The sequence below is a fragment of the Acartia tonsa genome, chromosome 13 (genome assembly GCF_053477335.1).
Source record: "Acartia tonsa isolate MP-2025a chromosome 13, ASM5347733v1, whole genome shotgun sequence".
NCBI classification, from domain to species: domain Eukaryota; kingdom Metazoa; phylum Arthropoda; class Copepoda; order Calanoida; family Acartiidae; genus Acartia; species Acartia tonsa.
In genome coordinates this window covers 11,960,485-12,248,842 of record NC_137272.1, presented here as the reverse complement: position 1 = coordinate 12,248,842, position 288,358 = coordinate 11,960,485, and the positions used below count along the sequence as shown (strand labels likewise).

Sequence of the window (288,358 nt, the reverse complement as noted above, 5' to 3'; positions counted from 1 at the left end):
GTTAAAAACGAAAAAAATCAACATGTTTAAAATGGACATACGGACATTCTGGTAATGATTATAGAGTTGTACCGCTTTCTAACTCGTACCTAACTTCTACAGGAATCACTGTGCAAAGTTTGAAATCGATAGGACAATTCTAACATGACTAAATTAACGAAAAAAGATAATCGCTACGAACGGAGGATACAGTTTTCCAATACTTGAACATATACTTCCACTATTTATATATGTAATACAATACAACTCCTTTCGGAATAGAAGAGCAGTTTTATTGGTTTAGCCCCCCCCCCCCTCCCCCTTCTTAATTTAGAGACAATTAATGATTTCTAGGGTATTTAAGAAGGATATCAAGGACACGTGGAAATGTAAACTTTAGGATTTATGATCTGTCGCCAAAGTGTAATTAGGATGAGTGCATTATGGACAGTGGCGTGCGAAGCACTTTGTCTAGGGGGGGGCATTTTGAAGATTTTGTAAAATTTTGCCCCCCCCTTAATCAAAGTGCCCCGGGGGGGCACTTTGCTTTAGGGGGGGGCATTTTGATTATATATGCTAATTTTAAATAAGGGCGTTTTAAGGGGTGGGATTATTTGATTATGGGCCTTCTAGTCCTTATCCCTTCTTCCCCATCCCTTCCCCCATCCCTATTTCCCGTTTATATCACCTATCTCTCCCCCCCCCCCATCTCTTCTCCCCCATCCCTTCTCCCCACCCTGCAATGACTGAAGGGAAGGGAGCTAGAAAGCATCTTCAAAAAAAAAGTACAGAATATAATTTAACCTCCCCCCCCCCCACCACAAAACATTTTTTATGGGTGGAAGGGGATGTTATAAAATCTCAGCAGGAAGGATGAAAAACCCCATTAAAAAAATTTTTGGGGGGGGAGGAGATAAAAACACTCATTTTGGAAATAATTTGCCAAAAATTAACCTAATATGTAAAACTGATTTTAAATATTTCTTTATTGTATGACAACAAGGATGACAACATCTTTAAGTAGCAAAGCACAAAAAAATCATTAATAAGAATACAATCAAGTAGATTTAAAGAGCATCTGTTGAAATAAATATATATTTTAGGTAGAAAAAGTCACAAATCCTTTTTCCTGCATATTGTGTGATGACAGTCAAAGTAAATTACATACTGGATGCTCCAAACAGCGAGAAATTTTATTTTTTTTAATATTATAATCCACAAAAAAATTTATCGTACCATAAAAACCAAAGATATAAAGAACTATGTAAAAAATAAAAAAAATTACTTGTCCTTTCATCTACAGATATAAAAAATAAAACATCCATGAATTTTTAATAGTTAATTATACTCCATAATGATGGGAATGTTAACATTCAGATTAAGTTTTAGCCTTCTATCTTTAATTGCAGTTGAAAAAATCACATTTCCCCTTTAGCATTACATACTGACAGCCATAGTGAATTATAGAGAAGCTAAAAAGTTATATCAACATATCCTACCCTCTTTAAATGGCACTTTAAAACTTATATGTCTGCGGTGCGTGAAGCGCACCTAAAAATATTTACTCCCCCTTTGAACTAAAATCAATTAAAGACAACAAGAGTGGCGTATTTATCAAGTTAGGAATATAGAGTGTAGTTAGTTTTAAGGGTTTTTAATGAAAATTGCCATAAAAAACATGTCTTTTTGTAAGGGTATGTAAACAAAAAAATGATAAACTTTTAGACATTTAGACAGACATACAGTGTTGAGAAAAAGGCTTAGATAAATATCAACGCTGTTTCTTTTTTATATAAAATAACTTTTTGATTAAACATTTGTTGTTTACAAATGTTTAAAAAAAAACAAAATATACAATGCATGTGATAAAAAGCAGAAACCATTTGGAAGTGCGCGAAGCACAATTTTTTTCTTTAAATATGCAGGGAAGGAGGGGTTTTTGGGCTATTTATTACACTAATCCCAAATAATTCATATAAAATTTTCTTATTTGTTGGCTTAACAACTTTGGGGACTTTAATAGAATTTTGATTGGTTGGTTAATTAAGTCGAGTTTCCATACATTTCATCCACTAATTGTAATCTATATAAGGGGTAATTTTGTGTATCATCATTGGGGATGTACAAAATTTCTTTGGTAAAAAGTTTATATTATTCCAAATAAAATACTTCCTATTACCTGGTTTGTTATGTTCAGTGAAAAAAGATTATAACCTAATTTCTACACTAATTAAAAAATTTGGTAAGGTTAAATGAATAGTAACTGTCTGTTTGGCGCGAAGCGCCAAAAATTTTTTTTTGGAGTATTTCTTGATCTTTTTTTTGGAAACTGGGATAGTTTTGCTTTTTGTAGGGTAGGGGGCAAAAAGGGACATTTTTGTTAACCAGGGGGGGGCAAAATGGGGCATTTTTCAACATTTAGGGGGGGGCAGGGGGGGCGGTGGCTAGGGGGGGGCAGGGGGGGGCGTTTTGGTCGCTAGGGGGGGGCGATTGCCCCAAATGCCCCCTTCGGTTCGCACGCCACTGATTATGGATATCATAATTTGGGGGTATAAATTTTAATGGGAATTTAAATTGGGGGAATCCGTCACTTTGGCAAAATGAAGTTTGGGAATTTAAAAGAGGGAATTCGATTATGGGGAATCGATTTGTGGAAAAGTACCTAGAACCGTTTCCTATACTGGTGCAACCCAGTACCCAATTAATTCTAACCTAACCAAAACTAAAGTAATAAATTGACAAACCAAAAACATCCCCTCCCTTATCTTGATTTTTACTGAAAAAAATATTATGGAGAGAAGAGGGGTATTGTTGTCAACAAGAGAATTGAAAATAAAAAAGAATTTTATTTAGAAGTTTGAAAAATCGATTAAAATTAGATGAATAAAGGAAAATTTTATGTTTACAATTTAATTATTATAATCTACATAAGATGTATTTTTTTTATCTATTACAGTTGTTCCATCCCTCCCTTTATGATGCAAAAAAAATCTGAAATGGTAAAAGTTGTTGAAAAATTCGGAGCATCTTTGCAGCGGTTGTTTTTCAACTTTAAAATGCGGAAATTTTTGGGAGATACTCTTCGGTCCGAGCCTTAAATAGATCCTTATTTTTAGTTCCCTTTAGGTTCGATACTTAAGAATGATAGTATGAATTTTTATTAGGTATGGTTTTATGCCATTAAAAAAATGGTTTTGGCTGATGTATCATTTTTTTGCATTGAATAAGGGTGATCGTTGCTGACAAATAGCTTTATGACATTATGACAAGACATTCTTATAGACCTAATGGCTTTGATCAAAAATTGATATTATATATCAAAGCAAAGTACAACATCCTATTATTTATATGTTTGTATTTTCTGAAAACTTTTTAAATCTATTTTGAAATAGTTTATTATCTTAAAATTCCTAGCAAAAAGCATTAAAAATGTATGATTTTAAATATTGAGGCCTAAAGTGAGTAAAACGTTTGTAAAATGCGTTGTATATACGTATCCGCATCTGTTTCACATACTTCTATCATCCAGGGAGGGAAGGGACAATGGGCTCTTTATTACACTGGTCCCCAAAAGGGTCATAATAACGTTTTCCTATTCGCTGTTATAACAACTTTGTGGACTTTAACGAATTTAGATTTGTTTGTTTATGAAGTGTCCAAAGTTTGAGCCAATAATTTTAATCTACAGAAGGGGTCATTTAGTGTATTATAATTTAGGATGTATATCAATTTATCGGCCATTGTCTTATCCCTTTAGATTTTTGTAGTTATCTATCTTTGCTTTTTTCCAACTGCTGATATTTTAGGTGGACGTCACTTAGAGTAGGGGGAATACCTTGGCCCAAAACAGACACAACAATTTATAACTTAGGAAGCACTGGAAAGTGTCATGTGTGATGTCATAAAACTATATCTATTATCCATCTCTTTTTTAGGGTTTCCTTTTCCACCTCTCCTCTCATCCCTCCTTTTTAGACGTATTTTTGTGACGTCATACATAACACCCTTCAGCGCTTCACAAGTTAGGACTTGCACAAAAGGTCGTACAATAAAATTATTGGTTGTCTGGTTATTCATTAGCAAGATTTTGTTCAGATACAACAAAAAAAGACCTAGATGACATGTCTTCCGTCCTCTAGAGGTTATCCAGGTTAAAGTGTCTTTTAGCTAATATATACCAAGGAGGAGGTGGACATTGGACTGTTTATTGCGCTAGTCCCCAAAGATTTATGATAACGTTTTCTTATTCGTTGGCTCAACAAATTTGGGGACTTTTATTGCATTTTGATTGGCTGTTTCATGAAGTTGAGTACACGAACGTTTTAACCACTAGCTGTTATCTCAAGTTGGGGTAATTTTGTGTATCAACATTGGAGATGTACATCAATTCATCGGCTATTGTCTTATCCCTTTAGATCCCTTATACAACTCACATGTAATAATAATATTATGTGGAATCGAATGGACACCATAGAATGCATAGCAAACCTTTTTCCCGCTAATGCATTATACAAATACCATTCCAATATCCCCTTTTTCCAACCATGAATGTCACCCCTTTGACAGAAAGAAAGGGTGTTTCAAAAAAAAAGTTTGACCAACAAAGATTTAATTTGGAAGAAAATTTATTACTAAAAAAAAATTTCCCTAACTCTTATTAGAGTAAACTCTGTTTTGCTATTTTATGAATCTAACCTTTTTAACCGATGGATAGCCAGGGTTATTTAAAAAAAGTTTTTTTTAAATTTCAACTTTGATATCATTCTATTAGTTTAGAAGAAATGTTTCATCTCATGAAAAGCTACATTGCCTCCAACTTTGATACATAAGTCAAAAAAAGCATTACCTTTCAAATAATGCATTACTTTTTATTAAATTTACAGTTGATTGGCAGAAAAGTTGAAGACAAAACAATTAAATTGACATTTTTTTATTAACCCACAATGATCCATTAAAATACATGCTTTCTTTGAAGAAAAAAATTAAAATTTTATTGTTTTTCCAAAAAAACTACAGGAGGTCATAATGGTTTTAGCACTCCTAATTTTAACAAAACAGTTAGAAAAACATGTATTTTAAGGTTTTATTGTGAAAAGATAATTTTGGCTAACATACATAATAGAGCTAATAAACTCATAGAGAGTCAAACCATTTTTTATTAACCCCTGCATTTAAATATCAATTTTACTGAAAGTTATTCTTTATTAATAAATATAACACAAAATCTTTTCTTTATACATTAACCAAATCATTTTACATTTTTGTAGATTTATTTTCAAAATAATGTAATTATAAAAAAATTTTAAAAATATCTAATTGATGACATAGGTGACACAATACAATCTGTCCCGATTTTGTATTACTTTTGCGGAACATTTTTCCAGTTATGTCATATTTTTCTTTCCCGAAAAAGGGAAGGGGGGAAGAAAATCTCTTCAAAAGAGATGGGGAAAACCCCCTTTTCTCCCATCTCTTTTTTCTTCCCCCCTTCCCTTTTTTTTCCCCCTTCCCTTTTTCGGGAAAGAAAAATATGACGTAACTGGAAAAATGTTCCACAAAAGTAATACAAAATCAGGACAGATTGTATTTTGTCGACATAGGTATGCAAATTACTAAAAGTTTCATAAAAAAATTATCTCATTTGTTGACTCGAAAACTTTGGGTTCTTTAATTGAATTTTGGTTAATTGGTTCGAAACTATTAGTGTTCAAACTTTTCACCCAATAATTATCCTCCATTGTCTTTTCCCTTAAGATCCCTGACTCCATTTTTTGTTTTGGCTGACGCAGCCAAGTTAATCTTATTTGAAGAGAAGATATAATGTTGTTAAGACAACATTTGCAGATTCCATTTATGGTTCTAGATTATGATTACTATGCTTTTATTATTTTTTAGCGCAAAGTTTTTCTAAATTTGGGGTCAATCCATTTGGCAGTCTAAAATAAATAGCTCTGAGGGTTTTTTTTCATGTAGAAAATATTTTATGAAAGTTTGTGGCAATTCTTCTCTATTATGAACCTTATTAATGATAGTGAGTCTGTACTAAGCATACTGTACACAATTTTGAATAAGATTTTCATAACATTTTGTTCAGACTTGCAAATACTATTTTGTTTCTTTAATATTAAAACTGCAATCATACTATATTCATTTAGCTAATTTGTGGAAGCTGACATCCTTGTTATTATATTTTTACAACATTCGCTCACATTTACAATTTTATTACAGCTGTAAATACATACATCAAAACTCAAAGTTGGTTTGGCATCATATAATACAGTTGTAAATGCCTCATGAAAGGGCATTACAACTTTTTTCTGTAAAATAATAATAAAATATCAGAATGGATTATAGAATTTAAAATCATCAATAGAATATGTAAAAATAGTTATAATGTAAGACAAATAGTGCAATTAATTTTATATTCTTATTTAATATCTTATCCACCTTGATTCTAGAATATAAAATTTATTAACTTTGTTTTTGGTATCCTTACCAAACTTTTAAAATTACACTGAACTTTTCAAAGATAAGAGTGCATTAAATTGAGTATTAGTAATAAACATTAAAAAAAACCTTTTCAAATATTTTTTTAAAAACATTTTACTGGGTTAGGTTAGGTTAATGATGGACCAAAAAAAAGCAAAAAGATAAGAGCCCTATTGGGACAAGAACCATGCAGGGTTAAAGCTTTCATATCTGGGGCTTGTTGCAAGTTTTTCAAAGGGTGAAAATAAGGAATGTTAAAAAGAAGTAGGAGGATGATTTGTATGGTTCAAATCTAAGTTCAAGGGATTATACCAATCTATTAATTCTTTACATTTTCCTCATTTTGCACTTTTGTTGATTAAGTTAGTTTAGTTATACAATGTTCAACCCACACTTACAAACTTCAATTCAAATTTAAAAGACATTAAAATGAGGATTAGATTAAAAATATAGTATTTGCTTCACTCCAAGCCTTTGGGGATGAGCAAATTACCTATAACTACCCAAAGACAAATATAGAGCTTCATTGTAAAGTTCAACTTATTTGGACCAGCAATTTCTGAGATCTTAAGCATAAGATAGGAAAAAAACCTCAAGTCTTTATATTATGGGATTTCTTGGGTTAAATTAGTAATCAGAATCAATAAAGAGCTAAGTAGAATAATAATGAGTATATTTTGACAGAAAGAGTAGTTATTTCTTTGGGACATCTCCACAAAAAAAAATATCATCACAGCAATTTCTTCTCACCCTTAACATCATTAACACACAAGCGAACAAGGTTGCCATACGAAAATTTTCATTAGCGTGCAAAGGAATATTCTGAAGTAAATTTTATCTTAAACTTTCATATAAAGCAATACTTACATCATCATATAATGAAAGTTTTCTGCCTCTCTATAACAATTACCTTTATTGAATTAATTTACACAAACACACACACACAAATATTCAAAGTACGCCTCTATACAAGGATTATAATGGATAGAACAATGGACGAAAATTGTTGTACCCACAATTATAATAAACAAAATTAATCTTACAAAAAAACTATTTAGTTGAAAAGTTTTTATACCTTTACTTTATAAGATAAATGCATAAATCAACCTATACCCCTAAAGTTTTAAAACCAACATATGAGACAACAAATTTATTAGACTTTAGGGACCATGTACAATTTACATTGCAATGTTGTACAAATCTCCTCTCCCTGTATATTAAGTTTAGAATAAATTCCTATTTCATTGGTTCTATACCTGGGAGGGAGAAGACACCGCACTAAATTAAACTAGTACCCGAAGTTTTATAATCACATTAACTTGATTATTTGCTCATAAACTTTGGGTACTTTTACTGTATATCCTTTGGTTGGTTCCAAGATAATTGTATCCAAACTTTTAAATCATTAATCTTATCTATCATCATTGGGGATGTAAAGAAAATTATCTTTCATTGTCTTATCCCTTAATACCCCTGGATCTATACGGAAATATAAAAAACTGTGTAGGATTAATAATTAATTAAAAACTATCTCGTTTAAAAAGCGACGATTTTCTACATTTAGGTTATGTAAGAATTTTTTGTCAGTGTCTACGACTTAACGGACAGCTCTGATTGAAAAGAATCATCCTATCGATTTCAAAGATATGAATATTATAATAATCAACAATTCATTCAGACAAGGTGCTTCCTATGACAATCAGACACAAATAATGTAATAAGAAAAGAATCTATATTTGACCAAGCCTTGAAGGGAAAGAGCAAATATTTCTTTTAAAGTTTAAAGTCTTATATAAAGGGTGTTTAAATAAAAACCAATCGCTTCACTTTTTTCAATATAAACCTTACAGTTTTAGTCCAAAACTAATAAAAAATAGTACAATTCATGCCCAAGCAATGACAATAATAAAACAATATTGAATTTAAAATCTACTCACCCTTCCAGAGCACTAGAGCTCGAAACCTAGCCCTTGCAGAGAAATTTGCCCTACGCCGAAAGTGCATATTTTATAATAAAATTAAGACAAATTTGTCTCTTTAAAAAAAGAACAAACCGTCTTAAGTACTTGAAATCTTGTAGATAGACCCCATAATGTTTGGAGTTTTTGATGGGGCATGTAAAGACGTTTCTCTAGACACCTTAACAAGGTTTCTAACATAATCCTAGCCAATTTGGCATCAAAAAGAAAGACCTGACAAACATCAAGAACTAGATTTAAACAGAGCCGCCATGCCTCAATGTTGGCTGGGTCTGCCTTTTTTATCCCAAATCGGCTAGGATTGAGGTAGAATCCTGTTTAAGGTGTCTAAAGAAAGGTTTTTACATGCCCCATCAAAAACTTTAAACGTTATGGGGTCTATCTCCAAGATTTGAAGTACTTATAATGGTTCAAATTGTGAGCGATTGGTTTTTTTTTAAACACCCTTTAATTCACTAATGGCTACGCCCCTAGCGTCTAGAGGCTCTGTATTCAAAGATTTAAACCATCCCAAGACTTAAATTTTAAAATCAAAATAGCTTAAAACCATTCAGAGACATATGGGAAGCTTAATCAAAATGGATAGCTCAATCGATTCAGTATTGAAATTTTAAGCTTCACAGAGATGTAATCTTTATGTAATATGATTGAGCTTCTCTATTATGAATGTTGTTATCCTTGTTAAAAATATATTCTTGTAATAACCTAATCTCGTTTCTCAATATTAGTTCCTTATCCTACCTAAATCTTTTTAAATTAATTTTTACATGCAAAGCTCATCTATAATAAGAACTTTACATTTGTTTTTCATTTTAGACCGAGTTTGATTTTAAAGGAAGCCTGCAGAAAATTCAGCGCTTTAAGTGCTGAAATACTGGAGCAATGGATGTAAAATATACGTGGATGATATATCAGGAGAAAAATTGTCGTCAATTTCGGTTGCAATTTCCCCTTGCTTTTATTTACAAAATAAACTTTATTAGAAGAAACAAAAAAATATGAAATATTTTTTCATCAACATAAAACTCGCTAAGTCAATAAAGAAAATGAGATATTTATGTCCAATTTATATCAAGCGTAAGTGGGTTCAATTAAGTAAAAAATTATGAGCTTTTGCGTCTTTATTTATGTTGGAATTTTTAACCTTTAGTTTAAAAAACCGTGAAAAAAAATTGTGATCATATCCTAACAATTTGGCATGGTAAATATTATATGAGTGTCCAAACTTTTCAACACATGATTTAATAAGATAACCCCCAGTGATGATAAACAAAATTACCCCTTCAAAAGCTTAAATATTCTGGTAAGATTTGATATTTCTGGATATAAATCAAGATTCAATATAAATACCCAAAATCTTTTGGCTATCTTTAAAAACCAAATTTTTACAGTAATATAAAAACGTCCAAATATATATAGCCAATCTTTAAAATCTAGACGAATACGGATATAATATTATATTATAGGATGGTTTCAAACATTTTTTTCTTTATAATATAACATTACTGTAAAAGATATCATATACAGAAATTTTAATGTTATTTATTTAATAAATTTAGTTATATTAAACAAATTTTAGTATGTCCTTAGAAAATTGATTATTGAAATCAAGATACAAAGGGATATGACTATGGAAGATAAATAATCTTCCCAAAAATATTATTCATATGTTTTTGTTAAGGGATAAGACAATGAATATAAATTAATATACATTCCCAATGATCTTAAACAAAATTACCCTTTAGTTGAAAAAATTAGACACTAAGTAACTTTATAAGTTTCTGAGGCACCCCAATCAAGAGCCCCTAGAGGCCTTTACTTGCGTAGCCGCTAGTTCTTAAAAGGCGCTTTGCACCTTTTAATAGTCCGAAAAATTAAAATATAGAGAAGCTTATCAATGTACAAAACTTCAGCAATGAAAGATTTTTTTTTCAAATTAACAAACATTATCATATTTTCTAAGCAATTTGATCAGTATTTGTATTTGTTTGTGAGCCCCGTAATATCTCAAAAATGGCCATTATGACACTTTATATTTTTACTTGTCAGGTTTTATGCTAGTTTTGTCTCTGTTCTGCAACACAATAGAAAAGTGAATAAGAATAATTTCTTCGTGATGAAAGAAAAACTTCCTTTATAAATTCGCTCCATATACAGAGATACATCCAGGGAAACGGGGGATAGGACAATAGGTGATAAATTCCTTTTCTCTTTAAAACGCAGGGATCTAAAGTTATAAGACAATGACCGATAAACTGATGTACATCACCAATGATAGTAAACAATATTACCCCTTCTTGCAATAGTTGAGACGTTTAGTGGCTCAACATAATAAACCAATAAAAATTCAAAAAAGTACCCAAAGTTGTTAAGACATCTAAAAACACGAACCTATAAAAGTTTGGGGACATAATGTACCCTCTCTTTTGGGGAATAGGACAATAGTCGATAAATTTATCTTAAAATAATTCTTAGGTGTTTAAATCTGCCTTTATCGTCTTTTGATTATCGAGGGAAAAAGGACGTAGATTTAAAAAAACTCTTCCTAACTAAGAATCAGCTTACAAAAAAAAACAAGAAAATAATTCAATAAAGTTTTTTAAATCAGCATGTTTTAAATGAACATACGGACTTCTGGTCACGTTTATAGAGTTGCTACACTTTTTAAACTTTATCTTACTGTGAATTGAATCATTAATCAAAGTTTGAAATTAATAGGAAAATTTTAATTATAAGAACTATCCGTTATGTACGGACAGACGATAATTATATCAAAGCTCCACTTTCAAAAAAAAAGTTTTTAAATTCCTTTTAGGGTTAGGTCAAGTAAGGGATAGTACCCTGTAAGGATAGGGTCCCTTAGGGTTAGAGCTTCCCGCAAGGGCTATAAACATGATACAGGGGGGGGGGGGGGGGGGGTTAATGCAACCATCTCGTAATCAGTGAGCAAATTGCACTTAGAATTCGAATTTCCATCTGAAATTTTGCATGAGTAATCCTTGGTAGGTCTATTTTCCCTAAATCGAACAAAAAGTTGGAAAAGTAACGGCTGGCGGCTCAGCTGTTTTGTCATTTTTTTTTATATCTATATAGCAAATTAGTCACGAAACCTCTCTCAACATAATACTCTTTTCTACTCCAAAACGCTATCAAACGGTTCTACACGGTGGCTGTTGGTGCTAGAAGTTTTAAAAATGGTTATTGCTATCATTTAACATGAATTAAACCCAAAATATGTTTTAAAAAGTTGATTCCTACGTAATTGATGATGGATTTACCCTGAAAATAGGCTAAAAACGGCTAAACGGCTGAGCCGCTAGCCGTTACTTTTCCAACTTTTTGTTCGATTTAGGGAAAATAGACCTACCAAGGATTACTCATGCAAAAGTTCAGATCGAAATTCGAATTCTAAGTGTCATTTGCTCACTGATTACGAGATAGTTGCATTAAACCCCCCCCCCCCTTAATGGTTTTAAGTTTTGCCAGGGAGGAAAGGGCCATTGGAACATAAATTACACTGGTACCTAACGTTTGATAACCACGTTTTCTTATTCGTTTGCTCAATATAACTAATGTACCTTTATTGGTCAGTTCCAAACGATTACTGTCCAAACTTAAAAAACAAAATTTTTAATCTATTGATAAATTTGGGGATGTATATCGATTTATCATCCATTTTTTTATCCCTTAAGAGCCCTAATGATTTTAGAATTAAATTCAATTCATCCTAGAACATTAAGCTACTATTAAACGTGATCGTTCTTGTTTTATTTATTTCCGGCTGTAGAGTTCGGCGATTAAAAGCCTATTTCAATACTTTTATTATTGCCTATGCTTATATTAGACTAAAACAGTATAGAACAAGATTTAGCATATTTTTAGAGTAATTCTTTTCTAAATTTCGGTTGGATAAGTATGTACTGACATTAAGCGTTAATTATGGAATGTTAGAATCGACCTATCGATTTCAAATTTTGGATCATTCTTGTTACCATAAGGCATAATTCAAACAACAAATCAACTCTTTTGGTGCTAATAATGGTATGTGCGTCTATTGAAAACATTCTTTATTTATTTTCCTTTTTGAAATATTATTATATTTATTTGATATAATCATTATAATGATTTCATTTTTTATTGGTGATTCCTAAGGTAATTAGATACTATGTTAGAGAAGAACTTGTAAAGCACGACAAAGTTATGTATCCTGTATTTTAGCAATTCGGCGATTTTACTTTCACATCAAATCTTTATATTTCATCTATTTTAGGGGAAATAAAATTGAATCTAGTAGTTTTAGCTCAACAAAGTAAGTGTTTATTCACTTTCTCAAAATGTTTCAACCTAACAAAACAATAAAAAAAGATTATGAATTTCATAGTAAAGCGATGTCTGAAGCTTAAAATCTCGGTAACCGCTGAACCGACAAAGTTGCACTTCTGGTGGGACACTGGTCTTGCGGAGCTGTAAGCTATTTCCTTGCGGAAGGGAATCCCCTAGAGGCTAGTGGCGAAGCCTCTAGTAGCTTTTAAAGTTTTGCTTGTTCAATGAAAATAAGAAAGCAACAGGGATTTTGTTATTTTATTCTGTTGTAAAAATATGCAGTTCGGATGATTTGATAATGAAAGTGTCATGTGTGACGTCATAAAAACACGGCTATTATCAATCATTTTTTAGGGGTTTCCTTTACTACTTTTCATCTCATCCATGCTTTTTAGACATATTTTTATGACGTCACATATGACACTTTCCAGCGCTTCTACATGTGCGGGAGTTGATGCACACCCTCTATCAGAGAGAGAAGGGACAATGGTCTGTTCATTACAAAAGTCCCCAATGTTTTACAATAAAGTTTTCTTTTTTGTTAGCTTAACAACTTTGCGGACTTTTACTGAATACTGAATTTGTTTTACTAAGTTAAGTGTTTAAACGTTTCAACACTAACTTAAATCTACAGAGGGGGTAATTTTGTGTGTGATTATTGGGGATGTACATCAATTTATCAGCCATTGTCTTATCCCTTTAGAACCCTGGTGTAACTAAATAAATACTAACAAAATGCATTCTTTATGAGTTTAACCTTTCACAATAGAGTGTTCCTGCATTGTGGCGTAGCTAATCTACAACTATGGGAGGTCCAATTTAATGAAAATACCATATTCAATGATTTATTGACTATATTTACAATTTTTTTTTTTGCTTTCTTTAGCAATTGTCTAGTATCGCACGTCTGCTTCACTTTTAATTTTAGTTTTTAAAAAGGAAGAGCAATAAGATTAATTATTAGGCGGGATAGTTTTAGGTGCCATTTCTATTGGGAAGGTTGGTGTACCCTCCCCCCCCCCCCCCCTCCAAAAAAAAACAAACCTTTCCTGGACCTGAATTAACATTCAAACCTGTAATTGAGAACAATAAAGATCCAGAGGTTAGCGAGATTTTGTGCTACAGGCATCCTTTTATTTTTATATTAAAAATTAATCATCTAATTTTTTGTATTATTTATATCTTAGAAAATGTTATTTTCTTTATTTTGCATAAAAAAACTTGTTGTTTTATATGATAATGTTTTTAAGATAAAGTTTAGCTAATCCTAACGCATAAGCTTTTAAAGAAAGTTTTAACATTGAAAGTGATAGTTATATACTATAGCTTGGTATAAGTAATCAAAACTAAGAACAAGTTTGTTCATAAATAGTGTAGTAACACTTCAGAAAAATAAATAAAAACAAGAATGAGAAAATTTCTGAAAGCGAAGTGTTGTAAAAAAAATTGTTGCAAAATTGCGTAGCTGTTTGACAGTACACTTACATGTTTAGGACTTAATTATTAGAGATGCTTTGTTTATGATTATGTACCTTGTTGTCCTAGGAATCTTTATTCCAACTATCAAATGAATAGAATATCCGTCCGTCTGTCTGTCCCTTAAGATCTCGTTAACCACTGAACCGATTAGATTCTACTCTTCAGGGTATATACCTATTGGTCCTGTGGTGGTTTTTAGCTATTTTCTTGTATGAAAATTCTCCCCCCCCCCCCCAAAAAAAAAGTATTACTTAATTTTTTTTTTCTAATTATCTCCTGGGGCAAAGCCCCTAGAGCTAGAGGCGAAGCCGCTAGTATATCATAAAAATTGTTATGAAAATGAGTGTTCTTTAATGAACGTAAAAACTTTGTTATAACTAGAGTTGCTTTGCTTTCTACATCGCATTAAAAAAAATAAATAAACATTTAAGTGTTTTGCCCTGTCTCATTTCTACCTTAGAATTGTTATAGGAGATAAAATCAATCTTATTAGACGTTCACTCAAAGCCCAAAAATAATGGACTTAAAAGTGTATTAAACTGTATATAAGACATTTGCGAATATATTGATACCATTAATTTGCCTCTTAGATAGAAAAAAGTATGTGTTTTTGATATTTTTCTCTTGCTTCAAATCAAATTTCAAATTTGAGTCACCAAAAATGCTAAACTAATTTTTGCTCTAGAAGAATCAATTTTTGGAGTTAGAAAGTGCTTAATACCTCATTTTAATCGCCTGGCATTGCTTTATAATATACAAGGAATGACTTGGTTGTTTATAGAACAGCTGACTAAAAAATCGAGGTTTTGTGATAAACCCACTTTTGTTGTTGCTCCATAAATGATATTTTTTTCCCCAATTTTTTTGGCTGTAAAGAAGCTTTATATATTCATATAACATCCACCTAAATTTGACTTTTGGTATTTTATTTATAACATCACCAGAGGGAATTGAATTTTGGAAAAAAATATCAATTCATATTTTACACTGCTATGCATTGTTCTTGTTCTTGTTTCTAAAAAAATTTATATAATAAAAAAGAGAATTATTTAACGCTTCTATAGGTATGTTTATCATTTTTCTAGGCTAAATATAACTATAATTACATCATTTTAAAGTTAGACATCTTAACATATTAACACAATTATTGAATCGGTCTGTATTATTAAGCTGGCAACCCTTAAAACAGCTGCATTTCATTATCCTATTATATATAGTAATTATTATATGTATAAACACACTTAATTTTTTAACTTTTTATTGATGGAATACATATGTTTCTCTATAATAATAGATAATCAGTTCCAATTTAGATGTATAAAATAAGAGTTAAAAAAATATATATATATATGTCAATGCATTTTGAATCCTTTTAAAAGACTAAATAAGAAAGAAGTGTTAGAAAATTGTGCCCCCTGCGGGTTTTTTTACTGCTTATATCCTCTTGGGGTTAGGGGGGAATTAGCATCTTTCTATAAAAAGGGGGAGGTGTTTAAAGAGAATTTTTAAAGAGAAAAAAATAGGTCATATTTTATCATTTGCAGTTTTACAAATTAATATATAAAGCTTTTTTGTCTGTAGCTTAAGATTTCGGTAAAGTATAGGGCTATTTTACTAATTTCCTTACTCCTTTAATTACAGAGCTCCTAGATGCTTGGAGCGCAGCTGCTAGTAAACAAACAAAGTAAAACGATTCCTAAATAATTGATTTACAATTATAAAAAGCAAAAAATTTTTACAATTAGGATATCCACACCATGGTTAGCTCTTATTGTTAATTCAGGCGTGTTAGAATTAATCTTAAATGTTGGAAGATGATTTTTGTAGCAGTAAGGTACTTAGCAACTTTATAATCATTACTTTATGTAAAGGGATGTCCCGGTGGGGGGGGGGGGGGGGGGGGGGGGTTAGGGGGTTAAGGGTTATTAATTAATTTGGGGCAACCCCATAATTTTTAAATTTTTAATTTTTAATCTTCCCCTCTCCCCCCCCCAAAAAAAAAATATAAAAAGCTTTGACGTCCTTGCCTTTTTTATATAAAGAATACCCCACAAAATAGACATGGGGATGCCCAAATTTAGATTTTTCAATTCCCCCCCCCCTTCCACCCAAATCAAAAAGCTTGGACGTCCTTGATTATATAAGCTCATTTAAAACATACTGAAATCAATTTGTGTACAACAATTATCCTATTTAGTTTTTTAGTAGTGAAGCTACTCTATAATTCAAAATATTTGTCCGTCCATTGTCTGTCCATTCATCTGTATGTCTGTTCATTGGTATGTCTGTATGTCTGAGACAGAAAGGGGAAAACGAGATTTTCTCGGCTTCTATAAAAGATAGAAGGCTTAAATTTTCATGGATTGAATATTCTCTCTCTCTATCAATACTCCATATTTTCATCAAGTTTCATTAGGATTTGCCAAAAAACTGGGGTGGGCTATATCGATTCCTACATTTCAAGTTTTTATGATTTTCTCTACTCCTTTCAAGATAGATGATTGAAATTCAGGGATTGAATACTTTGATATTTTGCATAATTTTATCAAGTTTTATTGAGATTTACTTATTGGGGTTCTACCTCAAACATAGGAGTCCCAAATGTCGGAGTGGACAAATGCAGGAGTCCCAAACATCGGAGTGGACAAACGTAAGAATGGGACAAACATCAGAGTGGAAAACATCAAGGTGGACAAACATTGGAGTGGAAAACATTGGAGTGGGCATTGCTTAAATAAAACCTAGGAGTGTCTACTATTTTAATAATATTACAATTTTGAAATTTTTTATACCCCTGTCTACAAAATAATGACTTGCCTATATCCTAACCTAATCTAACTAAGAAAAGTAACGGGACGAAGGTAGGGGGGGCTGTGTTTGTATAAAAAAAATTCAAAATTGAAAAAAAAGTTTGGGACTCCTGTGTTTGTCCACTCCGACGTTTGTCCCAAAAATTCTGCGTTTGTTCCACTCTGACGTTTGGGACTCATGCATTTGTCCCTCCAATGTTTTTCCACTCCTACATTTAGCATGGAACCGATTATTGGTTGGGGTGCTAGTTTGATTCCTAGATTTGTAAGTTTTAAGCAGTGTTCTGGAGCCAAAGCCGGGAGCCGGGAGCAGCAACATTTTTGGTGGAGCCGGATCCAGAGCCGTATTTTTCGTTAAAAACGGCTCCGGCTCCGGACTAGCTAAAAATGATTTTTTAAAGTAATATTATAATTTGGCAACGGTCTATTTCCATATAATAAACTGAAAAACTATTGTTACTTAACAAATAGACACACATCCTTTTACTTTTATATAGCTTTTATCAAATAAAAGCAAAATATTTTATATTATTTATTTTATTTTATCAAATTCAATAATGAAAAAAAAATTTATATATTAATTTTAAGGTAGGAGCCGGAGCCGGAGCTGGAGCCGGAGCCGCATCAAAATTATACGGCTCCAGCACCCTGGTTTTAAGGATTTTCTTTACTCCTATTAAAAAAAAATTAAAAGGCTGGGTTTATACCCCCCATAATATATTAAGGGGGGTGATTACCCCCATCCCTAAAAAAATTACCCTTTTACAAGCACCTCCCCCTGGATACTCCTGCACTCCCCCTTGTAGTGACTAGGCCAACTTTATGGTCTCTGGTTTCAGGAAGCCCATTTAATTATGAAAAGTTCATATTATAAGAGCACTCTTATAGCATCCTCTCTATTAGCATTACATGTGTAATGCATTATAGATAGACAGATAGATATTGTGAGGGATCCTACACTTTATAAAACCTTGTTTTGCATGGTAAAGATTGTTCCAATAGTTCTTGATATTGATATTTTATTTAAAAATTACAATAACTTGAATATAATGATGTTTAAAAAATGCTGAAATTATAGTTATATTTAGACTAGAAAAATGATTAACATACCTATAGAAGCATTAAATAATCTTTTTAATTATAAGAATATTTTTTAGAAACAAGAACGAGAACAATGCATAGCAGTGTAAAATATAAATTGATATTTTTTTCAAAATTCCAAAACTATCCAGGGTCCTACAGGAAGCATCCATAAAACACAGAACTCAATAGGTACTGTAATTGTAGAAATCTTAAGCTGAAGACAAAAAAGATGCTGCTTTATATCTATAATACAAAGTAGAACGATGTCTGTCTGTCCGTCTGTCCGTCTGTCTGTCTGTCTGTCTGTCCCTTAAGATCTCGGTAACCACTGAACCGATCGGATTCTACTCTTCAGGGTATATACCTATTGGTCCTGTGCTGGTTTTAAGCTATTTTCTTGGGGGGTGGGACGCCCCCAACCCCCCCAAAAACAAAAAATCCCCCCCCATTTTTTTTTTTTTTTTTTTTTTGCTTAAGATTTCATTGGTCCTTTAACGAATTTCGCCCTAATTTTTTTATCACCCCTTGAGGCAAAGCCCCTAGAGGCTAGGGGCGAAGCCGCTAGTAATAGGATAATGAAATGCAGCTGTTTTAAGAGTTGCCAGCTTAATAATACAGACCGATTCAATAATTGTGTTAATATGTTATGATGTCTAACTTTAAAATGGTGTAATTATAGTTATATTAAGCCTAGAAAAATGATAAACATACGTATAGAAGCGTTAAATAATTCTCTTTTTAATAATATAAATTTTTTTTAGAAACAAGAACAAGAACAATGCATAGCAGTGTAAAATATAAATTGATATTTTTTTTCCAAAATTCAATTCCCTCTGGTGATGTTATAAATAAAATACCAAAAGTCAAATTTAGGTGGATGTTATATGAATATATAAAGCTTCTTTACAGCCAAAAAAATTGGGAAAAAAATATCATTTATGGAGCAACAACAAAAGTGGGTTTATCACAAAACCTCGATATTTTAGTCAGCTGTTCCATAAAAAACCAAGTCATTACCTGTATATTATAAAGCAATGCCAGGCAATTAAAATGAGGTATTAAGCACTTTCTAACTCCAAAAATTGATTCTTCTAGAGCAAAAATTAGTTTAGCATTTTTGGTGACTCAAATTTGAAATTTGATTTGAAGCAAGAGAAAAATATCAAAAACACATACTTTTTTCTATCTAAGAGGCAGATTAATGGTATCAATATATTCGCAAATGTCTTATATACAGTTTAATACACTTTTAAGTCCATTATTTTTGGGCTTTGAGTGAACGTCTAATAAGATTGATTTTATCTCATAGGTAGATAATTTCTCGCATTGTTTATAAACAGCTTTCCGCGCATATAAAATGTACAATCACAAAATTAAAACCAGTTTTTTAGTTATGACATGCCGAAGGCACGGGCTAAAAAACTGGTTTTAATCTTATGATTGTACATTTTTATATTCATAGAAAACTGGATATAATACGATGCTAGACATAGTTTTTTTGTATGGATGGGAACCGGTTCTAATCGACCGGATATTAATCGGCTTCGAATTAATACGAGAGTAATCAATTAATGCCATAAAGTCGACCATTTTTTCATATTATAACAACACAAAAGATTTTAAAAGTTATCTATCCGCTGTCCATGTTTTAAAAAAGCTATGACAATTGCATATCCGTAATAGGGGGACCTACACAGTATACCATGTTACAATATAAAATCTAGATTACATTGTTTGAAATGTAGTATTCAAATCAAAATTCTTAAAGATATTATTAAAAGTCATTTATTACAAAGCCCAAACACCAAATTTCATAGTCTTAATGCTTTTTCTTAGTGGGTGGGGGTCCGGTTAATGTTTCCCACAAAGAAAAATGTTGTGGGTCCCCTAATCTGCAATGGAAAAAATCAGTGCAATATTTAAAGCATTAAATATGGGTATATATTTAAAAGGGCATTTCTTGGATATTTTTTGTAGTTACACTACACTTAAAGTAATATGTTAGTTATAGGTTTTTTGTTTTAAAGCAAAAAACATACTAATTTTAACTAAAGGATGTAAATAAAAAAATAAAAAAATCTCACAATTTAAATCTTAAGTGAGTCTTTACATGCACAATCTAAAACTCTAAGCATTATATTGTCTTAGTAATATTTTATTAAAACACTAGTCACTACTCCCCTAGAGGCCTTTAAAATATCAGTGTAGCGAGATCCTCCAGTACAGTATAAATTTATTGTATATACAGATAACTACCTGTCACTGTTTACCAAAGACATTTTTCGTCTGCTAGCAAATTATTTTCTGCTGCTTGGCTGTGTCACTGCAATGGGAAAGAGATCTTTTGTTACAAACACACAGTAAACACTACAGACATCCTACCATTCTTAGCTTATTAAACTAATTAGTAAATACATATCCAATTTATAGAAAATGGATAGATATATATTTTATCTATATTTGCTTGCTAAATTTTGACATTTTGGCGTCTTTGTGGTATTCTACAAAATGTTCATGCAAAAAGGAGAACCTAGTAAAAGTATCTGACTGAAAATTAAAAAAAAAGAAAATTAGCCAATGAGAGGCCACTGTAAATTTAACCTTTGGTCAATAATGGCCTCTAATTGGCTGATTTTGTTTTACGTCATAATCAGTCAGACAATATTACTAGGTTCCAAAAAGGATTACAACGTCTATAAGTTGCGAACTACAAATTAAATGGTTCAGTAGATGTTATTTTATCTTAAAAATAAATATAGAAAAACCAAAAATCCTATATTCATATATAAAAGTAATGGGAATCTATCTCTCTGTACCGAAGGCTTGGGGAGGGGCCACCACCATCCCAAAAGAAATTGATTTTAGAAAAAATGCATCCCACCCCAAATTTTTTTTTTCATTTTTGATTTTAAAACTAAAATTGGAACTAGGGGAGGTTCGACTCATCTATCCCCTCCTTCATCAAACCAGGCCTCTGGGAGCATATACGCTAGTACAAATAGAGGTATTTAACTGACTGACCAATGGACAAAGTAAATTATATACCTGATGCTCATTATAATAAGGAAAATTATAACCATACTGTTTCTATCCAGGGATCTAAAGGGATAAGACAATGGCCGAGAAATTGATGATACATAAAATTGCCCATTCCTTAAAATTAGTGGTTAAAACGTTCGAGTGCTCAAATTAATTAACCAAACAATCAAAACTTACTATAGTCCCCAAAATTTTTAATCCAACGAATAGGAAAATATAAAACTTTGAGGACTAGTTACTAGCTTAAAGACAGACAGACAAATACAGATACATATACCTAGATAAACTTGTAAAGTGGCTATTTAATTTGATTAAAATGTATGCTGTTTCAAATAAACCTATATTGTTGATTTACTAATTCTATAATTCTATATTTGTTATGGTGTACATAAACTTCCGCAAATGTATTACATTACCAAATCATCAGAACCGCAATGGCAAACTATCAAGATAAAAAATTGGTGGAAAAGTTTAAACAAGTTTTAAGCATTAAGCTAATGAATCTGAGATCCTATGTCTTAAACTTTGGGTACCAACCAGTATAATTTACAGTGTAATGTCCCCTCCCTCCCTGCTAAACATACCAATAATTATCATGTTACTAGATAATGATACAAAAGTTCAGTAAGCTAGAGGGCACATCAAACTATAAATTAAACTGGTCCCCAAAGTTTTATACACATGTTCTCTTTTCCGTTGGCTTCAAAACTTTTGGTACTAAAATTTTGTTTCGATTGGGCAATTGTTGACTATTCCACAGGTAATTTTAACAAGAAGGGATACTGTGGTTTATTATAATTGGGGGTGTGCAATGTACATTTATTTATCTTATCTCTTAAGATTCCTGGTACAAACACACAAACACTAGTTTTTACATTTACTAAATATATATTAATTGTAAAAGTCGATAAAAGTACCCAAAGTTTTTAAGCCTACGAATAAGATAATTGGGTTCATATATTAACTTTGGGTACCACCTTCCTCCCTGCTTTTAACTGAATCGACTATAATTATAATTTAGCATAATCTTAAATAGTTAATAGTAACTGGTGCTATAAATTTGGCTAGTTAGTTCATTATGTTATAAGTTTTAACACGAACTTTTATATCCATAAAAAAGACAGAAATTAAATACTTATATAAAAGTAATAGGAACACTGTTTGTGCGTACTGAAGGATCTCGCTAACCACTGGACCGATATGGTTCTCCTTTACAGTGAAGCTTCTCATAGGTCTTGGGATGGTTTTTAACTATTTGGGGGGAGAGTACCTGAACCCTCGTGAAATCTCGCTAACCACTGGACCGATATGGTTCTCCTTTACAGTGAAACTTCGCATAGGTCTTGGAATGGTTTCTAACTATTTTGGGGAGAGCACCTCCACCCTTGTGAAATCGTCACTGGAAAAAAAATTACTTCCGCTTTTGGTAGATTTAAAATTACGGGGGAAGGGATCAAATAGTGAGTATAAAAGATAATATTTATTTCCCCCCCAATAATTTTAATATACTAAAAAGGACTTTTGTGTATCATAATTGAGGGTAAGATTGATTTATCTTCCATATTCCTATCCATGTTCACTTGAGATATCCCAGTTGTATAACCTTCAGCTAAAAATTAGCTCATTATTTTTTTAAAAACTGCTGTGTCGATTTTTCGTTTGTGTATGCCAATATTTTTCTTTAAACTTCATACATTTTGGGTACTAACCTTTCTATCTATTAATCTATCCATCCATCTATCCGTCGATCAATCTATTAATGTACATAGAATGCTTGGATATTGTGAGAGATTCTCGTATACCCTTATAAAATGTTTCTCCAAGCTGGCTAATATATGATAACCCCCATCCCCCCTGATTTACGTATTTACCAATATCTGAGGACTATAATAGCAACCTATTATATTGACGACAAAAATTTACCCGTCACAATATAAATGTATTAGCGGATGCGCCCCTAGAATCTAGCGGCTCTGTATTGGAAATTTTAGGGAAAGACAAAAATAGCCTAAAATAATCCTAGGACTTAATTCTAAAACTTAAATAGCCTAAAACCATCCCAGGACCTATGTGAAACTTCCCATAAATGGAGAGCTCAATCGGTTCAGTAGATATCGAAATCCTAAGCTACAGACAAAAAAATCTTGCTACTTTATATAATAGGATATTTAATATCCATTTATCTATCCAACTATCTACCTATAAATCTATTTATCTATCTTTCTAATTCATCTATCTATCTAAGTATATATCTATCTATATCCTATTCAAATTTAGCCCGTACTACATTTAACTTTGAGATAAGGATCAACAATATTTGAAATACCAATACTACTTTTTGTAGGGATGCAGGGAAAAGACAATGAATGATAAAATCAATCATCCTCAAATTCTTGTGTATATAGTTCTAACTAGGGTTAGTAAAATAAAAGATTAAAGGTTTAAATATAAATCCTATATTCTCATAAACAGGTGGACAAGACGTTACAATATATTCATGGATGGTTGTAGGCTATTTTTTTTTTTTTTAATAAATAGAATAAGAGATATTACATTTTTATAAACTTAAAAATCAACAAACAAAAAATTAAAAATACACGTTTTTGCTATAAAAGCAAAAACAACATTAAAAATATATTAATTAAATCTTAAATTTCAATATGTGCTTTTACGACCGCTTAGTGTTTCATATTTTCATAGTTTTATAACCACTTTGTCTAATTCGTTGGCTCAAATACTTTTATTAAATTGTATTTGGTTGGGAATGAACTAGTATTGTTCTAACTTTTTAATAAATAATACTAAATACTTTTTATCGCCATGGGGATATATATCAATTTATCGTACAAGAACCATGGCCAAATTCAAAGAGTAAAGTAAAAGTGAAACAAAAAGGAGATATATATACATATATATAATTTGCTGTTGTAATTATATGCTACTTTGGTGATTTAATTCAAGTGCGGAAGTGAAAGGCCACCCAATTTGAGAAGTATATAGGTCTCAAAACACAAACACCTAGGAATCTATACTCAAAAACTACAAAAAAAAACACAGGGATCTTAATGGATAAGACATTAGACGTGGAATTATTGATTGAAAAGTTTAGACACTGCTAGTTTGAACCAATCAATCATGATCTTAAAAAGTTTCCGAAGTTTTTAAGTCGCTGAATAATAGAAAATGTTATTATACTTTGGGTACCAGTATAATTTACAGTCCAAAGTCTCAAAGTTTTATGTAATTAATTAAAAAAATTTTTATGTTATCATAATAAAAATGTTTTCCTAATAAAACTGTAGTCTTTTGTTGATAAAATAACAGCCTAAAGTAAAGAAAATAACTTAAAATTATTATTCAGCATTTCGGTAATGTCACAATTGTCTTATTGATTTCAAACTTTGCATAGTGATTCCTGTAGTAGTTTGGTACGATTTAGCAAGCACAGCAACTCTATAAATGTAACCAGAATGTCCGTACATCCTTTTTAAACAAGTTGATTTTTAACTATTTAACAACAAATTTTTATGTGATATAATTAACTGATTTTTCGGATTTTTAGAACTCTGATTCCTGGGACAACAAAGTACAATATTATAAGCGAAGTATCTCTATATAAAGTCTTTAAAGTGTTAGCATGTCCCTAAAAGTTATCCCGTATTTTAAGCATTTTTAAAACAAATTTATTTACAATTTTGTTTCAACTTTTATACATTTATATTCTGAATATTCAGTTCTAACATTAAGTGTTAATGTTCCTTTGTCCTACCGTTTTTTATGGATGTTGTTATCCTTGTTTTCCTACCGTTGAGTAAAAAAAACCTTGGAAAACAAACAAACGTTGGTTGTGCCAATTCTTAACTAAACATTCCTCAATAGATTACATTTCAAAACAGAACAGGATCTAAATAGATAGGACAATGGCCGATAAATTGATGTAAATCCCCAATAATGGCAAACAAAATTAACCAATTTATATATTTCAATTAATTGTTGAAACATTTAGAGACTCAGATTAAAGAACAAACCAATCAAAATTCAATAAAGGTCCCCAAAGTTGTTAAGCCAACAAACAAGAAAACATTATTATAGTACTTTGGGGACTAGTTTAATAATATCCTCTTCCTCCCAGCAACACAAAAACAAGGGGATTGTCAATTTGATGTTAAAACAAGAAAAACTTTGCCGAGTTTACATTTGTAGATGCTTACAATTTTGTGTCTCATCTAAAGAGGAATCACCATGATCATAATTAGGTTAATATATAGATAAGTAAAGAACTGATCGTATTCTCCATCTTAAAGAAGCTTTACATAGGTCCCGGGAAGGCTTTGTACTATTTAATTAACGTCTTGGGAAGGTTTTAGGCTTTTTTATTTTCCTACCCCTATTATGCAGAGCTACCAGATGCTAGAAGCGCAGCCGTTATTTATAACCATAGAGAGAAAACAAAGTAAATAAAAATCTTTTTCTTTTAGTAATTACAAGCCACCAAACAAAGAATTTAAATTCCATAAGAAAAATTTATTGCACATTGTCCTTTCCCTGAATTTCAAATATATCCTTTTTATCCCTGATAGGAAAAAAGAGCACGTTTCTACATATGCTAAATTAAGAATTATAAATTTTTACTCAGTATCAATACAAAACCACAAAAAAAAGAAATGTAGTATAAAAATCTACCCCAAATTATGATAAATAAAATTCTTCAAAATGTTAATTAAGTTTTTTTCAACCTATAACATCAAAAATATAAGCATAAGTCAAAAAGTATATAATATTGGAGAGATATTTCATTTTTTACACGTTTTATCCGCGTAATCGTGGAAACACTACTGACAGAGCTATATTGGTAGTAGTAGTGTGCCTACTTTGGCCAGGATTTAGGCCATAAATCTCATGAAATCACAGATCAATTGTAGGCTAAATAAGTTAAATTTATACTGTTACAATTATGATTTTATGCCTTTGGAACTAAACTAGAGCCTTAAAGGTCAATGCCATGCTACTAGATTTACAAAGATAGATTTAAACCAGGGATGGAGGGGACATTGAGGCTTGAGCTGTTTGTTACGCTAGTCACCAAAGCAGGGATCAGAAGGAATTGGACAATGGTCGATTAATTAATGTACATTCCCTATTATGATACACAAAATTGCCCTTTCTGTATATTATGATTTGAGGTTGAAAAGTTTGAACACTTAACTTAATGAATCAAACAATCAAATTTACTAAAGTCCCCAACGGTGTTAAGCCAACGAATAAGAAAACGTTAATACAAAACCTTGGGGACTATGTATATTTCTCTCTCTCTCTCTCTCTCTCTCTCTCTCTCTCTCTCTCTCTCTCTCTCTCTCTCTCTCTCTCTCTCTCTCTCTCTCTCTCTCTCTCTCTCTCTCTCTCTCTCTCTCTCTCTCTCTCTCTCTCTCTCTCTCTCTCTCTGCATCCATTCACTTGACTATAACTACTCGATAAATAAATAGGGATTCTTTATCTTTTTTATTGTATAGTATCCACTCTAATTAATGATGAATCTAGTATAATGATAGTTTATATAGATGCTTAATATATGTATATTCTATACTAAATATATAAAAGGACCTAAGGGTTGGATCTCGTTCCAATACAGAAACCTTACCATACAATATGATATAATATTGCTTTCTAAAAGCCATTTAAAAAAAAGAAGGTGTTTCTGCAGGGAGGTATTGGAGGACTGTTATTTAAATAGTCCCCAAAGTTTTATAGTTACGTTTTCTAATTATTTGGCTTAACAACTTTGGGAACTTTGATGAATTTTAATTGGTTGGTTCATCAAGTTGAAAGTTCCAACGTATCAATCACTATAGGGGTAAATTTGTGTATCATCATTTGGAATGTAATCAACTTATAGGCCATTGTCTTATCTCTTTAGATTCCTAGATATTTGTACTCTAAACCAATCAAATTCTTAGGTCTTCTAACACAGTATACTAAATATATTATACTTAAATAAATTTAGACTAGATAAGGATACTTCTACTAGCGGCCAAAAGGGCCTAAACACGATTTTAAATGTTAATTTTAATAAATATACAACATTTGAAATTACATTAAAATTGTTGACATACTGTTTCATTGGTTTATGTCGACTAAATTATTATTAGATAGGGGTGTTCGCTGACATAATATGTCATTTTAACAGTACTTATTTCGACTATATGACATTAGTTAAAAGTGGTCATGGTTGAAATATTAATGATATTCTAATGAAATTTTGTTCACTTAAAATTGTTATGCGTCTTTCTCGTATTCATTCGAATCCGGTGGATAGGAACCGGTTCTCATCCATACGAAAAAACTCTGTCTAGCATCGTATTATATCCAGTTTTCTACGAATATAGAAATGTACAATCATAAGATTAAAACTAGTTTTTTTAGCCCCGTGGTGCGCTCATTCTATATCCGCGGAAAGCCGTTTATAATACGATACGAGAAATAACTATTCTTTCTCTCCAATGTTTAAAAGCAACCAAAAAAGCAAGAAATATGAAATCTTGTGAGGTCAATTTCATTGACGTGCAAACATACCCTAGTTTTATAGTAGCTGCGCTAATAAAACTTTGGCCAAATAAAGTAGCAGTTTTATGAATATATAAGCCATTAAATTTTTTAATTATGTAAAGAAAAAAAAGAGGTTTTGGGGGAATTTATCATAAATACGGTATCCTAATAACCTTAATGAATAATCATCTTACAGAATTTTTTTTAGGTAAATTAACTAACTTAAAGATAAACCGCCCTGCAAAAATACCACAACCCCCACCCGCAAATAAAATTACATATTATTTTTTTTTAAAGTGCCACCCCCCCTATGTTTAAAGTTCATCTAGAGACCTGTAGGGGCGTAGCCGCTAGTTTAATATAATAAAATAATTATAACAGATTATTTGATTTTTAAAAAAATACAGAAAATAATCTCACGTATTATTAACATTGCATTTTTAGAGGCGTTGCTATTCTACAAATGCTTAGATATCTGTCCGTCCGTCCGTTTGTCAACAAAGAAGAAGTTTAAGATCTCCGTAACCGCTAGACAAAAAGGTTATATTGGGGGATGGGACACCCCCAACCCCCCCAAAAATACCCCCCTCCAAAAAAAAATTTATTTTTAAACTAAAATTAAAAAGGGGCGTAGCCGCTAGTGCTAAATAATATAACATTATTGCAAATATATAATATTCTTAAAGTTTGAAAGCATTTCTAATTTTGATGTATGTTCGTTCGTTCATTTAGGCATGTTAAATAATTTGATGATAAACTTATCCTATTATCTTGATTTTTATTGGTTATGTCTTGGACGATTAGACACAATGTCATAAGGAAAGCAAGAAAACTAAATATTGTGAATATGTCCTTATTGAGCATTTGTGAAAATTTACAACATATTTTCTTCTATTCATTCGAATCCGGTGGATACGAACCGGTTCTCATCCATACGAAAAAAGTATGTCTAGCATCGTATTATATCCAGCTTTCTACGAATATAAAAATGTACAATCATAAGATTAAAACCAGTTTTTTTAGCCAGTGCCTCCGGCACCTCGGAGCTAAAAAATATAGTTTTAATCTTATAATTGTACATTCTATATCCGCGGAAAGCTGTTTATAATAAGGTGCGAGAAATAACTATTATATGACTTTTCTGGTTCTTCAATTACTGTCTATAATGTATTTTATTCGTTTGTTATGCTTAACTTTTACAGATGTAGTCACCCTTGTTTCGGAGTGAATTTTCAACCAGGAAGGAGGGAACATTAAACTGTAAATTACACTGGTACTCAAAGTTTTCTTTGTTTTTGGTTTAAAATCTTTGGGTACTTTATTCAATTTTGATTGTTTTTTTCCAAACTTTACAAATTAGTGTCAAACTTTTTTAAACGTGAATTTCAATATTTTTGGTATCATTGAAGACGTTTCAAAAAAAATTTTGGTATCATCAATTTATCGTCCATTGTCTTATCCCTTTAGATCCCTGATATTCAACTAATTATTAAAAATGAATATTATTCTCCGCAATAATTGATAATCATAAAAATTAATAAGATCCTGAAAGTATTTATATGTTATATAAAATTAAGCAAGGATGACAACATCCATTTATATAAAGTTAAAAAAGACACTGTTTCTTATTTGTTGGCTCAAAACTTTGGTTACTTTATTAAATTTTGATTGTTTGATTCACCAATGGGTACGTACATTAATTTTTCTTATCCTTTAATATTCCTGGTTATACCTTTAATTATTCCGCAGGACAAAAAATGACTTCAATTCTACATAGAACGCTATCGTTAGTTAATATGCAGAATAAGAAAGAAATCAATACTTTTAATTTCAATTATAATTATTGAAAGCAAAAACAATGGCATCAAATCAGGTAATATTTATCAATACTAGCGGCTATGCCCCTAGCACCTAGGGTCTCTTCATTCTAGGGGATATGGAAGAGCAAGAAATAGCCTAGACCCATACCTGGTATATTTATCAAAATAAAATAGTCTAAACCATCTTAGGACTTTTAAAGGAGTTTAGCGGTTAGCAAAGACAAAAGAGCTTACTACTTCATATAATAGGATACAATTTTCATTAAAACAAGGATGACAACATAAAAGCTTTGAAGCTATAAAATTAAACGTTATGATAAACGAACATAAACATTTATGGAGTGTCGGAACTTAATAAGCAGAAAATGAATGAAAAGGATTTGTTACGCCTCACTGTTACAGGATACATCATGCAAAGTTTGGAATCGATCGGACAACTATAACATGATATAATTATCGATAAGAGGTAATCATTACGCACGAAAATACCCTAAATATAGAAAACTTTGCTTTTAAAAAGAAAATATACAACAAAAATTTTAAAATAATTAAAGGTCAACAAATTACACGTAAACAAAACAACAATTAGTAGAAAAAAAAGAAAATGTATAATCACTGTGTAATTAAAAAGACGTTTTTTACCATTTATCACTTTTTTAACTCTTTAACATGCGGGGGGTGGGGGTACACAGGGGGCGAAAAGTACGCGTACAACGCCCCCATATGCAAGTTACGCAATAAATGCGTACGCCGCGTGGCCACTTATCGCTACGACGGCCACTGAATGACTTTAGGGCTGTGAGAGTAAGCTGTGTCGTGGTGGCTTACACTTTCTGCGGCTTACCAACAGACTTACCCTTTATCTTACCCTTGCGATGGTTGTAACCCTCCCCCACCCCAACCTCATGAACTTTTAAAGGGCAGTGAAAAAAGGGGCGGGTGTGTATCCAAAAAAGTATACAATTTTCTTTCCTGAAAGCCAAATCATTTTAAAATCTTTTTTGATAATAAATGTGTTGATGGGTAATATTTTATTATTTTTTTTGATTTCCTATATGTTTGGTAACGCTTTCATGAATGTTGTCATCCTGGTTAGGTTTTAAGTTTTGCTTTTTATCGAACTGTATATACGTTGTTCCTAATGGGCCAATTTAAAGTTTCTGATTGTTTTATCCATTAGATCCATGCAAAATTATACCTTAATGAGATTTGACCTTTTTGCTATTTTGTAGTACTTACAGTTAAATATAAACACCATGGGCGCTTCGTCTTGAAAGATAGATAGATAGATAGTTAGGATAGAAAGATAGTTAGATGTCCCACTGCAGCAGGCACTAGTAGGGGCCTTAAACTCCACCCATTTAAGAACAAGGATGATGTGCATGAGGCAGGGATAAGACAAATATGGATAAAATATCCCCCCCCCCCCAAAAAAAAAAAAAATGTTATGTGAAAATTATTATCTTTGACTTTATAATTTTAGGGGGATAAGTTAATTGTAGATTAATTTAAAGCCATATTCTCCATTATTCCCTGTATAGTATATAGGATGCTTCAAATAGTTTTTTGGAGGATTTTCTCCCTTCCCCCTTCCTTCCCAACCAACTACACCTTAATACTTGATTAACTTCTAACTAAATTTGATCTATATATTGTCAAAAAAAAATCTATTTTACTTTAGAAAAATATGGAAATTAAGTTTTTTTTATGGGTAAATAATTCTAATTAACGCGTCTTTCGCCAAGGTTCAAACCTATCTCTTTAGAAAAAATAACTTTATACCAAAACACATGTCGTATTAATTGATTTATTGATAAAACCAGAATATTTTCTATATTATCTGATAAATTTTGACTAGCTAGAGTTATTAGAGCACTATTATAGGACGCGAAAAAAAAGCGAAGCTTTCTATTATAAAGGTTGGTCAGTACGTCTGTCTGTCAGTCTGACAGTAACGGAAAGCTCTAGTAGTTAATGTATGCATATTAGAATTGTCCTATCGATTTTAAACTTTGCATAAAGAATCCTGTAACAGGTAGGTACGATTTAGGAAGTGTTCTAACTCTATAATTGTTACCAGAAAGACTTTTAAAAGCTGGTTTTTTTCAACTTTTTTGATAACAGTTTTATTTATGATTTAATTATCCTAGGTATAATATCACTAGAGTTGGCTCGATATAATTATCTCCCTATTGGCTAGTTTTCTATATGCATATCTATTTCTCAATAAATCTATTTTCCTCACCCGGCATTACTATCTAAAAGAAAGTAAATATTTAATAATCTAAATGATTTTAAAAGATTTTTAAAATTTTTTTTTTCTTTACATTACCATCACCAAAGGGTTAATGATGATGATTACAATTTTAGTTTAATATTTGAACACACAAAGTGTCGCCACAATCGAATTCTTTTAAAATAGAGTTTTCTTAAATTTATTATATTATAAATCTAAATTTTCTTTTTTATGATTAGAAATTAAATACATTGATATAAGGTAAATAGCAACATGAAATTAAAAAAAGAAATTTATTTTTAATAAAGTAAAATAATGGGTCTTATCGTTCTGGGCAATGAGAGTTTATTATGGATTATTGGAGCACTATGAGTTTTAAACAAATATTCCTTGGAAAACTTGAGCTTGTTTATAGACATTTATTTCCTATATAGATCTGACATGGATCTTGAAGCAATTAAGCAGGCCGTTTTGTACATGTTAAAAATTGGAAGATTTCATTAAATAAAATTTATCGCAAATATACTTAGTAAATAAGCGAAGCAACTCTATATTCAAGTCCTAAAAATATAGTTTCTTGTATTTAGACAATTTTCCAACACATTTATATACCATTTTGCTTTTACTTAAAGATTATTAAAATTTACTTCTGACACTCTACAAAGGTTAATATTCGTTAGTCCTACCGTCTGAATTGAGAGCTTCTATTTTATGGGTGTTGTCATCCTTGTTTTTATTTTGCCAACTTGACCTTCAAGTTTGATTTTCAAATTGTTAGGATCGGTCCGTCCGTCCGTCCGTATGTCAGGAACGGATAGTTAGACCTATCAATTTCAAACTTTGCATGGGGATTCCTTTAATAGTTAGGTACGATTTAGAAAGCGTAGCAACTCTATAATCATTACCAGAATATCCGTATGTTCATTTTAATCATGTTGATTTTTTTTTACTTTTTTAACAACAAATTTTTATGTGATCGAATTATCCGATTGATCTGATTTTTGGTATATTGACTCCTGAGACAACAAAGTTTAATATCATAAGCGAAGCAACTCAATAATCAAGTCCTAAAAATGTAAGTATGTACATAAACATTATCCTATATCAAGCAGTTACTTACAATTCTGCTTCGACTCTTATACACTTATATTCTGATTATTCAGTTCTGACATAATACAAGTGTTTATGTCTGTTTGTCCTACCATTTCAGCAGCTTTTGTGGATGTTATCATCCTTGTTAATACCTTTAAATATATACATACAACAGTATTATTCAGGGATCTTAGGGGATAGGACAATGAACAATAAATTGATGTACGTTACCCTATGATGATAAACAAAATTACACCTTCTGTAGTTAAAAATCATCTGTTGAAAAGTTTTAACATTACCAGTTTGCAACCAATGAATCACAACGGTTAAGATATCGGGTTTATAAAACTTTGGGAACCAGTGTAATTTACATCCTATTGTCCCACCCCTCTCTCTCTCCCTGACGGATTGTTTATAAATATGCATGTACCTATCCTTGATTTATGTAATATAAATAATTTTTATTGACTACATATTTAAAGCGAAGCTAATGGCGTTTAGGGCGTTTCAGTCTGTCCGTCTGTCCTTTTGTATGCACGCAGGGAGTGAGGGGACATTGGGCTGTTTATTACAAGCAAGCACTAATTAGCGAATATAAAGAAACACTGTTGGTAAGGCCGTATATTTAAGGTCATTAACTTCTTTTCTTTCATTAACACCAGGGAGAGAGGGGACATTGGACAGAAAATTATACTGATAACCAAAATTTTATACACGTTCTCTCATTCGTGAAGAGACATTTAATTAGATGCCTCCCTTTAATTTACTGTTTTCAGGGGGATATTAAGTAAGAAAAAGAACTATAAACTGATATACAGTCCCAATAATGATAAACAAAAATGTTAAGTTTGAATCAACCATTAAAGATTTATCAATAGTACCCTAAGTCTATGAGTCAAATTTTGGGTACTAGTAAGATTTACAGTTTAATGTCCCCTCCCTCCTTGATTCTTATTATAGAATTTATTTGTAGGCCCCTTAATGAAGTCATTTTAATTAGCCTTCCTCCCTTTTGTATTTTCCCTTTTCATATCTTTCTATCTATCTATTAATCTTTTTTTGCCTTTCTATCTATCTATTCATCCATATACCCATTAATAAATACCGAATCATTGAAGTCCTTAAATAATACAATTATAAATTTTATTATCCCCTTGATGTAGTCATTTTAATGAACTTGTTAATCTATTTTCTCTCTCTCTCTCTTTTTTCTCTCTATCTCTCTCTCTCTCTCTCACTCTCTCCCTTTCTCTGTCTCTCTGTCTCTTCTCTCTCTCTCCCTTTCTCTTTATTTCTCTTATTTATATCCTAACAGTGGCCATCTAGGTAGCGACAGATTTGTAGTAGCGAAGCTACTCTATATGTTAGTTTGTTTGTCTGTCATTCTGTTTGTCAGAAACGCTAGACTTGTTCGATTTTAATTACCAAATGCGCATATAGCTAAACTCTGGTCGGTAAATGTGACAATGTATTCTTTTATATCTTTTAATTCACAATAGCTAACCTAAATTAACTTTGTCTGTCTGTCGGTCTGTAATGCTATGTGGAAATTTGATTATTTTCCCTGGTATTTAAATGTTGGTTAAGATACCCCTTAATAGTAGTCCGTCAGCCTGTCGGTTAGGCTATTAAATACAAATTCTACATATTTAGTAAAGGTTTCGGGATTATTATCTATCATATCATAACCCTTTTTCCCTTTTCCTTCATCAATTTTTATGACCACTGTACACACCTGCTCTACAACTCACTTTGGCCATTTGCCCTCCCTCAGTGATACTATGGGGCTACGCTACTTATGGATATTAACATACTTGTTTTAACTATCTGTATTCCGTACTCTTTGCCAATAATTTCAACTATTTACTATTAAACGTAATTGTCCTTGTTAAAAACAAATAAATATAAACCCACTATGTCAGGTTCGTGACATGAATAATAACATTTAAGATCTCGCCGTATTAAAAAGCACAAATTCAATACTCAGTTCGAACTTGCAAGGTCATGCAATCAAATGTTTGGTTGTCTGTTGTATATTATTTAACCTAATATCCTATAGTGGACTTTAGACTATTACATCCCATTACAAGCGGATGATGCCCTCGGGTTCTCTAAAAGATTACTTAAAATCTAAGGAGAATCCCACTCCAATGAGGCAATAATATAGACCTTTAGTTTGAAAGCTTGGGCGTAGTCATTTGACTTACCATATCTTAGAGAAGGGTTAATAATATGAGGGAGGGGATGAGAGAGAGTGTGTGTGTGTGTGAGAGAGAGAAAGAGAGAGAGAGACAGAGAGAAAGAGAAAGAGAGAGAGACAGAAACAGAGAGAGAGACAGGGAGTGAGAGTGAAAGGGAGAGAGAGAGAGAGAGAGAGAGAGAGAGAGAGAGAGAGAGAGAGAGAGAGAGAGAGAAGAGAGAGAGAGATAGAGAGAGATAAACTAAAAGAGGAAGAAAGAAAAAAAATATCTGTTTGATAAGAGTACAAAAGAATTTTTTTAATTGGATTAAAAAACTCAAATTATATCAGAAATCTAAATCTAATAAAAAAGTTGTGGAAAAGAAATAAGAAAATCCTTCTATATAAGTAAAAGAATTTATGTCTGTCTAAAAATTAAGATCTGTAGATCCGATATGGTTCTTCTTTACAGTTAAGCTTCTGTTAGGTACAGGGAAGCTTATTTATTTCGGGGAAGGTTACATCCTCCCTCTAAGTCATACGATACTTTATCTTATTCGTTGGCTAAAAAGATGATCAAAGTCACTCCACAGACTATGACGTCATACGATAGAATAACCAAGCCTCTCATTGGCTATTCAATCGTATGACGTCATAATCTGTGGAGGCACTTTAATCATCTTTAAAAGCATTGGGTACTTTTATTGTTGGCTCTAAGCTAGTAGTACCCAAACTTTTACTTAATGGGTGGACAGCGGAAAGTGTCATGTGTGACGTCATACAAATACGTCTATTACTCTTTTTTAGGGGTTTCATTTCCCACTTCTCCTCTCACCTCTACTTTTTAGACGTATTTTTATGACGTCAGAAATGAAACTTTCTAAGGAAAGATTTAATTATGGCCTGTTGTTGTATCCCTTCAATTCTGAATTGTTGTTGGTTCAAAAACCTCAACAACGTTTCACCACTGCATACCAACAAAACGGAAAGAGACAATTTTTCTAAATACTCAAGCAATAGGGTGTATTTATGTGTTTTATTATCCAATGTTTCCTCCCTTTCTACTTAGAACATAGTGAAATGCTGTAATTATAATATATAAAAAAACGTTCTAATAAATTTTGAAAATACTATTTTCATCAGTTAACAGATCCATGTCAAAGTTATACAACCGCACAAAATTCATCTCTCTATCTCTGGATGTTGTAGGTGTGTGTGTGTGTGAATGTGTGTGTGTGTGTTGTTTGTGAGGCGGTTGTCTGAAGATCAGATGTGCGCCTACCCCCCGAACCTCCTATGTACCCCACCACAGCTATATTTACCCCTAAAAGGGTAAAATTATTTTGTAAAAAAGGCCTAAAAAATCTGTCAATCAGTCTGTGACTCTATGGGCCGGTTAATGCGATTTTCTCTGCTGATATTTGAAACAGACAGCTGATATTTTTTGTGAAAATTCCCCATATAATACACAAGAGATAGAGACATAGAGAGAGAAAAAGTGTGAGGAAGAGAAAGAGAGGGAGAGGGGAGGGGGTTGAGGGTATAACTAAAGCGACGCGTGAATTCTTTAGAAAGGTCAAAAGATATTGGTCTCTATCACATATAAATAGATATACTAAAATTAGAGGGATATTAACTTACTAGCAGTTATGGCCCTACAGACCTCTCGGGTGGTGAGTAGTTTTATGTGTAACCACTACCGTAACAAGACATCATGTTACTTTATTAAAATGGCTAGCGGCTTCGCCCCTAGCCTCTAGGGGCTTTGCCCCCAGAGGTAATTTTAAAAAAAATCTAAGCTACAACCACTAATTTGTAACTCATTTTTTTTTAAATCAAGGGGGATTTTTTATTTTCTTATGGGGGTGTCCCACCCCCTTAAGAAAATAGCCTAGAACCTTAACAGAACAAGTTGGTATATTCCCTGAAGAGTAGAATCCAATCGGTTCAGTGGTTACCGAGATCTTAAATGACGGACAGACGGACATCAAGCTACTTTGTATTATAGATTATAGTGACTTTGTATTATAGATTACAAGGCAAAGTAACAAAGGTTAAAACTTAATATACATACAAGGCCATGCATTCTTCAATTTCTTCTCAAATTACACCCCCCTGACAAAACCCTATGCATGCCATTGAAAGATATCATTACGGCTGATCCGATATGGTTCTCCTTTACAGTAAATGTTTATAAATATTTTAGGGGAGGGTAACACCAAAGAAAAATTTTGAAATTAAAATTGAAACTTCTCTCAGGTGCTTTCAGAGGCCTTTTAGGGGCGTAACAATTACTTAGAAATATTGATATATTATATCTAAACCTACTAACACCTTTATTATTTCTCAATTCTACCACCTAACATTACGACTACCGTAGCATATATGAGTTTATGTGTGTGTGTGTGTGTGTCTTTGTGTGTGTGTGTATGTGTGTGTTTGTGTGTAATAATGTTGTGATAAATGAATAAAATAATAAGCTCATTAAAATAAAAATTTAATAGTTATCACTATTTTAGAAGAATACATAGAAGAATTTATGGCTGTCTGTCTGTTCTTCTGTCGTCTGTAATGCTATCTTCTCACTTCTTTCTTATTATTTCTTTCTTTTTATTTTCTTTCCCCTTTTCTCTATTTTTTTTTATTTTCCTTCTTCCCCTATCTTTCTTTTTTTATCTCTTTTTTATTATCTCTTAAATTCCTAAATCTTCAATTTTATTAAAGTACTAGCGGCTTCGCCAAGAGGTTTAATCAAACCAATTTTTCGTATTTTAGATTTAAAAGAAAAATTTTTAAAAAAAAATTTGAGGGGGGGAATTTTTTTTTTCTTTTTTTGGGGGGGGTTAGTCGACCCTACTATTTTAATTTTAGTTTTAAAAAGAAAAAAAAATTTTTTGGGGAGGGGTATTTTTCATTTAATGGGGGGGTTGGGGGTGACCCACCCCCCAATAAAATATTTATAAACCTTCCCGGGACCTATGAGAAGCTACCCTGTAAAGGAGAACCCGATCAGTTCAGCGGTTAGCGAGATCCTTTGCTACAAACAGACAAACAAACAGACAGACATCGTTCTAATTTGTATTATAGATACCAGAACTGTTTCTGTCTGTTTGTTTGTCCATCTATATGGCTGTTTATGTGTTAATCTGCAGGGATCTAAAGGGATAAGACAATAGCCGATTAATTGATATACATCCCCAATAATAATACACAAATTACCCATCCTGTAGATTACAATTAGTGGTTGAAACGTTTGAACACTCAACTTAATTAATAAACCAATCAAAATTCCCCAAAGTTTTTAAGCCAACGAATAAGAAAACGTATTATTATGAAACTTTGAGGACTAGTGTATTGTCCCCTCTCTCTTTCTCTGGTTAATATGTATGTTTTTATCTATAACGTTTATGAATATTCATTAGCCGAGACAAAACAAAGCAGAACGTGTTAGAATTTCAGAAAATAGAGCTAGAAACACATACAAAAAACACAAGGACGACAACATCCATAAAATCAAAGCTCAAAAAATAAGAAGACATTTTCATATCTAAGCTTTTTGGTGCGTAGCGAAGGATCTCGCTAACCGATATGGTTCTCCTTTACAGCAAACCCCAACATCTTTTCTTTTTAAACCCAAAAAATGAAAGTGAAAGGTTCACTGTTTCCACTCCCCATTGCCGGGGGTGTCCCCAGAGGCCTCTAGGAGCGTAGCCGCTAGTATAATACAAAGTAGAACGATGTTTGTTCGTCCCTCCGTCTGTCTGTCCAAAGCTTTAGTTTTCGGTAACCGCTCAACCGATTAGGCTTAACTCTTTAGGAAATACAGATACTGGTCCTGCGTTTGATTTAGGTATTTTGCTGGGGGTAGGACACCCACAACCCCAAAAACTCTTTTTTGGGATAGTCAACTCCCACAAGAAAAAGCATATTCCGGCTATTTGTAAGACGAGTTTTTTCCACGTTTATATAAGTAGGAGGAAATTATTCGGCCGACTCCGGATATCCAACATTAGTAATCAGCCGGATATCCGGTATCCAGCCAAAAAAGTATCCGGCCCACCTAGAAAATGAAGAAGTGAGAATGGTTTACTGATACTTTTGTCATTAGTTTAGAACCTGCCTAAAATCAAAACTAATATTTTAACAAAATAGTTGATCTACATATCTGTTAAGATATTTTAAAAATATTACTGGACAATGACTGTATGACACATTCTAAAATTAAACTAAAGTGTGTTACCTTTTTATAAGTTTTATTATTATTTGGCCACATCTTGGTCAAAAATGCTTACAAATCAGACATTTTTTCTTTCTTTGAAACACATTAATTTCTACCCAATATTATGTTTCCGTATAATCAATGCATAAATTTCCTTTTAAGAATAGCCAATAGCTTGTAAAGGAACCATTTGAGTATCTTCGGTCGAAAAAAGGTCTGATTTGTGAGCATTTTTGACCAAGTTGTGTCCAAATAATAATAAAACATATAAAAAGGTAACACACTTTATTAGGATTGCGTAACATTTTATATAATAATCTTTTTTTGATAATTCTTTCAACTTAGAAAACCCTCTCTTTTGGAATAAAAAACTTTTTTGCTAAACAGCAATGCACCATTCTTAGCTGAACACGCTTTAAACTTCAGTAACATTATTAGATAGATGGATAGATAGAGAGATAGATAGATAGATAGATAGATAGATAGATAGATAGATAGATAGATAGATAGATAGATAGATAGATAGATAGATAGATAGATAGATAGATAGATAGATAGATAGATAGATAGATAGATAGATAGATAGATAGATAGATAGATAGATAGATAGATAGATAGATAGATAGATAGATAGATAGATAGATAGATAGATAGATAGATAGATAGATAGATAGATAGATAGATAGATAGATAGATAGATAGATAGATAGATAGATAGATAGATAGATAGATAGATAGATAGATAGATAGATAGATAGATAGATAGATAGATAGATAGATAGATAGATAGATAGATAGATAGATAGATAGATAGATAGATAGATAGATAGATAGATAGATAGATAGATAGATAGATAGATAGATAGATAGATAGATAGATAGATAGATAGATAGATAGATAGATAGATAGATAGATAGATAGATAGATAGATAGATAGATAGATAGATAGATAGATAGATAGATAGATAGATAGATAGATAGATAGATAGATAGATAGATAGATAGATAGATAGATAGATAGATAGATAGATAGATAGATAGATAGATAGATAGATAGATAGATAGATAGATAGATAGATAGATAGATAGATAGATAGATAGATAGATAGATAGATAGATAGATAGATAGATAGATAGATAGATAGATAGATAGATAGATAGATAGATAGATAGATAGATAGATAGATAGATAGATAGATAGATAGATAGATAGATAGATAGATAGATAGATAGATAGATAGATAGATAGATAGATAGATAGATAGATAGATAGATAGATAGATAGAAAGATAGATAGATTGATAGATAGATAGATAGATAGATAGATAGATAGATAGAGATGCATTGGTCATTGATTGCCTGTTCACGAATTCTTTCTATGAAAAAGATCCTTCAACTTTCATAGAAAAATAAATAGATAGAATTTAAATGATAGTACACGATATTTATACTTTACTTTTATCATTTTTACATAGAACACACGGCATACCACTGTTGGGGATGTGTGAGTCTGCTTTTATGTCAGAAGATGATTAAAGTCCCTCCACCGATTATGACGTCATACGATTGAATAGCCTATGAGAGGCCAGTATACACTGTAATTGACCAATGGTAAAATTTATGCTAGCCATTCATTGGTTATTCTAAAAAGTCTGTTTAAGGTTACTATAAAGATGGTTTACTGAGAAAATTCAAGCTAGCAATATAAAATTGTTTTTCTCTTTTTGTACCGGTAATGCCGTTTGTAACGGTAAATAACGGTGCTACGGCGGCAAAATTAAATGCAATATTATGAATTTTAATAATAAACTTAACAACTTTGCTTTTAAGTGTGGCTTGATATCTTCTATAGTTTCCGAGATAGGATGGAAGTCATTTAAAGCCTCCAACCCTTCCGGAATAGGGTTATGGATAGGTAGGAAGATTAAATTAGCATCTTTAGTTCTATACCTGTATCCTTGATATGGCTGTTTGTAACAATGTATGCATTTGTGTTTGCTGATTAGTTGCTGCAACTAAATTTCTTTGGTTTCAGCACTTTCATTTAACTATTAGAACTTGGCAAAATTTAGCATAACAGAAACAAGGAGGACTACATCCACAAAGGCAAAGCTCAACAAATCAGACAGAGGGATACACAAACAAGGATGACAACATCCATAAAAGCGAAGCTCTGAAACTGTAGGACAATCGAACATTAAAACTTGTATAGTATCATAACTGTTGTCGTAGGAATCAGTATTCAAAAATTCAGATCAATTGGATAATTTTATCACATAAAAATTTGTTGTTAAAAAAATAAAAATATTGTTTTAAAAGGACGTACGGACATTTTGGTAACAATTATAGAGTTGCTACGCTTTCTAGATTGTGCCAAACTACTGAAATCGATAGGACATTTCTAACCTGTTTAAACTAGCATAAAGAGTTAGATGTCTGTGACGGACGGACGGACCGATTCTACTTAGAGAAAAGCTTCTCTTTTAAAAATACTAGCGGCTTCGCCCCTAGCCTCTAGGGGCTTTGCCCCAAGAGGTTTGATCAACCTAATTTTTCGTGTTTTAGATTTAAAAAGAAAAAGTAAATTTTTTTTTTTTTTGGGGGGGGTATTTTTCATTTTTTGGGGGGGTTGGGGGTGTCCCACCCTCCAAGAAAATAGCTTAAAACCATCACAGGACCAGTAGATATATTCCCTGAAGAGTAGAGCCCAATCAGTTCGGTGGTTACTTAGATCTTAAGCTTCAGACGGACAGACAGACGGACAGACGGACAGACAGACAGACAGACATCTTCTACTTTGTATTATAGATGGGATATTTCTTTAGTTAAGAAACGGCATAATAGCTAGAAATAATAACAAAAATCTGTTGTTGAAACGTCATAGATGGTGTTTTCTTTCAATTTTGCCCCTCCATATTTTTTAATTAAATGAAATTAAGGAGTAGAGGATTCTTGTATTAATGTCTTAGCTCTTCAGGAAGTCCTTAGCCTGCGGGGTCTATACCTGTGGCAAACTAATCCACAGTATCCCTATTTCCTATCCTTATATAAAAGTAACAGGATGTCTGTTTGTTTGTACTGAAGGATCTCGCTAACCGCTGAACCGATTGGGTTCTCCTTAACAGGGTAGCTTCTTATAGGTCCCAAGAAGGTTGATAAATATTTTGGAGGAGGGTACCACCACACTCCCGAGAGAAATCACAAAAAATCGAAAGTTTTTTTTACTATTCTCGATTTTATGTAGAGAGTTAAACGCAACATAGACATATATAAAATGAAAAAGAAAAAAAACATTTAAAGTGCCACTAGAGGTCTCTAGGGGAGTAGCCACTAGTTGAAAATAAGGTTGTTTTCAAATACCTGCAGTGGTCTTAACCTGCACATTCTATACTTAGGCTGAACTAACCCTTATGGGCTATCAATAACTCAATATAACCTAACATAACTTAACATAAACAAACAAACAAAAACTATGAGGGAAGGTTGGGAGGTTTATGTGCTCAAACAGGAAAGAAATTACCTTTGGATTACCTCGTACGGGCGGGATTGCAGTCCAGAACTTTTCGACTTGATGTACTGTCCAGGTCCTTGTCCAGCAATCCAGGAAGACTAAGGGTGACTGTTACGCATCCTTCTATGTCCAAACACTCGAGGATATTAGGTGAAGTAACATCCAACAGACCACCAACTCTCTGTGATGCACTACCTTTGTCTGAGAAGTCCCAACTGTGCATGGTAACGAGTTGCGCCTGTTTATGGGCCAAGGCATTCACAATACTCTAACTATTTATGTCGCGCATCTGACATAGCAGCAGTAGGAAACATTTTGAACGTCTTTAGTTATGACGCGGTGTCGGCACGAGATTCGAGCCTATCACCTTTCCGACGACGAGCGGATGCGCTATGTGTTGAGTCACGGTCGCGGGTTACAAGGAAAGAAATATTGTGAAACCTTTCTGACAATGTTACAAAAGTGTTGCACCAAGCTAAAACAACACCACCATACAAAGTTTTAATTTCATAGGACAAACCTAACATGTCAAAATTTGTAATCAGAGCTGTCAAAACAGATGAATGGACAAGATTTGCCATGGGCAATTGTTTAAGTAGGGCAGCAACAACAATTTAATCCTGATAATAAAGTAACGGGATGTGTGTTTGTCAGTGTGTCTGTGTCTGTACCGAAGGATCTTGCTAACCTCTGAACCGATTGGGTTCTTCTTTACAGGGTAGCTTCTCATAGGTCCCGGGAGGGTTTATAACTATTTTGCAGGAGGGTACTACAAACCCCTCCCAAGAGAAGTCGCCCCTAGAAAAATTACCCCCCCCCCCACAAAAAAAACTAAATTAAATCTTAAATTTAAACTAAAATAAAAAATAGGGTTGGGGGGAGGGGGATGTTCGTCACCTTAAAAAAGATTTTTTTACCTTAAAAAATCTAAAATCTAAATTTAAAAAAAAAAGGTTTTGGAATTCAACTCTTCCCTCCTCAAGTGCCCCTAGAGGCCTCAAATGGTGTAGCCGCTAGTGGTAAATATAACAAGGATGACAGCATTCATAAGTAGCGAAGGACAAACAGACAAAATGAATTATAGTAGAGACTATGATCACGTTCAGTTGATAAATGTTGTATAATTCTTAGAAATCACGAAACCTTTCAGATATTAATAAAAATAGTTATTTCTTGCATCGTATTATAAACGGCTTTCAGCGGATATAGAATGTACAATTATAAGATTAAAACTAGTTTTTTTAGCCACGAGATGCCGAGGTGCCAGACATAGTTTTTTCGTATGGATGAGAACCGGTTTCTACCCACCCGATTCGAATGAATACGAGAAATATCTTTTAAATGTCTTTTATGCATAACCGACTGACTGACAGACAAAGTAAATTATACACTTTGATATTCATTGATACAGAGAATCTTCACAAAAAATATTGTCTTCAATAGCAGCTGAAATAATCGTATTTTCCCCACAGCGCTATGGACGGACGGACTGACGGACAAACAAAGGGAATTATAGTGTGGCTTTGCTAATAAAAATGTTGATTATCTAATTAGTAATTCTTTGCCGCTATTATACATATTCAATGATTTAATATGGAGGATCTTAAAATAAAAATTCTAATAATTTTATTCTATGTAATCATTATTTTATAATTGAAGCATTTCTATATTTAGGGTTTATATGTCCGAACGTCCGTAACGGTAAGCTCTTAGAATTAAGGATTGTCCTATTAATTTCAAACTTTACATGACAATTCCTGTAACAGGTAGGTATGATTTAAAAAATAGCAACTCCATAATAGAAAATCCGTAGTAGGTCTTTTGAAACAGGTCGATTTTCTAACTTTTTATAAGATATAATTAGCCCATTCATTTTTTTAAATAATGATTCCTATTCCTATGACAACAAGGTACAATGCTACATGCAAAATCGGTTCAGCGGTTAGTGAAATCGTAAGCATCAGACAGACAAAAAAAAAACATTGATCTACTATGTTTGATAGGTGTGCAGTTTCTGAAGACCATAATCCAAGCTTAGAAACCATGAAATAAATCTGAACTAGTAAAAAAGTATATAAGAAAAGTTTATTTACAAAAAAACAACATAAAACATTTAGAATATACATATATTTATATCTTTAAAAATAAAATTTATTTTATAATTCAATATAAGGTCAGGTACTGGTTATATTATGACTTTTAGAGGGGACTTTCCTGTAAACTGAAAATGATCAAAAAATTATCATTAAAGGAAGCCTGCAAGAAATACATCGATCTAACTGCTGAAAGACTGCCACAAGTAGACCCAATACCCCAAATTTGAAGCGTTCAGCTTTATTAGCAAAAAAGTTGTCGGCATTTTAAAATGACATTTTATGTACAATGAAAATGTTGAAAGATTTTCATTGCTCATATTAAAAATTTTAAAATTAAATTATACTTAATAAGAATGAAGTTTATTAAATCTTAGAAACAAAATAAAATATCTTTATTATATAATTTATATATTTAATTTGCAGAATATAATATTTTAAAGAATGGATAAGAACCAATTCTAATCCAGCAGAAAATTGGATTCCATGCCTTACAGGAAAATGTTGACCTACCAATTACCATTACCATTACCTCGTAAGTGATCATCTAGAGATTCCGGAGCATCATCCGCGTGTAATGGGATGCGATACTCTAACACCCAAGGAATTTAGGAATTTAGGTTAAGTAACATCCATCAGACAACCAACCACTTGATTGCACAACCTTTATCCTAACTGTGCATAGTAATAAGTTGCGCCTGTTTATGGGCCAAGGCATTCCCCCTACTCTTACTACTTTATGTCGCGCACCTGAAATAGCAGCAGTTGTAACCATTTTCAACGTCTTTAGTTATGACGCGATGTCGGCTCGAGATTCAAACCTATCACCCTTCCGGCAACGAGTGGATGCACTACATGTTGAGCCACCGGGTAAATGTTGACCAAAGTCATATACATGTTTTAAACATAGGGAAAAATACAAATAAGCTCTTGCCCCTCTATTCTTTTACGTTAATAGTAAAAACATCAAAAAATATATGTTATTATAGGAACTTTCATAAGGTTCATTTATATCAACAAATCAATAAAATGTGAACATTTAATTGATATAAACTTTGTCTTGAGGACCTAACTTAAAGTCTCATAGGGTTGAAATTTGCTGTTGCTGTTTTGAACATCGAAACAGAAAAACCTAAAAATAAAATCAAATAATCACAAATATCAAAAAAAGAAGCTATCTACAATCAATGTCAGTCCGTTTGTCCGTAGTGGATGGCCCTGGTCGTTAATTTAGGCATATGAGAATCAATTTCATATTGTGTTTGATGTTATCTGAAAAATTAATGTGAAATTTAGAACTCATTATTCATTACCATAAAGTCAGTACGTTCATTTTCAACATGTCTTTTTGATCAAATTACCCTTTTTTACTAGCGAAGCTACTCTAAAAATCACTTTGTCTGTCCGCCTATAATTAGTCAGTCAGTCTTGTACAACTATGGGGGAAATGTGATATTCTCGGCTTCTTTTTAAGATGGACGGCTGATTTTTTAAAATTCTCTATATAATTTACTCTGTCCAACGGATCTTGGACAAAGTAGCCACGGACAATGTATTCTCGGACAATGTAGCCTCCGGACAAAGTAGCCTTTAGGACAAAGTAGCCACAGGAAATTGTTAATAAAGGTCATAGCCGCAGCGCTTGGCCCCCTGGCCTGCCCAGCCCCGGGTGGTCGGCCCACTAGCTTATAACCTAACCTAAACATTGTAAAAACAATATTTGAAATTTTTAAAATCTACCAACCAATTTTTGTAAAATCCACGAAATTCTAAACCACCTTAAGTAAATGTCCCGAGGCTACTTTGTCAGGAGGCTAATATGTCCTAGGCCACTTTGTCAAAGATCCTGTCCAACGGTATGTCAGTCCTGCTACAAAACATAATTATAAAAAAAATATGTGTGAAAGTTTTCGTGATTTTTTTCTGCAATATATTTTCTTGATTAACATATGCTTTTTAAATCTCCTGAGGTGGATCTTTAAATCATTTTAGTGGTGAGCCAGATCGGGATGAGTCAACTTTGCACCAATGAGAGCACAGCATTTTATGAAATGCCGCCCTGTGATTTGCTGAAATTTGGCTCACCCCGATCTGGCTCACCACCAAGATGATTTAAAGATCCAGCTCTGGTCCAAATTCCCATCCATAATTTTTTTGTGTTTTGATTCTTAGTGATGTTGTCATCATTGTTATAATATTTTAGAAAACTAAGAGGCATTTCAAGACTCGTAAGCTCCTCTAAAAATAACTTTTTTCTATAAATAGAAGGAAATAGTCTATGCAAAATCAAGGTTTGAATCAAACTTGAACGTAAAGAAAAATTATGTCTTACCCCATTGAAGATCTTCTTAATTTCTTTCATGAAATTCTCGTTGAAAAATGCGTACAGTATCGGGTTTATCACTAAAAATATATTTTTTTAGTAGCGAAGCTACTCTATAATTTACTTTCACTGTCCGTCCACTCGTCCATCTGTACCTAACGACACGGGTTATATGTAATTTTTTCGGCTGCTATTTTGGATAGTTTGCTGATTTTTTGTGAAAAAATCCCTCTCCATAGAGTATCTATTATACAGCATATTATGTCGGTCGGTTCGTCGGTAATACAACGAAAGACAATTAAAAAAACTCCAATAATTTTATAATTTAAGGAGGAAAAAAATTATTTTACTGATACTATCCCCCCTAAGGTAAAAGAGTTAATCTTAAAGTGTAATATCCCCCTTTCTAGAATTCCTATATGGATGGATAAATTTGTATTGGAAAATAACACTATTTGTTTAAATGAATGTTTTTGAGAAGTACAGTTCATGCTAAAATTTAGATAAAATCTAACTAAACTCGGTCATTTCACTCGAAGTGACTATCGAGCACTGAATCTCCCTCCCTCCCTATTTTTAAAAATAATTGAAAATAAGAGAAGGGTACATGCCCTTCTTTAGTGGCTATACCTACGGTGCCATAACCTCGTGGGCCCTCCCAGTGCCAAATATGACCTTACCTAACCTAAAGAAATGATAAAAAACTCCCCTCCACCTATTTTCAATTCATTCCAAAATTGGTGGGCGGGTTTTCTTTTTTATACAGCCTAGGTTCTTTAAGGGATAACTGCTAGCAGCCGTTTTAAATTTTTCTTTAGTTTTCAGTTCATAAAAAGATTACCCCTAAACTGTACCAGATCCAAATGTTTAATAACAAAGATAAATACTTGTTGAAATATTTTCCAAAATGCATCACAGAAAATGTTTTTACTTTTGTTAACAAATGGAATACGGCAAGGAAAAAAATCCCTTATTTAAAAAAATAAATAGAGTGGGATAATAGCATATATAAAGCACTTGAGGCCCAGCAGGGTTAGGGCTCCGCGCAAGGGTTAAAGAAACAACTACCCCTCTCCCCTTATTTTTATTTATTTCAAAAGTAGATACGGAAAGTGTCATGTGTGACGTCATAAAAATACGTCTAAAAAGGAGGGATGAGAGGCGAAGTGGAAAGGAAACCCATTAAAAAAAAACATATTTTTATGACGTCACACATTACGTTTGCCGTATCTCCATTTCAAAAATAATGGGGCGAGTGGTTTGCTGTGCTCGCCAATAAAATAGCTACGTACCTGTACACGACATAGCACAAAGATGGGTAATGGCATAGATGAACATGTATAGTTGAGACCCAATTACATCCTCTGGATACGGTAGGTCATGTTTGAAATCCACAACCTAGAGTGGAATAAATTACAATTAGTGGTTAAAACATTTGGACACTCAACTTAATTAATCAACTGATCAAAATTCAATAAAAGTCCTCAAAGTTGTTAAGCCAACGAATAAGAAAACGTTATTGTAAAACCTTGGGGACAAGTGTAATAAATAGCCCACTGCCCCCCCCCCCTCCCCGAGTATAAATGGATCAGGTGTAAATGAACCGCAGAACGTACATGCTTTGCCAGCCAGGGAGGGAGGGGACATTGGACTGTTTATTACACTAGTCCTCAAATTTTGTATTAACGTTTATTTATCCGTTGGCTAAAGAACTTCTATTGATTTTTGATTGGTTGATTCATGAAGTTGAGTGTTTAAACATTTCAACCACAAATTGAAATCAACAGATGGGGTAATTTTGCGTATCATTATTGGGGATACACGTCAATTTATCATCCATTGTCCTATCCATTTAGATCCCTGTTTGCCAGCACATTGTCATTAGCAACAAAAGGCCAAATAATCTGCAATAGCTAAGATCCAACGATTAAAACGAAAAGCTTGTCTAATGAGAGCGCATGTGAAATAAGTCTTTTTCGTGCATTAATGTAGGTTGCGAAATAATTGGCCATTGGCTATTCAATATCATTTAAAGGCTTTCTGTTGTCGGATAAAAATTTTGGCGCACATAATAATAAATGGAATATACTTACTAAAGTTTCTTGGAAGTCAGACCAAAGGTTGAAAATTGTTAAAGGCATCCAGCAAACAAAATAAACAACTCCTGTTGTTTTACATTTTTTGTCAAATGGTTAAACTGCTCTTTAAAATACTAATGACTTGGCCCCCAGCTTATAGAGGCTTTACCATAACAAACTATTGAAGTTGGGGATATCCCCCGAACATCTATTGTTTTTTAAAGAATTTTGTGGGTTAGGGACATTTTTTGGGCCATACCTTCTCAAGAGAGGGCGGGGGGGGGGGTGATGAATACCAAATTCCAAATAATCTTATAATTCACAGAAGCAGAGATGTCCAGAGGACAGATTAATTAAATAATAATTATGTACAGTGTCAAAGGACTAAACAAAGGAGGAAGCGGGACGATAAATAGGTTAACCAATTTGAAACCAGATTACCTCCCTCAAACCTTAGAAACTTCTCAATTTCCCCCCCTCAAATAAAGCTTGGACGTCCTTGCACAGGAGCATTACTATACTTTTTTATCAAAATTAAAAGAATACTGATTTGACAAAAACCTATACAGATGAGTAGTTTTCTACTTCTTGCTAGTCTTTTTATATCCTAAAATAAATTAGTTTTATAAGGGACGCCACTCTATAACTTCAAATCTACGTTTGTTTGTCTGTATGTCAGAAATGTTTTGAGCTGATATTTTTCAACTGGTCTTCCACTTAAAGACTCTAAAAGATAGACCGCTATGCATTTCAAATAATAATAAAATTTCTAGGTTACAACGCGTCATACTAGAGATGTTACTTCTGCTGCTATGTTAGAGCAGTTTCATTGATAATAGGAAAGGGGTTAATGTCTTGGCCCATAATGAGGCGTAACTTAAGTTAAGACTTTTAAACAAAGTTGGAACAATCAAAGGATTCTGATCCAATGTTTATTCCAGGTAATATAACAATAACCCCCCCCCCCTCTACTGCCTCTATTCTATCTTCTCCCCTCCTACTGGAGGACGATCTGACCAATAAATGGGGAGCATAATCACATCCTAAATTGACGACAAAATAACCCCTGTCATAATATCTACGTATTCTATATCCATCACCTTTCATTGACAAAATCCTAATACTATTATCTAACAATTTCTAAATTTTAGAATTTGTACACAGAAACTTTAACAAAAAAAATAGGCTTCGGCAAATATTTAATTAACGTATCCGCGTTCAATATTACCTCAGCGCCAACAATATTTTCTTGGTTATTATTTTTTCTAGAAAGTCTTCTTCGTTGTTTAAGCTGTTCCTCTTTTTCTTTCAACGCTCTAAAAATAATCATTTTCTCAGCTGGATCTTAAGGGATAAGACAATGGACAATAAATTGATGTGCAAAGCATCCCCATTGATGATAAACAATATTAGTTGAAACATTTGGACACTCAACTTAATGAACTAACCATTCTAACTTTAATAAAAGTACCTAAAGTGAAACGTGAATATAAAACTTTGTTTAGCTTTGCTTTAATGGATATTGTTATCCTTGTTTTTTTTATAAAAATATATTATTTTAAAATTACTAACTTGTATATGTTGGAGTTTGCTATTGAAATGGTAATTCCTAAAATTAATGAAAATTAGGGTATAGTCCCTGTCTTGGCAACGCCTCTCAATGGGCGTTTCATCGTATTTTCACAGTAGCTTTTGTTAGGTTAGGTTAAGTTAAGTTTGGTTAGGTGATTGCCCAACAGGGTTAGGCAATTGGCCCTGCATGGTAAATCCCCCCCCCCCCCTTCAGGAGCTTGGAATAAGGGAAAGGCTACTGTGAATATACAACGAAACGCCCCTTAAGAGGCGTTGCCATGAAATGGACTATAATCGAAAATTAGACTTGTGTGTATGTATGTGTGTGTGTGAATTTGCTTGTGTGTGTGGAAGTTTTTTTTGTGTACCAGTCTTGACAGAAGGGTTTTTGTGTGTTTGTACGGACCAATATACTTTTGATAGACATAAGAGAAAAAAATAAATAAAAATAAGCTTAAACCACCATAGGACTAGTAGTAGAGGTTAAACAACCTTGTCGGTCAAGTGGTTACCGAGGTCTTAAGCTTTAGGCAAACAGACAGACGAATAGACATCGAACTACTATGTATTAAAAATAGTGGCTTCGCCTTATGATGGGAGAAATAAAGGAAATTTAAAAGTTACCCGATATTTTGGGAGTTTTTCTGGCCAAAGGGGTGTATCACCCCGAAGACTAGCTTAAAACGACCATAGGACCAGTGTCTATATTCTTTGAGAAGCATAACCTTGTTGGTTCAGCGGTTACCGAGATCTTAGGCTTTAGACTGACAGATATTGTACTACTTTGTAATATAAATGTATGTAGAACATACGTGGATATTATGACAGGGGAAAATTATCATCAATTTAGCTTACTAACATGGAACTCATTTAATGGTCAATTTTTTAATCCAGTAGGAGGGGAGGGGACAAGGTAAAGAGGGTTGGAGGGGGGAATCGTTTTTTTAGCTTTCTGCGTTTTTCACTTTATTAGAGAAGAGGAAAATTTGGTGTAAGATCCAAGTAATAACATATCCATTGTAATATATATATTAATACTAGCGGCTGCACTTCTAGCATCTAGGGGTTCTATATTCAAAGAGGCAGAAAGAGGAATAAACATAGCCAAAATACATCCCAATACTTAAATCTGAAAATGAAAATGGCCTAAAACCATCACTCAGTCCGTTCATTAAGTATTGAGATCTTAAGCTTCAGACAAAAAATACTTACAACTGTGTATATTAAAGGATATACCTGGTACTAGATAATGAAATATCAGACACATGACTGAATACAGAAATCTAAAATAAAAATAACATAATTTCGTCAATTTTAATAACAACATTAAGAACGTTTAGTTGTCAATGGCCATACGAGTCTCAACACAAAGTTTTTTGTAATTTATCTTAGATAATAGATGAGAAAAATGCATGATTTTTTCCATTCCCTCTTTAATTTTAAGAGGTGTGTTTTTTTTTAGTAGCGAAGCTACTCTATAATTCACTTTGTATGTCCGTCTGTCAGTCAGTCAGTCGGCTCCTATTAGAGATTGACAGCTGAAATTTTTAGTGAAGATTACTATGACATATGCGCATCTAATTTATAAATTGTTTTGTCCGTCTGTATATCAATTGGGGTACTAGATTGATTCCTAGATTTTTACTTTTTTGTAATTTTCTCAATTCCTGTTTAAGATGAACGGCTGGAATTTTCAGGGATTAAATAAGTTTAAACTCTACATATTTCCATCAAGTATTATTACGATACCCTTATTGGTTGGGGTGCTGGATCGATTCCTAGTTGTCAAAGTTTTTGTGATTTGAATCCTGTTCAAGATAAACGGGTGGAATTTTTATTGATTAAAGTAGTCTTATTTTGACCAAGTTTTCTAAAGACTTACTATTGGTTGGGATGCTAAAACAAATTTTGATTTTAACGTTTTTCTTATTAGCTTAATGCTTCAAAAAAATCATACATTTTTAAAAGGTTGCGTGATTTTTATTATTAAAGTTTTTTTATGACATACTCATATAGATCATTTTCCCAGATGTTTATTCATAATATTTGAGCTTTGCTACTTATGGATGTTGTCATCCTTGTTTACTCAACAACCCATTGACTGTTTAGGTTGGTGTAAACGCTCTGTCAAGGAGGATGTAGACGAATGCAGTGGGTATGTCCTATATGGGGAAATATAGTAATCACATCATTTTTACCTTAGGTTAGATACAGATACAGATACTTATCTATCTATCTAGTTATCTTTATATTGAATTATCTATCTAATTTATTATCTATCTATCTAATCATCTACTAAATCTAATTATCTATATATTGAATTAGCTATCTATCTATATATTTATCTGTCTAATTATATATTTATCTCAATACCTATCTATCTATCTATCTAATCATCTATCTTCCACATTTTCTATCTATCTATCTAATCATCTACTAAATCTAATTATTTATATATTGAATTATCTATCTATCTAATAAACTATCTTCCTCATTTTTTATCTATCTATCTACCTGTAAATATTTTCGACCCCCTCTGGACACCCATAAAGTCTCTCTGTAGTGGACATATTCAATTTGATAGCATAGTCCATCTTCATCTAAAACATAAATTTTGATAAGGTTGACAACATCCATAAAAGCGATAAATAAAAATAAATAAGAGATAAGACAAAGTAAGATAAATTTATTTCCATCCCAAATTATGATAATAAAATGTATCCCTGTTGTAGATTAAATTATCTTTTAAGAAATTAGAGGTACCCAAAGTTTTGATTCTTACTAACAATTTGAAGAGAATAAAAAATCAGGCACATGGTGGGAAAAAGCACCAAATAATGAAGATTTACCTTATTACAAAATGCTTCAGCTTCCTCCATCTAAAAAAGGTAAGATTTAGTTTATGGCAAAGCTTCACCTCATTACCGTGTCTGTTTTTCTGTCTTTTCGTAATGCAAATTATTTAGCCTTTATCTCTTTTGCTAATTAGTTATTTCTCAGAATAAAATTTTGATTAAAGAAGAAACAAAGATAACAATATCTATAAATAGCGGGGGGAAAATCATTGTTGGACAAACGGACAAAGGGGGTTATAGAAAAGATGTTCATTTGTAATAAAAAAGTGTTTCTGTCTTATGAAGAATTTACTGACGGACTAAATAATTCATAGACTGGACCGTGGACGCACTTTGGAACATTCACTAAAAATTTCAGATGTCTATCTTATGTAGCAGCCAAGAATATCACTTTAACCAAAAAAATCAGATATCCATCTTAAATGGCAGCTGAGAAAATTACATTTTCCTCATATCATTACGGAGGGACGGCCCGACAAAGTGAATTGTAGGGTATTATAGCTACTTAAATCTTAGTACATTTTCAGTAGCGAAGCTACTCTATAATTTGAAATGTCCGTCTGTCCGTATGTCCGTATGTCCGTCTTAGTTAGGGGGAAACGTGATTTTCTCGGCTCCTATAAAAGATAAAATGCTGAAATTTTTTGACAACATTCCCATGATTAAAGAGCACAATTAACTAAAAAACATCAATGGCAGTAGGACCGCTTTTTAGCAGGTTTTAGGCTATTTTTGTATTTTTCACATTTTTCTCCATATCTTTGGTGTTTATGGTCCGATTTCCAAAAATTTTTCAGTTATAGTATCAAAATAAAATTTCCTGTCGTTTCAAGAAAACAACTATGACGGTCAGACTGCCTTTAAGCAGGTTTTAGGCTATTTTGTATTTTTCACATTTTTCTCCATAACTTTGGCATTTACGGCCCGATTTCCAAAGTTTTTCAGTTATATAAATCAAAATTAAATTTCTTGTCGTTTCAAGAAAACATCAATGGCGGAAAGACTGCATTTTTGCAGGTTTTTGGCTATTTTTATATTTTTCACATTTTTCCTCATATCTTTGGTGTTTATGGTCCGTTTTTTTTTTATTTTTTGTAGTTAAAAAATATCAAAATTAAATTTCCCGTTATTTTGAGCATCCAATATGTAATTTACTTTGACCGTTAGTCTGTTAGTCAAATTAAAAACAAATGTTGAAAAGGTTTCGTGATTTTTCCTAATATACATGCTTTTGACAACTAATATCTAAATTCTTATTTAATTGTTTGTGCTTCGCTACTTATGGATGTTGTCATCCTTGTTTTTATAAATATTAAATATAATTATATATTTGAAAGAAATATGAAACCAAATCCATTTTGCAAATATTGTATTTCATTTCACTGGAACAAAAATATGAAAATATTTATCAAAATTGTAGGATCTAGTTCAGTTCATGGTTACATACGGCTGGAATCAAACTACAAAATATTTAACATAACAGTGAAAAGAAGCGTAAAATAGGTATTTTTGCGCATTTGTGTGCGCTGCGAGATGACTCAAAATGCCTAGTTAGGCACAGATACCCCCCCCCCTCCATTTATTTTAATTAATAGATTTCCGTTTGTTTGTTTAAAACTTCAGGTAAAGCTATACAGAATATATTGGGTACTGGGTAGCCCCGGGCCCGCAGTGCTAGTTATGCCTTTTGAGGAAACCAAAAAAAATAATTTTAATGAGTAAGCTATCACAATTAATTAGTTATGACGTCACCTTTGATAGTCAGGGATCTCAAGGGATAAGACATTGGACAATAAAATGGAAAAAAAATTCCCCTTGTTTTTACAGCCACCTACATGCCTAAGGTGGGTGTTGAGGGGTTTATAACTTAAGGAGGTATGGGGAGTGATTTATTTCACGAGATCGAATACCCTCTTCACCCCTACCCCCTTAACCCCCTGATACACACCCCTAATATAGCCTAGGCGAGAGAGGAGGTCAAAAAAAAGATAAAATAATGTTCATTGGCCTTTCCCTGAAAGTTTACCTGGTTTGTACAATTATAGCTGGCACAATCCCAGTCCCATGCATCAACCTCCTTGCACACGTAGCTAGAGTTGAACTAAAACAAGGATGTCAACATTCATAAGTAGCAAAATACAAAAAAAATCATGGTTGGTAATGTGGACATGAAGATTTAAAGAGTATTTGTTAAAATCAAGAATCACAAAACCTTTCTCAAGTATTTCTATAATTTTTAATATTTATATTTTGTATTACTGCATTACAGCATTAATGATAGACCAACGGACAATATAAATTACACACTGGATGCTCATTGATACTGGGAATCAAAAAATAGCGGAATATCTTGAATAACAAAAGAGAAAATTAAATTTACCCTATAGCTTAACAGACTGCCTAACTGACTGAATGACTAAAAGATGGATGGACAGGCAAAGGGAATTTTAGAGGAGCTTTGCTACTGAAAAGTACAAAATATGTAATTAAAAGAAAGAACAACAAACTATAATAATAATTATTTAAGATATGCTGCAATTTTTGTTTTAAGGCATAGCTTTTACAAATTTGGTGAATTTTGTATGCAACCTCACATCACCCTAACCAAACAAAAAATAATGGGGGTAAAACCTTAAGTGTATACGAATTAAGTGAACATTTAATACACCATAATTGGGGTTTTAAATCCCCTTCCCTACATACTAAAAAGTATAAAGAGGTTTTGATTATATATTTACCTCTCCCCTTATTGCTAATCTACCCCTCCACATAAGAGCTTGTACGTCCTTGATCTTTTAACATAAATAAATGAAGGTAAATAATAATCTCTCCTTTGTAAATGAATACCAAAAAACACTTATGTCATAGATACCTATAAATTTTAACTTTGAACTTTAGAAAACTGTTTTCTTACACCTCGATCTACTACAATAATAATTAGATAGCGCGGCATTCGGTGCTCACCCTCCCCCCTCCCCCCTAAAAAATCATAAAAATCAGCTAAAATAATAAAAATTGCATCATATCTTTCCCCTAATACAAGGGAAAGTAAACAAAATGAAGATTCGAAAACATGTCACTGAACTTGCTTCAGAATATGCAAATTTTATCTGTGCAAAAATAGATTTCAACAACATGTTTTCACGCGTATTTCTTATTACTCATATTTATTGGCGAGGCTGCTGTCTTTCAGGTCCAACAACCAGGAATAACTATAAAGGTAAGCAATTTCTCCTTTCCTAACACTTGCACTAATCCTTGGTAAGGTAACAATTCGATTCGTTTGAAAGGTAGACATGAATTAAGAGTATAATTATAAACACTGCCTTGTCCCTTTCTATGCTTTTTAAATCGAAGCTTTTCTATAATTAAGTAAAATATAACCAAAGTTATTATTATAAATCTATTGTATGATTTTATAGACAGTTGAATGCTGAAATAAAAATTATATTTTGTTGACTGAGTTGAAAAAATGGATACACAATGCGTGGATATTGTAAGAGATTCTCGCATACCATGATCAAATGTTTCTCCAGAATGTAATGATACCCATCATCCCCCCTTATGATTTTACCCTATCCACTCCACTGACTATGAAGGAACGTATTGACCAATCTGAGGACTATATTAGGAACCTAAATTGACAACAAATTCCCCTTTCACAGTATCCAGGTATTCTGTATATATTGTTGGGAAATAGGATAATTAATGAGAGGGAGGCTTACCTGATAGTCAGATGATTGTTGATAGTTCCCCAACAGACTACCATACAACTCTATAATACAAGAAAATATTAAACACCAGCGACAAAGCCCCTAGAGACCCCTTTGGACAATTGATGTGAGCAGGGAAATTTGTACAACCTCCTTTTGCAATTGTACCTTCAACAAGGATGACAACATCCATAAAAGCGAAGCACAGAAACGGTAGGACAAACGGACATAAATACTTGTATAGTCAAACTGAATAATCAGAATATAAATGTATAAGACACACAGCAAAATTGTAAGTAAATTTGTTGAAAAACAGCTTGATTCAGGAAAATGTTTATGAACATACTTACATTATAGGACTTGATTATAGAGTTGCTTCGCTTATTACATTATACTTTGTTGTCCCAGGAATCAATATACCAAAATTCAGATCAATCAGATGATTAGATCACATAAAAATTTGTTGTTAAAAAAGTAAAAAAATCAACATGTTTAAAATGGACGTACTGACATTTTGGTGATGATTATAGAGTTGCTACGCTTTCTAAATCGTACCTAACTATTAAAGGAATCACCATGCAAAATTTGAAATTGATAGGACAATTCTAACATGCCTAAATTAACGAAAAAATCTATCCATTACGGACGTACGGACGGACCGACCCTAATTAAAGAAAAGCTTCGCTTTTAAAAAGAAAAACCCTTCCAGTGCAAAGGGAGGGGACAATGGATCAAATATTTAATAATCAGGAGTCTCAGACTTTGGATACTGACTTAAAGGGAATGTGCAAGAATTCGGCAGGTTCTGACTGACTTTGGGTACTAGCGCATCAATGCCGCTTACTCACTGAGTTAGTTTTGAATATAGCAGACAAGTATCAATAAACTTAATTTCTAGCAGACGGCGGGTTTTAACAATTATTTTTCTCTAAAAAATATAATTTCATAGATATGAACTTTATTGTGATATTTGTGTAATAAACAATCTAAAAAACCTTAAATTCAATTCTTGTTTATAGTATTTTAAATTTTAGGAAATTGGGTGGATGAGTTCCAGGGAGATTTTTCTAGTAATTAATTACAGAATGGTTACGTCAGTCTGATGTACTGGCAATCTAATTTTCAAATGAATGCTTTTTTTCTTAGAACTTTTTTCTTATTTTATAGTTTTTCTAGATTTGATTAACCCTTACAGATCAGGCCCCAATTCCCACCTTAATAGATTGGGGGGGGGGGGGGGGGGGGAGGCTCCAAAAGCACCCCCTCTATCTCGGCTCCTGGTACAGATAAAGACGTAAATTTTTTTCTGGTGATTCATGTGTATTTTTAGAGAAAATTACTTTTTCTAGTCATAGCGGTCAGACCGCTTCTTAGCCGCTTTTTAGCGGCCAGCCGCTAAATTTTAAAACAGCTGTAGAGCGGCCAATTTTGCAGCTAGGATGACCAAATTTTAGGACGAACTTTTATTTTTCATAACAAAAAAATTACTTTTTCTGATCATCGCCGAAAAACGGCAAATAATGGAAACCGCCATTTTCGGCGGTTACGGCGGCAAAACGGCGTTTGGCGGCACAAATTAATATTTTTATCTGTTTATTATTGCTCAAGGATTTTCCAAAAAAAATTTTAGGTATCTGGCTGTAATAGAAGCCACGATATTCATGATATATGTCTGTAATAAAAGCCGGACAAAAATCGGTCATAAAGTCGGTCAGGGAGCGGTCAAACGGTCATAACATCACTTTTCTCAGAAGGTCATTGATATCTAATTATTCACCAAAAAAAATAGGTTTCTACCTTATACACAAAAGTCATAATGTAGAAATTAAGATTTATTTAGAATTTTATAAAAAATTTTTGGCTACCCAACCGACTTTGACCGGACACCACGACCGACACAGACCAGATATCCTAATAAAATCAACTCTTGCCGACATATAATTACTTAACTTAAAAAGTCATGAAGTTACAGCTCTCCATCTTACCTACAAAATAAATGAGATTGAAAAAACTAGAGGGGGGGGCTCTTGGAGCCCCCCCCCCTAATCTGTAAGGGACATACCCTTTACAATTTTCTTCAAATTTTCTGGATAAATCTGGATTGCATGGCCTTTCAGCAAAAACTCTTAAATTTAATTAATTGCCCATTGTCCCCTCCCTTACTCCCTGCATTGGTATGAGAATGAAATTGACCATAAAAAGGATCATCTCAGTACAACAGATATTTCAGTCAACATTTGTATGATTAAAGGGGTGGTTGTCTGAAGGATGTCTTTTATTTACAAGTGCCAGCGCCACTTACCTTGAAGTTCCCCAAAAGAAAATAATTGAACCGTTCTCTCGGCTTCAGACAAGTTATCACCTTTCTAAAAACAAACGGACAATAAAAAAGGGCTCGGCAGCCGCGCGTCATCAGCCTGTAAGCCTCAGGGAAATCAACCTTTTAGAATTTAAGAATCAACTGCAAGTCAACCGGATGATAAATTACTTTCAGCCATTTATCTTTTGTAGCAGCCGAGAAAATGAAGCTTACCTTAAACAGGATGATGGGTAGAATCATGATGAATGCCACGGACCATATAATAGGTAGCAGAATTATAACCTAAAGAAGAAAAAAAAATTTGGAGTAAATATTTATTATATTATATATTATATTATATTTATTATATTTATTATAAATATTATGGCTTTTTAATATCCGCAATATTTGAACCGGTTCTCAGCCATACTAAAAATCGTATTATTGTATTTCAGACAATTTTCCACGAATATTAAAATGAAAATTTATAAGGTAAAGGCTAACCAAACTGGTTTTAATCTTATGATTTTTCATTTTAATATCCGCGGAGAGCTGTCTATAATACGATTCTGTAAATAACTGTTTTTAGCATTTGTGTCCCAAGTGTCTTTGGGCTCTTCAATTAAATGAGACGAGAGGGGGTAGAAAATAGCCCAACACCATCCGAAGATAATACTAAAAACAATAACAAAAAGTCCGAACAAACAGGATATGCAAAAAAAAATTATGTTTTAATGTTTCAGAAAATTGTAAAATTCATGATTCCTATAATTAAATGTTTCTATGTAGTTTTAAACCAACTAATTAAAATTCAGTAAAATCACTCAAAGTTTAAGAGCCAACAAATAGGATAATGTGGTTATAAAACTTTATTTGGGAATCCCCCCCCCCCTCGTTCCTCTGCAAAATTGCCATTAACCTATCATTGGTCAATACTAAACTGAATTCTTTTGATATACAGGGTGCGGCACATAAATCCGGACAAATTCAAATTTTTAAACAAATGAACATAAAATCGTCAATTTTAAAGATTTTATTGAATTTTAAAAACTAAGAGGCAGAAGAGGTATATGACTATTAGATTATTCAAAAAAATGGCGGCCAACCTCAATCACCGCCTCTACCCGCCTCCTCAACCGCCGGTAGGTCCAGGTCAAAATGTACCTGTCCAAGCTGGCGTAGTTCTCCTTGATAGTGGCAATGAGGGAGGTCTTTGTGGTATGGGCATGTCTATTGGTGCATGCTTCAAAGTAGCCCCAGGCCCAAAAATCCATTGAATTAAGATCGGGCTGCTGGGAGGCCACATTTCCTTAGGAACGTGAGTAACCGCAGGATCCAAATTCGCCCAACTTTCAAGCTACCCTTAGACACGGAGGCTCCTATTTGGACCACAGTTGAGCTGGAACGACGTTCATTGCCTTTTTAGAAATGAAAAGACGTTTCAGCTAGGGTTGTCATCGCAACCCATAGTCTAAAATGAGTTTTAAAGTTCAATATGGGTCCCTGAAGGTAAGAACCGAGAAATTTTCACGAATTTTCATGGTTTTTGACGTTTTTTACATCTCAAGATCTGCCCCGTTTCACTTTGCTGGAGTACTACGGCCAAGCCATTTCAGATAGAGAGCTCTAGTCTTTTCTAGTGTCTTACTTATGTATTTAACAGTATCCCCAGCAAGTTGCATAACTCTACCTCACCTACAGATGGGCTGAGGTCAGATTTAGTGGGCCCTAATCGAGAATCAAGATTAAACCACGGGCGCATTTGGAATCTGCCTTGTTGTACATATGCGCGGCCAGCTCGTTGTACACGTCCCTCTTCGTCCAAAGATTTTTTTGTGCTAAAAGGTCATTACCTAAGCTTTTTATAGTGGGGTTAAACGTCCTGATTGGTCAAGTGGTTTTGACACTATGGCCGTTTAAAAAACGTCCGGATTTATGTGCCGCACCCTGTATTTACATCAATAGCAAAACCAAACCAGTGCAGTGTAGCAGTTAGCGAGATCTTAAGAGACGGATGGACAATCAGACATATTGTTCTACTTACGTTTCTGAAGGTGAACAGATGATTGTGAGGTTTACATACCAGATAATACCTGAACAAAAAAACAAGTTTTACATTGCTAGGACAACTATAACATTCTTAAATTAACTATAAGAGCTAACCGTTACGTACGGATGTAAAGACTCAATTTATAGAAAAGCTTTGCTCTTAATAAAACAATAAAATGCAAAGCTTTCTTACATTTAGGTTGATTCGTACATCTGTTTAAAGCAGATAGCTATCATAGTTAAATTTTGACATGTTAGAATTGTCTTTTCAATGTAACAGAAAAAGAAGTAACTCTATGATTAATACCAATAAGTCCGTATGTCATTTTTAAACATGTTGATTATTGAGAGTTTTTTGATTATATTTAGCGAACGTTGTCAGGGTATCCCGCATAATTTTCATTGTTTTACAATTGTATACCAGATATATTTTGGGGTTCTCATTGATAATTGGACAACCCTAGAGTTACAGATAAACCAGACAGGAACCAAGGGCGTCCAAGGAGGGGGGGGGGATATGATTACTCCTCCCCCCCCCCCAAAAAAAAATTGTAATTTAAAAAACTTTACCCCTATTTTTTATCTGTGTTATTTACACCCTCATCTAAGAAAATTTTCTGGCGTTCGCCCTATGGTTTAATTTTAACAAGAGAGGTAAATGCACTCACATGATAAAAGTTTAGACCTCCTTGTAGATAACTAAAACACAGCAAATGAATAATTAAATAATACCTTTCAAATGCTATTGAAGTGATGGAGATAGTGCTGACAAAAACAGGTATTGATGTCACAGCAGTCTTGAGGCGACATTTACCTGTAGCATCCCACCCTTCAGTACTTCTGTATCTACAATAAAAACAAGTATTGACGTCACTGCTGTCTTTAGACGATATTTAAAAGTAGCATCTTGTCCTTCAGTTCTACTACAATTAAACATGGGTCTAGGTATGGTTTTGGGCTATTTCATTTGTAAATTGAAAGTTTTGGGACGGTTTGTGACTATTTGAACCCCTACCTCCATTTTTGAATATTAGAGCCCTAGATGTAATTATTTCTTATTCCTATTTTTTAAAGTACCAATTTTTGCACCGAATAATCTTGCTAAAACCTTACAGTAAAGATTCTTAACTGTAAATTTTATAACTTTTTTGAGGTTAGACATCTCCACTAGCAGTAGAGAAATCACCCCTGGAAAAGTCTAGGCTTTAGCAAGATCCTTCGCTTTACACAAATATACACAAACTATTTTGTAAAGGTTTGAAAATTTAGCTCAAGATTTAGATAATTTTCGGTACTTTGACTGAAGCATAACATTTAAGTTTAACAATATTTTTCTTCTCATTTCTATGACAAAAAACATAAAAATTTTAGATTTAATGGCATAAAATATCCTAAATATTAAAACTATTTAGAGAGTATCAGCCAGTCCAACACAAACTTATAACATATTATCTCCTTATTTATTTCAGAACATAAAAAATAGTTTACTAAATAAAAACAGTAAAAAAAAGTATTTTATTTGTCTAAAGTTAAATTTGGTGTCAAACTTGTTGTATCCAATCTTTTGGTACACCGACAAACGTCCTACTGCGACAAACGTCCTAATCCGACAAACCTCCCAAACAACAAACCTCCTAAACGACAAACGGCCTAATGCGACATCTCTTAAGTAAAACCTCCAATTTTTTTAAAAGATTAAATCTTCATAATTTGATTTTAAAATATTCTAAAATAAGAGGAAATATATATTTTTTTAATTAAAAAAAATTTAAGGTCTATTTTTGTAATGCACGTTTGTATTGGGTTCGAAACCATTCCGTTTTATAGCTAACACAGACTTTGGGAAAACTGTCGGACATATTTTTAAAATTTAGCCATTTTGAATTATATATTGTTAAATATTTGACAATTAGAGGATTTTGTCCTTAAATTTGGAAGATTTTTTATTTCATAATTTTTTTAAAAAATTTAGGACGTTTTACTAAAGAGATGTCGCATTAGGACGTTTGTCCCTTTAGGAGGTTTGTCGCAGTAGGAGGTTTGTCGGTGTACCAATCTTTTCAATAATTTTGACCTGCAGAAGTGATAATCGTAATTTTTATCTTTATCATCCAATGGGGATGTATATTGTACAGCAATTTATCGTCAATTGCCTTATCCCTTAAGATCCCTATTATAGCCTCGATCGGACATCTCGAGTTAAAATCAGTATTTTCTACATGAAAACTGCATAAATATCTGGTGAAATTTTTATCTAATTGACAAGAGGTTTCAATTTTCCAAGTTCTCTAGGGATAGGACAATGATCGATAAATGTACATACCCCTCAAATTTGATAAACTAATTTTGTGGAGAGTTATAGAGTGTGTGTCCAGGTGAATTGATGGACTTACAGACAGACAGACGGATAGACAGACAGACGGACATAATTCCAATTTGTGTTAGTACACCAATAGGGTGTTTCAATTAGAGTGCCTTGTTAAGCACAGAACCCCAATCTACTGTTAAAATTAATGGGGTTTTTCGTTTGTTTCATGATTACTTAACGTAGGGTTAGGATAACTTATATTTGGTTTTCCCGGAGGTACACCCCCACAGGGCTCAAGCATGAATGGAAAAATAGACCCCCCGAGTTGGAAAGCACGTAAAATACTTACATGTATTGTAGATCCGCCATGGTTAAGGGAACTGTGAAGCACGCCTGCCAGAGGTCAGCAATAGCCAGGTTCAAAATCAGAATATTTCTAAAAATAAAAACTAAATATTCTTGGTATTAGCTTGCATGTTTTAAGCATCGGTAACCTTCCCCCTTATTTTTTAAATAGATTGAAAATTAGGGGGGTTGGTATTTTTTTGCTGTGCCCAACTATTGCCTGGCCTATACCTAACCCTGCGGAGCTACCAAGTACCTAATATAACCTTACCTAACCTGACCTGAATTAATGAAAAAATTCCCTCCCACTCCCTTTATTTTCAATTTTTTAAAATTTTTTCAGCGCCCACGAGGTTACTTTGCCCTCTCCCCCCCCCCTTCTCCCCCTCTTAAAAAATATAAGTATATGAAAATTTTGGATGTAGTCATTTCACTCAAAGAGCCTAATCATGCAAACCCCCTGCCCCCTCCTTCTTTTATTATATGTCAATTAATTTCAAAAATGATAGGAGAGGATTGCAGTGCTCGATAGGCACTTTTAGAGAAAGCACCCATTGCTTTACCTTTCAGTTCTGAGTTTCTTTCTCAAAAGTATGAGAAATCCAATAAAGAGATTCATTACACAGCCGCCTACGAGAAATATTTTTGTAATATTTTAGATTATAAATATCTTTCAAATGTTTATAGGAATACTTTTGTTGATCGCCCATTCGCCTGATGGGGAAGCAGCAAATTATGCAAAATAAAAAATGACATCATACAATAAAAATGACCAATGATAGGCCACCATATATTTTACCATTGGCCAATATGAATGTATACTGGCCTATAGTAAGTCATTTGTATTGTGTGAAGTCATTTTTTATTTGGCACCATTTTGCTGCTTCCCCGATGGGCATTGCATTACCAAACAGACAACCAACAAGTCTAATTGTTGTTCTTAAGACATAGCTATGCATGGTTACACCTTTAAAGGGAGTGTGAACGTAAAAATTTCTCATCTGATTATCAAATCTTAATATTTTCTAAGCACATTTCACTAAACGGATCAACCAAAAACGTCCTATTAACAAAAATATCCAGAAAAAATGCCTTGATTTTATGGTATTTTGGGAGGGAAAAAGGAAAAAACAGGGAAAATCTGAACGTTTTTGTTTCTTATAATGTTTGTAGGGATATTTAACTTGTCATATATAGTTGAAACAATTTACTTACTGTTAAGGATTTATTTTATGATATAAAATTGCCAATTAGTTTTTTTATAACGTAGTAATTAGGTAATAAAGACCTATTTTAAATTTGTATTATTGACAAAAAAATACCTCACTGTCTACAAAGGGATGAATCTCATAGGTTATTTAAAATAATAATATCCTTTTTTATTGTGTTGGACAATAAATAACCCACTTTAGAGAATTAGTTTACACTTTTATCAAACTGTTTATAAAGAAATATTGCGTCTTTATTATTTACAAATTTGTAATTAAAGGTGGGCGAGAGATGGGCCATCTAAAGTTAATTGGATACTAATAAAAAACCTGTTTCCAGCTTTGTTATTGTATTTGGTTTTCAATAAAAAATATTACTTATTTTATCAATTTCTAAGTAACTATACATTGGTTTAAAGCAAGGATTATGTTAAAAGTCAGCTTAACAGTTAGGAAAAATCAAGAACTATGTGAAAAAGTTTAATTTTCGCTATAATGTGGGAAAAAAGCAATTTAATGCACATTTTATATAATACGGAAAATTTCTTCCTTTCCCTTTACCTTATAAAAATCGTCGGAAAAAGCCGTTTTTTAAGCAAACAAAAGCACGTTTTGCTCTATCTGTGAAATATTATGAATGAGATAATGTTAAGATTTAATATTAAGATGAGAAAAATTTACGTTCACAGTCCCTTTAAATATAAAAAGTCTTCGAATATTTTTCTTTATTCTCGTCATTTTAAAAACATGTAAATTCATCCAAACGGGTTTTAATTTAAAGTTTAGTCGAGGCTTAAGCATGACTGCTGAGCCTTGAGATAGATTCTTTTTTAAAAATTAGGGACACTTATTGAGGCAAAATTATTTTTGTAGATTCTTATGTGATTTTGGAGGATTTTTTTACAAAAACAATTTTACCTCACCTAGTGATCCTATTTTTTTAAGAATCTATTTCAGAGCTGAATCCTTAAATCTTTTGGATGGTGCGCTAAATCGGGGCGCGCCGAATTTCAGCCAATCACAGCGCGGCATATCATATAATGCTAAGCTGTGATTGGCTGAAATTCTGCGCGACCCGATTTAACGCACCATCAAAATGATTTAAAGATTCAGCTCTGGTCTTTTCAACCACCCCATGAAAACATATTTTTTTTATAGAACTTTCCTTCGAGGCTAAAAACTGTTATGACACATGACATAAACAATAAACATAAACATAGACCATGTGAATTTTTTCTTACAAAATCAAATTATTTCTTTTAACAATAAGTTCGCTCATGTGAAAGAATTTGGTAACGATGATGTCAACATCCAGAGAATGTGCAGCTAAAAAGGCAAATTATTTGCATACATCCACAATGATGATAAACAAAATTATCCCTTCTCTAGATTGGATTAATGGTGGAAAAATTTAGACACTTCTAATTTGAAACAAATCATAGGAAATTCAAAATACCCAAAGTTTTTAAGTCAACTAATGAGACAACGAGGTTATAAAACTTTGGGTACCAGTGTAACTTACAGGCCATTGTCCCCTCCCTTCATAAGATCAAACAGATAAAATAAGTAAGTTGTAGAAAATCTCTAAAAGCAGCCAAAAATATCACGTATTTAGACGTAAAAATAGACCGACATACAAAATAAATTATAAAAAAGCTTCAATAATAATATAAATTTTTGCTAAAGCACCAATTTTGGCAAACAACAATAGAAAAAATTTTGCTGTAAATTCTAGAATTGTAATTTCTACACGTCTCACATCAGAGAAGAGGGGGGGGGGGACTTGAGGCTGATTAAAACACTAGTCCCCAGACTTTTATGATGACGTTTCTTATTCGTTGGCTTAACAATTTTGGGGACTTTGAATTTTGATTGGTTTCTTCATTAAATTGAGTGTCCATACGTTTCAACCACTAATTGTACTGTAAAGATAGGGTAATTCTGTTCAATATGATTAAGATGTACATCAATTTATCGGCGATTGTCTCATCCCTTTAGATCCCTGGTCTCACATGCTTTGCTGATATTTTCTTAATAAGATTTTATTCCTTTATGACATCAATTCACCTTACAATTACACAAATATTAGAAACGAGAGTTGGCTCGATATAATTATCTCCCTATTGGCTAGTTTTCTATATGCATATATTTCTCAATAAATCTATTTTCCTCACCCGGCATTACTATCTAAAAGAAAGTAAATATTTAATAATTTAAATGATTTTTAAAAGATTTTTTTAAATCATATTTTTTTCTTTACATTACCATCACCAAAGGGTTAATGATGATGATTACAATTTTAGTTTAATATTTGAACACACAAAATGTCGCCACATTCGAATTCTTTTAAAACAGAGTTTTCTTAAATTTATCATATTATAAATTTAAATTTTCTTTTTTATGATTAGAAATTAAATACATCAATATAAGGTAAATAGCAACATGAAATGAAAAAAATGAATTTATTTTTAATAAAGTAAAATAATGGGTCTTATCGTTCTGGGCAATGAGAGTTTATTATGGATTATTGGAGCACTATGAGTTTTAATCATATATTCCTTGGAAAACTTGAGCTCGTTTATAGACATTTATTTCCTATATAGATCTGTCATGGATCTTGAAGCAATTAAGCAGGCCGTTTTGTACATGTTAAAAATTGGAAGATTTCATTAAATAAAAGTAATCGCAAATATACTTAGTAAATAAGGATGACAATATCTACAAGAACAAAAAAAATCATGGAATGACAAACGGACAAAGTGAGCTATAGAGCAGATGTTCAGTCATTAGTGTAAATAACAGCGTGCTTGCTTGGTGTCAGTGAGGTGTCGGGTTTGAGTCTGGTCCATTTCGCGGCATACTAGAGATATTAAAAATGTTACCTACTGCTGCTATTTCGGACACGTAACAGTAATATTCAGGGTAGGTAATGTATGTTTACTTATTATACAACCATCCACAAATAGGACTTTCAGACAAAGGTCGTGCAATCAAAGAGTTGGTTGTCTGTTTGATATTACTTAAAGCATGACTGCTTGACCGATGTACCAAAAGGCAAAAATGCGGTTTGGTACAGGTAAAAAAAACCTTTTGTTAATAAAACAAGGATGACAACATCCATAAGTAGCGAAGCTCAAAAATTATGAATGTATATCAGAAACAAATGTACTATAGAGCATTGGGGAAATCAAGAAACCTTCAAAATCACGCAACCTTTAAATCGCAAAAGCTAAAAAAATCTAGGAATCGATCCAGTATCGTATTTAATAGACAAATCATATTGAAACTTGATAGAAATATATGAAATATGAGCATATTAAATCCCTAAAAATTCCAGCCGTCAATCGTGAATAGAAATATAGAAAATCATGAAAACCTAAAAAATCTAGGAATCGATCTAGCACCCCAATTAATTAACAAATCTTTATGAAACTTTGTGAAAATATGTAGAATGTAAAATTAACTAATCCCTAAGAATTTCAGCTATCTAACTTGAAAAGGAGTCGAGAAAATTTTTTAAAAACTTGAAAATCTAGGAATCGATCTAGCACTCCAAATAACAGACTAATGTATAGATTAGATGGGCATATGGCATAGGAATCTTTACTAAAAAATTCAGCTGTCTATGTTGAATAGGAGCCAAGAAAATCACGTTTCCTCTAATTCATTACTTACGGGCAGACAGACGGACGGACATTTGGAATTATAGAGTAGCTTCGCTGCTAAAAAAAAACTTTAACTTACATACTCCGATTACTGTGTAGGGAATTTGTACACCTTCATATAGAGAGTCTGGCATCCTAGATATAGTTAGATACACCAATAGATTAATATATAACAGAATATGATATTCTAGATATAGTTAGATACATCAATAGATTATTATATAACAGAATATGATATCCTAGATATAGTTAGATACATCAATAGATTATCATATAAAAGAAGATGATATTCTTCTAGATATAGTTAGATACATCAATAGATTAATATATAACAGAACATGATATCCTAGATATAGTTAGATACATCATTAGATTATCATATAACAGAATATGATATTCTAGATATAGTTAGATACATGAATAGAATTTTATATAACAGAATATGATATTCTAGATATAGTTAGATACATCAATAGATTATTATATAACAGAATATGATATTCTAGATATAGTTAGATATATCAATAGATTATTATATAACATAATATGATATCCTAGATATAGTTAGATATATCAATAGATTATTATATAACAGAATATGATATCCTAGATATAGTTAGATATATCAATAGATTATTATATAACAGAATATGATATCCTAGATATAGTTAGATACATCAATAGATTATTATATAACAAAATATGATATTCTAGATATAGTTAGATATATCAATAGATTATTATATAACATAATATGATATTCTACTAGATATAGTTAGATATATCAATAGATTATTATATAACATAATATGATATTCTAGATATAGTTAGATATATCAATAGATTATTATATAACAGAATATGATATCCTAGATATAGTTAGATACATCAATAGATTATCATATAAAAGAAGATGATATTCTTCTAGATATAGTTAGATACATCAATAGATTAATATATAACAGAACATGATATCCTAGATATAGTTAGATACATCATTAGATTATCATATAACAGAATATGATATTCTAGATATAGTTAGATACATGAATAGAATTTTATATAACAGAATATGATATTCTAGATATAGTTAGATACATCAATAGATTATTATATAACAGAATATGATATTCTAGATATAGTTAGATACATCAATAGATTATTATATAACAAAATATGATATTCTAGATATAGTTAGATGCATGAATAGATTATTATATAAAAGAATATGATATTCTAGATATAGTTAGATACATCAATAGATTATTAAATAATAGAATATGAAATTCTAGATATAGTTAGATATATCAATAGATTATTATATAACATAATATGATATTCTACTAGATATAGTTAGATATATCAATAGATTATTATATAACATAATATGATATCCTAGATATAGTTAGATATATCAATAGATTATTATATAACAGAATATGATATCCTAGATATAGTTAGATACATCAATAGATTATTATATAACATAATATGATATTCTTTATATAGTTAGATATATCAATAGATTATTATATAACAGAATATGAAATTCTAGATATTGTTAGATACATCAATAGATTATTAAATAATAGAATATGAAATTCTAGATATGGTTAGATACATAAATAGATTATTGTATAACAGAAAATGATATTCTACTAGATATAGTTAGATATATCAATAGATTATTATATAACATGATATGATATTCTACTAGATATAGTTAGATATATCAATAGATTATTATATAACAGAATATGATATCCTAGATATAGTTAGATACATCAATAGATTATTATATAACAGAATATGATATTCTAGATATAGTTAGATACATCAATAGATTATTATATAACAGAATATGATATCCTAGATATAGTTAGATACATCAATAGATTATAATATAACAGAATATGATATTCTAGACATAGTAAGATATATGAATAGATCATTATATAAGAAAGTTAATCTTACCATTTTCTATTTTTCAGTGTGTTGAGTCGTTCAAACAATATCTGCACATTTTGTTTTATGTTGTCAATCTTTTAACTTTTTAAATGTTATTTTAACTAATGATTCCTTTAGATGAGTAGGCATAATGGCATAAGCATAGCATCTCTAAAATGATATCTTAAAATGTAAGTACCTTCATATTAAGCATCATGCATTTTCGGGATATACAACCAAAAAGCATAGATTTTTGGGGGCAGATAAAAAGGTCGTCAATTCTAATGATTGAAAATCACGTAAAGGTATGGTGTTTTTTCGAATTTATTTCGTTGTTGGTTTAAGCTGCTTATTTTCATTCGTTTGTCCTAATGCCAAGCTTCGCTGTAATATATGTAGTAAATCTTGTTTTTTTAATATTTTGTAACTGCGTGGTATATTATCGAATACCACAGAGAAAGGGAAAAATTGGACTCTAATTCATATTCGTACCCAAAGTTTTATAAACATGTTCTTTAATTTTTAGGCTGAACTTTGGGGACTTTGGTTGGTACAAACATTAATTTTTCCTTTTCTACCAATAGTTATAATTTATAGAATGGGTAACATTGTTTATCATAATTGGAGGTGTACATAAATTTATCGTTGATTGTCTTATCCCTTGACATCCCTGAGTAAATACATATATAGGGATAAAATATTGGTTTATTGACAATTCTCTTGTAAGCATCGAAGCCATTAAAAAATTCGGGTATAGTCCCTTTCGTAACATCGCACCTTATGGGGCGATTCTTCGTATTTTCACAGTAGCTTTTCTCCTATTTCTAGCCCCTGCGGGGGGGCTCTAACCCTGTGGGGCCAATTACCTAACCCTGTGGGGCAATCACCTAACCCAATATAACCTAACCTAACCTAAAAAAACCTAAAAAAAAGTCATTTTAAAAATACGACGAATCGCCCCTTATGGAGCGATGTTACGAAAGGGACTATTCCCAAAAATTCTCCATACTTCTGTGGATTTAATCCACTATTATTTAGGATAGATAGATAAATATTTATGTTTATATTTTAATTGGATTAATTGAAAGAATTTTATATTCTTGGCTATTTTTAAAGATATATTATCAAAAATCTTGAAATTTGTGCTTTGCTAAATTTTCAAGAGTAGGAATTTCGTATTGGTGTATTGACAATTCTCTTGCTTTTTAACGAAGCTTCTACACAAATTACTTTTTTCTGTACGTCAGTTCGAAAGTCAATCTTTCTGTAGCGTTATTTAGTACTGTAATTTACACGGCTACTATTTGAGATAAGCAGTTGTATTTTTTTTATGACCATTTCCAAACTGCACTGCAATAAACAATATAACAGCTATGATCCTTATTTTAGATTAGATTGGATAATAGTAGGGTTGGACCGGATATCCGGTTTGGCCGGATATCAGGCCGGATACCGGATATTGAAACTAACCGGATACTAAATATGCAGCTGATTTTTAATGCAAGATATCCGGTAATTTGCCGGATTATGAACGTTGACCAGATATCTGTCCCTATGTCCGTCTACCTGTCATATGTCCCATAGGACAGATCTAACATGAATAAATTAACTATGAGAGCTACAGACAGACGGACATACCCTAAATGTAGAAAATCTTCGCTTTTGAAAATCACAAATAACTCAGATTTTAAATTAGATGCTACAACTGCAAAAGATTGACACATAGTATTTTTTCCTCGTTATCAACTGACATTATCTGAAATATAGAATTAATTTTAGTTAATGTGTATTCATTAGGATATCTTACAGTGCTCTTGGATGATTATTAATAGTCCTAGGCAGGTTTAAGGCTATTTAGAATAGGGATAGGTGAACCTTCCTAAAATATAGGATTTTAGAAAAATTAAATATTGTTTTCTCGTATTCATTCGAATCCGGTGAATAGGAACCGGTTCTCATCCATACGAAAATCTATGTCTAGCATCGTATTATATCTAGTTTTCTACGAATATAAAACTGTACAATCATAAGATTAAAACCAGTTTTTTAGACCTTTGGCACCTCGGGGCTAAAAAAACTGGTTTTAATCTTATAATTGTACATTCTATATCCGCGGAAAGCTATTTATATTACGATGCGAGAAATAACTATTCTCTAAATTTACAAACAAATGTTCAACTTAAATTATGATAAAAAAAATAGTATTCCTTTTGTAAATAAAATAGTTGGTTGAAAAGTTTAAACACTATAAGTTAGTTTTAGAACCAGCCAATCCAAATTTATTAAAATGCCTAAAATACGATAATGTTGGTATAAAACTTTGAGTGCTCGTGTATTTAAACAGCCCCTACCTCCCTTAATTTTTGGAAAGGATTAAAAGTTTTTTAAAGTTAACCTAAAAATCACTAAACCTATTCAACTTAAAACTTTGGGGTATAGTCCCTTTCGTAGGGGCGTTCCGTCGTATTTTCACAGTAGCTTTTGATAGGTTATTTTAGGTTATGTTAGGTGATTGTGTCCCGCAGGGTTAGAAATAGGAGAAAATTTACTGTAAAAATTCGATGAAACGCCCCTTAAGAGGCGTTGTCACAAAAGGGACTATAATCTATAAGAAGAACAATGTCTATCCTTTCTTTTAAAGCTTTATTATCTCTCATTCCGCTGTGTCAATAGAGTGATCTGATTTTTAAAGATTATACTTTTAATATAATATTTTGATAGAATTGCAGGTGATTTTTCTTAACGGGGAAAGAAGGTTAAATTCAAAAACTTTTCTTCAAAAGAATGTGTTTTTCTTCAGTTTCAAATTAATGGCAAATAACAATAAATATACTACTTTTTATAGATCGAATGATATTTGGTTTAAAAAGTCAAATATTTTTGATATATTTTAATGAAGATGCCTTGTTGAAATCATAGTCTCCTTTAAACTGGTTGATTGTTGAACTTTTGGTAAAGAACAAGAGCAAGTTTCTATTAAATTATTAGACGATACAATTTAAATTCCACCGTGCACGGTTTTATGAGCAAAAATATCATCAAATTCAACTAAAGGCAGAAATACACCAATTACATTATTATATATATAATACAAAGTAGAATGATGTATATCCGTCTGTTTCTCTTACGCTTAAGATCTCAGTATATCTGTTACTAATAAAAAGCTTGACATCACATCCTAAAATCCCTTTTATGCACAGTCTACTTTAACCCAGCTTATGCCGTGGTTGGATAGAAACTTAAAACTTCAAATTTTAGAGCATCAAGATGCATTTTGGCGAGATACAGATAGATGGATAAAGATCGAGAGAGAGAGAGAGAGAGAGAGAGAGAGAGAGGGAGGGAGAGAGAGATTGATAAAAAGAGGGAGAGACAGAGAGAGAGACAGAGATGTTATGTTTGAGGAAGAAGAGACTGATAGAGATAACCCGAAGTTTTTTAATTGTCGCAAAAAAAAATTAAAGTACAATATTTTATCAAAATTATCGATTCGGTCAAATCACCATACCCTAAATTCGTATGTTTAAGGTTGTGCTAGCTCTAACTAAAAATTGTAAAAAAATATTCAATACCCCCCTCCGAGTTTCTTAAGTAGCTATCCTAGACTATATAATCTGCTGTATTTTAAGAAATCAAAGGAGAAGGATAAACCTAGCTTTTTAATTTAAGAGAAGAATTGACCAGAGATGGGTTTTTGAAAGATGAATGCCGCGTTTTTTTCGACATTTATTGATTGAACGAAGACGATAGAATTTTAACAGAGTATACAACTTAAGAATTAAAAATTTTAAAATTATTATTTTAGCCATTTGTATAATGTCTAATACAGCTCTAAAAAGATGCATTAATAAATATGCAGCAAATATGGATTGAAGATAATTTGTTTTTCTTCCATGAAGGCCGTACCAATAAAAGCGAAATAATTAAATAAATAGTTGTATACTCTGTTTAAATTTCGCGAATTGAAAAAACGCGGCATTCATCTTTCAAAATCCCATCTCTGAGAGGGAGGGGACAGTAAATTACACAGGTATACAAATTTGTGTGACCTGATCTTGTGCGTTGGCGCTAAAACTTCCTTGATTGACTGGTAATTATATTTTATTATCATTGGGTTGTACATCAATTTACCTTCATTCCCTAATCCAAATAGATGAATATATTAATAATAGATGGGTTGGTTCCAAACCAGCGGTTTCAAAACTTTTCAATCAATAATTGTGATGGAAAGAAGGGTAAATTTAGTTTATCACCATGAGGAATTAGAAAGCATAGCAACTCTATCAACGTTACTTTTAACAACAGTTTTGTATGATACAAGTATTCTATTCATCTGATTTTTAGAATATTTTGCTTTTTAGGTTCTGACACTCTACAAGTGTTGATATTTGGTTGATCTTCGTCTGATTTTAGAGCTCCGCTTTTATGGTTGTTGTCGTCCTTGTTTTGTAACAAAGAGCCGTGCTAAATCTACTCGGGGCTAAAAAAACTAGTTTTAATCTTATAATTGTACATTCTAAATCCGCGGAAAGCGGTTTATAATACGATGAAAGAAATAACTATTCTCGTATTCATTCGAATTCGGTGGATAGGAACCGGTTCTCATCCATAAGAAAAAACTAGCATCGTATTATATCCAGCTTTCTACGAATATAAAAATGTACAGTCATAAGATTAAAACCAGTCTTTTTAGCCCGTGCCTTTGGCACCTCGTGGCTAAAAAAAACTAGTTTTTATCTTATAATTGTACATTCTATATCCGCGGAAAGCCGTTTATAATACGATGAAAGAAATAACTATTCTATTGTAAAACTTAACTAGCCTGGAAAGAAATTGAAATTGTCGTTTTTAAAAGCGAAGCTTTTCTATAATTAGAGTCGGTTCGTACGTCCGTCAGTAACGGTTCGTCTGTCATACTGTGTCAGGACTTCGCTTTTATGAATGTTGCCAACCTTGTTTTCCAACAAAAAGACGTGTAAAGTTGAAAAAGAAAAGATAATCTTATTAATAACTTTTATTTCTATTGTAAAACTTATATAGCCAAGAAAGAAATCACCCATCGCTATTTTTTAATACAATAATCTATCTACCTAGCTACATCTATATATCTAACTTTTATACAAAGTAGAATGATGTCTGTCTGTCTGTCCGTCCGTCAGTCCCTTAAGATCTCGATAACCACTGAACCGATCGGAGTCTACTCTTCAGGGAATATACCTACTGGTCCTGTGGTGGTTTTAGGCTATTTTCTTGGGGGTTGGGACACCCCGAACCCTCCCCAAAAACAACCCCCCCCCCTCCCTTTTTTTATTTTTTTTTGTTGAAGATTTCCTTGGTCCTTTTTTTTGTTAAAGATTTCCTTGGTCCTTTTTTTATCTTTTACAAATTTCGCCTTAATTTTTTTTGATCACCTCTTGGGGCAAAGCCCCTAGAGGCTAGGAGCGAAGCCGCTAGTATTTATAAAAAGGAAGTGTACCAACTATCCCGATCCCCAACACATGAGGCACCAAATATTTTTGTTTATTAGCATAAAACTTTACCAGGGGCTAAAAAAAAAATATTAAACTTTTTACAAAAAAAGTTTAAGATATGTTTATATACACAATAACATTTCAAATCAATTAAGAAAAATGGTCAAAATCGAAAGCAACAAGGACAATTATATGAACAAAAAGCGTAGTAACAAAAGGACTTTGTAAAAATATGTAATAAATGTCATTTATATCTATCTAATTATTTACCTAACTACAACCTATCTACACATTTACATCTAATTTGGCCAATGGGAAAACAGTGGAGGCACAATCCGGCCATATTATTGGTTAGAACGTGTACACATTTTGTACGAATGGGCAGTTACTAAATATAATTAGAATCACTTTTAAAATTTGACGGACTCTTATGTCTGACAGCCCATATAGGGTTATACATTTATATATCCATAAGGGGACGGGTTAAGTACCTGTATGTCCCCATCCCAAGGACCTTTTTGGGTCTTTAAAGATCAACCAAAAGTGTCGGGAATATTAACACAGCCAAGTAGCAGAAAACAAATTGCTAGCAAACAAAAAAGGTCCTTGGAAAAGTGAGGGAGGTAGTTATCTGTAATTGTATATACATCTATACTACAGATCTGTTCTCTAATCTATTTCTCTCTCTCTCTATTTACATAAGTTAACAAATATGAATACTATGAAATTTTGACATATTCAAACCCATACCTGCAAATCAGGGTTCCAAAGTCTTTACTAAACATTCTAACAATATATTATTACATTGGACTCTTAATTGTACTAATACCCAAAGTTATTTTTTATTTGTAAGTTTTAAAACATTAAGCACTTTTACAAAGTTCTGATTGGTTGGTTCATTTATTTTAGAGTTCAAATGTTTCAACCAATAGTTTTAATCTAACAGAAGGTATGATTTTGATTAACATTGTTTGGGAAGTACATAATATAAAGCCTTGTGAAACTTGAATGGGGTTTTGTAATCTAAAAACAACGAGCGCGCGGGGGGTATAAAATGTGCCCTTATAAAACCAAAAATTGAAATTCCTTTAAACACAGGCATGTTGCATATCAAAATGACCGCATTGAAATGCTGATAACGAATCTGAAAATCGTTTTGAAAAATATTGATTCAGTCTCAACTGATCTTCAAATAACCTACCAAAATAAAAACAGTTTTGACTAAATCAGCTGGTTTAGGTACTTAATTCGATCTTAGTTGAACTAGGATCAATATTTTTTCAAAATATTTTTTAGATTCGTAATCAGCTTTTCAATGCAGTCATTTTGATATGCAACATGCCTGTGTTTTTTTGTTTTTTTTTTGGTTTTATAAGGGGGCGGGCAAATTTTATACCCCCCGCGCGCCCGTTGTTATTAGATTACAAAACCACTTCCAAGTTTCACAGGGCTTTATATTGGCCTAGTAACCCTTGCCAATGTGTAGTAATATTAAATTCCAAAATTGACCCACCCTAATGTACATCGATTTATCGTCCATTGTCTTTCATAGCAAACCTATTCGTGTGTTTGTCTTTTATATTAGGTCAGGTTAGGGTAAAGGGTAGCCCGGCAGGAGTTAGTGATGGAAAAAAATCGGATCTACTGCAGTTCACGGTAAAATATTGCTGGTAACGAATATTGCCAAAAATCTATGAATTTTAAAGGCTGCTAGGTGCCAAACGGCTGAACGTACAGATTATGCTCGCACACGGTTTTAAGCAGCATAAGAAGGCCTACAAATAATCTGAAATAGCCAAAAATCAATAATGAATAATTATCTCGCAGTGCAGAAAAATGCGAGAAAAAGGCCTATTTTACGCGTTTTTTCTTCAGTGAAGCTTTCCCTGTGCATCATTAAATCTTGGCTATTCCAGATTATTTGTAGGCCTTCTTATACCGCTTAAAATGGTGTGCGGGTATGATCTGTGCGTTCAGCCGTTTGGCAGCTAGCAGCCTTAAAAATTCATAGATTTTTGGCAATATTCGTTACCAGCAATATTTTACCGTGAACTGCAATAGATCCAAAAAATCTTTAGGAACAAACACACTGACAAACATAAATCTCCTGGAAAAAAAAACAATAGTCATTTATCACATCGTATTCAGTTTTCCTTGCAAATAAAAATGGACAAGTATAAGATTAAAGCCAGCTTTCATAGTCCCAAGATGCCGTGAATGTACATTTTTATATTCGTAAAAAATTGGATATTATACTATGCTAAACTTAATTTTTCAGAAAGGCTGAGTACAGGTTCTAATCCACGGGATATTAATCTGTTACAAATTTCCATTTTTGTATCACGAAGTAAATTTCACTACTTAAATAAATTTTATTTCTTGATACTATTGTAATATTTAAATTTTTTACGAACTATGGAACTCAACATTATAATCTTATTTACTTTGACATTTTTGACACATTTGAATATTTACATAAGCTAAAATATCTTCACATTTAATGTATCTAAGTATTTTTTAAAAGTATACTTAAACATGAGGAAAATTGAAAATTATTTTGACAATATAGCAATTTTATAGATTTTAGCATTAAAATCGAGAAAAGCAAAAAAATTCGGTTCAGTGGTTAGCGAGATCCTTCGGTACAAACAAACAGACAGACAAACACACATCCTATTACTTTATTATAAGGATATATCTATACCTATACAATATATAACCCCCTAACCCTCTATTTATTTAACTTTTTTTCTTTTAAAGATTATAATTTTGGGCGGTGGCTTGAACCCCCCCCCCCCCTCCTCTATCCCTTTATATAGTGCCACTAGAAATCAAGTAATCAATAAAGAACAATTTAGTATAAAATATCATTTGTCGTTTGCAGCTTTCCGCGGATAGTAAAATGATTAATCAATTCCTGTTTTGTTTGATTTAGGGGCCGAAGTCACGGGCCAACAAAACTGGTATTGATTTTAAGACCTCAATATTATCATTAGTGAAAAATTTTTGTATTGCTGAGAACCGGTTCTAATCCAGAGCTGGATCTTTAAATCTTGGTGAGCCAGATCGGGGTGCGCCGAATTTCAGCCAATCACAGCGCGGCATTTCATAAAATGCTGTGCTCTCATTGGTGGAAAGTTGGCTCACCCCGATCTGGCTCACCACTAAAATTATTTAAAGATCCAGCTCAGTGGATATTCTTCGGTTTCAAAGCTTACTGATATATGAATAACAGGAGGATGGAAGGTCATACATAATAGCTTCATTTATAAATAATGTTAAAATAATCATGAACAGTTTTATCTTTGTTGAAATTATTTTAATTACTTTTTGTTTGTATCTATTTTTATCACTAAAAATTAGTTGAAAAGTTTCTAAAATGCAATTTTCACAAAACATAGTTTACCAATTTTATTATTGCTTAAGACAGCCCTAATCTTTGTAGGAACGTTTACATAAAAAGTTCTTATTTTGGTTTACCTCTTTGATTATACATCCTTTGTCTAAAAGTCCACATGCTGCACGGTAATGAGTTGCCCATAGAGGCGTACAGAAGAAAGAATAAATCTACCCCACTCAGTTTTTAAAAGCGAAGCTTTTCTATAATTAGGGTCGGTCCGTCCGTCCGTCCGTCCGTAACGGATAGCTTTTTTCGTTAATTTAGGCATGTTAGAATTGTCCTATCGATTTCAAATTTTGCATGGTGATTCCTTTAGCAGTTAGGTACGATTTAGAAAGCGTAGCAACTCTATAATCATTACCAAAATGTCCGTACGTCCATTTTAAACATGATGATTTTTTTACTTTTTTAACATCAAATTTTTATGTGATCTAATTATCCGATTGATCTGATTTTTGGTATATTGATTCCTGGGACAACAAAGTATAATGTAATAAACGAAGCAACTCTATAATCAAGTCCTAAAAATGTAAGTATGTCCATAAACATTATCCTGTATCAAGCAGTTTTTTAACAAATTTACTCACAATTTTGCTTTGACTCTTAAACATTTATATTAGGATTATTCAGTTCTGAAACTATACAAGTGTTAACGTCCGTTTGTCCTACTGTTTCAGTGCTTCGCTTTTATGGATGTTGTCATCCTTGTTAATATAAGGGAGTGTCAAAATTTTTTGTGCAGTTTAAATCTCTTTTAAAGTCCTTAGTTATGACGGCAGTTTAGCTGAAATTCAATTCGTTTTACTAACTCGGATGTGATATCATATGGTACAATGAAACAAGATAACAAAAGATCTCAGTAACTACTTGATCGACATGAATTTTATTTAGTGAAGTTTCTTAGGCTTAAGTGTTTTTTTGGGGTTAACCCCTCAAAAGAGTTATTACCCCTGAAAAAATTACACTATGAAGAAAAGAAAAAAAAACATTTACTTAATTGAGGCCCGACTACTAGTCTAAAAAGTAGTAAATTAATTGTGTGTAAATCAAAAAATGCATGCATTCATATCTACAACAAAAAGTTTTGAAAGAAAAATCCTTGCTGTAATGTTGGCAAGGCTCACCACCTGTGCAGAGTTTCATGGATAGGAAATCCGGAATATATATCAATCCTACTCCTAATATATGACATCCTACCCACGTTAGTTATATCACATAGTTTTGGTAAAAGAATAAAGAATTATTCAAGCATCCTCTCCCTCCCTGCATTTCATGAATTCAAGTTGTTTTAGATAGAAAAATTGTTGGGAACAAGTATCAAACGCCTTTTGTAGATCATAAAAATTTATATTATCTTATTTTAGTTTGAATTCTAGTTATCAAAACCCTGCTGCAGGTCATAAAAAAGGTTACTATTTTATTATCATGTTTCAAAGCAAACAAGTTTTTTTATTTTTTATTTTACATTATGTAAATCCTAGGAATTACAATAGTTACAGGAATCGTCAAATGCCCTAATCCTTTCAGAAAACAACATAGAATAGCTTTATATTCCCAATTTTAATTATATATATTTTAATATTTTAGATTTAAAAGGCTAGATGCTCCCTTTAATAAATTTTATATAAAACATACCTATAAATTGTAATTATTTCTATATTTAGAAATATTATTTTAGAACTAATATGCAAACTTTTGCAAAAGAGCATCAAAGTTATCAACACAAACTGCACTATTCTTACAATCAGCAAGTAAAGCAACCATAACCCCCATCCAAGAACACCTTCCCCCCCCCCCTCACTTCCCCAATACCTAGTATTATACCTAAATTATTAAATGTAAACATTTTCCACATGCTAGGTTGATTCCAGAGCTGGATCTTTAAATCATTTTAGTGGTGAACCGAATTGGGGTGCGCTATAGGTGGGCCGAAGGTGAGCCACAGCCACTGATAAAAAAACATTGATTTTTAAAAGATTTTTGGTGCAGTCCGATCCACACCGGTACAACTTTATAAATTTAGTTATAACTTAAGTTATAAAGTTGTATATTGTTTTATAATATAACAAAAAATAATTTATTTCAAAAATAATTATAGAAATGTTTTTACGATAGTTTTGCAATAAAATATTAAACTAATTGAAAAAAATATTTATTTATTAAATATGGTTCACCCCGATCTGGCGCGGTGGTTACACTAAGCGAGTGTAACTGCCGCGCCAGAGGCGCACCACTGGGTGCACTGGTTCGCCTATGCTATTTTAATTTAAAGATTGGTATAAGGTGTGCCGATCTGGCACAACACTAAATGATTTAAAGATCCAGCTCAGTGTTCGTTATGGTTAGCTAGGTTATTAATTTATGTATGTTAGAACTGTCCTATCAATTTCAAACTTTGAAGTAGATTTCTGTAACAGCAAAATCTAAAAAAATTACTAGAAAGTCCATTTGTCCATTTGAAATATGTTGTCTTTTTAGATATGTGTTGTAATAAATCTATTGTATTGTTTTTTAAATGATGATTCCTAGGACTTTTAGGCACAATTTTAAACTCGAAGCATCTCTAAAATTAAGTATGTCATAAGTTGTAAGTGTTTCTTTTCTTCTCATTTTGGGGAAGATACATTCGAAAATTTTGTCCAGGTTTCAAAATAAGCAATTAAGAGCTTGTATACTCTATAACTTGTTGACGTCTGTTTGTCTGGCAGTCCATCTGTTCTGTACTGGCTTCTTAAGCAGGGTTATGACAATACCATCAGAATTAGAAGGGGGAAGGGGGTTATAAAATGACCTACAAATCGATGAAATTGTGTTAATGATACAGCCAAAAAGGAACCAAATATGATTGTTTCCACTATTTATAGTAGAGTTTATCTAGATCCATGTTTTAGATCCATTATCCCAACCCTGTTTCCCTGAACATGATATGATTTTCCTTATAAGATAATTTCTAACTAGAAGCCTAGTACACAAACTTTATTTAAAAGTTAAATTAGTCAGTGTAATATCAAAGTTTAAATAAACAAGGATGACAACATTTATAAAAGGAAAGGTTAACAAATAAGACGGAAAACGATTATTGATACATATTAACAGTGGGATCTAAAGGGATAAGACAATGGCCGGTAAATTTAAATACATACCCAATGATTTTACACAAAATTACCTCTTATGTAGATTATAATTAGCAGAGAAAACGTTTTGACTCTTACATTAATAAATAAACTAATCAAAATTCATTAAAGTCCCCAAAGTTGTTGAACCAACAAATAAAAAAACGTCATTGTAAAACTTTAGGGAACTATTGTAATAAACAGCCCAATGTCTCCTTATTCCCTGCGTATTAACAGCGCATTAAGTTTTCAACCTATAAGAAGTTTAAACCAAAGACATTTGTATAAATATTTTCAGCATTTACTTTAATACGTTACATTTGATTATAGAAACAAGGATGACAACATCCATAAAAGCGAAGCTCTGAAACGGTATGACAAAAAGACATTAAAACTTGTATAGTGTCAGAATTGAATAATCAGAATATAAATGTATAAGAGTGGAAGCAAAAATGTAAGTAAATTTGTTGAAAAATTGCTTGATGTTTAAGGACATACTTACTTTTTTAGGACTTAATTATAGAGTTGCTTCGCTTATAACATTGTACTTTGTTGTCCCAGGAATCAGTATACCAAAAATCAGATCAATCGGATAATTAGATCATATAAAAATTTGTTGTTAAAAAAGCGAAAAAATCAACATGTTGAAAATGGACGTACGGACATTCTAGTAACGATTATGGAGATGCTAAGCTTTCTAAATTGTACCTAACTACTACAGGGATCACTATGCAAAATTGAAATCGATAGGACAACTCTAACGTGCCTAAACAAAAAAAGCTATCCGTCATGGACGGGCGGACGTACGAACCGACCCTAATTATAGAAAAGCTTCGCTTTTAAAAATTTGCTTTTATTGGTAAAGATTATAGTGTTGCTAAGTTTTCAAAATTGTACCTTACTGTAATGGAAATCATCATTAAAGGGTGAAAACGATAGGACAATTCTATTTCTAACATATATAATCTACCGATTTTTGCTATCGGTTACAGACTTACAGACGATCGACCTATACCTACTTATATAATAGCTTTGCTTTTAATAATGCTGTTCAAAGTTAACCTCTAAATTTCCTTATTCAATATTTAATAACTAGGAATATATATTTATAGAGAGAGTTTTCCGCGAATAGTGAAATTTAAAATTATTGGATCAATGGCAAAGATACTTTACTTAGACAGTCCGTCAGTCCGTAATTCTAATGGGAAATGTGATTTTCTCGGCTGTTATTCAAGAAAACTATTTTTTGTGAAGATTCCTATACCACTGAATATTAATTCTATAATCTACTCATTCCGTTGACCTGTCAAAAAAGTTTATAAAATGTCTGAAGAATAGTTATTTCCCGCATCGTATTATAAACGGCTTTCCGCGGATATAGAATGTACAATTATGAGATTAAAACTAGTTTTTTTAGCCCCGAGGTGCCGAAGGCACCGGCTAAAAAACTGGTTTTAATCTTATGATTGTACATTTTTATATTCGTAGAAAGCTGGATATAATACGATGCTAGACATAGTTTTTTCGTATGGATGAGAACCGGTTCCTATCCACCGGATTCGAATGAATACGAGAAAAATATTTAAGATCATTGATCATCTGCTCAATTTGTCCGTTTGTTCATCCTCGACATTTTTGCGATTCACTACTTGTAGATGTTGTCATCCTTGTTTGTTATTTACTTAGCATATTCTATAAGCCTCTAGAGACCCTGGGATATCAAGGGATAAGACCCAATACCAAGGGAGTAAGGAAGGGGACAATGGATCGAAGATTCAATTTTTAGGAGTCTCAGACTTTGGATACTGGCTTAAAGGGAATGTGCAAGAATTTAGCAGGTTCTAACTGACTTTGGGTAATAGCGCATCATTGCCGCTTACTCGCTGATTTAGTTTTGAATATAGCAGACAGAAATATTTGTTATGAGATGGCTGGTTTTCAAAAAAAAATTTCTCCATAAAATTTCGTTTCATGGATAAAAACTTTATTGTGATATTTGCGTAATAAACAATCTAAGATCCCTTAAATTTAATTCTTTAATTTTTAAGTTTTCATTTATTTTCTAAACTCCTATTCAATATAGACGGCTGAAATTTTCATGGATTGAATACTCTTATATTCTGCATACTTTAAATAAGTTTTATCAAGATTTGCTTATTGGTTGGGGTGCTAGTTCGATTCCTAGATTTCTAGGTTTTAATACTTTTCTTTACTCCTATATGAGATAGACGGCTGATATTTTTAGGGATTAAATAAGTTCAAATTTACTTATCCCCACAAAATTTTATTAAAATTTGCTAACTTGCTGAGGTCCTAGATTTTCATGTTATAAATCTTACAAGGGTTTAATGTTTTTTTATGACACTGTGCAACTGAAGTTCATTTTTTCTGGTTATCCATCCATAATTTTTGAGCTTCGCTACTTATGGATGTTGTCATCCTTGTTTTGTTTTTGTTGTCTATTGTTGAAACAATATTTTTTTATAAATTGAAACAATTGTTTTGTCTCTTCCAATCATGGATCTTCAGGGATAAGGCAATGGGCGATAAATCTATTGATTAAAACTTGGACATTACCAGTACAATTCAAAAAAAAGTACTCAAAGTTTATGGGCAAACTAAAAAGATAGCGCGAGTTATAAAACTTTGGGTACCAGCATGCTTTGCAGTCCAATGTCCCCTCCCTCCCTGCTTATAAACCAATCTATATTTAATTTACCACATCTCGAGTTAACATTCTTTTATAGCGAAGCTACTTAATAATTAGGACATTACGTTCAAGGTTTTACTTGTTTTTTCTTCATGTACAGTGGAAAAAAGTTCCTTATATCAGATTTTCACAAGAAGAAACTGGCTTTGAACCGTAAAAAACACATAGTATTAAATAGGAAAATTGAATAAAATAGAAATATATTTTCAAAGGGAAAGGTTTTCTAAAAAAAATTTGAGAAAATTTATTAAAACAGAACTGAAAAAATCAGACGGTAGTTTAAACAAAATTTTATATAATTTGTTGCAAAATTGTTTAAATACAGGATGATGTTTAAGGACATACATACAGCATACTTGCTTATAGGTATGCTTTGCTTTTAATATGGAAAATTGTTATTCTTACTACAATCATACCATACAAAATATATTGTCAAACAGTTCAAAATCAGCATATTTTAAATGGATGTACATTGTACATACTTTCTGGTAAAGTTTATAGAGATAGCGTTGCTATACTTTCTAAATCTTAAAATGTCTAAATTAACGATAAGAGCTAACCTTTTCTTAAGGACGTACTGACTGACCGACAGTAATTATAGAAAAGCTTTACATTTAAAAAATAATAGGATATCTGTAAAGTAAAGTAAATTAGTTTAATTTCTAAAGTTCAGAGACTTGTCTGTCGCATTTTTAATTTTAATTGTTAAACAGGAATATGGATCACTGGTAAATTTCATATCAAAAATAATCGACATCCAAGCTTTATGGAGGGAGAGGTAAAAATCACAATGATTTGGTAATTTAAAAGGGTGGGGTACATCAGACCTCCTGATTTTGATTTTTACACCCTTTCCTTTCTCCTATCAAATAAAAGCTTGAACGTTCTTGTCAGGTTGAGAACAATTAATATTTAAACTCCCCTTGTTTAAAATTAATTAAAAATATTCTGGGTGTTAGATATAATTTTCATTTGTTTGCTCACTACTTTAAGTCAGGTTAGGTTAAATCGGGTACTAAATTAGCCCAACAGGGTAAGGGCACCCCAGGTACAGGCCCCGTATGGTAAGAACCGCCGGCATGGTTTTAGCAAAATAAAAAATTACCCCCTCTTATTTTTATAAAATATGGAGGGAGCCCGTGCCCAATCAGCACCAAAATGATTGCCTATGTACTCGAACTGTTATTTTGAATAAAAAGTTCTTCAAGGAATCAGGTTTATATCAGCCTTCTTTACACAATAAACTTTAATTACTTAGAACTCTTCCTTAGTTATGTGCAAACAAAACAAAAAAGTAACCTAGTAAAAGTTTCTGACTCTTATTATGACGTAAAAAAAATTAGCCAATGAGAGGCCAGTATACACTGTATTTGACCAATGGTAAAATTTATAGTGGCCTCTCATTGGTTAATTTTTGTTATTACGTCATAATCAGAGTCAGACACTTTTACTAGGTTCCAACAAAAGACTATTATATCCATAAGTAGCGGAGCTGTGACAACAAACAACAGCTATTGGAATTTTTAGGAGGTATTCATTTAAAAAGAGGTCTAAGAATGTGTGTATTTTTTCGATTTATTTTTAAAGGAATTGTTCATTTCGGGGAAGCTTTACGTTTACATATGCTCTGAAGAAGTTAAGTGAAAATATTTTTCATATTTTTATGCTTTCTTTTATCTTGGCTATAATTGTCTTACTCATTTAAATTCTAAAGTATTAAATAAACATATTTTGTAGGTTGCTATGAATTGTTTTTGTATAATAATTCCAAAGTATAGTAAAATAAAGTAGGAATAGTTATTTCTCGCATCGTATTATAAACAGCTTTCTGCGATTATATAAATGTACAATTATGAGATTAAAACCATTTTTTAGCCCCGAGGTGCCGTAGATTATCTTTAAAACCATTTTTTTAGCCCCGAGGTGCCGTAGGCACGGGCGAAAAAAAACTGGTTTTAATCTTATAATTGTACATTTTTATATTCGTAGAAAGCTGGATATAATACGATGCTTGACATAGTTTTTTCGTATGGATGAGAACCGGTTTCTATCCACCGGATTCGAATAAAAACAAGAAATATATTTACAACTATGTGTATTTGGTGGGTTAGCGGAGTGGGGTACGTCAAAAAAGGGATATGTATGCCTAAAATATACCCTCTAATGGAACCTATGGATCTAAAGGGATAAGACAAAGGCCGATAAATTTATTTACATCCCCAATGATGATCTACAAAATTAACCATTCTATAGAAATTGCAATATGTGGTTGTAACGTTTAGACACTCAACTTAAAAAAACAACCAGTTAAAATTCAAGAATAGTCACCAAAGTTGTTAAACGAACGATAAAGAAAACGATGTCACAAAACTTTGGAGACTAGTGTAATAAATAGCCCTATGTCCCCTCCCTCCCTGAATGGAACCTCACGGGTTCTACGATTTGTCAGCTTGTTATTTAAAAACTGAGTTTTTTTTTAAGGGGGAAAAGTAGGTTGCGGGTAAAATCCATAAAGGTTGTGTGTTTCAAGCTAAAAACATAGTAGAATGATAAAAATTTATGTAAACTTTTTTTTTTTAAATTTTGTCTATAGTTCTTTTCAATAAGAAATACACATATTTAGTGAATATTATCGTTCTGCTACTATTTTTAAGCCTTAAAACACACACTTTTACGGATTTTACCCGCAACCTTCCTTTCCCTTTATTTCACTACTTTAAAAATACAGTAATCTAAAGAGATAAGACAATGAACAATGAAAATCTAAATACCACCTATAGATCAAATTATTGTTGGAAAAGTTTGGACATTACTTGTTTGAAACCAACCAATCAAAATTAGATAAAAGTACCTTTAAAGTTTTTGTATTAACGTCATTTTGTTATAAAACTTTGGGTACCATTGTAATTTATAGTCTCCTGTATTCTTCATAAACAACTTTTATATAAAAACTTTGCGCTGGTGTTGGTTCTCTAATTCATTTTCAGTTTGCAAGCAACGAGATTCGCAAAAACAACCCCCAAACTTTATTTATACTAATAAAGTTAACACAATATTGCAAAAATAATAATATCCATAAGTAGCGCAACATATAGTTAGACACAATTTCTAGATATCTGACTCCATTTTTTGTCAAACTAAAAAGGGAGTTTTTTATGCAGATTTAAACCGTTGTATACATTTTGTTATATGCTTCACAATATACAATTGAAGAAATTTCTACACGAATTAGAAAAGTTTAATCCTAAGAATGCGCGTAAAAGTGTCTGACTCTGATTATGACGTAAATAAAAAATTAGCCAATGAGAGGCCAGTATACACTGTAATTGACCAATGGTAAAACTTATAGTGGCCTCTCATTGGCTAATTTTTTTACGTCATTATCAGAGTCAGACACTTTTACCAGGTTCCAGTTTTCAGTTTTCTCCTATTGGCTGATTTAGAAATTGTGTCTCTAGAGTATCTCTATTTAGACATTGTGTCTCTAAAGTATCTCTATTTAGACATTGTGTCTCTAGAGTATCTCTATTTAGACATTGTGTCTCTAGAGTATCTCTATTTCATTGTGTCTCTAGAGTATCTCTATTTAGACATTGTGTCTCTAGAGTATCTCTATTTCATTGTATCTCTAAAGTATCTCTATTTAGACATTGTGTCTCTAGAGTATCTCTATTTAGACATTGTGTCTCTAAAGTATCTCTATTTCATTGTGTCTCTAGAGTATCTCTATTTAGACATTGTGTCTCTAGAGTATCTCTATTTAGACATTGTGTCTCTAGAGTATCTCTATTTAGACATTGTGTCTCTAGAGTATCTCTATTTAGACATTGTGTCTCTAGAGTATCTCTATTTAGACATTGTGTCTCTAGAGTATCTCTATTTCATTGTATCTCTAAAGTATCTCTATTTAGACATTGTGTCTCTAGAGTATCTCTATTTAGACATTGTGTCTCTAAAGTATCTCTATTTCATTGTGTCTCTAGAGTATCTCTATTTAGACATTGTGTCTCTAGAGTATCTCTATTTAGACATTGTGTCTCTAGAGTATCTCTATTTAGACATTGTGTCTCTAGAGTATCTCTATTTAGACATTGTGTCTCTAGAGTATCTCTATTTAGACATTGTGTCTCTAGAGTATCTCTATTTCATTTTGTCTCTAGAGTATCTCTATTTAGACATTGTGTCTCTAAAGTATCTCTATTTCATTGTGTCTCTAGAGTATCTCTATTTCAGGCACAAAAACTAGAAATAAACATAATTTTTATACAAGAGTTTGATAAATTTTACGAAAAAAGCATAATTACAGTAAGGGGTGGTTTTATGCTATTTTCCCCTTAAATTTGTTTTGAAGCAATGATTGAATAACGAACAACATTTTTTTATTATATTCTATTTCACCATTTTATTTAAACAATGCTTTAAAAAATACAAACCCACATATTTGGGTTTGTGTTATTTTTTGACAAAGATAAACCTTTTAGTTAGGAATTGTAGTTGTGATTTTATGCTATTTTTAAAATAATTTTACGGTAAAGTTAAAATGTCTTCTTGTGCATATTTATAGCCTTGATTAACTTTTGTGGGGCTTTTCATAAAAGTGTCTAACGAGCACAGAACCCCCGCTTCTTTATTTGTTTGGTTTTAGTTACTTTAGCTCAGGCTTGGTGACCGTAGGCATATGCACCGCAGGGTTAGGGCTCCCGCTTGTGGTTATGCTTAAAAAATACCCCCTCACCCCCCTTTTTTTATTGACTTTTTAAGTTATTACATACAGTTACAGAATCATAGTAGACCTAAAAGTTTTAAAACTATAAGGATATATAAATACTGCTTCTAACAGCTGAATATGTTTGCAGGGAGTAAGGGAGGGGACAATGGGCAATCAATTTAAATTAAGAGTTTTCGCTGAAAGGCCATGAAATCTAGATTTATCCAGAAAATTTGAAGAAAATTGTAAAGGGAGTGTTAATCAAATTTAGAAAACTATAAAATAAGAAAAAAGTTCTAAGAAAAAAACAATCATTTTAAAATTAGATTACCAGTGCATCAGACTAACGTAACCATTCTGTAATTAATTACTAAAAAATCTACCTGGAACTCGAACACCCCATATTCCTTATTTTTAAAATGCCACTGTATACAAGAATTAAATTTAAGATTTTTATTACACAAATATCACAATAAAATTTTTATCTATGAAATAATATTTTTTTGAGAAAAAAAAATTTTAAAACCAGCCATCTCATTACAAATTTTTCTATCTGCTATATTCAAAACTTAGCGAGTTAGCGGCAATGAAGCGATAGTACAGAAAGTCAGTCAGAACCTGCTAAATTCTTGCACATTCCCATTAACTCAGTACCCAAAGTCTGAGACTCCTAAAAATTGAATATTCGATCTATTGTCCCTTCCCTACTCCCTGATATGTTTGTTTGTGTGAATGGATGTTGTCATCCTTGTTATTTCAGATTAAAAATGCCACCAAAAAGTATAATTCCGAGGCAGGATAAGGCATTTAGGTACGTTTTTCATTTATAGCAGCGAAGCTATATCTATTTTTAACTTTGTCTGTCCTTCTGCCTTTCTGTCAGTCAGTAATTTTATGGGGAAAAGATGATTATCTTGGCTGCTGTTTAAGATAAATGGATGAAGATTCCCTATACCAATGATTATCCAGTATCTAATTTACTTGGTCTGTTAGTCTATCAGTCATGATATAAAAAATAATATTAATATATTTTTTGCAATACCTGTATTCTAGATTTAATACCACTGAACCCTTTGTCCGTATTACCATCCATGATTTTTGTGCTTTGCTTCTTATGGATGTTATCACATCCTTGTTTACTAAACAAGATATGCTATGTGAATAAGCAAGCAACATTTATGATAAAAAATTATATTATATAGTTCATTTTTGTTATAGATTTATTCTTATTATCATTCTCAACCCGCGACCGTGGTTAAACACGTAGCGCACCAGCTCGTCGTTGGGGAAGTTATAGGTTGGAATATCGGCTTAACACCGCGTCATTGTTAAAGACATCAAAAATGGCTCCTACTGCTGCTATGTCAGATGAGTGACATAAATAGTTAGAGTAAGTTAGAGCATAAAACAGGCACAACCAAGTTAGGACTTCTAGGCAAAGGTCAGGGAAACAAAGAGTTGGTTGTCTGATGAGTGTTGATGATTTAATCGTTCTCGAGAATTGACCGCCAACCCTCCCCCCATTATTTCAAAATTATTAAACGAAATACACATTATAATGATCCTTTTGAGACTCTCGTAACCTTACTTAACCTAACCTAGAATGAACATAAAATTAAAATGCCTTAAAGTCCACATCAAAATAAGTGTTAACATCAAAAAAAAACTTTTATATGTACAGTACATTAATTATCATTTTTTGTCCGTCTAAAAATATTTTGCAACAATTTTGTAAAAAATCAATTAAACTATATAAAGAAATGTTATTAACTGAATAAGACATTTAATCATTTTTATAAAAATGTGCTTGTCTATTCCACATTTATTCACTTTATAATCTTTTTAGAAGTGAAACTTTTCTATATTTAGGCCAATCCATCGGTTACGGATATCTCTTTTCATTAAAATGTTCAAAAACGTGTTAAATTGTCGTTTCAAATTCAAATTTTGCACAATGATTCCTATGACAGTTTGTTACCATTTAGGAAGTGTAGCAACTCAATAATCTTTACCAGAAAGTCCATACGTCCATTTAAAATCTTACTTTTTGTCAACAATTTTTTGTATGATATTAGGTTAGGAACTTATTATGGGAATGAATCAAAACGCCTTTGTTGCTAATAATGAAATTGAATCGTATATATTCTATTCCCAAATTGGCTCAATCAAGTGATTGAGGCTCTAGACTTTCTTTATCTATTGTTTAATTATACAGGGAGATGAAATATATGGTAGACAAACAGAAAAACGCTAGAGCACAAACAACTACAAAGTAAGTTTTATCATACTAAAGTAACAGGATGTTTGTCTGTTTGTCTATCTGTCTGTCTGAATGAATAGACAAACAGAAGAATGCTATGACACAGGCAAAACAAAGTAAGATTTTACATGCTAAAGTAACAGGATGTCTGTATATCTCTATATCTATGTATGTCTGTCTTTTCTTCTGACTGGATACATGTCTGTCTGACTATATAGACAAACAGAAAAACGCTAGAGCACAAACAACTACAAAGTAAGGTTTTACATGCTAAAGTAAAAGGATGTTTGTCTGTCTTTCTATCTGTCTGTCTGAATGAATAGACAAACAGAAGAATGCTCTGACACAGACAAAACAAAGTAAGATTTTACATGCTAAAGTAACAGGATGTCTGTATTTTTTTTATATGTGCTTGAGTAAGTGTAGGTTTGGTTATAACGGAAATTGGGTTGCCCCACAGGGGTTAGAACGATGCAGGTATGGGCCTCGCTGGGTTAGAGGCACATTAATAAAACTAACTCCTTGTGGAAGCCACTTAATACTTTTTAGCAGCAAAGCTACTCTAGAATTCCGTCCGTCACACACGAAGTGGGGGAAATGTGATTTTCTCGGCTGCTTTTGCAAATAGACAGCTGAAATCTTGAATAAATATTCCTTTTCCATATGCGCATCTATCAAATATATTGTTTTATTCGTCATTCTTTATAAGAAATAAACCTTATATTTTAAAGGTTTCGTGATTTCTTTCTATTCTTCGTTATGACTATTTAAGTCAATTAATTCCATAGTTTTTAGCTTTGCTCCTTATGGATGTTATTATACTTGTTTATTCATAAAATTATGTATAAATTTTACATTATTAGAAAATCATTAAGGTTTGTAGAATTGTATTTAGAGGTTTCTATTTAATTTTTACATTGTTACTTGTAATTTAGTTTTGTTCTAATACAGTGTGTTTTTTTTATGAGAACTTTTTTGAAAGCAATTTTACCCCACTTATAGTTATCAGAATTTAATGATTAATGGCTTATTTTCTTCGTTTTTTAAGGCAATTAATAGAACAACAAAAAATATTTCAGTTTTTATTTAAAAAGTACAGTAAAATATAAAATTCAAAACTTAGGTGTCAACATCTAAAAATGGTTTTAGCGCATTTTTCTTATGCTCAAATAATCAACCTTTTGCAAGAATGGCTGCTAAACACTTCAAAGTTGAGATATAGAGCTAAAAATGTATACAGATACTATTAGGGACATGTACTAGAACATATCAAAGTTTGAAGTTCATATCTCAACCAGGGAGGGAGTACTGGCCCCCCAAAGTCGACTACAGAAAATCCATTTTTTTCAGAAAAATGCGCTAAAACCAATTTTATATGTTGACACCTAAGTTTTGAAATTTAGATTTTACTGTACTTTTTAAATAAAAACTGAAATATTTTTTTGTTGTTCTATTAATTGCCTTAAAAAACAAAGAAAATAGGCCATTAATCATTAAATTCTGATAACTATAAGTGGGGTAAAATTGCTTTCAAAAAAGTTCTCATAAAAAAAAACACACTGTATTAGATTGATATTTAAATTTATGCAAATCTTTTTTTTTAAATTGTTCTTGCTTATGTTATTTTATATGTTGAGTTTTTTTAAAGGTTTTGTGTTTAAAATTAGGGAGGGATGGGACAATGGATTTTAAATTATACTTGTAACTAAAGTTTTATGAAGTTCTCTTATTATTTTGCTTAAAATCTAAGGGCCTTTTTTAAAAATCTAAATTGGGTGGTTTATCTAAACTTTTCTATCAATGATTTGCAGAATGGATAACTTGTTATTTTAGAGGATGTACATCAATTTATCGTCCATTGTCTTGCCCCTTAAGATCTTTTGTTTAAAATAGTTTTTAATTATTATCAAGCTTTAGTGTCTCTACTCTAATAAAATGAGTTTGTCTGAAAATTTGTTTAAAATTTCTTAGACTAGTCTAATCTAACTGTTTTTCTTTGTCATAACTTTCTATTTAATATTTATGAAATGTTATAGAGTTTGGTCCAAAAAAACTATATCTGGCTAAACCCTTTAAAATTTCTTAGGCTTCTTTTCAGGTAGAGTTTCCTAGGTCTTATATCATATTCCTTTATAATTCTGATTGCTTTTAAACTTCTAAATCATAGAAAATTTTATAGGATATGAACCATTTTAGTGAAAACAACTTTTAAACTGGAAAAACTTGGTTATCTTTCATTAATATTTTTAGCTTTTTATTGCTGCGCTATTATGAATATAGATGTATTTATTATTGTTATTAATTTATGGTTTAATTTATTTATAAGTTTTACCATTTAATATTTTTTAGAAATTATATAATTTTTAGTAAATTTGATGTTTAAGTAGATTTGAAAAGTTAATATTTTTTTGTTGTTTTATGGTCAAGGTTTTCTTTAACTGTAGTATGTTCACTGGTTCAGTGTCTTGGCCATGAGTGCTTTCAATAAAATAAATAAATAACTGATATTATTGTCATGTTGATAAATGTGACTTAAATCTTAAAACTTCCTTATCGCTTATTACTGCATTACCGTTTACTGTCAATTTTCATTGAAAAGTTAGCTCACATTTTTATATGTTTTAAAAAATTGAAAACTTTGGTGCTTTCAACTTAGTGTCTCTTGAGCATTGATAACCCTCCCCCCTCTTATTTTTAAATATATTTTTTATTTTATAACAAATCTAGCCTTACACGGCCTATATCTGTGATGTATTAACCCTATGGGACTACCAAGTACCCAATTTAACCTAACCTTACAAAAATAAAGGGAGGAAGGGGTTAATTGCTCAACAGGTAACTTTGTGTGAAAGCTCTGAAAAGTTTTAATTGAACAGGGACCAAGTGTATTATGTTGATTCTCAGCGTAATATGGCAGTGGAAATGGATGATAAGGATCTGAAAGGTTCTATGAAAATAAAGAAAGGAAATAAGAATATTCCAGGACAGGAGGTAATCTATCTAATTATATTATATATAATATCTTTATAAACACCTTACTATCAAAAGATCTATTGAATTATCTGTTGAATAACCTAAAAATGATCTATCAATTAGATGATATATTCAATTATCTAATAAATGCTTTTGAGTGATCTATTACATGCTTTATTGAATCTTTTGAATTATCTATTAATTGAACTATAAATAGATCAAATATAAAATGATCTATCAAATAATCTATCAAATGATCTATCAAATGATCTATCAAATGATCTATCAAATGATCTATCAAATGATCTATCAAATGATCTATCAAATGATCTATCAAATGATCTATCAAATGATCTATCAAATGATCTATCAAATGATCTATCAAATGAACTGTCAAATGATCTATCAAATGATCTATCAAATGATCTATCAAATGATCTATCAAATGATCTATCAAATGATCTATCAAATGATCTATCAAATGATCTATCAAATGAACTATCAAATGATCTATCAAATGATCTATCAAATGATCTATCAAATGATCTATCAAATGATCTATCAAATGATCTATCAAATGATCTATCAAATGATCTATCAAATGATCTATCAAATGATCTATCAAATGATCTATCAAATGATCTAACAAATGATAGATACATAGATCTAATAAACTATCTTCACCTACTGATCCATAAATATTTCATCATGCAATTAATTGTATCTATTCTTTATATTGTAGTCTTCTTTATATACATAGATCCAATAATTATATCAAACTATCACACCATCAATTAAGGGAGGAGATGAAGATGATGAAGCTGACAGTATCTTATTCTTCAGACAGGTAAGTAAGCCAAGACGGATATCCGGATATCCCAACCCTATATAATGGGACAAGTCTATTTTGTAATGCATTTATGTATGTATAATAAGATCATTTAAATTCTACTTACATAAAGAGTCACTATAGTCTAGAGGAAAGATACTGTATAAGATAAAAAGAAAAAAGTTCACTTTATAAATCTTATAAAAAAATCGCACAATAATTAATAATAAATGAGTAACAATAAAAATTAAGTGTATGAAATTTAGACTTAGGAGATTGGAGTATTTAATATAATTAAATGGTAACATTAAAGATGAAAAATTTATTAAGGAAAAAGTTAAAGAAACAAATTAAATAAGGCCAAAAATAATTTTGGTGTAAGATATTATCATGTATGTGATATCGTTTAACGTCCAGCAGTTGTAGGGGCAACTGTGGGAGCAACGGTAGGGGCAACTGTGGGAGCAGCAGTTGTTGCAGGGGCAGCAGTTGTTACAGGAGCAGCTGTAGTTGCAGGAGCAGCTGTAGTTACAGGGGCAGCTGTGGTTGCAGGAGCAGCTGTAGTTGGGGCAACAGTAGGTGCAGCAGTGGTAACAGGAGCAGCAGTTGTTGTTGTGGTCATGCTAGCCAACAGTTGTTGGAGAAGTTGAGCAGCAAGAAGGCTCCCTAAGCTTCCAGCAGCAAATCCACCTGCACCAGCTGCAATAGCTGGCAATGGGCCAAGGCTGTTTCCACCTCCATACTTGCCTCCGTGCTTTCCTCCATGCTTTCCTCCATGCTTACCTTAAATAATAGTTATGATTGAAAAAGATTGAATTCCAAGATTGTCAGATCAAGACTAAAGTTATAAGTCCTACATCTATATCCCTATTTTAATTAGGAATTTGATGCAAGCCAGTACATTATAATATAGAGACATATAATACCTCCATGTTTGCCACCATGCTTTCCCTTCTTGCCTCCATAACCACCTCCTCTGTTCAGATCAATCAACTCTTCCAGGTTGTCAACCTACCAAAAAAATAACTTACATTTTTTGTTGCTGAATTTGAAAAAAAAGTATATTCTTTATGCAGGGAGAAAAATATTTCCAGTAGGCCTTTGAAAACAATTAATATCTATTGTTCTCAGCCATATAGAAAGATCATGTATAGCATCATATTACAGACAATTTTCTGCAAATATTAAAATAAAAGTCATAACATTAATATTAATTTTATTAGCCTGAGGTAAGTTTTAAAATAGTTTCTTTATGTCTATAAGAGAAGTATTGCCGCGACAATAAACATTATCATGGCATTTTCACATTTGAAGTGGCCAAGTTAGAATAAAAATAAATGCAAATAAGTAAATTTTTCTTATGCATTTATCTTTATTCTAACTTCAAATGCAATAATGCTGTGAAACTGTTTATTGTCGCATCTTATAGACGTAAAGAAACTATTTTAAAACCCACCTCTGGGCGTTTCACCTTTAGAGATAACAAAACTGATACAATGCAATAAAAAACTAATATCATAACTATTAACTTAGTGTTTTATTCTGTAGATATTTGAATAATTTTAAAATGAATATACCTTGAACCTGAAAACCAATTCGGTGAACAGTAGTTACCTGAAAGTTTGCAATACTGAGACCTTGGACAGCTCCAAAGTTTTGAGCTGCCACACAGAACAGAAGGATAGCTGCAAGAGACTTGTACATCTTGTGGATTCTATGGCTTCAGCAAGACACAATTTTTTTGAATTATTTCTTACCTTTTATACTGTAAATGTCCTAAGATAATTTGTAAATAAATGTGATATTTTTATTTCTTAACATTTCCCAATAAACAATAACCCTTTTTCCAAAACACAAATATCTTTTTAAAACACAAAAATTAGGGGTTTTATATTCCCTTACAATGTTTTGGGGACAAAGTCTACAGATACAAAGGTACAAACTATATGTTAGGTTGAAGGTGCAAAGATATGCAAATTGTTATTATGAATGGCATAAAGGAAGATTCCTAAATTAAAATGTCAGCTAACAATATATAGAACTTTTTCAGGGGCGTCCAAGCTTTTTTATTTGGGGGGGGGGGGGGTAAAATTTTGAAAATAAAAATTTTGGGGGTGCCTATGGCACCCCCAAGCTCATTTTGGGGGGGGGGGGGGTAATCTTTATTTCATAGAGGCATTTCTTTTTATTTGGGACGGGTAAAAATTGAAAATCCAAAATTTGGGGGGGGGGGGGGGTAATCACCCCTTTATTCCCCCCATTAGACGTCAAAAAAATTACCTTTTTATATGATAGGTTTTAATCTTATTCTGTTAATGACACTATGAATGTATTAATTTTTTCTTTTATAAAAACACAATTAAATCTATTATAAAAAGATCTTGTTCAGTCTCATAAAATTCAGCTTTAATCAAGATCAAGATATGATTTTATTACAAATTTTCACAGGACATTTAGAGTATATAAAGTAAGAAATAATTCTATTACCTTGTGTCGTGCTCAAGCCATAGAATTGTTAAGATGTACAAGTCTCTTGCAGCTATCCTTCTGTTCTGTGTAGCAGCTCAAAACTTAGGAGCTGTTGAAGGTCTCAGTGTTCACAATTTCCAGGTAAATACTGTTCACTAAATTGGCTAAAGTCAGGTTCAAAGTTCAAAAACTTGTATCTAAATTAAGTGTATAATAATATTCTTCTTCACGCAAATGGAAATTTACTTTTTTTAAATTCAGCACAAACATTGCAAGTTATTTAATTTTGGTAGGTTGACAACATGGAAGAGTTGATTGATCTGAACAGAGGAGGTGGTTACGGAGGCAAGAAGGGAAAGCATGGTGGCAAACATGGAGGTACTATCTAATAACTAATTACTATCTATCTATTATGATATAATCATCTTGTTATAGAGGTGTTATGTATCTATCTTATTACCTATTTATCATTGAGACAAACCTGATCAGAAAAGTTTTGAAATGGCTAGGCATCTTAAAAGGTTGTATTTACAAGAAAATATGAAGTTAATAACTTAATTCTGACAATCTGGGATGTCATAACACAAGATATTTTTATGTTTAGTTATTTTTTTGAATTTAGTGTAAAGTATAATTAAAATTATTTCAGGTAAGCATGGGCATGGAGGAAAGCATGGAGGAAAGCATGGAGGCAAGTATGGAGGTGGAAACAGCCTTGGACCATTGCCAGCCATTGCTGCCGGAACTGGAGGATTTGCTGCTGGAAGCTTGGGAGGACTTCTTGCTGCACAACTTCTGCACTTCTGCAACAACTGTTGGCTAGCATGACCACAACAACAACTGCTGCTCCTGTCACCACTGCTGCACCTACTGTAGCTCCTACTGTTGCTCCAACTACAGCTGCACCTGTAACCACAGCTGCATCTGTAACTACTGCTGCTCCTGTAACCACAGCCGCACCTGTAACTACTGCTGCACCCACAGTCGCCCCTACTGTTGCTCCCACTGTTGCTCCCACAGTCGCCCCAACAACTGCTGGACTTTAAGAGAGATATACATATATGATGATGTCTAACACCAAAATGTTTTCAAGATTTAATTTATCACTTTACTTTTCTTATTTAATTTGCTTTTTTACCTTTACTCAATAAAATTTTAACTTTTTTATGTTTTGTTTTATATCTACAAAGTGTTCTATACTCCTGAGGTGAATTCTGAAGAAAAAGATTTTTACCTAAATTACCATCAATTGGTGGCCCTTTTTGTTGGTACCTTGATGATAAATAAATTCAATAAGACTGTAGATGTTGCGAAACCATAAATCATCAAAAAAAAATATTATGAGATTTATAATTATATTTGTGAGGGTCATCAATCACTATGAATCCTTACTTCAGGGAAACAGTCACCTGTTTTACTGCGGCCAGAGCTGGATCTTTAAATCGTTTTAGAGGTGCACTGAATCGGGGCGATTCAAAGGTGTTGCTAGATCGCTGTCGACACTCAATAAAATATCAACTTTATTACTTAAGTCATGTCAGTATGGTATTTTATATAAAATGCCGTGTCAGTACGGTATTTTATGTAAACCAATATATAATTTACTTTGAAAATAACTATAAAAATGTTTTCACGATAGTTTTGCAATAAAATATTAATAATAATAATAAGAACTTTTATTCAATAACTCTTTCAACCCTGTTATGAGATAATCACATAGACATTTTAATTATTACATTATGACATGGCGATTATATTAATAAATCAATATATTCATATTTATCTAATAATTATACAGTTTTAATTACTACGGGTGAACATTGCTGGTTAATTTGGATAAACTAGGTGATTTCTCTTTGGCGGCCCAGGTGAGGCAGAGCCGCTGCTGGCTGGACTGTGGTTGGTGTTAGTACCACTTTAGCATGCCGGTACCGCCAATTGGCGGATTAAATAAGTTATCCGCTGCGTGGTTCCACTGCCTTAAATCTGCTGCAAGCTTGCCTTCTCCGCTGCTTCTGCTACGCCTCCGCATCCCTGACTCTCCATAACAACCTTTACAACAATGTTAATACGTGGCCGATCAACGGATTGATCAGCTAGCGGTTAGTCGGGCAGAGGATAATCAAGGCTTTAGTGGGCGTCTCAGCTATAATTGTGATCAATGGACATGCTGTGTGACTATAAGATAAGAATAAAGAAAAATAAAGTAAAGGAAAAGAACAAAAGAAAAATGAAAGGATCAGTTTAGATTAAAGTTAAGATTTTTAATTTAAATTTTAAGATTCAAGTGAATAATTTTAACATTAATTTCTACATTAAGGGTAAATCCAACAGTTTTTCGAGGAGCTTTCCTCTGCCGGATTAAATAAATTAAATTTTGTTAAGTTGATTTGAAAGGAATTAAAGACTTAAAAAATGCCTAGAAGAAATTGGACAAAGAAATCGAAAAAGATATGAATTTGGTTTAAAATTAATTTAAAAATTAGATTAAATAGACAAGTGTCGAAAAAAAGAATTAAAAATTAAGAAAAAATTTGCTTTGATTTTTGATTTGACGGCAGAGGTCAGCTCCTAGTAAGGAACTTATTTTGACGTAACATCTAATTCCAGGGATGTAGGTACGTGGATCGGACTCTAGGGACACAATGTAATCCCGACAGGAGGCTATGGCTGCAGGGAATCTCGCACTTAGTCCAAACTGATAACAAAAAATACAATCAAAAAAAAAATTTATCATTTAAGGTTTACAGTTTAAAATCTCAAAGAAAAATTTCAAGGAAAAATTTCATTATATGTCCCCGATTCCCTGTAAAAAGATTTATGTTCCGGACAAGACTTGAGGGCTAGGACAAAAAAGGCAAAAACTTTCAAGGATGAAAAACTGAAGCCCTGTCAACTATGTGTCAAGGGTTGATGAAAAGCTGTCATGTTTTTAAGATTTTTAAGATTTGAGATTTGAAATTACTAAGAATATTAGTTCCCGCCTCACAAATGAAAAAGAAGGATAAGGATAAGAATAAATGAAAGAAATTGACTTGTTAAACTGCTTTTAGGTGGTGATTATGAATATGAGTATGATGTCATGTGTGTCTTTCTGTAAAATCAATAATATACAAGGTGTTAATATTAATAATAAACATAACTATTGGTCGAAACTAGATGGTATTTAAAATGTGAAGGAATGCTTTCCTTTTAAACTCTAGGTATGTAGGAATGATTTTTAAATTTTCTGGTAAAGAATTCCATATTCTTGGAAAATATTGAAGTGGGGAGTTAAATATAAAATTCCTGTTAGTTTGATCTATTGTAAAATCATACCTAAATCTAGTTTCATAACCATGTATCGAGTTACGGGTGTTCCATGTGTTGTCAAATACTTTAGGTTGGAGATTATTTTTATATTTATACATAAATAAAAGGACATCATAGTCCATTTGCTTTTTAATTGGTAAAATTTCCAACTGTTTGAATAGAATCCTTGATGGAGTCCGGCGTGGTTTTTTTAATATTATGCGACAACATTCTTTTTGAAGTTTTAATATAGGCTCAAGTAAAATGTTTGGAACAGCCGTAAATACGATTAAGCAGTAACCTATTATTGATTTTACATAGGACGAATAAAGCAGTTTAAGATGTCTTGAATCTAATAGATTTTTCATTTGTTTTAGCGAAAATACTATCCTTAGCAACCGTTTATGCATCATGTTAAAATGAATCTTAAAGGACAACTTTTCATCTACCTGGACACCCAGGTGTCTTGCTGCTCGTTCACTAGGCTCCTCCCTACTCAATGATATATGATCCAGCTTGCTGATTTTTTCTGGAAGGTTTTCCCCTTCATGATTTATGTTAATATATACTGGGAACTGAGCAAGAAGATTCCTTTCCTCTTCTGTAAAGTTTTGCTTTGGCGATTGAAATAAAACTACCTTGGTTTTTTTGCTGTTAATAATTAAACGATTGCTATTATACCAATCTGTGATCTGGGGAAGAGTAGTTTCAATCTTATTAAACAGTTCCTGTACATTATTTGCAGTTAACAACACAAAAGTGTCATCTGCAAATAAGCTCAGTAGTGCATCCCTAGTGGCAGAGTCTAGATCATTTACCATGAGGAGGAAGAGTAATACGCCAAGTGTCGAGCCCTGGAGAACACCTATAACAATATAAAGAATATCAGAAAATTCTCCCCCAAAAGCCACCTGTTGAGCCCTACCCTCAAAGTAACTCTCAAACCATTTCAAGACCACTCCACTGCAGCCATAATGCTCAAGTTTTTTCAATAAAATTGTACGATCAACTAAGTCAAAACATTTTTTTATATCTATTAATATCCCGGCGCACACTTTCTTTTCAGAAAGTGCGGCCGTGATACGATTGACAAGATCGAGAACATTATGTGCCGTGGAGATATTAGGTCTGAAACCAAACTGCCGTGGGGAAAAAAAAGATCTTTCATCCAGGAAGGTATATAGTGTCCTATACATAATCTTTTCTAAGGGTTTGCTGAACGTATTGATAATTGAAACCCCCCTCCATGCCTCTAAGCTACTTACTGGCCCTGATTTGTAAACAATGACATTTTTGCTTACTTTCATTTCTGAGGGAAAAATTCCCTTTGAAAAACTAAGATTATATATATGGGTAAGCGGCTTACAGATGTTGGCGGCGCATTGGACCAAAAGTTTACATGATATATCATTCACATCCTTTGCAGTCTTAGGTATGCAACTCGTTATCGCATTAAATACCTGGAGTTCATCCAGGGGAGGAATGAATACACTATCATTTATTGGGGGGGGTAGGTAATCATGAAAATCTTTGGAAGTGTTGGGTATTTCAGGGGTGAGATTCTCACCTAATTTTTTAAAATGCTGGTTAAAGGAATTTGCAATGTCTTTTTTGTTTTGAATTTTTTTCCCATCAATTTCCAAATATTCTATCTCATTTTGAAATCTAGATTTACCCATCACTTCCCTCAAAACTTGCCATATCTGTTGGCCATTTTTACCCGCTTTTTCGAGTTCAGATTGATAGTGTAAACGTTTTTTTTCCCTGCATGCTCTCTGGTAGTTATTGCGGTAGCGGCTGTAGTTATCCCAATTTTCTTCTGTTGGTCTATTTAAGGCTTTTCTATACAACTTATCTCGGAAACGATTGCACAGCAGAAGATGTTGGTTCATCCACTGCGACTGCGGCATAGTGCGGCGATTATTCCGTATTTCTTCCTTTGGACAACAGCTGTTGTACAAAGAAATAAATACAGAAAAAAATTTCGCATAGGCTAAATCAACATCCTCCGTGCTAAGAACTTCTTCCCAATCTTGTAATGATAGTTCATGGTTTAAATTATCAATGTTTGCTTCCTCAAGGAATCTTTTTTCAAAATATTGTGGTCTTTTTGTAGGTTTAGGAATGATATGAGAGAATGAACTACTAAGTACAAGATGGTCAGATAGGTCTGTTACAACTACATTAGAATCTACAAAGTTGTCTAGAAAATCCTTACAGAAGATCGAATCAATAAGGGAAAATGAAAAATTTTGGATTCTAGTTGCTCTTAATGTTAGAGATAAATAGCTGCTACTTATCATAATATTGAGAAAACGAGAGGCAGGACCTAAGACGTCATAGGATGTGAACAAATTAAGATTGAAGTCGCCCATAAAGAATGTTGGAAGATTACAATCATCAATAACGTCCAGAAAGTCAGCAAGAACATTAAAAAAAGTTTCAAGATCCTCTGGGTTTTTATGTGGGAGCCTATAAACATTTACAATTAGGGCTTTAAAGTTGCCAAATGAAATCTTAACACACATAGTCTCAAATATGTGTGGTATAAAAAAATTCTTGAATAAAACTTTAGTTTGATATTTGTTATCTACATATAACCCAACCCCTCCCCCCCTCCCTTCCGGTCGTGGGGCAGAGATAAAGTTATAATTATTTAATTTTAGACTATCTGTGTTTGATTCCTCCGACAACCATATCTCCTGCAGGGATATGATCGACGGGCCCATCCCCTCTAACGAAGCCTTGTCAATTAAGTTCCTTAGCTGTTGGACTTTACTATTTAAACTCTGAATATTTATAGAAAATATTTTAAATAATTGATTACTTGAAGACTTGAAGACTTGAATTTATTAAAAAGAGAATTTATATCAATATAGTCACACTTTATGCTAAAGTCACTAGAGTACTCTCTAAATGTATCATCGTAGAGAATACTACAGAGATCATATGCCCAGTTCACAAAAGCATTTTAGAGGTCGACCGAATTTTTCAGTAGGTCAACTGATTTGAGTACAACTGAAATATAACCCAACCAAAATATAATCTTATTTTTTGCTGCAATTACACAGTTTTTGTACATGAAAATGATTAGAGATTGTAATAATAACCCCATTTTTCTGATTTACCAGTATAATTATATTATTTAAAGAAAAAAAAGTTACTCTATACTTGGTCTCATTTTGCATATCTAATTTAAATCATTGGTTTATCTTTCCATCCCTGCTAGTGGTCAGTAGTGAGACGATGTTTATTTGAAAATTACTCAAAAGCTGTCTTTTAAAAACGTTCAATATTATTTCTTTTTACTTGTACTTTAAAGTTAAAACAATTTAGATAATTATTTAATTTCTTTGAGGTTTATAGCAAAAAATTATATTTAGCTAGCCATGCATCGCTTTGTATTAAAAAAAATATTAGTCTCTGTTTGTATTTTATAATGATCAGCTGATATGAATTTAGTACGATACTTGTTTTTGTAAATAAAAAATGTGTTTATGACAAGGCCGGACAGTAATTCATTTAGTAATTAGCAAGAATATTTTTGTTTTTTTACCTTTTTATCATGTTGCTTTTATTTATAATTTAAAAGAAAGAAGCCCGCTATGTTTTTCCGATGTATCTTAGTCAAATAAATATGAAAAATTAGATTGAAGAGTAGGTATCATTCCGTGTTAAATTTCAGATTTAAAAAAATGATTTTCATGAGCACTGAACAGCTCACTTCTCTCTATGATTTATAAAAGGTAATTATTTTATAACCCTTGGCCCAACTCCACGTCATACTTAAAGATGTTAAAACTTGTTCCTGTTGCTGCTATGTTAGGTCTGTGACATTAATAGTTAGATTAGATGGGATTTGGGAAGGCCTTGGCCCAAAATAGGTGCTACTTATCACAATGCTTAATTAGTACTTACAGATAAATATATAGTGGCGTGCACAGTGTTGTGCCATGAGGGTGCACAAAGGAGGGGGTAGTTGACTTGCCCCCCCCCCTCATTTTCAATTTTTGTTTGTAAAAGAAAGAAAATTGTGGGGAGGGAGGCCAGGTCAATTTTTGGTGGAGTTAAATATAAATTCAATGGTAAGTGCCCTACGTGACGGACAAAACAAGCTTTCTTCTTTGTTTTCTATCCTCTTATTGTATAACGTAATGCGATTTTTTTTTGTCTGAAGCTTAAGATTTAAGTAACTACTGAACCGATTAGGTTCTCTAGTTTATGCAAGCTTCACATAGGTCCTGTGAAGGTTTTAGGCTATGTTAATTTCCGATTTTACTTATGGAATGGGTTTAAGCTGTCTTTCTAGACCATTTCTGCCTTTTCTAATACAGAGCCCCTAGATGCCAATAGTATCTTATAAAGCAGTATGCTTTTTGTCTGTAGCGAAAATTCTCGCTATTTGCTGAACCTATATGGTTCTCCTTTGCAGTGAAGCTTCCTGTAGGTCCAGGGAAGTGCCCTTTGAGGCTTATTGTCCTTAGCTCCTCTTATAATAAGTCACAATGTGAAAATGGACAAACATTTCGAATTATAGAGTACCTTTGCAACTAAAAAGTATTTACTATTTTAGAGGTTCCAGTTAGGCTAAGTAGGAGGAAATGAAACCAACGAGATGAAACTCTATGTTATACAATACAGCACATAAGAAAAATAATCTAATGTCGACGTGTAGTAATATAAATAAGAAGAAAGTGGTTTGGACTTCTTTCCCTCAAGTCTATACTTAACCAATGAACGTATTTTGATAACAACATGATATTTTTCTAATGATTATTAATGCTGTATATATGTGATATTTAAAAGAAAATTATTTAATACTTTTTAGTAGACTAGCGGCTTCGCCCCTAGCCTCTAGGGGCTTTGCCCCAAGAGGTTTGATCAACCTAATTTTTGTAATTTAGATTTAAAAAGAAAAAGTAAAAAAAATTTTTTTTGGGGGGGGGGAATTTTTCATTTTTTGGGGGGGTTAGGGGTGTCCCACCCCCAGAGAAAATAGCTTAAAACCATCACAGGACCAGTAGGTATATTCCCTGAAGAGTAGAGCCCAATCGGTTCAGTGGTTACTGAGATCTTAAGCTTCAGACGGACAGACAGACGGACAGACGGACAGATAGACAGACAGACATCGTTCTACTTTGTATTATAGATAAGCTACGCCAAATCGAAATGTCCTTCTATCTTTGTTTTGTTCTTGTTAAAAGCGAAGCTTTTCTATAATTAGGGTCGGTCCGTCCGTCCGTCCGTACGAGATAGATAGCTTTTATTCGTTAATTTAGGCATGTTAGAATTGTCCTATCGATTTCAAACTTTGCATGATGATTCCTGTAGTAGTTGGGTACGATTTAGAAAGCGTAGCAACTCTATAATCATTACCAGAATGTCCGTACGTCCATTTTAAATATGTTGATTTTTCTACTTTTTTAACAACAAATTTTCAAGTGTTTTAATTATCCGTTTGATCTGATTTTTGGTATATTGATTCCTGGGACAACAAAGAACAATATTATAAGCGAAGCAACGCTATAATCAAGTCCAAAAATGTAAGTATGTTCATAAACATTATCCTGTTTTTAAGCAGTTTTTCAACAAATTTACCTACAATTTTGATTCGACATTTATACATTTATGTTCCGATTTTTCAGTTCAGATACTATACAAGTGTTAATATCCGTTTGTCCTACCGTTTCAGTGCTTCGCTTTTATGGATGTTGTCATCCTTGTTTTATAATATATATTAGGTATCAGTATTAAATTTTACTTTTTTCTACAAGACCTTTATGCAAAGATGAAAGAACAAGTATCGTTACTTTTTATGTTTTTATAAGAATTTCTGGTTGCTCTGAAGTTTGTTTCATCCTTATAATAAAGTAACAGGATGTTTGTCTGTATTTATGCTTATCTTTAACAAAGGATCTCGCTAACCATTGACTTGTTGAGGATCTTCTTAACAGGGTTGATTCTCAAATGTCTCAGAAAGGTTTATAACTATTTTGGGGGAGGGTACCACCACCCCACTCCCAAGAGAAATCGCCCTTTAAAAATTAAGTTCCCCCCTAATTTTTTTTTCTTTTTGAATTTAATATTTCTAATTCATCTCCTCCCTCAAGTGACCTTAGAGGCCTCTAGGGGCATAGTCGCTAGATGTATATAAAGAATCATGTAGGTACCTTTTTTTTGCATTATTAAATATGCTTCTGAAATTATTTCAAGTTATTTATTAGCATTCATTCTACATGTTAATTTGTTTTTCTTGTTTGTTTTCTAGTCAAATTTTTAATGCTTTTGTGCTTCAATACTAATGAATGTTGTCATCCTTGTTTTATTATTAATACATTTTTTGTAAATAAACTTTCACATTCGAAGGCTTCATATTTGCAATTTAAATCAACAGCTTGGTACCTGACATATAACTATACCTAATGCTAATATAGTTAAATCAAGTTTTAAGCAATAAAATCTCATGTAATTTGAAGTATTAACATTTCGAGAAAAAAAACCTGTCTTCAATGTTTCTGAATAACTGTTACATAGTTTACTTAATCTCATCGTCAAATTATGATTTTAAAATGAAATTCAAATCTATAAAAAAAATATAATCATTCCTTCAATCAATCCTTTTAATTTATTAAGATCGTGGCTACTTTATAACTAGGTAGAGTTTTTGCATCTGTTATTTACTTAAATAATTTCAATACAAAGTGTGTGTATCATTCCAAGAACTTACAAAGGGAGAATTTTCTTGCTGGGTTTGCCATTGATGTATTTATTTTAAGTAGAACGTAGTAGAATGCTGAAATTTGGCATGTAGTTGCTCCAATGAGATACAGTATTTTACTGAAGATACCGCCGCTGCCGCCGAAAACCGCTATATCCTGCACAGGGGCGTCCAAGCTTTTTTTTTGGGGGGGGGTAAAAAATTTTAGGGGGGGGGGTAATTCGTGTTTGGGGGGGGTAAAATGGCGCGCGAAGCGCGCCGAAATTTTTTTTTACCCCCCCCAAAATTTTTACCCCGGGGGTAAAATTTTATTGGGGGGGGTAATTACCCCCCCTAAAGTCTGTTGGGGGGGGTAAATACTCCCCCCAAATCTGTTGGGGGGGGTAATTACCCCCCCCAAACTAATTTACCCCAGGGGTAAAATTTTTGGGGGGGGTAATTTGATTATGTAAAAAAAGCACCTACCTAATATATTAAGTTAATAAGTACTATCCTATAACATAAAGTAGTAAGTAAGGTTTATTTGACTATAGCTTCAGATTTCATTACTTTTAATACTGAGTTCTCCTTTTTAGGAAAGCTTCACATAGATCCCATGATGGTTCCACACTATTATAGGTCAATCCTTTGAGTGGTTTTAGGCTATTTTTCTCCTCCCTTTTTACCCTTTAGAAAACACGAGTTCTTAGATGCTAAGGGCGCCACTACTATTCAAATATATAGTAGTATCTCATTCTTTAGAACATAAAAATACAATAATTAACTCACTAACCAATGAACCAATATGATTATACTTTAAAGTGAAGCGTCTTATAGGTCCTGGTAAGTTTTATAACTAGTTTTGAGACACCCTGACATCCTCCCAAAAGAAATCGCCTATAGAAATTCTTTTTCATTATTTAATGAAATATTTAATTTAGTTAGGTATCTATTTTATGGAATCTTCAGTGCTTTACAATTACATCATAGATCCCCCCCCCCTAAAAAAAATTTTCAGTAAAATTTTTTTTTTAAGAACATTCAATTTGGGGGGGGTAAATACCCCCCCAAAAAAATTTTTTTATAGAACATTTATTTTGGGGGGGGTAATTACCCCCCCCAAAATGGTTTGGGGGGGGGTAAATACCCCCCCCAAAATCGTTGGGGGTGCCTACGGCACCCCCAAGCTAGGGGTAATTTTTTTTTGGGGGGGGTATTGTTCAAAAAATTTTGGGGGTGCCTACGGCACCCCCAAAATCGTTTGGGGGTGCCAAATGGCCCATTACCCCCCCCCCTTGGACGCCTATGATCCTGCAGATTTATCTTTTTCTTGCTAAATGAGATAAAGGGGGAGGTAGGTTGTGCTAAAATTCCGTTAAGGTATGAGTTTTAAGGCTTGAAAACAGTAGCAGAACGTTAAAAGGGTTTTTTTTTTAATTCAACCATCTCGTAATCAAGGAGCAAATGGCACTTAGAATTCGAATTTTGATCTGAAATTTTGCATGATTAATCCTTGGTAGGTCTATTTTCCCTAAATTGTACAAAAAGTTGGAAAAGTAACGGCTGGCGGCTCAGCCGTTTAGCCATTTTAAATCTCTTTTCAAGGCAAATCATCACGAAACCTATCTCCACATAATACTCTTTGCTGCTCCAAAACGTTTTCAAACGGTTCTAGCCGCTGGTTGTTGGTACTAGAAATCTAAAAATGTTTTTTTTGTATCATTTCACTTGATTTAAAGCAAAATCATGTTTCAAAAGTTGATTCCTACATAATTCATGGCAGATTTGCCCTAAAAATAGCCAATAAATGAATATACTAGGGTTCTGTGTAATATCATTATATCGATTTAAAAAATCAAGTTTCACTATGGTTTTAAGTGAAAAAACTATCTGAAATGTTGAGCAATATTAGACGAAATATCATCAAATTTTTGGTTGAGTTCAAAAGTTCGAAAAAAATAACAGGCCAAAACATAATCAAATGCTGTAAATTACAAAAGTTCACTAATAAAACTGTTTATAACATTACAAGTTACCATCCCTTTTTTCTAAATTAACATTTTTTAGTGAAAAAGTTTACTCTTGTGTCTCAGCAGTTTGAACTCAACAAAACATTTGATGATGTATAGTTAAAAAATGCCTAACATTTTAATTTTTTTTCATATAAAACCATGGTGAAACTAAACTTTTTAAATTGACATATTGATATTACACAGAACTCTCGTATATTCATCGAAAAAACATTTAGAATCACTGCTGGAAGGTGCTTATAATCACTTGCTCTCATTCGTGGATAGTTACCAGAAAGTCCTGTTTAAAAGTGAAGCTTTTCTATAATTAGGGTCAGTCTTTCTTGTCGTAACAGGTAGCTCTTTTGGTTAATTTAAACAGGTTAGAATTGTCCTATCATTTTCAGACTTTGCATGATGATTCCTATAAGTTAGGGATGACCTAGAGATTGCAGCAACTCTTCAATCGTTAGCAAAAAGTCTCAAATTCCAATAAAATAGGCTCATTTTTTACTTTTTGACAACTAATTTTTTTGTGTAATTATAAAATTCATCTGATTTTAGGAATTATGATTCCTATAACAACAAGGTACAATGTTATAAGCAAAGCATCTCTACAAAAAAAGTCCTAAAAATGTAAGCATGTGCTTAAACAGCATCATGTATTCAAGCAGTTTTGCAACAAATTTACTTACAATTATGTTAAGGCTTATGCATTGATATTCTGCTTATTTAGTTCTGACACTCTACAAGTGTTAATATTAATAGTCCCTCCATTTCAGAGCTTCCCTTTTATGGATTTTGTTATCCTTGTTTAAAAAAAGGGGGGTTGGTTATCAATTATATTTTTCCTTAAAGTTATGTGTTCAGTTCATAAACTTTAAAACAGGATTTAAATGCTAAGATTAAAAATGGCTGTTGCTTTAAAGAGTAAAATGTGAAACTATGAATAAACGTCATTTTTGTGCTATTTCTTTTCTTAGATAACTTTAAATCATTTAAGAACTTATTTTTTTCCTTCAGGTTTAAAATATCACTGATGATTAACAATACTACAAGTTGTTGAGCAAATGAAGTAAACGTTAATATTATTCTTTGTGGACTAGTGCTATAAACAGATTAATGCCCTCTCCCTGCAAATATTTAAAATTAATGGAGAGAAAGTGCATAAAAAAAGGTAGGAGATGGCCGCAGCGGTCTTGCCGCCAAAACTTTACAGTTCCACATTGTACCTAATCAAGTACCAGAGATCTATAGGAACTGACAGAGATCCTTTTACTTTTCAATAAGGATTAAAAGTATGACATTTTAAAGTTTACTACACCTAAAGAATAGTTCCACGAAATGATACCAACAACAACTTAGAAATTATCTTAATTTAAAAAAAAAATTTGTGTGGAAACTCTTTCAAAAATACCCGTGTATCACATTTATGATGTTTTAACTCAAAACTCCCACATTATTTTTAATTTATAAAATAAACAACATATTTTAAACAACTGTTTATCCCCGAAGGACCCTGTTCCTAGGGGATACTACCCTGCATAGATCTTCTATCCCTTTGCCAAACCTTTTCATAAATAAACATACAAAAGTTTTCAAAAATAGAATTTATAGTCCATATGCGATCTGAGGGAACCCGCAACAATTAAAAATGTGTATTGATTCAAAAAGTTGTTTTCTGAAGGTCTAGTTTGAATGGTATCAAGTACGATACCATTAACTAGCAGCAAAGCAGAAAAATAAATATAAATTGAGAGATAGGTAACAATGGACTGTTTATTACACTAGTAGTAGTCCCTTAAGTTTTAAAATAGTGTTCTCATTCGTTGGCTTAACAACTTTGTGGATTTTTACTGAAGTTTGATTGATTGGTTTATTACGTTTGGTGTTTAAACGTTTCAACAACTAAGTTTAATCTAAGGGAGGGGTAATTTTACTATTGGGGATGTACAATTTATCAACCTTTTATCTTATCCCTTTAGATCCCTGATATAATTCTATGTATGTTAAAAAGTACATTCGAATTAAAGAGTAGCTTCACACATTACATCATTGAACTAAAACAATATATGAATATCTTATTTTATTTTGTTACAATAGGTAATCTATAATTTTGAAATCACTCACAAAATTTTATTAATATTACAAGCTATCGATCTTTGAATATTTTTTCTTGCATGCAGCTATAAATACAACATCACTGTTTCCTGAAAAAAATATACTTAATTCAAGAGTAGATTCTAACATTTCTTTTATTAGCAAAGGTACTGCCCATTTAGTCTATCGTTCTATTGGGGAAATATTTTCTCATTTGGTTATTAACATACATAACACATATGGCTACTACTTTTTTAAAAATCTAACAGCCATGCTTATGAAAGCTACACTTTAAGAAAAGAGGGGGCATTTCTACAATAATTAAAAACAAACATTTTCATACTTAATGGCTTTTCCAAATAGCCTTTAATAAAACAAGGATGACAACATCCATAAAAGCGAAGCGCTAAAACGGTAGGACAAACGGACATTAACGCTTGTATAGTGTCAGAACTGAATAATTATAATATAAATGTATAGGGGTCAAAGGAAAAATGTAAGTAAATTTGTTGAAAAAAACTTCTCGATTCAGAACAATGTTTATGGACATACTTACATTTTTAGGACTTGATTATAGATTTGCTTTGCTTATTACATTATACTTTGTTGTCCCAGGAATCAATATACCAAAAATCAGATCAATCAGATGATTAGTTCACATAAAAATTTTTTGCTAAAAAAATAAAAAAATCAACATGTTTAAAATGGATGTACGGACATTTTGGTAATGATTATAGAGTTGCTACGCTTTCTAAATCGTACCTAACTACTAAAGGAATCACCATGCAAAATTTGAATTCGATAGGACAATTCTAACATGCCTAAATTAATGAAAAAAGCTGTCCGTGACGGACGTACGGACGGACCGACCCTAATTATAGAAAAGCTTCGCTTATAAAAAACGATTTTTCTCTTATTCGTGGAATATCCCTTTTTGATAGTTTTTATTTCAATTTCTGTACGTAGATATTTTGCAGATCTTAACTATAACCTCTTTCTGACTTAAATAACTAAAACTGGGAAGAGACTGTAATATTTACGACCTTAAAATGAAAAAAGGTGAAGTCCTTGAGCTGCGTATATTTACCTTGATATACATAGGATGTAGTGTGCAGAGAAATTCTTCGTTGTTTTATTCGTTGGTAAAAGCTGATGTTGTATAGGCGTGCTTCAAGTCAGTCTGTTTTCTATTAACCTAAATTTTAAAAAATCATAAACAACACTATGAATAATCTTTATAACAGTAACAGGATGTCTGTCTGTCTGCGTGTACTGAAAGATTCTGATATTTCCAGGTAAGGTTTAATCTCATTGTTACTCCCAATTAGTTTTACTTTTCATGGAAGCTGCTTAACATAGAGTTGAAGCAAATAGTCCTGTTTTATAAAGATTTTTTTTGTCCGAAGCTGAAGATGTCACAAAATACCAATCCTATTAAATTTACTTTACAGGGAAGCTTTATAAATATCTTGTGTTAGTTTTGACTATTATTCTCGCCTAACCGTGAGGCTAAGGGCAAAGTAACTACCTAATAAAATCATGAATCCCTCTTCATAAATATATCACTGTACTAAAATCCAGTTTATATATCCACGACCATGGCTAAAAACGTTACGCATCCGCAGGTCGCCAGGGAGGTGATAGGGTCGAATTTCAGCTAAACACCACGTATTAACTAAAGACATTAAAAATGGTTCCTACTGCTGTATAACTAAAACTTTTGTAATCGTTGAACTGAACTAATTTTAACAGATACCATTAATCCAACAACAAAAAGCCTTTTTACTTCTTAATTGCATCCGATTTAAGTTTTGTAAATAAGAGAGGGGTAGGTTTCTGGTAGAATCCGTAAAGGTGTGTGTTTTAAGGCTTAAAAATAGTAGTAGAACGATAATATTCACTAAATATGTGTATTTCTTATTGAAAAGAACTTTAGACAAATTTTTTTTTTAAAAAGTTAACATAAATTTTTAACGTTCTGCTACTATTTTTAACTTACAACACATAACCTTTACAGATTTTACCAGAAACCTACCCCTCTCTTTTTAACATGTGGGTTCTATTGTAGTTCAAATGAAAAATAATGTAATACCTTATTTTTTTAGCAGAACATCGTAGAAAATCAATCCGCCGTCACTCAAAAAATTTGCATCTCATCTTTAGTAAAATCTGAAAGGATCCAAACTATTAAGAATATCGACGAAACAAAACAGGGATATAACACCCAAATATAAAATATTATGCCTTATTCATTACACCATATATATCTTTAACGTTAATAGTTGGTTGTAATTGGAATTATTGGTCTCTAATACACACAGACACACACACACTTAAAAGTGCGTAACCTTTTCATTCCAAAACAACGTCTTCTCTGCCCGCCTCGCTTTATTTTAATTAACTTATAGCAAACGTTTATATTATAATATTTGAAAAAAAAAATCACAAAAAACTCAATATGATAATGCATTTATACAACATACGTATTGCAACAATGTATTATTTTTATAAAGATTACGAAAATTTAATTGTTATTGTCTGGCCATTTTGTTTTTGGTTGGACTTTTTTAACGATCAGCTGTTAGCTTAGGTTGAATATTGAGAGATGTTTCTTCAACATTACAAAAAAGTTTTAATAGATATAACAAAACAAATATTTTATTTTCATATCAATAATTACCTATATTACAAGTACTTTAAGATTGTAAATTTAATTTTTAAATTTGCTAGAATAATCAAATATTATTGAAATAATTTTCTTGGGATCATAAGAACGTCAGCCTAAATCTTTAAAAGTGTTAACCTCCAGCTGATTTCCTCAGGGAAAAAGGAACATTAAAGATTTTTTTTACATAGTATATTTTAAAAAGTACGACTGAAAAAAGGTTGACCTCATAAAAGGTTGACCTTTTATTTCTCTCAGTCAACCTTTTAGCTTTTGTGAACTGGGCTATAGTTGATATTCCCATTAAGCCCCTTAATATCATCTACCTGACCAGAACCCGTTGCTTATGGATGCATCTGGAGGCCAAGGACATGGGGGAGCAGCTTCAGCTTTGGTTCCAACTATGCAGGCAGCATCTCTTGGCATGTGTTCCACTAAAAAAAACATAAATAATAATCGTGATATGTCTCTACGAGTCTTTCCCCCCCCCCCCACCCCATTAGTTAGAGAAAATTTAGAGATTAATTAGAGAGAAAAATTAGAGAAAAGTTAAAGAAAAATTAAATATGATTAATGGCTAAAGATTAGAAGGAAAATATCGTGAAGAAAAAAATTTGGTTTAATTAGATATTTATGGTAAAGGTTGAGAAAAAAGAATGCTCACGTAATAATTTACTTACTTAATCTTACTTAATCAGTCTTTTTTTATTAGTTTATGGCATTGACAGATTATTTAATAATAATACATGGAAAATTAACACAACAAGAATAATTGTATAAAAACGGCCAAGCGTGTAGTTGTGTTAGTTGTGTTACATGTGGAATTACATGTGAAATTTGTATAATATGTATACCAATAGCATTACAACAATATTTTCAATGCTAATATTAGGGATCCTGGAGTCTTTGGTAGACTGTTTAGGATTTGGTGGCTGTAGACCTTGTCGAAACTGTGGTCGTTGTTGATGTTGTCGTACCTGTGGGAGCAGTAGCAGCCGTTGCTGTACCTGAGGCCGGGGCTGTCCTGGACTTGGATGGTGCTGGAACCGCGGCACCGCTGTCTGGGAGGGCAGGAAATTCGGCGGTGTCAGCGTTAGTAACGCCGTTAGGATCCATGGTAGGTTGATCCTCATTGTCCCTCTCTTATCTGGATACCGGGCAGCTTGTTGGCTTTCAGGTCCTGGAGTAGAGATTTAATCTCTGACTCGAAACCTTTAAAAAAGACATCTTTGTTAGACTGGCCGTTTTCTCGCATGAATTTAACGATTAGGTTGTCCGTCTCAATAATGTCCTTCAGTGGCGGTAGCGGGGTAATGAGGCCTATATGTGATCTGGCCATGCTGTTGAGTACTTTTACCCATTTCTGTGGCCCGTCTGCGGGCATAAAGGCCACGCTAGTGCCTGACAGCTTAGTTTTGGACGCAAGTCCGCAACTGTGCAAATAAGTTATTAGGCTACGGTTTGTGTCCGCCAAATCGTGCGAACATTTGATGAATTTCTTACCGTCAAATGAGACTGCTGCGCTACTACACCACTGTGTCTTGTCCCTGGCACGTTGATCGATGGATTGGAGATGTCTTCGCTTGTTTATCATGAAACTGAAAAGTAGATGTCTTGAGTAAAAGCGAAAGATGTAGTTTCTAGGTCCCTTCACCCTTTGGCTCAGTGGATGACTATATTCGATCGTATTGTCATAGTGTATGTCCTTCTCCGGATTCTGGGCCTGTAAAACAGGTTTGATAATAATATTAAACACTTCATGACTTGTCGGGGTTTTTTCCAGCCAGGGACATTGAACATTGTTTACCCGAATAGACCAAAGACGGTCACGTTGCTCTCTATGAGCTAGCTGGGTCAGGACATACTCGTTTAACATTGTTTGGCACTTTTCGCGGGCCGATGCGTTATCAATGTAATTGTGAAAATCCTTCGTTAAAGACACTATTCGAACGGCAATTTGTTGTTCAGTTGACAATGTTTCACCTTCAATAATCGATCGAATATCATTCATTTCATCACGATGTTTTATGTTCAGAGCCTCTATGCTCTCTTTGAGGCCGCGCATTTCGCTCAAAAACATTTTATTAAAACTGTCGCTGCTTACCTTTTGTAACTTCTCGAATGCTTGCACTGACTGACTGACAGCCTGGCTTACAGCCGACTTGATGTCTTCTTGCAAGAAAGACCGCACCTGATGAAGTGCGTCCTGCGAAAGCAGAGCCTTTGGAGGCGGCATTTTATTTTATATAGCAAGCGACACTTAATAATATATAATATTAGATGTGTATTAGAGCGTGGTCAAGTAAAAACTGGACTAAAGAAATGCGCGGGTTAGTTAATCTCAGTTGATCAACCAATAGCCTAAAGATAATTGGTGCGTTGGACCAATGAGATTTCTTTCTTGTCGGTAGAAATTGTTTCGGCCAATGAGCAAGCTAGTTCGCCGGTAGCTCCTCCAATGAGGGGCCAGCACGAAAGTACGCCTTTCCGAGTGTGTGTGGCTGAGGGGTATGGTGATCAAGGGGAAGGGGGTACGAGTGTACGCCTTCCGAGTGTGTGTAGCTGAGGGGTGTGATGACTGAGGGGTGGGGGTATCTTGGGGAAGTTAAAAAGGGTAGAGTGTCTACTCTGTGCTAGGCATAGGTGTTGCTAGCTGAAGGGTAGACTAAAGACTAAAGTAATTTAAAAAAAATATTTATTTATTAAATACAGTTCACCCCGGTTTGGTTCACCAATGTTACTCGCTGGGTACCATTGGCGCGCCAGTACCGCGCCACTGGCCGCGCTTAATCACCCATGCCATTTCGATGTAAAGCTTGGTATTTATAATCTGATGGTGCGCTGAAATGAATCGCCCCGGTTCAGCACAACTATAAACGATTTAAAGATTCAGCTCAGATAATTTTTTACCAATTACAGAAAATAAAACAACAAACTAAAATCACCACATGTAAACTTATAATCTATGTTCATTCTTTATGGGCCCTAAGCATTTAGAAGATCTGTGTTTAAGGGGTATTGATTAGTTCAGTAGTTATTTCTACTTCTTATTTTCAGACAGTGTTTTCTTTAGGTAAATTTAAACTTATAATTTTGAAGGCATTGCCAACAGTTTTTCTTTTTATTATTTTATATAGACTTTCAAAATAAGCTTAAAGAGTCCATGAAGCAATTTTATGTAGCAAAGCTACTCTATAATTCACTTTGTCCGTCAGTCAGTCCGTCAGTCTGTCAGTCGGTAACTCTAAGGGGGAAATGGGATTTACTTAGCTCCTATAAGTGATAGAATGCTGAAATTTTTTTACTACATTCCTTTTATTAAGGAGCACAATTAACTATAAAATATCAATGGCGGTCGGACGGCTTTTTAGCAGGTCTGTCCGTTCGTCCGTCTGAGACAGAATAGGAAAAACGTGATTTTCTCGGCTCCTTTTAAAGATAGACAGCTGAAATTTTTTGACAACATTTCCATTATTAAGGAGCACAATTAACTATAAAACATCAATGGCGGTCGGACGGCTTTTTAGCAGGTTTTAGGCTATTTTTTTATTTTCCACATTTTTCCTCATATCTTTGGTGTTTATAGTCCGATTTTCAATTCTTTTTCAGTTAGATATATCAAAATTAAATTTTCCGTCGTTTGGAGAACCAACAATGACGGCCAAACTACCTTTTTGCAGGTTTTTGGCTACTTTTATATATTTTACATTTTCCCCCCATATCTTTGGTGTTTATGGATCGATTTTCAAAATTGTTTCAGTTAAAGATATCAAAATTAAATTTCCCGTCATTTGAAGTAATAATAACAGATAACAGATGTAGACACAATACAATCTTTCCCGATTTTGTATTAATTTTGCAGAATATGATTCCAGTTACATTTTTCTATTCTGATTTTTGGTTTGACAACAACCACAATTTTTTTGAATTTATTAATCATCAAGGTACCAACATCAAAAGGTCACCAATTGATCGTAATTTAGGTAAGAAAAGTTTTTTAAGAATTTACCTCAGAAGTATTAAACCAAAAAGTATAGAACACATAAAAAGGTAAAATTTTATTGAATTAAGGTTAAAGTGCAAATTAAATAATAAAAGTAATAAGTGATAAATTAAATCTTGAAAATATTTTGGTGTTAGACATCATCATATATGTACATCTCTCTTAACGTCCAGCAGTTGTTGGGGCGACTGTGGGAGCAACAGTGGGGGCAACGGTGGGAGCAACTGTGGGAGCAACTGTGGGAGCAGCAGTAGTTGCAGGGGCAGCTGTGGTTACAGGAGCAGCTGTGGTTGCAGGAGCAGCTGTAGTTGCAGGAGCAGCTGTAGTTGCAGGTGCAGCTGTGGTTGGGGCAACAGTAGGAGCTACAGTAGGTGCAGCAGTGGTAACAGGAGCAGCAGTTGTTGTTGTGGTCATGCTAGCCAACAGTTGTTGAAGAAGTTGAGCAGCAAGAAGGCTCCCCAAGCTTCCAGCAGCAAATCCACCTGCACCAGCTGCAATGGCTGGCAATGGGCCAAGGCTGTTTCCACCTCCATACTTGCCTCCGTGCTTTCCTCCATGCTTTCCTCCATGCCAATGCTTACCTGAAATAATTTTAATTATACTTTACACTAAATTCTAAAAAAGATAGTAAACTTAACAAAAAAATATCTTGTATTAAGACATCCCAGATTGTCAGAATTAAGTTATGTGTCCAATCTTCATGTTTTCTTGTAATAAATACAACCTTATAAAGATGCCTAGCCATTTCAAAACTTTTTCATGTTTGCCTCAATGATAAATAGGTAATAAGACAGATACATAACACCTCTATAATAAGATGATTATATCATAATAGACAGATAGTAATAAGTTATTGGATAGTACCTCCATGGTGGCCACCATGCTTTCCCTTCTTGCCTCCATATCCACCTCGTCTGTTTAGATCAATCAACTCTTCCAGGTTGTCAACCTACCAAAATTAAACAAATTATAATTTATCTTTTAAATGACCATTTTTTAAAACCAATTCAGTTTCTAGTTTAGAGGATTCATATGAAATAATTTTTGGGAGTTCTTTGAACGTAAATGATGGAAGGTTTTGGGTAGCTATTAGAAAAGTTTACAGATTTAAAGGTCTTGTAAGAAGAACAATGGCCAGAAATAATCATAGGGACATTCTACATTCTTACAATTATTTATTTTAATAAAAGGGAGGAGTAGGTTGTGCTAAAAATCCGTAAAGTTGTGAGTTTTAAGGTTTAAGAATAGTAGTAGAACGGTAATATTTACAAAATATGTTCATTTCTTATTGAAAAGAACTTTACACAATTTTTTTTAAAGTTAACTTAAATTTGTATCGTTCTACTACTGTTTATAACTTAAAACTCACAACCTTTATGAATTATTAGCACAGCCTACTTTTCCGTTAGTCAAGTATTATAGGTTTCATGACATCACTTCTCAAGAGGTGTATTGTTGTTTTTTCACAGAAGCTTTTTATAGGTTATTTTAGGTTAGGTAAATGTTAATGATTGCCCCACAGGGTATATTCCCCTGCTAGGGCTAGAAATAGGAGAAAATCTACTGTGAAAATAAGATGAAATGCCCTTTATGAGTTGATGTCACGAAACTAACAATACCCAATACCAATTTTTATAAACTAATGTCTTTTGAGAATAGATATAATTATACAAACATAATAGAGCCCAGTTCACAAAAGAGTTTTAGAGGTCGACCTATTTTTTCCGCAGGTCAATCTAAACAGGTATATCCAAAAAATAACGTTATAAAATTAGTCGACTTCTAGGTCAACCTGTGTCTTTTGTGAACTAGGCTTAGAACTTTAAAAAATAATATGGCAGATGTACAAAAATTTACTCTGAATTACAGAACAAATGTTTGTTGTAATCATTGATCAGAAATTAATAACTTGATATCTAGAAAAAACGTTTGGGAGCAAAAAAGATCAATTATTTGTTTATTTCAAGGGTACTTTAAGGTTTTATTCTAATTATTTATAGTTAAAAAATTTTGTCATCTTAATTTGAAATTGAAGTGATCTTTTAATCTGAGATTACCTGAAAGTGAACATTGGTTACCTGAAAGTTTTGTACACTGAGACCTTGAACAGCTCCAAAGTTCTCAGCTGCTACACAGAACAGAAGGATAGCTGCAAGAGACTTGTACATCTTGTGGATTCTATGGCTTGAGCAAGACACAATTTACCAAAATAATTTCTTGCCTTTTATACTCTAAATGTCCCATGAAGATTTGTAAAAATATTATATTTTGATTATTAACAATAATTCTAGCTAACTATACCCTGCGATGGCGTTGGGTAATTAGAGTAAAACAATAGAGGGGGAAGCGGTCAAAAAAACATTGTCCCCACCCCAAGGACTCTGTGTGACTTTCAATTGGTTCTTTGAAAATTAACCAATAGCATCGGGAATATTTACACAGCCAGGTCGCAACAAAAGTGCAGAAAACAATTAGCTAGCAGAAGAAAAAGATCCCCAACAGGGGATCCAGGTAGTTGTCTGGTTATACATCTATATTTATAGATTTATTCTGGTTAGGTGATAAGTTTAAATCTTGACCAAACACCAAATCTCAACTGAGTAACTCAAAATAGTTCCTGCTACATTAAGTCAATAAAAATCATTTCTTACTTGTGCAACATTAATATTTAGAGAAATGAGAATGTCTTGGCCTAAAAGAGATGAAACTCATAACCATGCACAGTATGGACTTCCTGACAAAGGTTATGCAATAAAGGGAATATTTATGTGCAATAGTCAGTGTGTGGGACATAATATCTAGCGAGAGGGGGGATAATAGGTTGTTTCTTACACTAGTCCCCAAAGTTTTACAATAACATTTTCTTATTCGTTGGCTTAGCAACTTTGGGGACTTTTAATGACTTTTAATTGGTTGATTTATTAAGTTGAATGTTTAAACGTTACAACCACTAATTCAATCTACAGAAGGGGTAATTTTGTGATGTACATCAATTTATCGTCTATTGTCTTATCCCTTTAGATCCCTGCCAACTTTCAGATATTACATAAGATGTGCTTCTGAAATTTCCCATCACTAGTTTCCTTGCCGCGCTATTTACAGACAGTATTGTCCTTGTTATATATTAACAAGGATGACAGCATCCATAAAAGCGAAGCTCTGAAATGGAAGGACAAACGAACATTAACACTTGTAGATTGTCAGAACTGAATTAGCAGAATATTAATGCATCAGTACAAACAATATTGTAAGTAAATTTGTTGCAAAACTGCATAAATAGATGATACTGTTTAAGGACATACTTACATTTTTGGGACTTTTTTATAGAGATGCTTCGCTTATAACATTGTACCTTGTTGTAATAGGAATCAGTTTTCAAAAAATCAGAAGAATCGGATTACCTAAACATACAAAAATTTGTTGTCAAAAAAGTTTAAAATCGACATGTTTAAAATGGACCTACGGACATTCTGGTATCATTTATAGAGTTGCTTCGCTTTCTAAATTGTACCTTACTACTACAGGAATTATCATACAAAGTTTGGAATCGATAGGACAATTCTAACCTGTTTAAATTAACGAAAAGAGCTAACTGTGACGTACGGACAGACAGACCGACCCTAATTATAGAAAAGCTTCGCTTTTAAAAAGTAATTTATTTGAAAAAAAATAACTTAATTTATCTGTCAATCTTCTTTTATTGCTAGCTGACATTCTAATTTAGAAATCTTCATTTTGACGTAAATAAAAACACTTTTAAATTTTACATACATATGTTTGCACCTTTCACCCCTGCAATAGCAAATAGGGACTTCATCAAAATATTCGGGTAGGACAACCCCTGATTTTTGTGTTTTAAAAAGATTAATAAAAATAGTTTTAAGGATTTCTTTAGATAATGTCTACTTTTCTAGAGGCCTTTAGGGACACTTGAGAAAAGGGGGAAGGGGAGAAGTTGATATCTCCACTTTCAAGTATTAAAAAAAAAATTTGAAGACCGAAATTTTTTCTAGAGGCGATTTCTCATGGAAGGTAAAAGTAACCTCCCCAAAAAAAAAGTTACAATTTTCATAACATCTTTAGGAGGCTTTACAGTAGAGGAGAACCATATCGGTAAAGCAGTTATCAATAACATTCGCTGCACACAGACAGAAAGACAAAAAGACAGACAGACAGATAGTCTAATACTTATAAAGTCAACTAAAAGTCTGCTATTGATAAACAGCCTGATAAATGTAAAATTAATTATTTAATATATACATATATTATACAGAGTGTTTGAAATCTCGGGGCCAACAAAACTGGGTTTAATGTCTTTTTCGTTGAAAATTGTCTATACTACGATACGATACATGTTTTTTTCAGCATGGGTGAAGCGGTTCTAATTCAACAGATATTAATCGGTTTCGAAGCTATACTGAAATAGTTATTTAGAGACAGCTTTCCGTGGATATTAAAAGGAAAAATAATAAGATTAAAACCACTTTTGGTAGCCTCGAGTGGTCAATTGCCCGAGCCAGAAAATTGTATTAATTTTTATATTACTATTCGTGAGAAATGTCTGTAATACGATGCTATACATGATTTTTTATTATGTCTGAGAACCGGTTCTAATTCAGCGGATATTAGTCGGTTTTGAAGTCATACTGGAAAATACTTTTGTGGATTTTTTTAGGCAGAACATTTTGGAAACAGAAAAATGTTTGAAAGATCTCGACAATATTTTTATGCAGGTTTTTTTATTAAAGTGAAGCTTTTCTATAATTAAGATTGGCCCGACCGTACGTTTGTACGTAATGGAATTTTCTTATCGGTAATTTGGGCATTTTTAAACTGTCCTATAAATATCAAACTTTGCATGATGATTCCTGTAAAAGTTAGTTACTACTAGGAAAGTGTAGCAACTCTATATTCGTTACCAGAGAGTAACTTTTTGACAACAATTTGTCTGGAAATTTTTTTGTATTACTATAAGTTAGGTTAGGTTAAGTAGGTCCTGCAGAGGTTAGACTTAGGTTATAAAATCTTTTTAACAATAATAGTTATTTCTTTCATCGTATTATAAACGGCTTTCCGCGGATATAGAATGTACAAATATAAGATTAAAACCAGTTTTTTTAGCCCCGATGTGCCGAAGGCACGGGCTAAAAAACTGGTTTTAATCTTATGATTGTACATTTTTATATTCGTAGAAAGCTGTATATAATACGATGCTAGACATAGTTTTTTCGTATTGATGAGAACCGGTTCTTAGCCACCGGATTCGAATGAATACGACAAGTCAAGCTGAGTATGCCAATAGCCTGTTTTGGCACACGGTACTTGACTTGGGGGAATATTGGCATACTCTACTTGACTAGGGGGAATATTGGCATACTCTGCTTTACTAGGGGGAATATTGGCATACTCTGCTTTACTTATCAAGATATGCTTTTCCTAGAATTTTGAAATAATTTATGTATATATACTAGCGGCTTCACCCCCGCCCCACTCTCGATGTCTCTAGGGGCATTTGAGGGAAGGAGAGAGCTAAAAATCTCCTTTACATTTAAGTTTTAAAAAGAAAAACTATGTAACAAAATCATGGTATTTTGAAGGACCAATAAGAAGCTTCATTGAAAGAAGAATAATTGATTAGTAAGATCTTTTATTTTGAAATTTTAATGGTTTTAGGCTAATTTTCGTAACTTTTCTACTACTTGGAATAGAGAGCTCCTAGATGCCAGGGACGCAACTGCTATTTTATATATTATGCGTACAAATAGCGATGCAGCATAAAGTAGCCTAAAGTTGTTTACTTACTCATACTGTGAAAATTATATGGCATTCTTTGTATGATAATGTGTAATATAGGAATTATATAACAATATGTAAATAAATAATATGTCGTTAAATATGATATTAAAAGATTAATTTATATAAAATTGTGTCTTTTGGTAAATAAATCGGAAAATATGTTAAATTTATCTTTTTTTATATTTTTTTGTCATGCTGCTTTGTTTGATAAACTATTGGCATACTATGCTTTACTTGATGAAATATTGGCACACGCTACTTGACTTGGAGGAATATTGGCATACGCTACTTGACTAGGGGGAATATTGGCACGCTCTGTTTTACTTGTTACCATTGGCACATTCAGCTTGACTTGATCCGAATAGTTATTTCTCGCATCGTATTATAAACGGCTTTTCGCGGAATGTATACGAGAAAATGTTTTATTACCCCCTGCCCTCCCCCCCCCCCCTACCATATTTACAAAATGATAACTTTGGACATATAGTGCAAAACCATTTATGCCAATTAATTTCACTAGTTACTACGCCCCCAAGCCTTTGGGGTAGGGCGGAATGGAGGTCAGAAAAATATATTTTAACCTGCGCGCCCAATCATTTCTAAAACTTCCCTGAAAAGTACAAAACAGACAAAAACAAAGTACAAACAATTATTATAAGTAGCGCAGATACTCTATAAATAGAAAATTTCGTTTGCCCTACAGTTCTTCTATCTATTACTGAACGCTAGTTATAAATTCTGACTCTAATTAATCTTTTACAACAAAAAATTAGAGAAAAAAAATAATGTTTAAATCATTTTTTATTTTTATATTTGTTACTGTATTCCATTGAACTGTACTTTTTCTTCTTAAATGGTGGAAATTTCTGCAATTAAAAATTGAAAAATCTTTTTTTTCAGCACATCAATTAGAGCCAACTAACTTAGAAATTTTAGCAAGGTAAACAGTTTTAAGATTTTTTTTAAAAGCGAAGCCTTTTTATAATTAAGGTCGGTCCGTTCGTCTGTCCGTCCATCCGTATGTAATGGTTAGGTCGCGGTCAGCTCTTTACGTTAATGTTAGAATTGTCCTATCCATTTCAAACTTTGCATAATTATTTCTATAACAGGTAGGTATGATTTAGAAATCGTAACAACTCTATAATCGTTACGAATGTCCGTACGTCAATTTAAGTCATGTTGAATTTTAACTTTTTTAACAAAAAATTTTGTGATATCATATTATTGATTTTTTAAATACTTATTCCTAGGACAACAAAGTACAATATCATAAGCGAAGCATATCTGTAATTATGTCCTAAAAATGTAAGTATGTCCATTAAAAAGTATCATGTATTAAAAAGAGGTGAATTCTTTGTAAAAATTTGACTCACTAAAATCAGTTTACCCCACTAAAATAAGTGAGGTTCGCTAAAAATTTAGAGGGGAAAATTTTGCCTCACTAAAATTTTAGTGGGGCAAACTGATTTTAGTGAGGCAAAAGTTTTTTTAAGAAATCGCCTAAGTTTAAAATAAATTTACTTCCAATTCTCGACTCTTATACATTATACATATTCTACTTATTTAGTCCTAACAATCTACAAAAGTTAACGTTCGTTTGTCCTACCATTTCAGCTATCATTTAAAAGCACATTATTTAAAGTAAATTAAAAATAAGTGGGAGAGGTAACTATGCCTTACCCCTCAAGAAAGACTTAACCCTGCGGAAAGTTGTTGGGCAAAAAATAGCATTAAACTAGTTATTTCAAGTTTATAAAATATATGAGAAATATTTGACGTCGAAAAGAATGATATTATTTTCTTACAAAAATTTTTAGTATTTTATGAAAACACTAGCGGCTTCGCCCCTAGCCTCTAGGGGCTTTGCCCCAAGAGGTGATAAAAAAAATCATTGCGAAAATCGTAAATGACCATGGAAATCTCCTTCAAAAAAAAAAAAAAAAAAAAATGGGGGGGGGGGATTTTTTGGTTTTTGGGGGGGTTGGGGGTGTCCCACCCCCCGAGAAAATAGCTTAAAACCACCACAGGACCAATAGGTAGATACCCTGAAGAGTAGAATCCGATCAGTTCAGTGGTTACCGAGATCTTAAGGGACAGACAGACAGACGGACAGACGGTCAGACGGACAGACGGACAGACAGACATCGTTCTACTTTGTATTATAGATAGTAATAGTACGTTGGAAATTATGAAAATATTTTCAAATGCATCTTTTAAGATGTTATTTAGTAGGATTATCTTTTACTAAGATTAGGCACTTTTATGTATAAATGATGGCGAAATAAATGATATCATTTTCATAATTAAATATTTTGAATTTAATGGTAATACAGCAGAGAGAGAGAGAGAGAGAGAGAGGACAATGGAATGTTTATTACACTAGTCCCCAAAGTTTTTAAATAACGTTTTTCTCATTCGTCTTCTTAATGTCTTTGGGGACTTTATGTGAATTTTGATTGGTTGATTTATTAAATTGAGTGTCCTAACGTTTTAACCACTAATTGTAATCTAGAGAAGGGGTAATTCTGATTATTAACATTGGGGATGTAATTTAATTTATCGTCCATTGTCTTATCCCTTAGATCACTGATACTAAAGGATGACAACAAAGGAGAAGAATTAAAATGAGAGAGTAGAACAAACGAATATTAACACTTGTAGAGTGTCATAATAATAATATTTTTTTATTCGTTTCTAGATTTGTGAAATACAGAATACTCTTTAATGGCATAATTGCAAGGGTCTAAATGGATAAAAACAATGACCGATAAATTTATGTACATCCCCATAGTGACACACTAAATTACCCCTTCTATAGATTACAATTATTTGTTTAAACATTTAGAGACTCAACTAAATGAACCAACCAATCAAAAGTCAATAAAAGTCCCCAAGGTTGTTAAGCAAACGTATAATAATTGGGGACTAGTGTAATAAACATCCCAATGTCCCCTCCTTCCATGCATAATTGCTTTTTAGGAGTTGATTATAGAGAAGCCTTGCTTATAACATTGTGCCTTGTTATTCTTGGATTAAATAGATAGGGCAATTATAAAATATAACAAGGATGACAACATCCATAAAAGCGAAGCTCTGAAATGGAAGGACAAACGAACATTAACACTTGTCAAAACTGAATTTAAACTGTAAGTAAATTTGTTGCAAAACTGCATAAATAGATGATACTGTTTAAGGACATACTTACATTTTTGGGACTTCTTAATAGAGATGCTTCGCATATAACACTGTACCTTGTTGTAATTGGAATCAGTTTTCAAAAAAATCAAAAGAATCGGATAATTTTAACATACAAAAATTTGTTGTCTTATTACGTCTTATTAAAATCGAAGCATTTCTATAATGGGGTCTGATGATACCTGTAACAATGAGGTACAATTAAGAAAGCGTAGCAACTATCTAACCGTTACTAGAAAGTCCGTGCGTTCATTAAAAAATTTACAACTGTTTTGACAACAACCTTGTATGATATAATTATCCTATTGGTCTAATGTTTTGAACATTGATTCCTATGATAAAAAGATACATTATGTTAAAGCGAAGCATCTTTATATTACATAATGTAAGTATGCCCTTAATTAGAATCCTGTATGTATGGAATTTTGAAAGATTCTGTACAATTTTGTTTATACTTTTCAATAAATATTCTGATTATTAAGATTGACATTTTCATGTGTTCAATTTTATGTTCGTTTTTTCTACTGTTTGATATAAGAGCTTCGCTGTAGTGAATGGTGTCATCCTTGTTTTCTTGATAGAGTCTATTTCTTAACTTAATAAAGAAAAGTAGCTAAAACTTTTCTAATAAAAAAAAAAGATTTTAATTGATTTCCCTTTGAACTCAATTAAATTACTTTATTTCTCTGACTTTCTAAACTTTTTAGTCAAGAAAGGAGTAATTTCCCTTAAAGTTACTTGTCGAGCAAAGATTCCTCCCCCCCTCCTATATTTTTGAAATAAAATGAAAACAACACCGCAGAGTTGTGGCACCGCAGGGTTTAAACAAATCACTCCCCTGCCATTTCTTTATTTATAAAAAAAAATAAGAGGGAAGGTTTAAGCGCTCAACAGGTAGTTTAAGGGAAGGTTTAAGCAAGTTTAATATTGATTTTTCTTTGAACTGAACTGAATGGGTCAAGAGTAGTTTCTAAAGGGATAATTCAATCGCCGATAAATTAATGTTCCATTGTTCATCCCCAATGATGACATAAAATTACACCTTCTGTAGATTAGAATTAGTGATTGAAACGTTTGCACACTCAACTTAATGAATCTACAAAAGTCCACAAAGTTTTTAAGCCAACGAATAAGAAAATGTTATCATAAGACTTTGGGGGCTAGTGTAATAAACAGCTGAATGTCCCCTCCCTCCCTGAGTATTTTCTATATCTGTCCATAAAATTCAAAATTGTCAATTTAGAGCAGCTACGCAGGTTCCACGACAAACGTAAGAGTCCCAAACGTCAGAGTGGAAAAACATCAGAGTGGACAAACGCAAGAGTCCCAAACGTCAGAGTGGGACAAACGTCAGAGTGGGACAAACGTCAGAGTGGACAAACGCAGGATTTTTGGGACAAACGTCAGAGTGGACATTTTATAAGTAAAACGTATGAGTCTCGATTTTATAATCATTAAAGCGCTGCGGCTAGGTAGGCCAGGGTGCTGAGTGCTGCAGCCAGAGTCATTTTCTTTATGATTAGGTTAGGTTAGGTTATAGGCTAGGGGGCCGAGCGCCCGCGGCTAGGCAGGCTAGGGGGCCGAGCGCTGCGGCTAGGTAGGCCAGGGTGCTGAGTGCTGCAGCCAGAGTCATTTTCTTTATGATTAGGTTAGGTTAGGTTATAGGCTAGGGGGCCGAGCGCCCGCGGCTAGGCAGGCTAGGGGGCCTAACTGTCTATTTTTTGTCATATAATTAAAATAGCATAGACTCTGATGTTTTACTTAAGCAATGTCCACTCTGACGTTTGTCCCACTCTGACGTTTGTCCCACTCTGACGTTTGGGACTCTTGCGTTTGGGACTCTTGCGTTTGGGACTCTTGCGTTTGTCCACTCTGACGTTTGGGACTCTTACGTTTGGGGTAGGACCACATTAATGTACACAATTCTTTTCTAAAAATGGTTTTAAATATTTTGTAAAAGTCAAACTGTTGCATATCCAATTTTAGTAATAGGATGTGTTTCGGTTTCCCCTGAAAGAAAACAGTAAAAGTGTCTGACTATGACGTCAGAAAAAATTAACAACTATCCAATGAGAGGCCGCTATATAGTTTACCATTGTGAATACTGGCTTCTCATTGGTTAATTGTTAATTTTTTCTGACGTCATAGTCAGACACTTTTACTGAAACTATGGAGGGGGGGGGGGGGATATGCATAGATGACTGTTCGTTTAGAAAGGTCTAGTTAAAGGCTGAATAAATATGTTCCAAAAATCAAAACTAATTCAAATTGATTAAATAATTTATTGAGTGTTTAATTTTCTTGATAACACGTGGTTCTACACCTAACCACTAGAGACTTAATTACCAACAGATCTATAGTTTAGATGTATATACAGACAATTAACTACTTACCTTAATTTCTAAAAGACCTCTTTCGTCTGCTCTTGGCAGTGTTAATATATTCGACACCATTGGTTGATTTTCAATGACCCAATAGAAAGGTTGCTCAAGATGGTTGTGATGTGGAGATACAGTTTTTTAACACTTTCTCCTTCCAGTGTTTTACTCTAATACTTAACCTACCAAGGTAGAACCCCAATATCTCCAAAGGGGTTTAGACGTACTCCCTTCCAAGTATACAGCTTCAAACTAGCTGTGTCATGTCATTCTTACATACAAACAAACATCCGGTTACTTTATGATCCATTCAACACCTAGACGGGCTGAAAAATAGGCTAAGACTCTAAAACAGCCAAACCCTTCATATATTTTGGCGGTTTTGAATGAAGTTTGAACTAATCTAGAATATAATATTCTTGGATAAACAATGCGGCTGTTATTATTCTAAATTATAACTAAACAAGAATAAAAACATGAAATACAAAGCTCTAAAATCAGACGATGTTAGCACATAATATTAATTTTTAAGTTGAAACAATTTTTAATGTGACGTTGATGGTGGTCCTTTGTTGCAAAATTGCATAAATACAGGATACTGTTCAGGGACAAACTTTTAGGACTTAATTATAGAGATGCTTCAGTTAAAACATTGCGTACCTTGGAATCATTATACTAAAAATTTGGGAACAACCAATTAAAATAGAACCCAAAATAATAAAACTTTGGGTATTAATGCAATTTACAGTGCTTTTTCGCCTGCGTCTTAGATTAATATGACATATTCATTAGATTGAGTTTTTTTTATTTTTTAAAGCGAGCAATAAACAATGAATATAGAGCCTTTTTCTTAAACTTCGTACATACTGTAGTACAAAAAAACTCAGTTTTAGAATATACACTGCACAGAGCAATATAAAAACACTAGGAGCTTTGCCTCTAGCTTCTAGGGGCTTTGCCCCAAGAGGTAACTTAAAAAAAGTTAAAAACCACTAATTTCAAACATATATTTTCAAAATTGAGGGAAATTTTTTTTGTTTTTTGGGGGGTTGGTTGTGTCCCACTCCAAAGAAAATAGCCTAAAACCACCACAGGACCAACAGGTATATATCTGAAGAGTAGAATCCGATCGGTTCAGTGGTTACCGAGATCTTAAGCGACAGACAGACGGACGGACGGACAGACAAAATGAACTACAGAGTAGCTATGCTACCAAAAAAAAAAAACATAAACAACAATCATTTAAAAACTTTTATGACTTCATCATTGTTCCATAGACACTATGAGCGCAGCAACTATTCAATTCATATTTTTTATACATTTTTACGTTTTTTCGTCGGCCCTAACCCTTTAGGTGCTACCCAGTACCTAATAAAACATGACCTGACCTAAAGTAAAAACAAACAAAATAAAAACTACCGCCCCCCCCCCCCCCCTCTTATTTAAAATTTATTTAAACAAATTTTAAGCTTATCTTTCATGAATTTTTGCCATCCTTTATGTACTTTTGCTGGTGAAAAATCCGCAAAAAATGGGATTATTTGATCTTTTTATTCTCTAAGGTAAAAGATGTAATAAATGAAAAACCGTATACCATGAAATAAGAAAATATCAGAAAAATAACAAGGATGCCAATATCCAGAAAAGCGATTATAAACAAATGAGGTAGGGAGACAAAGTGTATAAAAAATCAGCTATGGGACGTCATAAAAATGAGGGATTGTCCATCTCTTTTTTAGGGGTTTTCTTTCCCACTTTTCCTCTCATCTCCCTTATTTTTATGACGTCACATGGCTTATTTTTTATTCATTGTGTCCCCCTAACAAATCAGACGGTCAGACAAACGAACATTAACATTAAAGAATGTGTTTTAATAAATTAAATTTTATTTTACACTTTTTAATGTAAATAGCTTAACTATTTTTATCAATACTATCCCCCCCCCCCCAAAAAAAAATATTTTGAAATAAAACACAGGCGCTTTATGTTTTTTTTTAATGATGTTGATATTTTAATCTACATTCTTCATAATGCATAATTTTTATAATTGATAGGATTACAATAATTTTTCATCCACTGTCTTATCCCTTAAAATCCCTGACAGATATGTGTCATAGGTTCATAATAATATTTTCAAAATATTAAAACATTCTGCAGAAAATATGTTTTTCACATGCAAAGCCACTCTTCTATTTAATATATATGTGCCCTTCATCTTGTTTCATTATGGAATTATCTTGGCTGCTATTTACAAAAGTTGTCTTGGTTGATTCCCATGTACACTGAGTACTTTATTACTATGTTTGTCTGTCAGGCTAAAAATATTAAGACGATAATTTGATTTTCTCTGCCATTTCTACAACTAGCGGCTATGCCTCTTGAGGTCTCTGGGGTGACCTTTCACTTTTTTTTAAAGAGAACAAAGAGGGGGACATAATGACATCTAAACTTAAACAGTGAGCAAAATGGTCTAATTATTGAGCTAGATTCTTGAAACTTGATATTACATTTTGGACTATTTTGATGTAAAAACTTGCTTTTATTGTTTTTTTTCTTTAGTTTTTGTCTTGAATACACTATGCCTATTCATAAGGACACTATTTAGAATGATTCAGCAAGTTGGGGACCAAAACTCAATAAACCTATATTTTGATATATAACAACACAAACTTTAGAAAAACTGCACTTAATCCCTGTGAGCATCCCCCTATCCCGCTGGGGTCGGTCCCTGACTTGCTGAACCATTTTAAATAATGTAATTGTGAATAGACACAGTGTATTCAAGAAAAAAAACCAAGAAAAACATTTCCGCAGGGTTTTTCTTACCTAACCTAACCTAAAAATATTTTTTTTTGATTTTCTAACCTAACCTAAAAATATATTTTTTTGGATTTTTTGCCATTTCGTTGTAGTACCTACAGAACTAGGCTTATGTACCAAGTTACAAGAATCTAGCTCAATATTTAGACCATTTTGCTCACTGTTTAAGTTTAGATGTCATTACGCCCCCTGGGCCCCCCTCCCCCTTTTTTGGGTATATTTTTCTAATGGCTATTTCTCTTGGGAGATTAAAGGAACCTTACATAAACACATAGAGACAGATAGACATCCTGTTACTATTAAATATTAAAAACAATTCCATGCATATGTATATTGCAGATCTTGTTTTGAAATATATCTTTTTCAACGTATTATGACGTTAATTTATTTTTGTGAAATTTACTCTGAATTTTCGTTGGATTTTTTTGTCGTTTTTCTGAAATACGTTTAATTTTCCGCCAAATTGAACTATTGAATTTGTGTTATTATGTAAATGTTTTCTATCTCAAAATTTCTTTTAGAAAAGTGGTATTCTCTCTTAAAATAGTTTCAGACCTTCCCAGGACCCATGAGAATCTGCATTGAAAAGGAGAACCATGTCGGTTCAGCAGTTAGCGATATCTTTTGTTCACACTGCAATACACACTTACTATAGCTGACTCATAATGAAACGAAAAGAAAAATCATGCCTTTGCGTACCAAAACTTGTAAAATGTTTAAACCAATGACATGTCTGAAAAGTACATCCACTGTTATCCTATTGGCTGATTTAGAGAGTATATATCTAGAATATCTTAATTGTTCTAGCCTACCATCTAAAATATTGTTACCAGGGAGTGATGGTGTGGTAAGCCGAACGTTTCAGCTCACAGGGTTGCGAGTTCGAATCCAACGAGCCTTAGCCTTGAATTATTCTACCAAAACAAACTAGCAGGATTTAGTCATACAGAAATTATATATTTAACTGAATAATATTTACAATGAATGTTTACTATTTATATACAACAGATTATAACAATGGTTAGGTTTGAAGGGGGTGTGGGGCACAAGGGCTTAGCCCCACGGTGGTAGACAGGCTGAGGGGGCAGCTGTGGTAAAAGGGGAGGCAGCGCCTCCCGGTTATATAATTGTGTGAGGGGCGCGTGATAGCTGCGTGTTCGTGCCCCTCCCCATATTTAGGCAGGCCAGTTTGACCGCTGGATAGCGGGGTCACCGTCGGTCATGAGGTGCATGGTGATATAATGGGGATTAGTGCAGAGGGCTTGTTGTGATAAGTCACAGCGTAGCAATTCTGTAAACTGCCCGTCCGTCTGGTTGTCGTATTACCACAACCTCCCCTTCAAGGGTTGCGGGGCTCTCGAGCCACCAGGCCTTGAACCTGGGGATACGACAACCTATGTCTGCGCAGGACAGGCTCTTCCTGGGGCACAGCTCGGTGGAGGACAGCTCTGGCTATACAGGCTCCGCGGGACACTCGCTGCTCTGTCTGGCTGTGGTTGGATATCAGCATTGTCAACTCCCGGTTGGCTTCCAGCCGTGGGTTAGCGACGGCCAAGCCCCGTCGCTGGAAATTTTGCCTCGTCTGCAGGACTAACTCTGTCTCGGCGGGTAACTGGACACGGAGGCCTAGGCCAACTCTGGAGGCTCCCAAGGGGGGAATAACGATGGAGGAAGGCGCATAAAACTCCATGGGGGCGCCTGCTTGGTCCAGGTTACTTGGCCTCCTAGCTCCTACTCGGATGGGGATGGCTGTCATCAACAGGGGGCACATTGCTTCAGCTTCGTCCTCTGGGGCCGCCTCTTCCATCGCAGTGGCCGCCTCTCCTCCTACAGGCTCGCTGCTGGCCGGCAGGTTCTCCATGTCAGTATCAGGGTTCCAGATGGCATCTCTGGGTGGCTCTGGAGCTGGCGGCGGCGTCGGTGGTTCGTTGGGTTGATGCTGCAGGTTCTCTTCTACCGGGTCACGATCCTGGCCGCTAGGCTGTGGGGCGGCGGCGGCTGGCTGGTACACTGGGAACTGTCCTGGGTCACTAGCTGGCGGCGCCGCAGCTCCGGCAGGCAGCTCGGTGGCATCCTCGTCGCCGTCCAGGTCGCCTTGAATGTCTGTTGGAATCTGATGGGCAGTTACATCTCCAGTGTATTTGCGCAGTCGGCCTACATGCGCGGTGACTTCCGAGGCATACTCTGTGTCTGGCAGCCGGAGCACCATGTCCACCGGAAGTTTGGCCTCTCTCCCAAAGTAGGCCAGGAACGGGGTCACGCCCGTGGATCTGCAGGCCTTGGTGTTGTAGGCGAAGGCAATGGCAGGCAAGTGTGGCTCCCAGTTGTTGTCGTCTCTGTCTAGGAACAGACGCATGCCTGTGTTGAGCGTCCGATGGAACCTTTCCACTCGGTTGGACTGCGGGTTGTAGGGCGGTGGATGTGTCAGGCCAATCTCAAGCTTAGAGGCCAGCTCCTTGAATACCTGGCCGGTAAACTCCATCCCGTTGTCGGAATGGATCTTCAGGGGGCATCCGAACGTGGCCAGGTGGCGGTGCAGCAGGGCTTCAGCCACCGTGAGGGTGCGCTTGTTGGGGATGGCGTAGAGGCTGACAAACCGGCTGAACCCATCCTGACAGGTGAGGATATAGCGATTTCCAGCTGGGGTCTCTGGCAGCGGCCCCACCAGGTCAATAAACAGGACTTGCTGTGGATACCCCTGGCGGGAGGGCACATGTATTCCTAACTTCAACCTTTCCTTGGTAACCTTCTGGACACACTCAGGGCAAGTCTGAACCATCAGGCGGACGTCACGGGACAGGTTGGGCCACCAGACATGCATGGCAACGCGGGCAATAGTAGCGTCCATTCCAAAGTGCCCGGCCATGGGGGTCCCATGGGCTAAAAAGAACGCGTCCTGCTGGAGGGCCGAAGGCAGCAGGTATCTTGTTCTTTCCCCTGTCAGGGTCTGGTCAGTGGTGGTGAGGCAGCCATGCTCGTCAAGTCCCAGGGCTGCGAAGCGGCTGGCGTACTGCTGCTCGTCTCGTTCCTTGCCGCGCAGCTCAGCCTTAGTTGGGGCTTTGCCATCGGCCACCCACTGGCGGACACGGAGCAGGAGAGGGTCCTGTGTCTGTGCTTCTAACACTCTAGCCGGGTCCAGCCGTGCGGCAGGGGGCCGGCCAGCTGCGGACTCCCCTAGCTGGCAGAGGGTGTGGTTGTACTCAGCTTGCTCTGCTAATTCTTCAGCGGTAGCTGTCGGCATGTTGTCGTCCTCCCGGCGGCTGAGGGCGTCGGCGTTGGTGTTCTGGGTGCCAGGACGGTGGCAGACGGTGAAATCTAGGGCCGCTAGCTCCTCCTGCCAGCGGGCCACCATCCCTGTGGATGTGTTCAGCGACTTCATCTGTAGCAAGGCTGAGGAATCAGTGTTGATCTGGAAGCTGCGGTAGGACAAGATGCCGTGAAATTTCCGAATTCCATACATAATGGCGGCCATCTCTCCCTTCCAGGACGGGTAGCGAGTCTCGGGGTCGGTTGTCTTGCGCCCCACGGCGGCAATCAGCCTCTCCTTGCCATCCTGGCATTGACTCAGGATGGCAGAGATGGCGCGGCTGCTGAAGTCTGTGGTGAGCTGGAACACCGCCGGCAAGTCAAACCTAGGCGGCGCTTGGATGGGGGCTTGGCGGAACTTGTCCTTGAGCTGTAGCAGCTGGGCTTCCATCTCAGGCGTCCAGGCCAGGGTCTTGGCCGTTTTCTGCCGATTCATCTCGTAGGTGAGGTCGGCATACTCTGGGATGAACAGGCGGTAGTATCCAAAGAACCCCAGGAGCGCCAGTAATTCCTTGGGGGTGCTGGGGGCCGGCCAGTCCAGGATACGGTCAATATAATCCTCTTGCATGGCTATCCCCTCACGGCTGAGGGTGTGGCCCAGATAATCCACCTTGGCTCGAAACAGCTTGGTCTTGGCTGGCTTGAGGCGGATTCCTCCCCTGCGGTGGGCTTCCAAGACTTCCCGGAGCCTAGCCAGGTGGGCCCAGGTATCCTGGTGAAAGGTCAGGACGTCGTCAAGATATGACTGGAGGTTGGCCGTACCTAATGGGTTTAGGACCCCTGCAATAAATCTGGAGTAGACAGACGGTGCCGTAGCAAGGCCAAAGGGCATCCTTTTCCATTGGTACAAGCCCCTGGGGGTGGTGAAGGCGGTGCAGGGCCGGCTGTCCTCGGACACACGGATGGTGTAGTACGCGGCCACCGCGTCTAAGGCACTATAGACGCGGTGTCCTCCCGCTCGCTCTACCAACTGCTGGATCCTGGGCAAAGGGTAGCTATCCAGTTCCAGGCACTTGTTGAGGGCTCTGTAGTCGACAGCCCAGCGGGTGCTCCCATCCTTCTTCTTGATGGGCACCAGGGGGCTACTCCAGGCGGAGTCTGAAGGCTCTATGACTCCCTCTTGTAGCCAGGTGTCCAGTTGCTTCTCCAGCTCAGCCTCCTGCCGCGGGTTCAGATCCCTAAATCTCTGTTGGATCGGCTGGGTCCCTGGTTTGAGGCGCAGCTGCAGCTCTACTACGTCAGTGCAGCCGGGGGTAGAGTTGGAGAAGACGTCCCTGTACTCTGATAACATGGTCCAGACCTCCTTCTTGAGCAGGGGGTCCTTGCGCAGGAACTCGTTCTCCTCCATCTCAAGGGCCTCCCACAGCTCCTGCATATCTGGGGGCTCAACAGGCTCTTGGAACGAGTGGATACGAGGGGGAGGCTTATCCGAAACCTCTAAAATGTCAGGCTTGACCAGCTCCCCAGCCACGGGGAGGCCAGCGTCCAGCAGGAGGGGCGTCTCCCCTTCATTTACCACCAGCACTCGAAACACGCTGGCGGAGCCAGGCCTGTGGGCATACAGGCCTTCTGGGATGACAAGATCCTCCCCAAACCTCTGTTCTGGGGCAGCTAGTTGGATGGCATCCTTAGTACGGTGCCCCACTAATTCAACAGGGACAGCCATGACGCCGCGGCCAGGCAAGACCACCCGCTTGGCCATCAGTTGGAGTGACAGCGCTTAGCCTATACGTGGCTGGCGCGGGGTCAGCTTCGGCTCCGGGACCCACCGGCCGCGACTTGACGGGCTCGGCCTCGGAAGGGGCTAGCGTGTCGGAGCCAGGTGTGGCTCCGAGGGCGTCCGGCCACGATTTGACGGGCTCGGCGCTGGGAGAGGCCGGGGCGCTGGGACCAGCCTGGGCTCCATGGGCGTCCGGCCGCGACTTGACGGGCTCGGCGCTAGGAGAGGCTGAGTCAGCGGAGCCATGCGTGGCTCCGGAGGCGGCCGGCCACGACTTGACGGGCACGGCGCCAGGAGAGGCTGATTCCTGGGAGTTGCGTGTGGCTCCGGGTGCATCAGACCGCGACTTGACGGGTCTGGACTCGGACTCGGCTGGCTGAATGGCTGGGGGTCCCAGGTAGAGGGGGCCAGGTGGACACGGCTGGCCGTTGATGAAGGTGTCGGCGGAGAAGATCGGTTCTGGAGGGCTGGCAATCTCAGGAAACGTCGTTGGCAGGTTCTCCAGTGGCACCTTGGGCACTGGGGGCAACCCCATGGCTAGCAGGTTGGTCCCCCTATGGGCGTTTAGTGCAGTGTCCACCCAGTGCGTGCCTTTCTCGACCACACGCGGCTGCTCTGGCAGTGGGCCTGGCAGAGGCCCCTCGTAACTCAACTCTCGGCGGTCTCCCGGTCGATGGGGACGTCACGGAGTGGGATGAACTCCCCACGCACCCACAAGCAGGGGGGTTGCATGTCGAAACAGAGCCTAGTTCCAAACTCCTTGAGAAAATACCCTCCTAGGTTCAGAGGGTGTGAGAGATTCCGTACCACAGTCACGTGGTACAGATGGAGTATAAGGGTGTGTGAAACTGCCATATATAATTCTTTTAATTTTCCTATTACCTGGAGGGGCTGGCCTTCCTCGTTAGCAGTCAGGATTTGGGTGTTGTCTGGAATCAACATGCGTTGCACGCCCATTGCGTGCATGAGGTGTTCAGAAATTACAGCAGACCCTGGTACACGGTTGCCAGAATCGACCATGGCATCAACCTGTACGTGCTGGGCAGGGTCAGGAGTGGGAAACCTCACCCTGATATGGCAGGGGAAGTGGAGGTCCTGCCCTTGAGACAAGGGGGCCTCCCGTTCGGCTGGGGTTGGCAGAAACTTCGGTGGTGGCCGAACCGCAGCTATGGTAGTATCGCTTACCATGGTGGCTTAGACTGTAGCTTCGAATCACTAGAGCTTATCAATTATCACTGGGTCAACAATTTTATATTTCTTTTTATCACTTGGTTGACATTTATACACACTTATGTGTTGTTATCACTAGGAGCTCTAGGTGTGATTCTGGAAGCACTGGCAGCAGGGAATGTCCGTCCTGCAAGGTTCAGAGGGGTGACGGCGGCAGGGAATGTCCCGTCCTGCAGCGCCGCTGGTTCGAATCCCGAAAGATGACGGCAGGGAATGGCCCGTCCTGCAGCGCCTCGGGTTCGAATCCTGGAAGGCAGCGGCAGGGAATGTCCCGTCCTGCCGTGCCTGTGGCTCAAATTCTGCTATCCGTCGCAGTGGTAGGCCTTACTTGTGTGCTGAAGCTTCGCAGCCACACATTGCCTTCTCAGGGAGACCAGCACCTAGCTGTCCGTCTCGTAGGTTTGGCCTGGGTGTCCTGGGGCTTGTCCCAGCTACACTTGCCAATTTAGACTCAGTTTTGTAGCCGTTTGAGCTAAATTATCCGATTACCGTGGCTGCGTACCTAGCGCTACTCCTACACGGTACGGAAAAAGCGCCGTAACTGGCGCTTTTAGCAGGCTAAATCTGCTTGCCGTAGGCCAAAGGCCCACATATTGCATTCAAAATGATGGAAATTCGACCTAAAAAGGCCGTCTCACGGGTCAGTTGGCTTCTCAGTTGGCGGCTGACTGTTCCCTTACTTGCCAAAGGGTCCAATCAGAGGTAGAATAGGCTAATTTCTGTAAGGCTCGATTGAAACACGCTGACACCAAGATGTGGTAAGCCGAACGTTTCAGCTCACAGGGTTGCGAGTTCGAATCCAACGAGCCTTAGCCTTGAATTATTCTACCAAAACAAACTAGCAGGATTTAGTCATACAGAAATTATATATTTAACTGAATAATATTTACAATGAATGTTTACTATTTATATACAACAGATTATAACAATGGTTAGGTTTGAAGGGGGTGTGGGGCACAAGGGCTTAGCCCCACGGTGGTAGACAGGCTGAGGGGGCAGCTGTGGTAAAAGGGGAGGCAGCGCCTCCCGGTTATATAATTGCGTGAGGGGCGCGTGATAGCTGCGTGTTCGTGCCCCTCCCCATATTTAGGCAGGCCAGTTTGACCGCTGGATAGCGGGGTCACCGTCGGTCATGAGGTGCATGGTGATATAATGGGGATTAGTGCAGAGGGCTTGTTGTGATAAGTCACAGCGTAGCAATTCTGTAAACTGCCCGTCCGTCTGGTTGTCGTATTACCACAATGGCACCCAATGTTATATAAACAAGCTAGCTTTTTCGTTGACTAAAATTCTTTGGATACTTTTAAGGAAGCTTGATTGGTTCCTTTTAAAATAGCAGTGTTAGAACTTTTCAACCAACATTTTTTATCTGGACACACCCTTCTGCAAATCAATAAGCTCGAACAAGAGTGATTAGTTTCATAAACCTCTTTGGGGGTGTATCAGGATAGTGTAGAGGGGCGTAGGCAGGTGAACAGCTAGAGGTTGTACCCACAACCGTTCTTCATGCCTCAGGCTGTGATACTAATGTATGTGGGTGTGTGTATCAGGATAGTATAGGCCTTAGGGTGGTGTAGAAAGGGTGTAGGGAGGAGAACACATAGATAATTTATCCACACGCCACTGGCTGTGATACTAATGTATGGGGGTGTGTGTATCAGGACAGTATAGAGCCTAGGGTGGTGTAGAGGGGGTGTAAAGAGGAGAACACATAGATAATGTATCCACACGCCACTGGCTGTGATACTAATGTAAGGGGTGTGTGTATCAGGATAGTATAGACCTTAGGGTGGTGTAGAGGGGGTGTAGGGAGGAGAACACATAGATAATGTATCCACACGCCACTGGCTGTGATACTAATGTAAGGGGTGTGTGTATCAGGATAGTATAGACCTTAGGGTGGTGTAGAGGGGGTGTAGGGAGGAGAACACATAGATAATGTATCCACACGCCTCTGGCTGTGATACTAATGTATTGGGCTGTGTGTATCAGGTCAGTATAGTCCCTAGGGTGGTGTAGAGGGTGTATAGGGAGGAGAACACATATATAATGTATCCACACGCCACTGGCTGTGATACTAATGTAAGGGGGTGTGTATCAAGACAGTATAGACCCTAGGGTGGTGTAGAGGGGGTGTAGGGAGGAGAACACATAGATAATGTATCCACACACTACTGGCTGTGATAATAATATAAGGGGTGTGTGTATCAGGATAGTATAGACCTTAGGGTGGTGTAGAGGGGGTGTAGGGAGGAGAACACATAGATAATGTATCCACACACTACTGGCTGTGATACTTATGTAAGGGGGTGTGTATCAGGACAGTATAGACCTTAGGGTGGTGTAGAGGGGGTGTAGGGAGGAAAACACATAGATAATGTATCCACACACTACTGGCTGTGATACTAATATAAGGGGTGTGTGAATCCGGACAGTATAGACGTTAGGGTGGTGTAGAGGGGGTGTAGGGAGGAGAAAACATAGATAATGTATCCACACGCCTCTGGCTGTGATTCTAATGTATGGGGTTGTGTGTATCAGGATAGTATGGACCCTAGGGTGGTGTAGAGGGGGTGTAGGAAGGGGAACACATAGATAATGTATCCACACGCTACTTGCTGTGATACTAATGTATGGGGATGTGTATCAGGACAGTATAGACCTTAGGGTGGTGTAGAGGGAGTGTAGAGAGGAGAACACATACATACATAATGTATCCACATGCCACTGGCTGTGATACTAATGTATGGGGGTGTGTGTATCAGGATGGTGTGGACCCTAGTTTGTTGTAGAGGGGGTGTAGTGAGGTGTATTCACACACCTTCTGCATGCCACTGGTGATACTAATATACTTAGTGGAGAAGGAAAGTATCTTGTGTGACGTCATAAAAATACGTCTAAAAAGGAAGGATGAGTGGAGAAGTGGGAAAGGAAACACCTCAAAAAGAGATAATAGACGTATTTTTATGACGTCACACATGACACTTCCCAAAGCTTCAATTGTTTTAGTTATGCTGAATCTCTGTTATGTTGTGGGCTGCATGATCAAGCAAAGGATTATTCGGAATCTGTTCTTAGGAATATAATTTAATCAGTTTTAAAAGGGAAGCTGTTTCTATAATTATGGTCGGGCCGTATGTCCTTCTGTCCGTTCATCCAATGTCCATCCATAAATATTTGTGCTTCGTTATATGGATTACACCCTCTCTCTCTTTCTCTATCTCTCTCTTTCTTTCTTAATCTTGTGCATAATAAGTTTAATGAAATTACTGTTGTTGGTCTAAAATCTAAAATATTAAATTTTAAAACTTGTTAGTAGTTATTTATAGCATAGTATTATAAACAGCTTTCCATGGATTCATGAAAGCCTATATTGGGGGAAAATGATTTTAACTTGCATTATCCTATCCTAGTATTCCTCTAGCACTGGAGATGAAAGAGATTTTCTTAGGAAATTGGCCCAACACAGGGAGGCAGGGTACATTGGACTGTAAATTACATTGATACCCAAAGTTACATTTTTCAATTGAAGGTATCAAGATTGTTACAAGAGAGTTTTCAATACACAATATAGAGAAAAATATAAGGTAATAACACACAAAATGTGAATTTTAAATATTTATTCAGACATTACAAGTTGTTTCGAACATGTTTGCTCTCTTCATATGACAATGTAAAACTGAATAAAACATAGGTTATATAAATGCGTTTTCTCGTATTTATTCGAATCCGGTGGATAGGAACCGGTTCTCATCCATACGAAAAAACTATGTCTAGCATCGTATTATATCCAGTTTTCTACGAATATAGAAATGTACAATCATAAGATTAAAACCAGTTTTTTAGCCCGTGCCTTCGGCATCTCGGGGCTAAAAAACTAGTTTTAATCTTATAATTGTACATTCTATATCCGCGGAAAGCCGTTTATAATACGATGAAAGAAATAACTAATCTTATTTATTGGCTGATAACTTTTGATAATCATTTATTTTTTATTATCATTTTCCAAACAAATAAAGTTCAAACCTTTAAACCAATTATTTGATCTACCGAAAATGTGATTTCATTATAATCATTTGGGATGTATTATATCATTTATTATTCATTGTCGTATCCCTAAGGCTCAACATTAACGTTGTACAAGTGCTGAGTTAAATCGCTTTTTTTCAGCTGGAACACAATATCTACACCCCCTCAAAAAATTCGTTTCATGTTTTAACAAAAATACTACCCCTCCTCCCCCCAAAAAAAGAAAAATCTATCTTTGTTTAACTAAACAAAAATAAAAATGGGAAGAATGCCCCCAAATATCTTTGGGGACGAAAACCTTAGAGGCTATTGGCGAAGCCATTAGTATATTAGCCATCTTTAGGTTTAATTGATATCATAGGAATTTAATGAAATTTATAGCAAATGTTGGTCTTCAAATATTAAAGTTCAAATTTCAAAGTTGAAACCTCTCAAGGGATTAACTTCAAGTGCAGCAATTTTCAACTTAATTGACTTGTTTCTTAAGATCTCTGTGACAGATATATCACAGTATAAAATCATACCATGAGTTTGCTGTTATTTAAAATTTTTTGTAATTTTAAACCTCGTTTATAAGACAAATGCTATACTTGAAATTTAGAAGATAAATTCAAGGAATTTTAGTTTTCGTGTAAAATATAAAGTTTTTTATATTGGATTGGTTAGTTTTTATTATACTAGCGGCTACGCGGGGAGGGGGAAATTTAATTGAATAACCCAATTTCTTAAATTAGATTTTAAAGAAAATATTTTTTAAAAATTTGAGGTGAGGAAATTTTTTTTGAGTGGGGGTGTTGCCCCCTCCCCTAGTTTTAAAATTAGTTTTAAAAATTAAATTTAAACTTTTTTAGGGGGGGGGGGAATTTGGGGGATTCATTTCTTGGGGCAATTTCTCTTGGGAGGGTGGTGGTACCCTCCCTTTAAATAGTAATAAACCTTCCCGGGACCTATGAGAAGCTACCCTTTTAAGGAGGACCCGATCGGTTCAGCGGTTAGCGAGATCCTTCGGTACAAACAATCAGACACATATACAGACACACATCCTGTTAGTTTATTATAAGGTTTTTTTTGAGAGCTATATTTTAATAAGTAAAAAAACCCTCAAAGATATTATGTAGATAAGATAAAAAATATATTTTTTATCTAATTTTATCATTATAAGGTTTTTTTTTTCATGCATTCCTTTTTCATGTTTATATTAAAAATGATGTTTAAATTATATTTATGTTGCATAGATTAAATCCAACTAACGTTAAGGTAATTATAATTTTTTTAGAAGCGAAGCTTCTTTGTAAACAATGTTGTCTGTACGTTTCTTGACTGTATTTGACGCATTTTCACAATGTAAAACATCCATGAAAGGGAAGGCCATGAAAAACTGGTATAAATTTTATGATTTTTATTTTAATATTTGTGGCAAACTTTATATTTAAATGTTTTTGAAAATAATTTTTTTATAAATCCTCGAAGTTGTTTGGAAAAAATCTTTGAAATTAATTTTGAAAATAATTAGTTACACAAGAAATATGGTTAGTGAAAGATATTTAGAGAGCCAGGTTTTTACCCTGTACCTCCAGCTTGGCTTTGTACTGCCAAGTACATTTGTTCTCCTACGTAGTGATTGCTTGCATTGGTTTTCTTGTGTGTCCATCCCGTTTCTGTCTGGAGTCCTGCCAGCTATGATTCTCATACTCATTTCAAGGAAGGGTAGATCGAGGCGAGGAGAGTATTCAACAAGCTCAGATTCTGACTCTCCCTCAGACGGTGACCTTCCGTTGCAGGCCACATCGAAAATGGCAAAAACCCTCAGCATATCTGCTTCCCGCCAGTTGGATGGTGGTCAGTTGGGTTCTAACGTTAATTCGGATATCTTAAGAGAAAAACTAAAGTCTGATTCAAAGGTTGATTCAAAAAGATTTGAGCTTAATTTCAATGATGACAAAGCAACCAAGGCAAATCTGACTACCACCAAGCCACTTGATGATCCCAATATTAGACAAGATGATGAAATTAAAACCTCTACGGAGGATCCTGTTGATGCATCAAGTGAGAGTTCTGAGGAAATATCCGGAGATGATAAAAATGTTTCTGAAGACAATGTACATAAAGGCACGGAGGACAAGACTGGTTTTTCTAGTGATCATGATTTAAATTGATATATATAACAAAATTATAATAAATTATTTTATATAACAAAAACTATCCAAACATTACTTAAATACACGATATATTTCAATTTTAAGACTTCTAGAGAGGCCTCGCTTAAAACATTACACCTAATCATCATATGAATCACCAAAAAAATTATAACAAAAACTATTTTCAAAAAGGGATATACAGATTTTCTGGTAAGGTTTATATAGCTGCTATATACACCTTCTAAATTGTACCTAAATATTACAGAAATCATCAGGTCAAATTTGAAATCGATAGGACAACAAATTTACTCCAAGAGCTATTCGTTACGGACAGACCGGTCCTAAATATAGAAAAGCTTTGCTTTTAAAAATGCCACCTTTTTTCATAATTTCGTTCCCAGTTTGGCTTCGAACCCGATTAATATCCGTTGGATAAGAACCAGATTAAATAGAAATCATAAAATCAATACCAGTTTTGTTATAATTCATTTTAATACCCGTGGAAAGTTGTCGGTAATACAATGGGATAAATTACTATTCCAGATTGGCTTCAAACCGATTAATTTCCATAGCGGCCTTTAGCAATACTAAAAAATCATGCATGGCATTTTTATTATAAACAAGTTTCTACGAAAAATAAAATAAAAACGAGAATATATTAAAATGTAATAGTTTTGAATTTTACTAAACGCGAAAAATGCGATATATACATTGATGCAAGGTGTTTCAGAAAAAAATGCGTTTTCCGGTTTTGGAAAACAACCAGTAGGAGTATGAAAAAAAAAATTATATATTCTTATTCTCTATAAAAATATGGATAAATTTTATAAAAGGTGTTTTTTAATATCTCTTGAAACAATAGCGCTTTTTAGAGCTTAAAGAACTCAAAATGTATGTGTGCTGCTTTATTCTTATAGAATTTAGGGCTATCACGTTTAACTAAATATTCTAATAATTACATTTAAAATTTAACTTAAAAATGCTTATTTTTACAGAACAAATGACTAACTTTAATCTTGCTTTAATTATAATTAAATTTGATAGTAATAAAAATCTTCATGTTCATTCCTCACTCATCCCCCTTTAATCTCCTAATCCCTTTGATTGATAAATGACATATTAACTCAAATGACAAGTTATTAAAGAAAAGGCCTTTTTAGCACTTGAACCAAGATAACTTGCTTATTTTTAAAGATATTGAAATGAAATAAAAAGTTACCTGTTTTTTTCTCCAATGCGCACAGTATAAAAAAAGATTCCTTACTAAAAATGACTTTGCCATAGAGAAACAGAAAAAAGTTAATTCTGAAGAACCTAAAAAGCTCTTTGCATGTAGCCAAAAAAAGAAAATATGTAAAAAATCTCAAATGGGGACATTGATTTAACCTTTTTTTACTTTAATATTGCACTTTTCAACCTATATGTTGTACAATAAATGAGTTATTTGATTATAATTGTTTTCACACTGTTAACATCAAGCATTTTTACCCTACATGTACCTATCAGTACAGCCGCATTTTTTGAGATATCAAAAAACACCTTAAGTAAATGTTATGCACATTTTTACAGAGAATATGGACATATAATTATTTTTTTCATGCTCCATCTGGTTGATTCACAAAACTGAAAAACGCAGTTTTTTTTTAAACACCTTGTAGATATTTTAAACCTTTGGGTCATGGAAAGAAAACGAAGTTGAGGGTTTCGTCGCATTTTCACAGTAGCTTTTCTCCTATTTCTAGACCATGCGGGGTCCATTTTCTAACCTTAACTAACCTAAGCTAAAATAACCTTTCAAAAGCTACTGTGAAAATGCGACGAAACCCTCAACTTGGTTTTCTTCCCATGATCCAAACCTTTATAGCTTTGATTCTAATTTATTCATGGATTGGACAATGGAAATTAGATCAATTTTCCCCAAAAATAGAATGGAAAATATTGATTAATTTTCCATAGTCCTATCCTTGAATTCTAGGCGATGTATATAAAAGCAGAATCCTTGTATCATACTTGTGCCTTCGAACAAGCCTTGGTTATATTTCTAAGGTAAAATCTTAGTAGCGCAGCTACTCTATAACAAAAGGGCATATACTGCACCTGATTCATTTGATTAAAAACTGATATTTTTTTTCTATACTGTCGGCTACGCCCCTAGAGGCCCCTGGGGGCACTTGAGAAGGCAGAGTTGAATAAGATAAACGATTTTTCTTATTATTTTAGATTTAAAAAGAAAAAGTAGTTTGGTAATAAAGATTTGTTTTGGGGGTAATGTAAGGGCGATTTCAATTGGGAGGTTGGTGGTACCCTCCCTGAAAGTAGATATAAACCTTCCAAGGACCTATGAGAAGATATCCTGAATAGGAATACCGTAACAGTTGAGCGGTTGTACAGACAGACAAACATCCTGTTACTGAATTTAGCGTTCTAAATATATCATAGACAGTAAATTATACTCCACCTCAAAGTTTCGCAAGCACAATTGGTCAAAAACTTTGGGAACTTCTTTTTATTGATATTGATTGGATTGTACAAGCCAGCAGGGTATATCCTTACCACTAAATATTTTAATCTAAGCGGTATTTTGTTTATCGAAATAATGGAATATACATCAATTTATCATCCATTGTCTTATCCGTTAAGGTTCTGCAATATGTACAGTTTTATAAGCGCGCTCAGAAAACTATTTTTATCGGTTCAGCTATTAGCGAGATTCTTCGGGTACAGACAGACACACACACCCATGCAGACATTCTGTTACTTTCATATATAAGGATACTAGAGTTGGCTCGATATAACTATCTCGCTATTGGCTAGTTACCTATTATGATCTTATAGAACAATTTTGTTGTCACCCTATAAATAGAAAATATAGAAAAAAAATTTTAAGATAAGATAATTTTCTTGGAAAATACTTGCCCAAATTTGTTTTACATTTCTTAGAACCTTTATAATGTATTGGCATGATTTACTAACCAATTTAAAATTTAATTTACTAACCTTTATAAACTGAAATTTTAATTCATACACTTTATTTCACTCTCTTTAGATTTAAAAAAAAGACAACATTAAATATGTTTTTGAAAACATGTTGTGTTCATCACAACATGTTGCAACATAAACAGAGGTAGATTCTTATAAAAAGAATGCTGTGTTAATGCAGAGAAGGAAAAGAAAGGTGAGGGCAAGGGGAAATATTTTATTTCAATAAAATAATTTTCAATATTATATACTTTGGCATTTAAAATAAGACTGTTGAACATCTACATATGTCTCATGCTAAATTAGCTCTTTTGGTTAAGGCAACAGGTCTCAGGTGTCAAGGATGGTGGTTCAAGACACACCACTGAAACAATATAATTTTCAATATTATGTACTTTGGCTTTTAAAATAAGACTGTTGAACACTCACATATGTCTCATGCTAATTTAGCTCTTTTGGTTAAGACAACAGGTTTCATATGTCAAGGATGGTGGTTCAAGACACACCACTGAAACAATATATTTTCAATATTATATACTTTGAACACATGGTGGTTCAAGACACACCACTGAAACAATATATTTTCAATATTATATACTTTGGCATTTAAAATAAGACTGTTGAACACAACATATGTCTCATGCTAAATTAGCTCTTTTGGTTAAGACAACAGGTTTCAGATGTCAAGGATGGTGGTTCAAGACACACCACTGAAACAATATAATTTTTAATATTATATACTTTGGCATTTAAAATAAGACTGTTGAACACTTAAATATGTCTCATGCTAAATTAGCTCTTTTGGTTAAGGCAACAGGTTTCAGATGTCAAGGATGGTGGTTCAAGACACACCACTGAAACAATATAATTTTTAATATTATTTACTTTGGCACTTAAAATAAGACTGTTGAACAGAAATATATGTCTCATGCTAAATTAGCTCTTTTGGTTAAGGCAACAGGTTTCAGATGTCAAGGATGGTGGTTCAAGACACACCACTGAAAAAATATAATTTTCAATATTATATACTTTGGCATTTAAAATAAGACTGTTGAACACTTACATATGTCTCATGCTAAATTAGCTCTTTTGGTTAAGACAACAGGTTTCAGATGTCAAGGATGGTGGTTGAAGACACACCACTGAAACAATATTATTTTCAATATTATATACTTTGGCATTTAGAATAAGACTGTTGAACACTCACATATGTCTCATGCTAAATTAGCTCTTTTGGTTAAGGCATCAGATTTCAGATGTCAAGGATGGTGGTTCAAGACACACCACTGAAAAAATATTTTTTTCTCAATCTTATATATTTTGACATTTACAGATTAAGACTAAAACAATAAATCTACAAAACATGCATACCACTGTAAAGATTTGGAGGTTTGGTGAGAAAATAATTTGTTTTACCACTGATATTTGGTTTAATGGATGCGAGATTGAGTCTCACCAAAAACAAATTAAAAAATATTTTAATATTTTAAGTGACTGTATAATGTATGATGTAAATGATTAAAAATATTTTAAAATTTTGTATTACTTATTATCTCAGACAGTGAAAATTAAATTTGGTGTTTGGGTAGTTTTGAACTGAAACCCTCTGAATGGAACCTCATCTCTACCCCTGAGCTATGATGACAGACATGGAAGGATATGAAATTTTAAAGTATACTATAAGAAATAAGTTTTTGTATACATTGTCTATTTTCACAACTGATAATTGGTCTCCAATATAGCTCATTTATAGAATGTTGGTTTCCTTATCCGTATGTTGCGGGTTCGAGGCTCTCCGAGAGGGGCAGGGATTTTGTTAGTGTTAAAAATTGGGAGTTTCTGTGTAGTAAAAGTTGTTGCAAATATAGGTATTAAATAAAATTTGAATTATAAATAACTATGTTGTACTTATAAGTACTTTTTTAAAAAGAAGTTGTATCAACTTTTTTGCTTTTTATTTAAAATAGCTAGCCGGTTCTTTCAGTAAGTACAGGGTGTTTTTTTTTAATGAGTTAAAAGTATTGCTTAATTTAACCCACTTGCCATTGACAGAAATTAATAATCTATATCTTAATTTCTTCATTGATGTGGGACATTTTGTATGAGAAAAAAATATTTAGCGATTTTCAACAAATTCTGCCTTAAAAACCGGTTTTTCTAAAGTACCTATATTTGGAAGATTTTTGGATCATGACAAATTTTAAGAGTATGCAAAAATGCGTACATTTTTAAAAATCAAATTGCGTGGCTTGTGTTAATAGTAGAAAAATGTTACGCATATCGTTAGAATTGTCATAAACTCTAGTTTTTGGAAATATATGTAACACATACATGCTATTTGTAGTATAGAAGCTACATTGGAAAATGTGAGAAATGTTGAAAATTTTAAGTAAGTTGGAACATTTTACCACGTAGCTCCTAAACTATACGTAGCACAGGAATAGTTCTTAAACACCTAAAAACTAGAGTTTATGACAATTCTAACGATATGCATAACATTTTTCTACTATTAACACAAGCCACGCAATTTGATTTTTAAAAATGTACGCATTTTTGCATACTCTTAAAATTTGTCATGATCCAAAAATATTCCAAATATAGGTACTTTAGAAGAACCGGTTTTTAAGGCAGAATTTGTTGAAAATCTCTAAATATTTTTTTCTCATACAAAATGTCCCACATCAATGAAGAAATTAAGATATAGATTATTAATTTCTGTCAATGGCAAGTGGGTTAAATTAAGCAATACTTTTAACTCATTAAAAAAAAACACCCTGTAGTAGATGTAAAAATTTTCATAGAATTCAGATATGCAATCGGTTTTTTTGTAGACCTCTTATTTTTTAAGTAATTTAAGTTTTTAAAAAAAATAATTAAGTCGGTTTTAAGGTACTAAAACGCAACAAAATAAAAGAAGAAAATGGCCAGTATGAACAAAAATAGTAAGATCTTTAATTTGACACCTTACTTTTAAAATTCTGTTAAGTAATTATTGAAAAAATCTATTTTGTTAACCTCGGATTAATCAAAACTTTTAAATTAAAAATATCCTCTCAAAGGCATAAAAAGTATGTTTTCATATATACTTTTAGAATGAGAAAAATAATACGAATTCATTCTAAGCAAAATTGAAAAACTTTTATAAAACTAAAATAAAAAATATAAGTTTATTTTAAGAATCATAATTTTCGGCTTTAAAGGGTTAGCTTGAATAAAACCTGAACTAAACCTAAACAAAAGACAATGCAATGTAGCAGATATTTTTTAAACACAAGAAACAATAATGTATTTTTAACTGCATTGTTTTGAAGTTTATAAACAGACTGATGCATATTTGTTCATAATTTTTTATTCTTTACATGTTCTGTAATATCACTATATTTATTGTAGTATCTATTGTATATATTGTATGAACGTTCTCCTTTTTTTATGGCAATTCTATTGGTTAACTTTATAGATTAAGCTTCGCGATTCGTCAATTTTCGCGATTTGTGATTGGCTAGTTTAGTAGTTACAATTCTTAAAATAAACTTTTTATTTTTTTTATTTTTATTTCATTTTTTAAAAACTTTTTCAATTTTGCTTAGAATGGATTCGTAATATTTTTCTGATTCTAAAGGTATATATGAACCCATGTTTTTTATGTCTGTTTGAGAAAATATTTAGGTCTAAAGTTTTTATTAAACCGAGGTTAAAAAATAGATTTTTTCAATAATTACTCAACAGAATTTTAAAAGTAAGGTGTCAAATTAAAGATCTTACTATTTTTGTTCATACTGGCCATTTTCTTCTTTTATTTTGTTGCGTTTTAGTACCTTAAAACCGACTTAATTATTTTTTTAAAAAACTTAAATTACTTAAAAAATAAGAGGTCTACAAAAAAACCGATTGCATATCTGAATTCTATGAAAAATTTTACATCTACTACTTACTAAAAGAACCGGCTAGCTATCTTAAATAAAAAGCAAAAAAGTTGATACAACTTCTTTACATTTTAATAATGTTTTAGCTTACTCAGATATTTTCAAGATTAGATTTTGCTGAGCCAAAAATTATTTAAAGAGACTTTATACATATATTATATCTTTTTTTCGAGTAGACAATCTTAAATCTTAAAAACTTGATTTTTGTAACATTGTGCTAAAATAATGTGCTAAAATAGCTGAGAGGTCCAAGGTTTTTTTTTATGAGGGGGGTAATAAATCTCAACAGGTGGAGTAATTCCTATTTGAGAAAAGTTATTATACCCTACAATAATTTTTGAGAGGTCTATGTACTACCCTCAAAATATTTAAGGGGGTAAATACCCCCCCCCCCTCAAAATAGTTAAGCATACGGATTAAGAAAAAAACTTAAAATCGTTTAGATACCGTTACTTTGCACTGACCAATCACGATTCAACCCCCCAAAATTACTAAGCTAATGGATGGCAAAACGACCAATAACAGTTTTGTCCATCTAATATTTAATATTTCAGAGTAAAACGACACGCGCCTGACACGAGTGGTGTTGAGGTAATTTAATTCTTTTTTTAAAGCGGTTTCTCTCAAATCTCCCTCCTCCCTCCTCCTCCTCCATAACTTAGAAATAAATTTAATGGGGTTAGAGTTTTTTATAGGTTAGGTTATATTGGTTACATGGTAGCCCCGCAGTTTTAGGCCCCGCGAGGGTTAAGGATTTAAAATCAACCAACTCCCATCCCTCTTATTTAAAAAAATAAGTATTGAGACTTTGCTATTAATATAAGAGAGACAATAAATTAAAAAGCTTCAACCCTTGCTTTAACGGGATTAAATCACATTTGATGATATTTTTTTTTAAGCTTGGAATAATGAAGTGCAAGAAAACCATCTACAATTGTATCGGAGAAAACCAGGTTTTTGATAAAAAGGTAAAACATTTTCTCGTATTCATTCGAATCCGGTGGATAGGTACCGGTTCTTATCCCTCCGAAAAAACTATGTCTAGCATCGTATTATATCCAGTTTTCTACGAATATAGAAATGTACAATCATAAGATTAAAACCAGTTTTTTTAGCCGGTGCCTTCGGCACCACGGGGCTAAAAAAACTAGTTTTAATCTTATAATTGTACATTCTATATCCGCGGAAAGCCGTTTATAATACGATACGAGAAATAACTATTCTCGTATTCATTCGAATCCGGTGGGTAGGAACCGGTTCTTATCCATACGAAAAAAACTATGTCTAGCTTTCTACGAATATAAAAATGTACAATTATAAGATTAAAACTAGTTTTAATCTTATACTTGTACATTCTATATCCACGGAAAGCTGTTTATAATACGATGCGAGAAATAACTATTAAAATGCAATAATATTTTAGCAACTAAAAGTATCCACTCGTCGCCGAGGAGGTGATAGGTTCGAATCTTGGTATGACACTATGCCATAACTAAAAATGTTTCCTACTGCTGCTATGTCAGATGCTCGACATAAATAGTTAGAGTAGGGGGAATGTCTCGGCCCATAAACAGGCACAACTCATTACTTCTCAGACAAAGGTTGTGAAATCAAAGTGTTGGTTGTCTGGTGGATGTTACTTAACGGAATATCAACCATTGGGCGTTAGTGTATTGCATCCTATTACAAACGGATGCTGACCTTGGGTTCTCTAGATGTTCACTTTAAATTTAAAGGAGAATCGCGTCTCAATTAGGTAATAAAATGACTAATAGCCAATTAAAACTACACCAGAAGAAAAAATAAAAACAAACGGTCAACTCTGGTTCATTACCCTGTTCTACACCACGCTCCCCTGTGCTCCCATATTCGCTACACCCCTAAACTTCCAATCAAAATCGAGTTAGTAGTAAAACCTCTACAAGTACTGCCTGTACTAAAAGAGGTGTACTAAGCTCTACTATCATTGTACATAAACTCATTTCGTAACTCATTCTATATTTTTATTATAAATTGTATTATCGATAGTAAAATTCTGAAATACATACATAAAATGATGATAAAGAATCCAGCTAAAATCTTATTTAAAAAAAAAGCTTTGCTTTCACTGACCGTAATCTTCCTTGTTCTATGCCTAGTTACTGAAAGATTATCTCGCAAGTTTGGAGAAACAGGAAAATGTTCAAAGAACAAGATCAGGTTTATTTTACTTCTATTTTAATAAACTTGTCCTATCTATTTAAAACCTTGTACTAAGATTAAGGTATTTTTAATTTTCTTCAATTTAGGAAAACGAGTAAAGGCCGCCAAATCCAAAACATCCAAAGAAGTTGATCATTTGAGGTAGAAAAAAACCAGCTACTCTTTAACTAGGTTATATCCATATATATGTTTAACCACAAGCTTTAATCATAAATAATAGATATATCTTTTATTGTTATGGACTTATTTATTTTCTCCAATACTTTTTTTTTGGAAAATTCATTAGAATATTTCCTTTTATGATATTGACAAAAAATTATATTTAGTTCTTATAATAGATTGTACAATAAAACCATTTTAAAAATGTGACCTCATTTTTAAAAGCGAAGCTTTTCTATAAGTGTGTTCGGTCCGTCTCTACGCCCGTAACGGTTAACTCTTTTTGTTAATTTAGGCACTTTAGAATTGTCCTATCGATTTAAAACTTTGCATGATAATTCCTATAACAGTTAGGTACGAATTAGTTTTGTTTGTCTAATATGAATATCCTATTCATTTGATTTTTGAAATAATGATTCTTAGGACAAGAATCGAGGCAACTCTATAATCAAATTCCAAAAATGAAAGTATGTCTTTTACTGTGTCTTGAATTTACAAAATTTTGCAATAAATTTACGTACAACAAGGGTTATTGTTCATTTGCCTTCTTTCTGATTTTAGAGCTTAACTTTTATGGATGTTGTTATTCTTTAAATTCCCAGGAGGAATCTACTAATTCCTGACTGCTTGGTCTTTTTAACTTATAATAATTATCCTAATTAAGGAAAGAAAAAGAATATTTGCATCTGTTGACACAAAACATCACCACATCATCTCCGGAAATGTCCCCTGACATCATTACAGAACAGACAAAGTAAGTTATAGAGTAGCGCTGCTGCTCATCTAAAATCCCAATATTAAATTTAAGTGTTCAAGTCAATTTCAGGTTCCAGGTATATACTCGATATTTTGATAAGTTTAATCTACAGATGGAAACAGCGTACAGTGTCCAATAAAAAATGCCCTAATACGGTAAAAATGACCAATTATAGGCCAGTATACAATTTACCATTGGTTAATCATAATGTAAACTGGCCTATCATTGGTCGTTTGTATTGTATGACGTCAATTTTTATCGGACACTATAAGCTGTTTCCTACATAAAGGTTATATTATATTAATTATATGGATGTACTGTACAATATCTCGTAAATTTATCGTCCATTGTCTTGTCCTATTGATTATTAGCTATGCCATTCTCCCATTCTTGAAATTAATTTTATGTAATTACAAATGTATAATCTATTGAAATAAGTGCCCTTGACTCAAACTCCAAACTTGCTCTAAAACCACAAATTCAATATCCGCACAATAATAATCTTAGCAATTTATCTCAAGAGTGTCTCCTCGGAAATGGAGAAATATACATCAATCCCTCTTTTAAAAAAACAGACTGGGGGTGGGGGGTAGTTTATGTTGTTAACTTAGGCTAAATTTGATACTGGGAAACCCGGAATGGTTAGTGCACTGCAGGTATAGGCCCCGTAGGGTTAGGCATAGGCAAAAAAACACCCTTATTTTCAATTTATTTTAAAAATAAGGTGGATAATATTCAGTGCTCGACAGGCACTTTGAAGGAAACCGCCCAATTTTTATTCATTTTTGTTTCAGTACGGCCGTTAGTGGAATTATCAACGAGGGCCTGGAGTTCATCAACAATAGACGTACTTTCTGGAGCCAAACTCTTACCAAATAATTATAGAGTAGCTGCGCTACTTGTAACAAGAAGAAATGGAGAATTATTTTTTAAAGAAAGGGGTTTAAGGTTTAATGCTCATCAGACATTTTGTGGGAAAGTATCCACATACTCTTATCAAATTTATGTATTATGGTTTTTGCTCAATTAATTTTGAAACAAAATTGCTCAAATAGATTTGTCTCAAGCTAAAGATCTCTGAAAATGCTGGTCAGTTGTACTTTTCAGATAGCCTTTAATGTGTTTTGCAGTGGTTTTATGCTATTTTTCTGACCACCCCTGCCACCCCTAACAACTAGCAACTATAGTATTAAACAAAATAAATTGTTTTTCTTAACATTTCAAAATATCATAATATTTAAAGCTCAAATAGTATCATATCAATAAAATAAACCTAAATTACTTATAAATAAATAATTATAAAATATAATATAATGTTAAAATTTGTTATTATATTAAAAATAAATTTATTAATAGTTTTGTTTTATAATAAATCTGCAATTAGTACGTATATTTTCAAGGATTTAAAGGGATAAGACATAAGCCGATAAATTAATGTACATCCTTTATGCTGATACATAAAAATACCACTTCTTTAGATTACAATTAGTGGTTGAAACGTTTAGACACTCAAACAAAATTCAATAAAAGTACCCAAAGTTGATGTTATTTAAAGCTTTGGGGACTAATGTAACAAACAGCCCCTTCCTTGTATATACTGCAGTTTCACTTATCGTACATGTGAACCTCAAAGAGAAAATATGATTTGAAATTTTAGGTTATAGGAAGGAATTTTACCCCATAGGGATAGTATCCCTATGGGGTAGGGCCCACAGGTTTAGAGTCCCTTGTAGGTTCTGGAGTATATAATGCCAAATGTCCGTTCTTTTGTTCGCTTGGAAGTTATGATTGATTATTCATTTTTTCTCTTCAACTGTTTTTGTAAAAAAATCTTTAAAAATTGTGTATTTTTGTATTAATGTCAGTTAGAACTAAGCAAAGCATTTAATGTAGAAATATGCATACTTTAAAATGGTTTATGTCGACTTTATGGAACCAAGTAAAAGTGTTCATAAATGACATATAATCAACATTGTTTTAACAGTAACGAACTGGGTAAAATCAATGGCGTGCACATTGGGATGCACGGACAACCCCCTGAAACCCAAATAAACGGGGGTGTATAATAGACAAAAAGAGGGGGTGTTATTTTATAGTTAGGGAGTTGGACACAACCGACACACCCTCTTTATAACAACCTTAAAAAGTAAAAAAGCATACTTTCACTTGGAAATTGAAGTGTACAAATTTTTTCTCATACTTTCCATAAATTTAAAGGGATGGCCGGGGGTGTAATTTTTTACCTTGAAACCCCACTTGGCTATTTTATGTGGTGTAGACCCTTGTCAAGGGGTTGAAGAGGGTTCTAGGAGAATTATCCATCTGACTTCATTTTACCGGGGGGGGGGGGGGGGGGAGTGGGGGTGGTGTGGTGGTGTGGACTCTTGGTAAAATTAGTAATTGCCAAGATATTATCGACAGAGAGTAAATATTTCAAATGTTATAAATCTAAAATAGAAAGTAAGAGGATGTCTCATATCTATCAGTCCGTTTGAGCTTAAGATCTCGGTAACAGCTGGACCGATGTCGAGGTTGTGATTCTCAGGAAATATTCCTACTGTTCATTCAATGGTCTTAAGCTTTTTTCATGGGGTGTGGGAAACCCCCATTTTTAAAAAAATGACCTCCCCCTTTAAGAAAAAATTATAGGGGCGCAGCCAAAAGAGGTAAATAAAAAACAGAAAGGAAAACTGTCATGTTATTTTTCTAAGTCTGATCGTGATAGAAAATCTTGTTAGTAGAGTTCTAATATCTTATAAGAGGATTAGCAAAGACCACATCACATCATACAACAATATTTACAGATCATAACTTTTCATCATATTTATTCTGGGATCAAATAAGTAGGCATTGGAAAATAGGGTTGGACCGGATATCCGGCCATTGTCAATATCAGACCAGGTACTGGATATTGAAACTATCAGAATACCAGATATCCGGCTTATTTGTTAATGCCGGATATCCGGTTACCCAGCCGAGTATCCAGTAATTTTCCGATTTTCGAATGTTAGATTTCCGGCCAAAAAAGTATCCGGCCTAACCATATTGGAAAACAACAATAACGGTTACCTTCAACGTGCCCATTCGAGCACAAAGCTCTTCCAACCTTATTTTGAAAAAGATCGAAAATAAGCAGGGTGGGGGTTAGTCTATCGTCTGTTTCTTTAGGTCAGGTTAAGTTGTATTAGATACTTGGTAGCCCCGGAGGAAAAGGTAAACCCCAACGACTTTTTAATTTGGTTAAAAAAGGGTTGTAGGGAAAGCACCAAAAAGCTTCTCTATCATCCACTTTGTAAGACTGTCTGCCTGTATACCTGGGTCACCTTTCAAACATATTTCATATAGATCCATGAAAGATTTTTTTCCAAATGGGTTTATATATCCTAAGCAAAAACCAGTTTTCAAATTTTACAGTAACTCGATTAAGTTTTTCCCCTATGCAAGTATTTACTCATCTGTAATACAAAGTAGAACGATGTCTGTCTGTCTGAAGTTTAAGATCTCAGTAACCATCGAACCGATTAGCCCCCACTTTTTAGGGAATATTCCTACTGGGCCTGTAATGGTTCTAAGTTTTGGGGGAGTGCTTTTTGCTTTTTAGTTGCCTTCTCGGCTGACGATAGCTATGATAAAAATCCTTAATTTTTTTTCATTTATCAAAAGTTTGGGCTTATTATATTGTATTGTATATAAACAATAAAAATCTGGAAATTTTTGCCATTCTGTTTTTGGTTGAGAACCATGAACTTTGGTCTGTTGATCCTGGTTTTCGGTAAGTAGGTTTTGTTTCCAGTAGGGTACCATGAACTTTGGTCTGTTGATCCTGGTTTGCGGTAAGTAAGTTTTGTTTCTAGTAGGGTACCATGAACTTTGGTCTGTTGATCCTGATTTTCGGTAAGTATGTTTTGTTTCTAGTAGGGTACCATGAACTTTGGTCTGTTGATCCTGATTTTCGGTAAGTATGTTTTGTTTCTAGTAGGGTACCATGAACTTTGGTCTGTTGATCCTGGTTTGCGGTAAGTAAGTTTTGTTTATAGTAGGGTACCATGAACTTTGGTCTGTTGATCCTGGTTTTCGGTAAGTATGTTTTGTTTCTAGTAGGGTACCATGAACTTTGGTCTGTTGATCCTGGTTTTCGGTAAGTAAGTTTTGTTTATAGTAGGGTACCATGAACTTTGGTCTGTTGATCCTGGTTTTTGGTAAGTAAGATTTGTTTCTAGTAGGGTACCATGAACTTTGGTCTGTTGATCCTGGTTTTTGGTAAGTAGGTTTTGTTTCTAGTAGGGTACCATGAACTTTGGTCTGTTGATCCTGGTTTTTGGTAAGTAAGATTTGTTTCTAGTAGGGTACTATGAACTTTTGTCTGCTGATCCTGGTTTTTGGTAAGTAGGTTTTGTTTCTAGTTGGGTACCATGGACTTTGGTCTGTTGATCATAGTTTGCGGTAAGTAGGATTTGTTTCTAAATAGTAGGGTACCATGAACTTTTGTCTGTTGATCCTGGTTTGCGGTAAGTATGTTTTGTTTCTAGTAGGGTACCATGAACTTTGGTCTGTTGATCCTGGTTTGCGGTAAGTATGTTTTGTTTCTAGTAGGGTACCATGAACTTTGGTCTGTTGATCCTGGTTTGCGGTAAGTAAGTTTTGTTTATAGTAGGGTACCATGAACTTTGGTCTGTTGATCCTGGTTTTCGGTAAGTATGTTTTGTTTCTAGTAGGGTACCATGAACTTTGGTCTGTTGATCCTGGTTTTCGGTAAGTAAGTTTTGTTTATAGTAGGGTACCATGAACTTTGGTCTGTTGATCCTGGTTTTTGGTAAGTAAGATTTGTTTCTAGTAGGGTACCATGAACTTTGGTCTGTTGATCCTGGTTTTTGGTAAGTAGGTTTTGTTTCTAGTAGGGTACCATGAACTTTGGTCTGTTGATCCTGGTTTTTGGTAAGTAAGATTTGTTTCTAGTAGGGTACTATGAACTTTTGTCTGCTGATCCTGGTTTTTGGTAAGTAGGTTTTGTTTCTAGTTGGGTACCATGGACTTTGGTCTGTTGATCATAGTTTGCGGTAAGTAGGATTTGTTTCTAAATAGTAGGGTACCATGAACTTTTGTCTGTTGATCCTGGTTTGCGGTAAGTATGTTTTGTTTCTAGTAGGGTACCATGAACTTTGGTCTGTTGATCCTGGTTTGCGGTAAGTAAGTTTAGTTTCTAGTAGGGTACCATGAACTTTGGTCTGTTGATCCTGGATTTTGGTAAGTAAGATTTGTTTCTAGTAAGCTACCATGCACTTTGGTCTGTTGATCCTGGTTTTCGGTAGGTAGGTTTTGTTTCCAGTAGGGTACCATGAACTTTTGTCTGCTGATCCTGGTTTTTGGTAAGTAAGATTTGTTTCAAGTAAGGTACCATGAACTTTGGTCTGTTGATCCTGGTTTTTGGTAAGTAGGTTTTGTTTTCAGTAGGGTACTATGAACTTTTGTCTGCTGATCCTGGTTTTTGGTAAGTAAGATTTGTTTCTAGTAGGGTACCATGAACTTTGGTTGTTGATCATGGTTTGCGGTAAGTAAGATTTGTTTCTAGTAGGGTACCATGAACTTTGGTCTGTTGATCATGGTTTGCGGTAAGTAAGTTTTGTTTCTAGTAGGGTATCATGAACTTTGGTCTGCTGATCCTGGTTTTTGGTAAGTAAGATTTGTTTCTAGTAAGGTACCATGAACTTTGGTCTGTTGATCCTGGTTTTTGGTAAGTAAGATTTGTTTCTAGTAAGGTACCATCAACTTTAGTCTGTTGGTCATATCATATATCATTATAATGAAGTAACAAGATGTCTGTTTGTTTGTTTTTCTGGTTGTCTGTACCAAAGGATCTTGCTAACTGCTGAACTGAACGGGTTCTCCTTAGCTTCTCATAGGTCCTGGGAAGGTTTATAACTATTTTGGGGAAAGGTACCACTACCTTCCGCAGAAAAATCGACAAAAATAAATAAATTAAAAAAAACGCCGCCCTTTTTGCAATTTTCTAAAACCATAACTAACACCATCTAGCGGCGAAAAAAAGGAGTTTTTGGTAAATAACTGATTTTTAAATAGATTAAAATAATTGTATGTGTCCTTAGAGGCCTCTAGGGGGCGTAGCCACTAGTTCTAGTAACAGGATCTCTGTCTTTCTGTACCGGAGAATCTCGCTAAACGCAGATCCGATATGGTTCTCCTTTACATTTTATAGGTTCTGAGAAGGTTTATAACTATTTTAGGGAGGGTACCTCCACCCTCTCAAGAAAAAACGTCTTTAGAAAAAAAATTTAACCCCACCCCTCCACAAATTTTTTTTAACTAAAATTGAAAATATGGGTTAGTCGACTTCCTCCCCCCTAAAAAAAAAGTTACCTCCCCCTCAAGTGCTTCTAAGGGCGTAGCCGCTAGTACATAATATACTGCAAACATTTCTCATTTATTTATAATTTTAGGTCTTACCGTAGCCAATGTGCAATCCCACCTAATTCCATACTATCTTTACACGTAAGTTTAAAAAAACTTTGTCAAAAAGCAGAACAATAATAACCTTGAAGGCGAAGCTTTAGAAAATTATTTAGTCAAAAATAAGTTTTTTGCAGATTTGTAACATTAATATGTACGGCCCATTTCCAAATAAATCTAACACGTTTTAAATTAATATGGCGATCTAACATACAAAACGCTATTTGTTAGTTTGTTAATTTATCAGATACAAACTATCTAAGTCACATTATTATGTAAAATATAATAAGTTTTAAATCAAAAGGGGGATTGTATCATACTATTTGTTAGTTCGAAGATTTATCAAATACAAGTTGCATATCAAGTTTAATCTTAGAAGTTTTTAATCAATGGGGATTTTCTACCATAAGAAGGGTTATTTGTTAGTTCCATGGACGTCCAAGCTTTTATTTAAGGGGGAGGGGGGTGGGTGTCAGGGTGAAGGTAATGTGTAATTCCAAATTTTGCAAGTGTTAAATTGAAATTTTTACCCCTCAAATATATAATATATACTCCAGTAGTAAAATTTACTATAAGAGTTAAATCCCCCCACTTAGTTTTTTATAGGTTAAGTAGTCACAAGAGCGAAATGTAAACCAAGAATGACAATATCCATAAAAGCGAAGCGCTGAAACGGTAGGACAAACAGACATTAACACTTGTATAGTGTCATATAAAGGACTTAACTATAGAGTTGCTTCGCTTATAATATTGTACTTTATTGTCCCAGGAATCAGTATACTTAAAATCAGATCAATCGGATAATTATATCACATAAAAATTTGTTGTTAAAAAAGTTAACAAATCATTAAAATGGACGTTCGTACATTTTGGTGATGATTATAGATTTGCTACGCTTTTAAATCGTACCTAACTACTAGAGGAATTACAATGCAAAGTTTGAAATCGATAGGACAATTCTAACATGCCTAAATTAACGAAAAAAGCTATCCGTTACGGACGGACGTACGGACGGACCGACCCTAACTATTGAAAAGCTTCGCTTTTAAAAATTAACTGGATCATAAAAATTAAAGGCATTAAACCAAAACTTTTTTTGGGGATATTAACTGTCCAAAAAGTCACCCCCCCCCCCACACGCTTGGACGTCCCTAGTTAGCTTGTTAATTTATCAGATATTCGCTAAGGCACAATAACTTGCTGCCCAGGGAAATTTGGAGTGATTACAGGAAAGTGCATATTTCATGATATAATAATCACTTTGATAAGGTCTATAGTAGGGTCTATAGTAGTCTATAGTACATTATTCATGAGAGTAACAAAATCATTTAGATTTGAGAGATAAATCGACATTGTTTTCATATCATTTTTATTTCATCTTTTTTTAAAGCGAAGCTTTTCTATAATTAGGGTCGGTCCGCCCGTACATCCGTCGTAAACGGATAGCTTTTTCGTTAATTTAGACTTGTTAGAATTGTCCTATCGATTTCAAACTTTGCATGGTGATTCCTGTAGTAGTTAGGTACGATTTAGAAAGCGTGGCAACTCTATAATCATTACCAGAATGTCCGTAGGTCCATTTTAAGCATGTTAATTTTTAAAACTTTTTTAACAGCTAATTTTTATGTGATCTAATTATCCGATAGATCTGATTTTTGGTATACTAATTCCTGGGACAACAAAATACAATATTATAAGCGAAGCAACTCTATAATCAAGTCCTAAAATGTAAGTATGTCCATAAACATTATCCTGTATAAAGCAGTTTTTCAACAAATTTACTTACAATTTTGCTTCGACTTTTATACATTTATATTCTGATTATTCAGTTCTGACACTGTACAAGTGTTAATGTCCGTTTGTCCTACTGTTTCAGTGCTTCGCTTTTATGGATGTTGTCATCCTTGTTTTATAGAAAAATACTGAATTAAAAAAGAAACAATCATTGTAATTTAAGAAACGACAAATTAAGTTTTAATAAAAGTCTCCAAGACAACGAGTTAATAAAAAACTTGAAAATATCCCCTCTTTCCAGGCAGACAGCACCTCTATTTGCATTTGATTTTTCCAATTTAAATTATTAAACTTGTTGTACCGTGTGTACCAAAAGTAAAATAGCATATTACCGTACAGACAAACGCCCGAGGATGATGGAGGGCACCGCCAGCAGGAGGAGCCTGTTGTGGCAAGATTACTTGAACCTAACTCTCAGCTGGAATATCCAGGTACAAAGTAACCCGCGACTGTAGCGCATCCGCTCGAATTTAGGTACGAATCTCTGCCCTACACCTCGTCAAAACTTAAGACGTTAAAAATTGATCCTACTGTAGCAAAGTCAGGTCCGCGACATAAATTGTTAGGGTATGATGAATGCTTTTGCCCATAAACAAAACAGGCGCAACTCATTACCATGCACTGTTAGGACTTCTCAGACAAAGGTTGTGCCATTAATGGGTTGGTTGTCGGTTGGATGTTACTTCACCTAATATCCACCAGTGGGCGTCAGAGTATTGCATCCCATTGATGATGGCCTTTCATACAAAAATGTGTACAGAATGCTTTTTAAATTTTAAGGGGAAACAAAGGCATTGATAAGAGGATCCAACACCCACATGCAGAATGTTCTGAGGTCTCTCAAGATGTACAAGAGAAATCAAAAGGTAGGTTGAAAATCAATGGATGTAGAATACGTGGATATTGTGCCAGGGGAGTTTTGTCTTCCATTTAAGCTGCTGTTATAGTCCTAAGATATTGGTCAATGGTTGGGGCAGCGGTAAAGTAATATGAGGGGCAGCGTTGCGGAGCCGTTTGATTTTGGTGCGGCTTTGCGGAGCCGTCTGTGACGATGGCGGCTCCGGCTTCAGCTATGGCTCCAACCTAAAATCAAGAAAAACCTCGACATATTTTTTCCCCACGTCTATTTTTGACTTTTTAAAATGGACTTGAAAAACTTGATAGGGGCATTTGCACATGACAAAACAGAGTTACCAAATTATTATTTATAAAAAATCTCTATATTTATCTAGTCCGGAGCCGTTTTTTAACGAAAATTACGGCTCCGGCAAAAAATGGCGGCTCGACGGCTCCCGGCTCCGCAACACTGATGAGGGGATATCATTATATTGGCCAAGCTGGGTGAAACTTTTTATGAGAGTAGGCGAGAATCTTTCACAATATCCACGTATCATATATCCACTATAACATCCTTAAAAGATTAATGTCTGTAATTAACAGTCCTGGGAAGGATTTTATTAATCTTTGGGAAGGTTAACTCCTCTCCTCAAGAGAATTCAAAAATAACATTTCAAACCAAAATGCATCTGTAAAATTTATTTTAGCAACAAAATTAAAGATGAGAGTCGACCCACTCTCCCCTTCGTAGGCACCAAGAATTTGGAGGGGAAATATTGTTCTGCCCTTGGTCTCCACCAGAGGCCTGATGTTCTTGACTGACTGGCCTTATCTTATGGGCTAATTCAGTCATACTTAGGTATAACAAGGCAAATTTTTATTTTATAAAGGAAGTCATTTTTTGCGTATTTTTGATGAAGTTGTGTGTTACCGTTTAGTCAAATGCGCGTACTAAGTCAAACTGTTCTTAACCCTTACAGATCGGGCCCCTATTCCCACCTTAATAGATCGGGGGGGGGGGGGGGGGGTCATATTGACCCCCCCCTCTATTTCGGCTTCTGTTACAGATAAAGACGTAAAATTTTTTTCTGGTGGTTCATGTGTATTTTTAGAGAAAATTACTTTTTCTAGTCATAGCGGCCAGGCCGCTCCTTAGCCGCTTTTTAGCGGCCAGCCGCTAAATTTTAAAACAGCTGTAGAGCGGCCAATTTTGCAGCTAGGATGACAAAATTTTAGGACGAACTTTTATTTTTCATAACAAAAAAAATACTTTTTCTGATCATCGCCGAAAAACGGCAAATAACGGAAACCGCCATTTTCGGCGGTTACGGCGGTAAAACGGCGGTTGGCGGCGCCAATCAATATTTTTATCTGTTTGTTGTTGCTCAAGGATTTACTAAAAAAAATTTTAGGTCTCTAGCTGTAATAGAAGCCACGATATTCATGATATATGTCTGTAGTAAAAGCCGGACAAAAATCGGTCATAAAGTCGGTCAGGGTGCGGTCAAACGGTCATAACACCACATTTCTCATAAGGTCATTGATATCTCAGTATTCCCAAAAAAAAATTTAGGTTTCTACCTTATACACAAAAGTCATAATGTAGAAATTAAGATTTATTTAGAATATTTTTTTAATTTTGGTGCTACCCAACCGACTTTGACCGGACACCACGACCGACACAGACCAGATATCCTAATAAAATCAACTCTTGCCGACGTATAATTACTAAACTTAAAAAGTCATGAAGTCACAGCTCTCCATCTTACCTACAAAAAAAATGACATTGAAAAAACTAGATGGGGGGGGGGGGGGGGTCAATATGACCCCCCCCCCCCCCCCCCCGATCTGTAAGGGTTAATGATGACCAATGAATATGAAAATAAATATAAAATGTTCATAATTAAAAACAGCTTGACTTGATAAGCGCATTTGAATAAACGATTACACACAACTTCCTGGAATATACGCGAAAGAAATTACCCCCTTTTTATAATTTCACTTAGATTATTTTGATGCTACTATAGGTCATACAATATAATATACTAGCGGCTTCGCCCCTAGCCTCTAGGGGCTTTGCCCCAAGAGATAATTGAGAAGAAAAAAATTAAAGTACTACTGGTGCTGCTCATAGTCTAATGTGTTCTCAAGAAAATTATTTTTTCGGGGGGGGGGGGGGAATTTTCATTTTTTGGGGGGTTCGGGGTGTCCCACCCTTCAAGAAAATAGCTTAAAACCACCACAGGACCAGTAGGTATATTCCCTGAAGAGTAGAATCCGATCGGTTCAGTGGTTACTGAGATCTTAAGGGACAGACGGTCAGACATCGTTCTACTTTGTATTATAGATTATTATGACCATTAATTTTTAAAGCTCTTATCATGAGGATAATCTTTAAGCAACTGCTATTATTTTAGATAGATATTAAGCTTTAAGGGTAGTATCCAGGGATCTAATTCTAAAGGGATAAGACAAAGGCCGAATACACAAAATTACCCCTTATGCAGATAACAATAAGTTGTTGAAACGTTTGGACACTCAATTTAATGAACCAACCAATCAAAATTCTATAGAAGTCCCAAAAGTTGTTAATCCAATGTATAAGAAACGTTATTATAAAACCTTGGGGACTAGTGTAATGACCAGCCCAATGTCCCCTTCCTCCCTGGGTAATATCAAAACTGCCAAAATCAAATAATCTAATTTGAAGAACTAGCCAACCCAAAGTTAAAATTAAAAACTTGCCTTTTTCTACCTAGGCGTTTAAATGTCTGTTTGGTTCGCAATGCACTTTTTTTGTGTGTTAAGTAACAACTCCTTATAGGATTATTCACTCATCAAGTTAATGCATACTTTCCAGAGAATGTTTTTCCCGGCATTCCTCAAGGAACTCGAGAACATTCAACAAAGGGTAGGTAAATATTTTATATCTTATTAATTGTGTGTTGCCATAGTTTCTTAGTTTTTGGACCTAAGTAGTCATGAAGCGGGACAAGACACTTTTGTATGCTAGCCAGCTCAGGCTCCACGTAAGTACTTGACCCCAATGTCTCACGGGAGCAACTAATTATTACCTCACCATCGCCGAGTATGGTGGTGTCCCAAATTAAGTCACCGTAATGAAAGACACTCTCCAAAGGGAAGGTTGTGATACTATGTACACGACTATTTAGTATCTAAATTACTCAATTATCTCCCCTCTTACGCAACCAAGGGGATGTTGCGAGAATGTATTGCAAATAAGAAAGGGAGGAGTAGGTTGCGCTAAAAATCCGTAAAGGTTGAGAGTTTTGATATATTTAAAAACAGTAGTAGAACGATAAAAATTTATGTTAACTTAAATAAGGGTGCTTGCTTACATGTGAAGACCGGAGCACCGAAACCCCCCCCCCCCCCCCGCTTAGTTTTGACAAAAATCAAAAATAAGGGGGGGGGTAGTTTTTTAACCCCCCGCTTAGTTTTGACAAAAATCAAAAATAAGGGGGGGGTAGTTTTTAACCCCCCCCTTAATTTTGAAGAAAATCAAAAATAAGGGGGGGGGGGGTAGTTTTTTCACTGTACAACACGCCAGAAAGTTGAGTGAGGTAAATCAAGTAAATCCAGTATACCAGAGGGGAAACCTTATTACAGGGATATTCATGTTTTGGGGCATAATTTCCTTATTTATTGACTTTGGCCAGTAAAAGGTTTTTATTTTGCGCAAAATTAAAACCTTTTACTGGCCAAAGTCAATAAATAAGGAAATTATGCCCCAAAACATGAATATCCCTGTAATAAGGTTTCCCCTCTGGTATACTGGATTTTCTTGATTTACCTCACTCAACTTTCTGGCGTGTGTACAGTGAAAAAACTACCCCCCCCCCCTTATTTTTGATTTTCTTCAAAATTAAGGGGGGGGGGGTTAAGTCTTTGCCTTGCTGAGCACTTTTCCTCCTTGCCGTTTTCCAGACATTAAAAAACTACCCCCCCCCTTATTTTTGATTTTTGTCAAAACTAAGCGGGGGGGGGGGGGGGTTTTCGGTGCTCCAGTCTACCACATGTAAGCAAGTACCAAAAATTGTCTTTAGTTGTTTTCAATGAGAAACACACATATTTAGTGATTTTTAAGCCTCAAAACTCACACCTTTACAGATTTTTAGCACAACCTACTCATCCCTTCGAATTGCCACATAAGGACTTGAACTCTCACTAACGTAACCAAGTGCATTACCACATAGAGCCAGTTTAAATTTAGGCCAATAACAGAAGCGTGTCTGTGGTCGATCTAAAACGAGTTAAGAGACATGCTCCTTAAAAAAGAAAAAGGAATCAAAGTAATGGGTTTCTCAAAAGTTAGGCAGCTTCTAATTTTGAGCAGCTAGAATGGACACTTCTGGTGATTTCCTTCATACTGCATCTGGACATTAGAGTAAAACAATAAGCAGACAAATTAAGTCACCGTGCCGTAATGAATGATGCTCTCCACAAAGTGTCTTGGGATAAGGGTTGTACAGATATTATGTATGTAACTATTAAGTATCCAAACCACTCAATAATCTCCCTTCTTACACAGTCAGGGGAAGTTGCATGGATGTATTCAACTGAGAAATTCAAGTTACCACATGGGGACTTGAACTCGAACTCTCACCACCATAACTCAGTGCGTTACGTCCCTTAAAAATAGGTGGTCCCACCCCCCATTCAGCCATTTTTCTAAAATATGCAGTAAAATATATGTACCCACAATTATGATAAACAATATCACCCCTTCTATCGGTTAAAACTATTGGTGGAAAAGTTTGAATACTGGATGTTTGTACCAACTAATGAAGAACGAATTTCTTTAAGAATAAGCTTATTATATTTGTTGTTAAGGTAAAGGACTACCCGTACCCAAATAATGAAGATAACCAAGGTTTAATAACCAGACCTATCTGCTATTGTCCTACATCACAACAGTAGATATGAAAAATGTCCAGTATGGCTTTGAAACCAATTAAAATCCGCTGGATTAGAAAAGGTTCTGAGTCATACTTGAAAATAATATATTGCATCGTATTATAGAAAATTTTCCACTAAAATTTTATCCCTGTTTTCTTGGTCTAGGCCTCTGGTCTCTTGGGTCTAACAAAACTGGAATTAATCTTATTATTTTCCATTTTACTGTTTTCAGAAAACTATCTAAAATTCGATGCGATAAATAAATAATCATAAGTAATCGATAAAAATGTTATTTATTATATGTTTATTTGTATATTATTACCTATGTATGTCGTAGAGACAGACTGTAATCCAAATTATTATGAAAACGGTATATATATACCTTATTTCATTGTCGGCCCAAAACCGTATTTTAAAATTGTGTATATGTTTATTACATTAAATTAATTTTGAAGAGGATGGCTTCAAATTTAATTTATATTTCATTATGGCTCTGAATCATTTCTGCTGGATTCTGAGCCACACTGAAATAACTTGTATAGTATCTAATATGGTAAAATTATGCGATAAATAGTTTATATATATATATAACTCAAAAATCTCTTAAAAACACCTTAAACCATTACAAATAGTTTGCAATAATACCCAGATTACGAGATTTTTGCCTTAATTGCCCCACCCTTTATATCATTTAATAAGAGGCTGGATTAGTAATATTTTTTTCCTGTATGGCTTCGGAACCGATTGATATCCGCTGGATTAAAACCAGTTCAGAGTCATACTGAAGCTAGTGTAGCATCGTTTTGCAGACAATTTTCCACGAATATTAAAATAAAAATTAATTTGGTTAGCCCTGGCCTTCGGCCCCTCTGGTCTAACAAAACTGGTTTAAATCTTATATTTTTTTTTATTTTAATATCCGTGGAAAGCTGTCTATAATACGATTCGATAAATAATTATTAAAAAGATTTGTTAAATTGTATGATAAATTTACATGCTTATAATGTTTGAAATAAATTAACTTGAAACCTTAGTTAAATATTTAATCATTATAAAAAAGTAACAGGATGTCTTTCTGTCTGAGTATACCGATGGATCTCAATAACCACTAAACCGATTTGGTTCTCCTAAAAAAAAAGGTTTTTGCAGGCCTGTGGAAGGTTTGTTACTATTTTTGGGAAGGGTACTACCATCCAAACAAAAATTACCCTTGGAAAAAATAAACACCTCAAGAAGTTATTGTTATTTTTCTTTTTCAAAATTAAAATCGATGGTCTTTTTAAAAGCGAAGCTTTCCTATAAATAGGGAAGGTCCGTCCATCCGCTGCAGATGGCTTTTTTCGTTTATTTGGGCATGTTAGAATTGTCCTATCGATTTTAAACTTTGTAGGATGATTCCTGTAGTAGTTATGTACGACTTGGAAATCGTAGCAACTTTATAATCGTTACCAGAATGTCCGCACGTCCATTTTAAACAAGTTGATTTTTAACAACATTTTTTTAATAATCCGATTGATCTGATTTTTGGAGCACTGATTCCTATTACAACAAGGTACAATAATATAAGCAAAGCACTCTGTAATCAAGTCCTAAAAATGTAAGTACGTCCTTAAACAGTATTATGTATTTGAGAAGTTTTGCAACAAATATACTTATAATTATGTCAAAGTTCTATGTTTATATTTTGCATTTTCAGTTCTGACACTCTTCAAGAATTAATGTTCGTCTGTCCTACCGTTTTAGAGCTTCGCTTTGATGGATATTGTCATGAACGTCAAAAATAAAACAATGTCTAGAATAGATACACACATGTCATAGAAATATGTGAAAATTTTTGCTGTCTATCTTAAATTGGTACTACGTCAAACCCTAGATACGTCAAACAGTAGATGCGACAAACGCTAGACAGACAAACAGTAGACAGACAAACCCTAGACACGACATACGCTAGATACGACAAACGCTAGAATGCGACAAACGCTAGAATATGACAAACACTAGATTTTTTCTAAAGGCGACAAACAATAGATACGACAAAGGCTAGAATGAATCCTATTATATCTATAATACAAAGTAGAATGATCTCTGTCTGAAGCTTAAGATCTCGGTAACCGCTAAAAACTCTTCAGGGAATATACCTAATGGTCCTGTGATGGTTTTAAGCTATTTTATTGGGGGATGAGACCTCCCCCCCCCCTCCCCCCAATAAAAAATTTATCAATCTCTTGGGGCAAATCTGCATGTAAAGGACAAATATAGCAGAGCGAGAGGGGACAATGGGCTGTTTATAACACTAGTCCCCAAAGTTTTATAAGAACGTTTTTTTTTATTTGTTGACTAAACAACTTTTGTTACGTGAATGAATTTCGATTGGTTGGTTCAATAAGTGTTCAAACGTTCCAACCACTAATTTTACGCTATGTACATAGATTTTTCGGCAATTATCTTATCCCTTTAGATCCCTGCATTGATAGATTTTTGAATTTAGTATTTATGAACGAAAATAGCAATGAATATTTTATAAGTTTAAATTCTATCGTATGTCGCTTCTAGTGTTTGGCGCACTTTAAAATTCTATAGTTTGTCGCGAAATTAAAAATTCTACTGTTTGTCGCAGTCTAGTGTTTGACGCATCTATTGATTGTCTGTCTAGCGTTTGACGCATCTACTGTTTGTCTGTCTAGTGTTTGTCGCATCTACTGTTTGACGTATCTAGTGTTTGACGTAGTACCCTTAAATTAGCGGCCGAGAAATTCACATTTCTCCCACCATAGTACGTGTTACTGACGGACAGACAAAGTGAATTATAGAGTAGCTGCTTCGACACAATAAACAATAAATCATTAAAATTGGCATAAAGAAGTTTATTTTGACATGTAAAAACCACACTGTATGAAATTAATATATATTTCATTGTTCACATAATTGTACTTTAGATTTGACAGGGAAGCAAGGTATGGTATAGAAATAATGAAATCAGGGATCTTCAGGGATAAGACAAGGGACAATAAATTGTTGCTCATTCCATAAGATGTCGAAAAAATTAATTCTTCTATAGGTTAAAAGTATTGGATGAAAAGGTTTGAACTAGGGATTCGTCAAATTTTTGGACCGAATTCGGATCCGTCAAAAAAAATGGCGGATTTCCGCGGATTCTTATTTTTGGCGGATTCCGGATTCTAGCAGTATTTTAAAAGGCTTTTTTTTTAAATGTAGCAAAAAATTAATTTTCTTGGTGTTCTCTATAATTCACTTCCGAGAATCGAACCAGAATTTAAAAGATTTTATACATATATAATGACTAGAGTTGGCTCGATATAATTATCTCCCTATTGGCTAGTTTTCTATATGCATATCTATTTCTCAATAAATCTATTTTCCTCACCCGGCATTACTATCTAAAAGAAAGTAAATATTTAATAATTTAAATGATTTTAAAAAGATTTTTTAAATTATATTTTTTTCTTTACATTACCATCACCAAAGGGTTAATGATGATGATTACAATTTTAGTTTAATATTTGAACACACAAAGTGTCGCCAGAATCGAATTCTTTTAAAACAGAGTTTTCTTAAATTTATTATATTATAAATTTAAATTTTCTTTTTTATGATTAGAAATTAAATACATTAATATAAGGTAAATAGCAACATGAAATAAAAAAAAGGAATTTATTTTTAATAAAGTAAAATAATGGGTCTTAGCGTTCTGGGCAATGAGAGTTTATTATGGATTATTGGAGCACTATGAGTTTTAAACAAATATTCCTTGGAAAACTTGAGCTCATTTATAGACATTTATTTCCTATATAGATCTGACATGGATCTTGAAGCAATTAAGCAGGCCGTTTTGTACATGTTTAAAATTGGAAGATTTCATTAAATAAAAGTTATCGCAAATATACTTAGTAAATGATAATCTTTGCCTTCAAAAAGCGGGAATTGAAAGAAAAAACTCAAGACGCTAATTGTAGCCTTCTTACAAAAATTCGTCCAAAAATAAAGCGGATTCTTCGCGGATTCTTATTTTTTTTTTGACGGATTCTGGATTCTAGCAATATTTTAAAAGGCTCTTTAAAAAATAAATTAAGGGATTAAATTATACCGGGTACTGTGAAGAATCTAAAGCTACGTTTTTTCATATTTTCTGATCTCACCACTTGGTGGTGTAGGTGGGGAGAGATGGGGGGGGGGGGTGATCTTTGCCTTCAAACGAAAGAAAAAACTCAAGACGCTAATTTTAGCCTAACAATTAAGAATCCGAATCCGCTATAAAAAAAACTGCTACCGGTTTCGGATTCTGGATTCCAAAATTGACCAAAAATTGGGCGGATTCCGGATTCGGATTGCCAACCCTAAAAAAAGTAAACAAAGTTTTTGAGAATAACGTGGTTAGAAAACTTTGAGTACTTTAAGCAACTACAGCCCAATATTCCCTCCCTCCCCATGGATTTTGATAATTTGCTAATTTGATGGATGTGCAAAAAATGAATGCATCCAGAGAGGAAGGGTACAATGGGCTGTTTATTACACTAGTCTCCAAAGATTCATAATAATATTTTCTCATTAGTAGGCTTAACAACTTTGGGGACTTTCGTGCTTTTTGATTGGTTGATTTATTAGGTTCAGAGTTCAAAAGTTTAAACCAATATTTCTTATCTAGGGACGAGGTAAATTTGTGTATAATCCTTGGGGATATACATCAATTATCAAACATTGTCTTATCCCTTTATATCCTTGATCTAATATAATTGAACATGGGATTTATGGATAAGACAATGCAAGGTAAATCATATTTCCTTAAAAGTTTTGACTGCAATATACCTTATAAATATTAGAAGGGAATAAATGGTTGAAGATTAATATTATCACAAATGTCCTCTCCCTCCCTGAAAAGAATGCAAATTAAAATATAGAGATTAAAACTAAATTAATTTGAAACTTTTTATCTCACTTAAAAGTTTAAAGTAACAAAAACACCCAAACTTTTAAAATCTTGTAAAATTTTTTCGAATTTTTACAATTCTTTAATCAGCTTTCAGGAAGGGCAAGGACAATGGACGTTAAAACAATCTACATACCACCAATATTTTTCAACTATTTATGAAATAATTCGTGGCATAAAAAATAATTTCGTATTACAGAAATTTTTCCACGAACATTAAAATAGAAATCAAAAAATTAATACCAATTTGTTAGCCTAGGCCTTCGGCCACATGCAACTAACAAAATTGGATTTAATCTTCCAATCTTTCACTGGCATTAGCCTTACTTCCCTATCATTATCATATAATTATCTCGGCAATTATTTGAGCTAACTGCCCAGTTCTCTCTCTAGCTCCGCCCCCATGAGACTCCAATCATCTTGTGTAGCGTCAATATCATTGTCATCATCATCATCAGGATCATTGTCAATCTGAACAACAATAAGTATCTCAGGGATCTTCAGGGATAAGACAATAGAAGATCTATTGATGTAAATCCCTAATGATGATAAACAAAATTACTTCCTTGAAATGTTTGGTCACTATCAAGATTATATAAAAGTACCCAAAGTTTTTGAGCCAACGAATACAAGAAGTGTGAAATTTACATGCCATTGCCCCATCCGACCGTACCATATTGTTTATTTCTAAAACTTACATCAAAATCGCTGGGAATTCCCTCCCCCCTCAACAGTTTGAGATATGGTCTCTCCATATTATCAGGGTCCAAGTTTGAATCTTCGTCCTAAATAAATAAGTTACAAGAACAAAAATTTATGTATATTAAAGCTACAACGACGCTTTCACTAAAAGTACCCTCTAGACATTTGATAAACCCCACCACCTTTACCTAAAAAATAGAAATTATTTGGAGGTGCTCCGTCAAAAACCTCTAACTGGCAGAAAACTGTCACGGCTGCCACATCGCCGCCGCCACGGCGACCTTCAGATTCATTAACATTTTTCAATTTGAGCACGAATGCCGCGCACACTTTTTAATTTTTAAAAATACCACTCTCCTTTTTTTCAAAAGTAAGAGGTGGAGGGGTTTTAAGTGCTTAACCGTGTAATTACCAAAATATCATGTATCCGAACCTAAATCTAAAGGTCCATATACAAAAAAAAATTCATTACAGAAAAGTCTTCAACAGCAGCCAAGAAAATTTCATTTTTAACACACCGAGAGTCATACAAACATTTGGAAAAATGAAGAAGGGGGGGGGGTAGACTTCTCAAACTCCTCCTAGGGCCAAGCCTCTAGAGGCATGAGGCGAAGCCACTGCCTAATAAAAGAAGACTGAAGTATTTATAAAGTAAGGTTTTTTCTTGTCTGAAACTTAAGATTTCTAACTGATTTAATTTTAACTTTTAGGGAAGCTCCATGTGAATTAATCATGTACCCAAACTATAACTAGATGAAATCTGCTTATCCGTTTACAACAAAATATGTTGAAGAAAAACAAGGATGACAACATCCATAAGTAGCGAAGCTCAAAAATTATTAATGAATATCGGGAAAAAATTTACTATAGAGCAGTGTTATACAATCTTCAAACTTGATGAAATAGGGATATCACGAAAACTTAAAACACGCAACCTTTGAAATCATGAAAAATTAAAAATCCAGAAATCGATCTAGCACCGCAATTAATAGACATTTCTTAATGAAACTTTATGGAAATTTGTAAAATATTAGCATATTCAATCCCTGATGATTTCAGTCGTCAATCCTGAATAGGAATAGATAAAACCATGAAAACCTGAAAATCTAGGAATCGATCTAGCACCCCAATCAATAGACAAATCTTAATGAAACGTAGTGAAAATATGTAGAATGTAAAATTGATTAATTCCTGAAAATTTCAGCCTTCAATCTTGAAAAGGAGTTGAGAAAATCACGAAAACTTCAAAATCTAGGAATCGATCTAGCACCCCAAATAACAGACAGATGGACAAAACAATCTTTATATTAGATGGGCAGGGCATATGTCATATAAATCTTCACTAAAAATTTCAGATATCTATCTAGGAAAAGAAAATCACGTTTACAGACAGACGGACATATGGACATTTCAAATTATAGAGTAGTTTCGCTACTAAAAAATACTTACATATTGATCGAGATCGTCGGATTTTCGTTTGTGCCCCCTGAATAGTTTTTTCATTTAGTTGGCTGGTTATCTAATTTCATAGTAGTGCAGAAACTTTATAATTCACTTTGTCTAGTCTGTCCGTCCGCCATTTCCTCCGTAACGCTATGTGATTTGATTGCTGAAATTTAAAGTAAATGTGATCAATGAGCTGCCAGTTGCAGTATATGATTTACTTTGTCCGTCGGTCTGCCGGTCAAGCTTAAAAAAACAGTCACATGAATTATCGCATATTTTTTCTTTTTCTTTCTATGATTACTGAACATCTGCTCTATAACTCTCTTTGTCCCTTTGTCCATCCATGATAGTTTGTGTTTCGCAACTAAAGTATGCAGGGGTGTATATTCTGCACGGCATCCCCTGCAGCAGTGGAGAAAAAATATAAAAATATGTATGAGAGCCATGTAGTAACAAGGATGACAACATCCATAAAAGCGAAGCTCTGAAATGGAAGGACAAACGAACATTAACACTTGTAGATTGTCAGAACTGAATTAGCAGAATATTAATGCATCAGTACAAACAATATTTTAAGAAAATTTGTTGCAAAACTGCATAAATAGATGATACTGTTTAAGGACATACTTACATTTTTGGGCCTTGTTTATAGAGATGCTTTGCTTATAACATTATACCTTGTTGTAATAGGAATCAGTTTTCAAAAAATTAGAAGAATCGGATAATTTTAACATACAAAAATTTGTTGTCAAAAAAGTTAAAAATCGACATGTTTAAAATGGACGTACGGACATTCTGGTATTGTTTATAGAGTTACTACGCTTTCTTAATTGTACCTAACTACTATAGGAATCATCATGCAAAGTTTGGAATCGATAGGACAATTCTAACCTGTTTAAATTAACGAAAAGAGCTAACTATCTGTGACGGACGGACGGACGGACCGACCCTAATTATAGAAAAGCTTCGCTTTTAAAAATGAATAAAATAAAAGGTAATGAAAACATATTTTGATTTTTCCACTTAATGAAAAAACTAGAGGGTAGAAAAAAATAAAATATTTTTCAGCCGGGGAAAAAATTAAGTTTGCTCAGAATATACACCCCTGAAAGTATGTTCAGTTGTCATACTTGCTTTTATATTTGTGAGTTCGTCCGTCCGTCAAGTAAAGATTGATCAAAAAGAGACCAATTAAATTTCCTAGGAGCTTCTTCATTATCCATATCTTCCTCCTCTGAAGATGTTGAGGATCTTCGCTTCTAGAATTATGATAAAGTTACTAAATATGATTCCTGGAGCAATGAGGTACAATTTTTAAAAAGATTTAAATTATTATTCCTCCCAATAAATATTCTACATCTAATCATGTAAGGATCAGAGGATCGAGGCCTAGCAAAAACTAAACATATTTAGCAAGTGTAAATTCCTGAATGGTGGTGCCGAGTTCATCATCCCCGCAGTTGCCCCCCTTGTTGTTGGAGCCCCCATACATGTCACTGTCCCCGTTATCATTCAGATCAGAGTCAGAGTCGGAATCACTCTCCCCGCTTAACACGTCCTCAACCTCTTTGTCCATTCCTTAATAGTTTGATGGTCAAGCAGGGATATTAAGGGATAGGACAATTGATGATACATTGATGTACAACCCAAAATGATGATAAATAAATAGATAGGGTAGTGCGGGGTTATTCCGGTCAATTTTTTGCTTCAACTTAAAAAAAACATACTTCCCAAAAACTTTTTCCGGTTTTTAAGAGTGCAAATGAACGATATGGCAATAACGAAGAAGCCTGTCATGGTCCCATTAAGATCTCGCAACTAGAAGTCGGTCAAAAATCGGTTTTAAGGGCGGCGGTTGGCCTATACCGGAATAACCCCACCGGTGGGGCTATTTCGGTCAGTTGACTTTGGGGGGGGTGGAACACCCCCTTAAAATATTTTTTTTAACATTTTAAACTATGAGTAGAAAGCCGAGGTCATTAGCTTTCTAACAGTACTAGTCGCATGCAGATCAGAAAATTTTTTGACCACATTTTGCCCATTTTAAAAAAGTCGGTAAAATCGCAAAAAAACATCGATTTTTTTCATGCAAACTTTTTTTAAAAAATCATACTTTTTATTATATGATTAGGTTTTTTTAAGCTTTATACATAAATTAGAGGCAATTTCTGATTCGCAGGTCTTGGAATTTCTTGAAAAAAGTGATTTTTTCCCAAAACATTTTTAATTTTAAAAATCCTGCCAGTTTTGACAGCAGTTTTTGATACTTTTTTTTTGTCTCAAATTGGCTAGGATTGACCTACAAGGGTGGTTAAGGTGTCTAAAGATGCAAAATTACATGTCTGACAATTAACTCGAAATGATATGGGGTCTAACTCTAATATTTCAACACATTTTATGCAACAGGAATTTTGAAAATGCAAAATCTTGAATATGTACTCTAAATCTTGGAGATAGAACCCATATCCTGGGGAGTTTTTGTTAGGACATGCAAAGAGCTTTCTATAGACACCTTAAACACCTTTCTAGCTTAATCCTAGCCGATTTGACATAAAAAATCAAAACCGCGCAAAAATCTCGAACACCCTCTTATACGAAAAAGATGCAAGGGTTTCATATGGAATTTTAAATCTTCTAGCAGTCTTTCTAATAGACATACCCCTTCTTACATGAGCCAATGCAGCTGATACATCTTCAGGAAAATATTTAAGGCGTTCCTTTGGGTGATATACTCTTCCCATTACTATAAAATTGTGTTTGAAAAATTTTTAATGTCTTTACAAATTGAAAAGCTTAGGCAACAAAACATGACATAATACAAGCAGTAAAATGACTAATAATGTACATCTAACAACAGGCAAGGCAATGATTAAAGCTTAGGTCATGAATTGAGGTTGTTCATGCTTCCAGATCACCTGAAAAAAAATTAGGGTATTATAAATTTATAAATACAGTAATAAAAAAAAGTAAAAAAAGTGACCGGAATAGACCCTTTTTTTGAGACGAAAAAAAAATTATGAAAAAATCAAGTTAGAACAACGACTCCAATTGCAAACGATAAATGAATGCCATATCTTTCATTTTACAAAAACCCGGGGGTCAATAGGACTTACCATTTTTTCACAATTTTAGATTGAACATGGCCTATTTTGAAATTTTTTTTTGCAAATTTTTTGCAACTTTTTGAGGGCAAAAAATCATAGAAGGAGTGATCTGACAAAAATTTGCTGAAGTAAGAAATGAAAGTATAGGCAATAAACTATAACTTTGATCTCTCGCAAACGTTTAGAACACCGTTAAAAAACGGTTTTTAAAAAGTTGGTCGAGTGACCGGAATTAGACCCCCCTATCGCATTAACCCCGCACTACCCTATTAGAATTTTAGCTCGAAATATTAAACATTATAATTTTCAAGCAACCAATCAATCAAATTTTTCTAAAAAGTATCAAAAGTTTTTGAGCCAACGAATGATACAGCATGTTGAAAAACCTTGAGAACCAGTTTATTTTACTGTCCAATCTCCCCTTCCATTTTTAATAATCGAATTTTGGTAGTCAACCATGGTAAAAAAACAAATATTAACTCTATGATTCTTATTTATTGTATTTTAAAAGAAAATTGTCTATACTATGATACATGATTTTTCATTATGCCTAAGAACTTGTACAAATTCTTCTCCCTCCTCTGCCAAGTGCTCCTAGAGGCCTGTAGAGGCAAAACTGAAATTCTAGTATTAATCAAATAAGTTACCTTCTAGATCTTTGGATGAAAAAGCCAAAAATGGGTCGGATTCAGCTACACTATGCTGTCGGCTGTATCCTAGATAGACAAATGGATATTTATAGTAAGCGATTTGAAAACCATTGCATTACATAAAAAGTAAAAACAGACAGACAAAAATACAGAAATTCACTAATAACATGAGGGGAAAAATGGGGGGGGGGGGGGATTTCTCTTCATAGGGTAGTAGTACCCTCCACAAAAATAGCTATAAACCTCCCCTGGAGCTATGAGAAGCTTTGCTGTAAAGGAGAACAATATAGGTTTAGCGGTTATGGAGATCTTTCGCAACACACACAAACATTCTGTTACTTTTATACAGGATAAACAAAAAAATGGAATAGGTAATTTTCTACATTATTTAATGCTCTCAATTTAATGAATTAGTGTAATCTCCAATTAGTTGAAAAGTTATTCATATTCTATTCTGATCATAATAAAAGGTTTTGGTAATGAATAAATTTTTAAATTTAAATAGAAGCTTTCATCTATTTCTGCAGCGAAGAATTACATTATTGGTTTTGTCAGTCTGACGGAAAAACTTCGTACGGCTATTAAAGTTTTCATTTAATGTATTTTCTTTAATATTATCAGCGAAGTAACTCTACAATCATAAATGTTTGTTAGTCTTTGCTTTTTTTTTAAAGTTAGTATGTTTTTTAACCTGCTTTATCTAATACTAGCGGCTACGCCCCTAGGGGCACTTGAGGTTGGGGGAATTAAATCCTAAAACCTATTTTATTAAATTTACATAAAAAAAATTGGGGGGAGGGGAAGGGGTGGGGGAATCCACTCCCCCGACCCTACTTTTAAATTTAATTTTTTTTTTTGGGGGGGGAGGGTTAATTTTTTTCTAGGGGCGATTTCTCTTGGGAGGGTGGTGTTACCCTCACCTAAAATAGTTATAAACCTAACCGAGACCAATGAGAAGCCGAAGAACCCGATCGCTCCATCGGTTAGCGAGATCCTTCGGTAAAGACAAACAGATACACAGACAGACAAACATCCTTTTACTTTATTATATGGATTGTCGTCCTTGTTAAATAGTTAAATTTGCCAATGTGTCCGGCTAGACCAATCACTCCACAATTCTTATGAAATTCTAGCAGTGATTTTGGCAAGGGTTTTGGCTATTTCATGGGAAGGATGACAACTTACCCCTCTTCTTCAAGAAATATGGCCTCGGGAAAAATACCCGCCCTCCCAAAATAAATTAATACAAGGCTGGAGGCAAAGCAACTAGTTTTATAAATTCATAACAACTCAAAAAAAATGATTTTGATTTCAATTTTGTTTTACCTCTTTCCTTATGTCAGTCTGTCAAAATAAAAAAAAATTATTTAAAATTAATTAAAAATAAATTTAAGTCTTTCATTTTCTTTATTCTTTTAAAGCTTTTAAGCACAATTTGTTTCTACCTTAGGGGATAAGAAAATGGACAATAAATTGATATACATCAGCAATGATAGTTAACAATATATTAGAGTAAAACACTAGAGAGAGAAAGGGATAAATTCTGTATCTCCCCATCGCAACCACCCTTCTATTGAATCATTGAAAATCAACCAATGGTGTCGCTTATATTAACACGGCCATGTAGCAGAAAATAATTCAGAAGCAGACGAAAGAGGTCTTTGAAAAAGAAAGGGAGGTAGTTGTATGTATATATACATCTATACTATACTATAAATCTGTTAACAATATTACCCATTTTGTATATGTAAATCATAAAAATTCAATTAGTGTACCAAGAGTCAATGTCTCCTCCCTCTCCTGATCCTACCCCTTTTAATTTTCTGTCTTTTCACGTACATAATATTATCCCAAACTCCTCTGCGGAGAGCGTCATTCATTACGGTGACTTAATTTGGGACACCTGCCATACTCGGCGAAGGTGAGGTAATAATGAGTAGCTCTCATGAGATAGCGGGTCAAGTCATAATGTGCTTGAACGTGGAGCTTGGTAGCCCTTGTGGCTATACAAAAGTGTCTCAGCCTACTCCATGACTAATTAGGTCCAAACCCTAAGAAACTATGGCTAATCAATCAATCAATCAATCAATCAAAGGGAAACCGACTTATTAATGTCTAAAATTAGATTTACCGTCATTGATTTCAATTTCTGCGCATCGTTCAGCAAAGGCAATCTCTGGTGAAGAACAATGGGCTGGCGGTTTCACGGTAACACTCACACTTTTACCTTTAATAGACAGATATATATATATATATATAATTAGATAGATCCAAACATTTCGACCAATAATTACAGAAGAGTAATTTTGTTCCTTATACTTGGGAATGAACATAAATTTATCGTCCATTGTCTTATCCTTTAAATCCCTGTGATAATCGCATACTTTTATGAAAGCATAATCTGCCACTTAAATTTTAATTCAGTCCAATTAAAACTTAATTCAATAATTCTGATATAAACTGACAACTCTACTTAAAAATAGATTTAACAAAACTTGCATTTTTATAATGTCGAAATTTGAGGAAAGTTTAATTGCAATCAAATAATCTTAAATCAAATTTTCAAACATATGAGTTAAGAGAATGATTTAGAGGGTATTTTTTTCCGCATAATTCCAGTAAAGTTGGGTGCAAGCTTCCAGTCAAATGCGCTTATTAGGTCAAACTGATCTTAATTATAACCAAATCATAATGCATAGTATTTACATATTTACATTTCAAGTACTTGATTATAGAGAATATTTGCTTAAAACATTGTACCTAACTGCTGTAGGAATCAACAAGCAAAGTTTGAAATCTGCGTTATCCTCTTAGAAATATTTTTTAAAATTTTTATACTCCCCCCCCCCCCCCCCCCCGACAGAACTTAGACTCTGGCATAAAACTACAATTTTTTTTACAATTAGATTAGTTTAGGTTATAGGCTAGGGGGCTTGGAGGCCGAGCGCTGCGGCAAGATAGACTAGGGTGCCGGACAACGCTGCCAGAGTTCCGGTAAGGGGGGGGGGGGTCGGAGGGGGAAGATAAAAATATTTCTAAAAGGATAATACCTTAAAATCGATAATACAATTCTAACATGTCCTAATTAACGAAAATAGCCCTAATTAAAGAAAAGCTTCGCTTTAAAAAATACCTTCACTCTTTAATTATAAATAGGTTGCAATTTTCTAATTAGGTTTTTACGTTTCATTTTTAGATTTTGTACTTATCTACCATTCATTATTTATACCCAAATATATCTTTTTTTAAAATCTGGAATCCGAATCATAAAATAAATTGATGTACACCAACAATTATGATAACAAAATTACCCCTTCTGTAGAACAACAATACAATTGACATTAATGCCAGAGAGAGAGTGGACAATGGGCTGTTTTTTTTTACATAAGTCCTCAAAAATGTTTTTTAAACGTTTCCTTATTTGTTGGCTGAACAACTTCGGGTACTTTTGATGAATTTTAATTGGTTGGTTTATTGAATTGAGTGTCCATACGTTTGAACTACTAATTATCATCTACATAACGGGTAATTTTTGTATTAACATTAGGAAATAAAAACAATTTTTTCGGCTATTGTCTTATCCCTTTAAATCCCTGCATCAATAAAATCTTACTGAGTTTGAAAAGACTTTCATCCACTTTGGCCCATCTCTCAGCACAGGACCACAGCCAGTCGGGGGTCACAATATGCACGTTCCCTAACTTCTTCGCCTCATTCACCTATAATAACATAAAGTATATAATAATATAACAGGATGGCTATCTTCTATGTGTACCAAAGGATCTCGCATAATCGAAATGGTTCTCCTTTTCAATGTAGCTTCTCATTTGTCCAGGGAAGCTTTATAACACTTTTGGTGGAGGGTACACTAACTTTCAAGACAAATCGCCAATTGAAAAATACGAACCCCCTCCGTCAAAAAAAGCAAAACTTCTCTGGGTAAAATTAAAATCAGATTTTTTCTACTTGTGAATGGTAAAAGATGTTTAGAGATATACGGTGGCGTGCACTGGGTTTTCCAATGTGGTTGCGCGAAGCACATCCCACAAATTTGACACCCTCCATTAAAACAAAATCGAGGATGTTTAATGGGAGGTGTAAGCTTTAGAGTTGATTTATTAAAGACAACAAGAAGAGTGTTATTTTATTCCTTAAATCGCAATTTTTTTTTCATAACCACGCTAGAAATGACCCTTGGTTATTTTAGGGGGGCATATCAATCCCCCTTTATTTTGATGGGGGGGGGGGGGGGATGGATACTTATTATACGATGTTTTTAAGTAACAAAGTGTGGTACAACTCCCCTCTCTAAAAATGAGAAAATGCCCCTTTAGTTATTATGCATTTGTTGAATATGTAAAACTTTGGTAACATAATATTTTTCATGAAAATATTTTGAACAGGGATCGGCGGACACAAACATATGTTGACCAGGGACCATAAGACAATGGAATATAAATAAATGTCTATTAACAATGACTATCCATTTTGGACATTACATGTTTGTAACCAACCTTTTTAATAAAAGTAAACACAGTTTTTGCCCGTCTATCAGTTGGTCATTTACTTTTTATGTGATTTACTTCTTTTTTGGCAAATTCCTTCTTTTTCTTTGTATTAAAAACCTGCATATATGCTCTATAAATAAATTTGTCCATTTTATGAATATTAGGTGCTTCGCTTCTTATAGTTGTTGTCATTCTTGTTAGGGTTAAATATAAAACGTAATTTCTCTGCGGTTTTCATGTAAATGGAGCCCTTACATTCACAATATGCAAATGAACGAGTTAAACTTAAAACAATTCAGTTTTCTACAAAACACTCAACAGTTTTGATAGAATTTAGGAGAAATGAGAGGGATAAAAATAATAGTTCCATGACAGTTTAAGTAAATTAAAGGGTGTTCCAAAATAGGCGAGCGTTTTTAAAATTCAAATTGCGTAATTATTCGAGTAAAACACTAGAGGGAGAAATGGTTAAATAATTGCAACCGTCTTGTGCAATAGCCCAATATCCGGCAAATTACCGGATAACCGGCTTTAGAAATCAGCCGTACACGTAATATTTTATACAAGGATCTACCTAAATATCTATCTATCTAACTATCCTATTATCTAACTATTTCATTGCTATCTATCCTAATGTTTATCTAAATACTAGGGTTGGGCCGGATTCCGGATATTGAAACTATGCGGAAACCGGATACCGGCTCATTTATAATACCGAATATCCGGTAATTTGCCGGATATCGAACGTTGGCTAGATATCCGGCCGGCATCGGATATCCGGCATTACAAATCAGCCGGATATCGGATATCCAACGAAAAAAGTATCCGGCTTAACCATTCTGTCTAAATACCTTAGCAGTTCCGGGTCTGGCCGCCACTAGATGAGTTGTTGTTGAGCTAACATTTTCAGAAACCTCAGCCCCTAAGAAGCACCACTATTTTTAAAAACCATTCTGTTAAAAATCTTTCTCAACCCAATTTAAAAGGAAAAAAATACTTTATCAGAAGCATCTGGAAAAACAAAACAAAATAATAAACCATTCTATAAAGGTAAAACATTTAAACTTGACGCAGATAGCAAATATTTATGATTAAGCAAAATAAACTGGTACTAAGAAACAAGGATGACAACATCCATAAAAGCGCACCTCTGGAACAGTATAACAATCAAACATTATCTTCTAACTTAGACTTCAGCAAAGCGTTTAATTGTGGACAAATGAGTTCCCGATACTTAGAGAAAAAAGAAGAGAAAACCAGTATTACAGTAAGGGTGTAAAATTTTCATCAGAAAATTCAAAATAAGGTAATACTCTGTTTATTACTATACAAATGGCGAAAAGTATTTGAAACCCCTCATTTTATTCTTCCCCCTCCCCTCCCCCTAACAAACAAAAAAGCTTGAACGACCTTCAATTCAAAAGTATCTTAATAACTTGAAAATATTTACCTAATGATCTTGCAAGCAGGAAGGGCTTTGATTTGTGTACAGGTACTTGGGTAGGTACTACTCCACTTAATACTAGGTTTACTCCCTAGATATGAAAAAAGATGGTCATTTTTTTTGCTTATTTTCCGTAAAGTTGTGAGTTACCGTTTTGTCAAATGCGCTTATTAAGTCAAACTGTTCTTAATTAGGACTAAAATTGTATACCTATGAAATGGTTATAATTAAGAAGTTTGACTTAATAATTTTCCCTCTGTTTACATAAGCACATAGATTTCCAATTACTACATAGAATAACAAGGGAGGGAGGGGACACTGGACTGTAAATCACAATTGCAATCAAAGTTTCATTAGTTGGTTAAAATGGACCAATAACTTAATCTACAGAAGGTATAATTATGTTTATAACTATTGGGGATATCAATGAATTTTCCGTCAATTGGTTACCTAAACCACAAATGAGAACAACTTAAAAGGGGGGAGGCGGATGTGTCGCTTTTAAAAACCAAAAGTGAAACTTGCATGATCTCAGCCCATAAAAGAGTTACAGCTCTAAAATTCGGCACAGCAGTTGCTTTTGTAGAGAACAATATGGAACTGTGAAGAAACGGCGGCGGAACCACCAAATTTTATTGCCCTTTCTCGCCATAATAGACAATTTTCAATCATCTGGGATAAACTTTTTTCTTCACAGTTCCACATTGTTTTCCACAAAAACAACTGCTGTGCCGAATTTTAGAGCTGTAACTCTTTTATGGGCTGAGATCATGCAAGTTGTCTTTTGGTTTCAAAAAGTGCACATCCACCTCCCCCCTTTAATACATAGGCCAAAATGAAAGAAGCTCAGAAAATACAATAATTTAGGTAAAAGAAAAACAATATGTTATGTCTTAATATTAGATTAAATGGCAGATAAGAAATATTTTTCTCGTATTCATTCGAATCCGGTGGATAGGAACCGGTTCTCATCCATACGAAAAAACTATGTCTAGCATCGTATTATATCCAGTTTTCTACGAATATAGAAATGTACAATCATAAGATTAAAACTAGTTTTTTTAGCCGGTGCCTCCGGAAAGCCGTTTATAATACGATACGAGAAATAACTATTCTTGCATTGCATTATCCCTCAAATATATGTAATATGTAGATAAAACTTGTTTACAAACTTGAAAACTTTGAATCTATTCACTTTGAATTTAAAAGTTTTCTGATAACCAGGGATTTCATGGGATTGGATAATTGAAGATAAACAAATTATATCTTCTGTAGATTAAAATTATTGGCTAGAACACCATTAAAACAAATTAAAATTTTCAGAAGACGTTGTTTAAAAACTTTGGGTACCAGTTCCCAACCTCCCTGATTTTTTCTGCATGATGCTAGAAAGATCTACACCCATCTCTTCTCCCAAATAGCAAAAACCTACAGAGACACAAATGAGATAGGGGAATAAACTCAGGAGAGGGAGGGGACATTGGGCTGTAAATACCCAAAGTTGTATGAATACATTATGGTATTCGTTGGCTGAAAAACTTTGAATACTTTTATTTTTAATTGGTTGGTTCCAAACTAATAAGTGTCTAAGACTGTCAACTTAAAAATTTAAACCTATTTTTATCATCAATTGGGGTGTAGTAGATCTTATAATCTTTCACTGTCTTATCCCTTAGCATTCCAGGGGGGGGGGGGGGTTAGTTAATCCTCCATTGTCCTATTGCTTTATATATTTGTAAAGATGCTTTGATGTCAAGATGAAAGATATTTACATATATTTTAACTTAAGTAACTCCTTTGATATACTCCTCAACAAGAGATTATATTTTGTATTAATATCCTTTGCGAACAGGGATGCTTATTGCCCATAACTTAGTAAAGCCAAAAAATATTTCATGGGGATTAAGGGGGGGGGGGGAAAGTTCTGACACATTTGCGTAAACAGTGAGTATAGGCTTTATCTTTGGACTGAGAAGATAGGTTATTAGGGATAAAATCATTCTTATATGATGAATTTCCCCCAGATTTAAGATTTTTTGGATAGGTCTCCAGGCCTGAAGGTGGTCTCTGTACAAGTAAAAATTAAAAATAAGATTTTTTTTGAAGAGTTAGAGATTAACTTATAAAACAAAATATGCTTCTTTTTGATTGTTATTCACATATTTGAAAAAAAAAACATACATATTTTGTCTCATTAGCTGACATCTCACTCTTAAAATTTTTTATTTTTTTTTATTTTTACCTGTACAGAGACCACCTGTAGGCCTGGAGCTCCGGAACCTGGAGGCCTATCCAAAAAATCTTAAATCTGGGGGAAATTCATCATATAAATATGATTTTATCCCTAATAACCTATCCTCTCAGTCCAAAGATAAAGCCTATACTCACTGTTTACGCAAATGTGTCAGAACTTCCCCCCCCCCTTATCCCCCATCCCCCCTATAAATTTGTGGGAAGTTTTAACCGCTTTTTAAAAGCCCAGCTTTTCTATAATTAGGGTCGGTCCGTCCGTACGTCCGTCCGTAACGGATAGCTTTTTTCGTAAGGGTGTCCCATAGTGTAGTGGTTAGCGCACTACGCTGTGGTTGGGAGAAACCGAGTTCAAGTCCCCACATAGACTTTGCACTTGGTTGACAAATGCTGTCGCAATTTATCAGATTATGATCACGCAACCTTCCCTAAGATGCCCTAGGGTTGTAAGGGGGGAGATTTGTAGGAAGTTAGGATTCTACAAATCAAGCAGCTCTAACCATGCTATCCCTCATCCATGCTCCTCGTATGAGAGTGCCATTAATTAGGGTGGCTTAATATGGAACACCTGCCAAAACTCTAGGCCAGGGTGATGTAATAATTGAGTAGCTTCCACGAGAATTGCGAGTCAGCTTGTAATGTAACATAGAATACAATCAGCTGTGCGCGAAGCTTACCAATCTAAGATTGGCCAAAAGATTCTCACTTCCAGTCTCCGTGTGCATCTGAGTCCTAACTTCAGAGAATCATGGCTACAACAACAACAACAAAGCTTTTTTCGTTAATTTAGACATGTTAGAATTGTCCTATCGATTTCAAATTTTGCATGGTGATTCCTTTAGTAGTTAGGTACGATTTAGAAAGCGTAGCAACTCTATAATCATTACCAAAATGTCCGTACGTCCATTTTAAACATGTTGATTTTTTACTTTTTTAAATAGTTTTTTTCGTTAATTTAGGCATGTTAAAATTGTCCTATCTATTTCAAATTTTGCATGGTGATTCCTGTAATAGTTAGGTACGAGTTAGAAAGCGTAGCAACTCTATAATCATTACCAGAATGTCCGTACGTCCATTTTAAACATGTTGATTTTTTTCATTTTAACAACAAATTTGTATGTGACCTAATTATCCGATTGGTCTGATTTTTGGTATACTGATTCCTGGGACAACAAAGTACAATATTATTAGCGAAGCAACTCTATAATCAAGTCCCAAAAATGTAAGTATGTCCATAATCATTATCCTGTATCAAGCAGTTTTTCAATAAATTTACTTACAATTTTGCTTTGACTCCTATACATTCGCATTCTGATTATTCAGTTCTGACATTACACAAGTGTTAATGTCCCTTTGTCCTACCGTTTCAGAGGTTCGCTTTTATGGATGTTGTCATCCTTGTTTTTGCAGCATTTTACCATACGACCCCAAACTTGAATTACCCCTCGATTAAGATTTTGTATCCCCCCCCCCCCCAACCAAAATATAAAGCTTGGACGTCCTTGGGACATACCGTATGAAATATCCTAATTCCAGAATAGCTACGCTGATGAAAATATACATCCCTTGTGCATCACATTTCAAAGTTTATCAAAGAAAGGATTATTTAAAAGTAGAAAGGAATAAGAAAACATAAGATTAAGGTAGAGGGAAGTTTGTACACTTTTAGGAAATGAAAATTCAGTATTAAATTTTGGCCTGGCCGTTTGGGCTTGCTTTTATAGTTATCAACCTAATTCTTTATGTAAACTCTCTTTTATTATTAGATATACATGTAAAACTTTGAAAATGGAATTTTAGGACTTTCCTTCTAGGGGCTTGTGGGGCAAAAGACCCCTCCAAACACTAAAATTTTAAGTACTGAACTTATTTTAAAGATATCGAGCTGATTTTTTTAATGGAAACATTTTCACATAACTGAAATAAGTATAGTAGTAACTACAGATTTCATTTACGCACTATCCTTCTAGGGGCTTTTAGGGTAAAACAACCCCCCAAATACAAAATTTATAAGTTTTGAGCTTAAAAGTTCCTAGAAGCAAAAATTAAATATGGGGTAGCTATGTAATAAAAGGTTCAAAAAAAAATCAGCTCGATATCTTAAAGAATAAGCTCAGAACTTAAAATTTTAGTGCTTGGGAGATCTTTTGCCCACTAGCCCCTAGAAGGAAAGTCCCAACATTAAAGGGGGGGGGGGGGGGGGCGAAAGTGACACTTTTTGAAACCAAAACTAAAAGTCAAAGGAACTCAACTAAAAAAAGAGTTACAGGTCTGACATTTTGCATGGCAGTTGCTTTATAGGGGTACAAAATGGAACTGTGAAGAAACGGCGGCGCAACCGCCGAAAACCGCCGTTTCCCGCCGAATTTTTTTTTGCCTTTTCTCGGCGGTTTTCGGCGGTTGCGCCGCCGTTTCTTCACAGTTCCATTTTGTACCCCTATAAAGCAACTGCCATGCAAAATGTCAGACCTGTAACTCTTTTTTTAGTTGAGTTCCTTTGACTTTTAGTTTTGGTTTCAAAAAGTGTCACTTTCACCCCCCCCCCCCCTTTGTCAAGTTTACATGTAAATCTAATAATAAAAGAGAGTTTACAAAAAGAATGAGGTTGATAATTGTAAAAACAAGCCCAAACGGCCAGGCCAAACTTTGATACTGAATTTTCATTTCCTGTAAGTGTACAAACTCCCCCCCCCCCCATTAATCTTCTCGACTATGTAAAATAAGTTTTGAAACTCATGTATTTTTCACAGTTTTACCACACCGGCGTTTTATTTTGAATTATAAAATTAGGATAATTTGCAGTGACGAGCATGCACAGGGTTTTGCTACGGGGATACGCAAAGCACACCCGAAAATTTGTTGTACACCCACCTAAAACCAATATCGGGGCCATGGGTATTATTTCAAGGCCAGGGGAGTGAATACACTCCCTTAGGTAACAACTCACCTTCATAATCGACATATTAAAAAATCGAAAGGCATCCTTTAGGTAACTACTAAACTGACAAGCAAAGAGCAAAAAATTTCCAACTCTCCTTAATTATAAAATTTTTTCTATTTTGGTAGGAATACCTTATTCCTCATTTTCATATCCTTGCTTTCTGTTTAATGTTACTTATGCAAATTAACTTCTTAGATAACTTTTAGAATGCAAAGCAAATATTTCTTTTCTTAAATATTTCTAAAAATTGTATTTTTTTATTTACAAAGAACAAAATTTGAAAGAGCAAAAATTTTCTTTCTCATATTCATTCGAATCCGGTGGATAGGAACCGGTTCTCATCCATACGAAAAAACTATGTCTAGCATCGTATCATATCCAGCTTTCTACGAATATAAAAATGTACAATCATAAGATTAAAACCAGTTTTTTTAGCCAGTGCCTTCGGCACATTCTATATCCGTAGAAAGCAGTTTATAATACGATGCGAGAAATAACTATTTCAGATTATTTTAAACAAGTTATCTGTACATATATTTTTCTTATTATTCATCTGACTACATACTAATATCTATCTTTTTTTTCTAGCTATCTTGCTATCTATTTATACTAACTGCATTCACTGAATTCTTTTTAGAAATTAAATGTTGTCCCTAGCCAGAGAGGGAGGGGACATTGAATTGTAAATTAATCTGTAGCCCAAAACTTTTAAAACCACGTTATCTTATTCATTGACTCATAAACTTTGAAAACTCAAAACTTACATTGAGTTTGGATTGGTTGGATTCAAACTTTTTAACTAATAACTAATAATCTACAGAAGAGATAATTTTGTTGAAATTCATTGGGGATGTATATCAAGTTATTGCCCATTGTCTCATCCCTTAATATCATCTTGCTATCTATCTATCTATTTACCTGTAAAGCTTTTCTCTTTACGTAAGGAACAACAGTCTTGAGATCTGGAACTTTCTCGTCCCCCTTCATCTGGTCGTACAGATCATAGTACGCCTGAAAATAAGTTTATTAGTGGCAAGTCATCTCAATAATTCACTACTGTTACTCCGAAACGCCTATGGGAAATGTGATTTTCTCGGCTGCTTTTAAAGATAAGACAGCTGAATTTTCAGTGAATATTCCCATGACCTGTCTGCAGCTGCACGCATCTAATCTATACATTGTTTCTTTTTCGTCTGTCTAGCATTCACGCTTAAAAATAACAGCAATATAAAAATTAATGTCGAGCATCTGACATAGCAGCAGTGGGGGGAATCATTTTTAATGATTCGAACCCGTGACCTGCCCGACACGATGACCATGTATTTACCTTATGAATGGTTTTAAGAATGTCCTCTAGGTAAAACAAATAGTCATCAGAATCTTCCACGTCTATGAGATCATCTCCTTTCTTCTCGGGTGCTTTCTCTCCTTGTGCCGTGCTGTCTTTGGACTCCTAAATAAAACATTGATTACCTACATCAAGGAGGGAATGGAACATTAGGCTGTTTGTTACACGTGATAAGGCCCCAAAGTTTTATGATAACGTTTTCTTGTTCGTTTAATTAACAACAGTGTCCAAACGTTTTAACCACTAATTGTAAACAACAGAATGTGCATTTCTGTATATCATCATTGGAAGTGTACATTTTATTGGACATTGTCTTATCCCTTTAGATTCCTGATTATAACATCCTAATTAAGGAGGGGGGGGGGGGGTTATTTCTAAATGATTCCTATAAAGTTCTAAAATCACTTTTTCCCGGAACGACAAAAGGGAATGCTCAATATCAAAATCAGTGAAGAAGGGGACATTGGATAGTAAACTACACTGGTACTACGATATTTTGGCTCAAAACTTCGGGTACTTTTGTCAAATTTTTATTAGTTGCACTTGCTTTCAAAATAATGACCAATATTTTCAATCTACAAAAATTGAACATTTATTTATAACCATTGGGGGTGGGGGGGGGGGTGGGGAATGCATATAAATTTACAGACTGGCCAGCCAATTTTGAAAATAAAAAACGTACATAACGTACACAAAAAAAATACGTTACGTACATAAAAAAAGTAAAAAAACGTACAAAAAACGTACATTCCTAATAAAAATAAGTTAAATAATTTCCTAGTTACCTATTATCAATACATTTAAGTCTACTAGCAGCTACCTGTAAAGGAGAACCATAGCGAACTGACAGACACAAGATATCCTTTTACTCTATTCAAAAGAACTAGCGTCTACGCTCCTAAAGGCCTCTAGGGGCACTTGAGGAGGGGAGAGTTGAATTCAATAAAAAAAACATGGATGACAACATACATAAGTAGCGAAGCTCAAAAGTTATTTGTAGACATCTGGAAAAAAATTAACTTAAAATCGCAATTAAAATTCATTTTTTGGGGGAGGAGGTAGTTTTTTTTCTAAAGTCAATTTCTCTTGGGAGGGTGGATGGTGATACTCTTCCCCAAAATAGTTATAAAACTTCCAAAAACCTATGAGAAGCTATCCTGTTAAGGAGAACCATATCGGTTCCGTGGTTAGCGAGATTCTTTGGTTCAAACAAACAGACATTCTGTTATTATGTACAAAGTATATCCTATTATAAGGACCAGCGACTACGCCCTTAGAGGCCTCTAGAGGAACTTGATTAGGGGGGGGGGGGGAGTTGAATTCAAAAACCCATTTTTTTATTTAAAAACAAAAAGTAAAAAACAAGGATGACAACATCCTTAAGTAGCGAAGCTCAAAAGTTATGGATGGAAATCTGGGAACTATATAAACTATAGAGTAGTGTCGTAAAAAATAAGCATTTAACTTATTTAAATAAATCACAAAACCTTTTAAAAATATATAATAACGTGAAAATCTAGGAATAAATTCAGCCCCCCAACCAATAAGCAAATCTCAATGAAACTTAGTGGAAGTATTAAGAATGAAAACTAATACAATCCCTGAAAATTACAACCGTCTATCAGGAATATGAGTTGTGAAAATCACAAAAACCTATACATCTAGGCATCGATCTAGCACTGCAACAAATAGACAAACCTTAAAGAAACTTTTTGAAAATATGTAGAATGTGAATTTATTTATTCCCTGAAAATTTCAGCCGTCTATCTTGAATAGAAGTCGAGAAAACCATGAAAAAAAGAAAATCTAGGAATAAATCTAGCACCCAACCAAAAGGCAAATCTCAATGAAAATATGTAGAATGTGAACTTATTCAATCAAAAAACAGGAGCCGAGAAAATCACATTTCTCCGATAGCATAACGGACTGACAAAGTGATTATAGAGTAGCTTCGCTAATAATTTTTTTAGTGAGGGAAGGGGGAGTAGACCACCCCCATTTCTGATTTCAATTTTAAAAAGAAAGAAAAAATAGGGGAAGGGTTGTGATTTTTTTCTAAGGGTAGTTTCTCTTGGGAGGGTGGTTGTACCCTCTCCCAGGACCTATGAGAAGCTACCCTGTAAAAGAGAACCATATCGGTTTAGCGGTTAGCGAGAACCTTCGGTACAAATAAACTGACAGAGAGACATACATCCTGTTATTACGTACTAAGTATATTCTATTAAATAAAGTAGTAAGTTTTTTGTCTGATGCTAATAGCCTACAACCTCACAAGATCATGTCGGTTCAGCAGTTAGCGAGATTCTTTGTTACAGAAAAAAAAAGGATTTATAGGATAAACATATAATAGGATATAGGGTTATTTTGTCTATTGCTAAAGATCTCAGAAAATACTAGTCTTTGATACAAAGTAAATCAATGCCTGTCTGTCTAAAGCTTAAGATCTTGGTAACCGCTGAAAAGATTGGGTTCTAAATTCTAATCTTCAGGGAATATTCTAGTCCTGTGGTAGTTTTAGGCTATTTTCTTAGAGTGTGGGAAACCCACCCCCCCCCCAAAAAAAAATCAACCACCCCTCAATTTATTTTTGTAAACTAATGCAAATCAGCGGGGTGGGGGAACCCCCACCGCACCCTGGGGAGAAGCCTAAATGAAAAAAATAATCACAATATTTTTTTATTTTTTTTTTGACAAATTTCCAACAAACGATTCTATAAAAGAGGGATACGAAGCCTCTAATCCTAGTAGAAAGTAAAAAGCTTTAAGTGTCCCTCCCCCAAAGAAAATAGCAAAAACCATCACAGGACTATTAGGTATATTCCATGAAGAGTAGAGCACAATAGGTTCAGTGGTTACTGAGATATTAAGCTTCTGATATACAGACGGACAAGCAGACGGACAGACATCATTCTACTTTGCATTATAGATAATATACTATTTATGTAATACTTTTTGTACAAATACAAATAAATATACAAATACTTTTATACTTATATTTGATTCTTATTCTTTAAAAACTGAAGATACCAAAAAATAAGACTTCTTAATCCTACACTGTGCACCATATGATATCTCGGAAAATTTATCCCAAGTATATAAAGAATTTGAAAAAAATTATCGTAAAATCTATTAAAGGGGTAGTAGCATGAAATGCATTTAAACTTGAATTTAGTCAACTGCATATCTCTTTCTGTTCAATAGTTTAAACTATATCTATAGGACATATATTTCAAATCCATAAATTTAAACTGTAAGTTCTAATAACATATATGCATAATTTACATACATATTTTTGTTCTATGAAAATTGAAGATATTATTGAATTTATTTAAATAATGCACCTATTGTTTTTGCAAAAATTTTCGTACAAAACATACAAATTACTTTTCTGCTAATATTTGATTCTTATTATTTTTTAAAAAAACGTTAAATGTACAAAAATACAAATTTCAAAATACGTTACGTACACATATCAAAATAACGTCCAGAACGTACACAGATTCGATGCGTAACGTACAAAACGTACAAAACGTACACTCTGGCCAGTCTGAATTTATCGTCCATTATCTTTTCCCTTAAAATCACTGATTAAAGCCAACCTTTTTATTACTTGTCTCATTATCATTCTCTTCCTCGCTGTCACTCAACTCCAGGTCATCTTTAATCTCCTCACCATCCGGTGTATCTTCTTTACATGCTTCTACAAAAAAAACAAGGGTGACAACATCCATAAAAAACGGTCAAACAAACGATTAAAATATTTAGTATCAACGCATTTAATATTCAAAAAGTTGGAACAAAAATTACTTTAAAATTAAGGATGCTCTATATGGACATACTTTCAAGACTTGATGATAGAGATGTTTCGCTTGTTACATTATACCTAATGATCCTAGGAATTCATATCCCAAATTTTTTTGAGAAGATATGAAATACAAAATTGCTGTTAATCATCCTGTTAAAAATAGACGTTTTCTAAATTGAACATATCTGTTACAGGAATCACCATGCAAAGTTTTAATTGGATAGAACACTTTTAACAAGTCTAAATTAATGATCAAAGCTATGAATTACGGACACGGACGGACGAACATTTGAAAGTTACCAATGTTATACAATGCACATAAAGAGTACCTAACATATTAGAACAAGAATACCAACATCCTTAAGTAGCGAGGCACAAAACAATCAAAGATGGACATTGGGACAAGGAGATTTAAAGAACATTTGTTTAAAGCAAGAATTCATATTTAAGAGAGAAAATTAACGAAAACGAAGGGAATCTTCCAAAATCAGCTGTCTATCTTTAGTAGAAGCTGAGAATATCACATTTCCTTATAGCGTTACCGACTGACTGACTGAAGGACAGAAAAAGTGAACTAATAAATATCTCTGTACCTTTATTTTCATCATCTGGTTTTTCTGTACCATTTTCTTTCTCTTTTTCAATATCATTTTCTTTCTCCGTCATTTCTTTCTCTTTCTTCTCTGTTTCTTTCTCTCCCTCTTCCTCTTTCTTTTCTGTTTCTTTCTCTCCCTCTTTCTTTTCTGTTTCTTTCTCTCCCTCTTTCTTTTCTGTTTCTTTCTCTCCCTCTTCCACTTTCTTTTCTGTTTCTTCCTCTCCTTCTTTCTTTTCCTATAAAACTTATTTAATTAAGAGGAAAGTAAAAAATGTGCAAAGCTAGCTCTTAATATTTTCCTTAATGAAAAAATGAAAGAAATAGAAAATTAGAAATCTACCCAGAAAGGTGGTTTTAGGTGATCTTATTAACAGAATAAAGAATTGAGGTGGATTTAAGCTAATTTTTCAATTCTAGAAAATAAAGCCTCTAGATGCTCGGGACGAACTAAAAATAGCAGCTGAGAAAAATACATTTTTACAAAAAAAAATTTTTGATCATCGAAGGCATTTCAGAAAAAGCGACGAATCTTAGCAAATAATTAATCTATTCTAGTAGCAGAGGAAACCCACTTTAAATATAGAAATTTGATGTTAACTAGAGGGTAATTACAGTCAGACCTGCGGACCAAGTACATTATAGAATGAATGCTCATAGCAGGAATAAGGTATTAACCATCAAGTGAAATAAATCTAAATTAATATAATAATACTAAGTGTTGCTGGTTTCGTGTTTTTTTAAAATTAATTTCGTTTATGGTTAAATCTGTCTCGTTGGTTACCAGAATCTTAACACTAAAATTCAGCCGTCAATCTCCAATAGCAGCAGAGTAATTGAAATATCCCCTTTCAGAGCGGACAGACAGTTAGAGTTATAGAGTACCTTCAATAATAAAAAAACATATTTTCACCTGTTTTTTCTTTTCAACAATTTTGTCAAAGTCAACACCTTCTTTGTCGTCATTCTCCTAAAAATAATATTTTCAAAAAAACAATGAGGACAACATCCATAAAAGCGAGGCTCAATAAATGAGAAGGACAATCTAGAACTAATAAACATAAAGTGTTTTTAATAAAAATGCGTTTCAACATTACGGATCTGTCCGTAACAAATACTCTTATAAAAGTAAAAAATAGTACGGAACAATCCAAAATGGCTAAAATATTAAAGAGGGGGGGAGGAATAGGGTATTTAGTTTTCTCAAGTTAAAGACTTAGACTTAATCTTTTAGAGGATTGACCTATCTCAACCCAAACTAGTCTACTTGCTACCAGGACCAGCACTGACGCCGTTTATGTGATCTTACATACTTACATAGATCCTACTGCATTAGAATATAGGGAAAAAAATAGCATTGTGTCAAGTTTGGATTAATAGGACAAGTCTATCATACACAAATTTGCCAACTATTTAAGTAATACCTGTTTGGATAATCCAGGCGGGGCATTGATGTCCCCCGTGTGCTTGAAGAAATGGTAAGGTTTCACGTGCACCAAATTTGGCGCGAAATTCCAAACATCCTCCCTGGAAATATTGTCATTTTTAGTTCATTAGTGCATCGCCAGAGGACATTTTCATGGCATTCGTCTCCGATTGTGTAGTGGTACACACAATAAAAGTCAAGCGACCCCCCCTCCCCTTTCCCTATTTTGAAATAAACTTAAAATAAGGACGGTTAGTTTTTCGTGTTTTTTTTTGTCAGGATATATTGGGTAGGGTTAGGGCATCGCAGCTATAGAAGCCACGCGGGGTTAGGGCACTAGCAGGGGTAAGGCTTATGTGGAAAATACGTCCCTTATTTTTATTAGAGGGGGAGAAAGTTTCTAGGCTTGCTGGATACTTTACGGTAAAACATCTTGTCTCGAGTTTAAGTTCCTTTAAAAGTCTAAGCACTTGAAAAATTACTGTCGCAATTAGCCAGAATATAATCACGCAACCTTCCCTGGTTTTCCAGTAGCTACAGAACTAAATATAATATGCATACCTATCATCAATGATACAGACCATACTATCTCCACAGGGAAACAGAGCCGACATATTTGCTGTCTAATTATTAAAAATTTGACAATATTTCATTAGATTACTCGTGGATTCATCCTTCGATTTCTGTAAGGTATGAGGTTAATTTAATATGTCGTAATTAAGTGAATATTCATCCATTTATCATCTAGCGTCAAAGTGATTATTTTCTTTAAATAAAAAAATGAGATAATATGCAAAAACTCTAAGAAAATAAAGAAACCTTAAAAAAACTTTACATCTTTTGAAGCATGACCAACAGACAGACGGACATAACAATGTATAGATTAGATGTGTACTTGTCTTAGGAGTCTTCACTAAAAATCTTTGATACAGAAAATCACATTCCCCCCATTGCGTTAGGGACTGACTGACGGACAGACAGATAAAGTGAATTATATAGTAGCTTCGCTACTAAAAAGTCGGCGTAAAGTTGCATGGTGTAAAATAGTTTTTCCTTTAGATGAACCATCCTTATTTTATGGAGGGATTTATTTATAAAAGATATATATTATACCGAGAATGTACGCAAGATTAAAATGTACAAGGGCAAATAACCATTGAAAAATGGCTTCAAAAATTGTATTTATAATTGGGTTTAAAATCTCTTTGTTTTGTACATTTTAGTACAGTTTTAAAATATTTGTAAAACTTTAGTATAATACATAATGAAGAGAATATGTATTGTACAAAAATGGGCCCCGAATTAGTCTGTCATCGAATTTAATTTCTTATTATCTCATAGGAAAAAATTTACCTTTTTTAGATCGAAGCTTTTCCATAACTAGAAGCTATCCAAATACGTAACGGGTAGCTCTTAGACTAAAATTGAAAGTTTGTCCGAAAAATACTGTATTCAAGTGAATTTGAAATAATGCTAAATATTAAACTGAGATCTAAAAATGACCGATATATTGATGTATGTCCCCAATGATGATACACAAAATTATCCCTTCTGTAGATTAAAAATAGTGGCTGTTAAGTCAACGAATAAGAAAACGTTATCATAAAACTTTGGGGACTAGTGTAATAAACAGCCCTTTGTCCCCTCTTTCTTTGCTTCTAAAAATTGTTAAACATTGATTGCTTTGTTACTTTATCTTTGTAAATGTTCGTTTTTCTGTCTGATTTGTTGAGCTTCGCATTCATAGATGTTGTCATCCTTGTTTTAATTGGACATTTGACAAATTACAAGGTAGCTTTGCAAAAAAAATTGCAGCTTGTAAATTGTAATTCCTTTAATCTAAAACCAAGGTATAAGACATTGGACGATAAATTGATATGCGTCCCCAAAGATAAAAATCGAGTTTACCACTTATTTGGATTACAACTAATGATGGAAAAGTTTAAACATTAATAGTTTAGTCTCTTAGGTAATAATTCAATAAAAGTTCCCAAAGTTTTTGAGCAAACGAATAATATATCGTAACTATAAAACTTTGGACACCAGCGTAATTTAAAGCCCAATTTCCCCTCCCTCCGCCTGAAAGAAGACTATGCACGAACGAGGTACCTTACAACAAAAATGAGTTACTTTAAACGTCATGACGTATGGATAAACAAGTTATAAAGTAGCTACGCTACTGGAGAACTAGAAAATGTCAACTTTATATTCCTTGGATTTTTAATAAAAAAATTAGTTTTTTAGTTAATTTAAACGCCATGACGTATGGATGACATTATAGATTAGCTACGCTACTGAGGAACTAGAAAATGTCAACTTTTTATTCCTTGGATCTCGAATCAAAGCACTCGTCTCTAGAGAGAATTCTGTGGGAGAAGAATTTTCCCTCAGGATCTGAAAACAAAAGAAAAAATGCATTTTTTGTGGATTTTTTCAACAAACAAAAAGTTAGAATATGTGTGAGTTTTATTTATGTCACTGAAATTACAAAATTAATGCCTATGTATGTACCTAACTAACGGCTACGCTCCTAGAGGTCAAAAGGGCCTTGAAGAAAATAAATTCGACCAACCTCGATCATTTTTAGTTTTCTAAAGTAAATTTATATAAATATTAAGAGTTACAAAACTTCCTATAGGAAGCTTTTCTATAAAGTGGAGTCATCTCAGTTCAGTGGTTAGCGAGATCCTTCGATATACAGACAGACACAAACATAGAAAGACAAACATCCTATTAGTTTTAATTTCATATAAGAATAGACGGCTATAAGTTCATGAGTGAAATATATACTCTATGCAGGTATAATCTCTAATGGCAAAAGTGACTTAATTTTTCCTCTTTTCTTATTATGAATTTTGTCATCCTGTTTTTTTTTCTTTGATAGGTAGATATTATATCAAAATAATTTAATTAAATTCTTACCACGTGGACACTATAAACATGTGCGTCATAAATCCTTTTTTCGCGCCAAAAAGTTAACAATAGTTAATTTTGCCAAGGAACGCGGCAATCTTATGCGCATACATTCTAGCAACTATAGTAAATGTGTCATTGTGCCTTTTATGGCGCCAAAAATTTAAAATTCTCACCTAGAAACGCGGCAATCTTGTGCGCGTACATTCTGGCGCCAAAGGTACAAATGTGTAGTTCATAGAGTGAGTGAAGGTTTGACAGAAGCTCCATAGTACGTGGACGTATCCTAAATAACAATGTTTGGTATTTCAAGTATATTGAAATGAATGGAAATTTTCTCTAATTTTTTGCAATGAATGTGTTATTTGTAACTTATAATTTTTATATTTTTACCTTGTTTTTATCTAAAATTCATCTTTTTATCAATTTTAATCTTATTATATTTTCAGATTTTTAAATTTTATTTAAAAGTTTAAATGTTCAGGAAATAAAAGGCTATTTGAAAATAAATGGAAAGGGAGGGGATAATGTCAACCGCCCCCCCCCCCCCCCATTAAGTTATCCATTGTGAAATTATTTATTTTAAAGTTTGGATGATTAACAGTATCCTAAATTATCCACTAATCATTCTAATATATAGGAGGCAATTATCTTCCATATTCATATATACTTTATTTTTTTAGATTGGAATTGGGGGGAGTTTATTCCTAACCCTGTGGTCACAGATTCAATAAAACCTTAACATGACCTAATCTAAATTATTCAACAAAAATTATTATGCTCAATAAGACAATTTGATGAAAAACGCCTGCTCACCTCGTGTGGTACCAGGGTGATTTACTGCCATATAATTGGAAATGGTAAACATCTCTGAAAAAAAAATATTATTATAAGTGAATCTAAATTAGTAAATAACATAAAATATTTTTTTGCAAATAAAAAAATAATGTTCAATACTGTGAATCAGAATCCGCATTTTTTTGAGTCCAAGGATCCGGATCCGGATCCTGGGGTATAAATTTATGGAAAAATCTACCTAAATTTATATAAAATAGTCACTTACAAATTTTGAAAATCAGACATTCTCGTGATGAGAGCCAATCTTTAAGGTTTAGGTTCAGACTTGAAAATTAAAAGTATTTTAAAAAATTTGGTGATTTTATTTTTATTGTCAAGGATCCGGATCCGCACTGACCAAATTTGGAGGATCCGAATCCGGATCCGCATACAATCAATGCGGATACGCAACACTGCTGTAAATATGTGTTCATATCCCTTGATTATGCTAAAAGTACAATTAATTGAACTCCTTTTCTTTTTATCATCAAAGCTTCTCTATTGTTAACTTTATCTATAATTCCGTAAGTTTGTCAGTCCATCCGTAATGCTATGGGGGAACCGTGATTTTCTCGGATCCCATTTAGCTTACACATCTGAATTTTTGTATGAAGATCCCCTGTAACAATAAGCATCCAGTACATAATTTATTTGGTCGGTCTGGTCTGTCGGTCGAGAAAATCGCGATTCGCCCATAAGCGTCACGGACGGTCTGCAGGACAATTATAGACTAGCTTAAGTAGTATTAAATAAAGGGGCTAAAAAATTCAAGTGTCTCTATAGACGTTTAAGACGAACAGACTGAAGAAATTTGAAACCATAAAGTAGGCTCGCCATTAAAAATAATTTCAAATTAATACGTTCCAATTAAGAAAAAATTACATCAGCAAAATTTAGTAAGAAGATTTCACTGGAATTCAAAATTAATTAACTTCAATATGACAATAGCAGAGTTTCTGATATTAAAAACAAGGTTGACAATGTCCAAGAAACGGAGCTACATATCTTAGAACAAAACATACTTTTAAAAAATCATAAGCATTTATTATAACAATTTGATATTTAAAATAAAATATTAATTTCGTAAAAATTGATCCTTAATTTATTTAATGATGATTGAACAGTAGCAATGAAGCCAGCACCTTTGGGGAACAGTAAAATTACAGTCCATTGTACCCTCCTTCCCTTTCAAGGGCATGAATATTGGATGTAAACGAAAAATAAACTTATTGTGCTTATATTTAAAGGGGTGTAAAGGGATAAAACAATGGCCGATAAATTGATGTACATCCCCAATGATGATACACAAAATAACCCTTTCTATAGATTAAAATTAGTGGTTGAAACCTCTGAACATTCAACTCAATGAGCCTACCAATCAAAATTCACAAAAGTCCCCAAAGTTGTTAATCCATCGAATAAGAAAACTTTGTTATAAAACTTTAGGGACTAGTGTAATAAACAGTCCATTGACCCCTCTCTCTGGTAAAGAAAACTAAACCCAAAGATTATAAACTTGTCCTGCCATTTGTTATCCTAAAATCTTTATAAGATGTTTCAAAATTGGATTGTACAATATACAAGTGTGTCAAAATTTTTCCATCAATTTAATCTGTTTCATCATAGTGCTATCGAGGACTGAAAACCGGCCCCTCCCAATTATTTCCTGAACAATAAAAGAAAACAAAGGTGGTAGTTTTTTTTCCTATGCCTAACCCCTGCATGGGGCCCTAAACCTGCAGGGCCTGTGAAACCGCAAGTAGATTTTTGCAGATTGCATATTTTATTTTGCATATTTGGACATCAAATATGTTTATAAAGAATTGCACAAATATTTGTTTAGAAAAAGTGCAGCAACAATACACATAATAATAGTTTATGATTAAAATACAGGTGGTTTCTCTAAAAGTTCACAGTTGAGCACAGAAACCCCCTATTATTATAAACGGGGGGGGGGGGGGAGGGGGGTAGCTTCTTTTGTTTTAGTTTTGGTTAGGTTAGGTTGTATTGCGTTTAGGAAGGGTTTAGGTTACGCAGGTATAGGCCCCTCCGGGATAATTCTTAAAGGAAAATGTATGTTTTTTGAAAAGTTTAGCACTGTTAAAAAATATAGGTACCTAGATTTTTTACAAAATTTTTTTTGCTTTCATATGATTTTTTAAAGTTAAACGGTTTATTGAGTCTTACAGTCCATCTAGGGTAATAAATCTATTGTCAAAAGTATGGTCAAACATTAGTAAAAGAGAAGCTGCGCTTCCAAGAATAAAAAATGTTAATAACTTTATAATAAAGTTTGTTGCACAAAGAAAATGCCAACAAAACTAATCTGAAACTTTCAACTTATGTTTCTAGCTTTCACATATGATGACAAATATACATATTTAATTTATAAAAGTTTGAGATAAGGATTGTACTGATATTATGTACGTGACTTTTAGTTTTAAGTATACAAACTCCTTTACAGGCATATTATGTTAAGTGACATCAGACAACGACCCTTTGATTGCACGACGTTTATCCAGAAGAAAACAAACTTGGCATGTTTTTAATTTAGCATTATCCATCTATAATACAAAGTAGAACGATGTCTGTCCGTCCGTCTGTCTGTCTGTCTGTCTGTCTGTCTGTCTGTCTGTCTGTCTGTCTGTCTGTCTGTCTGTCTGTCTGTCTGTCTGTCTGTCTGTCTGTCTGTCTGTCTGTCTGTCTGTCTGTCTGTCTGTCTGTCTGTCTGTCTGTCTGTCTGTCTGTCTGTCTGTCTGTCTGTCTGTCTGTCTGTCTGTCCGTCCGTCCGTCCGTCCGTCCGTCCGTCTGTCCGTCCCTTAAGATCTCGGTAACCACTGAACCGATCGGATTCTACTCATCAGGGAATATACCTACTGGTCCTGTGGTGGTTTTAGGCTATTTTCTTGGGGGGTGGGACACCCCCAACCCCTTCATTAAAAACAAAAATCCCCCCCAATTTTTTTTTATTTGGTAGATGATTTCCTTGCTCCTTTTACGTATTTCGTCAATTTTTTTATCACCTCTTGGGGAAAAAGCCCCTGGAGGCTAGGGGCGAAGCCGCTAGTACTTATATATTTCAGTGTCACGCACCAGACATAGCTGCTATTATTTTTAACATGTAACATTTCTGGTATGTACATTCTAATTGAACCCGCGATAGTGGCTCAACAGTAACACGTATATATAGCCCATCCGCTCGTCGCCGGGGAGGTGATAGGTTCCAATCTCGGACCGACACCGCGTCTTAACTAAAGACGTTAAAAATGGTTCCTACTGCTGCTATGTAAGGTGCGTGACATAAAGAGTAGGAGTCGGAAGAATGCCTTGGCCCATAAACAGGCGCAACTCATTACCATGCAAGTTAGGACGTCTCAGACAAAGGTCGTACAATCAAAGGGTTGGTTGTCTGATGGATGTTACTTAATAATGTTACTTAAAAATTCTTAGGTGTAAAAGTATAGCATCCCATTATACGCGGATGATGCTCTGGATTCTCTAAATGATCACTTAAAAATCGAGGGAGAATCCAGCCCTTACGAGGTAAATAAGTAATGTACAATCTAATTAAATAAATGTACTTCTCCCTACTTCTTATTAATTAACCTACCTAATTATATTCCATTGAAAAGAATCTTTTCATTGTTACTAATTCAACATAATCATCTTTTGTAGATTTTCAAATTGTAGTAGAATCCTTTATAATCAATATGAATAGAAGAATTGAATTAATATGAATTGTAAGATTCGGTGCATTCGCACAAAGTTACTGTAGAGCATTGATATACTCCCACCACCTTTATTTTAAAAAAATTTAAAATATGAGGAGTAATGTTGTAGTTCTTTTTATGCTATGACTTGCCCCTACGAAGTGCCTAAACCCCCCTGCGGGGCCCTAACCATCCTGGGCCTTACATTACCCAATACAATCTAACGAAAAGTAACAAACAAATATATGAAAAACTACTCTACCCCCTCTTTCTTTCAGCTTTTAAAAGGGGGGAGTGGGGTGTATAATTGCTCAAGAAGGTTCTAATTAAGAAATTTTTATGAATGCACATGTACATACATAATTTTTCTTGTTTAAAAAAAGTAATTGATGCTTAAAAATTTTCCAATAAAACCTCTATGTACTGTACAGTGTACATAGAAAAACAAAGATGGCACAATCCATAAAAGCGAAATTTGTTAAATCACAAAATAGAAACTTTCCAATTACATTTTCCATTGCTTCATTCTGACTCTTGTTAACTTACAATTTACTTGGTCTATTGGTCTGTCGGTCATGCTAAAAAACATTAATATACAATGTAACATTGTACAATATACATCACCAATGATGATAAACGTAATTAATCCTTCCGTCGAACAGAATTAAGGGGGGGAGGAGTTCTGACACATTTGCGTAAACTGGTATATTGGCTTTATCTTTGGACTGAGAGGATAGGTTATTAAAATATAAAATCATTCTTATATGATGAATTTCCCCAAGTTTTAAGATTTTTTTGGATAGGCCTCCAGGTTCCGGAGCTCCAGGCCTCCAGGTGGTCTCTGTACAGGTAAAAATGAAAAAAAAATTTTTTTTTAAGAGTTAGAGGTCAGTTTATGAAACAAAATATGCATGTTTTTTTCTTCACTACTAATTTGTAACAAACTAATTAAAATTCAACAATAAAGGGGGGGGGGGGTAATGCAACCATCTCGTAACCAATGCGCAAATTTCACTTAAATCCGAATTTCAAAATTAATAAAGCAAAAATATGTATGAAAAAGTTGATTCCTATGTAGTAAATGGTGGATAGGATTTGCCCTGAAAATAGCCGAAAACCGGCTAAGCCGTCAGACGTTACTTCTCTAACTTTTTGTTCAATTATAGGGAAAATAGACCTTCCAAGGATTACTCATGCCAAGTTTCATAACGAAATTCGTATTTTAAGTGCCATTTGCGCGTTGATTACGAGATGGTTGCAATAAAAAATCACTGTCTCAACAAAAGTTTTTGAACCAACAAATTAAATAACGTGGTTATGAAATTTGGGTACCGGTGTAATATACATTCCAATATGCCATTCCTTTCATACAAACATTAGGTATCATTTTATAGAAAAGCTTCACTTTCAATTAAAACAAGAATGACAACATCCATAAAAGCGAAGCTCTGAAACGGTAGGACAAACGGACATTAACACTTGTATAATGTCAGAACTGAATAATCAGAATCAAATGTATAAGAGTCAAAGCAAAATTGTAAATAAATTTGTTAAAAAACTGCTTGATACAGGATAATGATTATGGACATACTTACATTTTTAGGACTTGATTATAGAGTTGCTTCGCTTATAATATTGTACTCTGTTGTTTTTTCTAAAGGAATCACCATGCAAAATTTGAAATCGGTACGACAATTCTAACATGTCTATATTAACGGACCGACCCTAATTATAGAAAAGCTTCGCTTTAAAAATAAAAATGTTATTTAATTAAAAGAAAACTCTGTGCATCACTCTAAACTAATGAAAAATAAGGTTTAGACATGTTGAGTATTTTTTTTGACAACAGTAATTTTATAACAAAGTTTTGACACGTTTACAATTTATCAGGGAGGGAGGAGACATTAGACTGAAAAATATAACAGTATAAGTTTTAATACCACGTTATCTTATTCGTTGGCTCCAAAACTTTGTGTACTTTTAATAAATTTGGCTGGTTGGTTCCAAATTAGTAGTGTCCAAACTTTTAAACCAATAAGTTCAATCTACAGAAGGGTAATTTTGATTATCATCATTGGGGATATATATCAATTTATAGTCAATTGTCTTATCCCTTAAGATCCCTGCAGTTAATAGATTTCACAACTTATTTTCATCTCCTCTAGTAGCGAAACTTCACTGTAACAGTTACCAAAAATGCAGTAAATATAATTTACTTAAAGTTCCATTATAAGATAACTTCTAAAAATGTTTGTGAAGATTACCCTTTTGTCAAGGACCTTTGGGGATAGGGCATCAGAATATAAAAAGATATACACTTCCAAACTTACAATGATTATGAAAAAATACCCCTTCTTAAGATTTAAATTAATGATGTATATGGTTTACTTGCTAATTTGAACCAACCAATCAGGGTTTACTAAAGTACTTTTAAATTTTTATAGCCAACGCATGAAAACATATGTTACTTTGTGTTCTAGTATAACTTACAGTTCAATGTCCAACCAATCCCTTCCTATTTTTATCTCAATGTTTAAGTTGATATAGGTAAAATTTTATACTTATTTGAAAATGGAATTTAATTGGCTGCTATATGTGATACACTTCAGATATTGTTTGTAAAGATTCCCCAGAACAATGATCGTTTTTTATCCGTACATATTAATTGCTATGGTACATTAGGACTACCAGACAAAGGTCGTGCATTAAAATTGTTGGTTGTCTCTTGTTCAGTGTTACCTAAATGTTTGCTAAGGGGACTAGTCTTGGAATGGTTTCAGGCTATTATTCTCCCCTTTCCTAATCCCTACTTCTTCGAATATAAATCCTTTAGTTGTTAGGGGCGCAGCAGCTTGTACATTATTTTCTCCGTATGCGTAATTTAATGGATATTGTTACCCTTGTTCAAGGGATTTTGTTTACCAACCATCTTTCTAAAACTTAATCAATTTACGAAAAACATTTCTTTCTGCGTAAAAACAAGGATGACAATATCCATAAAAGCTCAACAAATCAGATAATCATAAAAAAAATTATCAAATTAGATTTTCTAAGCTTTTAAAGTCTTAATAAAAATTCTTTGTAAAAATAGGATGCAAAGACACTTCTGTCGACACCTTAACCAGCTTCCTAACTCAAAGACGTAATATTAAAATGCTAAAATTATGTGACTTAATTTATAGAAATGCTTCCCATACAATATTATTCCTAATCGTCCTGGGATCAATGTGCCTAAATGCCAAAAAGTGAATCGTGAATGGGACCATATACTTCAAAATTAAATTAAGCCTTAGGTACAAGATGGTAATTCAAGGTGCTTTCCCCAAGCGTGCACAGAACCAATCTTTCTAATTTTGTGTAACATTGAAATTGTGGGGGTTCTCATGTCTAACCCCATCGAGTGGACCAAATATTTTGGGCCCGGGATACCCTTTACACGATGTTACCTGTCTTTAGCAGTCATAAAAGTAAATAAAACAAACATACAAAGAACAACCTCACCATCCTATTTGTTTCAAAATAAAAGATTAAGGGGGGGGGGTTTGAAGGCACGACTCAGGAATACCGCCATAATTTAGGGGGGGGGGGGGAGGTTAATGCAACCATCTCGTAATTAATGTATAAATGGGACTTAGAATTCGAATTTCGATCTGAAATTTTGCATGAGTAATTCTTGGTAGGTCTATTTTCCCTAAATTGAACAAACAGTTGGAAAAGTAATGGCTAACGGCTGGCGGCTCAGCCGTTTAGCCATTTTATGGTTATTTTCAAGACAAATCCTTCACGAAACCTATCTCCACATATTACTCTTTGCCACTTCCAAACGTTTTCAAACGGTTCTAGCCGGTAGTTGCTGGTACTAGATATCTAAAAAATGTTTTTTTTTTATCATTTTACATGATTTAAAGAAAACAATGTTTCAAAAAGTTTATTCCTTCGTAATTTATGGCAATTTGCTCTAAAAATAGCCAAAAAAAAAACGGCTAAACGGCTAGGCTGTTAGCAGTTACTTTTTCAACTTTTTGTTCGATTTAGGGAAAATAAACCTACTAAGGATTACTCATGCAAAATTTCAGATCGAAATTCGAATTCTAAGTGCCATTTATACATTGATTACGAAATGGTTGCATTACCCCCCCCCCCCCCCCCTAAATTATGGCGGTATTCCTGAGTCGTGCCTTCAACCCCCCCCCCCTTAATCTTTTATTTTGAAACAAATAAGACGGTGAGGTTGTTCTTCATATGTTTGTTTTATTTACTTTTATGACTGGTAAAGACAGGTTACATTGGGTAAAGGGTATCCCGGGCCCATAATATTTGGTCCACTCGATGGGGTTACACATGAGAACCCCCACAATTTCAATGTTACACAAAATTATAAAGATTGGTTCTGTCTACGACTACGTAGCGCGACTATGCTAGCGACACTATGCGGCGGAAATATTTAATATTTTTGATTTTATTGTGATTTCTCTTGGGAGGGTGGTGGTACCCTCCCCCAAAATAGTTATAAACCTTCCCAGGACCTATAAGAAGCTACCCTGTTACGGAGAACCCGATCAGTTCAGCGGTTAGCGAGATCCTTCGGTACAGACACACAGATACACACACAGACACACATACAAACATCCTGTTACTTTAGTATAAGGATTAAATAATCTAAGAACCGCTTGAATTTAGCGGTCAGTTATAAATATATCAGAAGGGTTGAGGTAGTTCTAAACAAGATTTTTCTAGTGATTAATTACAGAATGTTTACTACATTGTGATGTGTTTATAATTTAATTTTCAAGTAAATGATTTTTTTTCTTAGAACTAAGGGGGGGGTTTTTAATGCAACCATCTTGTAATCAATGTATAAATAGCACTTAAAATTCGAATTTTGATCTGAAATTGTGCATAAGTAATCCTTGGTAGGTCTATTTTCCCTAAATCGAAAAAAAGTTTTAAAAGTAACGGCTAACGGCTCAGCCGTTTAGCCGTTTTTTTGGCTATTTTTAGGGCAAATCTTCATAAATTACGTAGAAATCAACTTTTTGAAACATATTTTTGCTTTAAATCATGTGAAATGATACAAAAAAACATTTTTTTCATTTCTAGTACCAGCAACTTCCGGCTAGAACCGTTTGAAAACGTTTTGGATTGGAAAAGAGCATTATGTGGAGAGAGGTTTTGTGATGGATTTTGCTTGAAAATAGCCAACAAATGTCTAAACGGATGAGCCGCCAGCCGTTAGCCGCTACTTTTCCAACTTTTTGTTCGATTTAGGGAAAATAGACCTACCAAGGATTACTCATGCACAATTTCAGATCAAAATTCGAATTTTAAGTGCCATTTATACATTGATTACGAGATGGTTGCATTAAAACCCCCACCCCTTTTGTTCTAAATTAGGTTACCATGATCCCTTTACAATTTTGGTAAAATTTTCTTGATAAATCTGGTTTTCATTACTTTTCAGCGAACCCTCTTAAATTGAATTTATTGCCCATTGTCCCCTCCCTTACTCCCTGATGCTAACCCTGTTTCCATGAGAGTATCCAATTTCAAAGAAGCACTTGATGGTTCCGTTTCAAGTTTCTACATTATTCTATTCATGTGTATGTGTGTGTTTGGTCCAGGCTTTAGGCTGTTTCGTAAGAGATGTATCGCCCCCCCCCCCCTCCCCAAAGAGCTATTGTTCAACGGATAACCACTCCCCCCCCCCAAAATTTTAATATCAAAATATAAATTTTTGGGGGGTAACCCCAATCCTCTTTCTCTAAGTGAAGCCCCTAGAAGTTAAGAAAATCCCACAAATACTAAACAGCATGATATTTTTAATTAACTTTTAACAGTTATAAATCTATCTCAACCATAACATTTATAAATTAGTAACTACTGCTGCTTCATAACGAAATATATTTCAAAGAAAAAAATCTTCATTATCAATCGCATCTTTTAGTGAAATGAATCAAGCAAGTATAGCTTGGTCAGTTTAGATTTTTAATTAAGATCTCGTAAACTGCTACACTAACAAGTACACAATTTTCTATTGAAGCTAATATTGTTCATGCGAAAGATTTTTTGTGAGGGTCAAGCGAAGGTGTATGTCAATGACTTTTGATCGATGTAACAATAACTTTAGTAGAAAACAACTAGTTCCTAAGATTTTAACTAAACTCACGTTATATTTGGCGGTATATTGTCATTGGTTGTGTTAATGCAATCTATAAAGAGACGACTGGCGACTAAAATTCGAACTAAACTGACCTTATATTTGGCGGTATATTATCATTGGTTGTGTGAATGAGTGTCTGGTCGAGGTCAACAAGGAGGACAAGTTTGCGACACTTGAGGAGCCTCTGCTGGTCCTCTTTCCCGAGGTTGGTAGCCTCGCTGGTCGACACTTTTAGCTCTGGTATTGAATGCACCATGGATACCTAAAATTAAAAGGCAATTACAGTGTGGCCACAACCAAAAAAATACTGATACTGAAGAAAAAAAGGAAATACTGAAAATACTGAATCCTAAAATAAGAAAAAATACTGAAATACTGAACAAAAAAATACAAATACTGAATAAGTATTTTTTTATATGATTCCTCATTTCAAAATTTCATATATCATAGCTTTATTATTAGGGGGATATTTTAAAGATCTTTTAATTTTGCCTCTTAGATTTTCTTGCACCAATTAAGCAGAAAATGACTGATAAACCACTTTACCCCCCCCCCCCCCTTGGACGTCTATGATTACCATAAAAAAAGCAAAATTAATGTACAATGTTATAGGATAATTTAAAGGAAAGTAAAGTGAGGCGCGAAGCGCCGAAAAAAATCTGACATCAACTACTTGAAAAAACATCTTATTTATGCAATTTTTTTTTTGGAATTTAAGAAATAATGAAAATACTGAATCATGAAACTTTCCAAAAACTGAAAAATACTGAATAAAATTTTCAAATACTGAATATTCAGTATTTTCTGAAATACTGAACCCCCAATTTCAAAATACTGAAGAATACTGAATATTTTCAGTATACTGAAAAATGTGGCCACGCTGCAATTAGTATTACCCTTAAGGTGCCTTGTCGAACACAGAACCCCACCGGCCTCCTTTATTCTAAAATTAAGGTATAGTTTTTGGTTTGTTTGCTTATTACTATAGTTCAGGTTAGGTTATATTGGGTACTGTGTAATTGTATACCCAGAATTATAACCCACCCTCCTACCCAGGGGTTCAGCAAAGGGGGAAAAACTTCCCCTTATCTATTTTGGTTAATTTCCTTAAGTAAGGTTAAATACGGGGGGGGGGGGGGGGTAAGTACTCGGTCCGGTCGGCACTTTGGGAGAAAGCACCAATAAAAATATTTAATTTTGTTAAAAAAAACATTTTCCATTGGTAGGTAGTTCAGCTGTAGAAAGCTAGCAACATTTTTGATAAAAGACATACAGCAAAATATTATCCTTTTTGAAAAATATTCTACTTAGAATACTGCGTTTTTTAACGGCAGCGGCCGTTTCTACTTCATTTCATTTATTTCCTAAGCTTACAATCATTAAAGCAACTGACATGCAAGGTGATGTAACTCTCTTTTTTGGTTGGATTTGTTGCAAAGTGTCGAATTCGCTCGGATTCCTAAAAGCTTTTTTTCAATTAAAACAGAATGGGAGAATCTACCTTCGCATATAAGTTCATAAATGAGTTGATTAGCCATCCCATATTTCATTTTTGCACTTTACTTCTAGGGGCTTGCAAGCTCAAAACTTTTTTGTATTTGGGGGGGTTGTTTTACCCCAAAAGCCCCTAGAAGTAAAGTGCAAAAATGAAATATGGGGTGGCTAATCAACTCATCTGTGTAATAAAAGGTTCGATTTAAAAAATCAGCTCGATATCTTAAAAAATAAGCTCATAACTTAAAATTTTAGTGTTTGGGGGGGTCTTTTGCCCCACTAACCCATAGAGGGAAAGTCCCAAAATTCAATTTTCAAAATTTTACAGGTAGATCCAATCATATAAGAAAGCTTACAAAAAGAAGTAGGTTGATAACTATAAAAACAAGCACAAACGGCCAGGGCAAAATTTGATACTGAATTTTCATTTCCTGTAACTGTACTTCCCCCCCCCCCTTTAACTTACATTTATAAAAGGTACTCAGAAAAGTACAACTTATGAAGACCAACATTTCTAAGATCTTTAGCCTCAAAATCACCTTCCTACATAATATCATAGAATAATAGGAGCCATTTTAACTTGGATCCCCCCCCCCCCAAACTTAGTTAAATGTGCCGTAACGTTCGAAAAGAAATATTTTTAATAAATCATTATTTAAAATAAATTCTATTATTTTAAAAATAATTTACAACACACTATAATATTAAATGACATAATTAAACTACGCATTAGAAGTTTGTACTATGCAATGCTGTAAACATAAGCCTAAAGCAAACAATAAAAAGTTATTTATATTTTTATATTGAGACTTCTAAAGGACAAAATTCAACTATATATAAAAGAAAGATACCAATCACTGTTAAATAACTACTTTATATTTCCTCATTAAGGATATTTTAATCCTAGATTTTTTAATATAGCATACCTAGCTTCTCTGTAAGTATTTGTGTCTGTCTGTATGTCTTTATTTCTGACTGTAATTCTTTTTTTAGAGCAGATAGTGTTTTTCTACCCCTTCACCTTTACTTTTAACTTTTTTCCTTTTTTTTTTCTTCTCCATAACTTCTATGTCTTAACTATTTATCATTAAAAATCATTTTTACTTATAATGAAAAAGGCAATAAAAACAGATATGATATTAGAAGGAAGGGGGGGGGGGGGGGTAAAGCACTAATACTTTTTTCTCGTATTCATTCGAATCCGGTGGATAGGAACCGGTTCTCATCCATACGAAAAAAAAACTATGTCTAGCATCGTATTATATCCAGTTTTCTACGAATATAGAAATGTACAATCATAGCTAGTTTTAATCTTATAATTGTACATTCTATATCCGCGGAAAGCCGTTTATAATACGATACGAGAAATAACTATTACCGTAAAGTTATGTGTATTAAGAATTCCAGTTTTGTGTGATTAAAATCAGAAATAAGGCATAGCCAACAAGCGAAATAAATCTAAAATAATATTTTGGGGGTAGATAAAAAGGTCCTAAATTCTACCTTGACCCCGAAGGACAGCTGAAAATCACATACAGGTTTTGTGAATTTTTTCCGAATTAATTTCGTTGTTGGTAAAAGCTGGATTGAAATTAAAAGAAAATAAACACATCCAACTTTATTGGATAAAAGATACCTAAATGAGTAAATTTTAACATAGTTTATTAATACCTAAATTAATTGCTTACTAGGATATATTAAACAATAAACCTATCATTAGAATATTAAGTCAAAATGACTGACTTAATTTAATGTATAATTGGGGCCACTATAATTGGACCCATACATAAAGGAGCGTAATACCAAATCATACAATGAAGTGGTTAATTGCTTACTTATAACACTTAACAAATCGTTAAGTGTTTATTGCTATAAAATCCTTGTACTTGTAAAAATGGCCATGTTCAGAATAAATAATTCTATACATGAAATTTAAGTTATTTTCTAAAAGTTTTGATCAACATCACCATATTGTAACATAAATTATACTAAAATTTGCATAAGACAATAAGAATATAGTTAAAAGGATGAACAAAAGCCAAACACAATAGAAAGAGTAATTATTATATTAAATTGAGACGACTAGCGGGAAAATTTTGAACTACATATAAATAAAACGTTGCTACTTACACTGGCGCTAACACTGCTGTTGTCTGGTTTGTTGTCATCCTTCAAATCTGCTCCACATTCTGCACACATGTCCTAAAAATATTAAGGGATAAGACAATGGATGATAAAATCTTCAAATTATTCTCGTTTAAGAATTTACTTTGGTTAAATAACCTTCCAAGACCTATAAAAAGCTTTATTGTAAAGGAAAACAATATTGGGCCAGCAGTTAGCGAGATATTAAGTTACAGACAAAAAGACATCCTGTTACTTTTGTATATAAAAGCGGCTATGCTCCAGAGGCCTCTAGGGGCACTTGAGGGGGGAGTTGAATTCGATAACCCAATTCTTTTTTTTTTAATTAAGTATTTTAGACTTTTTTTAAAGTAAAAAAATTGGGAGGGGGATTTTTCATTTTTGTTGTGGGGGGTCGACCACAACTCCCCCATCCCAATTTTCAATGTCAGTTTTAAAATATTTTAACAAAAATTTTTTAAGGGGTAATTTTTTTTCTAGGGGCGATTTCTCTAGGGTACTACAACCTTCCCCCAAAATAGTTATAAACCTTCCCAGGACCTACGAGAAGCTTCCCTGTTAAGGAGAACCTGATGGGTTCAGGCGGTTAGCGAGATCCTTCGGTACAAACATACAAACATCCTGCTACTTTTATACAAAGGATTATAAACTTACCTTCATGACAGTGGGATGTGTACATCCTCCAATTATCTTCAATATGTGGCTTCCCTGAAAAATAAAGTTTTTTTTTCCATAGATACTTTTTCTATATCTTTATAATTAAAAACCTTTTTTTATCCACAGGTATTACTTTGTTTAAATTTAGTTTGCATTAGGTATAAGAATATATTTTGAAATTAGGTACCTAGGTATGCTGGTAAGCACTGCTACTTTATTAAGGAACGTCATTAAGTAAGTCCTTCTTTGTTAATGGATGTTAAAATTGAAAAAAAATCTTAAAGAAACTTAGAAAGTAAATTTTTACTTCTCCTGGCTGCTATTTAAGGTAGACCGCTGAACTTTTTTTTTTGATTATTCTTCTCAAGATTCTTTTTTCCCTTTTTCTCTTTATTTTATTTATTTTTTCCAACTTCCCACATATATTTCTAGTTTTTTTCCCCCATGCAAGATAAAAATGTTTTTAGTACCTAGGTATTCTTTATTTTTTTTTTCATTAAATCCTCTTTCACCAGAGATGGCATAAAAAAGGAGAAGGGGGTGAAAAAAAAGGGGGGGGGGCAGGCCTATAATTTGGATATTATTAAAAAAACCCATAAAAAAACCTGGTTTTTATCAAAAAAACAAACAAAAAAGAACCTGGTTTAAACCAAAAAAACCAAACTGGTTTGTTCTTTTTTTAAAAAAACCTGTTTTTTCCATCTCTGTCTTTCACATATTATTTATACCCCCTCCCCCCTCCTTTAGCACGAGACTACATGCAGAATATAGATTATATGTACTGGATTATAGATAAGTATACCTGTGATATTTTATCTCCAGCCTTCACTAATAACTGGCTGATCCTGCCACTTTTAGTGGATTTAAACCTGGACACCTGCTGTGTACCTCCATCCTGTCAGGTTGTAAAGCATAACAGAAAATATTCACATGTCTAGGAGGCTGCCTTTTAAAAATTATCCTAAAAATTTATATGTCAATTTCCAACGAAGTGCCTTTTCGAGCACAGAAAAGCCACCCTTATTCTCAAACTACCTAATTAATAAAAGAGTACTATACCTACGCACTTTGAGAGTAATAAGCGAGTGGATTAATAGTAGGACACATGCCATATTCAATATATATGTATAATGTAAAATATAATAACCTTCCAAGGTTGTATCTCATCCCGGTACATAAATACACTCTAGCTGTAGCAAGGGAGGTAGAGAACATTGGACAGATAATTACATGCTCAAAGTTTTATAATAACGTTATATTATTCATTAGCTTAAATACTTGGGGTGCTATCATTCAATTTTCATTGATTGTGTCCAAACTTATAAAGCAATAATTTACTATTTTCTATTATCATTGGCGAAGTATATTTAATTATCGTCCTTAGTCATATCCCCAAAGATCCCTTGCTACTAAAAGTAATAAATTTTCTGTTGTGCTTTCCTTTTGGATTGTGTATATTAGAACTAGAGATCCTTGTGATACATATGAACCGGATTTTACTTTCAACTCCTTTGGAATTCAACTTTCTTGTTTATTTTAGACCCGCGGGATTAGTTTAACATTTTCTATTTTAGATCAGGTTAGGTTAGGTTTTTTTAAGTACTTGGTAGTCCTACAGGGTGGGGGGTTGGGGGGAGCGAAGGGCCACTGGCCACTTGTAAGCTTCTACCTCTTTACTTTTTAAATCCCTTATTAAAAACTTTTTTAAAATAACCTAAGAACGTTTCATCATATTAAATTATCTAACCGATGTTTTATAATTTTTCATGGATAGGATGTAACTAATTAAATTGGTTTCTGGAAATTTTATTATGAGACATGGATGAAAACATTATTAAAAACGAAGCTTAACAAATCAGAAAGTCAGACAAATGAACATTTAAACATGAACAAATATTCTATACACCTATATCTTAAGATTATCTAAATACGGGATGCATAATATGGACATACTTACATTTTAAGACGTGATAATAGATATGCTTCGCTTAGGTATAACGTAATGAATCCTGAATCCAAAAATGAAGTTAATATGTTGATTATATCATACAAAACAATAGACTGACTCTAAATGTAGAAATGCTTCGCTTTTAATAATTTCTAGCAACTTTAATCCAATTATTTTGCTATTGCAAATAATGATTTTCAATTATCAATCATCTTGTTAAGTGAGGTATGAATGACCAGGATTTCTAAATCATGGAACAATTGAAATAAATGTATCTTTAACAGTAATGTTGAAAAACCTTGCTAACCCTTCTTTAAAAAAAAAATAAAGGAATGTTTAACCTCCCTTCCCGGAAAAAAGTTCGGACTCGAGTGCTATTGATACCCCCAAAATCCTTAATTAAATACTACCTCCATCCCATTACAAAATAAAAAGTTTGAACGTCCGTGATTTAGGTAGGTATCAGTTATCAATTTAGAAGTTCTTTAGTGGTTAATTCAAACTAAACCCTAATTAGTTATTGTAAAGCATTTTTAGAAGGAACAATAAGAAGGCAAAAAATATAATTTTTTCTGACAATTTTTACCAATTAGAAGTTGGTCTTAAGACAAATTAACTAAGTAAAAAAACATTTTTGATTCTGATTTTATTTTCAAGTAAGATTAAGAAAATTAAGCAATGTTGGACAGTAACCGTAGGGGCTATAATAGAGGGATTTCACCAAATATCAAGGTTTTTTTCATTACGATAAACAAGAAAGTATCCCTTAACAACAGCCTCTGTGCCGGGAGCAGGTCCTGGAAAATCCAGGTATTCTTCATCTTGGCCCTCTCCGCTCATATTAACATTATTTATTCTTGTTTTATCTAAAATGCAATCAATTTATTAATCACAAATGTAAAAACATTAGAATAAGAGTCCAACCTAAAAATGTATTAAGTAGGTACAGGGATCTACAAGGAAAAAACAATGGACGATAAATTGATTTATATACTAAATGATGATAAACAAAATTACTCCTCTCTGTAGATTCAAATCATTATCATAAAAGTTAGAACACTACTTGTATGGAACCTATCAAAATTGTAATAAGTTCCCAAAGTTTTGGATGCAACGAACAAGATAACAAGTTTATTAAACTATAGGTGCCAGTGTAATTAACACTCCAATGTCCCCTCCCTTCCTTAATAGATAGTATAGATTTATATCTTTATTGCTACAATTTCTCTCCTTATTTTTACCGGCTACCAAAAACACAAGATTTTAAATAAGATAATTTATTGTACAATATCCTATCCCAATATAACTGAAAACAAATTAAATCTCTAATTTTATAAGGATCCATCAAAAGCTAATTGAGAAAATTTTGTATTAGCAATTTTAATACATCCCAAGAAAATAATTACTTTACCTAACTAAACTTTAAATGTTTATTAAACGTTTTGGAAAAATTATAAAATAAAACGTTTTTAATAATTCAATACAAATTTTCGATAAATCACGGATGTAGGGAAGAGAAAAAGTATTATAAATATTAAAAGTATTAACTAATATTTTAATCTACTAATTTTGTTTATCATCATTAAGGCTTTTCATCTTAAGATCCTTGGGTAAAATAAGGAAATTAGCCTCATATGTTCTCTCCCTCACTTTAACTAATAAAGGATTAAAATGAAATTTTCAAATTTAAAAGGTACATATTATAAAAAGTTAGGACTCTTTTTAACTGGTCTTTATAAATATCTTAATAATCACTTCTTGTATTTATTCAAGTTATGCTAGCTCTTATACAAAATACATATAATAATAACATTTTTCTACAATATTGAAAATCATCAGTGAAAAATAAAATACACAAAATAAACATTAATTAAATCATATAAAATATTATAAAGAGTTAGGGATTAGAATAATAACAAGAATGACAACACCCATAAGTAGCGAAGCTCAAAAATTATTTATTAATAAGCTGAAAAGTCAACTCTCCATTATCAAGTTTAGTTTTAGTGGGGTTTTGCAAACCCTCGCCAAAAATTAGTTATAGACTTTCTTTCCTGAAGAAGCTTTACTGTAAAGAAGAAACATGTCGGTACAGCGGTAAGCGCGATCTAAAACTACAGACATACATCCTGTTCCTTTTATATGGGGATTACTGTACAAGTGTTTAAATTAAAGTAACATGATATCTACTGTTTGTGTGTAACGAAGATCTCGCTTACCACAAAACCAATACTATTCTTCTATGCAGTGAAGCTTCAAATAGGTGCAAGGAATGTTTGTAACTATTTTGAAAAAGAAAAATATCCTCTCGCACCAAGTTTTATTTTTCCTTTTAAAGTTAAATGTAAAGCGAAGGGTTAACTTCTCTCCCCGTCCCTCAAGTCTGTAAATAGCTAGATTATTGCTGCACTGCATCTTATGCTCATTATTGTCCCGTTTTCATAATCCCTAACTCTAAATATGTTGCACGTTAATGAAATCACATTTTAATTAATACATTATCTTTTAAAATATTTTTAAAATTTTCAATTATATAAAAATACATTTTTATGAATATATTAGAATTCATAAAACTGTTCTTTAAAATACTAGCTAATGTTAAAATACGTGTATAACTATTGAAAATTATTAAAATCATAAAATTAAATCACAAAGGAAAGAAATAGTTAGTCTTAGACCAAATAAATTCGTTTCAACTGGTTTTATTTTTATATATTTACTTGCAGCTTTTTATTTGGGGAGGGGTCCAAAATCTCAATAGGGGAGGGTCACCTCTTACCCCTCTCCTTTCTCTTCCCTCCTTAAAAATTACCTGAACTTCAAGATCAGACTGTACAAAAAGATCAGGGATCTAAAGGGAAAAGACAATGTACGATAAAATAATGTACATCCCAAATTTATGAATGTAACGCAACCCTTCTGTAGATTCACATTATTGGTTGAAAAGTTTTGACATTTCTAGTTTAGAAGCAACCAAATACCATTTAATTAAAGTACCCAGGTTTATAACCAACAAATAAAATGTCGTGGTTTTAAAACAGTCCAATATCCCCTTTCTTTCTGAAGAATATTGACATTGAATGGAATGTTTATACGGACAAAACAAAATGTACAAAAGTCAGAAACAATGAATTCGAAAAAAATAAATTTGGTTGATGTACTTTTAAATTCTACTCTATAAAGATTTAACTTTTCCTCAGAAAAATTTATGCTTTAAAAAAAGGATTTTTAGACTAGCTTTTTCTTTCCATATAAAATACCAACCAGGATCGATAGATAGATATAAAAGATGAAATAAATAAAAATTGTAGGAAATCACATTTATGTAGTTTACTAAAATTAAATATTTGTTCAAAAATGCAAGGTAATATCTGTGGTGTCTAAAATGTTTTAAATTTTCGCAAATATAAATTTTATCTGTAAGTTATAAAAGTATTAACTTAAATATTTTTCAAATACTGTGTGTACTTTTTACCACTTTACTTTTTCGTTAAATTCAAATTAAGGACTTAGCTCTTGTATATAAGTAAGTATTAGGAGGCTTAATTGAAACAAAATATCTAAATCTTCATAAAAAAACTGCAATTAATCGTCATTTCTTCATTTTTTATTAGCATTAAACGCTTATCAAATCTAAAATATTTTCCCCCTTTAGAAATATTATATACAAAAAGAATAAAAAATATTACATATAATAAATAAGTACCTACATTAAATACTAAAATCGGCATGATCACAATAAATAAAAATATTCAAATAATATCAATGTTTTGGGAGATTTTTTCCTCCTTACAGTAATTCTTGATACTTTTAGCTACCTTGTTAATTTTTTTTAAACAGGATAAAAAAGCAAATTTGAACCTGGTGAGATAAATGATTTTTAAATACAAATAGAATTCTAATTAAGTGTATTATCAGAGAAACACAGGGATAATAACAATGACGTTTTATTAGACTTAATCCTAATAATCATGTTTAAAATTTTGCCGTTGTTAGCTGACACACAAAAACAGCCATAAAAAACGGCCAAATTCATGTACATTCTCTACAACCATACAATATTATCCAGCTACCAAGTGCAGAACATTACACAATTGGTAGGAAAAATGCCCATTCATTGTCTTGTCCCTGTGTCCCTGCTAATATTTAGAATATATCTACCTCGATGTTTCTTTGAAAATAAAATACATTGTGCAAAAACAGACTAGCGCTTCATATTTCCATGGAGACTCAAGAACGGCACTGGCTGACAGATGGACGGACGGACGAACATACATACACGATAGGATTATGGAGCAGCTACGACCTTGCTACTGCCAGGACGGGACACGGATTTGTTGGAATTGCTGCTGGAACCTAAATAATACATATATTAGATCAAAAGCACGTTCCTAAATAAAAAGACTTTATATTAAAATTGGCCAATCATAGGGCAAGAAAATAATCTCAACCAATGAGAGAAGAGTTCAGATTTTAGACCAATTAGAACAAAGTGTCTGTTGCAGTTGAAGAATTGGATTCATTGAGTGGAAAGATATAATATAACTCAGAATTATAAATACTAGATTTTTTGGGGGGTTGGGGTTGCTGCAGTGAATAATGTACCTGCAATGCTCTCCCAGTGTGCCACTAGAGACTCCTGGGCCTTCAACATTTTCTCCAGGTACTTGACAATTGTCTGCTTGAAATCCTAAATAATTCTACTTTATTTCTAATTTTTAGGAGGTAAATCTATTAGTTTTGGACAGTTAAAAAATATACCAAATCCATAAAGTTTTGTTCAAATATTGGTATTGATTTATATTGAGCTAAAGACAGAAAGAATCTCGCTTATCGATGGACTTTGTATGGCTCTACTTTATCATGAAGCTTCTTAGGTAAAGGGAAGGTTTATAAGAGAGGGTAAAAGTCCAACCCTCACAAATTGAATTTTACTATTTCAAACTAATCTGCTAATAAAGGTTCGACGCTTTCCCTTATCAATTATCTTCCTACCCGTACCGTAGATGCCTCTGAGGGCGAATCCGCTAGTCAGTAGTATATCGTAACGAAACCAAGAAATGTGATATGCATATAAACTAAATATGTTAAAAATTTTGCAACTGCAAAATGCTCAACACATAAATGATATCATCCATAAGTAGCGAAGCACAAAAAAACTTGAATGCCGTCTATCTTGAATAGCATTCAAGAATATCCCTGATTTCTTTCGTAGCGTTTCGAACGCACAGACTGACAGACAAAGTGAATAGGAAATGACGTACCTGACTTTTGCGAGCTTCAAACATTGCAAACTCTTTCTTGATTGTGTTCGATATCTTCTCAAAATTTTCCTTTAAAATGTTAATAATATTAGAAGAACCTATTTTTTCACACCGCAACTACTATAAAAATAAGATATTTCTAACGTCTATCGAAAGTCTTGATGTAGACTACATTTAGATTATTAATATTGACTATACTATTATAGCTCCGAATCAAATTCTCTTCCATAAGATTCAAACCTGTTCATATTGCAAACAATTTTCCATGAAATAATGGTAAAAAATTAGAAATAATAGTGGACATTAGGATATCAAACATTCTCCGAAAATGAGCACTTGGAAGTACATAAAGTACTAATAGAAAAGAGGTGTGTTGCCTCAAAGTGCCTGTCGAGCACTAAAAAGCCCCCCCCCCCCATTATAAATAAATTAATAATAAATGTTGAACGGATAGTTTTACCCCTTGCTTAACCCATGCAGGGTCTATACCTGCGGCGGCGCCTTAACCCTGTGGGACTACCCAGTGCCCAATATAACCTGACATGACCTAACCTAACCTAAGTAGTTTAGTTAATAAACAAACACAAGAAAAACTACTCCCGCCCCCTTATTTTTAATTTATCTCAAAACACGGAAGATGCGGGGGGGGGGGGTTCTGTGCCCTACCTTGCACTTAAGAGGAAAACCAAGAGATAAGAATTTCTTATAATAAATCATGAATGGCCTCTTTTCATATATAGTAGTGTATTCGAAAACACAATTTTATTTTCCAATAATATTTTCTATAGGTATACACAATTTACTTGAAAGAGAAAAAATATTAAGGATGAAAATATGCATAATAACGAACCTGAACATCAACAAAAACGAATAATGGAGCGCGGTTAAACTCAAAGTACCCAGTCGATCATGGAACCACCTCCCTCTAATTTAAGAAAATTGAAACTATGAAAGGGGGTTAGGATTGAAGTTTTAGTAGGTTTCTATTTTACTTTAGGCAAGAGAATGTTAATGGATTAGGCGATCAAGTTTATGCACAATAGCACCTTCTGTATTTATAACAAAATCTACATACTATTCTAACTTATCAATATTAACGTTCAGAGCCTTTTATTGCGGACAATCTAAAATGCAATGAATATATAAAAGCTTCGCTTTTGATAATATATGCAGGTTTGCACTACAAGAGAATTTTGAGAAGAAAAAAAACCCAAACAAATATAAAATATTCTATTCAAAACATAATTTACAATTTACTTCAAAGAAAAATAAAATATGGCTGAATATTTTCTAGAATTAAATATTAGTTTTATATTACATCGTTTCATATACCTCCAGTTTTCTCGTGAATTGTGGAATGAACAAGGATGACAATATCCATTAAAGCGAAGCACTGAAACACTTGTATAGTGTCATAACTGAATAATCAGAATATAAATGTATAAAAGTCGAAGCAAAATTGTAAGTTTGTTGAAAAATTTTTGATACTGGATAATGTTTATAGACATACTTACATTTTTAGGACTTGATTATAGAGTTGCTTCGCTCATAACATTATACTTTGTTGTCTCAGGATTAATATACAAAAAATTAGATCAATCGGAAAATTAGATCACATAAAAATCAACATGTTTAAAAATGGACGTACGGACATTATGATAACGATTTTAGAGTTGCTACGCTTTCTAAATCGTACCTAACTACTACAGGAATCACCATGCAAAATTTGAAATCGATAGGACAATTCTAACATGCCTAAATTAATGAAAAAAGCTATCCATCTCAGACGTACGGACGGACCGACCCTAATTATAGGACTTATTCCATTTTTGTTGGCCCCTAAGACTGTGTAGTAGTTATTTCCAGTATCGCTTTGAAACCGATTAATATCTGGTGGATTAGAACCGGCTCTCAGCCATAATGAAAAGTTGTGTATAGCATCGTATTATATCCAGTTAAGGATTAATTCCAGTTTTGTTGGCTCTAAGGCCCGAGAAGCCTGGTTCATCAACATATGTTTGGTCTTACAAACTATTATTGTCCAAACTTTTAATCAATAATTTTAATCAACATAAGGGTATTTTTGTATATCGTAATGTATTATGTCCTATTCCTTAAATTCCTTGGTAAAGAGAATAGAATTAGGAGAGAAGAAGTATAGTGTGAACCCATTTTTCGTAAATCTGACAAAGGAACTCCTCCAGCTGACAAAAAACTTTAAAATTTTTCGAGTATATAATTTCTAGGATTTGTAATATGCTTTACACTATACTTAGAAAATAAATTTTAACACGATATAATTTACGTGAGAAAAGCTTTATCTTAAGAAATGCGACTATTTACAGCTGACTCTTTATATGAACAAAATGAAAAAAAATATGCACTTTCCTTTACACAGTACAACACTAGGTCCTGTTGAAAACGTAACAAACGTACTGTTGTATTGCTATTTGTTGTTATTTTATTTTTATATAATTTATTTCGAGGTAAGCATGAAACAAACTATGAATTTATGTATTTTAAATGTTTATAATAGATACGAATTACGAATTAAATATTATAAATCATGTACATTTGAAGTCAGAGATATTTTTTGTTTTGTTTTAATAGAAACTCAAGAAAAAAATATGATTTTATTAACTTAAATTCATAAAGGGATTTTTATTATTTTACAACGATTGCAATAGATGAAGCATATTTATTATTAATGCACAGATAAAACATAGATGTGAAACAACAATATGAAGGCAGTCCTTCATGTGATGGGACTTGATTCGAGTAAAATTTGAAAGAACAGCTCTAATTAACTCTAATGAAAAAACTAAAAAACTTTAGTTTAATTCAACCAATAAGATTTCATGTATGCTCCGATGCGATTCATTTATTGGCTCAATCAGACATTACCTCTCTTTCTTAGTACCTTTATTGTAAAGAGAAACAGCACAGATTCTAGACACTTAATACATTCTAAATGATTTATGATTCACAACACAAAGGGGACTATCCATGAACGAGAGCAAGTGATTCTAAGCACCTTCCAGCATTGATCCATGGTATTTTTTTAGTGAATATACATACTAGGTTTATGTTTAATATTTGGTTTATCGACTAAAAAGTTATGTTTCACCATGGTTTTATATGAAAAAAACTTTGAAATGTTAAGCATAATTTGGTGCAATATCATCAAATGTTTTGATGAGTTCAACCTAGTATATTCACAAAAAAATACTATGGATCAATGCTGGAAGGTGCTTAGAATCACTTGCTCATGTTCGTGGATAGTTCCCTTTAAGCGATAATAGCATTAATGAAATTTTTAGGTTTTACAAAAAAAAAGTTGCAAAACGCATATTTACTCTATTATCATTTTCCCCATATTTACGTTTTATTGCATTTTTCTGTGTTATAGCTGTTCTTGGGTAATATGTTTAATCTAATATTAAAGAATTTTGCATAGGATTAGAGGCAAAATCTCACCTTTAACTTTTAGATCAACCCCCCCCCCCCCCACAACTCTAAATATTTGTCATAGCTAATGTAAAATTGCAGGGAGGGAGGGGACATGTGACTGTAAATTACACTGTTAGCCAAAGTTGATTGGATGTTTCCAAACTAATATTTTCAAACTTTTAAATCGTTTATTTAATGTGCAAGTTTGGTAATTTTATTTATCAACATAAGGGATGCATATCAATTTATCGTCTATCATTTTATATCCTAGGATTCTTGGCTAGATTTCCTGATATCTAAGTTGGCAATACGACTATCATTGCAGGGCTAGAGATCACAGCTATGCAGAAAGTGTTTTTTTTTTTAAATGGTGGGTTGGGGGGATTCTCACCCGTTGTTCGAGGAATCTTCCTGGATTAAATTCTTTTCTTCTCTTGTATTTTTCAGTAGCGAAGTTTTTATATAATTAGGGCCAGTCTGTCCGTCTGCATCAGATAGCTCTTTTCGTTTAGTTACGCATGTTAAAATTGTCCTATCGATTTAAAACTTGGCATGTAAATTAGGTATAAACGTAGCAACTCTATATACATAACCATTAAATGTTGGATTTTAACTATTTTGACAACAATTTTAATATGACATAATTATCCTGTTCATCTGATTTTTGGAACAATGATTCCTAGGACAACAAAATACAATATCCTGTTTCTACCCAACTTTATATATAATTTAAAATTTTGTTTTTACTTAAGAATCAATATTATGCTTATCAAGCTCATAAACTCTACAAGTATTAATGTTGGTCTCTCCTACCATCATATCTAAAAGCTTTGCTTTTACTGAAGTTGCCATACTTGTTTTTATTAAAGATAACCTTTTTTTCTATTTGAAAAGAAAATAAGATGGAAATAAGTATTTTCTATTTCACTGAAAAGATTCGAAAATTTGTGCAATTATACTAAAATATGGCTCTTATGAAATTGTGTAGGTATCTTATAATAATTTTAAAAAAAATATTTAATGTATTTTTGAACCTAAAAACATAGTTATTTACTATTACCTTACTATTTTGTATGTCTATCTATAATTCTATCTATCCATCTATTTGTAATGTCTGTCTATCCATCTATCTACCATATCTATCTAATAATCTATCCATCTATCTATAATGTCTATCTATCTATCTTTCTATAATGTCTATCTATCCATCTATCTATCATGTCTATTTATCCATCTATCTATAATGTCTATCTATCCATCTATCTATCATGTCTATATAATCTATCCATCTATTTGTAATGTATGTCAATCCATCTATCTACCATGTATATTTATCCATCTATCTACCATGTCTATTTATCCATCTATCTACCATGTCTATCTATCCATCTATCTATAATGTCTATCTATCCATCTATCTATAATGTCTATCTATCCATCTATCTATCATGTCTATCTATCCATCTATCTATAATGTCTATCGATCCATCTATATATCATGTCTATCTATCCATCTTAATATATCATGTCTATCTATCCATTTACCTATCATGTCTATCTATCTATCTCACCTGTGCCATATCAAGTTGTCTCTCAGTCTCTCCTATTTGTGCTTTCAACTCATTGACCTACAGTCAAAAACTAGTTTTAAACCAATCAAAAATCACTTTCTCTTTTAAATGAAAATAGCCATGAGATAAACAAAATCCCTAATAATGAAACGCACAAAGATTATTTTTCTTTAAAATTGTATAATACATCGGTAAATATTGGCAGTTTTAGTGAGGATAAGTTTATTTTAGTGTCATTCTTTTTCATAGAAGCTGTCAATTTTTTTAAGCGAAGCTTTTTCTATAATTAGGGTCGGTCCGTCCGTATGTATGGAACAGATAGCTTTTTTCGTTAATTTAGGCATGTTAAAATTGTTCTATCAAATTCAAACTTTGCATGGTGATTCCTAAAGTAGTTAGGTACGATTTAGAAAGCGTAGCAACTCTATAATCATTACTAGAATGTCCGTACGTCCAGTTTTAACATTTTATATTTTTACTTTTACTTTAACAACACATTTTTATGTGATCTAATTATCCGATTTATCTGATTTTTGGAATACTGATTTATAGGACAACAAATTACAATGTTATATTCGAAGCATCTCTATAATCAAATTCTAAAAACGTTAGTATGTTCTTAAACATTATCCTGTATTTCAGCATTTTTTCAACAAATTTACTTACAATTTTGATTCGACATAAATTCATAAAGTTCAGATTTTTCAGTTAAGACACTCTACAAGTATTAATGTTCGTTTGACCTACCGTTTCAGAGCTTTGCTTTTATGGATGTTGTCATCCTTGTTTTTATAAAATTGCAATACAAAGAGGAAAACAGTGCTTAAAAGTTGAAAACCGGTTTCTTTCCTTGTCCATCTTTCCCGCCAATTCTCCTTTGACTTTAGCTTCTCGTTGCTTGTTTAACTGCTCCTGGATAACGGGTAAAAAAAAACATTATTCACTTTAAAAATATATTTTTTCTAGCAATCTTAACATTGCAGCTGTCACGACTATGGCTCTATATTGATTATTCTTATTTATTTATTAAATGATCTTTTATTTCATTTGATAGTGGTGCCTTATACTTAAAGTTTTTATTATGTGCTGAAGCCCCCCCCCCCCCCACCCCCATTCCTTTTCAACCAACAATTTTGCATATCGTCATTGGGGATGTATATGATTGTATTATCCCTTTAGATCTCTGTGAATAAAGCTTTGAATTCCTGTAAAGATTGCCACGCTTGCCAGGCTTTGACTCTCTCCCTAAAAGCATCCTTGACGGCTCCGACCAATCCTGTTGGATCATCAGTCAATGATTGTGTCTCCAATTTATTTTTTTCTACTCCAAAATTTACGCTGTAATTCTGTCCGTAAAGTTACTTTAGAAACGTGATTTTGGAGCTTTTTATATATAGGTATATAATTTACTTCTGTCTTTCGGTCATGCTAGAAAAAAAAACATAAAACTATCATAAACTATATAAACTAACAGGTTAAGTGATTTTCTATTTGCATTTCTTGGTTGGGAAAATGACATTCCAACTCTATTTTTCTGTAGTGGTAAATGTATAATTTTGCCAATGAATAAAAAAATAATAGTTAGATTGACAAAAACACATATCTACTTTATGTTAAAAACACATCCAATTTTTCAAAACACCTCTACTTTTTGTCAAATACACAGTGACTTCACTTTTGATGGTTGTGGAAATGGCAGCACCACCACTGTAATCCACTTTAATATGAACCATTGACATGCCTATATAGTCGTGAACCATTTCTGATAACAGAAAATAATCGTCTTTGGCTTGTTCATCATGAACTTTCTCTACCTGTTCACAGTATACAAATATAATAGCAATACAATTTTTTCCCTTTGAATAATGTAAAAGTTAAGATATCTAAATGTCTGTCTGAATCGTTTAGGTTCAGTGACTTGAGTTTTGATACAGATACAAATCTGATTTGACTTTAGCTAATTTTGGGAGAATATAGCAAGCCTCACAAAATACCCCCCCCCCCCTCCCAATAAATAAAAACAAATAAAATCTTTAATAATTCATTGTTAAAAGTGAACGGATTATTGTGTCTTACAGCCCATCTAGGGTAATAAATCTATTATATTAATATATTCCTTGATAAATACTTCAGATAATTTATCAATAGCTGAAGATAGTTTAGCATTCTCCTCCGTGGCTCCGAGAGCCTGTAGACTCTTGGCCACAGAGTAACTCTGTCCCGTCAACCCTTTCCTGTACAGGATCATATTGCTTTTTTAATAAGAATGAAAACATCCATAAATAAGAGTAGCAAAAATCATTAATGGACAAACGGACAAAGCAATTTTGAAAGCAATATTTCAGAAAATAAAAGAGGAATTTGTAATGCAGCCGGTAGCAGGTTCGAGTCTCGGGCTAACACATTATTACTAAAGACGTTAAAATTGTTCACACTGCTGCTTTATCAGGTGCAAGACATTAATAGTTGGAGTGTGGGGAATGCCTTGACCAAAATCAGTACATTAAAACATATTTAAAATAGATTCTAAAGCAATGCTTTCCTGTAGAAAACGAGGTTCTCAGTTGCAAACAAAAGTTTGCGCAACTAGAAATAAAATCCTTAAATTAATTTTCTCTACAATAAAAATCAGTAAGTACTTCCAGGTAAAAGAACATAATACTGTTGCATTTTTAATGTCCATGCACATAAAATCAGTACATTTCAGTTTTATGTCCGTAATTTTGTCCGTTCGTGGTTAAAGTACAGCACAAAATTTAAGGATATTATGCCTGGTCATCTAGTCTGTCAATCATGACAGTTTTCTCCTCAAACCATTGATCTCCCTCCTCCATGCGTGTAGCATAATTCACCACTTTTTCACCAACCTATGAAAATAAAATCTTAGAAAAAATCGAACCCACCCGGCCCATGGCTACGACCAAAATCTTTATTAAAAAAAAAACATTTATTCCCCTTCACCAAAAAATTGTCATTATTTTAAAAAAATGCTAACGGTAACGCACCTAGCATCTAGTAAAATAGTCTAAACCATCACAGGACCTATGTGAAGCTTGTGTAAAAAAAAGTTAACCCCATCGGTTCAGCGGTTAGCAAGATCCTTCGCTAAAACATTACTACATCATATGATAGGTTAGGTGTGAGGGATAGTTCTTCATTAGTCTGTTCATTACTTAAGTTTATGATAGTTTAGGTCATAATGGGTACTGGGAAGTCACGTAGGATTAGAAGTTTAGAACACCGCATGTATAGGCCTTGAATAATTAAGGCAAACAACAGAGAATAGGCTTAAGGAGAAAAGCTTAAAAATAAGGTCGAGGAGAGGAGGTTCAATGCTCGATAACTATTTTAAGAAAAAGCACCATAATATTAAATACCTTAGAAATCATCCTCATAACATTTTTACTGGAAAGAGTTGAAGTTTGTGAGGATTTGGGCAATTCAGCCTCCAGTTCTAGAAACTCCCTGAAAAAGAGACAATTAATAATAATATGACTGTCTGTCTGTCCATTTGTTAATCTGTGTCTATCTGACTATTTGTCTCTATATCTAGCTGTTTAGCTGCCTTTCTGAATATCTGCCTATCTCTCTATCTAAGTAGTAAGTATCTAGGTATTTGTCTATCTATCTATCTTCCTAAATATCCATCTATACCTAAAATCAGGATCAACCCTGAGGGATGGATGCTGTGCAGTTCTGTTCAAATATCTTTCCAGGGCAGCTCTCCTCTTCTCGACAAAAGTATACTGATCAGCATTGTCCTCTTCCTTAGCAAGCTTTATCTTTGTCATGCCTAGGTAAATAAAAAGTTAATTTAGAAAATTTATATCAAATAAGAGACACTTAATTTTTCATCAATTAAAATAACCTTTCTGAAAAAGTAACTAACAATTTTGCCCAGAGGTAGGGTAACAAAAACAAACTAAATATTATCCTAGATTTAATGAACAACGACACCCTGCAACAAACTAGTATAAGAAGAACTATATCATTATTAAAATGCTAAAGGCTGCGGTGCTTTCCCTCAAAATACATTTATGAGCATTGAGAACCCCCCCCCATTTCCCATTTTTAAAAAATAAATGGAAGATAAAAATGGAAATGAGGCCCGGCCGGGGAGGGGGGTTATTTTTTTGTGGTGCATTTCTAAATTAAAACCAACATACGGAAATCTTGTAGTTAATGTACTAACCTACAATACTTTTGTCAGGAGCTGGGGGAATTATTCTGCCGTTTTGTAGATATTTTTCACTTAGTTTGTCTCGTAGACCCAGGAAGTCGGAAAATCTTCTGGTTACACTCGGATCTTTCTTCTAAATAAATAAAAAAAACAGTTCAGAGGGTGGTTTCTATCAAAGAGGTTAGTCCCGAGAACCCAGTAATACCCTTCATTTTTTTATGACCAGTAAACATTCATTCGCTCTATATTTCAACTTTGTCCGTTTGTCAATTTATGATTATTTTGCTTCGCTTTTAATGGATATTATAGTCATTGTTTCAAGATTAAATGAATTTTTTTGTGGGGGGAGGGGTTGTATCAATATAACACACCTCTGAGGCAAATAAGTGAAAGAATAAATGGAAGAAGGAATTGGTAGAACAAAAAATCCAAAAGTTTTAGTATTAAGAATCAAATAATGTTATTACGTAATTAATTCCATCTGCAATATACCACATAAATCAATCCAGCTTTTCCCCTGAAACTGCCCTTGTTGAGCGTATAAACCCCCCCCCCCACTCCTTAGTTTTATAAATAAATTGAAGAGTAGGTTAGGTTATTTTGGTTACTTGGTAGCCCCAAAAGGTTGCAGTGGTTACGCATAGGAAAAAAAAACATTCCCCACCTCTCCCTCTTTTTCTATTTATTTCAAAAATAAAAGTTGGGGAGATTTGGTGCTCGACAAACACTTTGAGGAAAAGCACCATCAATTCTATCAGGAAGCTATTTAAAACTTTTCTAATAAATCCTTTTATTGCTTGTTATCAACATTCTATCTAACAATTATTTAACCTATAGAAGTACAACAAAAAAGATAATATTATTTTTCTTCTTACTTAAATCTAGACTTAAAACCTCAGCTATTAAAATGAAAAAAATAGTGTTTCATTAATCAATAAGCACAGTTGTAAGACACACATCTTATTACCTACTACAAATAACTTGGAAATAAAAAGAAAAAAAACAACCCCTTAAAAAGATCTCTGAAAAAAAGGCAAGCAGTAAGTTTTTTTTTATTTGCATTCTGAAAAATTTGCATTTTTATCCAAATACAAGTAGAATGCAGAAAGTATGAAGAAAAGAAAAAAGTATTTCCTAACTAAAAAGATTTTTTAAACAAACACGTATTTGTTAGTTCTTTATATTTAGTGCAGAATTATTACCTATTAAAAGCGAAGCTTTTCTATATAATAATTAGGGTCAGTCCGTACGTCCGTCTGGAAAGGATAGCTTTTTTCGTTAATTTGAGGCATGTTAGAATTATCCTATCGATTTCAAACTTTGCATGTTGATTCCTGTAAAAGTTATGTACGATTTAGAAAGCGTAGCAACTCTATAATCGTTACCTAATGTCCGTGCGTCCATTTTAATCATGTTGATTTATAACTTTTTTAACAAAAATTTTTTTATGTGATAAAATTATCCAAATGATCCGATTTTTGGAATACTGATTTCTAGGATAACAAAGTACTATGTTATAAGCAAACAATCTCTATAGTTAAGTCCTAAAAACGTAAGTATGTCCTTAAACATATTTCTGTATTTAAGCAATTTTTTTAACAAAGGGGGGAGGCGGATGTGCCACTTTTTGAAACCAAAAGTAAAACGTGCATGATCTTAGCCCATAAAAGAGTTACAGCTCTAAAATTCGGCACAGCAGTTTCTATTGTGGTGAACAATATGGAACTGTAAAGAAACGGCAGCGGAACCGCCGCACCAGCCGAATACCGCCGTTTCCCGCCGAATTTTTTTTTGCCTTTTTTCGCCAAATTAGACAGTTCTCAATCATCTGAGAAAACTTTTTTTCTCATAAAAATTTTCCTTATATTTTCACGTTACACTTGAAATATTTCAAATATGTCAAGTGTCAAGTGAAAATATAAGCGAAATTTTTAAGAAAACAGAGTGTATATCAGCTGATTTAAAACGGCGGTTTTCGGCGGGAGTGGCGGTTCCGCTGCCGTTTTTTCACAGTTCCATATTGTTCTCCACAATAGCAACTGCTGTGCTGAATTTTAGAGCTGTAACTCTTTTAAGGGCTGATTGCGACACACCCCCAAGCTTAAGGTACAAATGTGTTTCTCTATACTTTGGTCGTTGGTTCATTTAAGGGGGAATAGTCACTGTAATGGTTTAAGGCATACACAGACTTGCATGATATTCTAAACAACTATTAATCCGTGCTATTCCAAAAACCACGGAGGGGGGGGGGGGGGTTACCCTGGACACTTAATAAGATCTTTCCATCTCTATTTAGTAATAATGTTTCTTTTGTGATAGTAAAACCTATTTTCTTCTAGGCCTACAAAGTGAGATACCTTCCAGAGTTACACAAGAGTGAAAAAAAACTGTGACTAGTGTATAGAAGTTGAAAACTCTGGCCTATAATTCTGGTATCTTCCTAAACAGGTGAGAGTGCTACTTAAAATGAAAATAATCATCCTTGTCGTTAATAAGAAACTAAGATTTTTTTACAATATATACATAGTTTATTTACATATAGGTAAAAGATTAAATGGATATTATAGTTACATACATTAGATACATAAATAGATTTATAGTGTTTTTTTATTTTGGTAAAAGGCATATAAATGTTAAATAAATATTATAATTATATATACATGGAAAAAAAAACATACATAGATTTATACCTAGTGGGTTTTTATTTTTATAAAATGAATAGAGACATTCTGTACATTGGTCTAGCATAAATCTTTGGATCTTAGGATCCGATTTTGATAAAGTTATTAGATATCTGAAATAAGGTCTAAAACCTGTAAATTTATTCTGGGTTTCAACTATTTCCTGGACCTTTATCAATCTTTTTGCAAAGAAAGTTTTCCTGCTTGCCTTAGGCCTAATTGTTGACTTAAATAAAATAATAAAATCTACTGTTACCAATAGATTAGTTAGGTTCGAGTCTATAAAGCAATTACCCTCACTAGAGTGAGCCAAATCCTGGGGAGGGATAATTTCATTAGGTAGTTCTAAAAAGGCTGCCAGTTCGGCATCGGTCCAATCTAAAATACCTTCCATTTTTTATATATATATTTTTGCCTAGATTATATGTTGAGAGGAGACTGAGATGTGAATCTCGTTAGTGTTCAAATAGAACTGCTTTACTCAAGGTGAGGTTTCCTTTTTATAGTAAAATTTTAAGGCCTAAAAATAGAAGTGGGTAAAGGAGGGGGGTTGTGTATTTTTATTAGAAATGAAAATTCCAGTTTTCCTAAATAAGTACTTTACATAATACTAGAATTCAGTTCTTCCAATTTGGGTTACAAAAGGGAAGTGAGAGAAGGTTAGAGATGTCCTTTATATTGATGAATCATAAAAGTTGAATAAACTATTTAAATAAAAGACATATCTAGATTTCCCTTGTTTAACCAAAAAGGGGGGGGGGCGTGGGGAATGTCAATCTACTTAAATAACAAAATAAATCTTATTCTGAATTTTCAAATAAACAAATTTTTAGATAAGTGGATTTTACTTTTATCATTGCACCATCTTGTGCAAATAAACGTATACTGTTTTTTTATATAAAAAAATTATGATTTATGGATCATATCATAATCAGGGCTGAGATCATGCACGTTTTACTTTTGGTTTCAAAAAGTGGCACATCCGCCTCCCCCCTTTACTTGCAACTTTGATTCGACATTTATACATTCAAAGGGCGAATATAGGTTGAATATGATATGGGCTCAAAAAAAACCGTGCCATTCCATAGATTATAAATAACTTAAAAATATTGACATATTCAATTGTATAAGTCTGTTTATAGCTTAAAACCCGTCAATCTGAAGAAAATATTATGTAATTAGTGTGGTTCCCTAAGAACTCAAACACCCTAGCATCACACAAGGCTTCGTGGCAAGGTTGAATTAAAAAGCTTTCGTTAAATGATAGTCGTAATAACGTGGAAACCAATTAATCAGGGGTAAATAGACCCTCCTTCTACCTTCATAAAGTAAATTATTTAAAAGTAAAAAAAATAATCAATAAAATTTTCTTGGGGGAAGAATGATTTCAAATCCCTGTTTTTTTTGTGGCCGTGTGTGTGTGAGTTGAAAATGCGTACTCAAGGGTGTTTAAATCATCATGAATTAATCAAAGATCTCTGTACAGAAAATAAACTTTAAGACTTATTATTTACCCTGTCAATACTCCTGACGCCCTTCTACGCAAATTATTTTTACGCTTTTTAAAAATTAAATAAACTAGTATATAATCTAAAATAATAAACATTTAAATTATCTTTTAAGGTGCGTGCCAATGTAATAGTCAATCAAACTTAAGCAAAATAGTCAAAAAAAAGTCTTGTAAAGGGCTAAAACAAACGATTTTGTCAGCAATCTGATTTATTATATGTTCAATTCACTTGGCTCGTCAATCTGTCAAGCATTAAAAGTAGGGTTAGGTCGGATACTTTTAGGCCGAATACCGGATACCCGGATAGTCAAATGTCCGGTACCAGGCCGGATATTGAAAATGACCGGATATCCGGCCAAACCCTAATTAAAAGACAGAAAAACTTACTTTAGTTTTAGCAAAAAAAGGGATTTTTGTACTTCTCGCTATCTATGTAACTCACCTTAAAATAGGAGAGGTTTGTATTGGTCTTGACAGTGTACGCCATGTAGGAACTAATTCCGTCACCAACTTTGTGTGGGGATGTCACAGTTATCTGAATATACTCCTCTCCAAGATCACCCAACATCATACTTAATAATAAAAGATCATATTAGACTGATTATCTCGACGAAAAAATGGTCAAGTTACGCAAAAATTCACATAGACAAAGAAGCAATCATTTTACTACTTAAGACAGAAGAAAGACACTGCATAGAACGAAAAAAAAATATTTTCTTACTTTTAAGTCTCGCTTTACGAAAAATCAATAAACAGGAGTGGCAAAATACAAGGAAGAAAACATAAAAAAAATCAAAGTCAAATTTAATATTGAAATCAGGTGATTTTTCTGAAAGTGCAAAGTCGAGCACATATGCACCATAATTGTTGATCTAAGATGTATTATTAAAAAAAGAGGTGGGTTCTTCTGTGCTGGCTATGTACTCTGGGGAAAAGCACCAATGATTGTTTATACCTGTTAAGATCTCTGAATGATGTGAGGGTATTTGTAGCTGAAGGATTATTACCAGAGGATAACTCCAGATAGGGACTAAATATATAATATCTAGATATCTATAAATACAAATATATGTAGCTACCATTTTTAACGTATCTAGTGTGCCGAAGTGTTAAAACACGAACCCGATGGCGATAACTAATGGTACCTTACTAGTAAAAGTATCATCCTCTAAAGGAATATCTGTCTTTACACAGTACCTACCTAGTATAAGTATCATCCTCTAGAGGAATATCTGTCTTTACACAGTACCTACCTAGTATAAATATCATCCTCTAAAGGAATATCTGTCTTTACACAGTACCTACCTAGTATAAGTATCATCCTCTAGAGGAATATCTGTCTTTACACAGTACCTACCTAGTATAAGTATCATCCTCTAGAGGAATATCTGTCTCTACACAGTACCTACCTAGTATATGTATCATCCTCTAGTGGAATATCTGTCTCTACACAGTACCTACCTAGTATATGTATCATCCTCTAGTGGAATATCTGTCTCTACACAGTACCTACCTAGTATAAGTATCATCCTCTAGAGGAATATCTGTCTCTACACAGTACCTACCTAGTATAAGTATCATCCTCTAGAGGAATATCTGTCTCTACACAGTACCTACCTAGTATAAATATTCTCATCATCCTCTAGAGGAATATTTGTCTCTATCTCTACACAGTACCTACCTAGTACAAGTATCATCCTCTAGAGGAATATTTGTCTCTATCTCTACACAGTACCTACCTAGTATAAGTATCCTCATCATCCTCTAGAGGAATATCTGTCTCAACACTGAGCTCTCTCTCCACGGCACGACCTGCCATCCTCACTGGTGGTACTGTCACAGAACTTGCAATCATAGATTGTTCTTGACGGGCGGATACAAACATATCTTCATCTCCATTTTTGTCATCTAAAGAAACCTAAAAAAAATACTTTAAAAGAGCCATTTAAAATGTACCAACATAATTTTAGTTTAGAATTTAGTTTATTATTGTGTTATCTTTTTATTAACTAGCGGCTATGTCCCAAAGGCCACCAGTAGCACTTGAGTGAGGAAGATGAGTTAAGTCGATTCTCAACTTTTTTTGGAAAGATTTTTTTAAGGGGTCATTTTACTAACAACCAACATGTTACCAATTTCACTAATGCCACGGGTTAAATATTAATTAACAAACTCCTGTTAGTAATGCTCCTTTTAATACCCAACCAAAAATTGGATAGTTAATCATAAAGCTCATATAAAAGTATCTCATTAGTATACATGAAAAACTATGATCAAACCAACATTTAACAATCTAGGTACCTGTTCTAACAAATCGTCAGCTTCATCGTTGACTTTTGATTCTGTCGCGACCACATCAACTCCATTGGTTGAAGCCTAATTAAGATACAATAAGATTAGTTCTTATACAAACTTGCGCCTTTTGAATAAAACGCTCCCTTCATAGATAGGCGTTAACATAATAGTATGGTATAAATGTAAAAACAACTGTCTATAAATCCATATAAAATTGGTTAAGATACGCAAATTTTCATTTGATGGGATTGGCAGACATCGTTTTAAAGGTTTTAAGACAACACAAGTTAAAAGAAACAAGATTTTTTTAAATTATAAAAGAACAGTGACGTTCAAAATAATCTTAACCCTTTACAGTCGGGCCCCTTGCCGCACCTTAATCAGTCAGGGGGGGGGGGGGGGCGTTCAACGCCCCCCCTATTATCTCAGTTCCTATTAGAGCTAGATGGCTAAAAAATTTTGTGCAAGTCCCCTGTTTGATAATGAATTTCCGACCTTAAGTGAGTCAAAGTCAATTTTCGCTTCCTTCACCCCTTTATTTAACAACCTTTGTTTTTAGGTCCTTTTTTACTGAAAAATTTCAAACGGCTGTAATTTTCTAATTTTTGAAGCTAGAAGAACAATGTTTTTTCAGAAAATGTTTATATTTATGTAAATTTTATATTAGAAATATCAAAACATAAATTTCAGCGGCCGCAGCTGTACTTGGCAGCTGCCAGCCGCCGCAGTCGGCGATCGGCGAGAAAACGGCGGCGGATCTTTATGAAATTTTAATACGTTATGTAGACATGTAAGGAAAGCTTAAGTTTAAATTGTGGTCACAAGAGCCTTTTAAAGATTTCTGGAGACCTGGAGGATCAGGACCTGCAGGATCATACCTGGAACCTGAAATTGACTTTAACACCTGTATTTCATATGAGAATGTACTACTAGAGGCTATTTTAGTATTTTAGTAAGATAAAATGCTTTGTTTAAGTCAAAAAATATTTTTGCTCTTTACCTGGATCACCCTGCCAGGTTTGCTGGCATCCTGTGCACGCCAGGATAGAGATATTCAAAAAATTCCAACTCTCAGTTATTGGTCATACTCATACTTAAAAAGTCACGCAGTTTGGGCTCTTTATCTTTCACACACAGAAAATGAGAAAGAAAAAACTGGATGGGGGGGGCGTTCAACGCCCCCCCCCCCCCCCCCCCCCCCCGACCGTTAAGGGTTAAAACACATTCTTCAATACTAAACTACCAAAAATGGCTGAAATATAACACAAAGTAGGTATTTGGTTAAAGATTGATTTATCTTGCATTGTTCTATTTCTGTAGCACTTGTATTAAATGAATCTTTAACCCGTGACTGAGGCTAAACACGTAGGGCATCTGCTCGTCGTGCGTCGGGGAGGTGATATGTTCGAATCTGCCATGTCAGGTGCGCAACGTTAATTGTTCGAGTAGGGAGAATGCCTTAGCCCGCCCTAAACAAACACAAGCATTTACAGTTAGAACTTCCAGACAAAGGTCATGCAATCAAAGAGTTTGTTGTCTGATGGGTTTTATTCAACCTAATACCTGGATGTTTGGACAGAAAAGGAGAAATTTGACTCCACTTAGTTATCATGGGTTGTTAGATCTGACGTTAGTGTGTCATGGACAGCATCCTCACACGTTTGAGGTAATTGATAGGTAATGAATCTTTACCTGTAGAGTAGCAGGAGGAGTGATTGTTGCTGCAGGAGCTGCAATAGTAGTAGTAGGAGAGGGAGGACCTTTAATGTCCAAGTCATCATCATCTAGTTGAATCTCAGTGTCGATTCCATCATCATCATTAAGGGACAGATCCTAGCAAAAAAATGTTCTTTAAAATGATTAAAAATAAAAGAATCTTGGTGTATAATTGTCTGTTTGTTTACCTGCTAGTCTGTCTGTCCATCTATCTGTTTATCTGTCCGTTTATCTATTTGAATGTCTGTGCATCAGTCTATCTATCTGTCTATATGTCCGAGTCCGAGTATGTCTGCCAACCTATTATTCTATCTGCCGTCTATCTTTTATCTACCTATCTATCTCACCTCCATTGTATTAGAAGCTAGATTGTTCTGTTTCGTCTCACTATCCAAACCAGAATCAGAATTGGGCGAATCCATTATTTTTTATCACAACCTATCTGAGTTTTATATAATACAGGTTAATCGGCAATTTCCCTCAAGTGCCTAATTAAGCAAAGACCCCCCCCCCCCCGAAAATAAAGGGAGGGGGAGTTAATGTTTCTATCACCGCAGGGCTACTAAGTGCCCCAATGTAACCATAAATTAATCAACCCCCCCCCCCCTTATTTACTATTCTTTAAAAAGAAGCGAGGAAAAAGGATTTTCACTCTCCAATAAGTACTTGTAGAAACCAAACCTAGCGAATGAGACTTAATTTATTTTTTTAAATCATAATGAAATTTTAAAAATGTGTAGGTAGGAATTAGGTAATCTTTTCTAAATTATGAATATATACATAAAATTATGACTCAAATTTTAAGCTAATTTTGTGCTTTCCCTTAAAGAGCCAAGCTAACACATAAAACCTCCACCGCCCCAAACCCATTTCAACCCCTCAAAACTCTCAACCTATTTCAACAACCTCCCTGGCCCCCCTTCCCCAAACATTTCTTGCTTTTATCAATTTTGGTTTCTATCTCAACTACAATTATTTACCTTAGGCTTTTGGCTGTTTCAGAGATATTTTAACACCTACACTTAAAGGATTTGTTGCTTACTGTATTATATAAAACCTCGACTACTAAGAAAAAACACAGAGAAATCTGACTTCAAATCTTATCTTATAACTTTTCTACACTTACTGATCTGAAATTTAATACAAATTGTATAAAAATAGATAATTTAAAAGGATACTCTTGATGTTTTAGTTTGTTTGCGGATTTTTTGCAATTTTTTTTATCTGTCTACTATCAGTTTAGGATAATATTTATCCCTTAGTTCTTGTTAAAGAAATTCTGCATATTATAGCTTAGTAACATTAGGAGGGAACAAGGGATGTAGATTAATAAATTGTCCTTTATATAGGTTAGTGGTATTAAATTTTTGCTTATAAATCCGCGCAAACAAATGAAAATCTAAGAGCACATTTTTAATATAAATTACAAAATAATAATTTGATCCAGGGATCTTGAGGGATAAGATGGACAATAAATTGATGTACATCCCCATCAAAGATAAACAAAATAACTCCTCCAGCAGTTAAATTTTTTTTTAGTTTTGATACTCGTATTTTAAAACCAATCAATTAAAATTCAATTAAAGTACCCAAGGTTATGGAGCCAACGGATAAGATGACATAGTTTTAAAATTTTGGGTACCAATTTACAGTCCAATGTCCCCCTCCTCCCTGAATTTAATCACAGAAGCTGTCAATCGTATAGATGCAAACACATTCATTTACATAAAAACAATTTTGTGTATAGGTAGCGCAGCATTAACAATGTGTCAAACAAGAAACTAAAAAAAAAGAGTAGAAAGCAATTTTTGTAGCAGACGATAAAGGTCACAAACACTATACACTACACATGCATTTATTGTTGTCTTAAACTTTTAGTTACTACGACTAACGCAACTTTGCTTGCTTTAGCTAATTTGAAGACGTTGGGCACTAGCACATTGGGAAATAGACGTACAGGCATAACCTAATTGAGTAGCTGCGTTACTTCTAATACGTAAAAGAGTTTGCAAGTAAGGATGAAATGGAAAGGGCAACTGAATATTTTTTTAACGACATAAAAATAGTTCAATAAAATCAATTTTAAGACAAAATATATTATTCTGCTTCTTATTGTTATTAATAACAAGAATATGAATAAAATATTTCCGATTTTGATTAAATAAATTTTTTGGAAATCTCTAAATTCCAGATTAACACTGAATATCAATGCATTTAATAAGTCATTAAAAATATTGAATTTATAATATACATAAATTGGTTTTATCCTCTTAGAAATTTTTTTTTCAATATTGAAAATTTGAGTAACCCGCCCCCCCCTTCCCCCCGACAGCGAACTATGAACTCTGGCCGCAGCGCTCTGCTCCCTAGCCTGCCTAGCCGCAGCGCTCGGCCCCCTTGCCTGCCCAGCCGCAGCGCTCGGCTCCCTAGCCTAAAACCTAACCTAACCTAAAATAATTGAAAAAAAATTTTCTAAGAGGATAACGCCCATAAATTAAATCAAAGATGTTGTATAGAAAAATAGTAGATAGAAGATTTATTGGGTATAGTCCCTTTTGTAACATCGTACCTTATGGGGCGATTCTTCGTATTTTTCACAGTAGCCTTTCTCCTATCTAGCCCCTGCAGGGGGCTCTAACCCTGCAGGGCCAATCACCTAACCCAATATAACCTAACCGAAAATAACCTATTAAAAGCCATTTTAAAAATACGACGAATCGCCCCATATGGGGCGATGTTACGAAAGGGACTATTCCCGATTTATTTAGTAGATTGGTAAGGAGGGAGGGGCACTGGCGTGGCCAGGGGTGTGTGGAATAAAAATGGTTAATAGCTTCATATGAACTTAAGCACTAAATAATTGAAAGCATAAAAAAATTATAAAACCACCGAAGTCTTCAAATTTAAAAATAAAAAGGCCAAAACCATCCCAGGGACCAATGTGAAGCTAACATAAAATTGTGAACTCAATCGGTTCAGTAGGTATCGAAATCTGCGCTTCAGACAAAATCAGGTAATCAGATATAATGTTGACTAGGTAGATCAGATATAAATATTGAAAATGTATCATCTTGTTCTTTCATTTGATAAAAACTCTACAATTTTGTCCAGAATCCAGTATAAAGCTTTCCCCAGCTGAACCTGAAATAAAAATTCATTTAATTTGATAAGCAAACCAGCGGTTTCCCTTGCATTGAATCTGGACCACTAACAAATTTTAGAGAAAGAGAGAGAGAGAGAGAAGCAATATAAATTGCTTAAGGTATGACGACTGACGAAGGAGCAGAGCACTCTAAGAGTGTCTTTTGAAAACGTTATTTTGGAGGTCCTTATGGCAATGCAAATGTCGAAAAAGCATAAAAAAAATTTGTTGGCAGAAGTAAAAACTATGGGTCTACATTTTTTAATAAATAAGGCATAATAGTTTGATATTATTGACAGCTTTCCGAGGACAAATGAAAGATTAAGTCCAACCAAACTGGTATTAATCATAGGGATTTTTTATTTATTAATGGAATACAATTGCCAATGTCCATAGTACGATATGATATATGATTTTCAGTCTGGCTCACAACTAGTTCCAATCCAGCGGATATTAATCGGTTTCTAACCTATATTGGAATAGTTATTTAATGCATCGTATTATAGACTGCTTTCCACGGATATTAAAATAAAAAAATATACGATTAAAATAAGTTTTGTTATTGTTACTTTTATATTCGTGGAAAATTGTCCATAATACGATACAATACATAATCTTTCAGTGTGGCTCATATCTGGTTCCAATTCAGCAGATATTAATCGGTTTCGAACCAATATTGGAGAAAAAAAATATTATACCTGGGTGTAAGGTTTTGATAATGGAGGTACATGGACAAACAAAGTCTTTCCATCTGATTTCCACAGAGAACAATAATAGATATACTCACACAGATACCTAAATAATAGATATACTCACACAGATACCTAAATAATAGATATACTCACACAGATACCTAAATATTTAGAGAGGTAGGGGACATTGGGCTGTGTATTACATTAGTTCCCATAGTTTTACAATAACGTTTTCTTGCTTCACAACTTTGAAGAATTCTAATGAATTTTGATTGGTTGGTTCAATAAGTTAGTTGAGTGTCCAAAAATCTACAGAAAGGATAATTTTGTGCGTCATTATTGGGGATGTCCAGGGATAAGACAATAGACGATAAATTGACATACATCCCCAATGATAAAAAACAAAATTACCACTACAGTAGATTAAAAGGGGTGGGGGTTTAATGCAACCATCTCGTAATCAATGTATAAATGGCACTTAGAATTCGAATTTCGATCTGAAATTTTGCATGAGTAATCCTTGGTAGGTCTATTTTCCCTAAATCGAACAAAAAGTTGGAAGGATTACTCATGCAAAATTTCAGATCGAAATTCGAATTCTAAGTGCCATTTCTACATTGATTACGAGATCATGATGGTTGCATTACCCCCCCCCCCCCCATATTGGTTAAAAATGTTGACACTTCACACTAGACTAGTTTGGAATCAACCAATCGAAATTCAATTAAAGTGCCCATATTTAGCCAATTAATAAGGTAACATGGTTGTAATATTTTGGGTACCGGTCCCTTCCTTCAAGGGTAAACCAATCTATCTAAATATTAAATGAATGAATATTACTAAAATTAATAACTAATCAATCTTTTCGTTTTCGCAATTAGGATTCTTAAGAAATTGAGTTTCTTAGAGCAAAGTTTTTCTACATTAATGATAATTCCACCTACATCGGATAGCTCTAGTCATTAATTTGGGCATGATATTATCGTTTAATCTAAGGGGGCTATGCACGAACGGGAGCAAGTGATTTTAAGCACCGGATTTGAGCATTTTTGTGCGAATATACAGGGCGTTTCAAAAAAACTGCGTTTTCCGGTTTTGGGAGACAACCAGTAGGAGTATGAAAAAAATAATTATATATTCTTATTCTCTATAAAAATATGGATTAATTTTATAAAAGGTGTTTATTGATTACTCTAAAAACAACGGCGCATTTTAGAGTTGATTAATTCTAAAAAGCATGAATGATAATTTTTTCGTTCAGTTTTTAAGGCTTTTTATATTGTTTTATAAAAAAAAATACTATTCCTATCTGTCTAAAATGATAAACAAACATATTTTGTTTTCATTTCAATTTTTATTCAAATTATTTACAGGTTTACTGAAACATAAAACGCATTTTTTTATCATAGACAAAATATCACAAATATCATATCAAATGCTTTGTTATTATCAAGACAGGACTATTTTTCAAAGCATTTTCCACCCATATCAATGCACTTATCAGCTCGTGTTTGAATATCCAACACTGCTCTATAACAAATTGCAGGATCAAGCTGCCTAACCTCTCGACGGCATGAATTTATTGGAGAATGGTCACGTTAATTCTTTTTTAGAATCCGCATCCATCAAACGGCGAGCTCTCCGCTTGTTTCTCTCTGTCACTGCTGTGCGCTTACGGCCACTAAAAGTGCGCCCTGGAGATTTCTTACTGTTACAATTATGCATAGTCCAATTAGATAAGGGGGGGGGGGGGGAAGTTCTGACACTTTTGCGTAAACGGTGAGTATAGGCTTTATTTTTGGACTGAAAGGATAGGTTATTAGGGATAAAATCATTATATGATGAATTTCCCCCAGATATAAGATTTTTTGGATAGGCCTCCAGGTTCCGGAGCTCCAGGCCTCCTGGTGGTCTCTGTACAGGTAAAATTGAAAAAAAAATAATTTTTTTTTTTAATTAAAGGTCAACTTATAAAACAAAATATGCATCTTTTTTAATATTATTCACATATTTGAAGAAAAAATATGCATATTTTGTTTTATAAGTTGATTTTTAACTTTAAAAAAAATTTTTTTTTTTTCATTTTTACCTGTACAGAGACCACCTGGAGGCCTGGAGCTCCGGAACCTGGAGGCCTATCCAAAAAATCTTAAATCTGGGGGAAATTCATCATATAAGAATGATTTTATCCCTAATAACCTATCCACTCAGTCCAAAGATAAAGCCTATACTCACCGTTTACGCAAATGTGTCAGAACTTCCCCCCCCCCCTTGTTTCTTCATAATATTTCTCACTGTATTTTTTGATGGTGGTCGCGATGTAGGAAATCTTTCCATATATCCTTGTAGAAGATCTGGCCAAAAGTTTTTTTTCCTTTCACTTAATTTAGAGTATTCAAGTAAAAGAAAAGTCCTTTGTTCTGGAGTAAACTGTTCACGTATCATTGTTGATAGTTTTAAGATGTAATCAAAACTGAATATAATATTATATCCCCCCCCCCCCCCCTCCAACACCTTATATTAAGGGCCTAATGTTACACAATTCCGGTCAAACTTTAAAATCTCCGCCCACTTTTGGCATCTAATTGAACTGGAACTACTTAACGGACATTTATAATCCACCCCTCCCCCCTTCAAATACGGATCAAATGTTTAATATTTACGGTCAAACCATAAATCTCAAGTGCATACATCAACATTTAAGCTATTAATTTGTAGGTTGCACTTTTAAGTAAATAAAACAAACTGCTGTAACTTATTTGTTTTTAAAGATAACTTCTTGGGATAAAAAGTATTTTAATTTTTATGTTATAATCTAAAATACTATAAAGAGTTAATCACCTAAAGTTTGTTGAACCAAGAGAAACGAGAAATATTGCAATTTGTAAGGATCTAAAAAGCGTTTTTCAGAGAGAAAAAAAGGGAAATAATGACAAAAATTAAACATGCACTTTCATTTAACCATTTACCATATTATTAATGGGATTTTAAAACTTTTTTCTCAAAAATTTACAAGTTATTTCAATCAAATTGATTTATCAAATTTAACATCAAGCATTTTTCTCCTACATGTACCTATCAGAAAAGCCGTATTTTTAGAGATATTAAAAAACACCTTAAGCAAATCTGGTGTACATTTATACATAGAATATGGACCTATAATCATTTTTTTCATACTCCTACTGGTTCACAGTGCAGCAAATGTACGTTTTTTTGGACATTTTATCTAAGTTTACTAAAACCTTTATAAATCGATCAATTCTTGATGTATATAGTTACTTAATATCAATTTAGAATCGGCATTGAAGTGAGAAAAGAATACAATCTCTCTTTTTTAGTTATTAAATCTCTTAAGATGATTTTTTACCGTCAAAACTGAACCTCAAAATATTCGAATTTTTTCTCAAATGTCTTATTCTTAAAACATATTTTTATTAAGTACTTTATTCATCAACTAGCTTCTGAGCCCCTAGCATCTAGGGGCTCTATATTCAAAGGGATATGGAAGGGCAAAAAAATAGCCTAAAACCACCTCAGGGCCGTTAAGAAGCTTCACTGTAAAGGAGAACCATATCAGTTCAGTGGTTAGTGAGATTCTTCGCTACAGACTAAAAAAAGCTTACTACTTTATATAATTAGATGGATGTAGGTTTCTAATTAGCAGCGCAACTTCTCTAGAAGTTTGATTTGTCCTTGCAAACATTGGTTACTTTAAATTTTTATGAAATTCAACAATACCCATGAAAAAAGGACTGAATTTAGGATTTCCTTCATAAACAAGAATTTTTAAGTCCCTGTAGAGTTTGTTAGAAGGATAAGATTAAAGGAATAAGAACAACATAATCTCAAATGGTTTCCAAATCGCCTAATTCAGCCAGGAATGAAATTTTTTTTGGCCCTGGCAGAAAATGGCGGAGAGGTTGTCCCGTCGCCGCTTTTTTTATATGAAAGATACCAAACTTTGGGTTAGTATTGACCCAACCATAAAGATTTACTTAATTATCTCTAAAACTAAGCGAGTAGCACACAAAATAAAATTGCTAGTATGTAGTGTTACTAGATTCCACAACCTCCCTTAAATGTATATGGTAGACAAAAGAACCTTGACACATTTTGTTTCAAATTGAAATAAGAATTAAACATATATTTAATTGTTCCCCTTTAGATTTTCTTTTCTTTTATCAATAAATCATTGTCTCCCATGAAACTTATTTAAAATAATATGAACAGCAAGTTCATTCCATTAAAAATAGTAAACATTTGACTTAGCCGTTACCAAGATCTTAATTTCAATATAGAAAGACAGGCAATGTTCTAAAATATTTAATTTATTTATTTAGATTAAATATAACTTTCTTTTTTATATTGTTCTTGTAAATATAATAGATATAATAACGTATCAAGTGCTATGAAAAAGTCAAATAGTTAATACTTTCACAAGTTGTAGGACCTCTAAAAGATCGAATATTTCTCGTAAGAAGCCTTCAGGGCATCATTGGGATACTTTTTGGGTATAGTCCTTTCCATGACATCGCTCCATATGGGGCGATGATTTTCTATAGCTCCTTCAAGGAGCTATAGCATAGCCTCTTATCATATGGAGCGATGTGATAGCCCCTTTTAAGGAGCGTTCATATCGCCTCTTATGATAAGAGGCTATGCTATAGCTCCTTCATGGCCTCTTAAAGGAAGCCTGCAAGAAATACCAAGCTTTAACTGCTGAAAGACTGTCACAAGTAGACAAAATACCCCAAATTTGAAGCCTTCAGCTTCTATAACAAAAAAGTTCTAGGCATTTTAAAATGACATTTTATGTACAATGGAAATTTTGAAAGAATTGCAATGCTCATGTTGAAAACTTTAAAATTAAACTACGTGGCCTAGAAACAAAATTATAAGCTTATTTTTGTCATAAATTTAGGTTTCCAGTAACTAATTATATTTTTACAATAAAAATGCCCATTTTTATAGTCAAAATCATTAAAAAAAATTAAGTTTTACTTGCGTTGTACCGAATGTACTGTAGCCAATCAGAAGGCTGAATCAGCTTAACAACCAATCACAGCTAAGCTTGTATTAGTTTACCCCTTTGTTTCCGCTATGATTTTCGTTTTAAAATGCAATTTAAATCGAATTTTTTTCATAGATTTTGACTATGAAATGTGGTGTTTTTATAGTAAAAATGTAATCAGTTACAGGCAATCTAAGTTTCTGACAAAGATAAGGTTATAATTTTATGTCTAGGCAACGTAATTTAATATTGTTTTTTCTTTTATGAGCATTGGAAATCTTTCAAAAATTCCATTGTACATAAAATGCTATTTTGAAATGCCTAGAACTTTTTTGTTATTGAAGCTAAAGGCTTATAATTTGGGGTATTGGGTCTTCTTGTGGCAGTCTTTTAGCAGTTAAAGCGTGTTATTTCTTGCAGGCTTCCTTTAATAGCTCCTTTGAAGGGGCGTTAATATCGCCTCTTATGATAAGAGGCTATACTATAGCCCCATGATGGCTCCTTCATAGCCTCTCCATCGCCCCTCCATAGTCCTTTACCTCCAGTGCCCCTTCATCGCTCCTTCATCGCCCCTACATCGCTCCTTCATCTCTCCTTCTTGAAATTTATATTAAATTGTACTTTGATGGCCCCTACATCGCCCCTACATCGCCCCTACATCGCTCCTTCATCTCTAATTCTTGAATTTTATATTACATTGTACTTTGATGGCCCTACATCGCTCCTCCATCGCCCCTACATCGCTCATACATCGCCCCTACATCGCTCCTTCATCTCTCCTTCTTGAAATTTATACTACATTGTACTTTGATGGCCCCTACATCGCTCCTCCATCGCCCCTTCATCGCTCCTCCATGGCCCCTACATCGCTCCTTCATCTCTCCTTCTTGAAATTTATATTACATTGTACTTACTTTGATGGCCCTTACATCGCTCCTCCATCGCCCCTGCATCGCCCCTGCATCGCTCCTCCATCGCCCCTACATCGCTCCTCCATCGCCCCTACATCGCTCCTCCATCGCCCCTACATCGCTCCTCCATGGCCCCTACATCGCTCCTCCATCCCCTTACATCGCTCCTTCATCTCTCCTTCTTGATATTTATATTTCATTGTACTTTGATGGCCCCTACATTGCTCCTCCATCGCCCCTACATCGCTCCTCCATGGCCCCTACATCGCTCCTTCATCTCTCCTTCTTGAAATTTATATTACATTGTACTTACTTTGATGGCCCTTACATCGCTCCTCCATCGCCCCTTCATCGCTCCTCCATCGCCCCTACATCGCTCCTCCATCACCCCTACATCGCTCCTCCATGGCCCCTACATCGCTCCTCCATCCCCTTACATCGCTCCTCCATCGCCCCTACATCGCTCCTATATCGCTCCTACATCGCCCCTACATCGCTCCTTCATCTCTCCTTCTTGAAATTTATATTACATTGTACTTACTTTGATGGCCCCTACATCGCTCCTCCATTGCCCCTATATCGCTCCTACATCGCCCCTACATCGCTCCTTCATCTTTCCTTCTTGAAATTTATATTACATTGTACTTACTTTGATGGCCCCTACATCGCTCCTCCATCGCCCCTTCATTGCTCCTCCATCGCCCCTACATCGCTCCTCCATCGCTCCTACATCGCCCCTACATCGCTCCTTCATCTCTCCTTCTTGAAATTTATATTACATTGTACTTTGATGGCCCCTACATCGCTCCTCCATCGCCCCTTCATCGCTCCTACAACGCCCCTACATCGCCCCTATATCGCTCCTATATCGCCCCTACATCGCTCCTTCATCTCTCCTTCTTGAAATTTATATTACATTGTACTTACTTTGATGGCCCCTACATCGCTCCTCCATCGCCCCTATATCGCTCCTACATCGCCCCTACATCGCTCCTTCATCTCTCCTTCTTGAAATTTATATTACATTGTACTTACTTTGATGGCCCCTACATCGCTCCTCCATCGCCCCTACATCGCTCCTCCATCGCCCCTACATCGCTCCTCCATCGCCCCTACATCGCTCCTACATCGCCCCTACATCGCTCCTTCATCTCTCCTTCTTGAAATTTATATTACATTGTACTTACTTTGATGGCCCCTACATCGCTCCTCCATCGCTCCTTCATCTCTCCTTCTTGAAATTTATATTACATTGTACTTACTTTGATGGCCCCTACATCGCTCCTCCATCGCCCCTACATCGCTCCTACATCGCTCCTTCATCTCTCCTTCTTGAAATTTATATTACATTGTACTTTGATGGCCCCTACATCGCTCCTCCATCGCGATGAAGGGGCGATGGAGGAGCGATGTAGGGGCCATCAAAGTACAATGTAATATAAATTTCAAGAAGGAGAGATGAAGGAGCGATGTAGGGGCGATGTAGGAGCGATATAGGGGCGATGTAGGAGCGATGTAGGGGCGATGGAGGAGCGATGTAGGGGCGATGGAGGAGCGATGTAGGGGCGATGGAGGAGCGATGTAGGGGCGATGTAGGAGCGATGAAGGGGCGATGGAGGAGCGATGTAGGGGCGATGTAGGAGCGATGAAGGGGCGATGGAGGAGCGATGTAGGGGCCATCAAAGTAAGTACAATGTAATATAAATTTCAAGAAGGGGCGATGGAGGAGCGATGTAGGGGCGATCAAAGTAAGTACAATGTAATATAAATTTCAAGAAGGAGAGATGAAGGAGCGATGTAGGGGCGATGTAGGAGCGATGAAGGGGCGATGGAGGAGCGATGTAGGGGCCATCAAAGTACAATGTAATATAAATTTCAAGAAGGAGAGATGAAGGAGCGATGTAGGGGCGATGTAGGGGCGATGTAGGAGCGATGTAGGGGCGATGGAGGAGCGATGTAGGGGCCATCAAAGTAAGTACAATGTAATATAAATTATAAGAAGGAGAGATGAAGGAGCGATGTAGGGGCGATGTAGGAGCGATGAAGGGGCGATGTAGGAGCGATGAAGGGGCGATGGAGGAGCAATGAAGGGGTGATGGAGGAGCGATGTAGGGGATGTAGGGGCCATAAAAGTACAATGTAATATAAATTTGGAGAAGGAGCGATGAAGGGGCGATGGAGGAGCGATGTAGGAGCGATGTAGGGGCGATGGAGGAGCGATGTAGGGGTCATCAAAGTACAATGTAATATAAATTTCAAGAAGGAGAGATGAAGGAGCGATGTAGGGGCGATGGAGGAGCGATGAAGGGGCGATGGAGGAGCGATGTAGGGGCCATCAAAGTACAATGTAATATAAATTTCAAGAAGGAGAGATGAAGGAGCGATGTAGGGGCGATGAAGGGGCGATGGAGGAGCGATGTAGGGGCCATCAAAGTAAGTACAATGTAATATAAATTTCAAGAAGGAGAGATGAAGGAGCGATGTAGGGGCGATGTAGGAGCGATGAAGGGGCGATGGAGGAGCGATGTAGGGGCCATCAAAGTACAATGTAATATAAATTTCAAGAAGGAGAGATGAAGGAGCGATGTAGGAGCGATGAAGGGGCGATGAAGGAGCGATGTACGGGGCGATGGAGGAGCGATGTAGGGGCGATGGAGGAGCGATGAAGGGGCGATGGAGGAGCGATGTAGGGGCCATCAAAGTACAATGTAATGTAAATTTCAAGAAGGAGAGATGAAGGAGCGATGTAGGGGCGATGGAGGAGCAATGAAGGGGCGATGGAGGAGCGATGTAGGGGCCATCAAAGTACAATGTAATGTAAATTTCAAGAAGGAGAGATGAAGGAGCGATGTAGGAGCGATGAAGGGGCGATGGAGGAGCGATGGAGGAGCAATGTAGGGGCCATCAAAGTACCATGTAATAAAAATTTCAAGAAGGAGAGATGAAGGAGCGATGTAGGAGCGATGAAGGGGCGATGGAGGAGCGATGTAGGGGCCATCAAAGTACAATGTAGTATAAATTTCAAGATGGAGAGATGAAGGAGCGATGTAGGAGCGATGAAGGGGCGATGGAGGAGCGATGTAGGGGCCATCAAAGTAAGTACAATGTAATATAAATTTCAAGAAGGAGAGATGAAGGAGCGATGTAGGGGCCATCAAGGAACTCAGATATATATATAAAATCGTGAAGGGGCCATGAAGAGGCGATATTTTATTAAATAGCCCCTTGGGATAAGAGGACATATCATTACCTCTTTAGAAGGAGCGATTATGGAGCGATAAAGGATCATTTAATCGCCTCTTAGGGCAAGGGGCTATCAAATCGCTCCTTTCAAGGAGTCATAACATCGCCTCTTGTTATAAGGGGCTATTAAATCGCTCCTTTCAAGGAGCCAATACATCGCCCCTTGTCATAAGAGGCGATCAATTAAAATCATCGCCCCATATGGAGCGATGTCATGGAAAGGACTATACCCTACTTTTTTTTGTCATTACTATAATCAAATTAAGTTAGAAATGTATGTGTGAAGTGTGCCCTCGCGGCTTTTTTTGAAATATTACGTAATCAATATGAAAATATCTAAGTAAAGACGAAGGAAAAATAGTAATTATTTTTTTTAAATGTCTGTAATACAACTTATATATAAGAAATAAATATTTTTTAATTTTTTTTATTTATATATGTATTGCCATAAATGATTTTCAACATAAAAAGCAATAGAAGATAAACTTGCATGGAAAAAAATTGCTTGTATGATGTGACGTTAAAAACTTTAATTTCGTTAATTTTATGATATTTTTGGTTTAGGTGGCCTACTTTGAGGGGCTGATACTCAGTCAATTTTAATAATTTAAATGAAATTTCAACTCCTAGCTTCATCAATATACTCATATTATACAAATATTATGTTTAAAGCTAAAGATTTAAAAGTTCGAAAATCTGAAATGTCCAACTTTGCTGCATTGTGTGGTTGTTTCCCAAAACCGGAAAACGCAGTTTTTTTTAAACGCCCTGTACTAGATTTCTGTTTGATAAAGTTATATCAACTAAAACACCATAGTTTTTTTATCAAAAAAAATATAAAATGTTAGGTAAGCGGTTATTGAAGAAATGTCATCAAATGTTTTGTTGAGTTCAACGTGCAAAAAACATAAAACTGTTATTTAATATTTATTTATAAATAACACAAAAAAAAACTCATTAAGCGTAGTAACTCAATGATCTTTAAGTCTATGTTCAACAAAACATTTTTACTTTTTTGACCAAGCTTATAGGGGGAGAGGTATTAGGATGTTATTGTCCTTGTTTATTGTATGATGATCAATAGAAAGAACAAATTTACAAAGAAATGAAAATAACATTTCGGCTGAAATAAAATAACACAATTTTGTGAAGGTCAACTTTAAGGCAAGATCCTTTATATTTTCATTGACGAGCTTCTATCGCCACTTTCCCCTCCCTAAACAAAACTAAATTATTAAAAGCTAAGATTTTCTACATTATTGGTCGGTCCGCAAAGGTTGATTTATTTTTATCTATTTTGACATAGATTTTCTTCTGATATAAGTATCATATTCATCTGATTTTTATATTAATGATTTCTAGGTCAACGAAGCATCTCTATAATTAAGACCTAGAAATTTAAGTATGTCCTGTATTTAGGAAAAGAACAGCATAGCAAAGGATAACCACCACTAGAAATGTTGCATTAATATATGAATAGAGGGAGGGGATAGATAGATAATTTGGAAAAGATTTATACTAGGTACAAGGCATTACCAACAAGTAAAATAAATTTTAAATAATGTTTGGGGGGCAAATGGAGAGGTCGTCAATTTTAATATGTGTTGTGCACCCTAATGACAGCTGAAAACCACGTATAGGTTTCGTGATTTTTTTCGAATTAATTTAATTAATATAAGCTGGATTCATACAAACAGGGTGCTATGACACTGAGGTAAACCAATTCCGAATTGGAAAACAATGCTCTAAAGATCAATATTATTCAACTAGCAAAAAGAAGATTTGTTCAATTTTTCTTTTCAAATCACTTACAATAGAAAAGTTTTAATTGTATAAATGATTAATCATTTCCAACAAAATAAGAAAAGACATTAAAAGTAAAACCACGTGACATTTGTACTCTAGTACATCAGATAAAAAAGCAAAACATCATTGCTGAAAGGTTCTTAACATCACTTGCTCTCGCTTGTACTTTGTCCCCTTTTACATTATTTAATTTATGGTTTATTGAAAATTATAATAGTTATTTCTCGCATCGTATTATAAATAGCTTTCCGCGGTTATTAAAATGTACAATTATAAGATTAAAACCAGTTTTTTTAGCCCCGAAATGCCGAAGGGACGGGCTAAAAAACTGGTTTTAATCGTATGATTGTACATTTTTATATTCGTAGAAAACTGGATATATTACGATGCTAGACATAGCTTTTTCCTATGGATAAAAACCGGTTCTAATCCACCGGATATTTATCGGTTTCGAATGAACACAAGAAATATTTTAATTATTCGTGGATTTTATAAATATCATGTAGTATTGTTAAGGATAGGACAATAGACGAGACAAGGCTATACAACCCCTTCTGTAGATTTAAGTTATTGGTTAAAAAGTTTGGTCACTCCAAATTTAAAATCAACAAATAACAATTCTAGAAAAATGTCCAAAGTATTTTAGCCAGCCATTAAGATAATGTGAATGTAAAACTTAGGATACCAGAGCTCGATCTTTAAATCGTTTATAGGTGATTTAAACCGGGGCGATTCATTTGGCGCACCATCAAATTATTAATATCAATCTTTAAATCGAATTTGCATGGGCGATTTGAATCGGGCAGTGGCGCGGGCCCGGCGCGGCAATGGCACTCACCGAGTGGCATTGCCGGTTTAAATCGGGGTGAATCATGCACTGAGCCCCAATGAAAGACCCATTGCATATGTAATAAATGGATATTTTTTTTAATTACTTTAATATTTTATTGCAAAACTATCGTGAAAACATTTTTATAGTTATTTTTAAAATAAATTATATATTAATGTTTTATATAAAACCATACTGACACGGTATTTTATATAAAATATCTTACTGGCACTGCTTAAGTAATAAAGTTGTACTGGCGCGGATCGATATTTTAGTGAGTGCGCAAGCAAGGGGGGGGGAAGTTCTGCCACTTTCGCGTAAACAGTGTGCAGTGGACTAGGTATTGATCTTAGATTATAGGTTATTTAGGATAAAAGTTTACTTTTGGGTATTAGTTCACGTATATTTAATCATTTTTTGAATAGGTCTCCAGGTTCAGGTGCTGCAGGCTGGAAGGTCGTTTCTGGACAGGTAAAAAAATTTAAAATTTTTTGTTTGAAGAGTTAGAGAGCAACTTATAAAACAAAATATGCTTCTTTTTGAATGTTATTAACATATCTGCAGAAAAAATTAAATTCGGCCTCCAGGTTCAGGTGCTGCAGGCCTCCAGGTACACTCTGGACAGGTAAAAATTAAGTTTTCTTATTTGAAGAGTTAGAGGTACACTTATTTAACCAAATATGCATCTTTATGGATGTTATCATCATATTTGCAGAAAAATTTAAAATCAGCCTCCAGGTTCAGGTGCTGCAGGCCTCCAGGTACACTCTGGACAGGTAAAAATTAGAATTTCTTATTTGAAGAGTTTGATGTACACTTATTTAACCAAATATGCATCTTTTTGGATGTTATTACCATAATTGAAGAAAAAATGACAATCGGCCTCCAGGTTCAGGTGCTGCAGGCCTCCAGGTACACTCTGGACAGGTAAAAATTAAAAAAAATTATTTGAAGAGTTAGAGGTACACTTATTAAACCAAATATGCATCTTTTTGAATGTTATTACCATATTAGAAGAAAAAATGACAATCGGCCTCCAGGTTCAGGTGCTGCAGGCCTCCAGGTACACTCTGGACAGGTAAAAATTAAGTTTTCTTATTTGAAGAGTTAGAGGTACACTTATTTAACCAAATATGCATCTTTATGGATGTTATCATCATATTTGCAGAAAAATTTAAAATTGGCCTCCAGGTTCAGGTGCTGCAGGCCTCCAGGTACACTCTGGACAGGTAAAAATTAAAATTTCTTATTTGAAGAGTTTGATGTACACTTATTTGACCAAATATGCATCTTTTTGGATGTTATTACCATATTTGAAGAAAAAATGACAATCGGCCTCCAGGTTCAGGTGCTGCAGGCCTCCAGGTACACTCTGGACAGGTAAAAACCAAAATTTCTTATTTGAAGAGTTAGAGGTACACTTATAAAACAAAATATGCATCTTTTTGGATGTTATTACCATATTTGAAGGTTAATTGACAATCGGCCTCCAGGTTCAGGTGCTGCAGGCCTCCAGGTACATTCTGGACATTCTGGAGAGGTAAACTTATTAAACCAAATATGCGTATTTTTGGATGTTATTATCATATTTGAAGGTAAATTGATATTCGGCCTCCAGGTACAGGTGCTGCAGGCCTCCAGATCCATTCTAGACAGGTAAAAATTAAAAAAAATTGATACTTGCTTACATGTGGTAGACTGGAGCACCAAAACCCCCCCACCCCCTTAGTTTTGCCAAAAATTAAAAATAAGGGGGGGGGGGGTAGTTTTTTAATGTCTGGAAAACGGCAAGGAGGAAAAGTGCTCAGCAAGTTTGCAAAGACTTAACCCCCCCCCCCCTTAATTTTGAAGAAAATCAAAAATAAGGGGGGGGGGGGGTAGTTTTTTTACTGTGCAACACGCCAGAAAGTTGAGTGAGGTAAATCAAGAAAATCCAGTAAAAGGTTTTATTTTTGCGCAAAATTAAAACCTTTTACTGGCCCCCCTCCTCCTTATTTTCTGTTCAGGGATACATCAATTACTAAAATCAGTCAATAAATAAGGAAATTATGCCCCAAAACATGAATATCCCTGTAATAAGGTTTCCCCTCTGGTATACTGGATTTACTTGATTTACCTCACTCAACTTTCTGGCGTGTTGTACAGTGAAAAAACTACCCCCCCCTTATTTTTGATTTTTGTCAAAACTAAGCGGGGGGGGGGGGGTTTCGGTGCTCCGGTCTTCACATGTAAGCAAGCACCAAAAAATTATTTAAAGGGTTACAGGTACACTTATAAAACCAAATATGCATCTTTTTGGATGTTATTATCATATTTACAGAAAAAATTCAAATTGAACTCTAGTTTCAGGTGCTGCATGCCTCCAGGTACACTCTGGACAGGTAAAAATTAAAATTTCTTATTTAAAGAGTTAGAGGTACACTTATTAATCCAAATATGCGTGTTTTTGGATGTTATTATCATATTTGAAGATAAATTTTGTCATATTATTATATTTTAATAATTTTCTATTTAGAAACCTTTCCTCTAGTATCAAATATTACCTTTATTGGAATTTACCTTGCCAGCGGCCACAAGCAGTCACCAGTGGTCACCAGGATCCAGGTAAGGTGTTCAAATCAAAAAGTATCAAAAAATATTATAACTGCCTGTCCAGAGTGTACCTGGAGGCCTGCAGCACCTGAACCTGGAGGCCGATTGTCAATTTACCTTCAAATATGGTAATAACATCCAATAAGTTGCATATTTGGTTAAATAAGTGTATCTCTAACTCTTTAAATAAGAAATTTTAATTTTTACCTGTCCAGAGTGTACCTGGAGGCCTGCAGCACCTAAACCTGGAGGCCGATTGTCAATTTACCTTCAAATATGGTAATAACATCCAAAAAGATGCATATTTTGTTTTATAAGTGTACCTCTAACTCTTAAAATACGAAATTTTAATTTCTACCTGTCCAGAGTGTACCTGGAGGCCTGCAGCACCTGAACCTGGAGGCCGATTTTAAATTTTTCTGCAAATATGATGATAACATCCATAAAGATGCATATTTGGTTAAATAAGTGTACCTCTAACTCTTCAAATAAGAAAACTTAATTTTTACCTGTCCAGAGTGTACCTGGAGGCCTGCAGCACCTGAACCTGGAGGCCGATTGTCATTTTTTCTTCTAATATGGTAATAACATTCAAAAAGATACATATTTGGTTTAATAAGTGTACCTCTAACTCTTCAAATACGAAATTTTAATTTCTACCTGTCCAGAGTGTACCTGGAGGCCTGCAGCACCTGAACCTGGAGGCCGATTGTCATTTTTTCTTCAAATATGGTAATAACATCCATAAAGATGCATATTTGGTTAAATAAGTGTACCTCTAACTCTTCAAATAAGAAAACTTAATTTTTACCTGTCCAGAGTGTACCTGGAGGCCTGCAGCACCTGAACCTGGAGGCCGAATTTAATTTTTTCTGCAGATATGTTAATAACATTCAAAAAGAAGCATATTTTGTTTTATAAGTTGCTCTCTAACTCTTCAAACTAAATTTTTTAAATTTTTTTACCTGTCCAGAAACGACCTTCCAGCCTGCAGCACCTGAACCTGGAGACCTATTCAAAAAATGATTAAATATACGTGAACTAATACCCAAAAGTAAACTTTTATCCTAAATAACCTATAATCTAAAATCAATACCTAGTCCACTGCACACTGTTTACGCGAAAGTGGCAGAACTTCCCCCCCCCTTAAACAACACCGCGCCGAAAATCTTTTAAAAGGACTCTCCTTAGAAAAATCAACTTTGGATTTTTGAAAATCTAACCTGAAACTATTATTCTCTGTTCAATTTTAGGCATTTTTTGTTTTTGTGGCATCGCGATCGAAGCCCTTTGAAAATTTTGTCCGCCGCCTATTTGTACTGCCGCTATAACAATATATACTACACTTTCCTCCACTCAATATGTGTTCGCCGCTAAAGAACATTTGCTCCATTGCAACCGGCCGCTCTACGATTTATCCTCTTCCTTGACTGGACAATACTGCCGCCTCCATTTTGTGTTCGCCTCCGCCAAATATAACCATCTTTTGCCGCAGTTGCCGCATTCATCGCCCTTCTCCGCCGCTACTCCGCTATACATTGCGTACGTAGCTATACACAACACCCCCAGCCTCCATTTAATTTCTGAACAAGGGAGAGGGGAGCATGTATTAAAAAGCGACGTACAGCGGAGTAGCGGCGGAGAAGGGCGATGAATGCGGCAACGGCGGCAAAAATAGAAGCTAAAAATCACTAAAGCAGCACAAATTAAATGGTGGGAGGATTCACTTAAAGGAGGTAAAAAATTTCAAAGGGCTTCGATCGCGATGCCACAAAAACAAAAAATGCCTAAAATTGAACAGAGAATAATAATTTCAGGTTAGATTTTCAAATATCTAAAGTTGATTTTTCTGTGGAGAGTCCTTTTAAAAATCAGGTGCGCTGTGGCTTACCACCAGCGCGCCTACGGTTCACCTCTGAATCGCCCCGATTCAGCGCGGCATAAAAACGATTTAAAGATCAAGCTCAGTGTAATTCACTTTATAATGTGCCCTACCTTCCTGACAACCACAAAATACTAAAAATATAGGAACTTAAAATATCTTATTATTATTTTATTAAGTACATGAAAAATAAATCTGATTTAATAGGAAGTTCGATGGATCAAGAAAAAATTATTTAATATTTAAAAATAAAATAATTGCAAATAATTTAATTGCAAAAAATAAAGTTATTCCATTAAGATGAAAGTGCGAGAGAAAAAATCTTTCAATTTGAATTAATAGAAAAATTGTTTTGACAGAATTGATTCTGTAAACTATTTTATATCATTTTGAATTAGAATAGGTAATCGATAATAAAATATGAACATTTTCAAATTGTTTAAAATAATTTTGTATCATAGTAGACGCTTGAAATTAAGTATTAAAGGTAACTGGATGTGTGTTTGTCTCGTAAATATGTCCGTAAGTTAATAAAAAAAGATCTTTGAAAATTTTCTAGTCAACCAAATACAGATTCTCATAGGTCCTGGAAAATTTTTAAAAAAATTTAAAGGAATGTACTTCAACCCTCAAAAGATTCGTCCTTTGAAAAAGTTATTTTTGTAATTTTTTTAAAAAGCAAAATGAAAAATGTAGGGTCGACTCCCCCTTCCCCCTTCCATAAGGGCTCCTAAAAGACTCTAGTAAATATAAAGTACCTAAGCAATAAGAAATATCAAATAAAATTACCTTCCCGCGTCAGATGAAGGAGAAAACTTAATACCATCTTCTGACAGTAGAGAATTTAGATCCTGTAAAAATGTTTTTAAAAAATTAATAATATCATATACAGTACCTAGCGTTTTAAAGAACCTAAGAAATTGCCTACATAATTATAAAAAATCAAAAGTAACAGGATGTATGTATGTACTATGTATGTCTGTATCTATTGGACTGATATGGCTCTCCTTTACAGTAAAGCGTCTTACAGGTCAATCCTCACACGAAAATTTGACCTATCCCTTCCATCCCAATTTTTTAAATACTTTTCTTGAGTACTAAAATTTTAAGGGTCCGCTTACCTCTCCTCAGATCACCTATGGGTAGAGCCGATAGTTGAAAAACATGTTACCTGGCAAATCTTACTGGTATCAAGACAGGTTTCCAACACTCTTTCTTCCCCTTCATCACACAGGCCATTTGTGGGGCAGGTGGAATTTATATCTGGCCTAATAAAAAGAAAAAGATTAAGACAACCATGGAGGGAGGAGACATCGGACTTTCCTTTATAAAATAAAAAGTACCTTCTATTGTCGGCTTAAATTATACTTTGGGTACTTTTATCAAATCATTGGTTGGTTTAACCTAGCTGAGTCAAAACTTTTCAACTAGTACTTTTGTATAACATCATTGAGGATATGCATTATTTTATCGACCAAGTTAGCTGCAAAAAAAACAATTATAACATAAGCTTTGGAATCAAGATTCTACTTCTATATCAAAATCCGTTATATACGTACGGACAGACCAAAACAAAATAATATTATAAAAATAGCTTCGCTTGATAAACATTCTTATTATATCATGAACTAGTGCAAGATTCTAGCTATTTAAAATCAGTTATACATATGGGGCACAAGGACTCTGGCAGGAAATTGACAACTTATTCATACGTACTGTACTAAATCAATCTTTACGTGGACTAATTTAACCAAATTAGGTTTTTTTTAGGTTTTTTATAATTCATACAACCCCCTTAAGTTATTCATTACAATAGAATACAATTTTAAAATTTATTTACTGTGTAAATATGCATAAATATGACGTTTTTACTGACAATTAGGTTGATTTTTACTCAAAGCATTTTTCTTGTAGACAATAAAATGATTATAACTTTCGTTCTATTTAAGATAAATTGATGAAATAAAAAGTATTTTCAATTTTATTATGCTGAGAAGTCACTTATTGGTTTTAAGAAATAATAAACCCCTTTGAGTTGGGGAGGGGGGGGGCGTTGAGTATCGAAATAATGAAACTAATGTAAATTTCTTTTTATGGTGGGTTTTAATGATTCATATAGCAGCCAAACTGTTTTTAGGCAATACCCTTTTGTCTGTCTGTCCCTCTGTCTGTCTGTTTTTTTTGTCTGTCTGTCACTCCACTTGTCAGTCTATCTGTCTAACTGCCTCTTTTTCGGATTTCAATGAATCATCTAGCATAGCCTAATTCTAATTTGTTAATGCCTCAAAAACTGTCTGTCTGTCCGTCTGTCTGTCTATCCCTCCATCTGTCTGATCATTCACAGGTTCTCTATTGGATTTTATTTAATGAATTGTCTATTATGGTCAAACTGTAATTTGATCATTCTTCTTGTCTGTCTGTCTGTCTCGTCTATCTGCTGAGTTTCTACCATTGGTCTAACAGACTGATTCACTTAATTAACCCCATACGGTCGGGCCCCTTACCGCACCTAAATCAGTCGGGGGGGGGGGGGCGTCCCCCCCCCCCTATTATCTCAGTTCCTATTTTTTGACTAAAACAATGCATTTTATCTTACCAAAATACTAAAATATCCTATAGTAGGAACCACTTGATGAACCATGCAAATTTTTTGGACTTAAGCTTTTAGGGGTATGAACATCTTATGGTTTCAAAGTCAACCCCCTACCCCCATCCCCTAGCCCCCTGGGGCTCAAAACCCCCCTAAAAATGAACATAACCTTAATTTTCTCAGAAACCATTTGACCAATAGGGATGATTTCTTAAACTTAAGCTTTTATGGTTATAAACTAACTTCTAGTTTAGAAGTCACCCCCCTGCCGCCTACTCCTATCCCTCCGGGGCTCAAAAAAACCCTAAAAATGAACCTAACCTTAATTTTCTCAGAAACCATTTGACCAATAGAGATGAATTCTTAAACTTAAGCCTTTATGGTTATAAACTAGCTTTTGGTATAGAAGTCACCCCCCTGCTGCTAACCCCTAGTCCTCCGGAGATCAAAAAAACCCATAAAAATTAACCTAACCTTTATTTTCAAGGGGGTGACTTATAATCTAGGAGTTAGTTTATAATCATAAAAGCTTAAGTTTAAGAAATCATCCCTATTAGTCAAATGGTTTCTGAGAAAATTAAGGTTAGGTTCATTTTTAGGATTTTTTGGAGCCCCGAGGGCTAGGGGTTGGCGGCAGGGGGGCGACTTAAAATCTAAAAGTTAGTTTATAACCATAAAAGCTTAAGTTTAAGAAATCATCCCTATTGTTCAAATGGTTTCTAAGAAAAATAAAGGTAGGTTCATTTTTAGGGTTTTTGGAGCCCTGGAGGGCTAGGGGTTGGCGGCAGGGGGTGACTTATAATCTAGGAGTTAGTTTATAATCATAAAAGCTTAAGTTTACCCCCTATTATCTCAGTTCCTATTTTTTGACTAAAACAATGCATTTTATCTTACCAAAATACTAAAATATCCTATAGTAGTACATCCTCATATAAAATGTGTTCAAGTCAATTTCAGGTTCCAGATATGAACCTGCAGATCCTGATCCTCCAGGTCTCCAGAAATCTTTAAAAGGCTCCTCTGGCCGCAATTTTTGACTTAGAGACGTAAAAGGGGGACATAACTGAAGCTTTTTTGATGCTGGGGGGGGGGGGTTCTCCGGAACCACTTGATGAACCGTTCAAATTTTTTGGACTTAAGCTTTTAGGGGAATGAACATATTATTGTTTCAAAGTCAACCCCCCTACCCCCACCCCCAAGCCCCCCGGGGCTCAAAACCCACCTAAAAATGAACCTAACCTTAATTTTCTCAGAAACCATTTGACCAATAGGGATGATTTTTTAAACTTAAGCTTTTATGCTTATAAACTAACTTCTAGTTTAGAAGTCACCCCCCTGCAACCAACCCCTAGCCCTCCGGGGCTTAAAAAAATCCTATAAATGAACTAACCTTATTTTTCTCAGACACCATTTGACCAATAGGGATGATTTCTTAAACTTAAGCTTTTATGATTATAAACTAACTCCTAGATTATAAGTCACCCCCTGCCGCCAACCCCTAGCCCTCTAGGGCTCCAAAAACCCTAAAAATGAACCTACCTTTATTTTTCTTAGAAACCATTTGACCAATAGGGATGATTTCTTAAACTTAAGCTTTTATGGTTATAAACTAACTTTTAGATTTTAAGTCGCCCCCCTGCCGCCAACCCCTAGCCCTCCGGGGCTCCAAAAAATCCTAAAAATGAACCTAACCTTAATTTTCTCAGAAACCATTTGACTAATAGGGATGATTTCTTAAACTTAAGCTTTTATGATTATAAACTAACTCCTAGATTATAAGTCACCCCCTTGAAAATAAAGGTTAGGTTAATTTTTATGGGTTTTTTTGATCTCCGGAGGACTAGGGGTTAGCAGCAGGGGGGTGACTTCTATACCAAAAGCTAGTTTATAACCATAAAGGCTTAAGTTTAAGAATTCATCTCTATTGGTCAAATGGTTTCTGAGAAAATTAAGGTTAGGTTAATTTTTAGGGTTTTTTTGAGCCCCGGAGGGATAGGAGTAGGCGGCAGGGGGGTGACTTCTAAACTAGAAGTTAGTTTATAACCATAAAAGCTTAAGTTTAAGAAATCATCCCTATTGGTCAAATGGTTTCTGAGAAAATTAAGGTTATGTTCATTTTTAGGGGGGTTTTGAGCCCCAGGGGGCTAGGGGATGGGGGTAGGGGGTTGACTTTGAAACCATAAGATGTTCATACCCTTAAAAGCTTAAGTCCAAAAAATTTGCATGGTTCATCAAGTGGTTCCGGAGAACCCCCCCCCCCCCCCCCCCCAGCATCAAAAAAGCTTCAGTTACGTCCCCCTTTTAAACGTAAGCTTTTCTTATATGTCAACATAACATATCTAAATTTCATAGAGATCCGCAGCCGTTTTCCCTGCTGACCGCCTGCTGCGGCCGCTGAAATTTATATTTGATATTTCTAATATAAAATTTACTTAAAGATAAACATTTTCTGTAAAAAAATTGTTCTTCTAGCTTCAAAAATAAAAAAATTACAGCCGTTTAAATTTTTTAAGTAAAAAAGGTTGTTAAATAAAAAGGTGAACTAAGCAAAAATTGACTTTGACTTATAAAAGGTCGGAAATTTATTATCAAACAAGGGACTTGCACAAAAAAGATTTAGCCCTCTAGGTCTAATAGGAACTGAGATAATAGGGGGGGAGCGTTGAACGCCCACCCCATCACCAACCGATAAAGGTGCGGCAAGGGGCCCGACTGTTAAGGGTTAATAATACATATTTAATAATTCATATTAAAATCGATAATACTGTAAAAATGGTTGAATGCTTGTTTCAATAGAAAATTAGATTTAACTAATAATAATGTTGAATCTTGTACCAGGAGATAAACAAATAACCTTGTGTTGCAATAAAAAATAAAAAAAATTATCCAATTTACTTATGAAAAAAAGTGTAATACTGTATCTATAATCTTTTTGTACATAAATGATAATAATATCAGGTTATATTCCATTAATTTATAACCACCTAAATTTTTTGACACTTACAACTTTTAACAGCTCCCTTTAACCAAAATCAAGGATAGTTTATTTAAGTATGACACCAAAACTTCATTACATAAGTAATACATTTTTACAAACTTTAAAAAGAGGATTGGGAAATATCTCCCTCCCCAACATTAACTTTAATCACTATTGTAAACAATATTAAAAGTTATAAATATATATCAATCAAGATCTTTAGAGGTATTAACTGTGGTTTAATTACATATGTATAAGAGCTCCTTCTTGTGTCAATCACTTTTATTTACTGATTAAAATTTGTACAGTACAGTTGTACAGAATATTGCAAGATTTTTTTTAGTTAAGTCTGGAAATTAATGATTAATTTATCTAAAAATAGATAGCATAGAATTATCTTAATCAGTGGCTTAATTTTATACACCTGCCTTAAACACCTCCCCCCCCCCCCCACTCTTTATTTTAAGGGGTGTAAATTTATTTCCTTTACACCCCCTTGGAATTTATAGAGGGGTGTATCTGAGGGTGTAGGCTCTTGTCAAGAGGGTGGACATGGGTGGACACCTAGGGAGGTGTATCCATCCCCCTTAATTTTACAAGGGTGGTGTAAACAACCCCTACACCAACCTTTTGCATGCCTTTGATCTTAACTATACTTTTAGTCTACATAAAGTTGTAAATTCAGTAACTATTCTACAAAAATTACCTTCCTAAATTGATATATGATTTTCAGGGTAATCTCCGGTGGACTAAACATTAAAATTTTATGGAAAAAAAGATATCTTTGGAACATGCATGACTTGAAATTATCCCCCCTTTGTACTCAATACGCATTTTTTATTCTAAGTGCGTCAATTTTGCGTTTAAAGATACCCTTAGTTTAAGCATTAATTTCTCCAAAAAATGATGAAAAAAGATCATTTTTTTTTGATAAAATGATAAAAGTATATGTAAAATGAAATAACCAGCAAAAAAAATTACAAAATTACGTTAAATAGAACGAAAATTAGAGCGTTTTGTATGCCTTATAAAATGCGTATTTCTCATGAAAATTGTAATGATTTATTGTGTTGAGTAAAATATTTACAAACTTCCCGCTTTTATAAGAAGCTAGAGCCTTTGTGGGGGACAGACATAGACGTCCAAGTGTGGGGGTAGTGAGGTGTTTACCCCCCCCCCCTCAAAATTTTCAAAAATATATTAGATTAAGTATTAACCCCCTCATTTCTTGAAACCCCACATTTAACACCCCCTCAAAATAATAGGTTTGGACCAGACAGACTTGGAAAATGAAGAAGTTTCACTATTACCTATTGTACCCAGAGCTATGGGCGCAGGATTCTAGCTGTATATGGTCAGTTTGACCGCTGACACCAACATGGACCACAAAATCAAAGGGATTCCAACAATCTGGAACCTGAAACATATGGATCATAAACATGTAGTATAATCCTCCAAGTAAATTGAAGACATTGAAATTGAAAATCAAAACCTAAAAACTGTATTATTATTTTGAATAAAAAAATGTTAACTGGAATTTTAAAGTATCTCTAAAGACAAGTCCGAGGAAAAGCACACAAAAAATGTCAGGAGGGATGAAGGGAGGGGCCATTGGACTGTAGATTTTACATGTAACCAAAATTTAAGACACTTAATCTTATTCGTCGGTACAAAAAACTTTGGTACTTGTCTTTAATTTAGATTCATTGATTTCATACCTACTAGAAGTGTCCAAACATTTAAAACAATATTTTTAATCTATAGAAGAAGAAAAAATATTCATTAAATAAGGAAGAATCATTTATTGTCTTATCCCTTAAAATCCCTGAGGTAAGTGTCAATATTAATTACCAACCTTTTGTTTAACAAAATCATAGCAGACTGGGACTTCCTCTATAACCAACTCTACAGCTCCATTATGTTTACTGAAAAAAGTAAGAGTGAGGAATGAATAGGTAGGTTATTTGCAAAAAAAAATAAATCTTCAGGGATGTAGTTTCCCTATATTCACATATTTGAAGATAAAAGATACAAATTTAATTTTATTTTATAAGTTAGTTGACCTCTAACTCTAAATTTTTTTATTTCTACCGGTTCAGAGACAATCTGGAGGCCTGCAGCATCTGACCCTGGAGACAAAATCCAATTTTTTTAAATATAGAAAAACTACATACCAAAAGAAAACTTTTTTGCCAAATAAACTATCCTCTCACTCCTATGACAAAGCCTATACTCCCTGTTTTCGCAAAAGTGTCAGTACCATTAGGTTTAATGTTATTAGCGAAGCATCTCTATAAACAAGTCTCAAAATCAATAGGCAATTAGTTCCATATTAGCATTCTTGTCACATGGAGGCGATTTCCCTAGAGAAGTTAAATTCCCTCCCCTACATATCTAAAACAATTCAATGGACCAATAAGAAGCTTCACTGTGAAATCTAGGTCTTGTTACGTTTATATCAGCAAAATATTACCTTTCCCTCCATAGTTGTGGGACAGTTTGCACTCCCTGCCAACTTGCATTTGTTTTGTGCTCCCCAAAGGGCCCAAAACCGGTTAGGACCAGTTTCATACTGCCGCCTCCTCAGCTCCTGCTTATTTCATTGTATAACACAGAATTGTTAAGGAGGAGAAATCCACTGAATTATAATTCATAGGTATCTTAGTAATTGATATTGAAACTTAAAAGATTAATTTAAATGATTTAATCATCATATCTGTATGATTTCTATGTTTTGATTAATAAAGTTTTGGAGTCCTGTAGAGAAGACGAAGTTATTCTTTCAAAAAAATCAGACATTACCTTCCTGAAATTTAGCCTCAGCTGGGCTAGGTATGAACTAGAATCGATATTAAGGCAGGGCTGTGCAAAACCCGGGTTTTTTTTAAAAATACCCCGGGGTCGTGGAAAATAGGGGGTTTTACCCGGGTTTTAGGGGTTTCTTGGGGATTTTTGGGGTATTTTGGGTTTTTATAGTTTTTATACTGTAAAAGCTTGAATAATATATTATATATAATTATATAATATGTAATAGACGATTCTTTCTATGGCGCAGCGAGTATTTTCACAGTAGCTTTTCTCTTATTTCTACCCCTGCGGGGCAATCATTACCACTAACCTAACCTAAAATAACCTATTAAAAGCTACTATAAAAATACAAAGAAAACCACTGGGCCATGAAACCAATTAGGTCCATTCTTTTAATATTTAGAAACAGGCTAGGACATAAGAAAGATGAAAAGTTGGCTGCTATTTACAAGAAAAACAGAAAAAATGCAAAAATCTAAAGATCCTAAAACTGTACGTGCTTTTCTTGCTGGTATATCTCTTCCTGAGCCCGTGACAATGGCAAAATCAAGCACAGCAGTCTATTCCTTTGTTAAATACATGCAAGGGGTCAATGAAAAACATATTTTTTTTATAAACAATGAAAAATAAACTTATATTTGAAACAATTTTACTTTTTTTTAATAAAACCCCAAAAACCTAAAACCCCTTGGGTTTTTTTTCGGGTGGGTTTTGGGGTGGGTTTTTTATCTGCCAACCCTGTATTAAGGTGTCTATTCAAGCGTCTTGGCATGTTTTACAAAAAAAAAAAACTCGAAACAACGTAGGTCTCTGATATTTCAAATACTTTTTCTTTTTTTACAAGTAAAACAAATTATTTTAAATATCAAGATAGACCCTCTGCCTTGGTTGTGTCGAGGTTTTTTTTGTAAAGCATGTCAAGACGCTTCTTCTAACACCTTAATGTTGATTCTAGCTCATTCCTAGCCCAGCTGAGGTTAAATCTTAGAAAGGTAATTTCTACCCCTTCTCGTAAAAACTTCGCTTTCTTTACATGATCTAAAGTTTGTACTTAATAATTTTCTCTGTTATAACCTATTTGTTAATTCTTCAGTAAGGAAACTTACAATCTCATTTTATAATCTGAAAATTTTAAGTTTTCTATTATAATCCATAAAAATATATTTCTTAAAGTTGCATTATTATAAAAATGTTATAAAATGCCATTACTTTCGACTATTTTAATAAAATAGAAGATATTTGGGGTATAGTCCTTTCCACGACATCCCTCCATAAGGAGCGATTCTTCGTATTTTTAAAATGGCTTTTTAAAGGTTATTTTAGGTTAGGTTAGGTTATATTGTGTTAGGTGATTACCCTACAGGGTTAGGTAATTGGCCCCGCAGGGGCTAGAAATAGGAGAAAAGCTACAGTGAAAAATACGAAGAATCGCTCCTTATGGAGGGATGTCGTGGAAAGGAATATAAACGATATTTGTTATATATAGTTAATGTTACTTAACCATCAAAATATGGTTTATCAAATAGGATAACATTAATTCTAAATATTCTACAAAAAATCAGGAAAGGAAAGAACAATGCAATCTTTGCTTAAATTAAAACTCGATTGTCCCTTCCTTCCCTGACAAAAATATTATATACAAAAGTTAACTGCAAATAATAAATATTCTGTATCAATCTTCTTTTAATCTTATTTTTATTTTTCTCCTTGTTCATGCTTATGAACTGTTTGCATGTATGACAATCTAAAAGTATAAAACATTAATTTATGCTTTCTCTGAAAGTACCGATCGAGCAACCTCCTTATTTTTAAAATGAATTGAAAACACGCTTTTTGCTTGTCTGTTTGTTAATTTAGTTCGGGTTAGGTTAGTTTATATTGGGTACTCCCGCAGGGGTTGGGTATAGGAAAAAAATATTCACCCTCCATTATTTTCCATTAATGAAAAAAAATAAGTGGCGGGACGGGAGATTTAGTTCCCAAAAACAAAAGTTGTATTTTTTAATGGCGAAGATACTAATTCACTCCTTAACGCTGTGGGAAAAATGTGAATTTCTTTGGCTGTTATTTAAGATTAAACAACTGTAATTTTCAGCGAAAATTCATATGACCTGTACGCATCTAGTCTTAAATTGCATTGTTAGTCTGTTATTTATGATTAAAAGGGAAAAATATATTTTTTTATTTTGACAGATAAATAGATATCCTACTTGCGCTATTTTATTCCTATTTTTCCATTTGATTACTGGAGATTAGACCTACCTTCGAGCATGAAAATCTTCAGCATTGTGCTTTTCGCGCTGAAATAAAAAAAACTGGGGTAAATATTAAAAATAATAATAACATAAAAAATAGGGAGGACTGCCATTTACACATCCAGCAAATTTACAGTGGATGTGTTTTCGCCAGTGCAATAGATGTATTTATGACAAACTGAATTTTTACTGTATAAATGACAGTAAAATCGATTCTCATGCCATAAATACATCCAACACTGGCAAAACTACATCCAATATTTTTATACATATGTCAAAAATACATCCGACACTGGCATTTACACATCCATACTTTTCAATTATATGTCATAAATACATCCAACACTGGCATTTATACATCCATAGAAATTTAATATAAACAAGGATGACAACATCCATAAGTAGCGAAGCACAAAAAATAAAATCATGGATGGTAATACATAGATTTAAAGTGTATTCATTAATTGATTTATTGGAGAAAATAAACACGAAACCCTGTTTATTTTGTATAATGATGTCGGTCAAAGTAAATTACATAAAAGATGCTCATAAAATAAAGGTACTAAGAAAGAGAGGGAATGTCTGATTGAGCCAATAGGAGAATCGCATCGGAATTTACATTGGATCTCATTGGTTGAAATTATGTACACATTTTCCTACGAAGGCATGTTTTTTTTCATTTCATACATACATAAAAGTCAGCTGTTAACAGTATATTTTCTTAGTAGAAAGCTTTGCGGAATCAGAATTAATTGCCCAAAAATTTCGTTTACAATTTGAAAGCTTGAAACAAAGTTGGATTCTTAAAAAAAAAGTTAGGCTGGCAACTCGCTGGTGAGGCAAAATTATTTTTGTGAAAAATCCTCCAAAATCGAATAAAAAAATTTACAAAAATGAAATAAAATCTTAAGAGGGTTATTAACATATGATTTTGTTTAATTTTTGTAGATTTTTAATGTGCTTTTGGATGATTTTTCACAAAAATAATTTTGCCTCACTATCGAATAGCGAGTCTATCATTTTTTAAGAATCCACATCAGCTTGAGTCGAAAGTAAACAATACTTTTGTCTGCTAGGAATGTTCTCTCTTAGATTTGACGAAAAAAGGGTTCAGAATATTCTTCTACTCTTCTATTTCTATTGCTCATAACAATGGAAACAAATTATTTTGATACTGATATCCCAAAAAAGTTATAAATTGGACCAAAAACACCAAAGATATGGGGATTGGAAATATGCAAAATAGCAAATATAAAAATAGCAAAAACCTGCTAAAAGACAGTCTGACCGCCATGCTTGTTTTCTTAAAACGACAGGAAATTTAATTTTTAAATTCTTAACTTAATAAAATTTGGAAAATCGGACTATATACATCAAAGATATAGAAAAATTTAAAAATAGCCAAAAACCTGCAAAAAGGAAGTCTAACCGTCATGGTTGTTTGCTTTAAACAACAGGAAATTTAATTTTGATATGTATAACTGAAAAAATTTTGAAAATCGTACCATAAACACCAAAGATATGGAGAAAAATGTAAAAAATACAAAATAGCCTAAAACCTGCTGAAAGGCAGTCTGGCTGTCATAGTTGTTTTCTTTAAAGGACAGGAAATTTAATTTTGATATCTATAACTAAAAAAAATTTGGAAATCGGACCATAAACACTAAAGATATGGAGAAAAATGTGAAAAATACAAAAATAGCCTAAAACCTGCTTAAAGGCAGTCTAACTTTCATAGTTGTTTTCTTTAAACAACTGGAAATTTAATTTTGATATCTATAACTGAAAAAATTTTGAAAATCGCACCATAAACACTGAAGATATGGAGAAAAATGTGAAAAATACAAAAATAGCCTAAAACCTGCTAAAAAGCGGTCCTATCGCCATCGATGTTTTATAATTAATTGTGCTCCTTAATAATGGGAACGTTGTCAAAAAATTTCAGCATTCTACCTTTTATAGGAGCTGAGTAAATCCCATTTCCCCCATAGCGTTACGGACTGACGGACGGACAAAGTGAATTATAGAGTAGCTTCGCTACTAATAATAAGAAAACTACACACTTGTATATTATTTGAGTTATAATATATTTTTAGTAGCGAAGCTACTCTATAATTCACTTTGTCCGTCCGTCAGTCCGTCCGTCAGTCCGTAACGCTATGGGGGAAATGGGATTTACTCAGCTCCTATAAAAGATAGAATGCTGAATTTTTTTGACAACATTTACATCATTAAGGAGCACAATTAAGTATAAAACATCGATGGCGGCATGACCGCTTTTTAGCAGGTTTTAGGCTATTTTTGTATTTTTCACATTTTTCTCCATATCTTCAGTATTTATGGTGCGATTTTCAAAATTGTTTCAGTTATAGATATCAAAATTAAATTTCCAGTCGTTTAAAGAAAACAACTATGACGGTCAGACTGCCTTTAAGCAGGTTTTGGGCTATTTTTGTATTTTTCACATTTTTCTCCATATCTTTGGTGTTAATGGTCCGATTTCCAAAATTTTTTTAGTTATAGATATCAAAATTAAATTTCCTGTCCTTTATAGAAAACAACTATGGCGGTTAGACTGCCTTTCAGCATGTTTTAGGCTATTTTTGTATTTTTCTCCATATCTTTGGTGTTTATGGTACGATTTCCAAAAATTTTTCAGTTATACATATCAAAATTAAATTTCCTGTTGTTTAAAGAAAACAACCATGACAGTCAGACTTCCTTTTTGCAAGTTTTTGGCTATTTTTAAATTTTTCCATACTTTTGATGTATATAGTCCAATTTTCCAAAAATTTTTAAGTTAAGGATTTAAAAATTAAATTTCTCTTGTTATGAGCATCTTTTATGCAATTTACTTTGACCATCATCTTTATACAAAATAAAACAGGGTTTCGTGTTTATTTTCTCCAATAAATCAATTAATAAATACACTTTGAATCTACTTGTAGGTATTACAATCTATGATTTTATTTTTTTTTTGTGCTTCGCTACTTATGGATGTTGTCATCCTTGTTTTAATTAAGATTTATCTTATCGAATGTTTGTATTTTATTTATTGAAATAATGAAATCTGTTATTTTATCTTTAGTTATTTCTATACTCAAAGATTTTTGTCTTATCTAACTGAATTGTAACTTAATGAAACTAAGAACTTATAATGTAGTAAAGCATAACTTGATATGTTTAAACTTAAAATGCTTAAAGCTAAACCTAATAAAGAACAATAATTCAATATAACTCGAAGTTGTTCATTTTGTTGTTATAACTGAAAAGGAAAGAAGTATAGATGTTTTGTAGGGAGCATCTTGAGAAAGAGGGAAGTAAATAGGGGGAGAGTAACTAAAATTGGGCAAAAAATTAAAAACCTATACATACTGTACAAAATCTAATTAATTGTCAATAAATATTCTTATAAAGTAAACTGTACATTTGCCAGTGTTGGATGTATTTATGACATATAATTGAAAAAGTATAGATGTGTAAATGCCAGTGTCAGATGTATTTTTGACATATGTATAAAAATATTGGATGTATTTTTGCCAGTGTTGGATGTATTTATGGCATGAGAAAAAAGAAGAAAACATTTTGCCAAAAATACATCAACTGTAAATTTGCTGGATGTGTAAGTGCTATAGCCCCAAAAAATAGGTATGCTTTCTAACATTCCACAAAATAGTTATAAACTTCCCTGTGCCTGTAAGAAACTTTAATTAAAACCACATTGGTTAAGTGGCCTATCATTATTATAGTCACTCACCACTGCCACTATAAACGTTACACATATATCTATCTATCTGTGTATATCAGTACATTTATCTATCTTTCTATGTATTTAAGTACATTTATCTAAATATCTATGTATTTAAGTATATCTATCTATATATCCATGTATATTAGTACATCTATCTTTATATCTATGTTTTTAAGTACATCTAATGATCTATCTATCTATCTGTGTATATCAGTACATCTATCTATCTATATTAGGGTTGGGCCGGATATCCGGTGTTGCCGGATATCCGGCCATTTTTAATATCCGGCCGGATATCCGGCTCTATGATATCCGGATATCCGGTAATTTGGCCGGATAACCGGATATTTGCCGGATATCCGGCGTTGGCCGGATATCCGGCCGGTTACCGGATATCCGGTATCCGGCCAAAAAAGTATCCGGCCCAACCCTAATCTATATATCTATGTATTTAAGTACATTTATCTAAATATCTATGTATTTAATTACATTTATTAAATATCTATGCATTTAAGTACATTTATCTAAATATCTTTGCATTTAACCCTTACAGATCGGGGGGGGGGGTCATATTGACCCCCTCCCCTCTAGTTTTTTCAATGTCATTTTTTTTGTAGGTAAGATGGAGAGCTGTGACTTCATGACTTTTTAAGTTTAGTAATTATGCGTCGGCAAGAGTTGATTTTATTAGGATATCTGGTCTGTGTCGGTCGTGGTGTCCGGTCAAAGTCGGTTGGGTAGCACCAAAATTTAAAAAAAATTCTAAATAAATCTTAATTTCTACATTATGACTTTAGTGTATAAGGTAGAAACCTAAAATTTTTTTGGTGAATACTGAGATATCAATGACCTTATGAGAAAAGTGGTGTTATGACCGTTTGACCGCACCCTGACCGACTTTATGAACGATTTTTGTCCGGCTTTTACTACAGACATATATCATGAATATCGTGGCTTCTATTACAGCTAGAGACCTATAATTTTTTTGGTAAATTCTTGAGCAACAATAAACAGATAAAAATATTAATTGGCGCCGCCAACCGCCGTTTTACCGCCGTAACCGCCGAAAATGGTGGTTTCCGTTATTTGCCGTTTTTCGGCGATGATCAGAAAAAGTAATCTTTTTGTTATGAAAAATAAAAGTTCGTCCTAATATTTGGTCATCCTAGCTGCAAAATTGGCCGCTCTACAGCTGTTTTAAAATTTAGCGGCTGGCCGCTAAAAAACGGCTAAGGAGCGGCCTGACCACTATGACAAAAAAAGTAATTTTCTCTAAAAATACACATGAACCACCAGAAAAAATTTTTACGTCTTTATCTGTAACAGAAGCCGAGATAGAGGGGGGGGTCAATATGACCCCCCCCCCCCCGATCTATTAAGGTGGGAATTGGGGCCCGATCTGTAAGGGTTAAGTACATTTATCTAAATATCTATGCATTTAAGTACATTTATCTAAATATCTATGCATTTAAGTACATTTATCTAAATATCTATGTATTTAAGTACATTTATCTAAATATCTATGTATTTAAGTACATTTATCTAAATATCTATGTATTTAAGTACATTAACTAAATATCTATGTATTTAAGTACATTTATCTAAATATCTAGGTATTTAAGTACATTTATCTATCTATCTGTGTATATCAGTACATTTATCTATCTATCTGTGTATATCAGTACATTTATCTATCTATCTGTGTATATCAGTACATTTATCTATATCTGTGTATATCAGTACATCTATCTATAAAACATTTTATAGTAAAACAACGTTTTTAACTTCAATTTTATTTATCTTTAACTTAAAGTTTCATGCTTTCGCAATCTTCAGAAAGATACTAATGGTTTTTATAACATAATTAGATGATTTTTTCAAAAAATTTTAGGAGATTTTTCAACATATTTAATTTTACATAAAAAAATACTAATTTTGAACAGCTACATTCTTTAGTTTCTTAAGAAGGTGATATTTTCTGTGGATACACTTAGAGAAAATTTCGTGCCGTTTATTGAGAATATCTATATAACTATGTATATAAGTACATCTATCTATATATCTGTGTATATCAGTACATTTATCTATCTATCCATGTATATTAGTACATCTATCTTTATATCTATGTATTTAAGTACATCTATCTATATATCTGTGTATTTCAGTACATCTATCTATATAACTATTGTTTCGGTACAACGGCATTTGGCTGGCCGTGTACAAGATCTTTTAGTACAGACGTACTAAACCTGCTACTTCCCACATGAATCAAAACCAGCGTAGTTACTAATACAATTTATTGTATGAAAACGGTCACGCTGAAATAAAAAATAACAAAATTAATAATCAAATATTAAAATGTTAAATACATCATAAGAAAATAAATCTTGTAAAAGAAAATAAATCTTTTTCATTTGGGAATAATCGTCTTTTCCTTATAAAAGGTTTCGTGATTTCGAATTTATGTTTAAAAATGTATAAAAGAAGTTAGGGTTATTTTTTGCTTAAAATTAAATCAAAACTAAATGTGAGTTTGTAATTCATAGATAAAAATCATCATAGACTACTATTAAAATATTCTGATACAAAAATAAATTAATTACTTGGTCTAATTTTAATGAAAATGAGGAAATTAATTTGCCGTCTTTAAAAAAAAAATCATTCCACTCTATTAAAAATGCTTAAAGAAAGAATTCTTACCGAGGTCATTGAACATGTCAAGCCGGGAAGCACTCAAAGATTTTTCAGTACGGATAACACCACATTTTTGACTAAACATGGTTTTTTATCACACAGATATTCCGCACATCTTGAAAGAAAGAATAAAGATGGCTAGGCTAGCTTTGTTTATGTTTGGTTGCGCAAGCGTTGTTTTGAATGCTGTGTTCAATTATGAACTTTTAAAATTAGGCACTTTCTAAACTGCCAATAATGATAAGGAAAACAAAAAGGATAAAGGTTCGAGTTCACAAACGCAACATACTATTATACTTCCAATACAACTATGTATATAAGTACACCTATCTATATATTTGTGTATAGCAGTACATTTAACTATCTATCTATGTACATTCCTACAATTATCTAATTTATGTTTATTATTCGTACATCTTTTTTTGCCATAAGTTTGTCAAAAAAACTTACAAAACAGACCTTTTTCGACCAAAGATTCTGAAACAGTTTTCTTACATGCCCAAGAAATCAGTTTTGAAATATCTTTTTAAAAGCGAAGCTTTTCTATAATTAGGGTCGGTCCGTCCGTCCGTCCGTCTGAGATAGATAGCTTTTATTCGTTAATTTAGGCATGTTAGAATTGTCCTATCGATTTCAAACTTTGCATGATGATTCCTGTAGTAGTTGGGTACGATTTAGAAAGCGTAGCAACTCTATAATCATTACCAGAATGTCCGTACGTCTATTTTAAACATGTTGATTTTTCTACTTTTTTAACAACAAATTTTCAAGTGTTTTAATTATTCGTTTGATCTGATTTTTGGTATATTGATTCCTGGGACAACAAAGAACAATATTATAAGCGAAGCAACTCTATAGTCAAGTCCAAAAATGTAAGTATGTCCATAAACATTATCCTGCTTCAAGCAGTTTTTCAACAAATTTACTTACAATTTTGCTTGGACTCTTATACTTTAAAATACTGATTATTCAGTTCAGATACTATACAAGTGTTAATGTCCGTTTCTCCTACCGTTTCAGTGCTTTGCTTTAATGGATGTTGTTATCCTTGTTAATTTATGGAAAACTATTAAACTAATGAAAATACTAAAAACATTGATATAAAAAAAAGTAACAGACTTTATGTACATTTATATAACTACTACAAATCTAACAATTACCGTAGTTTTACCATACCAACAATAAGAAAACTTACATAGTCACCATTATATCATCTATCTATCTATGTATAACTAATTTATCTACTATCTACCAGACTATTTATCTACCATCTACAACTATCTATCTATTACTTACCGTAGTTTTACCATACCAACAAATAAGAAAAAAGACGACTGCTGTTGTTCCCATCATCGCCATACTAGCTTTAATTCTGTACTGTGACATAGCCTTCAAATATAATGATATCACTTTAAATTTTTGTTAGCGGTAGTCTCTAGGAGCACTTTGATATGACTTTTTTTGGATTTAGAAAAGTAAAAAATGAGGGGGTTTTTCTGGGGAGGGTGGATGTGAAGGTAACCTCTTCAAAATAGTTAAAATTCTTTCCATAACCTATAAGAAGCTTCAGTGTAAAGAAGAATGTCGGTCCAACAGTTACCAAAGTCTTAAGCTATAATTAGATAGACATCCTGTTACTTTTACAAAGTACTTATTTTTCAATATATTTTCTAGGGTTGGCAATCCGCAGAATTTTTGGGTCGGATTCGGATTCTTACAAAAATCCGCCAAAAAAATATTATTATAGCGGAATAATCCGTGGATTGCGGATTCTTGTATTTTTTGGGGATTGGGGAAACTAAGCATGAAAATCCAATGTAAAAATAAAATACAAAAAAAACGTGGGATGCTACCCACCATTTTACTTGTAGTTTAAGAAACAATAAAATACTTTTTTGGTTTTTGTCTGCCACATTTTAAATAAAAATTCTAAGTGCTACAAATGTCATAAAAATTAACAATCCGAATCCATTATCTAAATTGCGGATTACGGATTCGGATTCTTGTTTCAAAAATTGTCCAAAAATTCCGGATTTCGGATTGCCAACCCTAATATTTTCATAACTGATGTAACTGGAAAACAACATTTCCAGGAAAATTTATATTTTTGCAAAAATTAATTTAATGAATTTTATAATTATATTTTGATTAACTTAATTAAGTTTTCGGGAGAAAGTTTAATCAATTTGACTAATACTGATTTTCTCTTCTTATTATCCTTATTACCTTCTGTACGTACGTCCGTCAGTCCACCCGATCATAAGTTGTTTAGCTTATCATGTATTTATAAATCATGACTTTACAAAATACGACATAACCTGACCTACTATTTGTCCACCATCCCTTTTCTATTTCCCCTTTTCACATCTATCATGCCAAATTCAAACTCGATGGGATAATTTTAAAATGCACTGATACGTACGCACAGACGGATGGACAGACACTAATTGTATAAAAGCTTTGCTTTAAAAAACTGATGGCGTACCCTGTTCATCATAGGCCAAGAAACTCTTTCAGGGATAGCTTCAAAACTGTCATAATACTGCACAGGGTATATTCTAGATTTTCAATCTTCAAATATTTCGCGGATTTTTAGTAGATAGGTAAATAAGGGATAGGAAAATGATTGTGATAAACAAAATGATCAACAAATAAAATAAGAGAAAAATTAGAACATTTTTATATATAACTGAAGGAGTCAGTATGATTTACAGGCATAAAGCAAATAAACTACCTTAAGTTATTATATATTATTCAAAAATGTAGAATTTCCTTAAAGTGAACCAGAATTCTTCTCTGTAAATATGAGGGATTTGTGGTATTAGCCCAGGCTGAAAGTTTTAACAATTAACACATAATAATCAACAAGAATGAAACAGGCAAAGCCAGGATGTCCAAGCTTTAGGGGTTGCAAAGGTTTAATGGAGTTAATTAAAATATTTGAAAAATTTTGAGGGGGTGAATTGAGTTTTTAACAAAAGGCTGACAACATTCAAAAAAGCGAAGCTCAAAAATCATAAGGAAGGATAAACGAACAATCGTACCTAATTGTTAAAGGTATTATCATGCAAAGTTTAAAATCAATAGGATACTTCTAACATGTCTACATTAACGAAAAGAGCTATTCGTTAAGGACGTATTGACGGAGCGATCGTATTTATAGAAAAGCTGTCATATATTAGATAATAATGGTCTGATGCCAATTCTTTCTAACTTGTTATTACTGCGCTACCCATGGACTGGACATCTTTGTTGAAAAAGCTTTACTTACATGCATGATCCTCTTGAAGTTTGGGTACTTGGGTTTGTTGTTGTTGTTCAGTCAACGACTTACTGTCAGCTGCTTTTGTACTGTTAAAAAAAAATAACTTTTTATTCATAAATACTTTTTATTTGTTGCTTTCTTCGATCCCAATATACCCTATCAGGGATAAGACAATGGCCGATAAAATGATATACATCATGATGAAACACAAAATTACCCATTCTGTAGATTACCAAACGTGGTTGAAACGTTTGGAGACTCAACTAAATAAATCAACCAATCTAAATTCAATTAGTCCCAAAAGTTGTTAAGCCAATAAATAAGAAAACGTTATAATAAAACTTTTAGGACAGTCAATGTTCCCACCCACCCATATAGCATCTCGTACCTATTGTGTACAGTGTAATGAGAATCAATCTATATCTTTTTATTAAAATTAGTGAATAAAAAAAATGCCATATCATTTTCTGAGGTGGATTCTTTAAAAAATTTGGCCCCTAATCGCTTGGTGGGGCAAAATTGTTTTCGTGAAAAATCCTCCAAAATCACATAAAAAAATTAAATAAAATCTTATGTTAATAACCCTTCTATGATTTTGTTGAATTTTTGTAGATTTTTAATGTGATTTTGGTAGATTTTTCACGAAACAATTTTGCCCCACTAAGCGAGTAGTGGGGCAGTTTTTTAAGAATCCACCTCTGATTTAATATCATTAGGTAAGCACCAATCAAAATGAATAACAAATGATAAATGATAATGATTAATTCGCGTAGATGAAAACTTAATTGATTTATTTCTTAATAGATTTGATTAAAAACTAAAAATATTTTTTTGTAATTTTATTTCTGTTATTGACAAATCAATTTCAATCCAATTAGAAAATTTAAGTAAGTACGTTTCTAAAATGATGGTTAAAGTTGTTTTTAACTATTAAGGTCATATAAAAAGATAAAAGTATACACATACAGGTATATTTTCATTATTTATTTGTAAAATCTGTTCATAAAGTACTAAGGTTTTAATGTCTCTAACTAATGAAATAAATATTTACTGAACCAAATGAGTTCTAAATTTCAGAGAAGCTTCCCATAGGTTTTAGGATATTTTATTTTTAGGAAAAAAAGTCTAGGGATGGATTTAGACTATATTTCTGCTCTTCTCTAACCCTTCGAATACATAGATCCTTGTTAATAGAATAAGTATATCAGGTATTACAGTAATGTATACTGACTATTTACAATCGGATAGACGTACATACCGTCGTTTCATACATGTAAAGTAGCTGCGCTACTCAAAATTTATGTTACAAAGAAAAAAAGATATTTTCCCTGCAGCGGTTTTTCTTTGTGAACTGTATTTCACTCAGCTGTTTTCTGCAGATCAGCCTGAAATAAAAAAAAATAATATTAACACAATGTTATTTTTATAGTAGTAACAAAATTAAATGTATAACAGATATTACATCTAAACTGAAAAAAAGCCATAAAAAAAAATATTTTGAATTGTTGTTCTGTCATTTTTTTATGTAAAATGTCTAATACAGAACTGACGTAAATATATGCTTTTCTCTATTTGTAATGTAAAGACAATAATCTTTTAATTAAATTTTTAATTTGTTTTAACTTTCAACAACATGTTGTTATACTTCCCCCATTATGATAAAGAAAATTACCCATTTTGCAGATAAAAGGGGGGGGGGGGGGGGGTTAATGCAACCATCTCGTAATCAGTGAGCAAATGGCACTTAGAATTCGAATTTCGATCTAAACTTTTGCATGAGTAATCCTTGGTAGGTCTATTTTCCCTAAATCGAACAAAAAGTTGGAAAAGTAACGGCTGGCGGCTCAGCCGTCTAGCCGTTTTTTGCCTATTTTCAGGGTAAATTCATCATAAATTACGTAGGAGTCAACTATTTAAAACATATTTTTGGTTTAATTCATGTTAAATAATAGCAATAGCCATTTTTGAAACTTCTAGTACCAACAGCTACCGTCTAGAAACGTTTGATAGCGTTTTGGAGTGGCAACGAGAATAAGGTGGATATAGGTTTCGTGAATAATTTGTAGTATAGATATCCAAAAAAATGGCAAAACTGCTGAGCCGCCAGCCGTTAGCCGTTACTTTTCCAACTTTTTGTTCGATTTAGGGAAAATAGACCTACCAAGGATTACTCATGCAAAATTTCAGATGGAAATTCGAATTCTAAGTGCCATTTGCTCACTGATTACGAGATGGTTGCATTAACCCCCCCCCCCCCCCCCTTATTGGTACACTATATTTTAAACACTTCAATTTCGGAAGTCAAAATTCAATAAAAGAACATCAACATTTGGTACTGTTGTAATCTACAGTCCAATATCCCCTCCCCACCATCCCAGTAATTTACTACAATTTCCTACCTGGCCTGTTGAAGAACTCCCCTGACCGCGCCATTACAAAGTGCAGCAGCCATATTTTTCTTCGGTTTTATTGACTACTATATTACTACTTAAGCTGACATTACAATCTGAAAATTTAAACTAATCTTACGACTACAGGCGCAACGGATTAAGGATTAATTTATTACTTCCTTCACATGATAACGTAAAAATTAAAATAAAACAAAAATTACTTATTAGGAAACATTGAAACATGCTTAATAACATATGTTGAGTGCACATTAAAGTTTTTAGGAATGCGAAGGTTTAAGACTAAAGGATTTGAACATTAACAACCATTATTCGGGAATTAGATTTCGTGGTTTTTCCAAGGTTGGGAGATTTTCTGGAGTCCGGTTGGTGGATTATTTAATCAAGCTTGGCAGGGAAGGCGCCCTTCTCTCTCTGCTCGTCCCACTTCTCAACCCAAGCGTTGGGGCACTGAATTCTGAAGGAAATAAATAATAAATTATAGAACAATAATAAAAACTAACTTACATACCTAAACACAGAATTAAAACAAATGTGGAGAATTATATGTAACATTCATAAAAAATACGGATAGACAAAAGGACATACATTCATTTTTACAGCATATGATATTGATCATTGGCATTAAAAATGGATTTTGGATATATACCTAGATATAAAAACAATCATGAAACTTTTTTACAAGACTAGACGCCCATCTTGAACAGCAGTCGAGAAAATTACGTTTTTCCATTTTTTTTTCTTATAGACGGACGGTTCTTTATTCGAATTATAAAGAAACTTCACTTTTAAAATGATGGCTGAGTAGACAACTGGACTGGACAATGTAAGTTAGGTATAGAGTAGGTGTAACTTAAATAAAAATTCAGAGGATATTTTAATAGCATTTAGCATGTAGGTTAAGATATACAAGTTAAAAAGAATTTTAATGTGAGAGGGAGATTTGAAATCTGCATCAAATTTTAAGGATTTTTTTATAAAATTCTTTTTTTGTATAGGTAATTCTTTATCTAAAAGCGGAAATACAACTTAAGTTAATTAATTTTGACATATGTGATTGGTGGATTGAAAATTATCTTCGCTCTGATAGGAGAAGCTTAAGTGTCGCACATCATTCAACCAATTAGAGCGCAGGTAGTTTCCAATCCACCTATCCTATTGGTCAACATTTATGAACTTAATTTGTATTTCCGCTTTTAGATAAATAATTATACAAAAAAAGAATTTTATAAAAAAAAATCCTTATTTGATGCAGATTTCAAATCTCCCTCTAACATTAAAATTCCTTCCAACTTATATATCCTAATGTAGGTACCAATTTTTTGTGTAAACTCCATTTACCAATACCATGCACCAATGGAATAAAGATAATAAAAATATGAAGTTAATCATTTAAATAAGATCCCAAAAGTATGAAAAAACGAATTTGAACTTCACAGTTAAAATAATAAAGATATCAAAATTGTATGAAGACTTACGAAAAGTTTTTGAAGAAATATTGGCAGGGCTCGTACTCTTCACCCTGAAATAAAACGTGAATTTAACAGCGCTTTCCATCAAAGTGACTGTCGCGAACACAAAATCCCCCCACCCCACCTAATTTTTTACTAAATTGAAAAATAGGAGGTGAGAACAATATAGGGGGAAAAACATAAGGTAGGTATCTTTAATATATATATGGAAAGATGATTGCTTTTTTCAGATTAGAGAAAACATAGGGGTGGGTGATTATCTAGAGCTTAAGAGTGATTGGAAGGAGCTAACTTCAGACTTATGTTATAAATGATTTTAAAAGTTACAAACCTTGATGTTAACACAACGGTGGAAGTCAACATAGTTTTGCCAGCAGTTCCTGAAACATTATTATAATCTTTAATTTAGGGCAAAATTAAAAGCTGTGAAAGAGGGTCACCCTTAAAATGAGAGGATTCCTTTGTAATTCACCTATGGCAAAAACATCAAGAAATAATCCTCATAACAAAAATTTTTGCACTTCATGGATCCGTGTACACAAAGAAAAGATTTATCTGTAAACTTTAAAAAGACCGAAATAATTTTGGTCAATATAATTGGGGGTATTATATAATTAAATTATCGAACGATATGTCATATATGCAAGATATTTACCTAGTTTGATTCTGGTTGGGGAATCTAGGATCAAAAGGAAGTGGACTGGCGGGTTTGCCCCCAGATGCTTTCATCAGACTTTCAACGGTATGCTCAGACATTTTCAGGAGATTTTAGGAGCCTGCAAATTACAGAATAACATACATAACAACAATTTAATAACAGAATAATCAACAATTTTTCACTGTATCATGATCAACAACTGGTTTAAAGAAAGTAAAGATTGCGTAATTTCAAAGATATTTAAGGCGAGTCATTTTGCTTTATAAGTGTTTTCAAACAAAATTAAATATTCACTAGCATAGCAGTTTGAAGTGAAGAAACTATTTTAGACTGGGATAATATGTAAACATAGCACTAAAAAATGTCACGCGCCTGACAAAGCATTTATTCGCAAAGTAACGCCCCCTTAGGCATCCGCCTAAAAAGTCACCTTAAAAGTTATCTAATCCTAAAAAGATATTTCTTCTGCACGTAAACATTGGGCAGATGAAAGGGGGAGGAGAGGAATCAGATGAATGGACGAATTCTGCTTCACCAATTTCCCCCTTTTATTACATAAAAAGACATATTCTATATCAAATAAAATGCATCATAGAACAAATATATAAAATACTTGTTCTAGCGGCTTCGCCCTTAGAGGCCTCTTGAGGCACAAGAGGTCGTGGAGGTTAAAACGACCATACTTTGGAAGGGTGGTGCCCTTCCACAAAATAGATATAAACCTTCCAAGAACCTTTAAAAAGCTACATTGTTTTATAGGAGAACCTTATCGGTTCAGCGCTTAGCAAGATCAGTCACTACAGATAAACAGACAAACAAACAGATGGACCTCCTGTTACTTTTATAAAGGATATATAAAGGGAAAATAAGTCAGGAGAAAATTGTTGATATTTTGAATTGTACACTGCACAGCTGATTCAAAGGTTGAACTATTTTCTTTTTCGTTTTAAATACTTCAATGAAAACCTCACATTATTATTTCATAGCTTGAATTCCAGAAAAATCCGTTTGGAACGTGTACCTACTCAATTTTGTCATATTGTCCGAAGTTCGATCGAAATAAAACGCGGAAAGACTCGGAACGAGTAAATCTGTTC

At 33.8% G+C, this 288,358-nt stretch overlaps 12 protein-coding genes and 2 long non-coding RNA genes across 32 annotated transcripts; 5 read left to right on the top strand and 9 right to left on the bottom strand.

Annotated features, from left to right (window-relative positions):
- Nucleotides 1-44,961: 44,961 nt before the first annotated feature.
- LOC145304546 (neuropeptide F receptor-like) lies at nt 44,962-72,989 on the bottom strand. The gene is made up of 21 exons (XM_080146453.1): nt 72,975-72,989; nt 71,265-71,307; nt 69,370-69,425; nt 64,981-65,047; nt 64,422-64,508; nt 62,497-62,610; nt 61,760-61,808; nt 59,950-60,018; nt 59,719-59,782; nt 57,429-57,478; nt 55,730-55,804; nt 53,698-53,727; nt 53,363-53,448; nt 52,085-52,131; nt 50,849-50,885; nt 50,505-50,592; nt 49,838-49,883; nt 49,292-49,362; nt 48,491-48,596; nt 47,208-47,278; nt 44,962-46,007 (listed from the first exon to the last, which is right to left on the bottom strand). The coding sequence occupies exons 3-21, from the start codon at nt 69,422-69,424 to the stop codon at nt 45,957-45,959; spliced, it is 1,263 nt and encodes a 420-aa protein (XP_080002579.1). The 5' UTR covers nt 69,425; nt 71,265-71,307; nt 72,975-72,989; the 3' UTR covers nt 44,962-45,956.
- An 18,353-nt stretch (nt 72,990-91,342) lies between these two features.
- Nucleotides 91,343-143,471, top strand: LOC145335148 (uncharacterized). The gene is made up of 7 exons (XM_080180880.1): nt 91,343-91,450; nt 92,855-92,911; nt 95,776-95,890; nt 96,672-96,719; nt 124,611-124,668; nt 126,632-126,671; nt 143,390-143,471. Exons 1-7 carry the CDS (start codon nt 91,356-91,358, stop codon nt 143,469-143,471), a joined length of 495 nt encoding a protein of 164 aa, XP_080037006.1. The 5' UTR covers nt 91,343-91,355.
- LOC145303818 (uncharacterized) lies at nt 97,009-98,514 on the bottom strand. The gene is made up of 3 exons (XM_080145457.1): nt 98,316-98,514; nt 97,628-97,712; nt 97,009-97,484 (listed from the first exon to the last, which is right to left on the bottom strand). The coding sequence occupies exons 1-3, from the start codon at nt 98,403-98,405 to the stop codon at nt 97,108-97,110; spliced, it is 552 nt and encodes a 183-aa protein (XP_080001583.1). The 5' UTR covers nt 98,406-98,514; the 3' UTR covers nt 97,009-97,107.
- On the top strand, nt 99,114-100,335 carry LOC145303819 (uncharacterized). The gene is made up of 3 exons (XM_080145458.1): nt 99,114-99,311; nt 99,464-99,548; nt 99,820-100,335. Exons 1-3 carry the CDS (start codon nt 99,222-99,224, stop codon nt 99,996-99,998), a joined length of 354 nt encoding a protein of 117 aa, XP_080001584.1. The 5' UTR covers nt 99,114-99,221; the 3' UTR covers nt 99,999-100,335.
- Nucleotides 105,686-107,082, top strand: LOC145303821 (uncharacterized). The gene is made up of 2 exons (XR_013873833.1): nt 105,686-106,207; nt 107,035-107,082. It is a non-coding gene; the product is annotated as an uncharacterized LOC145303821 (long non-coding RNA).
- LOC145335082 (uncharacterized) lies at nt 113,239-115,851 on the bottom strand. Its single transcript, XR_013885131.1, has 3 exons — nt 115,360-115,851; nt 114,355-114,462; nt 113,239-113,377 (listed from the first exon to the last, which is right to left on the bottom strand). It is a non-coding gene; the product is annotated as an uncharacterized LOC145335082 (long non-coding RNA).
- LOC145303817 (uncharacterized) lies at nt 119,976-122,154 on the bottom strand. Its single transcript, XM_080145456.1, has 3 exons — nt 122,014-122,154; nt 120,800-120,884; nt 119,976-120,516 (listed from the first exon to the last, which is right to left on the bottom strand). Exons 1-3 carry the CDS (start codon nt 122,101-122,103, stop codon nt 120,098-120,100), a joined length of 594 nt encoding a protein of 197 aa, XP_080001582.1. The 5' UTR covers nt 122,104-122,154; the 3' UTR covers nt 119,976-120,097.
- A 2,176-nt stretch (nt 143,472-145,647) lies between the features above and the next one.
- Nucleotides 145,648-157,709, top strand: LOC145303816 (uncharacterized). The gene is made up of 8 exons (XM_080145455.1): nt 145,648-145,666; nt 148,523-148,593; nt 154,004-154,040; nt 154,349-154,417; nt 155,588-155,648; nt 155,738-155,792; nt 156,475-156,564; nt 157,362-157,709. The coding sequence occupies exons 2-8, from the start codon at nt 148,526-148,528 to the stop codon at nt 157,444-157,446; spliced, it is 465 nt and encodes a 154-aa protein (XP_080001581.1). The 5' UTR covers nt 145,648-145,666; nt 148,523-148,525; the 3' UTR covers nt 157,447-157,709.
- Nucleotides 157,710-160,289: 2,580 nt separating this feature from the next.
- LOC145335068 (uncharacterized) lies at nt 160,290-171,617 on the top strand. 11 transcript variants are annotated; one of them, XM_080180766.1, is made up of 7 exons: nt 160,290-160,339; nt 163,023-163,074; nt 164,208-164,261; nt 165,166-165,257; nt 165,607-165,692; nt 168,524-168,574; nt 170,518-171,616. In XM_080180766.1, exons 1-7 carry the CDS (start codon nt 160,309-160,311, stop codon nt 170,602-170,604), a joined length of 453 nt encoding a protein of 150 aa, XP_080036892.1. In that variant the 5' UTR covers nt 160,290-160,308; the 3' UTR covers nt 170,605-171,616. The 11 variants fall into 11 exon arrangements, with proteins under 11 accessions (XP_080036892.1, XP_080036898.1, XP_080036894.1 ...); XM_080180772.1 differs by having other exon boundaries at nt 168,524-168,578; XM_080180768.1 differs by having other exon boundaries at nt 168,488-168,578.
- Nucleotides 171,618-173,432: 1,815 nt separating this feature from the next.
- Fcp1 (RNA polymerase II subunit A C-terminal domain phosphatase Fcp1) lies at nt 173,433-221,108 on the bottom strand. Of its 5 annotated transcripts, none has more exons than XM_080145580.1 (27): nt 220,377-221,108; nt 219,103-219,172; nt 218,463-218,557; nt 217,658-217,711; nt 216,989-217,060; nt 213,457-213,626; nt 203,474-203,527; nt 202,834-202,943; nt 202,073-202,138; nt 200,306-200,369; nt 199,743-199,845; nt 199,232-199,288; nt 198,320-198,557; nt 197,521-197,621; nt 193,901-194,026; nt 193,492-193,584; nt 187,389-187,473; nt 186,790-186,860; nt 185,044-185,149; nt 183,562-183,657; nt 181,428-181,496; nt 179,105-179,254; nt 178,879-178,937; nt 177,680-177,718; nt 176,227-176,313; nt 175,856-175,999; nt 173,433-173,513 (listed from the first exon to the last, which is right to left on the bottom strand). In XM_080145580.1, the coding sequence occupies exons 1-26, from the start codon at nt 220,446-220,448 to the stop codon at nt 175,898-175,900; spliced, it is 2,409 nt and encodes an 802-aa protein (XP_080001706.1). In that variant the 5' UTR covers nt 220,449-221,108; the 3' UTR covers nt 173,433-173,513; nt 175,856-175,897. The 5 variants fall into 5 exon arrangements, with proteins under 5 accessions (XP_080001706.1, XP_080001707.1, XP_080001710.1 ...); XM_080145581.1 differs by having other exon boundaries at nt 173,433-173,539; nt 175,860-175,999; XM_080145583.1 differs by lacking the exon at nt 173,433-173,513 and having other exon boundaries at nt 174,822-175,999; nt 197,521-197,618.
- A 1,983-nt stretch (nt 221,109-223,091) lies between these two features.
- On the bottom strand, nt 223,092-243,411 carry LOC145303917 (sorting nexin-2-like). 3 transcript variants are annotated; one of them, XR_013873863.1, is made up of 21 exons: nt 243,333-243,411; nt 242,623-242,717; nt 242,252-242,392; nt 240,566-240,640; nt 240,004-240,182; nt 239,220-239,294; nt 238,707-238,836; nt 234,086-234,206; nt 233,548-233,686; nt 233,271-233,358; nt 232,665-232,760; nt 232,441-232,479; nt 232,012-232,132; nt 231,635-231,709; nt 231,102-231,169; nt 230,745-230,808; nt 229,894-229,952; nt 224,873-224,941; nt 224,214-224,298; nt 223,770-223,964; nt 223,092-223,506 (listed from the first exon to the last, which is right to left on the bottom strand). XR_013873863.1 is itself a non-coding variant. In XM_080145585.1 (20 exons), the coding sequence occupies exons 2-20, from the start codon at nt 242,695-242,697 to the stop codon at nt 223,897-223,899; spliced, it is 1,767 nt and encodes a 588-aa protein (XP_080001711.1). In that variant the 5' UTR covers nt 242,698-242,717; nt 243,333-243,411; the 3' UTR covers nt 223,769-223,896. The 3 variants fall into 3 exon arrangements, 2 of the variants coding, with proteins under 2 accessions (XP_080001711.1, XP_080001712.1); XM_080145585.1 differs by lacking the exon at nt 223,092-223,506 and having other exon boundaries at nt 223,769-223,964; XM_080145586.1 differs by lacking the exon at nt 223,092-223,506 and having other exon boundaries at nt 223,769-223,964; nt 242,623-242,713; nt 243,333-243,403.
- A 1,589-nt stretch (nt 243,412-245,000) lies between these two features.
- LOC145303913 (pyroglutamyl-peptidase 1) lies at nt 245,001-271,887 on the bottom strand. 3 transcript variants are annotated; one of them, XM_080145576.1, is made up of 8 exons: nt 271,833-271,887; nt 270,424-270,532; nt 269,806-269,875; nt 269,261-269,367; nt 263,555-263,651; nt 263,173-263,234; nt 246,116-246,212; nt 245,001-245,416 (listed from the first exon to the last, which is right to left on the bottom strand). In XM_080145576.1, the coding sequence occupies exons 2-8, from the start codon at nt 270,519-270,521 to the stop codon at nt 245,342-245,344; spliced, it is 606 nt and encodes a 201-aa protein (XP_080001702.1). In that variant the 5' UTR covers nt 270,522-270,532; nt 271,833-271,887; the 3' UTR covers nt 245,001-245,341. The 3 variants fall into 3 exon arrangements, with proteins under 3 accessions (XP_080001702.1, XP_080001700.1, XP_080001701.1); XM_080145574.1 differs by having other exon boundaries at nt 245,002-245,416; nt 270,424-270,540; nt 271,833-271,886; XM_080145575.1 differs by having other exon boundaries at nt 245,002-245,416; nt 270,424-270,543; nt 271,833-271,882.
- Nucleotides 271,880-285,234, bottom strand: LOC145303914 (uncharacterized). The gene is made up of 8 exons (XM_080145577.1): nt 285,123-285,234; nt 284,055-284,108; nt 282,730-282,812; nt 282,233-282,289; nt 281,944-282,002; nt 280,755-280,847; nt 273,021-273,058; nt 271,880-272,502 (listed from the first exon to the last, which is right to left on the bottom strand). Exons 1-8 carry the CDS (start codon nt 285,173-285,175, stop codon nt 272,454-272,456), a joined length of 486 nt encoding a protein of 161 aa, XP_080001703.1. The 5' UTR covers nt 285,176-285,234; the 3' UTR covers nt 271,880-272,453.
- LOC145303915 (uncharacterized) lies at nt 285,229-287,749 on the bottom strand. The gene is made up of 4 exons (XM_080145579.1): nt 287,259-287,749; nt 286,935-286,983; nt 286,610-286,653; nt 285,229-285,588 (listed from the first exon to the last, which is right to left on the bottom strand). Exons 1-4 carry the CDS (start codon nt 287,357-287,359, stop codon nt 285,510-285,512), a joined length of 273 nt encoding a protein of 90 aa, XP_080001705.1. The 5' UTR covers nt 287,360-287,749; the 3' UTR covers nt 285,229-285,509.
- Between the last annotated feature and the right edge of the window lie 609 nt (nt 287,750-288,358).

Coding starts and splice junctions, on each gene's coding strand:
- LOC145303917 (XM_080145585.1), bottom strand. CDS start 242,697: ATGGATTCGCCCAATTCTGATTCTGGTTTGGATAGTGAGACGAAACAG. Junction 238,837..239,219: donor TCATTCAGAGATCTTAACAG/GTATAAACAATC, acceptor TTTATTATTAAG/TATGATGTTGGGTGATCTTG. Junction 232,133..232,440: donor CAACTGAGAACCTCGTTTTC/TACAGGAAAGCA, acceptor AATATGATCCTG/TACAGGAAAGGGTTGACGGG.
- LOC145303818 (XM_080145457.1), bottom strand. CDS start 98,405: ATGTACAAGTCTCTTGCAGCTATCCTTCTGTTCTGTGTGGCAGCTCAA. Junction 97,713..98,315: donor TCAGTATTGCAAACTTTCAG/GTAACTACTGTT, acceptor TTTTTTTGGTAG/GTTGACAACCTGGAAGAGTT. Junction 97,485..97,627: donor GCATGGTGGCAAACATGGAG/GTATTATATGTC, acceptor CTATTATTTAAG/GTAAGCATGGAGGAAAGCAT.
- LOC145303915 (XM_080145579.1), bottom strand. CDS start 287,359: ATGTCTGAGCATACCGTTGAAAGTCTGATGAAAGCATCTGGGGGCAAA. Junction 286,654..286,934: donor ACCGTTGTGTTAACATCAAG/GTTTGTAACTTT, acceptor GTTTTATTTCAG/GGTGAAGAGTACGAGCCCTG. Junction 285,589..286,609: donor TATTTCTTCAAAAACTTTTC/GTAAGTCTTCAT, acceptor TATTTCCTTCAG/AATTCAGTGCCCCAACGCTT.
- LOC145303913 (XM_080145576.1), bottom strand. CDS start 270,521: ATGAAACTGGTCCTAACCGGTTTTGGGCCCTTTGGGGAGCACAAAACA. Junction 263,235..263,554: donor ATACCAGTAAGATTTGCCAG/GTAACATGTTTT, acceptor ACATTTTTACAG/GATCTAAATTCTCTACTGTC. Junction 245,417..246,115: donor TATCAAAACCTTACACCCAG/GTATAATATTTT, acceptor TTTTTATTTCAG/GTTCAGCTGGGGAAAGCTTT.
- LOC145303817 (XM_080145456.1), bottom strand. CDS start 122,103: ATGTACAAGTCTCTTGCAGCTATCCTTCTGTTCTGTGTAGCAGCTGAG. Junction 120,885..122,013: donor TCAGTGTACAAAACTTTCAG/GTAACCAATGTT, acceptor TAATTTTGGTAG/GTTGACAACCTGGAAGAGTT. Junction 120,517..120,799: donor GCATGGTGGCCACCATGGAG/GTACTATCCAAT, acceptor AAATTATTTCAG/GTAAGCATTGGCATGGAGGA.
- LOC145303816 (XM_080145455.1), top strand. CDS start 148,526: ATGTATATAAAAGCAGAATCCTTGTATCATACTTGTGCCTTCGAACAA. Junction 154,041..154,348: donor CTGACACGAGTGGTGTTGAG/GTAATTTAATTC, acceptor TTTTTTTTTAAG/CTTGGAATAATGAAGTGCAA. Junction 155,649..155,737: donor TGTTCAAAGAACAAGATCAG/GTTTATTTTACT, acceptor TCTTCAATTTAG/GAAAACGAGTAAAGGCCGCC.
- LOC145303914 (XM_080145577.1), bottom strand. CDS start 285,175: ATGGCTGCTGCACTTTGTAATGGCGCGGTCAGGGGAGTTCTTCAACAG. Junction 284,109..285,122: donor GGAGTTCTTCAACAGGCCAG/GTAGGAAATTGT, acceptor TTTTTATTTCAG/GCTGATCTGCAGAAAACAGC. Junction 282,290..282,729: donor ACTTCAAGAGGATCATGCAT/GTAAGTAAAGCT, acceptor TAAAACTTTCAG/CCTGGGCTAATACCACAAAT.
- LOC145304546 (XM_080146453.1), bottom strand. CDS start 69,424: ATGCCAGACTCTCTATATGAAGGTGTACAAATTCCCTACACAGTAATC. Junction 53,449..53,697: donor CTGAAGCATTTTGTAATAAG/GTAAATCTTCAT, acceptor TTTATGTTTTAG/ATGAAGATGGACTATGCTAT. Junction 52,132..53,362: donor GGGGTCGAAAATATTTACAG/GTAGATAGATAG, acceptor TTTTTATTTTAG/ATTTCTGTATTCAGTCATGT.
- Fcp1 (XM_080145580.1), bottom strand. CDS start 220,448: ATGAGCGGAGAGGGCCAAGATGAAGAATACCTGGATTTTCCAGGACCT. Junction 199,846..200,305: donor GTCTGTATCATTGATGATAG/GTATGCATATTA, acceptor CAATATTTCCAG/GGAGGATGTTTGGAATTTCG. Junction 176,314..177,679: donor CCGACGATCTCGATCAATAT/GTAAGTATTTTT, acceptor TTATTTATTTAG/GACGAAGATTCAAACTTGGA.
- LOC145303819 (XM_080145458.1), top strand. CDS start 99,222: ATGTACAAGTCTCTTGCAGCTATCCTTCTGTTCTGTGTAGCAGCTCAA. Junction 99,312..99,463: donor TCAGTGTTCACAATTTCCAG/GTAAATACTGTT, acceptor TAATTTTGGTAG/GTTGACAACATGGAAGAGTT. Junction 99,549..99,819: donor GCATGGTGGCAAACATGGAG/GTACTATCTAAT, acceptor AAATTATTTCAG/GTAAGCATGGGCATGGAGGA.
- LOC145335148 (XM_080180880.1), top strand. CDS start 91,356: ATGTTTGTTTGTGTGAATGGATGTTGTCATCCTTGTTATTTCAGATTA. Junction 95,891..96,671: donor AGAATATTCCAGGACAGGAG/GTAATCTATCTA, acceptor CCATCAATTAAG/GGAGGAGATGAAGATGATGA. Junction 124,669..126,631: donor TCGACAATATTTTTATGCAG/GTTTTTTTATTA, acceptor CTTTTTTTTCAG/CACATCAATTAGAGCCAACT.
- LOC145335068 (XM_080180763.1), top strand. CDS start 160,309: ATGAACTTTGGTCTGTTGATCCTGGTTTTCG. Junction 164,262..165,165: donor GAAATTTGGAGTGATTACAG/GAAAGTGCATAT, acceptor ATTACCGTACAG/ACAAACGCCCGAGGATGATG. Junction 168,575..170,517: donor TCGAGAACATTCAACAAAGG/GTAGGTAAATAT, acceptor TTTGTTGTTAAG/GTAAAGGACTACCCGTACCC.